This window comes from Condylostylus longicornis, unplaced genomic scaffold, assembly GCF_029603195.1.
Source record: "Condylostylus longicornis isolate FDR11 unplaced genomic scaffold, ASM2960319v2 ptg000010l, whole genome shotgun sequence".
In the NCBI taxonomy this organism is placed as follows: domain Eukaryota; kingdom Metazoa; phylum Arthropoda; class Insecta; order Diptera; family Dolichopodidae; genus Condylostylus; species Condylostylus longicornis.
The window spans coordinates 14,122,394-14,389,507 of record NW_026577979.1 but is presented as its reverse complement, the minus strand read 5'-3'; the positions used below and the strand labels follow the sequence as shown (position 1 = coordinate 14,389,507).

Genomic DNA, 267,114 nt, shown 5'->3' with positions numbered 1-267,114 from the left:
CACTTTGTTTATTCTTAATATAAGTGCTATAATGAAAATTAATTCTGAATGAGTTTAAAGAAGAACTAAATTTATTGATTAACACTTTTGAAAAAGTTTAATTTAACTTATTAATCGCAAATTTGGTCCGAAATTGTAAAATGTTCAAGAAATTTCCTTGTTTATTTCTTAATATAGAATTGATCAAAGTAAAGTTTTTTTAGGCATTAAAGTCTTTTATTTTCTATATGCTTAGATATTTTAATGTTAAAAAAGTAATAACATGTTATGCTATAAATTAGGCAATTGAAATAAAGTCCACTGCTTTGTATTTTTCATATAATATCAAATTTATATCACAAAAAAAGCTAAATGTGCACAGCTTCATTATTAACTAATAATATTCAAATACAGTGCAATATTTTTTAATACTTAACAAAGCTTCAGAATGTTAAATTAAAGAACACTTTGAAAATATACAAACGAGTTGGGAAACTATCGACTACACAAATAATAAATTTATGAATATTGCTAAATATATATTTAAGGTAAAATGTAAAACCGATTTTTAGTTAAAAAACTAAATTAAAAAAAATAAATTACATATATACTACTTTCATTCTATTTATAAATTTCAAATTTTTATTTACATTTCTTCCGTCGGGAAAATTTTATTCACTTCAATTATTTATATTTTCTTATCAGTTCATATTACCAACCCTATAGGGTTTACCATACTCCAAAATTTAAATAAAACATAATTATTAATGTAAAATTCATAGCTTTCATTTAAAATATAATAATATTATTGGAATAGTTATATGCAAATCACACTCTAATGCCAAAGAAATCATATAATGTAGGTCGGTAATGAATTACGAATGAGTCATTTTAATTTTGGAATCTATATAATATTAAAAAAATACACAAATTATTCATCTAAGTTATTACATATTAAGCTGTTATAGTAACAGAGTAACAACTACGTAACTCCCAAAGAAACAAAACAAAAGGTGAATGCAACAAAATAACAAAACAAGACCTCAATTTCAAAAAGCATTAATTTTTAATTTGAATATTGTTATATAATCAGAAGAAGTGGATCTCCAAGCATAACACTTGACTTATATTTTGTTTTGTATAGAAAATTCTTTTGGCTAAACTATTAACCTGCTTTCTTTTATTTTGTCTTCTTTTTTTGATTTGACGCAAATTGTGGTTAAATTAAAAACTATTATAAATTAAAAAATATCTTACGCTTAAAAATATGGTAAATTCCCAGAATTGGTCAGTTATTATGTAAGTTGTATAACAACTTGAGACTATAAACAATTAAAATTATATAAAAATTAATTAATTAGCAGCTTATAAAATAATTTGCAAAAATTTGGTATGCTTGTTTATATTATAAGTTTGGCATTATAACATTTTTTAGTTCCTTTTTTTGCATATTGTTCATCTCATGACCAAATTATTGCATTAAAACTAATATACTTAAACTCGTTAATCAAGAGATAAGAGATTTTTGCAGAGTAAAATTTTGGTCAATAATTATAACACTTTTTATGCTTTCAGATAAACTTGTTTCGTATTATAATTTAACTCCAGTATTATCCAATATTCTCTTCAATTTTGCTACACATTTTATTCGAAAATCGAATCTGCATAATTGCATCGCATTTTCATAAATGAATATAAGATTAAAGAAATTTTATATTTTAATATTATACTTATATCATGCTTCTTGAAATTTCCATAACAGTATAATGACGATCAGGTGAAGAGAAAACGAAAATACTAAACGTTGCATATGCAACAATATGGAAATAATATGTAAAAAACAAATCTATTGCAACATAAATTGGAAATTTGGAAAGTTAAACCAGAGACTGCTTTCAATGTCAATGTCGATAAAAGAATATAATCATAAAAATATTGGTTTAAGATTAAAGATAAACAACACCAATGATGATTCAAGATTTCTTATTATGTTATGCAGACACGGAGCACAAAAGTAGAATAACCACCAGCTTATGTCTCTTGTAACCTCCAAATAGTTAATGAGCTTTAATTATAAAAGTAAAAGCACCCAAAAGGGTAAACTTTAAAAGTTTCTTATCTTTATTCAAACACATTTATGCATTGTTGACTCAAAAAATGCTTTTAAATTAGTTTTGACTTGAAAAAATTATTTTAATGTATTTAAAATTTAAATTTGCAGATACAAATTTATAGCAATATGAAATACTATATTCCAACTTATTACTTCTCATTCCATTTGTGACAATAACAAATAAAAAAATAAGGTATCTTTTGATCTACAGATTAATCATTATTTATTGAACATCATAAAATGTAAGTCGTTTCTTTCGCAATGTATACATAAGTTTCGCTACCGAGACAGTACTGAACCTATTGTACATAATATGATTATTTATTTACATTCAAAATTGAGGTAGATATTTATTGTTTATTCTTACCAACTTAAAAATTTTTAATCATACCAACGATTAAATTCAATTGAACTAAATCCATAAAATTTTTGATGTTATTATTCAAAGCCAGTCACACATTAAATCTTAATCCAATGACGTTGCGTTATTGCATTCTGCCATGAGATTTAATATGTTGGAAAAAATAGAAATATATCCGATAATCACTAAATTTTCTAATAAATTAAATCGTGTAGATTCAATCTAAGGCAAAATCTGATAAAGTCTAATGTAACTGGCATCCAAAATATTAAGTTTAAACTTACCGTACTATTTAACTTGTCAAACCAGTTATACATAACTAATGAAGTATTTTTGGAAATGCATACATATTATATGACTTTAAAAACACAATCAATTTTTAGAAAAATAAACACATATTAGGATAATCACAACAAACGAATTCAAAATTATCATATTATTATTTATTTATCATTTTAAGTACGTGATTGAACAAGTAGCTGAAACCTCATATACACATAAAATAATTATGTAAATAAAAAATTCATTGACCCGGTCTGTTTTTCGTCATTTAATGAATTTTATGTATAATAAGTGCTCTATACTGTAATACTAAATAGAATAAACCAGAAATTCTTTATGCAATAATTAATATTTAATGAAGGTGCCACATTGCCTATACTATTGTAATTCAAAGTAACTTTGTTCAATAAAAAATTTAAATTTTATTTTTATTACTATGATTGTTCGGAAGTTATCTACACATTAACAATTTGTTCACGTCTGTTAAAAATTCGGAACTTTTATACTACTATTAAATAATATGCTTACTTTTCATATGCATATGTAATTAAACAGTAAACGTTGTATATCAGTCAATTTATGTATACTTTTCATTGTTATGATGACTAATAACATCTTCGGATTTTTTCTTTAACTGGCCGTCACTTTTTCAATAAATTTATTAACACGTATTTAAATTACCTTTTTTTTTTATTTCTCATTTTTTAAAATTACTTTATATACTAACAACAATTTCAAAGTCTTTGGGAAAATCCAAAAATTTATTTGAATAACGTAAAAAAAAAAATATTATAAAAATATCTAAGTAAAGTTTATTTTAATCTCATACATTTTATATTAATAAAAATTTTCTATATACATAGAAATAGATTAGTGCTAATTATAATAAAAGCTTCTTAAAAAACAAGCTTTTCAATTAATACTATAATTATACATACACAAACATACATAATATATGTGTATACTTAATAATGATAAACGTTTATTAAATAAATAAAATAAATTAATAATAATAATAAAAAGTGATAAAAAAACCAACAAAAAAAAAACAAATATAAAATAAATAAAAGAAATTTTTAATAAACCGTCAAAATAGCTCCAAAACATTCTATATCACGAATGCATCTGCCAAGTGGTACAACAACGGCAGTGTATACTGGTTCAACAGCTACTGGTACAGCTGCATCAGCTGGTATATTAACTTTACATAATACTGATTGGAGTCCAACACATCAAACAACTACCGGTTCTACTGGTTTAATATCATATAAGGGGGTTGTTGGTTTGGTTGAACAACAATCACAACCACCCCCAATTACAAATAATCTTAATAATAATAATAGTAACAGTAATTCACCTATAAATAGTAATAATAATAATAATAATAATAATAGTAGTAATAATAATAGTTCTAATAGTAATTGTAATAACAGTAATAGTAATAATAATAGTAATAGTAATAGCAATAATAATACAAATAATAATAGTTCAAATGATCTATGGTGGACTGAAAGATTAGTACTTGAAGCACAACAGGAATTTCCTGGTGAATTAGGTGAGCATTATCTTATTAATATATGTATATAAGTTTTTAATAATTCGGTGGTCATAAGCGATACTATTTAAGTTAAAAAAAAAATTATTTAAAACTTAAAATTTAGATTTTATAACAAGATTAAAGCCGCTCTTTATATTTTTATGCAAAACTTGAATAATATGTGAGTAACATAGGTCATGTTTTTATAAGAGAAAAATATTAATTACATAATATGAAATTGATTTCTGGATCTAAAAATTGTCGACTTGAATCGTTTAAAATTGTTTTTGAAAAGAATCTCTACTTTTTATACTTTCGCCCGTAACTTCTGAATTAATTCGAGTATCTACTTATACGAAGCAAGTTTTGATAAAGAAAAGATTAAAGTACGATAATCGTGAATTTCTAATTAAATTAAGAATTATCAAATTAAACTTATATAGAAAGTTGTTGCTTTTAACCACCGAATTAACGTGCGTCTTATAAATACGACATTAATAACTAAATAGTGTAATCAAAAGACAATTTATTATACCACTGTAAACTTTTTATTTAGTTTGGTGAGTAGTATGACTTTTTGACTTTTAAAAGCTTTCTAGAAGCTTTTTCATCTTGTATTCAAAATTCCCCCTTTACAAGATTCACTTAACAATATACGATTATGATGATACGATTACTATATGTATTTAATAGATTTTTGATATTTTTTTCATTAGAACAGGATTCGATAATGATCTGAAAGGAAATTATCCACTTCTACCTCACATTAATAACTTATTAATCATAGTATAATCAATAAATTTGAAAAATTTTAAGAATAATTTTAGTATAACAATTTGATAACTTAGCGTACCTATGACGCGGATTTTTTATGTTTTCCAATATACTCGTACTTAGATGCTGAGATTTTATGGGCGAATAGATTTTAATTATGTATAAACTTGTTTCAAACGAACTGGATCAAAACTTTTAAGTTTCATTATATTCTTCAAGTTATATTATTTATAGAGTCTTTAAAATTCAATTTCTTTCCCAATTTGTTTGTTAAAACAATTGCAATTTGCGAATCAAATTGAAAATTCTGCAAACGCGAAGAGTTGTGAATTTATTTCCCACATTTTCGTAAATTATATTAAAGTATAAGAATGATAAATTTATTCTTCAATTTGACTATTATTTAAGTGAAATCTAATGGACTTTAACTAATAGTAAATAAAGTTGAGTCAAACCAATGGTTTGTATTGTAGCACTTTTCCCTTGAACAAGTGAAAATTCTGCTTTTAAATACAGTCTATGTATACCTATCACACTATTAAAATTATTTTCATTCATGTACAAAACTATTTCTAGTATTGCATATATTTAGGATGAACGATTTATGCAGTGTTTGAAATAAAGGAAAATTTATATAAAGAGAGTTTAACAGAATGCTCGATTTTAAGGGTTAATTGTGTGAGTTAAGAAAAATAATTATATTTTTTAATTTCACGGAATTTACCGTTAGCTTTTTGCGTTTATAAAAATTTGGAAAAGCTTGCGGTTTCGGAAATATAAGGTGTCAAAAATTCAAATTTCACGAATTTCAAGAGGTGATAACTTGAGAGGGGGTGGAGATGGAAAAAAATGTTCTTCTAACAAAATGAACTATTTGTTAATGTCTAAAAGCCCTCATAATTTCAAGTTTCTACAGGCTGGGGTCTAGAAGAAAAACGAAATCAAAAATTTGGAATAAAAGGACTTTAGATAACGGTAAATTTGAACGGCCATTTTGTTTTTCTAAAGTTTAACTATAGTATACCGCTAGGGGAAGCAAGCCGCTGACTTTCTGCGTTTGCAAAATTTCAAAAATGCTTATGGTTTCCTTGCAACAAATAGTTAAAAAAGGCCATTTTTAGGGTTTTGGGGGGTATAACTTCTAGAGGGAGGGAGATAGGTAAAAATTTTGTTCTACGGAAATAAGTTTCTAGTAAAGATTTATGTACGTACAAAATTTCAGCTTTCTATCTTCAAGGGTGTAGAAGTTTTGTAAACAGACACACGGACAGACGGACGGACGGACGGACGGACGGACGGACAGTGTGAAACTAATAAGCACTTTTTTTCAAAATTTTTTTGGAAGAGTGCTAAAAACTGCTTTTAAGCTTCCTCCTAAACATATGCAACTAGATATAATAATATAATATTAAAAGAACATCGTTTGTGATTTGCTATGGAATTGATCTACCACATTTTTATTGATAAATAATGAAATTTCTATAATAGTTTCAGTTTTTTACCGAAAATTAAATTCTTACACAAAATGTTAATGAATTATTGAACATTGTATATTACGATATAATGACTAATATTATTTACTTATCAATAAACGATAAATGAGTCAAAATTCACTTAGGTTTCATTAAGAAGTTTCTAAAAATACTCTTAATTTCAATTTCTACAACGCATCACTCAAAATTTTTTTTAACGATTACTTAATTCAATTATTTATAATTTTTGTCAATTATGATTAAAACTTAACAAGGGTGATGTTAAATTGTTCTTTTTAAAGCTCGATTTTATACATTTTGTTCTTGATTTTATGAAGTAGTAAAATCTATTATAAATTATAAAATAAAGCTATAAGTACAAGTACTTGTACAGCAATACGTAAGTTTTAACCAAATTTCACTGAAAACTTATACTTTAATTTCAGAAGACATGTTAAAAGCTAGGAAATACTAGCATGCTTTTATAAGTAAAATTTATTTAGTTCCAGTTAATTGGCAGTAAACAAATTTCTCATAAAGGCAAATACCAATATTTCAACATAATTATAATTATTACTGTAACCTTATTAGTTTAGAAATGTGCTATATCAAACTAATTTCATTAAAAAAAGCACATTTCACTTTTACTATTTGAGTTCAAAATCAGCACTTAAATAAAGTTGAAAATTAATAAAGATAATCCCAGTTGGTGCGCGATATGATGTATTAGAGGGCGACCTTAGCCTAGCATGAAGCTTCTGCAACGTTTATTATCCCGTGTAAATCGCCGTCAGACCTGCTACGCCACCCTGAAACGTTACCAGGATCTGCTGCGAATTTCTAATTACGGGAGTGTTCGTCATTTGAGATTTTCTTAAATTGAACAATTCCCGTAGAATCTCAATTCTTGCTTAGACATTTCTTCAACATTATAAACTTTATCGACTTCTATTAAAAAAACTTAAGGATAATCAGATATGGTATAAAAAATGCCCATTCTTAAAAAAATTATAAGTCTATTTCTACAAAAATATTTTTATTTCAGTACAATTTTCGATAAATTAGACCAGATGAAACTATAAATTTTTAAAGGAAAGTTCATTATTTTAAGTATCATTGGTATAATCGACTGCATGAAGTTCTATGAAAAAATTTTTGAAATCACTTAAGTTTACTTTAAATACATGGAATGACTAGCTTCTAAAATTTTGTTTAATAAATTATAAAAATTATTTCTTTTTTTTTTCAAAATATCAGTTAAATTAGCGCATTCTACTGTAAAACAATAATTACTTAAGCTAATATAAGTAGAAAAAAATAAAAGAAGAGAATAATAAACCGTCAATAAACTAATAAGGCTTCATATTATATCATCGTATCGATGTCCTTTTTTTTGTTTCTTTGCAATTTTTTTTGACTTGTTTTTGTTCTGTGCACGAAAACCCAGTTTAAGAGAAAAACTGAAAGCAAAAATTTGTATACCAGTTTCAAGTGTTCTGTTTGCTTTTTACTTTTTTCTTTTTTTTTTTTTGTGTTTCATAAAATTTAAGAATGAAATTTAATTACAAATAATAAAAACCAAAAAATTTTCATCTTCCCTTTATTTGTTTCTCTTAATTTTCTCCTTACTTATCATAAAACATTCAGCCTTCTCTTTTTGATTTAGCATATTTTTGAGCTGCAGGCCAAAAATTATTATACGTAAACTTATACTGTCATGTATATATACGAACCCCAACACAAAAGAATATTGATCCACCAATTAAAAATTTTCGTCATTTTAATGATTAACACAATGAGGAGTAAAATGAATTGCCCATGAATTTGTTTGTATAGTATATATTCGAAATTTGTGTATTGGAAAGTTATTAATTTAATAAGTAAATCTTATTTAAAATATAAAATTTGAAGAAGCAAGATTGTTGAGGATAAAAATAAGATTTGTTGGATAACAATACGATTTTAATTAATGAGTTTTTTTTAAATTGGACAAAAACAAACAGATTTCGTAACCACCCCTCTTACTTCAGTAATAGTATGAAGTTGCTCATACAGATAAGGAATAGTAGAACAGTAACAGTACTCAGCATTTATAAATAAATTAGTTGTTTTTCCATAAGAAATGACTGCCAAAAATTAGTTTCATCAATACTTAGAGGAGAATAATCTATATAACTAGGCGTAAGAAGATAAAACCTTATAGTAAATCATTCTTTTGCTTCCAGAAAATTGACATTCCTTGTGTAGCATTAGAAGAATAATTTTTTGCGTTTTTGTTTTGTCATTAAATCAATCAATATATCGACACTAGGTTAGAACTAAGAAATAAAAGTGTTCAAACTACACGAAAATTCATTAGCAATTCATTCTACTCCAAATTGTTTTTATCAGCTGGCGAAAAATTTCATAAGGTCGATCAATTCTTTGGCATTCAGGCTCGTATACCTATTACGTACAATTATACATATGTACCTATATGATATTATACGTGCTTTCTTGTTCTTATTTTTTTGTTTTTTTTATATTATTATTCTGTATTGTTTTACATTGATTCGTGTCAGAGGCAGTGATTCTGTTAATGATACTCTTCTTAAAACAATATAAAAAAAAATGTCATTTGACACCACAGGATCTGGAGAATGGTTACGATAATATGCGAATACTTTAAAATAAAGCAAAAAACTTTACGCGAGAGGACAATAATAATTATAAATTTCATTCTTTTGTTTTGTTTTTTATTTACAAAAAAAAAAAAGAAAAATTGAAAAACTTGTTGAAAATAATGCCAGCTCAACCTTGTACAGCTATTCCTTACATATACAACAAAAAGAAAAAGAAAAAATTCAAAAATTTGAAGGTTTCTTTATAGATTGAATTTACATGCGTCCGGTCACAGCACTCGGCCGACTATTTTAGCAAAATCAAACTTGAACCAACAATTTATTTATAGCAAATTATTTGTTTAACCCATCATATTGTCTTTGACATCAAATATTTTTAAAATTAAAATTAAATCAATCATTTCATCACAAATTGTATTAAAAACGTATCACAATTATCAATTGTTATAAAAATATTTGATTAGGGCTAGCTGTGTACTCAAATTTTAATTATGTTTTTTTCTTGTTTTTACAGTTAAAACTGGAAGCCCATATTTTTTATGTTCAAGTTTACCAAATCATTGGCGATCAAATAAAACATTACCAATTGCCTTTAAAGTTGTATCACTTGTTGATGTTGGTGATGGTACTGTTGTTACTGTTAGAGCCGGTAATGATGAAAATTATTGTGCTGAATTAAGAAATTTTACAGCGGTTATGAAAAATGGTGTAGCAAAATTTAATGATTTAAGATTTGTTGGAAGAAGTGGTAGAGGTAAGTAAAATATTTTTAATAAAAATTTTAATACAACCTCTAATGCTCATACTTGGCGATTATAACAGTCTATTTTAAAGTCGTTCACTTTTAAAAAAATTTAAATTAGGGTATCAAAACAATTGGCAAAGTTATTTATAAAAATTAACCTATGTATATATGTAATTTAAACGATTAGAGGAGGTGCTAATAGTAAACTTGACTAACTATTTGTAGGAAAATGACATTATCAATCATTTAAATGAACGTATATTGTTGCATACCTGTAGGCAAATACAATATGAAAAAAGGGGACAAAAAAATTATTTGATTATTGAACAGTATTGTCAAATAATATGTACATGAATTTACATCTACAGGACAAGAAAGCAAAAACAGACTAATACAACATTTAGTTATCGCCACATCATTACAAATATTTCCGCTTTACTACGAAATGCTTTAATTATTAAATTTACCTTATCGAAATTCAAATATTGTACACTTTCTTTATTGAAATAACCGGAATACAAATAAAAATATATTATTTAGCACCTTTTCCAGAACCTCATATATATTGGACCCATTGTTAAACATCTCATAGAATTGTAGATCACTTCGAAAACTTATTAAGAACAATATGCTTACGACCATATTTATACCATAATTATTTAAGAATATTATAGGGGTAGGGAATCCTAGCCAAATAAAACCAAATTGTTTCAGAAAGTCGTAATTCTTTTCAGTTAGCACAAATTTAAAAAAAAATTTTGTGTCTACTGAAATAATGTTTACCTAAAAAATAAGCGCCTGAAAGACATACGACCAATTAGACATGGCTATAGATCATAAAATATAGTCATAAAATTCGACTCTAGAAAAAAACATACAAAAACAATTCATACAATCTTAGAAGATATAGCTTCTTCCTGACCAAATTCTTTTGCAAATGTTCTTATATGCTTAGTAAGTTTTAATGAACGTGTCTTAATTGTAGAATTTCTTCATTGTTTATCCAATTAACTTTCATTATAAGTTTAAAAATTGCATGTGCAATCGCATTTCGTCAAGGTTTTGTTAATATTTAAACAATTTTTTTGCGTTCCCTGAGTTATTAAATTTCTTCATTTCGAAAACAAAACGCTAATATATCAAAAGAGGATTTTAATTATAAATTTATGGTAACATATGTTATTACGAACTATGTATTTATAATACAATGTAAGCTAAATTAAATTATTGTAATTTAATTTTTAAACGTAACATTTAAATAGCCTACAATTAAAATGAAATTAAATATAATTATACATACATATGTAAAAAATATTGTTTAATTAAAAAATATTCGATTTAAGCTTTTTAAAATTCTTACACGTCGCACTTGATGAAATCAAGTCACTTGTTTAATATACGAGTAATATGCCTTCATTTTTTGCAGTTTGAGCTTGACAAAATAAGCTTATCAATTAAAAATATTTAAGAATGAGATATCAATTTTTTGATAATCAGAAGTAAACAATTCTAAGAACAGAATCTTATATGTTTTAAAAGTTACAAATAATGATGTACCGAGATGTCGACTTTGTCAATTTAAAGGAATACGTCAACTACTTTAAACGAAAACGAGCAACCTAGAATGAAAACCAGTGAGAATTTCGGTATGTTATCGCAAAAATGCTGAAGTAATTCCAAATTTCTTGCTTAGTTATAAGTTTAATTGCGTTCTTCACTTTTTGACAGACTTAATTCGACAATGAAAGATTTTCGCCTCTCGCTGTTTTTAACTTTGGCTGTTTTTTAGTGTAATTATTTAATTTACTAAAATTTTTAAAAGTATTTATTAAAAAAAAGCTAAATTCAACATTATTAGAAAATATTAAAAATTTTTCGAATATTGGTGAAAACTTTGAGTGACAGTTTTATGTTATTTCGCTAAATCTGATCGGTTTCGCTAAGTCTCGTATACGAAATATATGACATTATGAGAATCTATACGACATTATAAACTTAATTTTTAATATCAGACAAACCATATCAAAACAATTTTTACAAATTTTTATACATACATATACCGATGATATAGTTTTGCAATTATCACGCACCAGATGGTAGACGTGTGCCGAAATGAAACGCAATTATATAATAAAATTAAAATTTGTGAATTTTGTATCTTTAGCATTTTTTTTAATATTTTCTTTGAAAATGTCAATTTTCTGTTATACAATTATACAAACATATTGGATATTGAAAAAAAAAAGAAATAAATATAAAGGACCATCATAATTTGTCTAAATTTTTAATTTATTTTTCATTCTTTAAAATGTAAAAAAATATGTATGCATATATGTATAATTTTTAATAGCACATTCACATAAAGTTATGTTTGTTTGTTTGTATGAATATAGACAGTTTTTTTTTTTAAATTTCGAATGATTATCGTTGCATGTCAATTGAATTTAACTGATCCACCGCAATGTGTTGCATTTTTATAAATTTTTACATAGTTAAGTGCTGCCACTGCCACCATATTGCGTGTGATTAGTGAATTGTAACAAATGCTTGCTATTCAATGGCTGTGTTTTTCTTCTCATTTCGTTTTTTTTTATTTTCTTGTATTTATATAAATAAAAAGATAAGAGAATGTATAGTAAAGGAGATAAAAAGGAAAGATTATTAGTAAAAATATCTAAAGTGCGTATGTACGTAAGAAGTGTATAAATATGTTAACAATGTTAATAATATATTGTTAAGCAAGTATACAACTCATAATCTTTGTGCGATACATAAGTATACACGTACATATATGGGATAGTATTGGAATATAAAATACACTCGTGCCTTTGTTGGCAATCAACGAAGACTGTAAAGAATGCATATTCAATATTTATAAGGAAAAGACGATTGTTATTTCATACATTATAATAACTATTACGTATATAAGTGTGTACGTGTATGTTTATATTGTTAGTTAAGTTTAATATTTCAGTTTTCAGCTTATTAAAAGGAAATTTTCAAGTTTTCTTTCATATACGATATTTTGTATTGTTTTTTTATTTTTCCTATATTTTTTAAATTTTTCTTTATATTTTCTCTTGATTATTTTTTTGCTTCAACGTTATGCAAGTAATATACTAAATGAAAATGACAAGACAGGAACACACACAAAGTCGATGATGTTCAAATGTCAAAAACGACATCTGAAGCTTCAATAAAGTGAAAATAATATGAAATTTATAAAAAAAAAGAGAATAAATAAGAAATAATTTTTTTTTTTATAATATTATTAAAAATATGTATTAGTGTCGTAATAAATTAATATTAATTTAAAATAGATTTTAAAGAAACCGCTCTCAAATACCGTAGAATTTAACATCTTTCAGTTCAAAGAAAATTTAACCGATTTATTATTATTCTGTGATATTTTAACTACTGAGAGAAAATTTTAATAATTGTACAATTTACATTAGATTTTTAAAAATACATAGAGTAAATTACAACAAATTACTGAGGACGTACAGAATTTAAATTTTTAAAGAATTATTGCACATGTGACTAAATCACAATATGTAAAACAATTAATTTTGCAAAAAAAAAAGAATTGAAATTTCCCAAAAATGATTAAGTTTTAGAGTTTCCACTTGTCTTGCTTTTTTGTAGCTACACTTTTCACTACACTAAAAAGGAATAAACTACACTAAAAAGGATCTTAATTGTCCTTTTATATTACAAGTTGACTGCGCTAACTTGAAGCAATATTTCCAATATTTCTATTATAAATTTTTTCTAATATAATTTTCGATAGCTTCATGCATTAGTATCGTATTAAATTTTTTACTAAATACCTCCAAAACTAAAATAAGACAAATATTTATCTATAGTGAGTAATTAATTTCTTTTTGTGACATTCAAAATAAAATTTCCAAAAGTTTTTTTCTGAAAATGAATTTGTAAATTTCAGTCTGTTCAATTATTTAAAAAACAACGAAAATTTGAACTAAGGATTTACGAGGATGTTTGGTCCAACTTAATTGAAATACTTAAATTTTTATTTAGGAAAACAAACTTAACAAAAAATTGAGTACATAACAAAATTTTCACAGAGGAAAGCAGAAGCCCAAAGTGATGCAATATTAATATTAAAAATACAATTTAAATAAAATTTACCCTTAAATGCGTTTACATTGTAAAAATGTCAGCCAAATAATATGAAATAAGGGAAAACATTAGGAAAAAAAAACACTTACTATCAAAAGATTTACATAATACGTGTGTATTTGTACTGAAATAGTTCAGAGTCTTTTTAACTCTTTGCGCTTCGTGCATTTTTTGCGCCTGTTGGTAGACAACTCCAAGCACTTTTAGGAAATATTTTGTAATCACAATGCTTTGAAAAAAATGCTGCAGTTTTTGGAAAAATGATTTTTTATCAACGAGATTTAACTCAAAACCTTAGATAACTTGAATGTATCTAAAAATAAATTCAAATTCAAAATATTTAATTTGGTTGACATTTTTTTTATAACATAAACGGAAAAAGACCATTTTGATGAAGTTTTTGTAGAAGTGTATTGAACGTCTCTAACTTATTTAAATATTGATTAATAATATAAAAATTTATTCGTATATTAGGGTAAATTCATTTAGCAAAATAATAATTTATTTCTTATAAACTTTTCTAGTGTGATAATTCATAAAACCGTCGCCTATTTGTAGACCGGGTTTTCTTGTACATGTATCACAACAGAAAGTTGTCCTTTTTCTTCCAGGACCAGCTCAATTTGAAAAAATATTAACCGTTAATAATCGCAAATGCATACAAAACAACAAAGAACAGAAAGAGAACATGTCTAATGTTAAAAAAGTAACGCTATCAGCTATAAATTCATATTTTAACCAGAAATAATTACAGAATAAAATGTTGCCAGAACTATTGTAGAACTGGTAGTTAGAGTAGATCGTCTTTACTTGTTATGCCTGCCAGACTGGTAGTAGGAGTGCAAAGAGTTAAAATTCAGTATGACATATCACATCAGTATCACATATATGACAATATATATATACTAAAATAATTTTTGATTTATTTTTTTGAGTTACTCTGTGAAAACTCTTATTTTCCTCCATCGCCTTCATCATTTTTTGATTTAAATATAAAATTGTTTAAATTCTACTTGTACCTTTAAACAAAAACAATTTAAAAATCGGCTTAAATTTCTCATATTTCAGATTTCAGTAAATATGTTTGTATGTACAGTATTTGTATATATACAACAAAAAAATCACTTAGTGAAACAGATGATGACTTAATAAACTTCCCTATAAATGGAATTCCAGAAGCTTATAAATTGTGGTCAGAACTAAACTGATCTAAAAAAAACCATAACCATTTTCATTTTGCCCTATTTTTCATTTGTTTTATTTTTTGAAATAAAAGCAACAAAATAAACAGAAAACAAAAAAATTAGAGACAAACCAAAAATGATATTGGTTTGTAAAACATATATATTTGCATATATATATACAAATGTATAAATTATGTACAAATGTTTGTGATGTAATCACATACCATTATATACATGTATATAATATGTTCTTATTTGCTAAGCTATTAAAGTTGTATGACAATGTATTTATTATAAGTAAATATAAATGGTATACCTTTCATTTACCTGTACTATGATTATAGGAATGGGTTACAATTTCCTCTATATGTTAATAAATTTTCCGATATTCGTTAAGAATCAAAAGGGCGCATATATCAGTTCAAATAAACGTAAAAAATCATGTTTGTGGAGGATAAATATGGTGTAAAGTAAAACGACTATATTATACACATATTCTTTTTCATACTCGTATTTCTGTATAAAATAAAAACATAAAGTTTAAAATTTTTAAAACCTTTAACGTGATTATTTGTTTGTAAAACCTTAAAATTGTAAAATATTTAAAAGGAGTAACTTGAAATATAAAAATAATGTTGTGAATTTCATGTTAAAGCCTATACAATTTTATGGATTGTGAACTTTACAATAAAACAAAATTACCGTCGGAAAACACACTCTTATTTGTCACATTATAACCGACCTAGTGATGTAAACCAAAATTTCTAAATAAATATATAGAAATTACTAAGAAGATGGCTGTTCTACCGTTTTAATGACATTTATTGTACTACTTATATAGATTAACAATATTGTATATGCAAATTGCATAATATGTTGAAAATATAGAACTGAACTGGATTCTAATTATTAGTAATTGCGTGGGAAATTCTTGCGTTCATAAATCAAATACTAGTTATTTGGAATGGTGTTGCATTCTGTATTTGAAAATTCAAATAGTTTTTTGTCAAATAGAAGCTTAAAAGTTTTGTATAAGAAATTGAACTTGTGTGTGCTCCAAAAAATTATTTGAAGTACATAAAAAATGCTGAGGTTGAATTAGGTACAAACGGCATATTAAGGATAAAGTATAATCTGTTCAAATGTTTATAATTGAAGAACGGTGTTGGAAAACATAGAAACTAAATATTTTATGAACCAAGTCGAAAAAAGCAAGAAAGTGTCATCTATATCAGGACATAATAGACCGTTTCTAATAACGACAATTTTCAAAATTAAGTTGTCTCAATTAGTGCAAACTTGCTTGCTCCTATACAAGACTTATTAATGTTTAAATTAATCAATTATTATTAACTTATAGTTGAAATGAAATATTTTTCACTTAAATTTGTAATTTTTTTAAAGGATTTGCATTTTTTTTCTTTATCAATTTAAGTTTTTCTCTTTCAATAGATTTTCTGAAGAATTCTTTTTTTAAAATACTTTTTATTTTACTTTATACTCATACATTCGTGCATTTTAAATACATATTAGTAATATAGCCTTGACTCAATGTCTAGTTAAATTTAGTCCGCCCAAACAATTTACATTGAAATCATCATTGTCCTTTCTGGTCGGTTAAAATTTTTATTTTGTTTTTGTATATATTTAAATTTTTGTTTTTTAACTGAGGTTTTGTGGTTTTTACTTTTGTGAATTGATAGTAGCGAATTTTCATTTATGTAAAGAGAAAAAAATTTTTCCAACAACAATATAACAATACCGCAAGGTGTATATTGTTCCTTTATAATAAAATAGAAAATAAAAAAAAAATCGTCATTCTCTATTTGACTATTTTCAAAGGACGTTTAAATAGCATTTAACAAGTTAACAAAACATGCATAAATACCTATTAGTATACCAAAAAAATAAAAAATCAAAAAAAAAAAACAAGAAAAACAAAATAAGAATTCAAAACTTAAAAATCCCCTTTTGTATTTGTGCGCACTTCAAAGAAAGAATTTTCCATTTTACAAAAAAATTTTTCAGGGCTATTTTTTTTTTTTTAAGAATTTTCTATTCACATAGAAGGGTAACTATTAATAATGTCATTTTTTCAAAATGAAATGATTAAGTAGAGTTATAATTATTATAATCTATACTTTATGACATACAATAGTTAAATAAGGACCCGCAATTACTTGAAAAGTTGTGCTTAAAAATACACTAGCACAAAATTTTGCTGTAAAACTACAAGTGAAATCTCTTAGCTTAGGTGAATTAATTCAATTACAAACGAGTGTCCTTCCTCGGTTGTAATTTAAAAATTATTATTTACCGCATATCCGGATTTGGAAAAATTAATTTCTAATCCAAGTTATTCCCTTTAATATTAAAGAAAAGTAAGGAAATTCGTTTTATAAAATTAATTTTCATTATTAGTTCTCTATATGCTCAACATTTCAAAATTTGCATCAAAAATATTAAATTTTATTGATTGATTTTCATAAAAGCGTGTAATCTTATACAGAATTTTCTAATACAGAAAGGCTCTTCTTCTTCTTCTAATTTACACCAATTTTTTGGCATAATTTACGAGATTGATAAGTGCGAAAAATGTATTTCAAATGTATTGAAATTCTAAAAAAAAAATATATTTTACTATATTACATTTAATTTTGAACATTTGCGCTAGGGGCTACAAATCCAATTACATATTTTTAAAATTTTTTTTCTGAGTGTGATAAGTGGTTTTTTATTTCAGTCAATTTGAAACTAGTATTATTATTGCCATAATATAAAGAGAACAATGTATGATTTCTTTACTATATACTTACAATGTTTGAATACAATAATATGTTAAGTGTTCATGTATTATGTTTATACATACATATTTATATAAATGTACTTAATTATAAAGTAAATAATAAACAATGCAGGAATGAGTAGTTTTTATTACCGTTACACGCTCATAATATATAGAAAAGTCATATAATACTAAAATAGGTAATCAAATTTAATGAGTCAATTTTTTGAGTTCAATTAATATCCGTGTCGTATAATTAAATTAATATGTATAAGAAAGAGAAGAATAACACATCAATTTTCTAAAATACAAATTAAGTATTTATTATCTATAAAAGGTGAATAAACTAATAACTTAATTTCTCAGGTGAAAAGAATTTTCGGCTTTCTAACAAAATTCATTTTTTAAATTTTTCTACATGTACGAGTATATAATATTTTTCTTTTAATGTTTCATAAGTATATTTTTCTCTTTCGAAAATATAATAATGAAAAATTGCCAACACTTAACCTTTTTTTTTTGGGAATTTAACTTAAATTTTGAAATTAACATGTTGTATGTGTGCTTCTATTCAATTTTTATAATATTGCAGCTCTATTACTCATATTTATGGCTTTGTATTATAATCTATAAATGAGGTTTATTAAAGCTATTTCACTAGTACCAATACATTGATTTTATATAGCGATTATAAAATGATATGTGTATGAGTAAATTAAAAAAAAATTTTAGTTTTCAGTTCCATTCCATAGGTTTATTACATATGTAATGTTACAAATACTTCAGCACTTATTGATTAATTTTATTTCCTTATTAAATCAAAAAATTTAATTATTTTTATTCTTGACAAGACTGAAGTCAACGAGACCTCTAAATTTAGAATAAAGTGCTATGACAACATTGGCGTGCGTTCTTTCACAGAAAGTAAACACAAAAACATAAGAGAACAAAACTAATGATTAGTAAGTTTGACTAGTTTTGGAAGTCTATGACCATCGTGGTTCGTTTTATGTTGTGCTAAAGTCTCCCACTATCAATAGGTCTGACAATAGTTTGGGTCCGCCTATCTTTGTCGTTCGATGATTTTTCACACATGTATTAAAAAATAAGAAAAAATTTAATTCTTAATACTGCAAATATATTAAAAATATTGTTAGAGCCAAATCAAATGCCCTGTGAATTAATATGAGAAAATATTTAAAATTTTATTTTAGATATTTAATTATATTTTCACAAGAAAGAACTGAGGTCAAGTAATTCAATTTTTTAAAATCCTTATTAGTAATTCGGTCATAATAAAAAACTGCTTTCATTTGTATGATAATTTCGATTTCATCGATTTTTTTAAAAATCTTCCAATAATTCTTTCGATTAAAATGGGTAATGTTGAACGCTATCAACCGATAGAGGCAATCAAAGGAATTCTAATATCACCGGAAAATTTTAAATGACTTCGCATTGACATATGCAATTGAAAATAAGACGGTATTAAAGGTCAAATTAAAATTGAATTTTCAATTTGTAAATACTGAATGCAATCTTCCAAATTATACAGAAACTGTTTAATGAAAATGTCTCTCTCAATAGTTTGGAGTGTACAATTTAAGCATCGTCATATTGTTATTAGTTTGAAAATTTTCATATTTTTCATGTGAAGTACAAATTATTAACCCTATTAAAATGTACACCAATTCCTTCTACATATCAAAATTATTAAAAGAGCAAAAGTAAAATCATTTTAAAATCCGATGAATACAAAAAAAGAGAAAAGACATCTTCATGTATGATAAATGATTTAAATCTCTTTTTTAGTTTTTCTTTGGGGTATTCTTCATCTTTATACACACTATAAAATCATTCGATTTGAACATATTCATTATAATATGTTGGACGTTATTGAACGATAAACGAAAGAAAAGTTTTTTTTAAATGGAATTTTTGACACGCGCCATAAATAAAGATTTTCATCATCTTTTGTTTAATACCTGTACAAATCTTCTTTTATCTTTGAAAAATAAAATTATCTTTTTGATGAGATTTAAACAAAAACATTAAGATAAAAAAAAAGGAAAACAGCAAAGAAGAAAGAAAAAGGATTGTTGTAATACCAAATCATCAAACCGAAAAACAAGAAAGAAAATAACAAAAAAAAATATTCGAATAAAGAAAAAACATCCAGAGAACAATAAAAGGAAAACAAAAATAATGAGAAAAAGAAAGGGTTATTAAATTTTATTTGAAAGAAAAAGAAAACAAAACAAAAAGAGAAGTCTCTAATTTTAAAGTAAAAATGTGACAAAACAGCAACAACAATAACAGTGGTACGACGGCGGCAACGCGGTAATCATCATAATAAACACACAAACATAATGGTAGCAGCAATTTATGTGCCTTTTTGATATTATTGGAGAAATTATTTTAAACTTTTGAAAACATTTAATAAAAATTGGTACTTAAATTGAAGATAATACATCATAAGAAACCGAATTCGAAAAAAAAAATAATATGAAAAATGTTATTACACTATGGTACTTCGAAACCTTTTTTTGAAGGTGAAATCCCATATGCGTACAGACACAGGTATATTAATTTTCTTTATTTCACTTAAAAATTAAATCATAATCAGTCAACCAGATGATAATGATGAAAAATATATTAAATAAATAGAAATAAGAAACGTTGATGTTGGATGAATTAAATTTGAGAAGAGGAGTTTTTGTTACGCACATTATGATCACTTAATTAAGAACGTATTTAATAAAGTGGAGTTGGATACCTTAATTAAGTATCCATTCTTGGTTTTTTTTGGAAGAGTAAATAAAATTATAGGTATAGTATTATTTTTTCCAAAATTTTTAATTGCTATTTACCTTTACGTAAACCGGGCTTAAATAAAATTAATAACAGTTTTGCTTAACGGTTAACTCGTCAATTACAGTTACACATGATTTTTGTTTCGCATATTGTGTTGAATAATTCTTGAGCTTTTGTAATATTAATATCAAGGAGCAAGTAAATGCTTAATATCACAAAATTCAAATTAAGGTTTAAGAATTTTCCGATATGAATCACATATTGATCACTTTAGAATGGATGGTTGAAATACATTTCTTCTTAATTTATGTTTGATTTTTCATAGGGGAAGCACACCTTCTTGCCCCTAGATTACTTCACTATTAGTTCGATCAAAATAACTGTGTAAAGTAAAACTCTTTCGTAAGGTGTCTGTACAACATAACGTTCAGTCTAATTTTATTGCAATAAATTTTGTAGTCAGAATATTGAACTTTCAATAAAAAAATTTCTAAATAATTTTACCGCAATATTCTTTTCTCTATGTATGGGCGTTTGTGTGGTAAACAATAACTGTGAAATATTTTTGATAAAAAATTCTAAAGAAGTGAAAGTTAGAACAATGTAACCAGTTGCAGACTAAACAAAAAATATAAATATGAATTTTTTGAAATTACTTTTTCCTAAATTTGATTGTTTGTCTTATTTTTTACATACAACTGTGAATATTAATTACTCATACATACATATGCAAAAAATTAAATAAATAGAACAAATTCATACGTATTTTAGAATTGTATTTTATATACTATGCAAAATCGAAACGGGACTCCTTAAGTGGCAATTATTTAAAATCTGGTTATTCTATTGATTTATTACTATCCATCCCCACAAAATTTAATACTTTAAATTTAGCTGGGTGAATCAAACCATATATAGGACACATTATCCTTTTTTCGGCCTCCTAGTTTAGTGATAAAATTTTAAAATTGATCTTTCTTAAGAAATTCTCTATATAACATTCTTTCAGGAAATATGTTAAACCCAAATCCTCTTTTCGAAACTGACTCATCGAATCAATTTCTGAGTACAGTCTCGGAATTTCAGTTACTAGGAATATTATGCATCACTTACTAAAAATATAATACGGTATATCTATATATCAACAAATAATATTAAATCTATAATTAGAATGTATAGGTTATTATCAGTTAATAAATTATTTTATTTCATTGTCTAAATCCAATTATTAACACTACCTATATTTGTGAATAAATACAATTGATACATAATAAATTTTTTTACGACAAATGTATAATTAAGACAACATAATTTATACCGACCGAATTACATACAATAAGAAATTTTGTTGCCATTGCATAGTACCAAATTTCTCAGATCACGTTTTCAGTGGAAACGCACTTTTCCGTTACCCCATGTTCGGCTGAACTGATTTTGATGAAAATTTATTACTTATATCAACAGTGCCATGAGAGCATAAACGATTAAAAAGCTTAGTTTTAGCCTCTTTATCGTTTGCTGTCATTAAAATTTTATCCGACAACTTTTTGCCAACAGCTGTATAATTTAACATAATTAATTATAGGGGGATATTAACAAGTACATATTAGTTTGTCACAGCTATAATCTTGAGAATCACTTAAAATTCTTAATTTTAAAATCTCACATTTATATCACATAATTTATTTTCCTTTTAAAAAATAGTACAAAAAATTTTATTCAAATTAAAGAAATTCAACACAGAAACTCTCTTATACATATATTTAAGTTTTAATATATTTGAAATACTTAAATCTGTAAAATCGTCATAATTTGTAATTCAAAACAATAAACTCCAAAGATAAATTCAACAAGTTAAATTCAACAGATTGCCTTCAAAATTTAAGGATAGTAAATACTCTTAATGTAATTGCACGTAGGAAGTACTCATAAAATATCCTTAAAATTTAATCTTCATTTTTAAAAACCTTATACAACTATACTATTTATTACATGACTTCTCAAAAAATTATTATTCTTTACCATATTGCATGCAAAACATATATATACATATACATTTATCAAATACTAGCATACAATATATCTACTTCTTGAGTAGCAAACTGAAGATTGTAAAATAATTTATGCAATATTTCTCTTGCTTCAAAGGAACTTTAATTTTACTGTGTTACCGTTTTTACTAGAATCAAAGCATGTTTTACTACGTATTACAAAATCTTCAAAATTTCTATATGATTATTGATTATAGTGATATTTTTGTATATTATTTTAAAATTTTAATATTAAAATTAAAATTAGTAATAATTCTGAATTAATTTATTTTGAAGTTTGCAATTTCAATTGAAAATCATTGCTTTATAAAGAGGGATTTATGCCACTAGCAGTATAAATAAATATTATTTAGATCCTTACAATATTATTTTGATTTTTGATTTTGTAGTTGATGTCTACATTTTAAAATACATCGGCAACACTGTATTTAAAATAAGGTGTGGTGATATATTACTATAGGATTTTAAGGATAATTTCAACTGACATTCTCCACAAATAAACTGTAAAATTTATGAAAATGTATGTTCTTTTGAAGTAATTTTGCTACCAGTTTTCGAACATAAAATTTAAATACAAAGTTGAATGTTTCAAAGAGTTAGGAATATTAAGTGGAGATTTTTTCTTTGAAATCAATATTCATATATAAACTTTAGTATTCTCGTTTAAACTTAAATATACACATACATTTATGTGTAAAAAAATTAATAGGCATGGGTGTTGGACGGGAACATCAATGAAATTTTAAATAATAACTAAAGTTTATTACAATGGTTATGGTGTATAGGTATGTACGTATTTCGTAGGTGTATAGTTGCATATATTGTAAAATGTAGGCATATACTTGATAATATACTTGATAAAATGTAGGTTTCTTAAGTGTACAAGAATTTGAAAATGAAAATTTAATAGGGTATGCAATATTATTCAATTAAGAGATTTGTGTTTACGAATTTGGAATTTTTATTTTGATTTTCGCGTAATTTTCAGTCAATATTTTTCAAAAATTGACGTAAATGATAGACGGTCATGTAGCATTTTCTATAAGATTGTCTTTGATTACACAAATTAAATTCACAGAAATGTATTTTTCGCTGTAAGACACACAGTATTAGAGTTTTCATTTCTGTTTAATGTTCATTTCATTGGCTTAAGGAAATATATTAAGGTACCTCTACACCTGTGAGGATAGAAGGTTTAAATTTCACACTTACATAGATCTTTACTAAGGACTTGTTTTCGTGGAAGAAAATTCTTATCTATCTCCCCCCCACTCCTCCTAAAAGTTATAACTCCGTAAAGTCTTAAAAATACCATTTTTCAACTACTTATTGCAGCAAAGCCACAAACATCTTTCAAATTTTGCAAACCCAGAAAGCTAGTGGCAGTCTTCTTCTAAAATATCAAATTTAAATTTTACAACAATAAAATGACCGTTAAAATTTACCGTTACCTAAAATCCGCCTTTTCTAAATTTTTGATATTGTTTTTCTTCTACTGAGGTCTAGGCTGTAGTAGTCTGAAATTTTAGCACCTTTTAGACACTAGTAAATAGTTCAGTTCGTTAGAAGAAAATCTTTTTCCACCTCCACCTCTCAAGTTATCGCCACCCGAAAAAATGTAAAATTTTAGTTTTTGGCATCTTATATTTCCAAAAATGCAAGCTTTTATAAATTTCTAAAAACGCAGAAAGCTGACGGCTAATGCCATACTTTTAAAAAATATCACTAGTTTTTCTAAACTACTAACACAAATAAACCTTAAATTCGAGCATTATTTTAACGTATCTTTCAATAATTTTTTCGTTTTATTTCATCCCTTGTACAGACAAGTGTAATTGGAAGTGTTATACACCTACAATTTCATACATTAAGCGTATTATATTGCCTTAAATTGATCGAAAAAGTTATTGTAATATTACTATAAACATCCTTGGAAAAAAATCGATTACTTGCATATTTTACCAATAAAAACAAAAATTTAAACTGACCAGTTTATAAAATTTCATAAATTTTATAGATTAAAAATTTAACTTTTTTGTTCTACATTATTTTACCAACAAAATAAAACAAAAAATAATATTCCTTTTTCTAAAAATCGTATACGACCAAATTATATGAAGAAAAATAATAAGGACAACGCATGCAATATTTAAACATAAATTTCTACATATACAGCGGTCAAGTTAAAAAAAAAGGATGCAAGTAAAACATACTGTTAACCTCATAAATTTAACGTCCTTTAATAATTAATTCTCTTAAAAAAAAAAAAAAATTTATTAAACTTATTTTCTATACTCATTCCGTTATATTTGTGCCTGCACCATTTACTATTTATTTTTTCTCCAATTTTTGTTTTTCTTTTTATTCAACATCAAACCACGGAAACTGGGCAGCCTCAACATACGTCCCTTCAAAGCCGCGACAAATAAACAAAAGTACATGTGTAATAAACAAATATAAAAAAAAAATTTTCAAAAAATCCAAAAAATAATAATAACAACAACAATATATGTAAAATGTATCCTGGGGCTATAATAACGAATGCTGTTGACGATATGTTGTTATACAATTTATTGAAATTGATATAATCATAACTTTTATTCAGTCAAAGGCATTTTTGCATCATATTGCGCATATCCTTGCATAAAAATAAAAATTCGCGAATACAGACTTATGTAATTTTATATTTTAAATGTAGATTGTACCCAAAAAATATTATCTGTTGTTTTATATTCAATGTCCTTGCGTCCTTTTGAATCAGAATGTAATCTCTTTTTAAATAAATATTTTTACAATTTCTTGGATAATTTTATATCGTGTATTTGTATGCATATAGTAAGTTTATGAAATTAGAATTTGCATATACGTAGTTTTATTTAAAATGTCAGTAGTACTACTCCCACAATAATATCCTATGTGTCCTTTAATGTTAATCTGTAACGGTATACAGTGTGAATATAGCTGAATACATTTAATTTTTGACTTTTTTATTTAGTTAATAATAAAATCAAAAATTTACTAAAATAGTAAAATAAAGAACTGTACTATTAAAAGGTAAATGCACATTATGTTTGTGGCATGTTCGTGTTTACTTGTTTGGTTATTTTATAAAATTTCGCGATAATTTCGTACTCCTACCATATTTTAAGACTATTTAATATCAGAATTTGCCAGGATATCAGGATAAATTCTTATATTTTAATTTTTCATACATATAGTTATTATTAATTATTATATTAGCAATTATTTTGTACAAATATAATGTCCAAAGACTTGGCTCCAAATTGTTTTAAAAACTTTATACAACTGTAATACTTGATTTTGTTTTTTACAATTAACAAATAAACTTGATGTTAATTAGTTTATTTGAATAACACTCAACATAGTTTAATATGAATATTTGTACAACATGAATGTGGGTAAAGTGGAAACAAAAGAACTGAATACAGTTAGCCCTAATTAATTATATACACTGCTTTCTTTTGAAAATGACTTGAAATCTAACCATAGTTATAAATTGTGGTAACTGCTTACTATTACTTGCTAAATACTATTTGTGATTATCAACTAGATAAATAATTACAGCTGTATTTGTGTTCACTTTCCTAATTCGAGTTTCTAAATTGCCTTTGAGCGAACAATAAAATTCCTGATATTTTGTATTATCCGATATAAAGGCTCAATCTAAGTACATAATTAAAGTTCCATTCATAATAAAAACCGGATTCTACTTCAACAAGCTTTAAATGTAAGCTCAACAAGCTTTAAATGTAAATTATTAATTTTATCAGTCAGTATTATTGTCTTAGGGTTACCAATTCACAAAATAACTTAATGTGTAAAGTCAAAGAATACAAAAAATTCATAAATTCAAATTCTTATGCATTATGAAACCAAATTTCCTTATGATAATAAATTATTAGGATTGTCTTTTATTTTTTGTAAAAGTGCGCTCATTACAAGTGTATGTATAAAAATATTCAATTTTTCCTAAATTTTCATAATCCTAAATTGTTAGGCCGTTTGAAATAAAGATGCATTTCCACTAATTTTACTGACTACGAGTATAAACGAACAACTTCAAAAAAAAAAACATTGAACTACACGATGATTTGTTTTTTATTTTGTTGAATTTTTTGTGTTCCATAAATTTATCAAATACCTTTCATTCTTTAAAAGCGTTGAAGGGTAAAAAAAAATTTTTATAATTATGTTACTGAAAGACACAGAATTCAAATTGGTAGAAAAACAATCTTTTGTCGGTAGGTTCAGATTGTTTACACGCTTTATGATTAATTTGATGAAAATGTAGAGTAATAATAATGGACATAAGATAAAAATTTGGAACAAAAACGCTTTAATAACTCATTTTTTCCTTTCTTCTTGTAATTTTTTCAAAATAATTTATTTTGTAAAATTTCTTACTTTAAACAACAGAAATGTTGCGATGGTGTTCATTTTATACGAATTAATTTTTATTAAAAAATTCATTTGAGCTTTAATTTTTCTTTTTAGGTAAAAGTTTTACATTAACAATAACAATATCAACAAGTCCGCCACAAGTAACAACATACAATAAGGCAATTAAGGTTACAGTAGATGGTCCGAGAGAACCTAGATCAAAAACAAGTGAGTATGATCACATTTCAATTTAAGAAATCATTAAAACAAAAAAAATTAGATACTAACTAAAATTTCTTTAATACATTTTATGTACATACAAAGTAATAAAAGTTTTGACCCAATTAATTTAATCTGATGTTAACAACGCTATATATGTACATTCTTAGTCACACTAATTTCTAATAAGCGTTTTTTTCCTTTTAGGTATTTTTTACCGTTTTTAGTCCTTTTTCAAAAGAAAAAAATAGAAAAAAGTGCTTAGTAGATTCGTTCTGTACTGTTTTTGTTTTTTATCTAAAACAGTTTTTACCTATCTCCTTTCTTAAAGTTAGAGCCCCTCAAAGTCCTAAAAATGCGATTCTTGGACTATTTATTGATTCAAAACAACTTAACTATTATCTAAACCAGCATAGTTAACTTTTATCTAAACCTGCTCTGTTTCAAATTTTTGATGTCATTTTTCTTCTAAAAGGTAAGTTATAGAAATCCAGCGGCTTTTATAGACACTAATAAATAGTATATTTCTTCCATTCTCTCACAACTTATATCTTCTCGAAATTCATAAACTTTGAATTTTGACCAACTTATATTGTGGATACCACAAGTTTTTCTAATTTTTATAAAACCAACAATTGCCATGCCCACAAAAAATATAATTATTTATCTTAACTCACACAATTTGGCCTTGAACTCAAACATTATATTAACATTTGTTTCAATTTTTTTTTTCTCACCCTAAATGTATGCAATAATTTAAATTATTTAATGAAATTAATTTAAATAGCTCTGTAAGCCATTGTTTTCTAAAAAAGTATATTCACTTGTTCAAGGAAGAAGTGTCATTCTACAAATCACTAGTTTGATCCGAATTTTTTATCCTACTAAAGCAATAACGTTTTGTGCCTTAATTCCATTGAACAAAATGAATAACTTTTATAAAAATGGCTTCGTCCATTTAAATTTTACCAATACATTCACAATTATTTATAAATTTACCCTATTTTTATTTTATGAAATTTATTAAAACATTTCATTTTTTTTTCTATAATTACACACATTTTACCTTGAATTTTTAATAAGGCATTGAAAAATTGATTGTATTAATATTCCGAAAACTGAAGAGTGTATTTCTTTCTTTAGTATAAATTAACTGGATTAACTAATTTACAGTTTTTTCAATAATATTTAATTAAAATATAAATTTTTTATAAATATATAAGGCTAAAAATAATACAAAAACCTAATTAAACTGTTTTTACTTTTTTTTTCCTTTTAATCAAACAAATGACGTTGCGGTTTATTTTATTCCTAACCTCAAATTATTTGACTGTTCTTTTATTTTATTTTTGGTTTTTTATCCATTGCATATCCTAACTATGTGTATTTCTTGTTACATGAATGTATGGGAATATTTTATAGAAAATTGAAAAGAGGAAGAGATCCTTTTTATTTTTTTCCTTTCAAAAGACCAAAAATATTTCTTTATTACCACTTTTAATCGGAACATTTTTCCTTTTGATATTTTAATAAATGCATGTACACGCATACAAGTGTAACGTGCAAGACTATGTACAAGTCAGAATAAAAGTACCGATATAATATTTAACTTGATAGATTAAATCCCATTATTTTTGAAATTGTAGCATATAGAAACATGCGAAATATTTCCATTTTATATTTTTTTGTTTTTTGTATTTTTCCATACGATCTTTAAAAAAAAAACGGAAATGCAAATTAGAGAAAACCACAACAAATGTATTTTCATTTTTTTTTACTTTATTGGAAAAAAACTATACATACAAAAATTTCTTATCCCATTCATAGTATTGACATGTATTTCACACACACATAAATTCTTATTTGAATATTCAAAATGAAAAAAAAAAATAACTTTAATTGTTGCTCTACAGAAACTCTAAATTTGTCTCATTTATAATCATCTTCAAAAGAGGGATTCATTTTTCTTTCATACTTCGTTAATTATTACCATTGCAGTGCTCACCTAAGCGTTGCTCCGATTCAAAATGAAAATGTTCATTTCAAGTACATTATGTAAATTAAATGTTCTTTTATCCTTAAATAATTTTCTTTATTTTGATCAACAAGGAAATGAAAAAAAAAGTTCAATATTGCAAAAATATTGCTGCTCATAAAATTTAAAATACAATTAATTTAACAAACTAGGCATTAAAACTAGTAATGGAATACTGGCATTTATTAAATAGAGAACATGTTCTTTGGGTTTGGTGATAGATAAAATCTTCTCCAACAATAACTTTTACTCCTATATAAATTTCTACTCTTAAGGAATTAAATTAGCTCCTTTTTTATGTCAAAGTGAGCAGAAAAAGAATGAACAACGCACAGACGGATAAATTTATTAACCATTTAGGAAATGTGCTTAATCTCTATATTTCTAACTATTTGTAAAGGCTCTTTTTCCACTAGAATAGTTAGAACGCTATTAAATTCTAATTCTCTAACATTAAGCTGACTCAACCTTTTACAACCAAAACCTATTACTTGAAAACATAATTCAAAAAGTGATTCGGAATGCGCAAGTGTGTTTTAAATGTATACATGTAAAAAAGTGGTTGGCATTAATATAAGATTCAGGAATTCAAAAATGAGAAATTTAAAAAATGTTTTCCAAAGGGAAATCAATTGAATACTTGAAATTAAAGCACCCTTAATAAAAAACACCTTGTATATTACAAAATATTAAAACTATTAAGTGCCTCTCTTTTGAAAATCAATTTCTTTTTGCTTTTACTTTAAAATCAGTATTGTACGCACCCTTATATTCCTATTAGTTTTACAACATACGAGTAATATATTAAAAACAAATGCAGTAGAGTTTTATCGTAAATTGACGGGACTTAGAGTAAAATGAATTCTGAAGCAAAATAATAAAATTTGTGTGCATGCCATCTTTTTAAATTTTTATTATATTTTTCTCTTTATTATTTTAATTCAAGAAAAAACGAATTCTCGGAATCATCTGTTGAATCTTAAATCGATTCGGAAATCTCCTTTTTACAAAATGATAAACGAACATCAAATAAAAAACAACTCAAATAATTATTGACCAAATATTCTAACCACATTTATTATAATATACGAGTATGTATGTATATACGAGAGTAGATATACTTAAGTAGGTTTTGTGTATAAGTTAATCACAATTTTTTTTTGTTCCTATGGGAAGTATTTATAAAATTTTTTTCTGCTTTTTATTGTTATTTTATACCCTTGACTTGATTTTTATATTATAAATCAAATTTAAACCATAAATGAAAACTTTTGCTCCATATATTCTCAAAGTTCATGCACTCTTAGTATGTTAAAGAGGGACATTTTATTTTATTAATAAATAATAAAAATGCTGAATATCATTAACAAGGGTGATGTGTGCGGTTAGAAACTTTATAATAGAAGTTTGAGGTTTGTTGTTTATAAAATAATTTTGTTCTACTTTTGCACATACAAATATTTTATCATATTAATATGTCAAGGTTTTTTGCCAAAGGAACTTAATTGGGACATTATATTCATGTTTATTTGTACATGTTTAAATTTTTTTCAATTGAAGTACACGTGACGAAATCTTCCTTAACACATGTATGTTTATGCTAAAAAAGAAGCTGGCTAAATCGAGTACCGTAATTTTATCTTTTTTTTATAAAAATTAAGTTACTGTTACTTATAATATTGAAACTTAAAACTTTGAGCGTAAACGTAATTTGGAAAAATTTTGAACGAAAATGCAGTTTGCCCCAATTTCCCATGTCGATTTTTCCAGGTTGAACAGTGTTCCCTAGAGGATATCAAGTTCTCCTAACTCAACCTTTGTTATCAACCAATCACAAAAGGCATACATATATTTTTCTAAAGTTTTATTTTTCGAACTAACGTCCATCAGATAAAATCAAATATTTTATTATTGAGTTTTATTTGTGAATCTTTAACCCTTACGATCTGGTTTTGGAATAGTGTGATTAGGACATATTTCACATGTGGGAACTATTGCCTTTATATAAAAGAAAGTTTCTGTAATGACTAAAGTTAAAATTCAATGTGCCAAATCATGTAAAAACGAAATGGTACCTCAGAGAACCAAATACAAAATCATATTTAACTTTAAGGGGTGTTTGGACTTTACTGGTACATGTGTGTACCAGCCGGGTCCAAAGAGTTAGTTGGAACCGGAATAACGTTTTTGGAGATTTACCAATTGAAAATGTTTACTAATTTCTTTATAATTTGAAAGCATTGAAAAAATTGATTTAAACTAGTTAAAATAAATGGAAACTGTTGTTTTTCAGTGACAGCATGAACTACATTAAAAAAACTAACGCTGTATTACTTTAAAGGTATTACTTTAAAGCTATAAGAGGGTCTCATACCAACTATTTTCTAATGCCTAATTTTTTAAACAAAATGGTTATTTAAAACAATGCCGTTATAGTTAACAAATAATGTTCACCATCCAAAAATTTATATGGAATAATTTTGGACACAGAAAGATAAGATACATTAGTATAAAATAAATTGCATTTTATATTAATTGTTCATCGAATCGAATTCGGAATTCGCTATAATAGCATCACGTTACTCCATAAAGTTTCGCAGTCAACTTTTTAGAGACAAAAAGAAAATATAAGTACTTGAAACTTTACAAAAATTCATTGTGATTGTCCGTTCTTATATCATGCATTCATTCAATTTTGTTTGATAGTGTACCTATATTGTCATGTTATTCATAATTTTATATTACTTATAGCCTAAAATTTACTTAGGTACAATTCTCACAGAAGGAACAATAATATGCCTACACACTGCTCCTGTATATGTTCTTACCAATAATTTACTTATAAATTAAAAGTCTGTGCACACAGACACACATAATATTTTATTTAATTTTTTGCAATACTAATCAAAAATGTCCTGCAATTTTCTTTTATAAAATCTGATCCTACACAATGCATAATATTATCCACATTATACTCAAATATTCATAGACACAAAAACATTTACATATTTTGTGATATTGAAATAAAATGCAAAAGACATCCTTTTTTTTTTGTGTTTCTTTTTTAAATTATACAATAAAAAATTGAAAAGTCAAAAATAGGAAATTACCATACATTCTTTTTAAATGAATTTTCTAAAACAGATGCAAGAAATGGTATTGGCATTTGAGATGTAAATTATTATCAGCATCATTGAAATTCGTACAGTTAATTTAAGGTCCGGTTTTGTTGCATTTTGTATATAATATCATACATGTGTTCCTTAACATAATTTTCTTTATATATGGATGTATATATACTTGTATATAAGTTAACTATTACCTATATAGGATTTTAAAAGATGAATCAAATGAAAAGAATAGAACAAATATGTGATAATATTACGAATCGAACGCTATTAATTTAGATTCTCTTTATATAGAGAACACGATATTATTGTTCTTCAAATTCTTAATGCATTAGTAAATTATTGATAGAGAACCATATTTTCCAAATGTATTTTTTCTTTTATAGTATAAAAAGACTAAAATATATCGGTAGAATTCAAAGAATAATAATATTCAAATCGTATTTCTATTAATCTTCTATGTACATATAAAATTTAAAGTTTTAAGTTCTATTTTGTTAAAAATTGTTTCCGCCGGAGATGAAGTATAATATTTTCTATTATAATATTTGTTGTCTTCTTAAAAAATTTTAATAAATTGGGATGGATTTCATTTTTTACCCAAAAAATAAATAGTACTGTTTTAGAATTCTTTATAAAATGCATTCTTATGCAGCTTTCTCAAGTTTAAATCGAAAAGATATTTTTTTTCAATTGTAAAATTATTAGAATACTCCTATAGATCAGTTAATTTAAGGTCCTTTTAATAAACAATTCGATAGAAAGAACTTATTCGATGGAATATTACGAAAATCATTGATTGAAAAACATGTTCAGGGAATGTGGTTCAACATTGCATTCAACTATGCAAAACGATATCTAGGTAATAAAGAAACAAGTGAAAGCGTTTAAGATATTTAAAATTAGCAACTTGAATCCATTGATCGAATTCATTCAAATTCAATAGCAACCGTTCTTGTCAAAAAGGAACATTTTCTGAATGAAAGCTTGTTAATGTTTGTTCATTTCTTTTTCGAGTTATCCTCCGAACGGATAAGTGAATTGACGGACATATCTAAATCTACACTGAGTATTACGCTGAGCAGTGAGCATAAAAATAAATACATGTTCATACTACAAGCGACTCCTTAAATTGGCTACAAACTCCATACCAAAGTTCATAAATCCTTCAAAAAATTGTAGGGTATATAAATATCAAATTTAAAGTGTAATTCTTTCAAAAACTTCCATTATAGTAAAATTATTTTATAATTTCATTCCATCCTAGATCCTATTAAATCATACATATGAAATTTCTAACAAAAACGCAAAAAGTCTAAACTATATGTAAGTTGTAATTTACATTTTCTTCTACATTTTTCAAAATTCAATGCATGAATGTGTAAATAGGTATATATATATATAATAAATTATATAAATACGTGAAATTATGCACATAGACAAGAAAAGGACTCTTTAGTTGCATACTTATAATATACAATAATGTAACATATGCGTATGATTTGGCCTAATTAATCGCGTTTTCAATGAATGTATGTTGTAATGCAAATTCGTTAATATCATTTTACATGCAACAAGAAACAGAAAAAACAAAACAGCAAACAACTTATTCAAGACTTTTAAATTTAAGCCATTACGCAAAAAATGTTACCAACATCTTCTGGTATGCAATTATTACAAAAAGGACAACAAACAGATATACCTAAAACTATACAAGAACATGTACATATTTGGCATAAGATACACAGTTGTACGTAACACATAAATTTTGTAATAAAAAATATCCTTTTATTTAAGGATAAAAAGGATTTTAACGCTTCTGTTTTTGATTTTAACTTTGCATTGTGATTAAAAAAAATTTTTGTTCTGAAACATACCAAAAAACCAGAAAAAAAATTCAATTTAAAACACACACATTTTACCTATACCTTTTATAAATACAATTGTACAAACTACTCATGCAAACATACATTCTAATGTACTGTTATATACTAATATAACAGTACAATCTAACATACAATCTAACATACTGTTATATACTAATCATATACTAATTTTTGTACAAGTATTTTTAATGTACGTGTACAATACTTTGTAAGACATACTATTTTCTATTGTATGAAGTTGTGCATATACATACAATAAGTATATTTAGAAAAATGTCCATTTATATAACAATATAATAATTTGTAAAATGCATTACGAATGCATTCTCATCAGGATGTTGGCCAGTAGTTAATTTAGTTCAAATTTCCTCTCTTAGATGATTTTTATAATAAATTGGAAAAAAAAATACAGGAATGCTTCAAAAAACTATAAGTATGCACACGTATATAAAACGTAATTATAAAATTTACGTTTCTGATTCATATACATACATATTTACTCATGTTAGTTATTAATATTTGATATCCTTATCATTAATTTTCCTATACCATTTTCAATATTTTTAATATTGATAATTGAGAAAAGTCTGACTGTGCTTTTATATTAGATAAAACCGGAAGGTAATTTAAAAGTTTGATAACTTTACGTATAGACATATGAAATTAATATATACGTAAGTATACGTACATACAGTCATCCCAAAAATTTCTTGCATAAAAGGAATTCTGAAACAAAAATTAAATAAAGAAAAATGTTTTAATTGAAATAAAAGTTATTTCTCTTTAGCGTCTTAAAACTGCTGAAGAAAACAATTCTATTGAATTTTACAGAATTGGAGGTTCAATTTATGCCAATCTGCTTAAATCTAGTTCCAAGTTTGTCGATCCGATTTACCTGTTTCTTAATGTAATTATGGTTAATTAAAGGATGGCGGTCTGAGTGGTCCAGCTTTCTTCTTTCTGACCTATATTACTTTAATATATTGTGATTCTATAATTCCTTGTAGGGTCATACTGTTCTGCACAAAAGCTTGCATAAATTATTTTTGAGTCACTTTGTTTTTTATTACAATTCTTATATTTTATGTAATCCTTTTTTTATTAATTTAATAATAAATTTGGAATCTGATTGTTTTTTTTTATTTTTACAAAATTAAAGCTGACTGTTAAAAGTAATAATAGTACACATAAAAATTTACCTATATGTACAAATTATTTTTGGGATGAATGTGCATTCACACATTTGCATTTACTTGCATTATAGACATAACAATATTATATCCTTAAAATTATAAACTATGCATGAAGGTTGCGAACTCACTAAACAATATGGAAATTAAAAAAAAAATTAAATGTTACAGATATTTTTTTATAATATTGAAGATTTTGCTAAAACATTGTTTATTACGTAAACCTTTATGCATCGAAGTAGGTAAGCTGTGGAAATCTGGGCAGAGATGACTCAGAATTTGAACCAAAATATATACATACATGTCAGTATCTCAGAAGGGTTTTTTGAGTGTCACATTCGGAGTGACTTAATTTTATAATAACTGTCGAACATTCGTTCTTACAGTTTAAAGAAATACGTTCGTATTTAATTATATTGAAGTGTAATGTGAATAGATTCTAACTGGGGAATTGGAAGAGTGAATTTAACATTTTCTCAACAATCTAAGTACATTTTTGTGTTTTTGGATTTTTGCAAAAGAAAGAATTTTGCATTGAAAAGGAAATTTCGTTTCGAGAAGCAATAGTCTTGCAGGTTGCATCGACATTTTCCACCACAAAGACGTTTTCAACCACTTGAGTAATAATAAATTAATTAATAAAAAAAATTACTAATAAAATTCAATATAACATAACTGAACTTAAACAATTAACTTTTACCAAAAAATTGTTTGCTTAAATTTCTTACAATTAAATCAAAATTAAAAGAGTGCATTTAATACAAAAATTTTTAACATAAAGAGTTTTACTATAATGTTTGCCTATACATTTATCTTTACTTTATAAATCTAATAAAATATTCTTAAACATTATTTTTAATAACCTTTTTACTAACATTTCTATAACATTTAACTTAAAATTATGTACTATTTTTTTTCTGTTTATTTTGTTTTTCTTTTGTAACTTTTTTCTTAATAGCTGATGGAATTTTTCCAGGTCCAAATAATAGCCATCCATATAGAGCGATGGGATTAGGACAAAGACCATTTTTTGAAACAACATTTCCAACACATCATATTAGAGAATTTGATACGCTAAGAAGAAAATCACAATCAAATAATTCAAGTTCATTAGTCGCAACATCATCGATTACCTCAAATAATAATCATCATCATCATCACCATCATCATCATCATCCAACGATATCAAATAGTAGTTATGCAAAATTAGAAACAAATTCTGATTGCCATGATTATAAACCAAATGCACCACAAATTCAAGGTAAGTGTTAAAATTTATTTGAAATTATTGTAATTTTAGTATTAAAGTAAAATTTTTTTTTAATATTTTTGGCTTTTAGAGCTTCCATTCTAACGTTGATGCCCTAATTTCAGTACCAGTTGGTAAAAAAGTTGTTGGGTTCCTGTGTTTCCCTCTTTTAATAAGAATTATTCTTAATTTGCATTGTCTTAATTCCTTCCTAAGTTCGCTTGTTCGTTCCATTATTAAAGTTCTGCACCAGCAAAGATAATAAGATGAAATTTTGAATGTAAATGACAATTACTACTATTCTGTAAGATACACATAACCGTATTGCATTACGTTAGTGTTTTCTCTTACTATAAAATATTAGACTTAGCCTCTTCGCATAAAATTTTAGTATAATCAAAATAGCATTTTTCAAAAACTATTGCATTGTAGCAGTAGATAATTTCGTAATCGGCTTGTTGTGGCAATTATTTTTTCTGTCTTCTTACAACAATATAATCATGTTTAAATATTTCCAATTCAATCCTTGCAAATTTACCGTTAATTGCCTAAATTGACTACAAACTTTACTGATCAAAAAATTTTTAAAATGCCATAATTTCTCCCAGAATCATATTTCCTCCATGAATTTCAAAATGCCTCAGTCTTGCAATTTTTATTACAATCGAACAAAATTAATGAAAGGCATACTCTGCAGCTATTATAATGGTTAATACAATTTTTAATTGAATTCTTCACCGTTATTATACATAATTTTTATAAAATCCAATGAAATTTAAATATTAACACACATTAAATGTATATAAATTAAAATTTTCAATTGACAATCTGATTTATGTCCGCACATACAAATAATATACAAAAAAAAATTTTGTGAGAAAACAGGGTAAAAATTAAAATTATGCTATGATAATGAAAAATTTCAATAATTCAAAAAATTTTCATCAAAATTATTTGACTGATTTACCGTCATTATTTTTATACACAACTCATTTAACATAATATATTGCGTGTAGGGTAATTTCCATTTACATCATTACTTTCTGTATATTGAGTGAAATTCCGTGAAAATTATTTCAATAATTTTAATAATAATAAGCATATAGCAATTTCTATACATACTAATGTAATTTTCATTAGTACATGTAGTAAAGGCTTCGTAATGATAATAAGTTTTAAAAGTATATGAAAATTGTAATGTAAAGAATCCCACAAAAATAATAAATTATTGGAAAATTAGTAGGAAAATCATTGAGAAATTTATGATGTCGTATACAAAATGAAAAAAATATTACCATTATAATAAAGCATAGGGAAAGGTAAGAAAAAGCGTAATATTTTATTGATTGTTATTGTTACACCGGATATTGTAATTTTATTTTTCAATTATTATATTTGTGTTTTTATTTTTTCAATTGCCATTCATTGATTTCGTTGCATATTGCAGAACATTTTCTTTATACTCCAACTTGAAATCTCTTAACACTCAACTATACGAGTAGTGCAGAAAAAAAAAAGGAAAAATAAAAATTTTCTCTTCCTGATATCAAAATAACGGTAGCAAAATAAAAACAAAAAACAAATGAGTGAAATAATTCTGAAAATGACTTTGATTCAAAAAATAAAATGAAAAAGTAGAAAACAGAAAATATCGCACGAATTCTTACAAAATATACACATAAATTCTTTAGAACAAATTTAACCGCAAACTAATATTTTACACAACATACTAAAATAAAAAAAAACATAGCAATAAAAACTAAAAATGATAAAAAAAAAATTAAAAAGCAATTTATAGTTAAGTTGACCGAGCTTTCATTGAATTGCATGCTATTTTAAAAAAAATATATGCAAAATTTACAACTTTCCATAATTTTTCCCATGTTTATTAATTATTGCTAACATAATTTTATTGAAGCGATTAACCTGATCAAGACAAAAAGAAAAAATTATGTGGTTTCGTCGTCTTTTCAATTATAAAATAAGAAGTTTCAAATCTTACAAAAAAATTATAAAACTTTTATTAAAATTGCATACATTATGGCGCTTATATGCATGACGTGTATTCATATATGTATGTACACATTTTTATTTTATGAATTGGTAATGTTTTCATTTTTGACAATTTACGCAACACTCGCAAGAAATGTTATAAAAATTATAATCATGAATGTGTACGACAATTAATTTCATGTTTAAGAGCTGCCGATTGATGGCCGAGATGATGCAGTTTGATTGCTCCAGATTATTTTTAGTTCGAGCTATATGAAATTTATATCGATCAACCGATACCGACTTTAACTTTGGAAAATACTGTTGAGTGCGTTATTGGTGACGTTATTGTCGTCATATTCGAATAAGTTATTCAAAATTGTACCATACGAATTGTACTTTATTTAAAAATGAATTCTAGATTATACAATTTCAAATAAATTATTATTGAATTTCTCAGCATTCAAGATTCACCTGAGATTAGCTTTATTATAATTCATTTGCGCAGTAATTCAGTTATAAATTAACCAAATAAATGAAGAAAGTTCAATGTATCTTTGCTGCAAATGTTGTACAATTGCAAATTCGTAACAATTCTTTGATATTGTCATTACTAAATAATTGATAAAACATTGTGAATTTACATTGTCATAAATGTTACGCGGAGAAATAACGATCTGAGATATAGACATGTTCATATACATATTTCATTTTACTTAACGTCGCATTCTAAGTTGATTTGATCATTCCTGCATGAGGTCTTGTGATAGCTGCCTTATAATTTCCAAAGCTATCCCATCAGAAGTATAGTAGAGACATTTCAGAACTTGTTAAAGTCACAACGCTACATTTCAAATGAACTATATGAATTACGGAACGTCTATACAAAAAACAACGAAGATATGAAACAGTTTTCCAATAATCGAGAACTATTAGAATCATTCATTCATACGATTAACACAGAGTGTTTCTATTCTGGTTTTAAACTAGTTTAGATTATATACAGTCATTTATTAAAAATATTGTTTTACGATTAAGTTTGTATTCAGCTTGTTTGCGAAACATCTCAAAAATCTGCAAGATTTCAAACGCGTTCCTTTTTATAATAGTTCTAATATAAAAAAATTCTATCACCTGTATTTTATACTTTTGTTTGAAGTTTACTCCTGTGTACAAAAGCTCTATTTTAAAAACTTGTTTTTATATTATTATTATGCCCCAAAAGTTCGCTTCAATCCGAAATATAACGTTATATGCAATTTCATGTGCAATATGTGAATTTTATTAACCCCTCTGTTGTTAATATTTTTTTTCCTTTTGTTATTTTTAAATTAAATAAAATTAGGCCATTGATTTTGGAATACCTACACCTATACAATATGAAATTCACACGATTTTCTTCCTCATTTTGTATTTTTTAATTTATTATTTTCAATAAAAACTTCTCACCAACTTTATTAAATTCTCTATTAAACAGAAACATAATAAAAAACAAAAATTCAATTTATTGGTTACACCTTATTGTTTTTTCACCTTTTAAGCGGAAAAAAATTAATTCAAACGTTAAAAAATTATTGTAATTACTTTGATAATAACTTTTCTCCTCGCATAAAAATAAAAATATTTAACAAAATATCATTAAAACGAAATTATTACATAATTTCCGGAATTTATTAGCCATTGACCAGCATCGATTGAACATTTAGTTAACCAATAATATTTTTAAATAATATAACAGTTAAACAAAATAACTAAAAGGTTTAAAAATCGATGGTGTTGAAAACCACACCATGTTATAATATTATTATTGTAAAATGGGAACATTATTAGACTTTACTATAAGGACAACTGCAATTTTATTAAAATTTTTGTTACTTTTATAGAATATCCAAAGGATTAGGTATATGTATATTTTAAGAAAGTGGCCTTTTTTTGCAAGTTACAAAATTTCAACTATTAGAGATTAGTTATACTAGGGTAAGTAATACATATTAATGTGCTAGATCCTGATAAACTTCCAAAATTTATATGCGGAGTTATAATCTGAATTGTTTTCAGAACTTTTCTGTTCTAGTCTGAATTGTATCATTTTATGGTTGAATTCGGAAATTTGGAAATTTGGAAATGAATATATTTCGTTCATCAATTCAGAGAAGAGAAGAGTAGGCGTTTAGTTGAAATCTATAATAACAATTTTGGCAAAAATTTAATTATTAAACACAACAATGAAGAAGAAACAAGTATGAAGACAATATATGTAAGTGTTTTTTCCATTATTTTGGTGTTACAAAATTAATATGAAATATTCAACACCATTAACACTTCAATTCCAAATGCTTAAATTATATAATGAGTTTAAAAAAAAAATTTAATGTCTCCGCTTTTTGATTTCGATTTCACAAAAAAAACAACAAAAACAAAAAAAAAAAATCTCATAAATCGATTTTTAAAATCGAAAACGAGAAATAAATGAAAAAAAACAGTAAAATTGAGTCCTTTTTGAACCTTTTTCACAAACAACTATAACTACTAACCACGATATTGGTGTCTGCGGTCATGGTCATTTTCTGTGCAGTGGTTATACTGGAGTTCACTAAATATTCGTAAAAAAATGATTTTATTTTTTAAACTTTATTGTTGTTATTATTTGTTTTTTTCTTTCTTTTTTATTGTTTTTTTTTTATTTCTATGGTTTGATGAATTTAATTTATGAACAGTAGCAGTTATGCGTTTTGTTAGTTATGCAATGCTTATCTTCAATACTGTTAGTTTTCATTCATAAAATCTCAAATTTTATAGTAATGTGTTAATAAATATTAAAATTCATAAATAAATAATTTAAAATATTTTAATAGGAAAATGAACTTGAAATGTAAACATTTCTGTTGCTTCGTATAAGATAATTAAGTATATGTTCAAACCGAATTAGAAATTATTGTAGAAAATGTAAAAAAAAATTAATTTTTAAATTTTGAATAGCCAAAATTATAAGGATCTACAATTTAATTGTAGGTTAGGCTTTCTTGGCTTATAACACGAGTAAAAAGCTGTAAAGTATTCAAAATCGCTTATAATATGTATGTGCCATAGAATAAGAAGAAAAGAAGAATAAGAAAAAATAGAAGAAAAATGTTTCATTTCTTAGCATTTTAGTGCTTACCATTGTAGAATGCAAGCATAGGCAAAGAATTAGTGCGGAAAACCAAAAATTTCTCGAAATTTTCTTAAACATTATGTGTTTCAGCAAAGTACAGTCAAAACAATAGTTTTACTTATTTTCGCTTCTCTAATCTATACATGTACTCTCACCCATCACCCTATTTAATAATTAAAAATTATATTTTAATACGGGATGCCTGTCGGTCGATTCGTCAATTTTTCTTGCTATTTTTTGTTCCCCAGCATTAGCATGCAGGTATTCCCATACAGCTACCAAAAATTAATTCTATTTCAAAATATATAGTAGAAAATACAACTTTTATCTTAATAAAATTAATTATAAACTTAAATTAAGAAAAATGTTATATCGAATCGTATAAGAGCGAATTGGAAAATTATAATACAAATCGGTTTTTTGACTTAAACATTACCGCAAAAACTAAATAATTTAAAGTTTTCCAATTTGACGTACATATGTCAAATGGTTCTACCTACAAAAGCCAGCTGTGATCAATTTTAATTGCTATGAATTATTGCTACAATATTGTTATTGCGAACTCCTTAAAAACTTTAAATATCGCAATTCCTATATAAACGAATCTGAAAATAATCAAAGTCACCCTTATAAACCTAGATTTTTCTCGCTAAAATATGCATCTATATTGTTGCATTACAAATTTAAAATCTCACCATAGTAGTAAAGTTTAAAGCTATTTACTCATAAAACTCTTTTTAACCTTTTGATGCACTAAAATTTTATATTTATTCCTTCCTCTTTGTTCTATGACTTTGTTATTTTCAATAAAATTTCCATAGTTCTCTAATATCTAGAAATAATATATATGCTTAAAGACACCTATGTACATGTATTAATAAAACTACATTGATGTAGCAAGTATGTACCTGCATAACATAAATCGAATATTTTGACTTCTGGTGCTACTATATGTGTACTTTATTGTTAAACATTAGCTCAGCTACTATATACTAATTTCAAATCTAAATTAAAAAAAAAAAATTAATTTCAATTCAATTTTGACGTGTAACAGAAGCTGCCGCGTTGCTTGCCTTTATTTTTCTTTTTTTACTGTCTTGTTTTTTACTTTATTATTTTAGATAATTTTCTTTGAGTAAAACGTACTATTACACAGTAAATTATCGCACTGCCAATATTTTGTTAAGCAAGCGTACGTACCTTTGTATATAATTTATATAAAATGCAACAATAATGCAATGAAATTCTATAAAAAATCATAATTTTTTGCTTAAAAAGAAAAAACAAAAGATTTTCTTCGGTAATAAAAATAATCATCATCATCTTAATCATCATCCTAATCATCATCAACACTATTATCATTACTATTATCAAAAGTATTATTATAAACACTTCAAAATAATCTTATCATACTTATTCACGATCATCATCAGCTCCATAAAGCCCTTCAATTTCTTTACTTCGTTATTGAACAACAGAAAGCCAAAAAAAAAAAAAAAAACGAAAAGTAAAAATGAATCGTTCGTTCGGCAGCTTCTTTTAGGAGCACAGCGCACGATAAATGAAATTGAACCCCATCTTGTTGTTGAATGTCATGAACATCACGTATAACATGAAATCAACTCCTGAATCAACTTTCATGGTAACTTCTTGTTTATGAGGTTTTCGCTGTTTTGCTGTTCTTTTTTTTTTTCTGTTGTAGTTATTCCTATTTTGTTTTTATTTTTTTTTTTTGCAAAAAGATTTTCTATCCTTTTTTCCATATTGTATTTTATGGTTTTGTGATTTGATCATCTTTCATTACATTTGCTTTTGCTCTCTAAATCACTCTTTCGGTTGATTGATGTGAACTCCAACAAACCGATTCAAGTTCATAGTCATGATGTTAATTTTTGCTCTTTAGTTCTTGTTTTTCTTTTATTTTTTTTAATATTTTTTATGCTATTACGCTCCCTTTTGAATTTTAAATGAAATAGTTATAAGGCAAATGTTTGTAGTATTTAATTGATAAATAGAGTAAATCTTGAAGAAGTAATTCAAAAATCATAAAAGCAAACTAATTTCTTTACTTTTAACTCAATATTGAAAATTTTAAAACAATATAAATTTTTCAAAGATAATTCGATGTTTACTTACTAAATCTGTAGGTAATTTGTGAACTTCCTTCTATAGGAATTTATTAAAATAGTAACTAGTCTTGCGACCTCCCCACGCTAATTAGGGAAACCTGATTTGAGATATGCTACAGGCAATGAAGTAATAACAGAAGAAAATAATTTGCCAATTTGAACACCATCCTAGAGTAGTTAAACAGGAGTTACGGAAAGTATTCACACGAACAAACATTTATTCTAGTAAATGGCTTGAATATTTTTATATAGACAAAATATATTAAATCTTCGAAGTTTGTTTCTACCCCTGTTCGACTGAACTTTTATACATAATTATTCCCATCTATACTTCTTGAGAACATTATCAGATCCATTACCCTTTTTCCTTGAAGTTTATTATTATGAAGTTCATTACTTGTATTTATTAATTTTTTATATACATAAATCTTAAATAATTCTATAATCTATTCCTGTAACTTTTATACATTGTTCCACAAAACTCCATTTGAATTCAGTAAATTGCATTCAAAATCCAATTCTGATTTTAAGGATAATTCACGGGAGTGTCGACCATTCTTATTGAAATCCATTAACCTTCACACAATTTAAACAATAGAAAAATTAGAGTCTCTCCAAAAAAATGAGTTCAATTTCATGACTTAAATAATTAAGCTACTTTAATGTTCCTCCTTTTAAAACAAGTTAATTTTCTCTTCTAAAATGATCGCGTAAATTTTATAATCAAAAATCAGTTCAAAATTTTTGTCACGATATTGTCGGTAATGTAGATCATTATGTAAACTTTTTGATTGATTTCTTTTTTATAGAAAATTTTATGTTTAGTAATGGAAAAGATTTCTTTGTATGCATCGTGGATTAAAAGTGATGATCAAATGTCGACATTTTTATTGACGATATTATGAAAATTACTTTTTCATATTTCTATTATGATTTTACGTTCTCTTAACTTAATGCAACTTTTTTTCTTTCTATATTGCGCAATAGTTTTAATATTTTTTCATATAATGAAAAATTTTTCTTCTTTATTCTTTATATTATGACGTGATATTAAAAATCCAGAAAAGAATATCGCATAAGCGCACAGACTTAATTGGTAAGATGTTGAAAAATTGACTATTCTTTCATCAGTTTGAAAATGATTGTAAGTTTCAAAGGTAACATTTCGTTATGTTGACATATCTTAGGATTATCAAAGCATTATAAAATAGAAGTTCAACTTTGGAAAGTTACAAAAAAAGGACACTCAACATTTTAAGGGTATCGAAAACGCAAAACCCTAATTTATAGAACGTATGGGAAAAAGGATGGGAAGGTATTGCAGACGAATAATGTATAAATGTAAGGATGTATAAGGCATTTTTTCAATTGATATCGCAATAGGAACTTACCACCCAAATTGGGTTGTTCATGTTAACATATTTGTGCTATTAAGATAGGAGTAGCAATATTATATTAATTATAGGAATTAATATAATTTAGTAAGTTCTATTAATTATGTTCGGAATAAATTAGAAGTTCTTACTTCTAATCACAGATTCATTAGCAAAATTAGCCCGAATTTGAATTATCTGAAAAGAACATGAATAAAAATTTTACTTACGTGTTGGCCGTACTAAGCACCCAATTATTTTGTAAAGTAAGAATTAGCATTTCTTTAAAATTGGTCAGAAACGCTTAATTTAAAAATTGGTATTATAAAACGAAACGTTTAGGAACGAATATAACCTTTCCTTTGAATTCCTGAAATTGAGCTGACCAACTTAATTTTTTTTTTCTGTTGTCTTTCTTATTTGCATATTCATCATCATCACAGTAATCATTATTATTATTATTATTAAAATCATTATGTAAGTCCTATGAACTGGTTAAGTTAATCTCAAATTTTCAATTTTCCGGCTATTATTAACATTTGACTTGTTGCATTCTAGTTTTATACACATATTATGTACAAACATTGATTAAGGGGGCAAAAAGAAATGAAAAATCATTATAAAAACATACATGAAAGGGGGGGGGGGGGGAAATATTATTAATCAGGAATATTGAATTTATACTTGGTTTATATTACGCATCTCTATACAATTATTTAATGTAGGTATAGGGACTACTTATACAAACAATTTCGCGTATAATATAAGAACACGTTCATTCTGTATACAAATAATAATAATATAAAGAGATATTCAATTATCATATAATATAATTTTGCAAATCAAAAAAAAAATAAACAAAATAAAATAGCTATAGATTAGGCTTCATTTTCATATACAAGGAAGGGATCCTTTCGAAAGTATTACAATGCACAAGTACAAAACAATAGTAGAGTGTAGACCACAAAAAGTATTAAATTGCATTTAAAAAAAGTATTTTTTTTTTTTGACAATAATTTTAAACAAAGGATTTTTAACAGGATTTAAAAAAGAAAAAAGAAATACTTTTATAAAACCAGTTAATTCCTTGATAACATTTATTTTTATAATTAACTCCATTATAAACTAAATTTCGAGAAATACACTTTAATTTTTATTATTATTGTGCCAACTTTACAAGAAAGGATAATTCATATTTAAATTCAGTTTAAAATTCGTCACAATTCGAAGATTAATATGTAAGCAAAAGTATAATTATTGGATCAATAAGTAAAGTCCACTTTACATTTCATATTAGCCTGTTGATATGCAATTTTATCAAAATTGAAATTATTACATATTCGTCTTTTTTTTTTTTTTTCCTTTGTTCACTCCTAGAAGGAGCATAGGGCTAGTGCATGATTTCTCATGCACTAGTTTCATAGCGTCATAGAGTTTAACTAGGTAGGTGACTAGCCTGCCGTAGTTTTTTTTATTTATATATTAATTATTTGAGGTTATTAATATTTACTATTTATTTTTCTTAGTTTTTTTTTAATATCGAATATTAGGAATATTTGAAAATTACTTGTATAATATTTTTTATTAGTATTGTATATTAAGTTATAATTATATTGAATATAATTTTTATAGTGACCTGACCGGGGTTTGAACCCGAGACCCTTCGGTTAAAGGACCGGTGCCATAACCACTGAACCAATGGTCAGATATTACATATTCGTCTAATTGTTTAATATTCAATTCAAGTATTTGCATTTTCGGAAAATTTCAGAGTGTACGTGCTTTTCCGAGTACCATGTGACTTAGCGTACAATATTCAAATCTGGATAAAATTTAAATTAGAGTTAATAGCGGGTCCTGACCGCTGATATTTGAATTTCAACCCGATTTTCCTGTTTCAAAAAGTTTGCTGCCTAAAGAACAAAATAACATATTTCTAGAACATGTTTAAAACATATTCCGGTTAAAATTTCAGACTGTTTCAAAAAAAAAAACAAATCTAAGAAGTTTTACTTTTAAATATTGCAGTACTGATAAATAAATTCAGCATTTTGATATCAACCGAAACAGAAGTATATGCTTGACCAAAATTTAACACATTTGACTAATTTATTTAAACGATGAAATACGGTAAGCTTGCAAAGAGAAGAATTACTAGTGGAATTACTAATGAAACTTTAAAATTTCGAACACTTCGAAAAAAAATTTTTAAAACTAGTTTTGCAGGTTAAATATAGTTTGTGGCAATATTGAAGTTCACGAACTCCTTAGAAGTAGAATTGTTCTATAACTTCAAATTTTTTGTGTCGCGTGGTATGATCACAGTTAACGCCTGTTGTCATTTTACAAATTTGTATCTCAATTTTGCAAATTTTACTGACTTATATTTTGAAATCAACATAATTATTATGTAAACTTTGACTAGTACAGAAAAATTTCTTTGGGTACTTAATATATTTCCGTACTATAGTGGAAAACTAAGTAAACATAAAAAAAAATAATCATACGCAATGAATAATAAAATAAGAAGACGGAAAATAATCGCCCCTACAAAACTCCAAAAGAAAAACCCAATTTTTTTTTTCGCTTTCTTAAATTATCTGAACCTTTTTGATTTATTTTTACGAAAAATTACTATACACTTAAATTATTATTGTTTCTTATATAATAATTACTTTATGAATATCAAATATAATACTTGCATAATATACCCGTACAGCGTAATAATATAGAAGTTAACTAACTTTAAAAATAAATTCTGACTACCAACTACTTATACTTACTTTACTTACTTTACTTACTATGCATAAAAGAAACACAACTCTTTTTGTGGTTTCACACTCTATTCGTGAAATTTATTCGTGAAACGAACCCCTTGTTGTGAGTTCTAAGTATGTACAAGTAAAACATAATAAAGTAAGAAAAGAACTAATAAAAAAATTGTAAGATACAAGGCAAAAAAAATCGATTTAAAATTCATAAATAAATAAAAATAAAAATAAAATGAATAAATAAATTAAAATTTAATATAAAATTTAAAGAATCATGTTATTTGATATTTTTGAAGGGAATTAACGAAGGGAAATAGTAAAAGTTTTTATTAATTTTTGTTTAAAAACTCAACCATTTTGAATTTTTAATTAAATAATTTCAGATTATTCAGTTATTTGAATTCCAAAATGGCGTTTAAATATTTTAACATTATGTTTGGTTTTGTATATTACACAATTAGACCCAATAAAATAAAAAATATTTTGTCACCTTGACCCCAAAAATTTCAACGCATACCATACTTTTCTATTTCTTTAACTATATATCTTACGTAATGCACGTGTAAGAGAAAAAAGTTTAAATTTTTCATTAGAATGAAGCAGAGAGAAAAGTGATAAATCTGGTATGAGTTTGCGGAAAAAGGCCGGGGGAGTTTAAAAAAAAAATTCATATCAAAATTCCACTATAACTAATATTATGTCAGGTCTTATCATTTATTCTTTTAATTTTATTTGTTGAAAAGCACGATAATAACTTTTACCTTTCCTTAAATTACCGAAGCATGTCTTTGACCAAAATTTTTTCTGCTCTCACAGAAACCAAATGCAATTTTTGGATTCTATAAAAACAGAAAGGTGAAAATTAATTTATTCCATCATAAAGAACAAAATAGACCCATCAAATTGATCTGAACTAGTTTTTCGCAAATTTTTTGAAATAGTTGTATAAAATTTAAAAAATGTCAATTTTCAGTTGCCTGGTGCAACTGAATACTTTACGAGTATAAGTACTATTATAAGCTATGTATATACTTAGTATATATTTTGTGATACCATCGCACTTTTATAAAAGCAAAAATATAAAACTAATCTTCTTTTTATTGAAAAATATAAAATTAATGCAATTATTCAGGAATGTAATTCTATTTAAATCTTCATGCTACTAAATTTTCTAGTATTAGCACTTTAAAATTTCTCCTAAATTTATGCAAATTTATATGATTATAATAAGTTAATTAGGAATAATAAAATAAGGAATAATGATTTCTTTTTTGTTTTAACACAGGTGTTAAAAATCATAGAAAGACAAAGATCTGCGGACTCAAACTGTCGTCAGACTTATCAATAGTAGGGAACTTTAACACGAACTAAAACACACCTGAATGGTCATTTACTCCTAAAACTATTCAAACTGACTAACCTCTAATTTTGTTCTATCGTGTTTTTTGTGTCTAAATTTCGTGACAGAAGTTACGGGATTGCTGTCATAACCCTTTAGGCTAAATAAAAAGTTCGCTTTAGTCTTTTTGTTCAAACCCTCTAGCTTATAAGTCGAGGAACACAGTTTCTTATTTCTTCGCTTACTTGAGGGACAACCAGATCCCTACGTTTGATATAATATTGCGCACATATTAGGGAGCACCCACCACATTACGAAGAACCTTGTTTTGAAAAGTTTGTCTTTTTTTGATGTATGTTTGCTTGACACAACCCCATAGCTGCAAGCCATACGTCCATATAGGCTTTATCATTTGATTATATATCAACACCTTATTGTATAGGAACAGTTTGTTCAACACTTTGTCCAACACATTGAGATTATACATTGTAAATTTTTAATGAATCGTTTAATTGACTCTTCTCTTTTCTAAATACACACATTCCCACATAATTTCTATATTATATACTTATTTACACATAAAGTAATGTATAAATTCAATAATTTTTTTATTACTCAAAACTCCTTCTCCTCTTTCATAAAGGATAATAAACCAAGAGGTTGAGAAATCAAGTTTTCATTTTTTATAATTTTTTTGATTAAAAATTCTGCTTTTTATTATTACTTTTTTTTTTAATTTATCATAATTAGCGTGAAGCGATTAACTGAAAATGCAATATATAAGTGACATGAGAAAAACGCCATACAAAAAGAAAAATATAGAAAGAGACTGGTAATAATAATTTTACCACAGCAAATTTTATTGCCGTCCCTCTTTTTTAATTATTTTTTGTTTCGTTTTAAAAAAAAAAAGAAGAATTAATGCAATTAAAGACGTTAATGGGCGATATCTATTTTTAGTGTAGTTATTCTCTATTATTATTACAGGAGTATAAAAACGACAGATTCATAATTGATTGCTGTTATAAAAGGTTTTAGAAAAACAGAAAAATTATAAAATTATTTGAACAAAAAAGAGTAGATTTTATCGCGATAATTTAGTTTTAGTTTGTAATAAAATTATTACAATGTTATTATAAGGATGAAGGATACAAAAAATTTTGTGTAAAATTATAACAATTTATAACCATAAAATAACAGGTCAAGTGATAGTGTAAATTGGTCTTTTAGCACATTTGTAAAGTTTTAGATTTTTTTATAGAAAATCGCAAATCAATCAAATTGACACTTACAAGTTAATAAGGCAGACAATAACAGACTGGAAAAAACTTTTTTCCCAATTATTTTTAATTTAGAGCATGGTTAGCTTTACTTACATACATGTAAGAGTATTCGTCAGTGGTCAACCTTAACGAAATTTTGAAATGGATCTTCTAAAAATTAGAAATTTTTGAAAATAAATCTGGCTGTTAAACGACATAAACCTTATAAAACTAGCAGACGACCGTTCTAAATCTGCAAAATTCGGTTTTTTTTTGTAATACCATGAGCATAGTAACAAGCTACAATCCCGATCAATATATGATATAAATTAAGGTTTAGATGCTGTAAAGTTCTTAGGTAAAATCAGTAAAATCCATTTAAAATTGTTTGTTTAATATTATTCCATGTTGACATTGGCAGTGGGAGTTATTTTTAATATTTCGGAAGTTTAACACACAAGATGTCCAAAAATTTATGGTACCGAATCAAGGTGTATATTTCCTCCTTTTCGAGTTATGAGAACATATATTTGATCTATCTGAAAACCATCCAATCCTTACATTTTTATTTATTTCAATGATTTTAGAAATACGACAGTGAAAGTTTACTTGGAGTAGTCATTTTAAAGCTTATAAAATTCACCTTCAAGCGGTTTCAGAAATGTTCAGGTATAAAATTACAATTATTAAAATTTAATAAGGAAAATTTTTTTTCGACTCAGTCTGGGACACCCTATATATTGTAATATTCATTTAAAGAATTTTATTTATATTTAGTGAAGAATAAAATATTATAAATTAATCAAATTTAAATGGAATTGTCTCGGTCACCTATAGGATATCCATAAAAAATTTCGAATGGATATTATATACGAATTATAAATTGAAATTTTCTCAAATTAAAATACGATTGCGTTTTCAGAAACTTTGACAAAAATTTACTTCAAAAACACAAGAGGGCAAACACAACTCAAATATTGAAATTCAACGCTACTTAAAAATTTTTACAAAATTGTATACAACTTGTTTTACTGGTATTACAAACACAATATCAAATTTTAAATACTCAAAAAATAATTTTTACGGATTAAAACAAACCTGTCAACCCACGAACCAAAAATATTTTCTGTTTTATATAATATTGTTTTTTTTTATTAAGTATACATACATATAAACTTTGAATAATTTAAAGATTAAAATGAGTCACCAAAATCTCGTTCACTTTTCTTTAGATAATAATGTAGATGGCGCTTTAATTATTGCGATTTCTTTTATAAAACATCAAAAACCGATGATTAAACTGGTATTTATTCCTCTTGATTAATTCAAAATCAAAGGTTATTTAAATGAACTAGCATAAAATATTTTTATACATACATACATAATTGAGTTTAGTGTTTGTCCACATAGAAAAATTTAACACTAAATTTGGTAAATCATTATGGTGTTTATACCGGAAATTCTTTTAAATTTATCATCAAATTATATTTTAATATGAAAAGAAACAAAATAAATACTTAAAATACATAGGCTCGACCTGATAAAATATTTTATTAAAACAACTCACGAACGAATTAATACATTAAGAGAAACACATTTAAAACGATTTGTTATATGCAATGAATTTTAAGAAGTCAAACATCTCTGGTGGTCAAATTGGTTTTTCTTTATAGGATTAATAAACTCGATTTGCAAATAATAACATTATAAATGAAATTGTGCGAAAACGCGTCGCAAAGTTAAAATAGATTTGAAATTGTATATAAGTTTTAAAACACACTCGTTACTATTCCATTTACTTGACGTGCCTAAAATAACATGATTGCATTTATAAAAAAACTGTTGTGGTCAACACATAACCGACCATAAGGTTTATTTTCTATTTTAGCAAAAATGTTTAAAGATTACGAAAATGTTTTTCAATCATTTCTTTCAAATCTTAAGGAGGCCAGAAGATTCTTATTTAGTATACCAGAAAAATGTTAATATGGCTCTAAGTAGAATTTCACTTTATGACATCCGAATTCTTTTCTCATACTAACTTTTAGTGACAAACCCATATTAAATTTCAATTGATTCCGCTAGTTAGTTCCTTAAATATGGTGAAATATATAAAATCGGCCGCTAATTTGATTTCCGACCCTTGATATTCCCAAAAATTTTAAACGCTAATTGTTTTAACACCCTGAATTCATATATCTATTATAGCTATTTTTCTATGCTTAAAAATATAAATTTGTCACGTAGCAAACGACCAAATGCTGGAACCTGATTTCTTCTAACATTTAAGTGGCCTGCTAAAAGTACGAGAATATCAAATGTGTTACACAAAAAATTTCAGGAAAATATTTTCTTAAATATAATCAAAAACGCGAAATCAGCCGAAAAACGTATTTCCGTCGAAATGTGAAATTTTTGTACCATTGCCATTACATATGCTGCTTATTGTATGCAATAAGGTCGGTATAAAATTTTTAGGGTCATTCATTTGTACTAGTACTAAGGAGCTCATAAAATCAACTCTGCCAATCCTCGTTTTTCCTCTGATTTAAGAAAAATTTCTTGTTTTAATAGACTTTTACTTAAAAATGTAAGTACATAAACAATTTTCAAATAAACTGGTTTAAATTCCGGCGCGTCATAAAATTTTGTTGCCGTATAACTTAGTGTTATAATAAATCATGTTAGAAATTAAGTTGTTTACGAACCCATATATTCTTCTTAACAAATTTCTCTTAAATATTGTAAGTTTATCATGCCATTCTCAACCCCCTACACAAAATATTTAGGTTCATATACAAATTCATTTTAAATTATTAATAACTAATTAATTAACATCATATTACAAATTAACTACTAAATGTTACAAAATTACATTTTACTTCAATTCAAAAAAATTAATTTGAAATTAATTACTCTACTAATTTAATCATATTTTTTCCCATTTTCAAACTTATACAATATCCAAAGAACACTGGAATATAACTATTTTTCCATGTATCACAACAATGTTTACAATAATACACGAAATATAATGAACATTTTTATAACAAATAAAAATTCTAAGAACTATAAAAATATAATTTTGTTCCGGCAATAAATTTCTCTTATTTTTTAACAATAATATAAAAATTCTACTATTAGTACTAGTAGCACGTCAATACTATCATTACTTGATCATCATTATAGTCTAATAAGCAGATAAATCATAAATTTGTCCAATATGTGAATGCTGTTTTTATCCTATATTGAATAGCATCCGCAAAATATTATAATAATAAAAATAATAAATTACAAAACGTACCATAAAGTACCAAAATATTGCAATTTCAATATTCACGGTCATGACATTTACCCTGACCTATGTATGCAAATTAGTTTTGTTTTATTATTCGATTTTATTTTTATAATTTTAATCATCTATATGGTATTTATGTGTGTGTATATAGGATTGTAAAACAGGAAGAAACAAATTTCAATTTTCTATCCTGTTAATTTGAAAATTTCTACGTTTCCAATTGAACATAATGCTCATACATGTGTATACTATATGTATGTATTTTGTGTTATAAATATTATGGTTAAGTTTATACATTTTAAAACAACGTCAAAAATTAGTTAATCATTAAAAAACTACATGTAGAAAAATATAGATTAAAAAATTTCAATAAATTATTTATTGTGCACACAATTTCCTGTTAATCTAATACATTTTAAATCAGTGACTCTTAATCGGTGGATTGCAAATATTTCTGCGATAATTAAGTGAATTCTAGACTATTTTATTCAAATAATAAAAATAAACTCGATGTATAACTGAAAATTATGAGAGAAAACATGTTAAAAATAAAGTTGGGTCAAACCAATGGTTTGTATTGTAGCACTTTTCCCTTCAACAAGTGAAAATTCTGCTTTTAAATACAGTCTATGTATAGCTATCACACTATTAAAATTATTTTCATTCATATACAAAACTATTTCTAGGACTGCATATATTAAGGATGAACAATTTATGCAGTCTTTGAAATAAAGCAAAAATTAATATAAAAAGGGGTTAACATAATGCTCGATTTTAAGGGTTAATTGTGTGAGTTAAGAAAAATGATTATATTTTTTAATGTCATGGAATTTACCGTTTGCTTTTTGCGTTTATAGAAATTTGAAAAAGCTTGCGGTTTCGGAAATATAAGGTGTCAAAAATTCAAATTTTACAAAATTCAAGAGGCGATAACTTGAGAGGGGGTGGAGATGGGAAAAAATTTTCTTCTAACGAAATAAACTATTTGTTAATGTCTAAAAGCTCCTAAAATTTCAGGCTCTTACAGGCTGGGGTCTAGAATAAAAACGACATAAAAACTTTTGGAAAAAAGGACTTTAGATAACGGTAAATTTGAACGGCCATTTTGTTTTTCTAAAGTTTAACTATAGTATACTGCGCTAGGGGAAGTAAGCCGCTGCCTTTCTGCGTTTGCAGAATTTCAAAAATGCTTATGGTTTCTTTGCAGCAAATAGTTAAAAAAAACCATTTTTAGGGTTTTGGGGCGGTATAGCTTCTAGAGGGGGGGAGATAGGTAAAAATTTTGTTCTACGGAAATAAGTTTCTAGTAAAGATCTATGCACATACAAAATTTCAGCTTTCTATCTTCAAGGGTGTAAAAGTTTTGTAAACAAAAAAAGTGTCCACGGACGGACGGACGGACGGACGGACGGACGGACTGACGGACGGACGGATGGACGGACAGAGTGAAACTAATAAGCACTTTTTTGAAAAAATTTTTGGAAAAGTGCTAAAAATGAGAGAAGTTTCCTTATTTATTTGTTTTTCTTAATTTTATAGTTGTTTTTATATTAGAGGTACTCAGCGCATTAGCAGTTATAAGAGCTGAAATGGAATAAAAAAGCGTTCTGTATAATAAAAAATTGAACTGAATCCCATTTGTCGATCTACATATTTTCTACATAAGTACTCTTTCGTCTTTTAAAGATTTTCTTAAAAATATTATATAAAAGGGGCTTGTTTAAAAAAATCCAAGTATTTCAATCGCTATTTACTAGAAATTTAATTTATGCGAGTAGACTACAAATACTCTGAACGTCTCAAGTAACGTATTTCATACATTGAAAAAATGTGGGAATAGCACAAGGGCAAAAAAATAATGAAATATTTCTAGGCCGTGTTTATAAAAAGATTTAAGAACCACTGTATTAAATCATATTAAATAACAAGACTAAACCTTCTCACTCATACTTCCACACTTATGCTTTTTCACCCATCTACAATTATAATTTTATTATAATTATGAAATTATTCAGGTAATGACAGGCAGTTCTTATGTTGTTTTTTTTTCATTTGTTGCAATTACATTAAAATTGTGTAGTATTTTAAATAAATTTTTAACTTAATAATTTATTTAATTGAAAAAAGAATAATCGAAAATCAATGAATGAATTATTAACATTTGTTTAAAATAAAAGTTATATTTATAAAAATGACAAGTATAAACCAGTTATTTTAAATCTCGTGATGATATGTAATGTGACTTACTCTGTTTCATATAATCTACCCCTTAATTTTGGATTAATTATAGAAACAAACGCATTTCCCATGAGTATTTGACAATTCCGAATTTTTGCATTAATTATTTATTTTTTTAATAAGTCAAAATTTTATCAGACTAGTCTTCAGAAATTTAAGCCGTTTATTAACATGAATAAATAATTCTTTTATATTACTAAGAGAAATTTTTGTGAAACTAATAAATTGTCCCTAAAAAACATTCTCCTAAATTTATGCAAAATTCCTAATAATCACAAAATGTAAAATATTTGTAATAAGGGAATAATTAATTTAATAAATCCTTTTCGTTGCTTGAACCCAAATTATAAATCCGTACTTACAAATTTAGACTGGAATTGTTAAAACATGGATGCGACTGACTAAATTTTTTAATTACAAAACTCAGTAGTCTCTGGCCCTAAAACCTCCAATTCTTAAAATTTTTTGTTTCGTCGAAAATAAACGTATTTCTAAAAGTTAAAAAATAAAAGAACTCGTTAAACAAAATACTAAAAAAGATTGAAGTTATTCAAAACAATTTCTCGGCATTTTAGTTACATTTCGTACAGAACATTAATAGAAGATGAAATTGTATAATTGAAATTGAACTGATGTTATTGCTATTAATTTTGTGCATCTTATTTTAGAAATATGTATTTGAATATAAAATCTATACTTCATAGTACATAAGTCAATGTTAAAAAAAAGTACTAGGATATGACAGTTTATAAATTTATTCAAATTATTCTAATTAGGGAATCCATTTCTAGGGCAGACTACAAAGCGAGTCATTAACATTGTGATTTAGAATAGGTAAAAATAATTTACTCCGAGAGAGAGTGAAGGGAAAAACAACGGAAAAAAGGGGTGATTCTTTAATAGTAATCTAATTATTTGCATTGAACATTCTCTTTGTGGTGATTATGGTGAGTTGCGTATATGTACATATTTGAACACATCTGCTAACAAGATTCGTAACAATACAACTAACCTGTTGTACCATCGAATATTGCTGGCATGGTGCTATTTATTCATTATTGTACTTTAGGATTTGGAGTACAGTTTTTCTCTATTGTGACGATGAACAGTGATGACACAATTACAAAAATGTTTATCAATAAGTTACAATAGTAAAAATAGTGAATAAATAAAATGTCAGTATGTAAATAGTATTTTCAAAAGCATTGTAATAAAATAATACATTAAAAAGAATTTTTCCGTCAAAACGTAACAGAATTATTTTCATTCGTTTAAATTCGGTGTTCATGTCCATAAATTTACAACTTCATACCGTAATTGAGAAATATTTACTTTCTTGAGAATAACCATAAATAAATACAAAACTACAAACATGCCATTTTATATGCATTACAATTTTCACTTAAATTTAAAAATATTTCTATGTAACTATGTGAAATGCTATTTTGATTACATACATACATACACACATCCAGATATATCAACACATAAATATACAACATAAAATTCAAACACTATCAGGGTGGTTAAAGTGGTTAACAGGGGTTTGAATAAATTTATTTGAAATTTTTGTGTGATGATTTTTATAAAATGCATATAGGAAGTTCACATACACGCAAACATGCATACCTACATATTATTACGTATAATACTTATGTATGAACAAAAACAGTATATTTTTGGATTTTTATTTTTGTAAATAGGTTTTTATGTTTATAAACTTTTTTGATTGGCATATTTATGTACCTAAGCGTTATCTGTGATTGTTTCCCAAATAAAGAGTTTATATAGAAAGAGAGAGAGAGAGAGAGAGAGTAAATATACAGAAAATTGATTTAGTTAGGTTAATAAAAAAGGAAGTTATTAAATATTTATACTTTACCATTATTTATTTATTGTATATTGGAATACATTGACCTGACGAGATTTTGTGGTTTTATAGAATTTTTTATATTTCATATAAAATGCAGTTTAATAATATAGAGACACAAGGAAATTAATAAGTGCAACAATAATTATATGAAAATATAGCTTAAAGTTTAATAAAGGAGTATAATTGGTTTTATATTGTAATACATACACAAAGAGTGCAAGATGCCATGGTACTTCGGAAGCAGAATGATAAAATGTGTCCAGACGAACAAAAAATAGTGATACATATTTCGCTTTTCGCCTTCCTTCCCGTGAAATCTCAATTATACGATTTCTGGAGAGAGGCCATTTCCAACATTTTTCAGTCCAGCTTCAGAAAGATGACATGCGTGTAGAATGAGCTCGGTTATTTTATTTTAAAGTCTTGAAAAATACTTTTTCAAGGCTTCATAGTTCCCTTGAAAAATACTTTTTTTTTAACAGCTTAACTCAGATTTCCGCTTCATATACAGGTTATCATGAGTAGTTAAGGATTAAAGGGAAACTTATTGAAAAAAATTGTTAAAAATTTCAATATTGCATTCAAATATTTCGCAAACCAAAAATACCTTCGACATACACGGACGAAAAGAAGAGGGTTTCATCAAAATGTGTTCATTTTATGTTCATTCTATATGACTCATAATTTCTGAAATATATAAGGCAAAGAATGAGCCACTCGAGAATACAATCCAGTCTCAGACATCCTGTATACATCAAAAGTTAAATGAAGATTAAAATGTGGAAAAAATTATTGAACATCTTTATATTTATAATATGCTTAATGTGATTTATTATTTTTCAGTGACGTTCCCAGAAAGAGAAAAGAAATCATTCCTTTAAGATATTTTAAAATGTAGGGTCCTTTTTCCTTCGTTTTCTCTTACTAAAACAGTTCAGTTTTCCGTATAATACCCCACAGAATCTAATCTGGGTGAAAGCTAATGAAATTGCCGATTAGCCTTCTTGTTGGCCTTATTGCATTGGTAGGTGACCAAGTGAGATCCTGACTCTCTTTACTACTACTACTACTACAGCAGCTTTTCAAATTTTATAATGAATTTAATTTTAGTTAATATATTTCCAATTCGTTTTATAATGTTTCAACAAATAATTTTAATATTTAAGTAATTAATATTTAAGTAAATTCAATATATGGCATTTAAATCTGTATACCACACATGTAAAAGAATAACGATAAACAACTTCATTTTAAATAAAATAAGAGTTATTCAAATTATGCTACTATACTCGTACAATATTGAGCTTAAAAGACATTCCGAAATTATTATTTTAATTATAACTCAAATTATATAATATAATAACAATTTTTCCATTTAAATAATCACAATTATTGTCGGATGCTCAATCAATTATTCATTCCTAATTATATTTAAAAAAAATACATTTTACAATTTACTCACTATAAACAATTGAACGAAACCTTCTTTATTCTATAAATTACAAGAATCGGAAAGAATTGAAAAGAAAAGTCAAAATATTTACCAAAAAACAAAAAACCTAAAAACAAAAACAGAAACCAATTTCATATTATGGTAGTCTTATGCCTTAAAGGTATTTGTCGGTTAACTTATTACCAATAAGGTATACAAAAATAAAGATGCTATAAAGGTAAAGCGAATATCAAATTCCATTTTATAATTTTTTTTACTGAAATTTCAACAAATTTTACAACATTGTAACAGAAAATTTATTTTTAATTATAGAAGAGGTGTTTGACAAGGATAACACCTGACTAAATCTAATTGTAACACGCAACTCAAATCATATACCGTTTTTATTCTTATTCAAAACTCATCAAATAAAATGTTATACATACCTTCCTTATATTTATCCTCCTTAAATCGTTATTATTTCTTATTGTTTCTTTAACTTATAAATTTTAAGGATCCTTTCTCCAAAAACAATTCATTGATAAAGAAAGTATCAATCATTTAGAATGCATATTGTATAAGTATGAATTTTTAAAAATATTTTAAGGAGGCTCTTTTGTTCAATTCCGTTGATTTGTCAGAATTCTTATTGTATGGCAACATACTGTAAGAAGTTCAAAAAAATATTCAAAATTTGTCACGCAAATATTTATGTATGCACAATGAATTTGTTTTTTTTCCAACAAAACTTCTTTTATTAAAAAATTTTGTTAAAATTACCTTTAGCATTAAATGGTTTTCAAAAGACTGCAAAAGAATCCGAAAGGATCAATCAGTCAAAATTAACAAAAACAGATTTTTTTTTTTACTTTAAAATTCTTCTACAAAACTTTAAACAAATTTTTCTTGATTATTAATATTTAAATATAAAATGAATGTTGTGTGTATGGCCAACAGCTCTTTCCGAATTATTGTTAATAAATAAAAAGTGCTTACATGGAGACGTTAATTATTATTCTAGCTAACAAGATAAGGAAACATTTTTTAAATTATTTGATTTTAGGAATTCCTGATTTTTTCTCTCCATTCTTAATCAAGTTAAAAGAAGACCGGTATAAATGCATTATAGGCATGATATATGTAAGAATTCTGGTTTACTGTATTCAAAGCTGCTTAAATCCATAACCATATGAAAAAAATGAAGAAAAGAAAACTGGAAGAAAATGTTATTAAAATATAATTAGAATGGGAACAGTTAAAATGCACATCATAATGACCTAATAATGATGTGAATATTGAGAACAAGATTAACTAACAACTTGCAAAGCATCTAGATTTTAAAATTTGATGTTGTATTCCCAATCACCAAAAATCATAAATTGTCAAATAACAGGATGAGCACGATATCTACTTGGTATTTTAACATATCTCTAGTAATATTTTTTTTGGAATTACTTTTTAAGTAAGTACATATCTAGAAAGAATACCCATTATATCAAGCTTACACGCGTCAAGTGTGAACATTGTCGTCCGCTCAGAGAATCAAGAGCATTTTTTTTTAATTTTCCGATTACCAAACCTTTTTGCCAAAGGTTTGGTAATCGGAACACCAAATTTAAATACTTTAAGCTTTGCATTGTTCGAGATATTACAAAGTTATTTTCAAAATTCTTACAGCTGTTGTGAGAACTTTGTACAACCAGGATGAACTTGTATTAGGAATCTGGCCCTGTTACTGTACTCTTTTACGTTAATTTTCAACCTTTAGGCTCTATAGTCTTTGAGATATGACTCTTTAATTTTTTTAAGTCATGCATTTTTTACCAACAAATCTGCATTTTGTCAATTTATAGATCCTATTACCAAACTCAGTTAATGAAAATTTAGTATGGCAATAATTTTCTATGCTTGATTTTAATTTTTTGTATAGGTATACGCTAGATTTTGAACTTTAAATTTAAATTTTGTCTTAACAAAATAATATGAGTTTTTCTGTAACAGTAAGTATTGGCACACCAATCAAATTTGCAGTTCAAGAAATATTATATTTCATAACTTTCTTGCCGGAATTTTTCCAAAACTGTTATCTAAATTTTAGCTCGGGTGGATGTTGAAGACATTTTAAGTGTTATATGGCTCTTGATAGCAAACTAATTTGTAAACTATATATGTACGTGCAATTCGGAATAATACGTGATTTTGAATTACTGCTAATAATAAAAAAAACTTTTTCAATTTATTCTCTAAACTGCAATTTTTAAAATTACTTTAATTTAAAAAGAATATAAAATAAATTGTAAATTGATAGCTGCTGCGTATTGTCAAGTAATTTTATCGAAGTGAATTGAATAAATTGATTTTGACGTCAAGTTTATTAGACAACAATTAAATTTTTCATCATAATTGCAACATTTACGTGATAGCTGATTTCCCAATGTCTCATTTTATTGTTTTCGTTTAACAAATTATTAAAAACTTAAGTTTCGGAAAAAGTAATAACTCGAAAACCTTGAAAAACAAATCGGGGTTTAGGTTTTTCTTTATGAATAGAATTCAATACTTCCTTATGCTACGTAAATTACCAGCAACCTATTGCAACCAAATTAAAAATTATATTTAGCAGCTGCAACGATTTACCAGCAAAATTCATATTCATTCTCCTTCGCTCGAAATATTTTAAAATACGGTCATTATAATTCGGTCATACTCGTATTAAAAAAATTTAATTTCCATATTTTTTAATAATCTTAATTACAATAAACTTCAATAGGTTCTGAATTTTTTATGAATTAATAAATAATAAGAATTTTTTATATTCTAGATTTTGATAAAAGTTATTCATTCCAAGTTTTTTTAAAATTCCAGAAAAAAATTATTATGAAATAAAATTAGAAAAACGTGCACGCTTCAAAATGGTTTGTGCTCTTGTTTAAAAACACCAATAAATTTTAATATTACGGCCCAATTTTAAATGTGAATTGAATTAACAATTAATTTTCAAATTTGTTTTTCTATTTCGAATGTATAAATATGAAAAAAAACGGAAAGCAATTTTTGTTCTTTGTTCTGGAGAAATACATAGTTTCTTGCCTAAGTTATTCCATATTGTAATTTGGATTTCCAATAAAATCGTGTAACTGTTTAATAACACAAAATAATGAGCTGCAACTGATATATATACATTTCAAAAATGAATTTAAAATAAAAAAATTTTAATTTAGAAAACGATGATAATGTTAATCTAATTTTGAAATCTCTGTAACTTTTACCGATATTTTAGTTAACCTGTTTTATGTTGGAGTTTAGTCTGAGAAGCGAATCTCTTAGTGATAGAATTAAAAGATACTATATTCTTGTATAAACACAAACCCAAACCCATTGGTGTAGATGATTGCATTCCATATGGTAGAATTTTTAAAATTTTTACAATACTATCACTTTTGGTTATTAAAATTTTTTGTTTTAGAATCTGACACATTTTGCTTTTGTGAGTTGACGTAATTCTTTCACAAAAGTTATATTGAAATCCTCAATTATGAACTGGTTAAATGTGAAACATTGTTAAGCAGATATCGTGAGCAATTAGTGATTACTGTCCATTGCTTCTTAGAAAACTTTCTCAAAATTTTTGGAATGACATAGGAAACTGATAGTTAAACATGTTTTCAAACAATTTCTGTATAAAGTGTTTCGAAATCAATGATCATTGTGCTGAATTACTATACTCGGCAACTTTATTTAGCAGGTCTCTCAAAACTTCCTTGCTTCTTTGGTCTAAAGGTCTAAATCTCTTCAATACCTTTACGATGGTATTATGTCGCACGATTACAATTTTACTTCTCTATTTCAGGCCCGTCTTAAAAAATTCTTCTAACCTGAGTGTCGAATTAAGTTTGCAGATTTTCAAAGCACTTTGTGCCTCGTACTACATATAAATGTATTTGACAAACATCTACTGTGATAAACAAGAGTTTAGAAATTTTTGAGGTATTAATTTGGAATGCACAATGTGTTGTTAATACCAGTTCTCAATAAATACCACCCAACTTCAAAATTATATAAAACGAATCATTTTGTATTAATTGCAGCTCATCACTTAAGTTTCATGACAAGTTCAACAAAAAGTCAATTCTATTTACAAAACGTACTACTGCAAAAGAAATTGCTGGAAATTTCTCAATCTTTTGATATTTAACAAAATCGTACATTCATCTTTGAAATACACACAAATTTTAATTAAATTCCTGTCAATTAAAATCTATTTTCATAAACAGCGTTTTATAATATTATATAAAAAATTTTTTTACATAATTCACTTATTATCAAAAGCTCATTCAGAATGACATGAAAGTAACACATGTGTTAATTAATTTTTCTTTTTCATTTTTCCTTTCTTACACATTATATAACATATATACAAGATTAATACATATGTACACATATTTAATAGGACATGTAATACTTGCAAATATAGAACAATTTTTCATAAAAATTTCTTTAAAAAAAATATCACACTAATAAATTATGCGATATATAGAAACTCTTTTCAAAAATTCTCATTCCATAAACTTTGGATTTTAATGGGGCCGACAAGTTATTTCTTAAAATTCCTACATTAATAATAAAAGATCCATGTATCCTTGAATATTAAAATTGATTTTTTTTTTTTTGAAAACATTAAAATTTAGAATTACATGCTGTTGCGCGCTGCACACTATGTATACATAATATAATTTGCTGTCTTGTCAACAGCATTCCTTGATTAAGGATTAAAATTTATACCATCTGTATAAAATTTGTATCATATTATATTTAAAGGAAAAATCAACAAATATGGAGAGAAGCAAGTAAAATCTTGTAAAAATAGCTCCATGGGATTCCATCATCTAAATTTTAATAATTTTTCTTTTTCGTTTTCATTCTCTCTAAATTTTTAGATTAATTATTTTTCATATTTTTATAATAAAAAGTATGTATGTATGTACAAAATCATGCATATAATATCCTTGCTTCTCAAATATTTAATTCATATTACGAACTTTGTCGTTTTTTTTCTTTTGTTTGATTAATTAACATCATCATCAGAAATTGAAAGGAAGTGAAAAGGAATTCATCAATTTTATATAAGAATTTTATTTTTATTGTGTTTTTTTTTTTACAAAAAATATTTTGTTCAATTTTGTGTTTCTTAAATGTAATAAAAATATTCTCCTTGAGTGTATCCTTAATTTTTTCTATTCTCAAGGAATATTCTAAGTATTTTATACTTTTATAAACTTCTCTTTTTAATAATTACCGCGCGATTCAATACCATGAACTTCTTTGACGTAATCAAAATTTTATAATAATTTTGAAAATTAAGTAAAAGATATGCTAAAATTGCAAACAGGATATTCCACTATTCATGAATTTGTTCGGATGAAAATGTTTAAATAATTGGTTTCGAGCGGAGTTCGAAGCAGTTTATGTAGATAATCTAAACAGTAGTACGATAGTGCTAAGAAAAAATTAGAATGTCTACAAAAAATTTTAAAAATCAAGCATAAAATGTTTTACATATATGTGTGGTTATATATTTGTTTATATTTGTTCTCGAAATCCATTAGTGAACGATGCAATGTTCAGGAACAAACGCTTGCTAAAATTAATTAATTTGAAACTACATAAAGTAACATGAGTTAAATCTCAAGCCGATATGAGTTATTAATTAAATCCATAAGGCAACTTGAGTTAAAAATATTCCTTAAGATGTTTAGTTTATTTTACTACACAAGGCAGTGAATCTTCTTAAAAAATGTCGATATAATCTTAATTATATTAATCAGTGTTGATCATTAGATAATTGATGTGTTTAAAAAGTTATACAGCAACGACAACACTAAAATAAGATGCGCGGGTGATAAGTGGCATCATCGTAAAACGTAATTTTCTTTTTCAGAAAATAAAGAGCGTATGCCATAATTGTTTAATATATTATTTCTGCTTTTATGCTAACAATGAATTCAAATAATTTTCAACTTTCACCGTGAAGGTAATCTGTTTAATTAATAATATTTCCATTATTAATATTGCCTTAAGATCTTAATTCACAATTCAATGACCAAATATACTTTACTCGCTAACTCGTTTATTGTAGTTTACGAGATTTAATTTCTACAACCATTTTTTAATTTAAATTTTCAACTATTTTTCATAATACCTATAGTGATTCTTCATACAAACACTTTGTAACATCTAAAAATTTATAAAAATATTGGACATTCGCCCATGAACTGATATTTATATTAACCTATATTAACGCATGAGCCAAAATTTCTACTGAAGGGTAATTAAAAGTTAAGCTTGATGAACACTCTGTACCAACTACAAGTATTTGTACATTTACCTATACACGTATAATTGAAATATATACAAGAACTTCAAATTTAGGAATTCTTTTCTATCAACTATTTAAGAAAATCAACAAAACATTAATTATCTAAATATTTTTCAAAGGATAATAATTATTTATCTATGTACTAATAATTAGAGAAATATTAAATTATAAAAATAGTAGAAAAGAACAGTAGCGGTATATAATAAATTATATAGTTCAGGAATAATAAAATGTTATTATCCTTGAAAAATATTCCGACTTCTTAGAATAAAATATTAGGCAGCATATTGTGAATTACACAAATAACCTTGTTGAGAGGGTTAAACAATTAAAAATCAATTAGTATAGGTTTACTTACGAAAGTTTTAATATGAAGAAACTATAAACCTTGTATAGGATATTTTTATGTAAGTTAGTAAATTAACATTCTCTGAATAGAATTTACTCAATCAGTGTTTTTGGATTGAAAACTTGGTAAAATTAAATTGTCCTTGTAGACATACATTGACACTATAAGATTACTGGAAAAACTATTTTTAGATATAACAAATTTTCCCTTGAAACCACAGAACTATATTAAATTTGAATATTAAATCATATATTTAATTTAAAAATAACCAAATCAATAACCTTCCTCTTCTATAATTACAGAGAGTAATTTAATGGGTGCATCTGAATGGACATCAGGTTATGGTCCAGTTGGTCCAACTGTATCCTCTACAAGTGCATATGGATCATATTCAACATTACCGCCAGGAAATACAACAGCATATGCAACATATGAAACACCACCAAATTCATTAGATCATCATCCAAATTATCATATACCAACTGTATTAACAGATATGCAACCATTTTGTGGTGCATCAACAACAGCTGATTATCATCATACAGCAGCGATAGCACCAACAGCTGGTGCAGCTAGTGCAATAATACCAACTCAACCACCAACAGTATGTAGTCCACCATATGGTTCAACAAAGTCTGAAATCGATCAATTTAATACGACTGGAGGTTATCCAGCAGCTGCAGCTTATAATAATTGGTCAAATGGTTATAATAATTATCAATATGGTAGTTGTGCTGCACAACCACAATATCCGGGACCAACACCACCAACAATGGTCCTATATCCACAATTATATTCAACAGTTAATCAAAATCAAATACATTTACATTTACATGGAACTGAAAAATTAGAACAATATTTAGGTCCTGAAAATGCTGTTACAATTAGTTCAATTGCTGCTGGTACACGTTTAACTGGTGGTATCGGTGTTGGTGGTGTTGGTAATGGTGCTGTTGAAATTGGTATTGGTACATCTGATCATGATATTGTTGGTGGTGGTGGCGGTGGTTTACAAGAACCGGATCACACAAATCATGATCAAGATCAACATCAGACACATCGAATAGAACATCATAGACAACAAGATGATGAAGTTACCGGTGATCCAGGTAGTGTTTGGAGACCATATTGACATACAGCCACATTATATTGGAACTGAATTAAATTGAAATTTTTTTTTTTTTTTGAATAAATTTTTTAATTGTTATTAATTTTATTATTAAACATAAAAAACATAAAACAAAACAAAAAAATTATTAAAATTTTTTAAAAAATATTTTTAAATTTATTTTTAATAAGTCAAGAGGCTTATAAAAAAAAACATTTTCAATAACAAAAAAAGAAAAAAAAATATTTTTAATTTGAGTCAAAAGACTAACTTTTTTAGAATTTATTTAATTTTTATTGTAAATTTAAATAAATCTATTATAGTTTAATAAAACCTTATATTTAATTTGAAAAAATTTAAAAAAACAAAATGTAAATTAATTGTTAAAATTTTATTAGAACATTCCAAAATTATTGGTAATAATTATTACAAAGCATATTATGTCTGACACAAAAAAATATCATGCTATATTTCCAATTTTAAGTTAATCAAAATAATTTTTGTACCACAAACCAAATTCGCAGAACTTTAAAGAAAAGCGTTGACATTAAGAGCGATCTAATCAAAAACTTAATTTTAGAAATTTGTTCTCAATTTATGTAGTTGAATTTTAAGCACTTTTCTAATAAAAAAGTGTTTATTAGTTTCACTCTGTCCGCCCGTCCGTTCGTCTGTGGAAGAACCATATTATCTGTCTCCCCTATAAAAGTTATAGCCCCTCAGTGTTTTCACATGTTTAATTGAAATATGCTACTATACTAACCATTGATATTACCCAACTTTATATAAGAAATTTTTGAGCCAAGTATAGGTAATTATAAGCACATTACGGAGCGTAGAGAAGAATTTATAATTTTAATTCATGTATGGTGAAATTAACAGAATTCTAAAATTTTTACACTTAGATTATACGCTGTGATTATTGTAGCCATATTTTATTGCTTTACCGACTATTTCATTGAAATCAAGGAGTGTTTTAAGTTAATGTCAATGGCTCATTGTAGATAATGCAAATATTGTGGAAATAAGACCAGGATTTAAAAATTAAAAATTGTAAAATTATGTTTCCGTTTAGTTTTAATACATATGTATTTTAATTTTAACACTTCAAAATCATCTACATTTTAGATCCCTCTTAATCCTTACAGCTTCCCTCTTAAATTATTTTTAAAATATCAATCATATTTAATTAAAATTTAAAAAAAAGAAAGGCATTTTCAAAACTAAAGACTATGTTAGCTTATTTTAAATTTTATATTAAGATTTAGAAAAATAATAAATCCATATAATATTAATTATACATTCATACAAACATAATGTAAATATATAAATTATATAATAGGAAAACAAAAATATAGTTCAAGTATAAATAATTTTTATTTTATAAAACAGAATAAATTTTTTTATTGATATTTTTCTGAATAATTACAATTTATAATAATATAATTATGTGTAAATAAATAAATAATTAAAATAAATCTAAATTAGTTTATATACAAAACAATAATAAATTCAAGAAAAAAAAAATAATAATAATAAAAATTAAATATTATTGCCATTTTTAAAATTAAAAATAAAATCAAGTGTTTTCAATTTTATTTTAATTTAAAAATTAAGACAAGCACCTGACTTTTGCAAACCTATTACGTGGATACCTATAAATGCTCGTATATTTTTAGAAAGCCCCTATATTTGAATCGAATATCGTTCTTAATATTCTACTTTAACTGCGATATTAGAATGAATTTTATATATTCATGTGTACATAGTTAGCTAGCCAGCCCAAGATTAATTTTTAAATACGCAGTAGGAAAAAACAATATATTTCGTTCTAAAAAAAAAAATTATTGGTAAATTTCCAAAAATGCCAAATTTTTCGTTCTAAAAAAAAAAATTCATTTCCTAATTGAAAAAATAGTAAGTAAAAAGTGGAGTATTTTGCATTTAATTAACATGAAAGTAATTTAGAAGGATGTCCTAAATTAGATTATAATGTCGCTTGCTAAACCTTTTTATCTCGAAACTAAAAATATGTTTAAAATTTCTCAAACATAGAAAATCAGGTCTTTCTTTTCTATGATTTCAAAATATCAATAAATCCAAATATAACCTTCAAGACAATAACTATGTTGTTTAAAATTAGATCTTGTTATTTTTAATCAATTTGAAAATTTCAACAACTCGTAAATTTTTGATTTAACTTTTGTGAAATTTTGTGGCCACTTGTGTATGTCTCTATATAAACAATATAAGCTAATAAAAATTATTTGAAATCCAAAAGTTATGAAGGACACTTCGTCCTTGCAAACAGTTTTGTCAATAAAGTTAGAGAATATCCATCTTGAATAACTTAATTGTAAGCCGAGCTTGAAAAAAAAAATGAAATTTAATATTGTTTCTCATCTTTATTATGAACACATATTGAACTGCTCCGAAATGTATGCAACAAAGTGTGATACAGTAAGTGAATAATAGAAATGAAAATGCGTCTCCCTAAAAGTGAATCTTAACGTGTATTCTACACCAATTAGTCAAATTTAAGTAAAATTGATTTAAGATCTATCTTTAGTTTTTGTCCGAAAATTTCATTAAAATGAGTTAAAATTTAAGTTTTGACTCAAATTGTTATACTACAGTGTACTGCTTTGCAAAACATTGATAATTGGCCGACTTCCTCTTTATAAGTGCAATTTATTAATTAAAATTATTGGACGAAATGTTGAAAGTTTGTTAGTGAAATTTAATAAAATTATATATAAGATCACACATCCACATTCAAGTATAAGTATAAATTAATTTTTACTCATATTCGGCTGATTCTAAATAAATTGCAACATATTCACATACAATTATAACAACTATAGACATACTCTCCTATAGATACGTACGTATGTATGTAGCCCGAATGTTTATAAATCTATAATTTTATTTTTAATTTATAATTAATTTAATCTTAGTTAAAATATTAAATTACCATTTATTATTATTAACTTTTTTTATTTTTACCTTTGTGTTTTTTTGTTTCTTGTTTATTTTTTTTTGCTATAATATATTGAAAGCTACTTACCGCAAAACTGAACGCAGAAACGTTATTTTATGTAGATAAATTTTTTTTTTTATTATTTTGTAAAATATTCAATTTCATCCAATAAATAAATTATTTACATTATATTACAGACTCTTAAAACTTAACTAGCCTTATAAGAGTAGATCTAAATAGTATACACATAATATGATGTAAGAAAAAAATAAAAATGGAGGCAATTTTAATTTATATGTAGAAAAGAAAACAGTTGTAACTGTTAACTAAAAGGTGCACACTTAATCTGTATAATATTATACTCTATTATACATACTCTAGATTAAGAATAATACATTTAAATTTAAACCTTTATTACGTTTTCTGCCAATCCTATAAGGTTCTATGTTAATTTCTTGTCATTTATTTAAATGACATAATATACTTGTCGACATACTTTGTCTACTTTAGGAGAAAATGAAATATTACATAGTTGCAAATATTGTTTTGTACCTGTAGGATGTCGTAAAGTATACTGCTTAAAATAGTAGCTCTGTAGATCGCCAAACACATAGTTTAATAACTTTGATAGCAAAAATAGAGTGTTGCGGCAAAAATTCTATATTCGTGTTTAGTGTTTCTGTATAGCAAATGAACTTTTGATAATTAGAAAACTGTTGTTTATATTTCGGGAAAATTTTACATTACAGCTACAATACAAATCAGAAAGTATTTCTATATTTCCATAGATTAACAAGGATTTTAAATTCTATACATATAATTGTCTCGAAGCATACCTATGCAAAATTTAAAGTTCATATAATCATATCCACCATATATATGATATGAAAGGTATATGAATCTAAAATAACTCAAGATTTTAGAACAAAAATATTTCTAATATTATTTAAAATTCGATTCTAACATGACAATTGCCATAAATTATAATATATACTTCTAGAAACTTATACAGAATTATGTAGTCGAAATTTTAGTCATGCTATAAATGAAATACTAGTATGAAAGTTGCTTAGAAACAAAATTTATGCTTATAAACCGATTTCCGGATAAGAAAATTTCCAGCAAACGAAAATCGGTGAGTTTTCGAATGGCTTATAAACTAATCCAACTGTATTTTCAGACAAATTTTCAAGCCATTTGAGTTTTTAACACGAATGAACTATTGGGTATTGAAGTAATTAAACTGTGCACGACTGTTTTTCAAGAAACCGATTTCAAACTAAATTTATATCTAAACTTATTTTTTGTGTCAAAAAAATTATGAACAGTTTTATGTCTTTTATTAGTAAATTTTAAATTTCTCTCTTGTTCCTTATTAATTAAGCATAATGATTACATTTTTCCAATATATTATGCCCTTTAGTAATTATAGTGTTCTCCCACAATCCTTATATATGATTAAAAGTTTCTTCAAGAACAAATTCTATATTAATGAGTTCTAACAAATATTTCGTATATATTCAAAACGAAAAATCAAAATTTAAATTAATTTTTTCAATAACCTTATTTTTATATAATTAAAAAGGCATACTCCATTCTCTACATCAAAATTACATTATTATTAATTTTTTTTCATTATTCTATATATTAATATGAAAATAATAAAATTAAATAGTCTGATTTTAAAAAATCTATATATACCAATGGATACTATAAACACATACATATACATTTATATGTAAGTACAAAATTGTGAAACAATGTGATTGCAAAATATTATAGTTTAAAAAATAATAAAATAAAATCTGTTATATTTTTATGCAAACTCACATACATATTATATAAAATTTATTTATATGCAAAATATAATAATAAAAATATGTAAAAGAGTAAATTTGATACGATTTTGGTTGTAGATGTCAAATTAATTTTTCACTTCATTAATGATAGAGCCCAAACTATTGGGCTCTATATAAAAAAACATACACATATTGTGTGTATATTTTATACTTGTATAACATTTTAATAAATTTATAAAAATATAATAATATAAAAGTACGTATATATAAGGTCGGATTATAATTTTAATAAAAAATATTTTCCTATTTTGTTAACCTATTAAAAATATTATTATTGCATTTATATTTTAAAAATAACAAATAAAATTACAATAGATTTTATTAAAAATAATAAAGAATAAAAGAAATTCAAATGAGAATGTCTCGCTTCCATTACGTATATCGCTTGTATATCACTTCCATCTACATATATAGAATAAATCTACAAAAAAATAGTAAATGAAACCCAATAATAATAAATGCCATAATTAGGGCTTCACTTGATCATTTACACGCACATAAATACAAAATAATAATTATAAAATTTTCTTATACTTATGGTGGCGGCTCTTTATTCGGTAACACAAATAAATTGTTTAGATTGTGCCAATAAAGAATATTATTTTAGTATTTCGTGCTAAAATATACACTCTGTACATAAAGTATATGTATAAGTATAGGCACATACAAATAGTATAACCTTGTTGAAAGAAAATTTTATAAATATTAATTAATGTAATTGTATTAAATTTCTGAATGAAAATTACAAATTTTTATAATTTCTATATAGAAAAAGAATTAAAAAAATTTATTTTATATTTTGATATCACATTTTTCATTTTTTAATGTCGCTATCAATGTCAGTATATAAAGAATGAACAGTTTAATGTTGCATTTTATGTGCATTTACAAAATAATTAAAGATTTTAGTTCAAATTAAAGAAGTGTTATAAGTATTATTAATTTTAAGGTTAAGAAGCTGTAGGGAAGCTATATAGAGTAGAAATGGCTCGTGAGCCAAATGCGCCTTTTGGAAGAATTCTTTGTGACTCTCGATAATTCTACTTGAGCTTCTTTTCTTTTTTGTAGTATTATATTAAAAAAAATATAGCAAATTTTATGTCCGTCCAAGATAAGACTTATAGGGGTCATTGAGATTTACGCAAATGAAAATAAACATTGGAAAAATTGCAGGTAGTGGAACGATTCCAGATTAATTTTGAATTTGTAAGGTTTTATTATACCAGATCGGTTCATATTGTACTTTAGATAAACATTTTTCTAATACCTTTTTTATATACATACATATATTTTAATTGCAATTTGCCGAACATTTAAATTTTTGAATAACGGTTCGGATTGTATCAGCAAGCTTGGCTGTTATTACTATGGAGAATTAATATTTTTTTTTTTTAAGAAGAATATCGACAAAAATGAAATAATGTATAAAATGAAATAAAAGCTTTAAATAATTCTGCTGATTCGGATCAGAATAAAATTTAGGAAAAATAAATTATTATCGAAATTAATACAATTTTTAACGCCCCATTGCGCAGTACATTTCATTAACGAAACAAGTAATTTAAATTTTAAGAACAGACCCTAAACAGGAACTATTTAATTAAAATTTAAAATAAAGTTTTAATAGTGAAATCATTACTCTTGCAAAAATTTTATGATAATTGCTTCATTAATTTGGGAATTGACAGAGTGCATACATTTAGGAGCAAATTTAGAATATTGAAAAAAAATAAAGATTAGTATTTAAAAATCTAGTTTCAACAAAGTGAAAGAGGAAGATTTTGGTGCAGCTTCTTCCTATAATGGCACTTTTCAGTGTTTTAACTTGCATATTTTCGGGAGGAATATTTTTATTACTTCGATTTTCCAACCAATTTCCAAACAAAAATGAAAAAATTATAACAAATTTTTGTAATCAATATTAGTTGGTCAAATTTTTTTTTTACTCCTTTCCAACCTAGTTGGAAATTCTAAAGTACATGTTTGTATCGGACATATTCAAAAAAAATTTTCCATACTTCTAATAGAAACAACATCTTGGACTCGTTTTAAATCTTTTGAAATTTCAAAATATTTCTTAAAGTTTGCCAAGAAACTATCAGAACTTTTTAATTAAATGCCCTCAAAGAAAAATAGTACCAAAATCGGTCTGGCCGTTTATCATAATCTCATATCAATTAAATTTCATTTTATGATTTCCCTCATTTCTACGAACGTATGTTCGAAGATTATACTAAATTTGCCTTACTATTTGTAACGCTATGAAATAATGCTCTGAGATATAGACACAAATGTCTATATCTAACGATTTAGCTTTGTCTGTCCGTCCCGACGATAACTCAAAAACTAATTGAGCTAAGTTCACCAAATTTTCACAAATGATTTATTGTAATAAGTTCCAGAACCCTTTTAAAATTGGTCATGATCGGGGAACTGGTTCGGGTAGCTGCCATACAACTTCAAAATTTATTTGTCTATATCTTGGAAACTATGAAAGTTGTGGTATTGAAATTTTGTACAATTAAATATATTAGTAGGGCCAATGTGTTTGATAAAAGTCGTTGAAATTGCTTGGCTCCTTCTGGTTGCTGTCATGTGGTTTGGCCATATCTAAGAAAATATTTTAAAATTTTCTTACCGTAGTAAAATTTTGCTTATATATTAATATGGTAGTACGGCAACTTAAAGTGCCAGTCTGTTCCATAGTTAGGTATGACATATATATTCGCACATAGGATAATAAATTCGTACGGGTATCACAGAGTTGACACGGTCAACTCTATTTTTTCTCGTTTTATTCTAAAAAGAGAAGAAGTGATAAACTTACGCACTTTTGTCATTATAAAGTAATTCAATAACTATTTTGCATTCTTAATATTTTATTATAAAAAAGAAAAATATCTAGTTTCAAGGTTTTATTAAAATAGTTTCTCCAACCATAAATAATAAAAAAAAAGAAAATTTCTTTTAAATTAAAAACCTCTTTTATAATTCTATATAATTTTCTTTTCAATTTTTATTCTTATAAAATATGATAGAAATAATTTAAATTACAATAATTTTCAAAAATAGAAGAACACGAGCTTCTTATGACCACCACACCGCAAATCAAAGAGGCAAAACAAACCCCCCAAATGGTTTTTTTCTCTTATTTTTTTTTATAGTTCACGAATAGTACGCACTTCATTCGTGCCTAATTGTGGTTGATATATATATATATAATATATTGCGGGGGCTATTAATTATACAATTACAATATAATATTTACAATGCCTTATTGTAAAAATATTTTGTTCTAAAAAATATTTCAATAATATTTATTTTAGTTAATCTTAGAATTATTAACTGTATAGCATTTCTAGTGTTCTCCGAGTCTATATACTCGTATAACATTAATTCTGGTAAATTTAAAATTGTTGAAATTACCATATTTAGAATCAATATGAAATTGGAAAATGTCAATATCTATTAATTTATTCAGTGCATGAACAAATTATATTGAATTGGTCTTGCAAACAAAGAATGCAATTTTAAGCTCATTAATTGCTTAGGTGTTGTATTTTCTAAAATTGCTATATATATATTAAATTAATAGAATTTTCAATTAAACTTATTTAAAATTATAAAAATTTTCATCTAATCTTATTGCATACATTTTGATAATAAAATCCTTCTTACAACTGCAGAACAAATGGATGATCATCAAAGGAACAAGTGAAGGCAAAAAAAATTAAAAAATTTTTCACCCCGAACTGGACTTGTAACAGTAACATACCGCTTTCGAGGCCGATGCTCTACTAATTGAGCTACAAAGAAATGAAGAAAATTAATTTAATTTTTTTGTCTTGACCCGTTTTTTTGATTACGTCTTTCATATGTTCTGCATTTGTGTGAAGGAATTTGCATTATAGTTATTCCCTTAAGTAATCAATAATAAAGACAAAGAACTACATGTTGTATTAGTGATTAGTAGCATAACTGCGATACTTTTGATAATTGAGATATTAAGTGTTTTAAGTTATATTATTGTACGGACTCTGAACTGTAAGGACTCTAAAATTCAAATTAATTTTTTAAAATCATTTAATTTAGACCAGAAATTTGAAATTTTTTAATAAAATTATTTCCAAGATTTTTGGCACAGACTTACTTCAGTGGTTATGAATCCAAATAACAGGGTCTTTACAGATATATGTGACACACTTTTCTAATTTCCACGTACACCCAAGTTAGCTCAAATACGAGATTTCGAGTAAATATTTTTTGCACTATTGAAAATCTTTTGAAAAATAACCATTATTATAACTAGAACCGAATGGACAATATGACTACTATTCAATAGAATTTCGATTCTACAGTTTGAGTTCCGAGTTTGTTACATACAGTGCACAACATAATAGTAAAATAGAAAATATGCTCAATTCACTCTAATTGTCAAACAAAAATAATTTTTAATTTTCTTTACGCGTATTTGAGTAGGGACGTGCATGGGTCTGTATGGGTGTATGTAACTTTTAACTTTTATGATATTTTAATAATTTTTTGACAAAATAACTTATTGAATAACAAAAAAAAACAAAAATTTAAATGCGTAAAGAAATTTATTGAAAATTTAAAAGAAATTTTCTAAATGAAAACTTTGAAAGGCATCACAAAAAACTTGGCTAAAAGAAAAAACTATAACTTGTGGTTTTTTAAGAAAAAAATAACAAAAAGGAAAAAAGTGTGTAATGATCTTTTAAGATCAACTAATAAAACACGAAAAAATATCGTTTTTGTGGTTACAATTTTTAATAGTTTTTTAGAATACTTTTTTTTTAGTCTTTTGCTCTCTCTCTGTCTTTGAATTTTCTTTATAAACTACTTTTTATTTTTGTCTTACAATTTGTTTTTGTATAAAGTTATACATTTTAACACGAAATGCAAACGGAGAAATTTAGAGTTAGGCAAGCAGCTTTAGGGTGTAGTGAAAAACTTTATGCCTTCAATAAGACTTTATGCCTTCTTAAGATTAAAAAAAGGCATAAAGTTCTTGTTGCGATAATTCTAATAATTTTTGCGCGATGTGAGTAAAAAATTTGTGCGATGTGAGCGTTATGTGAGTCATAAAATAAATGTTTAGTAACAGAATTGAAGTGAACCTTTAATGCAATTTTATAATATTCTCAAAAATTTTGTATTCTTACTATACTACAGCATTTTTATAACAAATTTCAAATAATTTCACTTTAATATCATCAACACACATGGCAACATTGTTATATTCAATTATAATTTCTTAATATTCTTGTTAATATCACCAACGACAACCGAAATTTCTTATACCCTAAAATTATTATAAATCTCTAAAGGTATTTATAATGAAACCAGATTGAGAGTAAACAATACAAACTAAATCTAATATATACAAATTTAATGGAGGCCCTTATATAATTGCATATTCAAAAAGTAAGCGACACACTCCCGATAGAGTTGCCGCCAGCAATCATAAAATGCATAACAAAATAATAAAAAATATATATTATATATGAATATACAACAATTTATACATTTATAACTGTTATACAGTTATATATTTATTATATTACGTATATTCAATGTAATATTCACAAATACACATATAATTATATGAACCCACAAAAGAAAAAATAGTTCTTTTATACTTTAAACGTATTGATTAAGTGTTTTTTAAACTTATATTTTAATATAGAAAAATGAAAGAGTAGCAAATCAGTATTGCCGTTTAATTTTTATTTTATTCATACAGAAATTAATATGATAGAAAGAATTTCGACTGTACTCTACAATAATTTTTTAAGATATTCACGCCTATGAAGAATATAGGGCTTAGAGCATAACATCACAGAGCACCATGCCTCAGTTTCATAAATTATTAAGTTTTAACTAGATCTTCCATATATTAATAATCATAATAGCAAACTATTAGTGTTTCAGACTTTTAGAGATTTTCATCTAATAGGAAACTTATTTTATAAACTTAAAAATGCATTAATTCAAGTGACTCAAGATAATTCACTTGATGTTGATTTCTCTTTTACACTGATAGCTGTTACACATTTTTCTCTAATATCATTTAATAAAAAAACAAGGGTTTTTTTTTTAGTGGTAAGGAAATTTTGTTTGCTTTTACTATGAACAGGCGCATATGAACGCAGTTATAATTTTTTGGGAATTGAAAATTTTTGCAGTTTTTTAAAGCTTCGATTTTTCATAGTATTGTTGCCGTGAATCTGATTTTCCATAAATTTTGTTTAAATTCCAGCTCTATAAATAAATTGCATATTTTAATACTCTTGTAGTAAAAATACAATACCAATCAATTCCAAAAACGGTAACACTTTATTACAAAATTATTTTTATTAAATTTTTATGACTCTTTTACTACACACAAATTTAGAGCAACCCGTCATTATTCCGATTTTATTTTCATAAAATATACAAGCGATCTATAACTTTTAAATATTCTCATTTAAGGGCTTGTTTAAAAAAAAAATATTTGACAAAAGGAACAGATAGAAGAAAAATATCTTGTACACCTCTATTAAAAGGTATATAAAAATTTTTCAAGATAATTGAAAGTCACCACAAATTCTGTTTTTATTTTTCAACTTTTTTACACCTTTTAAGAATTTTTGCAAAAGTAAATCATTAAAATGTTACAGAAATTTTATGTTTATTTCATATTTTGTCCCGTTTATTATTAATTATATTTACACACATTCACATTACAATACAAAAACACAGACTAAAATTAACTAACGTTAAACAACACTATAATATAATTTTAGGGAAGAGAAGGAAAAAAATAAAGAAATAAATATATTTTGTAGTATATTAAGAATTATATTGACATACAGACACCTTCCAATAATCATATTCTTTTTCAATTTACTTAAAAATTAAAAAATTAAAATATTCTTATGATTTATGATTTTGGGGTAAAAAAAACACCAGTCAGTCGTAAAGAGTAAAAAATTGATTTCATTTTAAAGAACCATTTAAAATGAATTATGAATTAGCAAAATTGATATTTATTATATTATACATATATACCTATAGGTGTCAGTAAATATATTATAATGAGTTTAAAATTAATTTTTAGCCTTTTATTTTAAAAAATTAATTATAAAAAATTGTTGATAATTGCATACTTATACGCATCACATATGTATATATTTTGTGCAAATCTTTACTAATTTACTATAGGAGGTACGCATAAGAGAATGCTGCAATTGCAAAATATTTTATACAATACGAAAATATTTTTGTGCAATAAACGTATATTGTAAAAATGTCAATGAATTTGTTGATTCTCTTTCAATAACTCTTGCTAGGGAGAAAATCGTGAGTACGCCTTGTAGTACAGTTCAAGGTACTGTAATAGCAATATTTCAACCACACCTTTGAAATAATTTAACACATTCTACTTTAATTTATGTAAAATACTGTTTTTGCAGTTTTTACAACCTATTGCAATCTGAAATCGTAGAATTAACTAAAATAAAAATTTGTCTATAATTTTTTTATATTATTTTTAAATTTACTTTTAGCAAGAATATTTTAATTCATTAGTTCATAAGATGAAGATAGGAAAACCCCGCCTGGTCATTCACGGTACACTCACGCAAGAAGGCATATCAGCAAACCTGAAATCAAACAGTGAATAACCCCCATACTAATCAACTGTTATAAAGAAATTGCTAATCATCTAATGAAGCCAATCAACCTCCTTAAAGAATTTCGGCACCAAATATTCCCCAAACTGTCGTAAAAGGAACAACTCCAAAATGCTTCTCCTCTTCCATATTTTATATTCAACTTATATGTCTATTTCTCCTCCTCAAGAACCTATTTAACATTATATATTTAATTTTTATTCATAAAATAGAATTGCGATATAGTAAATATTATAAATTTTTTTTAATATTTGACTTTAACAATGGATGACTTCAAAAACGTAGTAAAAAATATGTAGCTTGATTTTATGTTGGAAAACTCATGATACAATGAGAATTATGAAATTTTACATATGAAATGTTACCCTATAACAATTTGAGGTTATACATTGCAAATTTTATGTTTTTATTGGAATATCCAAGCTAGAGAATTTCAATATTTCAAAAATGACATTCGTATGACAGTAAACATACATGACATCTATTAATTGTTTCAATAACATTAAAGAAATTCACCACTTAACTTATCTATATTAAAGATGTAATGTATATAAATGAATTTCGATACTATGCGTAAAATAATAAAATTTTCCAATTTTTTAATTTTATTTCCTTTTACTGCATTTGTTACATACATGCATACATACATACTCACAATTATATCATATTTTATATAATTATAATTATTATTTAAAATTTTAACAAAATATTGAAAATTTTTTTTTTCTGTATATTTAAAAATGAAATTAGAAGAAGAAAAAATCAAATTAAAACTAAAAAGGAAAATAAAGTAGAAAAAACAAAAAAAAAAAAAACACAAAATCTTTAAAGTTTTTGTGGTTTCAACTACCATCTGATTTATACTGTATAAAAGTTTATTATATACCGTTAATTAAGTCTCCTTTAAAGAATAACCGACTGACATAACTTTGCTTTTTTTGTTTATAAATAATTGCTTATAATAACATTATTATTTATATATTTAGTTTATTAAAATGTAGATATACAAACACAAACAAAATTACATTTGCATTTGTTTGTAAGTTTACCGTATATAAGCAGAAATATTTACAAACATATGTACATATATTTTATAAATTATCAGTTATATGCTACAATAATGTGTAACGAGGAGTTGTATGTATGTATAAATAATATAATTATACATACATATTTTGAATTGCATAAACTATTCATTTGTTTTTTTGATTATTTGTTTTTTTTGTGTCCCTTATATACCATAAAATTTATAATCTCTTTATACACAAAGTTCACTCTTAAAAATTTTATTTTTTATTGTAAATTTTGCCAAAGTGCATTTCTAAACTTTCGTTTCAAAAGGTTATTAAAACCTTTTTTTTTTGGTTTCCATTTTTTATTTATAAAATTAAAACTAAAAAAATTAATACAAGAAATTTCATAAAATAAAATTATGCATAATAATCAAAAAAAAAAAACAAATAATTATAAAAACCCAAAATTAAATCAGTCATCCCCACCTCCCCTCTACTTTCAAAAATTTTTTAAAAATTATTCTTTTTACTCTTCACTTCTTTCAATACTTACAAAAGGCAAAAACAAAATTCGTATTTAATTCAAAAATGAAACGAAAAATGTAACAAATCACACCCTCTTTTTTTTTTCCTAAGTTTTTTTGTTTTTTAACTATTTTCTTCTCTTTTACTTCCTTTCAATACAATTTGTATTCAAAACTGTAAAGTAAGAGTTGCGCAAATTTAAAATATTTTTTTTTTACCATAAAAGTTATAAAAATATCAACAAAATTTCAAAGAAAATATAACAGAAAAAAAAAATAATATAAAAAAATTGGGTAAATCCCCTTTAATGGGTGGAGCATTTGAAACTAATACATAGGCAATAAAAAGGTTAAATATAAATAACACATTCACACATCCTTAACAATTTTTGTTTTTTTTTTGTTTGTTAATGTTAACAGTTTAACTGTCTATAAAACTTTAACAAGCATTATTACGAGTATAACAGTATATATACCGTTTTTATGAATGCCATTTAAACCTGCAAATTTTCCTATAAATAATTTTCTCTCAAAATTTTTGTCTAATATGGAAATTGTACAAAATTGTTGCTATTGAATATTCAATAGAAACAATCTTTGAAACTTTCTCAAATTTTTTATGAAAATTTTAACAATCTGTTATGTTATGATGTTTTCTTAATAATTGAATCATTTAAAAAATTATAAATTAACATTTTGTATGTAGTCAAGGGATAATGAATTGTTAAGGATATAACATGAAATATCTCGCTATGATATAAGCATATGTAAGTAAGCATGCATGTAAATTGTAAATGTTACAAATAGAACAGGATAACAAACACTTGGTTTGATTGTTATTAAGTATGATTGTAAAATTTATGTAAAACAAAATTGTCTCATACTCTACAACAATTTCAAAATTACAAGTTATACATTAAAAATTAAGTGAATTTCAGCTTTGCGTATAAGGGTAAAGTTTTTTCAATTAAATGTTCTAAAAAGTAGAGGGCTACGAGTAAAATAGAAATGGCAGAGCTTTATTTTAAAAGGATTAAAGACCTAGATTTTTCTATTTAATAATTTTATTTTACAATAATATCAACTTAAAATATTTGATTTTATTATTTACAATTGACTTAAATTTTAAGGACCCGATTCAATTTTACAAAATATACGGTAATTTTTTAGTATTTAATTTTTTGTGTTTATGTTATTTTTGACATTTAACAAGTAATTTATAACCGTTGCCAACGTCATACTGATTCTAGTTACTTTACTATTCCATTGCTTAAAACTGACATCTATCTAACAAACTTATTAAATTAACTTATTAAATAAACATCCGGTAAGCAATTAATGGTTCGTTCGGCCTGGTTTTCGGTAAGTTGAAAATATTTCTAATAATCTTCTATAAATAATAATAAATAACGTATACGAATACCATCCAATTCAATGGAATTATTTTACAATTAATAATTACAACACACTATTATTCATTTTAGTAACACGTGCGACATCTACAGATCAGTAGAAAACTTGAGTTGATTACATTTTAAAATTTCACTGTCAATTACAAAACTACTCAGTAACGAAAAGCTATATCTTTAATTTTGATGTTTACTTGACAATTTATTCAATTAAATTTAATATCTATCATAAAATTGTCAAAAACAAAAAAGTTTATAAAAGAAACGTTTTGATTATTTTCAAGCGCAATTATCTTTTTTCAAAATATTATAATTGTAATAAATTTTAAATTAAAAAATCGTATATTGTGTTGTTTAAACTATGACTACTGCTGCTAGACCAACTTTTGATCCAGCTCGTGGAGGAACTGGACGTGGTGAAAAGGATTTAAGTGCTCTTAGTAAACAATATTCAAGTAGAGATTTACCAGGTAAATAAAACATTAGAATACATTCTTAAAAAAAAATTTCTTCAATTATATTGAGAAAATATTCTTTATATTTTTAAGGACACACCAAGCTTAAATACAGACAAGAAGGACAAGGAACAAATGATGAACTTCGCAGCCGTGATTTCCGTAAAGAATTAGATGATCGTGAACGAGAAGCAAGATCAAAAAATATTCCTGCAACAGTTCGTAAAGCTATTGAAGCAAATTCATCTTCTACAGCTTCAGCACCTAAAAGGCCAAAATTAGATTCTGTAAGTAAAAGGACTTAAGTGATTTTGCTGTTAATTCAAATATAAGATATGTATTTATACACATATTACGCGTTGCCAATACTACTTTCCAGTTCATTATAAATATTTTTAAAATTTTGTAGGTACCACCAGCTAATTTGGATGCTGATGATCCAGTTGATAACGATAGCTCAGAGGAAGAAGATTCTGATGATGATACTGCTGCTTTATTAGCTGAGTTGAATAAAATTAAACAAGAGAGGGCTCAAGAAGAATCAAAAAAAGAAAAGGAAAGAAAGGAACAAGAAGAAAAAATTAGAATGGAAAATATATTACAGGGAAATCCACTATTGAATTATTCATCTGGTGCTAAATCTGGAGATTTGAAAGTGAAAAGACGTTGGGACGATGACGTCGTATTCAAGAACTGCGCTCGAAATGAACCGGACAAAAAATCACACTTCATAAATGACTCACTTAGATCAGAATTTCACAAAAAGTTTATGGAAAAGTATATTAAATGAATTGTGAATGTAATTTTATCTAGAATTCAAAAATTTTCCCAACTCTATTAAGATAATGTGCGTGAATGTAGGATATGAAAATGTAATAAATGAAGTTCTCAATAAAAACTCTTTCTAAACATAAATTATTACTTGAAAAATTTATAACGAAAGATTTGAAAAGCTTGATTAAATATGATGATCTGTAAAAAATTTTCTAACTTTTCGGCTTGGCAGAATAACAATTAAATTCTTATACGTTATAGAAACCCGGAAGCACTTTTTATGATAGTAACTCACTGTATAAGCCTTTAAAGTTTATAAAGTTTTATTTCTGTTATTAAAAAAAATGGGTTCGTTAATTAGAATTATCAATTTCGGTCGGATGCCTATTTAGAATAAGTGAATTTCAAATAAATGGATCGTTATTTTGATGATATACAAGGTGGTTTCTTTTGGAAATTAAAGGTACCGTCAATTAAAATGAACTGTATTTCAAAAATTTTCAACATGTGCAAACATTTATCATCTTCAATTCATACTCATTCTATAAAAACTAATTGCTCCTTCCGTCCTAAACTTATATCTTTTAAATTTAATCTCATTTCGTCCTAATGTAGTCATTTCCCTTTACGAAATCCACTTACAAGTAAAATAAAATTGTACTAAAGGTTTATGTAATAAACTTCTTTGTAGTATGCATCCACGATCTATTAATCATACCAAAATCATGATAATTTATGTTTGATATCATAATTCCAACTTCCAACAATTACGAAGAGAAAAAGAGTATCTAATTTGTTAGACCAAATGAAATGAAATGGTACTGAACTGATTGACTGAACAAACTTTTAAGAGAAATCCCAAAGAAGAGTATTCATACCAAAAATTTGGAAGATTACACGATTTTCTCTTAAATTCAAATCGAACTTTATTTCTACTTTGTTTTTAATTCGATTATGTTTTCAGAGGTGTTATGAAAGGAATAACAAGTCAATTAAAAAAAAATTTAGTTCAAACAAAATTATACCCCTCTATTATGTATATCGGTATCGGCCGATAAACGATAATTTATCGGCAAAATTTTGCGTTTGTATTACCAACATTGTTTATCGGTAAATTTTATCGGAGTCGGGAAAGCTTTTTTTCCCTGTATAGGAAACGTATTAGCTGGTATTATGAAAACGATAAATTGTCGGGTTTTCACCGATTTAAAAGCGGGTACAAATTTTCAGACGACAGATTTTTTTTTTTTTGTAAAATCTTCATTTTATCAAGGAAACTGGTGTAATTAATTGCTTTTTTAAAATGTAAGCATTTTTTCTAAATTATTTTCTTTCAAAATGTTATTCATATATTTTATTTAGGAGTAAAATCGTAAGCAACAAAAAACAAATTGCGCGGTTAGTAGAAAAAATGGAAGAAGACTTAAACCTGGCAAGGAATGATAATCTGAAATTCTGGATAAACCTAAAAAATGTGTACATATTATATAAATAATAAAATAAAATAGGTACATAAACATACATTTTGTTGTCTAAATCCAATGGATTAGTTGAATCTCTTATATGTCGTCTTTGAATAGCTTGCGTTTCTTCACTTTCAAAATATAATGCACGCGACATTTTCCCGATACATATACATATGTATATTTTTATTTTACAAATTTAACAGAAAATAATTTGTTTACAACAACTTTTTAGCACATCAAAACCAAATTCAAAATAGTTTTAAAAATTTTTTGAAAATAACTTTTGAAAGAAAACAAATGTCATTAGAAAAAAAAAACTTTTTCTCCAATTTACAAAAACAAAAATTTGTATGAAAAAGCTTCTTTTAATCGGTTGAAATATTTTTATCGGTATCGGTTCATAATACAGAAGAAACCTAAAACCGATTAGAGCTGCCGATAATATATCGGCCGATACCAATGTTCATAATAGAGGGGATATTTTATTTTTTTTAAAAATAAAATTGAAGTAATTAAATATTAAGAAAAGCGAAATATAAAACATTTTGCTATATTCTGTTAGTCGCCTCACTTGAGGTACGGGGATGCTATTGAAATGTATTTTGTCATTCAGTATAGATTTTCAAATTTCAAAATTAATATTATTCAGAAAATCAAGCAAAATTTTTAAATAACATCGCCAGGTCACTTATTGAATATTAAAAATATTTAACCCCCTAAAAATTTGTGTATGTTATTTAAAATTTTACGTAAATAAAATTAAAGTCTAAAAATTTAATTCAATATTTAAGACTCACTAGTGTATGGAAATAGAAATTAATAGAATACATAAGTCTTCTCTTCTGTAAAAACATGAATATTACATAAATTTAAGTAAAACGATCTAGTAAATCACAATTTCTTCTTAAACTGGTAGAAAATGTTCAATAACTTCATTAGAAACTAAGCAGTACCTATCATCAAAAAATGTCGCAGCCCTAAAATTTCACAAAAAGAAAAATTTATCATATTAATTTCAAACTTGCCAATTGCATTTACATAATTTTTCTACTACAAGACCCGCCGATACCACGACGTAATTTTCTCAAAAATATCTTATAAATAACATGAACAACTTTAATTTTTTATTACCTTTTCCCAATCCAATTATAAAGAGACTGAACATTTAATTTTAAAGATCAGTTGTAAATTGTCCGGCGTGTTGAATACATCGAAAAAAAAAATAAAAGGAAATAATTTTAAAAAGGAACAGGACGATCTCTGCTTCTTTAGTTACAGTTCGGTGAATTTTGAAAAAAAAAAAGAAAAATTGTAATTTTTTTGTTTAATATTTTTTTTTTTATAACTTTACCTTACTAAAAAGGTATACCATAATTTAAACATTTATAGATATGTAAAAGTAAATGTATCTCCGAATGTGTGTATGTATGTACACATATGCACAAACTTATATAAATTTCGTTCCGTTTTTGTTTTATTTTTCGTTATTTGGTTTTTTGTTTTTTTTTTTTTTGTATAATTTTGCGCCGATTTAAGTAAAGGCAGACAAGAAGTCGTTAGCGTTTGTAATTTATAGCCATAAAGCAGTTAAGAAAAAACACCATTGGAATTGGAATCCGCACAGGTGCACACACTATTATACCGTGATATCTGAGTGCTCTTTATGTTTTTTCTTTTTTTTTGTTTTTGTTAAATTTGTGTATTTTTTTAGTTTTGGTTTTATTATTTTTAATGTGTTATATGTGTATATGACGTATATTCATAATATATCATGTACATATATATACATATATTGGAATATTGAATATAAGAAAAAAAAATGTAAAATATAAAGTGGCATAGTATGAAATATAGTAGTGGTTTGGTTAGTTTCCTTTACCGGCCGGACGATGAAAAATCTATATACATACATATGTATGTACGTAATAATATAATAATATTATGTGAATAGTATGTATAGCATGTATGTAGCAAATATAATATGAAATTATAAATACCTGTATATAAACATGTATATACATATAAATCGTGTATATAATATAAATATTTGGATTTTAAGTTAATACGAGTGTAACAAGAATGAGTTTTTTTTTTTTTTTTGTTAAATTAATAGTTATATTTATATTTATATATTATAATTGTATTACATATATACATATGTGTAGATTGCACATTTTTAATAATTTATATTTATGTATTATACGCTTATATGCAGTGCATAATAATATTAATCCAATAGCACATAGGTATGTTATGCTTACATATGTACATATGCACATTTTTAATAATTTATAATTAAAAGATTCTAATCTGTGTGCGAACAAGTAAAGTGTAAAGTGACCAATAATATAAAACACAATACACTTATCAAATGTTATTCTTATTACTTATTAATTTTTTTTTTGATAATATTAAATTATACATCAATTACAATCTGTACTACAAACGTATCCACGAACATACAAAACTCATATATTTTTAATTTCTTTGCAAATAAGTGCATATACTCGTATAATTTTTATTTTATGCGTGCGCAATTAAGTAATGGAGATTGCATATAACAATTTTTAAATAAATTAAAAAATTTTATTATATAATATATATAGCTGTACATATATACCTGTATATTATATAAAAAATTATCAAAATCGACGCTAAATTATACCTATTTAAAAACACTGTTATATAGGCAAATATGTGCTTAATGTGTGATTCAAGTATTCGCATAAATATAAGCATATATAGGTTGTATATAACAATATTTCAAATATCTTTATATAATATAAGAGTTATTTTACAATTCTTATAAATATTATATGCATCTACATTATGCTTGTAATAATGTTAGGTAATATAATATAATATAATGTTTATTACAGAAATGGTGTACCTACCTATATTAAAAGGTGCATAGGTTGATAGATAGTATTACAGAAATAAAATAAAAGAAAAAAATTATAACTATTACTTGTATTATTATTATACCACAAATAATTGATAATTAAAAAAAAAATTATTACCAAATATTTTCAATGTTTTAATATTTTTTTATAAAATTATTGAAAACTTATTATTGGTTATTGAATTTGCATATACATAAGTAATAATTATCTAGTTTGACATACATACATATAAAATTTCACAGGGACATATGAAACGGATTAAGTTAATTAATTATGAAAGGTGAAAAATTAAGAAAACCTATATAATGTGAATGAATGATCCTCTTGGGAATATTTGTATATATGTATGTACTCCGTTTTAAATATGGTTCTAAGAACAAATGAAACAAGAAGATGACAACTTCCAACAAATTTTTTTTACAATTAATGTTAAGAAGAAGGTGCCTAGTTACTTGTAATATAGATATAATAATGATCTTTTCTAAAATTTACTATGACAAGATTTTAAAAATTAATATAAATTATTAGTTCTGATCGCAAAATCACATTGAACCCTATATACAAATTATTCATTACAAATTTGCATAAAATTTTAAAAAGGGAACTTTATTTCCAAAAAGTCTATATGTTTGTATGTACAACTCTTCTTTTAATTGCAAAAAAAATTAAAAATTTTTGTCCAATGTTTAATAACAGGCATTTCCCCACAAGCCTTTGGTACGTAAATAATTTTAAAAATTTTCTAAAATAAAAAATTATGCTCGCATATATGTACGACATAGTTTTGATTTAGATTTGAACCTTGATCTATAGAATCGCAAAAATAATGTACCCCAAATCTTCGAATTTTTTTTGTTTTTAAAAATATCCATAAAATTTGCAAATAAGCTTTATTAAAACAAAATCGTATTTTAATTGTAAAATATATATATATACATTAATATAGCTATATACAAACATATTAAAGAGTCATACTTATATACATTTACGTATATATATGTATATATATATATAAATATAATATTGTACTTACTGAAATCGATCATACACCAAATAAATATAAAAAGGAAATTGTGTTTATTCTAAAAAGAAAAAAAAAATCAAAAATTACAACAGGAAACCATTGTTGTTCACCAAAAAAAAAACAAAAGAATAAAAACAAAAAAAAAACAAAGACCAATACAAAATATTTAAAAATTAACGTAATGTGAATTACCTATAATAATTAAGAGCTACAATATTATTTATTAATATTTAATTTTAGTATTTAGAAATTTAAAAATTATTTAATTCTTGAATCTTAAAGATCGATAATATTCTATATTCCTTTATTTCATATTGTTTGGCTTTCCGCATATTTTCAATTTTTGACTGGCGCCTGAACATAATTTTTTCAATTGTTATTATACATAATATTATTAATATTTTACAAATTTTAATTAGTGTTTCTAAATTATTTTCTTTGGGATATGCAAAATCTTCTGTTTGTAATGGCCATCCGGCCCTGTATCAAACTTTGATTTTTTTTTTACTCCTACTTCGCTCCTGGAAGGAGCATAGTGCTGGTGCAAAATATTTTAGATAACTATGAACCAGTTTCTTACGTCATTGAGTTTACTAGGTAGGAGACGAGCCTACAGTAACCTAAGCTTTGATAACAAAGATTAACTATAGCTTTCACTTAATTTAAAATGTTGACTATGAATATCTCCAGAATTTGTTAGATTGCTAAATAAATATTTTGAAAAATATTTAACTATTTAACAAATCTTGGCTGTTAAATTTAAATCTCTGCTTTTTTTAATATTTAATATTATTTTACTTCTAGAGCGAATGTAAAGTTAATTTTATAGAGTGTTGTATTTACACCCGTGCGAACGTATGTTCGCAGGTTATACTAAATTTTCCTTCCCGTTTGTAACGCTAAGAAATAATGGTCTGCGATGAAGACTCAAGCGTATGTTTTTGGTGAACGTCGAATTCTGAGTCGATTTACGTTTGTTTGTCCGTCCGTTCGGTCAGTAGGGCCAATATGTTTGATAAAAGTAGTTGAAATTGCTTGGCTCCTTCTAGTAGCTGCCATACAACTTCAAAAGTTATTTGGCTATATTTTAGAAACTATAAAAGCTGTTAAATTGAAATTTCACACAATCGAATATATTAGTAGGGCCAATGTGCTTGATAAATGTTCTTGAAATTGCTTGGCTCTTTCTGGTTGCAGTCATAAAACTTCACAAGTTATTTGGAATTATCTCAGAAATTATTTGAATTATAATATAGAAATCTCGTGAAAAACAAGTGTGTTATAAGTGATGTGTGATAAAAATTTTTGGAATTTCTTGACTCGTTGTGGTAGCAGCCACACAACTTCAATAGTAGTTTGGCCATATCTTAGAAAATATTCAAAACATAATTCTGAAATTTTGCATAAGTTAATATGGTAATACAGCAACTTGTAGTCATAGTCTGTCCCAAATTTATTGAAAATTTATTAAAATTGTGGTTCAAGGCCTTAACTTGGTATAACTTAAAGAAAACAGTCGTACCAAGCAACTGTTTTCGATTTTTTCCAAAATTATGAGACCAATAATATGGAAATTATGAAGAAAAATTAAAGAAATGTTTGTAAGCAACTTAAAGAGTTGAAAAAAAAACTGTTATAATAACAAGGTCTTAAAACCAATTTCCTTTTTAAATCGAAAAATTCAAGTAGATAACATAGAATGGTTGGTTAGTGGACTAACCAGCAGACACATTTCATGGTATAAATTAAAAAAATTGAAAATTACGAGAAAACAGAAGTATGCGTCAAACACATAAAAACTATAAAAAATATAATATATCACTATACATTTATAATATTTTTATAGCTCTTTTTTTTGCAAAAAAAAAAAATAAGAATTTTTCAAAACTAAAATAAGAATTTAATATTATTTTATTCTCGTATAAGGCATTTTATTTTAGAAACAAAAGAAAAACAATAAGGAATCAAACCGTAAAACCAATATTCCTTTCCAAAAGATGATTTAAAATAAAATGATATTGATGATGATGACGATGATGATGATGATTATTATTCGTTTACTATTTAACTTCTTATACACACGCGCACACAAATCATCTACACTTAAGTATTATTGTTGATGATTGTATCTTTGTAAAATTTTCCTACTGTGAATAGTGCGGGTGTATAAATAAAATGTTATTTATTATTTAAAAACAAAAAAAAAGCAGAATTCGCAATAAAGTAGTTTTTATTTATTTACTTTTCGTTACATTCACTTCTGTAAAATTTTTAAAGTTAAGAAAAAGTATGTGCATAGTTTCTGAGAGAAGAAAAATGTGGGGATCAATTTTGTATGATAAGGAAAACATGAACGTGCTAAATATTTTATTTTGTTTTTATTTTGTATATTTTATAGTTGCAAATTTTTAATTTGAATTATTCGCAAATAATTTCATACGATTTTAAGGTTTTAAATCTAGGAGTATCAGACATAAATGATCGATGAATGAGGGAATAAGTCAGAATATAAAAGCAAAATTTTGCAATACTTTTCGATTATTTGCACTTTACGGACCTTATTCTACCAATAACTTACTTGATTTCATCACCCTCTAATGCATAATTGAGTCTTGTTTTCAAATTTGTCTACTAAAAATATGACTGTAGCTATCATGTATTTACTATGTTGAAACTTACATATGTAACATTATTTTCAATAGTCTTATATTTTTTTATTCAGTGAAATTTTATAAAAATATTGTAATTGAATAGCTTGGAATTAGCAGAATTTTTTTATTTATCGATAAAGCTATAAATTCCATAGGAGCTTGTAAATGAAAAAAAAACAACTTTTTCATATTGGATATTGTACTCCGGAATTTTGCATATTCTTGAAATTTCGCTTTTCTTATACAATGATTATAGACCTTTTCTCAAACCCAGTATATCGTGATAAATAGCGATAACTGTGATATATATTTTTTTTTACTAAAGCAATCTTGCAACTCAAAGTCTGTTGATAAACGTTACCCAAAGAATATTTGAATTATTATGGCTAGAGCATATTAAAATGTTTGATCCGATTAAAAGTAAATTAAGAGAAAGAAAATTTAATTATAATAAAATTTCTTACTGCATTCTTATAGAAATGTTTTAAAAAAATATTTATTTAAACTGGTATGCGAAAATAATTAAATGCAAGAAACAAAAAATATATTGATCAGAAAATTTTTGCTAATAAAAACAATACTATGAAATAGCCCCTGTTTTTGTATACGAATATCAAAAATATATTGCATCTGTATCACAATTATATTGTTTTGCAATATTGAATTTATGAAAATGTATTATGTATTAAAGTTATAATAAAAAATAAATTCACTGCAAGGAGTATAATAACCATTTACTTTTGAACAAAAAGTTTTATACAGTATAAAAGGAGATATCAAATAAGAGAATATTAAAAGAAATAAATTACCTTAAAAAAAAGGCGACATATCCGGTAAGATGAAGACACATATGGTCATTATAATTTGGACATGTGGTCAATGTAATCTAAATTATTTTTGTCGTAAAAATATTATACTTTCCTTATGCTGAATTAATATTAAAGAGATTAGGTGAAGAAAGAACAATCTTCGCTGTAATTTACTTATAATTATATATAATATTAATAATTCGGACTAAATCAGTTAGTAAATTAATTTATGTTTAATTTATAGATGTATGAATAATTAATATTCAATAAAAGTATATTTTGATTATCAGTGCAATAGTTGAGCACTAACATTATGATAATCAAAAATTACTGTTATCAAAATAATCAAAAATAATATTGATTGTACATTAGTTGGTTGAGGGCTGGTTAATATTGCTTTAACATAATATCAGCGCCTGTTTAACCCATTTTACATGTGTGTCCTCTTTAATATTAAAATAATGTTCAACTGTAATGAAAGCATAGTGATTTTCTTAATTTAATTAATGATCTAAAATTTAATTTTATACTTATTATACCTTTTCATCAATCAACTTGAATTTTAGAGAAAACACTGTCGATCGTATCAATTATAAATTTATTTAAAATACTAATATGCATAATAAATTATTATTAAATAATGCTAAAATAATATATAATTAAATTAATTAATAAGGTATAAGAAACATTTCGAAATTATTAACAAGATACATTCAACCATCTGATTATAACACTAAATTGTATATGATTATATTTTTAATAATAGATGTGCAAAAGAATTTAAATTAAAGAAAATAAAGTAAAATAGTATTCAAATTAAATATCGGTCCCATAGAACTTGCCATAGTTTGTATATAACTACTCTGTTTAACATTTAAAAGTAGTTGAAGTCATGTAACTGTTATATGCATACATATTTTTGTTCAAATCCATTATTTTACTATATTGACCAAGTATTAAATATCAGGCAAACTTAAAATTGCACATCAAAAGGGGAAAATTTCATTATTTGCTTTGAAAAATGTTATATACACATATACAATATTATGTTTCTTCCTGAGTCAATAATTAACAACAATAATTTATTAAAAAATTATAAGGTATAGAAAAATTCAATATATTTTTTTACCAATAAGAATTTATTAAAACATAAGTTAAAAATATGGTCTTGCAAGTCAGTTTATGATTTATAACTAATTAATAAAATAACTAAAGAAATTTTTTTATGTTTTTCTAAACTCTTGTCGTATATAACATTATACGATTGTTTTATTAAAATATATATTAAATAGTAACCCTGGCCCAATAACATTATTTATTAATATGTCTTATACGTGTCACTTACACAGCTGCAAAAAAATGTTAATACAATACAGACAGTGGTGGTATTTCAGTGGTTCGAAACGATATACTCGTGCTTTTCCCCCAAATGATGGAAAACAGAGTTTGAACAAAGAAAATCAAGAACTCAAATTATCGAAATTAGATAATCGAGAAAAAACTGCAACTTATAATCAAGTAAAATAATAAAACTGAAAGTGTGACACTTCTTAAATTTAAAAGCAATAGGAAAAAAAGGATTTGAGAGTGACACTTGATGTGACACTTAATGCTTTGTAAAAATACTCGTAAATAAAAAATAAAAGTTGTAATTATTTTGTTAATTATTTCAATTTCTCTTAAACATGAAAAGATTATCGCATCACAATGATTACATGATACATGCGGTATTAATAAAAATTTAAGATAGGCTAAAGTTATCACACGAAATAACGGCGAATACATTAATTGCCGCAACAAATTTTCGAGATCTTGTTGATTTTTGAAATAAACATCGTAAAAAACACTAATACATATTATAGTACATTTTTAAGAGCTAGAAGAGAATTAAGCAAAATAAATAATAAAATTTAAATGATAGCTTTGCTTTTTCTTGTAATGAAAAAAAGCAAGTCTTTTACCTGATAACAATGAAGAAAATCATAAACGCAATACTGCAAAACAATAACTGCAAATCACAATACTGCAAAAACCTATAACGAGATGAATATTCAATATATTTTTAATTTATTCTATATAAAACCAAAACAGTTCATATTATTTAATTGCGGTACTCATAATAACTTAGCAATTATTATGAACAAATTTGATTAACAACATTTGTTTATGAATATAAATATGGCGCAGCTTTTACTGTACATTGCAATATATGTACATACTGTGCGTTTATGACGAAGCTTAGTAAATATTAATGACGAAATCTATTGAAAACTTCTTAAAATTGTAGCTACAATTACCTCATGATCTATATTAACTAGTCAATTTTTACTGTTCTGTTCTCACAGATATTTTTATTGTTGTGAACCGGTTCTTATAAATTCAATATAACACCCCTGTACATATGCAACACATTTAAAAAATAAAGTTAATTTTTTGTTTCTTTTTCTGTGCAAAAAACTTCTACACTCCAGGTGTTAATTTTTCAATTTCACTTTAAAAAATGAAAAATAAGAGAAGTTGTAGAAAGAGAAAATTATAAATTACCCTAAGGATAAAATATGTAATTAGTAATTGATCAATTCTTGAATTTTATAATAAATGGTTCTGTAAGATGTTATAAATATACTAAACTAATAAAATAGAAGAGAAACGAAAATTTTAATTTAAAATTAAATTCTATAATGGTATACACACATAGACAGACCGTAGTTACAATGTATAATAATTATGTATTGATTATAAATCATATTTAATAATATTTGCTATACTACTTGAAAGCGAACTATAAATTTTGTTTAAATTCTTAATATTCTGCTTTGATTCATCTTCTTGGTTTAGAACTACCATTTAAATGCTGTAGAGAATTCGATGTCTTTTACAAGTAGTCTCTGTATAGATAAAGATAACTTCAACATAATCGGTATGGTGTAAGAATTTTCGTAACCAACGTCATGTAAGGAGCTCAATTTTATTTGTATTAATTATAATAATTTGCGTGTAAGTAATATTTCTTATGCTGTTGTACATAGAAGTACCAGATAGAAATGGAAGTGGAGTGTACATAAAAATATCAATTTTACTTAGCACATTTGTTACAGTGTAGTGTAAGAGTACTTATACTACACTGTAAAAAATTTTATATTTCCATAAAAGTAATCGGAATTTTAAATTAATATTTGAGTTAAATATACTCAAAAATCATAATCGGTTCATTGTTCTTACACTTCTATACACTTACCCAAAAAAATATGTTTATGTTCGGTGCAAAATAACCATAAATACAGTTTTATCCAAAGTATAATACCTCATAGGTATTAGATTTCATTTTGTCTACACAAGTAAAAAAGTTCAACTTTATTAAACATTTTATTTTTATAACACAATGTTCACTGTTGCAGAAAAATAATTAAACCAACATTTGAAACAAAGCTATTATTTGACTTTAAAATTTGAATAAATAAAGTTGGGTCAAACCAATGGTTTGTATTGAAGCACTTTTCCCTTCAACAAGTGAAAATTCTGCTTTTAAATACAGTATATGTATTTAAAAGCAGAATACCTATCACACTATTAAAATTACTTTCATTATAATACTAAAATATTTCAAATATTGCATACATTTAGGATGAGACAAAAAAAAAATTGAAAGAGCTGTGAGACAAAAACAAAAAGTTTTGATGAGTTTATAGAGATTTGGAAAAGCTTGCAGTTTCACGAATATAAGGTGCCAAAAAATCAAATTTTAAAAATTTGATAAGGGGATAAGATGAGATGGGTTGAAGGTGGAAAACAAATTTCTTCTAACGAAATCAATTATTTATTAATATCTAAGAGCTGCTAAGATTTATTGTCTAGAAAAAAACCAATATCAAAAATTTTCAAAAAACAACGAGTTCTAGACAACTGTTAATTTAATCAGCCAAACGGTCTTTTTAATATTTAATTATACTATATGATGCGGTAGAAGAAACCAGCCAACAATTTTTAGTGTTCGCATAATTTGGAAAACGTTTATGGTTTCTTTAAAATAAATTATAAAACAATGGCAGTTTTAGAATATTGAGAGGCTATAACTATATTTAGATGAGACGGATAGGTGAAAATTTTCTTTTCTTGTAAAAATCTATTTGTGTATAAAATTTGAGGTGTCAATCTTTAAGGGTATAACATAGAAGCAATAAGCACTTTTTTTTTAAATTTTGTATTTACTTAAGATTTTAAGCCTGAATAGTTTGTTGCATATGTTTGGGAGAAATATTTAAGTGCATAATTGTTGCTTTGGCTTTGAAAAATGTACTAGTATTTATAACGATGAAAAAAATCATTTACAGTGCAGTTCTGAATAAACTGTATAAAATTGCTAAATTCTGTTATCAATAGATAATAAATCGGAAGAAGAAAATGTTGCGGAAAATAAAAAGAATTTGCAAAATTAATTAAACTTACTTGACATTTGTTTACAACATTGCAAAATAAACAAAATACGTCAACACTTTTTTGCATTTACTAAATATAAAATAAACGGAGTCAAAACCTTAAAGCATTATTTTCGAAAAAATTAATAAATTTAATAAAATTCGCGTAATCTTATTTATTTTGAAAATTTAACGATCAATTATTATAGAAAAAACTTTATTGAAAATTTCCTTCTATACATTTTTAAACTAATCTTACTTCCATATTATGAGGTTTTTCGTTTATTCAGTTCTAGAATAGTTCTAGCTTCTAGTACGTTCGAAAATTCACACTACATACACTGAAAATATAGATCGTTCGGAAATTACTGGCTGTAATAAAGTGCGTTCGAATATTCAATCTTCAATAAAGAAATGTTAGAAATTTCCTTTTTTTTTAAATTTAAAATCCAAAAAAAAAATTTTAATTTCAAAATTTATAGATTCAGATATTAAAAAGTTATTAAAGTAAGTTTTCTTTAGTCTTTATATCTTGTTAAAATATCCTTATTTTGCAGTGAATTAGAAGGCGAAAAGTATTGGGAAACATTTTCATAAACAATGTCAGTTCTGTTATTTTCGAACGATTGATTATTTAGAAGTTTCGGAATTTGTAGACTGCGCAAGCAAGAAAAAACTTAGCTAAAATTTTTGCATACTGTTTAACGCAGCGACTTAGAAATTTTAGTTCTAAGGTAGAACTTTCAGTGCACCGTGCATAAACGAAAACCCCCTAAATACATTATGTAATATGAAATTTATTATAATCAAATGCATTCATTAAATGCATGCAAAATTTTATCTTGTCACATTCTTTCAACATGTAGTGTATTTTTGATCATATTCCTATGTATGCGTGCTCATTATATATTTATATTATACAAAAAAAATAAAAAGTACATAAATATCATAATAACAACAATAACATAAATGTCTCTGTTAACATCTTGTTTATTTTTATGGTCATTTTAGATTATATTGCGCTAAAACCCAGAAATTTGAACCTCGACAACATAATTTACACTTCTTTCAACTGATTTTCTGGCTTGGCACTTTATTGCTTCTGCATCAGCATGGTATATATATTGTGTCGTTCAGTCCATATATACACTTACTTACATATGCTTATATTTTGTTATTATTGTTGCCTCTTTTATTATTTATTTATTTTTCTTTTGTTTGTTTTATGCTTTATTATTCTTTTATTAAATTTTCGAAAAAAAGAAAGAAAAACGATTTTATTACCATATTTTGTATAACAAGATTTACCATAAAAATAAATATGAAATTATAAAATTGTATTACAGTTTGTAACACATTCTGTGTTTACGAGTATTTAAGGTTGTTTGACAAAGAAATTAAATTCAATTGTTATTTAAAATCTCAATTATTCACTTGAAGTAACACCAATCAGGAAGTCTTTTTCTTAAATTTTCGACCGTCTTCTATTGGTTTGGCAAATTCTACTTGTAGTACTGAATTCTAATTGATACGGGGACAGAAAAATCCGTTTTGGACAATATTTTTTACAAAAAATGAACCGGTTGTTTTATTTGAAGAGTTTATTATTTTAGTAATTAGGTTAAGTACTCATTTATCTTTAGGCTATAATTATAAAAATTCAAGCATACAAAATGCTTTTTGTTATAACGGTATGAGAAACAATACAATCATATAATTTTATTTTATTAAGTATAAGGAAAACGAACAAAAACAAGTGTTATACCTTTTATTAATCGTAATAGAAATAAACTTTCTTGACTTTCTTGAAACTATAAAATATATTAAAATAGAATGGTTATTCTTTGCCGATCATGAATGGATCATGTTGGAGTTAATATATTATTGCGTGAGTAAATCCTCTATATGAATAAAATTCATTTTTCTTGCAAAAAATTATAATAAATGCCATTGTTTTTTTGTTTTGCAACACTTTCAGCAAGGTACACGAAATATAAATTCTGTTATATGTTATTCTTAATATATGTATGTATGTTCTGTTCTATTTTGTGTTAAAATTTTTTGGGTTTTACAAAACCAATTTGAAGTTTCTAGGAAAACTGTAATTTTTCTAGAATATTTGTTTAAGTGTTAATAAATTAATATATAGCAAATATACTAAATTCTCAAATATCGTAAAAAATTTTTTTTACATGGCAATATTTTTGCATAAGTGCGGTAAGATTCTGCTTCTATGCGTTTTAAAAGGGTGAATATTACAAATTATTATAATAGTGAACTTTGATTAAAAAGTAGCTCATTTAACCACATATTAAATGTGATATATGCTTGTACATACATTTTATTTTAAGATCACTTACATACAAACATATAGTATGCATTATTTGTCTACCATATACAAATTGTCCTTGATATTTTTTTTTTGTTTTCTTAATTATAAACCACTTAACCAAAATTTAACCGCATTTTATTAATTTCATTTTATACATACATATGTATGTATATATACACGTATATTGTTAAATATAATCAATATTTTGTATAACATTATTACAAAATTTCTTGTAAAAGAACAAGTGAATGTTACCTTATTCATTGTAGTTGCAATTCTTATTAGAGTTAAAACTTATATATGAGTACGTACTCTTATATGTATATATACGTATATTAATAAATATGTAATATATTATTGTAGGTAAGTTTTATTACGTTGCCGTTATTCTCTGTTTTATTTTTTTTTTTTAATATTACCTTTAATCTTCAAATCAAAATAGAGAGATTGTATAATAATAGCACCCATTAATAACTTGATTTGAAAATAAAGTTGTATATAAAAAATAATAACAATAATAACATATAAGGAAACAAAGAATAACATAAAGATCAATCAACCATTTATGTGTTCTCATCAAAATAAACAGTCACCAATTCAGTCAGAACTCCAGAATTCAAAAAGGAAAAGAAAATTAAATGAAAAATAAATTTTCTTCCTCTATATGTTTTTGTTTTTTAATTTTTGGTTTTCTTATTTCTCTTTTGATTTTCAAATTAGGCTTGTATTATAAAAAAAATATTAATTCAAAGTACGCTATACATACATATATGAGCATATAGAAACATATATTTGGTATGAAGACACTAAAAAGATGTATAAGGTGCTTAAACATAAATAATGAGTTACTTATGTATGTAGATATATTTGGGTAAATGTGCGAACATTTATGTAAGGTATAAATTTAACTATATACAAACTATTCTTGATTTCAATGGGATCTTAATAGATTTTTATAAATAAATCAATCTTATGTTGGGAAAATTTGTCAATTCAAACTGTAAACGCGATTTAGTATACATACATATATATCTGTACACATTTATCGAAACATTTTTTTATTGATAGAAAATAATTTATTTTTTAATTTATGTGAGCTATTAATCATGTCAACATCGTTTTCCAATAACTAGGAAATATGTATGTAATAAAAAAATGTGTAGTCGATCAAACCCATGGTTTGTTAACAATTTAAGTAAAGAGCTTCAACAATTTCAAGTAAATGTATTATAGCTTTAAGTCTAGTCTGAAAAACAAATGAAAATGATCTAAAAAATGATAATTTTAAAAAGTTTTTCACACAAATTTGCATAATTTTAGGAAAAAACCTTCGAGTAGAATTAAAACTAAAAAGGAAGAGAAGTTACAAAAAAAAATTTTATCTAGTAAGATAAAGTATTTCATCATTATTGATAAACTTTCAAAATTTGAATCAAATCCGAAATGCAGTCATTTGAACTTAGGGTTTGAATGCATTAATTTCTTAAAAACTTCCATTTTCGGAACTATAACTAAAACATTGATTCTTTCTACTTAGAATGGTTTATGAAATGAACGAAAAATTCAGGGACTCTAATATTAATGTGTCAGTTTTACATGAATATAATGAAATTACACATACATATTTTAAAGAGGTTATAATAGAAATGACCGCCTATATATATGCAATTAACAGCACAATTTATATTGCAATGCAACAGATCAATTACGTTTATTTTGCACTTCGAATTCGTCAAAGAGGTTTTGTAACAGCTCACTAAGCATTAAGTAAATAATAAGTTCATTAAGCAGTAATATTTTATATAACAAAATATTTCTCTGACCACAGAATTTCTTACCCAAAAATGAAAAGAATAATTCATATTGCCTATTAATTGAAAATTATTTCAGGAAGTGTTCTACAAAAGATTTTTTAGCTTACTAAATAACGGGATGTCCATATTAGTTTTGTGTATAGTTATACAATATTTTTGTATACACATATGTATTTTCTTATACATTATTGATTTATAAGTCAATTGAAACTTTATTAAACAATAATCTATATAATTAAGTGTGTTGTGAATAAATAAAAGAATTTGAAATGACTAAACACACAAACTGGGGTGCCCTGCATTAAATTTCTTCACATATAAAAAATTATTATGTTTATTTACAATTCTTATATCAATGTATTTAATTTCTTTTAATAAAGTTTTAATGTTTTTTCTTTTAATTTTAATATAAACAAAAGCAGAACCAATCTGAATTTCATTCTAACATATTATGGGTTAATAAAACTATTTCTAAATTATAATAATTTATTTTAGCAAAACAAAGAAAAAATTTGCATAAATTAAGTATAATTAGAAAATGCTCGAGCGAATTAAATATTTATGAACTTAAAATTTTGCGTTCTAAATTAAATTTGTAATTTTTGCACAAATTTTAAGGCATATTTTTTAATTCGTTAAAGAAAAAGCTCCTTTGGTTTGAAATAAGGATTCTTTATTCGTACTATTATTCATTCATACGTGTACTATGTACCTTTTTAAATTTCGTGCTCCTCTGGATTCAAAATTGCAAAATTACAGCAAATTGCAAATTTTATGAAAAATTACGTAATATTTTAATATATGATTTTTTCAATTATTTCATAAACTGTGGTGATAAATTTTAAAAAATTATGATAAAATAATATCAAAATATTGAACAATGTCCACACCCGTATTCACAAAATAACTCTATATACAAGTGTGTAAACCAGTATCCAACTGAGAAAATTTATGAATCTTTGTTAATCATTCAATTTTCCATTGCAATTTTTTCGTATCATCTCTTCCTGTAGTACTTTATAACACTATAAATTAATCTAATGCTAATATTCATAAAACAACTCTCTTCGGTATTGTTCGAATTAATATTTGTTTTATACAATTTAATTGAAATTTGGCAGGAATATCATACTACAAACAAGCATCATACAAACAACAATTTTTTTACTTACAATTATTATATATTATACCAAATATTATTCCATTTCCATTATACCTAATCATACATGAAATTTCTGAGAAATTGTATGAAACAGACAGACAGGTATCATTCAGGGCTGCCATATTGATAATTTTCTACGAAAAATTGTAAGTTTATTTACTTTTGGTAACTTTGTACTCTTTTTTGATTTCGTAAATTTTTTAAAGAATTTCTAATTTTTTGAAACCAAAAAATTTCTTGTTTAAAAGTCCGGTTTTAGGAACTAGAACTTTACTACCAGCCGATTTTATATTTTTGATTATTATTAAAAAAATAAACAGATTTCCTTAAAATTTTATTTATAAACTCATCAGGAGTCAGTAAGGAAACTTCTACAACGGCTGAATTTAAATTATTGCTCATATAAAGAGAAATAAACTACAAATTTCTTAGAATTTTTAATCACTAAATCAGAAAAAATGAATCAGTAAATTTTCTAAGAACATTCGGGCTTGGAAATCGATTTTTTCTAGGATTTTATATTTTTACCATAGCTGTCTAAGAAAATAATTAAAAAATTTTTTGAAATTTAATATCTGAGTCGAACCTATTCACGAAATTAACTGGGAAATCTTGCATGGAAAACAGATCACATAGACGAAATTTTAATTTATACCCATCAAATTAGCAGTTTTTCACTCATTACCTAAGAGGCTGCTTACAACTTTTCATAGAATTAGGAATACGCAACACATGTTAATATTCAGCTTTATGCAACGTTTTAATAATACGATTGTTTACGTGCTTTTCAGACCTTTCTTATATGTAATTGCGTTCAGAAACCTTTTTTTTTTGGTTTGGGCACATTTTCAGAGGAAATTAATAGTTTTTTTTTTCTTTTGGTGGCAAGGCAACCCTCCGGATTATTATTCTTTAAGCCATCCATTATTCATTATTCTTCTACCTCTAGTAATTTTAAGAAGAGTTTCATACAAATTTTTCTAATCATACAATTTCCGATTCAAAGAGAAAAGAGAATACAAATTTTTATAAAATCTCTTTAACTGCAATATAAAATTTATGCTCTTGTTTTTTTTATCCCTCTCACAAAATAAAAATTAATTCGGAATAATGAAAATGAAAAATTTAATCATACCGTTATTCCCCAGCTGTTTTATTATACCAAACTCTATTTGATTTAACATCCAATAACAGTTATCAGAATAGCTAGAATGATCACCATTTAAAATTAAGATACCTTAAATAAGTTTTCTATTTATGTACTAATAATTTTATAAGCCATTAAGTAAATAATAAATAAGGTAATTTATAAGGTAAAGTTAAGTAAATAAGGTAATTTATACCAATAACAATAATGTCATTCGTGTATTTCATTTTTATTCAGAGAACCAATATTAAGAGACTACTAACAAATTTTATCTCTAGATATATTATGTAAAATTAAAGATCCCTTATTAAAATGTTCATTGGAAATTCAATTTTAAAACAATTCACTTTTTATTTTATTTTACAGAGAAAGAAAAACAAATTGAAAATGAAGAGATTTTTTGAAGAAATTTTAAGTTCTATAGTTATTTTTATAATATTTTTTATTTTAACAAAACCAATTCATAGTAAAAGGAATAATCATAACAAAGATCTAGATAATGGGGAACAAGGTCTCTCATTATGGATCAATGAACAGCAATTAAAAGTACTTAGTGGTAAATTTGAAAAACATAAAATGATTTTATTTGCTTTTTTCTTATAAAATTACAAATTCCATTGAATGGAGAATCTTTAAATTGAATAAAAATCAATAAATAAAATTTTCTTTTATTTTTTTTTAGGTTATGCTTTTAGAGTATATGCAATACATAACAGTTGTGTTAATATAGATTTACGAGACCCAAATTTTAGTCAAAAATTACCAACTATACCTTCCGAAGTGAATTCAGTGAATTTTACATGGACATCAGGTGGAAAAAAATATAATTACAATTTTGATCGTCTTGAAAGTTCAGACAAAAATATTCTTAAACCACCAACAGTATCAATTAAAACTAAAGGACGGATTCCGAAACGTCAGAAAGGTTTAATTTAAAATTTAATATTTTATGCTATTCTTAGTAATTTAAATTAAGATAGAATAAACATTCTTTAATTAAAAGTTAAAAGAATAACTACGAGTACAATATTTAAAATATCAAGTCAATTGAAAAATGCATCAATAATTAATTTTCGAAATAAGAATACAATATTAGAAAACTAATCTTTAACAATAATTATTCTTTTTCTTTCCAGATTTTAGTATATTTTTACCTTGCACCGGTAATTTATCAGGTGTAGCTGCCTTTGGTATAGGATTATTAATACAAGATAGACATGGGAAACAGTTGCCTGGAACACCGTTACGTTTGACTTTCAATAAGGAATGCGCACATAGAGGTGTGTATGTGTATGATAGAAACAACACTTCACTAACTACTTCGCAAGGTAGTGTATTTTATGCTTTTTATTAAAAACAATTTTTTATTTTTATTTTATTATTTGCAAAAACAAAAAATCACAAAAAAACTAAAATTTTAAAAGATTGCTTTTTTAATTTTTCCAACTTTAATAACTTTTTTAGTAGAATCGCTTAAAAAATTTATTTAATTTTCTCCACACACCAAAAAATAAATTATGGGTTTACTTATTGTAATTAATTTTTTTACATAATATACATATACATATGTATAATTGTTGCCGCTTTAATTTTTAGATTTAGTTTAGAACAAAGCAAAAATTGGTTGCAAAACTTTCTATATTATAATTTATGCTTGATTATTATAACTAGCTGCTTTTCAAATATAAATATAGAATTTTAAGTTTGTAATTTTTATTTTTTTTTTCTAAATAACAAAAACAGAGCTTTATAATGCATTAAAAAAGCAATTATTAATTTTTTTATACTTTTAACAAATTTATTTGAGTTAATGCTTAAAAGATTAAATATAACAATAATGTGCGCATAAATTAGAAAGCCCAACATTTTTAATTCTAAATTAAATATTTAATGTCCTTTGCCTAAAAATATTTTATGTAACAGAAAAAAGGCTATTATGAAAGTAATCGGGCAAAGTAAATTCTGGTTATAAATATTTCTGTTCGCATGATTTCTATATAGTATGCTTGCCTTATCTTGTTTTAGATTTAAAATAAATATGCTTAAAATATTTGAGCTTTATTGTGTTATTAACATACATATTTAACCCAAATAAATTGTTGAAATATATTCCGAAATAATGAACAGGGAAGATCCAAGTAAAATTTTACTCATTTTTGGATCTTATCAGTTCATATCGTCAATTTTATAAAAATAAAGTGTATAGTAAAATGACAAAGCATGAAACCATTTAAGAAATTAGTTTCATTAAACGTGGAATATTAAAAACGATTTGAAGGATAAAAAAGAAAATGATTAAATTGAACGAATTGTTTTCTTTAAAGGAAAAAAGGCATGCTTGTCATTTGAGACATACATTTTTTTCTAATTAAACAAAATAAACAAACTTGGTAAAATAGGTCCTGATCCGGAATGTGATAAAAAATGTAACTCAAATGGACATTGCAATCCAGAAAAGGTTTGTCAATGTAAAAATGGTTATATGGGACAATACTGTCAAACGGCTTTATGCTATCCACAATGCATGAATGGAGGATCTTGTGTTGCTCCAAATGTTTGTTCATGTCCACCTGGTTATCAAGGAAAGCACTGTGAAGGAGGTAACTTACAAATTTTACATGACGTAGGTACTTATGTACATATACATACATATTTATTTCAATAAGGATAAGTCATAATAATTAATATTAAAACGAATTCGTAAATTAAAAGAAAAATTAAACTTTCTTAGAAATTTCTATTGCTGCTTTACAACCGAATTTTATCACTTCTGTTAAATATTTATAAAATGGTGCTTGTTCTGCTCCATGATCAATTCCTGTATCATGATGTTCTTGTTCTTCATCACGAAATTTAGTTATCACTTCTAAAAGTTTCTAAAATTAAAGATTATGTGTTAACAATGTAGTATGCAAAAATTTTCTTATTTCAAAGGTTGGTTTTACCTTATCTGGATCTGGACTCTCCATTATTTGCCTTAACTGGTCGTTATAGTGTTCAACAATAACTGTTTCTACAGCTACGGTACAAGCCATGGCAGCTTTTTCACCCATTAAAGCAGTTCCTTTAATTTAAAAAAAAAAACAATATAAATACATATAGATTCATGTACGTAGCAACATAACGTAGTATCTTTATGCACTTGTAACATTTTAATATATACATACATATGTATACGTATGTATCGTACCTAAATATTTTTAATTACCTGCTCCCAAAACAAATCCTGCAACATTCCATATCGGGGTCATTACTGTCGGTCTGACACGATATTCGTTAATAAGTTCTTCAAATCGTTTTCTATGACCTTGCTCTTGTTCCCACATATGTTGTATCGTTTTTCCTGCTGGAGTATTCCCTAAAATCGCCATCTGACCAGCATAAATTCTATCAGCACCTAGCTCTCCAGCATGGTCAACTCGAATAATTTCGTCAATTGCTGCAGATGGTCTACAAGTACTAGCATTGCCTTTTACTGTTCCTTGATTATTTTGGGCATCAGATGAAAGTCTTCTTAGTATACTAATAATATTAACCCTTGATCGTAACATCGATGTACATCTGTTAAAAACTGCAATGAACTAATATTATTTCATACTTTACTTGAAGGAATTTGCGCCAATAAATGTTTGAATGGTGGCAAATGTATTCAAAAAGATAAATGTAAATGCTCAAAAGGATACTTTGGACCAAGATGTGAAATGTGTAAGGAAAACTTTTTTAACAATTAAAATAAAATTATTTCATGTTCTATCTATAATATAGCCAGATGTTTTATACCATGTAAAAATGGAGGAAAATGTATAGGTCAGTTGGAAAATCTAATAGAATAAAATTATTATATTTTTAATTTCTTTATGCATGTAAATTTAGGAACGAATAAATGTGATTGTCCGTTAGGGTTAAGAGGCGATCATTGTGAAATAGGGCAACGTGATAAATCTTATCGTTGCAGAAAGCCTTGTGTTCATGGAGAGTGTTTAACAAACCGAACATGTAAATGCCAAGAAGGTTTCACGGGAAGATTCTGTAATCAACGAAAATGGAAGTAAATCATAAATTAATTTCAAAGTTTAACCATTTCTATCGTTTATTTTTTTGTTTTTAAATATAGACCACGTATTGATGAATCCGGATCTTAATATTTGATTATAGATATATAAGTTTTATGCTATGGTAAAATAAATTGAATTATTGATATCTTTGTATAGTTTTATATTATTATTTATGTGTTTGTCAAAATAAATATTAATTAAAATAAAATATTTTTGTTTATGATAATTATTGACTGATGTTTATTTGCATGTAGGTTAGAAAAATAAATAATCAGAAAAAAAAATTGAGAAAGCTAATTATATTTAATCAAAATAAATGTTAACTTTGCCTTTTTTTGTATTATTTGTATTACATTTATATTAAGAAAAAAACGATGATGAGTAAAAAAATATAAACAAACTTACAATTTAATAACTTTGACAATCCCACTTAAATCAGATGATTGGAGAAAAACAAATTAGGACATTTCAAACAAATTAAGACATTTCTTTTCAACCGTCCCATAATTATGCATATTAACAATCTATTAAGCGCCATCTGTGAAGAAGTAGAGATAAAAAAGGTAGACAATAAGTAGATTGTAATTGTAAAGACAGGACAAAAACGGTGAACGGCAACGGCGGACAATGTCCGTGTTAACCTAGTTTTGTTCAGTATTGTTCATATACCACACATATATTATAATTTAGCGTCGGTAATTCGTTCGATTCTGGGCAGTCTTTTGGCCATTAAAATATATGAAATCTATATATATTTTGACATTTCACCGCGAAAAACCGTGTTGCGTTTTCAAATTAAGGTAGAAAAGATACACATTTGAAAGAGATCTTAACTTTTTATGGATCACTGAACAGACACAAACAATATATTATACTCTTTCACTGAACAGATACAAACAATATATTCTCGTCATGATTCTTTGAGTGAAGCAAATTTTGACGAGTTCAATACGGTAAATTTCTGGGTCATGAAGAAATTTACCGTATTGAACTGACCGGTATAATGTTTTATTATTGTCAGTGGGTTAATATGGATTAATTTAGAATACATCACACTGCTTTTAACTTAACATATTCTATACTTTAATACAATCCACATTCCACATGTTTTTTTTACTTTTTCTACTGTCAGGCTATGTCAAATTGCTTTCAAAGTTTCAGTTTGCGCGATTTAAACTTGAATTAAGGTTTAATAAAATATATTACGTTTCTGAGTATATAGAATTAAATGTGGATTTAGAAAACTTTTCAAAAAGTTAAGTAATTGCTGCTAAAAATGGTTTCTTTAAAAGATCTTTCTTCATACGACATTGGGGGATCTGAAAGAATAAGTCGTCTTTGTGCTGTTCCCGTAAAAGAAGTAACCGGCAATGCTTACATTGTAATGATAAAATGTACAAATAAGAAAAGAAATTGAGTAATTATTTTATTTTATTTTAGTCTGAATATTATCCTGAAATTAATGTAAACAGGGAAATGTTCAATACCTCTTCCTCTAGAATGGCATCATACAAAAGTGTTTTGATTCCTGTTAATGAACATATTATTAAACGTATTACGAGGACATTCTTTGAGAGTGGATTTCAAGAAGCATTATTTGAAGCCAGAAGCGCTCAAAGTGCAGCGCAAAGTCCAATAATATGTTCTTTGGCTGAATATGCACATAGAATTATAGATTTCTTAAACAAATGTAAATTTATGATTTTACCACACTTAAAAGATCAAGACACTAGATGCATTACTAAATACACACAAACGAGGGATTGGACCAAAAGTTGTATTCGATGGATTGTATGGCATCCCAATTGTTTCAAAATAGCTGTTGCGGGATCGGATGATATTATTAGAATATACAAGGATGAGCCAGCTATTGTTCCAGTTTTAAAGGTGAGTATCAAATTTAATGCAAACAAAATTTTTGACAAACAGAATTTGTTTTAGCATCCTAATCAAAGATCTATAACGTGTATGGCCTGGAGGCCTTACAGTTCTTCTGAACTAACTGTAGGCTGCGAAGATGGTATATGTCATTGGACAATAGAAAACTCTAAGCCTGCTTCACAAATTTTGTTTTTAAAGCACCCCAAACATTATCCTGTTATTGCTGTAGAGTGGAACCCAGATGGAACACTTTTAGCATCTTCTAGTATTGGAAGTGCAGATGTTTTGATTTGGAATGTTGATATGATTGAAAATTCTCCTCTAAGAAGAGTTGGACCCTCATGTTCACTTTTAAAATGGTCTCCTGATGGATCAAGCTTATTCTCATCCACAATTAGTAACGTTTTTCGAGTTTGGAGTACAGATTGTTGGACTCCCGAAAGGTGGACTATTAATTTCGGACAAATTCAATCGGCTGCATGGTCACCATGCGGAAAATTTTTGCTTTTTGTAACATCGGAAGAATCGTTCTTATATCGGTTACAATTTGTAGAAGAACAATTATTTGCAAGTAAGTCTGTTAAAAATGAAATTGTTTTTCATATGTTCCCTCATATTCTATTAGTCGCATCATTTTAAATGCTCTGATATTATTGAAAACTCAAAATTTTTTAATAACACCCCATTCCCTGGTGCGACTAGCAGAATATTGGTGATTATATATTGCCAAACCACTTTAAAGAAAATAAAAAAAAACTGTGTTTTTCTTTTTAAAATTTGGCATAGAAAAAAAGAGGTTTGTTTGCAGGTGAGGAGAATTTTTAAGTTAAATTTTTTCCTCGTATATTACAAACTATAATAGATCTTGAGGCTTTTTTCTATAATACATCAGCTAAATATATTTTTTTATTTTAGCGTCTAACCTGCCAAAACAAGCTTTACCAATAGCCGATTTAACAAAGGTTACAGTTGGATACCGGGAACTAGGAGGATTGCCACAATCTATTGCGTGGGACCCACATGGTCGATATCTTGCCGTTATATTTAAAGATACATCTTGTATTGCAATTTTTATGACATCGTTAACAAAATTTAATTTAAATATTTCACCTTCATGTTTCCTAACTGGTATAGGAAGCGAGTATCCTTCATTTATTTGCTTTCAAAGTATTAATCGTAGAAATTCAGATTCTGTTTTAACAATTGGCTGGTCCAGTGGTCGTATCCAATATTTTCCATTTGTCAATATTTAATATGCTGTACTTAATAAACTTTAAAATGAATAAATGCTAAATTTTTTATATGATAACGTATATTTGCGTAAAAATTTTAAGTTTTATGTTATAGATGTATGTATCAATATATTGTAACTCTATCACAATGTAAATATAATATAATGACTTTTAAAAGGATATCATAAACATGCAATATTTATAAAAAGTATTGCAACTATAACATTTGGATTAAATTTTAATTGTAAATTAAACTCCGACTTTTTTCTGGATTATTAAATTTGACTAAAAATAAATAAACAAGTTGTTTCTAACATTTTTTCAATTTTAATTAACAAATACATACTTTACGTGATTTTAAATTCTTTTAAAAAAAAAATGAATAAAAATATAAAATTGTGAATTTATGCTTTTTTTAAAGAAAATAGTAAGTCTTTTGGTGATAACTGATAACAATACAAACAGTGACGGTATTTTTATATTCTTAATTATGTAGATAGTTAAAATTTAAATATTACAAATATAACAACAAAATTAAGTTTCCTAAAATATGTTTATATTTAAGTCATTTATAAATTCCCAAAAAAATACCCCAAAGCAGCAGCAGCTTTATGACGTACTGTCACGTTTTCGTCTTTAAGAAGAACAGCTATCTTATGACCAACTAACTCATTATGTTGATTGTGTGTGGGTAGGTAGTTATGCAAAACCCCTTAAAATAAATATAATAATACTATAGTATCGAAATTTTCTTTTAAAGTGTTTAAAAAAAGATTGCATATACAAATTAAAACCTAATTCTTACCAATTACTATTGTCGCATTTCCTCGGATTTCACTCCAATGGCTTCTTAAAAATGGGATACAAGATTCTATAAAATCTTGAATGTGTTCTTTAAGTTCAGTTCCCTTAAACATATTAAAGAAAATTATTGTTTTTAGTTAAAAAAATCTTTCCTATTTAGTTAAATAATTATTTACAATAAGCTTAACAAAATCCACAATAAAAATGTTATAGTTTAATTGTCCATGATCGAGAAGATGTTTCTGAGCCATGTCATTAACTTTTGGAGCATTGATTAAGCAACAAACTTTCCTTAGGGTAACTTTACAGGCCTAAATATTACACAAAAAATGTTTATTTTTATAAATATTTTTTTCTCTCATAAATAAAATACTTACTCTTATTATTGTCGGATCAGTCTCACTTAGATGTAATAATAAGGAAAATAAATTTGCAAATAATTGTTCTTTAAGAGCTTCAGATGAATCAGATGATGTTAAATCATTTGCACTTTGTGTAAGCATTTTGGATTCACATAAGTCACCAAACAATAGAATTGCTGCTTCTCTTATTTCAGTTGAAGAATTTTCAAAAAATGGTCGAATACGAATTGCCAAAGAAATATGAAAAGATTCAACTCTCTCACTTGATAACGTTTGGAAGATTCTTGATAATCCACGTTTACTTTCTAGTGGTATATTGATAAGGCAATCACTAAAATATAAGTGAATATTCTTAAGCATTTTTTTCAAATCAACTATTTAATACTAAGGTTACGTATTATAGTCATCGATTCCTTTTAATAAAGCGGTAATGGCAGTTTCTGTATATTTTTCTATATCATGATCAGTGAGATTGCCAACGAAAGCTAATCCACGAATAGATAACCCACGTACGGTCGGGTTCGGATCAGATAAAGCTGATGACAAATGCAACATAATTACTGACGAAATTTCACCACATGGTTTTAATGGTACCAGTTGTGAAAAAAGACCAACTGCAGCAACACGCTGGCCATCATAAGGACTCGAAACATATTTACTTAAAGTTACAACAATTTGTCGCATTGTACTAGATCCCATGGTAAACTGATTTACTACACCAACTGCCATTGGCGTTAAAAGTTCAATGAAGTTTCCTAGATCCGTACTTGTACCTAAATTCGGACACACTGTAAGAACTGTTCCGATTTGTTCCATTTCCAAATTCGATAAAAATGACTTGAAAGCATCTAGTACTATTTGACATGGGACCATTTTAACAGCTTCTTTATTTGGCACGAATCCAAATCTTGATTTGTTATTGATCGTTTGTGTCTTTCCAGTGACTGGTGAAGATTTTGGTGACATTAAAGGCGGAGCAAGATTAATATATGTTGCCAAAGAAGTTAGAAGCATAGCAAATAAATCAGGAAACATTTTTTTCAATCCCTAAAAACAAAAAGAAAAAAAAGTCACCCGAAATTAATATACATATATCTTTCGATTCAATTTTATTTTATAAGTAATTACTGATTGAATTTCCTTCGAAGGGAAAATTTCTTTTAATGCACAAAATATAGCGAAAGGTTGAATTGTTGCTATTCTTTGCCGATCAGATTCACCGTTTTCATTTTGCTCATATAAACATGATGACGATAAGATTTGTAAAAAATTTTCTAAAATTATTTCAGTCAACTCCAACTCACTGCATATCGTATTCCAATATTCTACAATGCAACTACAAAATACATATTATGTACAATAATTATAAAATTTCGATTTGAATAAGGATGTACTCATCGAAAGGAAGTGGTTGGTTTAGAATTTCATTGCAAACCAATTTTGGGTGGTGTTTTGTTAATGCAACTAGACCTTTTTGTACACCTGAACGAGCCCTCTCTATATTACAATTTCTGATTGCCTAAAAAATTAAAATTAGGAATTAATATATTTTTAAATACTTTGTATTCCCATGTTATTTACATTTAAACAATCCTTAACCATATCTGGTATACAGTGAAAAAGTTCTGCACCCTTTTGTTGAATAAAAAATTTTAAAACAACTGAGGCTCCTATAGCTGAACTTGTTTCGGGGTCATTAAGGCAATTTAATAGAGTTTTACTAGAAAAACAAATTCAATTGAAAACTTTTAATAAAATAAATACGTAAATAAAATAATTTACCAAAATTGTAAATATTGAAAATTTGACATTTTATAAGCCACAATTTTAGCGATATCACCTGCAAGGCAATATATTTCCTTCGGGTCATCTGTAATAATTGTATCACGAATTTTTTCAATATCTCTGACCCAATCAGTCGAACTATCTGGTATAGTTAAAGTTTCGTAAATACATGATATTTCCAAAGTTTTTTGCAAAATATCCACCGAAGTTTGCCTTACAGTTGCATTGGAGTCTATGCATCTAGAATTACGTGATGACATCAATTTTCGTAAAATACAATTTAGCAATTTCTTTTTTACCTTGGTATTATTTTCCCTAACATTTGCCCGGTTTGATTGAATTTTGATGGTTGCTCACATCCAATTTTCATAAATTTTATGTAAACATCCAAACAATTATTCAAAACGTGACCCGCGCAAATACGAACCTCACTATTTTTATGTTTGACCCAACCTTCTAAAATAGATATCACTAAATCCAAACATGCTGGGGACGGGTCACTTTCTATCATTATTTTGACCAAGCTGTTAAGTTCTGGTAAAGATTGGTTTAAATATTGAGCTAAATAGCTGTTATTCTCATCCTCTTCAATAGAATCAAATTTTGTTTTTAAATTTTGGGCACATGAAAAGAAATTTTTACATGAAATCTCAAACATTACACCCCCTTCATGTGGATCATCATTTTCAATACGCAAAATATTTGCACCTAATTTTAATACTAAAGGAAATAAAAGTAGATTGTCCATATTTCCTTCAATTGGAATATTCAAGATTGTTTGTTCGATTTCATTTCTAGTTTTAAGTTCGTACCCATATTCAGAATTTTTTAAAAATTGTGTTGTAATATTAAGTAGCGTGTTTAATATAACTTTTTTCATTGTTTGGTCCTTTGTCTCAGTCAAATGCGTTAGCAAAAACGGAATCATTGTTGTATCAATATCCTTTAATGATTCAGATGGATTTGCGATTTCAATTATTTTTCCATATGATTCAAAAACTAACAAATTCATTTTATACATTTCAATTTCCTTATGTGAATCCTTCATAAAATGCAAATTGCTAAAAAATCCCACAGAATGCTTTTTATTACCAAAGTGTGCCATTTCATTTAATTTTTTCAAACATATTTGCAAATGGGCTTTTGACATAAAACCGATAGCTTGCGCGGCATCCACAAGCTTATGTTCATAATCTGAGTGAGAAATATGTTTATCCAATTTTTCTTGTTTTGCTGCTACAACAATCAAATCAAATTTGCTGTCTATTGTTTGGGTTTCCCTGAAAAAGAAAAGCTGTTTTATTTTCAATTGAATTATTGCTAAGTAATTCTTACTTGATGTGACACAGACATAAGCCTATTGCTTTAATCAACATGCCGCGCTCCATATGCAAGGGTGGAATTTCGAAATCTGAATGTGGGGTGTTAATTGGATATAAAATAAATTGATCTGCAAGCTTATTAGTCAATCTTTCTGCAAAATTGTGATCTTTCTCATTTAAAAATTCAACACTTTTTGTTATAAAATCGTATAAAGTATCTAACACTAATTTTTCTCTTCCAATACTTAATTGTAGCTCTTGTATTTCATGATCCCACAAATCTTTTAGATCAGGGTTTAAATGCCAATAATAAAATTTTAAGAAATTGAGTATGTTCGAAATTCGAGATGATTCACGAAAATTTCCCATTAATGTTATGCAGCGAGCAAAAATTGCCTCTGGACTTGGAACTACGGTTTTAGCTTTACTTTCATTGTTTTCATCTCCTGGGCTACTACTACCCGATTCATTATTGACATCTAATTCGATTTCAACACTCTTTGACAACAAATTTGCCAAACATTTTACTATAATGTTAGCTATATCTGTATAATCCAGCATACAAAAGTAACTTAATAATTCACGTTTTAGAATATTATCTACGGTACAAACTGTTGATGATAACATATTTAAAGAATTTTGGCATGTTTGCATAAAGTCCTTGTGTTCATCTGCACTTCCATGCTCACTATTAATTTTAGTATATTTACACGAATGACGTACAATAAACCAAATAAATTCTTTATCTTTAAGCAAAGATTTTTGCGCTAAAGCGACAATAACTTTCAATAAAGTCATTTTCATTTTAATTGATTTTTCTACAAGAATCATTTGCTTTAAACACTCTACAAATGAATAAATTTTACTTTCTATAAATTCACCACTAGAGTTTATTAAATGTGTCACAACTAGTAATGATTTTATTCTTTCGCGTTCGCTATTGCTACGTAGATGAATTAAAAGCATCTCAATAATTTTTGATGAATATATTGGTGCAAGTAAATGAAAGCAACGTAAAACTTCATAGTGACCTTTTATAGTTTGTGGCTTCTCATAATCAGGATAAACGCAAACCAAATCAAATAATTGCGTAACTATTAAATCTGCAAGTGTATCCAAAGAAGTTGAATCCATTGAAATATTTGTCTTCAAAACTGAGGCTAAAAATTGTGTTATCGCATTTCTATCAATTGATCTTCTATATAAATGTAATATGTTCGGAATCAATCTACTCGCTTGATCCTGAATTTTTTCGGAAGGTAGTAAAGGATACATACTAGATAATGCATGCAATATTTCGCTACAAACTTTCGGCTCACGACTATTTAGCCATTGATTTAGAAGAACGTCGTAAGCTACAGAAAATTCCACCGAATATGATTGTGTATCATTAGATGGATTATCCATAGCATTTGTTAATCCATCTAGAAGAGCTTCACTAAATCGACCAATCACTAAAATTTTTTAAAGTTAAATTTAAATATAATATATTAATTTAGATTATATATAATTTAGATTATATATAAATATAATCTAAAATGTAGTTTTTTTTTTACCAAATGCATGTGCTTGCTTTACATGATCCAATTTTACTGAACCGAGATTCGGTATGATACTCGCTAATATTATTTTAAAAAATGGTGTAGAACCTTGAATATTAGCTGTTGCTAAAGTTCCCATACAATATAATATCATAAAATGAGGTACACTACCATCAGGAGTATGCGAAATCAATGCTCCCATTACCATGTCACAATATTGTCTACCAATTGATACTAAAATTTCTAAAGCTGGCCTTTGAATTGCTGGTGAATTGTCAGCAGCTTTAGTTATTTCATTAATAGCCAATTCAATAATTTTTTCGAGTGTTTTATTTTTTATCCCAACTTTTGTAAGTTTAACACTTTCAATTACTCTATAAAATTTTAATTTAAAAGGAAAAGTATAGTTTGTTTATTTAATCATATGTAAATTAATATAAGTACCTTAATAGAACAGCTACAGTTTGATCAGATAATTTAGGATGTTTACAACGATATTCTGCTAAAATAGTAAAGGTGTCATCTGGCCGTTTTTCAGCAATTTTAACCAATGAGGATTCAACTGTATTGCGAACTTTTTCATCTTTGTCAGATATTGTTTCAAATAAATTACTTAAAACTCCTAGGAGTATAAATTTTCTTTTTTTATTTATTTTTTTCATTCTACTATTACCGATATGGGATTTCACGTAAATTTTTTTTTGTTATTGAATAAAATTTGTTGTTTTCTAGCGAATGTAAACACATCGACTAGCATTCAAATAATAAAATATCGATGTAAAATGAAATAGAAAATTTTTGACCTAAAAAATCCCGATAATATTTTTTTACGTTTTATTAGAAATGAACAAGGAAGGATTAAATTACACTCTGTTGTAAGTAAGCTTTTGTTGTTTTTTAATGATTCACCTGCATTTTTACAGTTTAGTTGGTTTAATCATGGCATTAGTTTGATTCATTTTTCTAATTATTGAAATTATTTTACTCTAATTTAATTATTAATTTTTTGCAGAAAATAAGACGAAGATTAATAATTTTTAATTATTTAAAATACCACAATAAAATTTTTAAGAAGTTGCGATATCAGTTATGATGTAAGTACTTAGGTAGGTATACTTATCTGAAATGACTAATTATATGATATTTAATATTGAAAAAATTTTAAGATTTTAGAGGAGTACGAGTGTTTTGTTTTACAATGGTACAAAGGCTTTGAAAAATGAAGCATACCAAATAATGCAGAATAAAAAACTTTCCAACTTCTTTAGTTCTTTTTGGGCTTTTTTAGTAGATTCAACAATTCAATTTGGCACGTCTGTATATAAACCGTCGAAAAATTTTAAAACAGAATAAATAATATTACAATTGTAAAATCCATTTAGGTACGATATTAAAACAAATAATAAAAATATTAAAGTTTATAAAATCCTTTTGATTTTTTCTGAAATCTATGTTAAAAAATGAATTTTAAGTTTCAAAATTTTAAAATTAAAAAAGTAAAGGTAAACAATGAAAACTTTGGTTAATTTATTGAAATTTTTTGTGTTTTTATTTGGAATTCAAAAAAATACATACAATAGCACATTGAATTTTATTTTCACTGCGAATTACTAAAAGATTTGCCAAATCGATTTTTGTTGACTCGTAAATGAATTTTTAATATATAGGTACATATGTAAATATTTTAAAAGAGATAAGTTGTATGTAATTTTACAATCCTTATAGCCCAAGTAATTTTTTTCTTTGTAAATTATATAAACGCACTACCAAAAAATTGTTTTTTAAACGAAAACAAAATTTATGATAAATTACGTATATACGCAATTTATTATGCATTTAAGATGAACAAAATTTTCATTAAAATATCTTTTAAATGAGTGCTAAGTTGCGTCAACTTAAATTTATTCCCAAATCAGTAACGTTAAAATTTAATCTATTATTATTATCATATCAATGTTTTTTATCTCATTTGCATTAATTGTGATTAAATTCTACAAATAAAATAATATTTTACCCTCAAGCACTGATGTATTATCGTTATCCATGTTTGTATTGAGTATTTATGTTCTATTTACTTTACATTCAAAATTTTTTCTATATTCGAAACATTTCACTTTGTTTTTCTCGAAAATTTTGAGTTTTAAATGTTTATTGGAAAAAATTCTTAATACATTTAGTAATTTAACTCTATTTGTTTCAAATGTACTAATATAATATTAAAAGAAAATATTAATTATTGTTTTTCAGAAAAAAATTTTACTAATCACTTCGTAATTAAATAAAATTACAAAAAAACATCACAAAAATAAACTTTACATTCCTATGACATATGTCAAATTATGACATTGCAGCAGTAGATAATTCGCTTAAAATCACTGAACATGGTGCCGGTATGCGGCATTCTAGAAAATTTTAAATTTATACAAAATACATCAGCTCGTCGAGAAGTCGACTTAAGTTGGATTCACTGGTTCGCCGCTTTCGCGAGGAGCTAATGTATTTTGTATGAAAATTTGAATTTTTGTAATTCTCTTTATTTGTACAGCTTTTTTTCTCTCTCTCGAAAATTTGAATCAACTGCAACTTTACTGCGGAGGTTCTTTAAAACGTCAAATTTACGTATACTGAACTATTACAATTACATATAATTCTTGTCACAAAAGTAATAAAATCATAATAAAATAAACGACTAGCTTTTTTCAGAACAATTAAGAGAAAAAATAGTTCGATTACAAATAGCTCAGCTCAAAAACGACGAACCAATGAATGCAGCTTAACTAATGAAAACAGAACAAGGCCGGTGAAATGTCAAAATTCATGTTGAATACATATTAAATGCCAGAATAAAGCCAAGTTACTACCGCCGGAAATATAATCGACGGCTCTACAATAGCCTAGAATTATTTTTTATCGCCGGCGATTTTTTGTGAATCATTTGTTTCAATGCAGTTATCGTATTGCATGCTAAATGCTAAGCAACTGATTTTGGCGTTCAGCTGTTGTTCTATTTTGCCAGCGGAATTCTTCATTTTGGTTCTGTTTTTACACTTAGCTCCCAAATGTGACAAATTTCCACATCGTTTCTAAAATAGAATGAAAAAAATCTACTTTGAAACCTGACCACTAAAAATTGATTTCAAAAGCATTTTGTGTTTTTTTATTTTTTAAGTTTTACCATATACTTTTTCTTACTGCCCAGTAAAACTCACACAAAAATTTTTTAATTCTGCCATTTACTATTTAACTTGGCCTTCTAAAATGTTGAAAGCAAATTTAGACTTTATGAAACTTTTTCAGAACTACAATACATAATTATGTTGTTTTGTACAATATATCCGACGTGTTATTTCTTTATAAAAACCACTTTCCTTATTTACTACCACCATTCGCAAAAAAGTGGAGCTCGTAGGAGTTTTAAACAGTAAACTTGAATTAAAATGAAATTTACTGAATTCATTTTCAATCAAGTTATTTTAATTATTAAAAATTTATTTCTTATTTATTAAAATTGATTTAGCTATTTTTTAATTTTTTAACGGAAAAAATTCCTTTTGGCGGTAAAGTAGTATCTAAAGAGGTATCTAAAAATGAGAACTGAGTTGATTTTCAATTTTGGGTGGAAAGTGTTCTTTTTTTCTGCCAGTCTATTTTAAATCTGCCTATTAAATCAACGAATCAGTTCAAAGTATTTATTTACATTGTACACAAATATACATAAGTATGTATACAACAAACAGGTGGCAACTGGCAACTAAAATGTCATTTTTGATAGTTTCTTTGAAGTGGTGCAGTAAAATTCCAAATATTAAAGAAACGCAACAATTAAATCTTAAGAATTCTTGTTTTAATTAAAAATATAATTTTATAATAAAGTATTAATTATGGTGCAGAAAGTGGAGTTTTTGGTAAAATTGATTTTAAGTAACATTGGCTACGGTTATGATTTTAATGGTTACTGTATTCCTTTTAGAACGCTGCAAAACTGCCTTTAAATAAATTATTTTTTTCCGTGAAATATGATGGTGTAAAAACTAAAATTCCAGCATTGGTAAAAACTTTACAAACTTCGATATTTCATGAATTTAACTCTTTTTTTTTTTGCAGAGTGAACATTGGATTGAAAAACGTTGTTATACAAAATATAAACCGCTACCCATTGTTGAAGGTAAAATAGAAGAAGGAACTGCAATAACAGAATGGTTATGTGAGGCTGATTATTTCAACAAGGATTTAGAATTTTTGCTTAAACTTCCTCATTTTAAGTAATAAATGTTCTATGACAGTGCATCAGATTTAAAGAAAATAATTTTGTTTTCAGATTTTGGTCTCATATTATTTATGATAAAAAATGCATGGAGGCGATATTGTCATTCTTTCAGGAGGCGACACCTTGTTATATTAACATATGTTCAGCAACCAAAAACAGAAAGGTTTTACCAGCTTATCTCAACATTTATAATAATGCGTTCAGAATCGTATGTCGAATAATCACGAATAAGGAATCTGAAGAAGAATGGATCACCAAAGAACATTTACAAGAACTTTTATATTCTAAATTTATAATATCTATTCCTTTAATATTTGATTTAATTATTACCTACGGACGTGTAAATCGCGAAATGTTATCAAGAGTGATTCAAACTATTTTCAGAATTGAACCAAAGTATTTAAATGATTTAAGATTAAGTCTTCAATATTTTCAAACAGCACTAAAAACTATTCAAAGAAAAACGGAAACGGAAGAAATTGTCGATGAAAATAGTCCGGATATTAATACACTAGATGATTTAGCTTTATACACTTTGGATTGCGCTTTGACGATTAGCATCTTAACAGAGATCTTACCACAAGCGAAATCTATATGCAATGAATTAAAAATGGAACAAAGGTAGATAGTTTTCTTCAACTTTTAAAATTATTTAAGTTTATAAATACACCTATCACGAGCAATATCGGTAGGTGATATGTACTCGTATTTGTGCATTTAAAAATTTTTTATTTCAGCATATCAAAATTTTACGAAAATGCTATACCGTTGCTTTATAAAAATATTTATACGATTGATTCAAACTCAAGTAGTTTGCTTTATTTGAATAAAGCGAGAATGGAGTTCTTGAAAACATTTAAAGTGATTATTAATCTTCATATTGAGAATATTTTAAAAAACCCGTAAGTGCAATCTAAGGACGCAATTGAGATTCTTATATTAAACAATATGTATTGCACATTATGCAAATATATGTATATTTTTATTTTTTTAGAGAGGAAAGTATCCAACAAGCTGAAAATTATATATCAACTTTAACAGAATGTTTAGCTGACAGAACATTTGTTATTGATTTTCAAACTTATTTCCCAATAGAACAAGATATCGATATTCTAAAACAGGCCTGCCCTAACTTGTATCCTTTTACAAATATTGTTAGACACGAGGATTTTCTGATTCACAATATTTTCCAATTTAAATGTGTTTTAATTTATATTTGTGCTAATTATTATTTGTTATATTCTTCTAAAATTTTTAATTTTCTTTAAAACGTAAAATTTAGAGATCATTTTAAAGTTGACTTTATTTTCAAAGCTTATACAAGTGAAGGAGAAGCGTTTTTACTAGATATGATTAAAAACGATAATCAAAACAGTAAAATTCTTGGTACGTTTTTGAGTAATTTTATTTAATAATTTTTTTATGGAATATATTTAAAAAGTATAGTTAAATTAAAATATAACATTTACTTTATTAAAGATAAAAAATCTGTATCTCCTGAACCATCTAAGATTTCTACTAATGAAAGTACAAAGCAAAATCACAATAGAATCTTTGAAGAAGAAATATTAGCAGTTAAGGAAGTATTTCCGGACTTGGGCGATGGTTTTATTAACCGACTTTTATCTCGCTATGATAATTCAGAACAAGTAATTGCTGCTATTTTAGAAGGAAACCTACCTCCTGATTTAGAAACCGCAGACAGAAAAGAAGTATTGATACCTCCAGATCCGCAAGACACTTTGTTTATGGAAACTGGAATTAAAAGATACAATGTATTTGATGGAGATCAATATGATATAATGACAAATGATAATCCTAATTGTATAATAAAAGCAAATAAAGGTTTTCCTAATCAACCAAAAAATATGAAACAATTGTTAGATGATAAAAGTCACGTTAAGGCTTTGAAAGAACGCTATCAACAGTATGATCTTATATGTGAAGATAATGAATACGACGATGAGTATGATGACAGTTACGATGCCTTAGCTGACAGCGAATCAAAATTGAATAGGACGAGAATTGGTATTGGCAAAGATTTATTAGTTGATGAGCTCGAACCTGATGATGGAGATGAGGAAGAAGATGAATCCTCTGAAGAAAATAATGAAGGGGATAATAAAAATGACGAAAAGAGAGATACAAGTAAAGATTTCTGTGAAAATCCTGAAGTAATTAGAGCACGTTATGAAGCTAAAAGGGCAGCTAAATATAATCGTGGCGGTTTTAGTGGTAACAAATTTAATCAATCAAGAAATGTTGTTGGAAATCCTAAAGGTCAAGGCCAAGATGAAAAAACATTAAATAATAGACATAAAAAAGAAGTAAATAAGTCTAGTAGGGCTAATCATAATAGGAAATCTGGAGCATCATGGAAAAGAAATCGTGGAATGATACCTTCATAAACTTTTAATTATTTTGTTTTTTGAATTGAGTTTACTTGTTATTGTAACAGCAATAAAAATGAAAAGAAATATTAATGAATATAATATTAACATAGTACTTGTGTTTTTAAAATATAAGTGAATAATGCAATAAAAACTTAAACAAATATTTGGTGGTAATAACTTAAATTTGAGAAATATTCCATTGATTAGGTATAGGGTAATACTTGCACATGTTCCATTTGTTTTTATGAAAGCTTTAAAATTGAGATTTTTTTATATTTAACGTCTCAACTTTAATGCAGTTTTATTGGCAATTGTTTTAATTTATAAATTTTTAAATGAGCTATGGTCAAGTTTTTCTCCTTAATCTTTTATTTTTTCATTACCAAGTTTTACTTTTTATTGTAACATAGTTCATTTTTAAATTTCCTTATATAATAATATATGCATATATATTTATTCTTCGATATTTGAAATTAATTATTGCTTAAATTTTTTAGAAAGAAGTTCACGAAATAAATAGCTTATAGTCTAACTAAAGAATATTTTTACTGTGAATATTTCTTCTTAAACACGACTGTGTTTTTTAATGATGTCTTGCATTTTACATTTCTTTCTACTTTACATTTCAGACGTTAATATATGCAATTGCTTTTAGCCCAATATTTTTGATAGCTTTATTAACGATTTTTAAGAAAACATAACGAATAAAAATAAATGTGGTTTTATACCCTTAAATCACATTAAATATAAATTAATTAAAAAAAAGCTAGTATTTAAAACTTTTAATTCAATCACATTTTCTTAAAGTTATTTCTTAAAGAAACAGTGAATAAAATATAAGTTAATTAATTTTTAAAGACACTGTTGTACAATGATAATAATTTAATACATATATGTAAATAATATGATGCATCTACATATTTATATGCATATTGAGTTAATATAAAATATAAATACAAACATTTTGTTTTCTTTTATTTATTCGTAACTCTCTTTTGATCTGTAATATTTAAAGTTTTTTATAATATCCTACATCATACGTAACATTTACCATGCATAGTATGATATTTGTGTACAAAAAGATAACCCATGTATGTAAAGAAAATTATTAAAAAAAAATTTTTCTCTCAATAAACTAGTTAATATTTAAAAAAAAAACTTTGCAGATTTTATATAAGTATGTGCTTAATAATGTATAAATATAATAATAGCAACAGTAGCAGCAATATAGTAACCGTTTATCAATTTATACGACCAGTTGAATTATAAAATATGCATTCATCGTTATTATTTATATTATTGTATATACATACATATGTATAAATAATATTATTTTCATTTCTGTAACTGGTCAGTTGGTGGTAAGCCGGTGAATAAAAATTTTCACTATATAGGTATGTACGAGTATGTGTGGTATATACGATAAAAAATTGACATGGTTATATTAGAGTAATATGAGTACAATGGTTAATAATGTAGTATATCAAGAAAGAAAAAAGAATAATAATAAAAAAAAAGTAAAATATAAATATTAAGAAAAGGAAAAGAAGAAGAAAAAAAAAAACAATTTTGTTTTTCTTTTACCTTTGAATGAAAAATTTTCAGTTCTTTTTCGAACGTTAAACATTAAAGACGTTATTATTAAGAGTAATTGGAAAATTTATGTTTTTAAATGAGAAAACTTAACAGAAAAAAAGAAAAGAAAAAATAAATTTAATAATATCGAAACCTACTTTATCTTTTATTTTTTTTCATATTTTTTGTTTTTAATTTTTTTTCTGTTGTAATATCAGTGTGTATTTTGATAATTTACAGAAAGCTATACATATTTTATGTGAAAAGAAGTTACACTTTTAATATGAGAATTAATATGCTACTTAAATATAAAAAAATTATTAGAGAAAAAATATAAGAGAAGGAAACCATAAATAATAAGAACATAGAAAGTTTTACTTTTAAAAATTTTTTATACGATTTTATTACATTTATGATAGTAACGTGAACATTCTGCAAATTCTTTTATATATATTAAAATTATATGTATACGTAAATATGTAAGTAAGATCCAAATCTTAATAAAAATATTTGTGAAGGAAATTGATTGAGAAACCCGGAAGTTTTTAATACATTTTTATGTTTTAATCAATTTAAAATCAATATTATATGGTTGTTAACATTTATTGTAATATATTATATAAAATATGTATCTATATGTAATTATATAATTGAGTTTTTAATTATTTACATTTAAATTAAAAATTAAATCAGTTTTATTAAAAAATTTTTGATAATTTTTAATTTGTATTTGTAATGCAAACATTTCCAAATTTCAATTTAATCTTTAATAGTAAAATTATTGTTTGGTTTGTATTTATTTCATGATTGATAATTAACATTGTTATTCTTTTTGGGGAAGAAAAACCATTTAGTTTCAAAATTTTCAGTTATGTTATATTTATTTAATAAATAAATTTAATTTTAAATTATTATGAAATGAAATGATTTACCAATTGCACGTGAATATTAAGAAACCAAAAATTATATATAACATTTTTTAAATAATGTTTATTTAGAAAGAAAAAGAACAAATCAAAAATAAAATAAAAAAAAATTAAACAGCACATAATTATTGGACCATAAAATTAAATATTAAGAAAGTTTAACAAAAAAAAATAATAAAAATAAAAATAAAATCAAATAAATACAAAATAGTTTTTTGTCTTTTCCCTATATCTACAAGTTTTTGTTTATAATTGTAACAAATTCAAATATTTAAAAAAAAGATTAATTACATATATTTTATTTTTACTTCAAAAAAAAAAGAAAATCAAATAATATTTTTTTAGTTTTACATTAAAATTTCGTTTTTCTCTACTTTCTTGTGTGTTAAATTACAAAATAATTATAAATTAAATTATTTAATCAAAAATAATAATTTTGAGACAAATTTTAACAAAAAATAAATATTGTTGTTTTAAAAAAAAATGTAACCAACTGTAATGTACAATTTATATAACAAAATTTTCAAATAAATATCAGAAGAAAAAGTAAAAAGAAAATCTTTTGGATAAAACTTGAAACACATGTTCTAATTAAAAAAGGTAAGCCTATATTATTTACTAACAAACACATAATATTCATTGTATATAACATACATATGTATGTACATATAAGAAAAAATGCGTTGATATATAAAATTACTACATCCGTGAGCGTATAATAGTTTTCTTTTCGAATGTTATTCTTTTGTTAGATTGAAAAAAGAATAATAAGAAAATATTTCAATGCACATGCACATTTGCTTTTTTAAACGTGATATTTTGTTATCACAATTTTATAAAGCAAAGTGTAAATAGTTGGGTAATATGATAATCCTTTATTTTAAAATAACTGGAATAAATCATATCGTGTTTTTTGAAAATATGTATCTATATATTATATAATTTGATATAAATGATGTATGTACCATTTAAACAAAATATTGTTAATATTGCGTATACTCATTACATTTATTGTCAGTTTTTATAAAAAGTCCAATATATTTGATGGGATTAATAGAGTGAATTAAATTTATCACGTACTAAAAATAATAATAAACTATTGAAATTGAGTATTTGTCTCTCCTATTTAGGTCTATAAATTGATTAATTAAAGAATATCATGTTCGTTCGGAGTCAAAATCTAAAAGTATCTTTCCAACAATTTCATTGAGCTAATTTGAAAAAACCCATAAAATAATGTTAGTTTTCAAAAACAACGTCACAAATGGTAATTTTATTTTACAGTGGACACATATCTCTTTATTCTTTATTTAATTTAATAATTCATTTTACACTTTATCTTTATATATTCAATAAAATTCTTATAATTTAATATTATTAATAAATTTTCTATGTTCAGAAATCTAGTGTTGCTCTAAATTAAAAATATATTTAATTTTATTTTATCAAAACCGATTGCAAATTTAGAAGTAATTATATTTAAACGAATTGAGGATTAAATAATTGAAGATGTATTAAATTTAATTAAATGAATTAAAAGCAATTTTTTTTATAGAGAGTTTCACTTATTAAAAAGCTGTGTTTAAGTTTGCTTAAAAAAGTCATAATTAATGTTGTCCTTTTTCATTTCACATATAATTAATGTTGCCCACTTTCAAAATTTTTAAGTACTTAGTAGTCAAACATTAACCAAAATTTTTGAAAGTTAATTTAACACCGTTCAATTCAAAATATTCAAAAAACCTCATAATTCATTAAATACAAACGATAAGCTATAAAATTATTATTCGCTTATATTTTATTTATTTGTTCATATTAAAGTTTATTAGAGGTTGGCTGATTCGAAAATTAGCAAATCTATTATATTCAATATTTAAACTATTCTACAGACATACGTGTACACACATATACCTAAATCTTTTTTGAATTTCTTTAATGTCTAATCCACAGTATTGGATTTTGCTTATTATATTCAAGCTTTCTTTAATTGAAACTTGTTCGGAAACACTTGAATTATTAAAGTCCTTAATATTTGCTAATTACATTCTTTATCGAATAGTATAACACTTTATATAATCTATAACATTTTGTTTCACTTTAGATAATCTATATAATAACATACTCAAAATTAACTTATTACTATTGTTATATTATTGTTAATTTTTATTATTGTTATAATGTGCGAATTCTAACCCAAGTAAGACACCAAAATAAAGCAGATGAATGTGAGAGTCATACCTTATAAATTAATGAAAACTTACATTATTTTTATTCCGCCTCTTCATCTAAATATTTGTATGATCAGCTCTCTTTTTTCGAATCGTCTTTTTCGAATTCAAGATAATGTTCTATTACTGTTCCATTAATAATATTTTGAAGTTTGTTCTACTAAAATTCCAATATAACGAATATGTGCAAAAATGCACTTTTCAATACAGGAGTTATGAACCATTTGAATTCCTGTTAATCAACAACAATGTTTACTAAATTGAGAAATGAATTTTTAATTTTTGTTGTTGTTAATTTCTTAAATCCTAACATAATTTTTATTTGAGTGTATGTACAATGTTTCAATTTTAGTAAAACTGATTTTGATCTAAAATTGCATAAAATGCAATTTTTATGTTTGTCTATTTTTAAGGTAAATACAATTTTTTTTTTGTAATTTTTAAATCACTTATGTAACATTTTAGAGTTGATTTCATTTTTAAAAAATCAGTTTGTATATGTACATTCATTTCATTATTGTTTAATTTACAATAGTAATGCATAGCACTATATTTGTTGAGTTGTACAAGTTTTTTTTTTCTTAAAACGTAAATTTTAAGCCATTCCGAAAATAACCTAAAGTTTTTCCTTTTAAATAGAGAAAAAAAAAATTTTCAAATTTAAAATGCATTAAAAACAAGCATTTTTGTGAGTGTATATGCGAATGATTGTGTGTGTATGTATATATAAGTGTACTTAAATTCGCTTATCTTAGCTTGTATGTTTAAATATTTAGATATTGAATTGAAATTTCATCTAACGCTAAGTGCATTAGTAAAATACTTTAATGTTTTAAGAAAACAAAAAAAAAAAATTGAATTTCTAAAAAAGTTATTTTTCTTTTTCTATAATAATTGATCTTTTGATCACGTTATGTCGAAATAAATCAACTGAGAAAAACTAAAAAGAAAACAAGAAAATGAAAAATGAAAAACTTATCTTGTATTTTTCTCTCAAGTTTTTCTTGTCATCGATCATTAAACAAAACTTTTCAAGCTTTAGAGGTCCTAAATTCAATTTTTTTCTTTGTTTTTTTTTTTTAATGTTATGTTTTCAAATCCTTTAATGTATAAGATAAATGAAGAATAAAAATTTTACGAGAATACGAATAAAAAATTAAATACTTTTTGCTTTGTTATTCCTAACTATAGGATACAATTAATTAGTTTTTACTGGTGGTGTTCAAAAATACTCAAAGTTATTATTTGAGTATTGTATGGCAATCTTAAATCTATGGCAATCTTAAGTCTAGTTTAATAGACTTAAGATTGCCATAGATTTCAGATTAATTTACGAACCTAAGACTTAAATATTTTTGTAACAACAATATTTATGGATCACTTGAAACAGTTTCAGGTATAATATAATTTAGATCCTTTAAAATTATTTTTAGAAATTTCAAGCATTTATGTGATTAATAAACATTTAATCATCTTTGAAGTTTTGTTGTGTAAACAATAAGGTGGTGTTGTGATCACAATAAATTTCCTATGTTAAGTTTTCAGTCAAAATGGCCTTCTGTAGCTTTGAAAAAAGTAAATAAATTATTTTTAAGGAAACGTTGGTCTATCAGTTTGCCTGTTTGTACGCTTCTGCATTTTAATTTCGTCTTCGACTGACTTTCATGAAAGTTCACTTTTTAGTTAAAAGTATGAATGTACTGAAATAAACTTTTGTCCTTCGATTTCATCTAATACAATAACCAACGAGTATTTTGGATCTTTACAAAATAAGCCTGTTAAGTATATATAATTTTTGGCTATACATATATATGTATGAGATTTGAAATTTTTAGCGGTATTTTGGAAAATATCTTGCTATCGTTGAAATTCAAAATAAGTTTATTAACAAAATTTCCATTCATTCGTGCATTAAATTTTTAATAACTATATTTAACATATAATAAGATATGAGTATAATATAATAATATTTTTTTCTGTTATACTATCGTAATTATAGTTTTAATATGTTATGATTAAAGGTACTTTAATTGTAAATTTTATGTGAAACAGTTTAGTTAGGCTTTTATTATTTCAGGCAATATAAATTTATTGCCATGCAATACTACTTACTTAGCATTACTTTCAGTTATACTTATTAGAATATAAAGTAGAAATAGCATTAATAAAATTATACACTTAAGATCTTTTCAGTTAATCACGTAATCTGATTAAAATTTTGTGTAATTTCACTTGGTAAAAGTTTTTTTAATAAATGAAAATAATAAAATGTTCATATAGGTAAATGAATTTTCTATGTTAATTTGTACATATATGATTGAATCACTTATAATTTAATTTAATGAAATACAAACGTTATAAGAATGCCTGAAGAAAACGTTTAGGCAATAATATAATTAATTGCTATTTAATTAATTTTTGTTAGAAAAGCATAGATATTAGAATAACAATCATAGATTTTGTAATACTCTTCTCAGTTTCTAATATTCGTGTATACAACTATTTACGTAATATTTTCCTAAAAAAAGTATTAAAAAGGGAACGTTTGTACCGCGTACACCTCCATTAATTTCGCATTTTACACTTTTATTTAGCAACATTATTTATTTATCTTACCTCAACTTGATACTTGCTACATTGTAAGATTACATACACATATATATTTTTGCTTATTGAGATTTGATTTTATAAAAAAAAAAATAAAAATAAAATCATTAGAAATTTTAAGATTTTTAATTCTGTTTTTGTCTTAAAAAAAGCGCTATATTTTTTGTGTCGCATTGTTTCGCAATATTTTCAAAATTTGTAGTATAAAATAAGTATGCCCATAATATAGTTGTATGATTTCATATAAATAAAATAATAAATGCATATACCCGATGGTGATTTTGCAAACGTACGTATTTCATTTTTTCAATTCTTATAAAACAAATAAAAAGCCAAAAAAGGCCAATTTTCCAAAAATTTTGCTATTATTCGGTTCAAGTTTTTTTTCTCAATAAATCGAGCCAATGAAAAACTCAAATAAGATTTAGTTTTTAACTGCAAATGCTAACAATTTTAACAATGCTTTAAAGTATAAGGCACCTGAAATTTCTTATTCTTATTGAATTAAAGAGAATTTTTTAGGCTTGTGCTACGTTTTTTCAATTTTATTACTCTGTATGTAATCTTGTGATTTTTATTTACCCTGTAATTTTTTTAGTCTTCAAATATTATTACAAAAAGGGCTTATTATATTAAGCTGAATTAATGATATATAAAAGATTGACTGTATGCATATACTTACGTAACCTTACAATTGAAATAAAATACAAATCTGAATGCCAATTCGGACCATAATCCAAATGCAAATCAGGATTTAAACAGAAATCTAAATATTAACCAGAACCCGAACCTCTTAAATTTTAGTAAGTTAAATACGTTCTTAAGTTTAAATTAAATTTCCAAGGTTTTAAACTCTCGTTTAAAATCAATCTCGAATTAGAAAAATTAGAAGAAAACGTTAGCACAAAAATGCTATTTTGATGAAAGACTAATGTACTATTATTTGCAAAATTGCCATCGATAAATTACAGACATACAAACATTTGTATACATAAACTTATTCATTTCAAGTCAAATATATTTCAAATATATTTTTATTGTGTTAGATTTCAATTTGATATGCATACTTATTATAAGTGTAAGTCTATTTGTAGCTAAGCAGAATTGCAATAATCCAGCTACATTCTGCCATGTTATAAAATCTTTATTGTATGGCTGTTGATCGTTTTGAGAATTTTTTATTTTTGTTTGTCAAATTATTTTTAAATTTTTTTTTTGGTTTTCTTGCAGCAATAATGAAAAAATGAATAAAAACAAAAATACAAAAATGTGCAATCAACTTACGTCACTTTTAACGTTTATAGTCAAAAAGTAACTGACAATTTTCGCGGATTTTTGTTTTTAAATTGTTTTTTTTTTATATTTTTTTGTTTTAACGTTGCACAGGTGAAGTGAAAGCTGTTTTTATTGCATTTATAGGAATTTTTTTGATTATTCATGTTAATTTTTCAAAAATTTATATATATGTACATGAATATATATTTTATATACATATATTATACACATACATATATATTTTCTTCTATAAGTCGGTTATATTATATACAGCAGGTGTAAGACATTTTATATAATATTATGTATATACGAGTACTTATAAGATTAAAATACAAGTATAAGTATGTTTGTATACATATATCCCATGTTATACATTAAAAAAAACTTATGTTGCAGGTTATAAAGGGGCACTCTCCTACGCTTTACTTTATTCTTTTTACATCGAATATATTATAGAATTTTAACTTTTCGTGTAGATTTTGAATTCAAAGCCAAGCATGAATACAACCTGGTGAATAACAACGTTTTTTTTTTGTTAATTTTCAATTTTTCAATATTTTGTTTAACATAAATAAAATTCAATGTTCATTTTATTGTGATTACTTTGGTCACGTGATTATTGTTAAGAAATAAATTTTAAAATTTAATTTTGAACCAAAACAAATCACAAAATCATAAGAAAATTAAATAATTATAAGTATAAAGAAAAAGATTATTTTTAAAATTTAATAATATACCAGTTTTACGAATGGTGAGTTTATTATACTTAAATTATACTTATATATAGAAAAAAATGAAAATTATTAACAATAATAACCGTTGTACATTATAGATATTCGCGTGCTCTTTGAAATTAACTTGTACATACATATATAAAATTGTAATTGTCGCTTATATATTTATAAAAATATTTAATAATAAGAATATAAGTTAATACGAATATATATGCATATATACAATGTAGAATGTAATTCAAGAGCCAACTGTTGATTTTGTAACAAAATACAGTTTTAAATAATAAGAAATATGGTTTTTTATTAGTAAAGTGTAACAGATGATTTTTGCCACAATTTAAATTTCAATTATTAATTAATTTAATTATACAGTCAAATTATCGCTATTTCAGGGGTGATACATATGTATATTATGTCATAAATTAGAATAGAAACTGATTGGAAACTTTTAAACTTCCTTTTCTATTAATTGAATAATTATAAAACTCTATGTGTTGCTCAATTAAGCAGTGAGTAACACAGAGAGTGTATTTCATTTTTAGTAAATGTTACGTTTGGATATGACTCTTAGATTCGTACAGCTTGATACAGTAAGGCAAATTTTAATTTGAATCAAGTCAGCTTGTAGCTTATATATATCAAGTGGTTTATAACTGTATAGACCTCTGTAATCTTTTATACATCATAAATAGAGCTACATGAAATGCAGATATATAAAACCAAGAAGAAAACATTTTCGACTCTATTTATATTTTCTTCATTCAAAGTAGTGTTCAGAATCAAATTTAAGCTTATCTTACCGTTTACACTTGCGCAATTATCTACCAATTGTAAAAATGTTTACTTGAGAATGGAATAAGGTATGAATTTGATTTGGTATTTTGAATCCCCCAATACTATTGAAACGGATTTTTTATGCAAATATTTAAAAAGTTTCAGTAAGGGCCTTTAAAAAAAATGCGAAAGGTTTTGAATTTTCTTTTTTCACTAACATTTTTGAAATTTGGTTCCATTGTACCTAAGAATCCGAAATTCGAAAATCCAAAAAGGATCTTGAATCAAAATATTTTCGAGGAATGTTCATTTAGAATAAGTGGGTGTATAAATTTTGGGCATAACAGAGTTTAACATTTAAATTTTTCGCATCCAAAGTTTCGTGCAGAAAATAACTTTATCTTAAAGGAACTTTTACCAAAACTTTTAAGAAATAGCAAAACTTCTAATTTTTTTAAAAACTAACTTTTAACACTATAATATTACCTTAATTATTTAAGGTAATAAGACAATATGCTGCTACATTTTTATGTTCAGTAAAATGACGTGATAATAACCATCTTTAATATAACAGAATTCCAATTTTAAATGAATACTTTGAAAATGTATTAATTTTCGTCTAAATTTTAATTATAGTAAATACGTTGTTTGAATGTGAGTCGGTTTTTCTTTTTAATATTTTCAAAATTTTTAATCAATTTTAAAGAAATATTTTAATTTTTTTATTTGTTTCTTTTTTTCGTAAGATAATGAGAAATTAATAATCAACTAAATTAATTAATTAGTATGTAAATGATTTTAAGGTACGGGACAAAGTGAAATAAAAGCTAGCATCCGCTTTTTCTATATAATTCCGTTACAACAATTTAAAACAAAATAAAAAAATTCATGAAAATTTACAATCGTAACCCTTTCATTATGCTTTAATTTTATTTTCTTATACAATATATCAATTCAAAATAAAGATGGCGTAAGGTGGCTTACCGTTATACATTTGACATTTATACCTAATTTTTTATATTATTATAAATTTAAAAAAATCAAAAATCTTTTCGCATTATTTTTATCATGTAAAGGCGATAATATTACATTTGATACCCGCTGACAGATTATAAGAAAGAAATTAAAAATAATAATAATATGAAAAGGTAAAATGAATATAAAAAAAATATAATATTATTTCTTTTATTAATCAAATCATAAAAAAAAAAAATTAAAGTTCGAAATGTTTGGAAGTTTGTATAATAGAAATAAGGTCAAAATTAACAAATTTTGTTTATATTTTTTAAGTTCTTAAATATCTCAAAATGTACAAATAGTACAAAAAATGAAGAGTCAGCTACAAAAAAAAAAACAAAAGATATATTGGACAGTTGATCTGGTGATTTGTAGGATATCTAATGAAATCAAATATGCGCTACAGTAATCTTCTGCTGGTAATAGTTTTGTGGCTGAAAATTGTAGACCGGATTGAGACATTAAATATTCCTTATAAGTTTTGTTGGATCTAATTCGAATTCGATATGTAAACTTTCTCAAATTTTGTTTGATATTTCTCTCAAAGTTTAATTAATAGCTCTTATTAGTTTAATTTTCGTCAAATAAATTAAAAAAGAATGTTTGATGTTGAGACCCCGCTTTGCAAAATATTACCGTTCGTAATATTTTATTAGAACTACACCTTGTTTATTGTAGTAATCTGTAAAATTTATAGATTTAAATATTGTAATTTGAATTAATGACGGTTTTTTTTAAATCCCACTATTCTAAATTTAAATTAAACGAAACTTACTTGTTTATATGTAGTTATAGAAGTAAGTTTTGGTTTCATTTAAATGCAATCTTTGATATTATCTTGCTTTCTTTAGAATTGCTTTAGTTAAGTATATTGTTATTAAATTTTAGTTGGCACTGAAATTTGGTCGGATTTGCTTTTTTTTCCGATTTTATATTAATATTTTTTTAAACTCCCAAATAAGGTTTTAGGGAAACTGACCGTGTCAAGACAATTTATTTTTGGCTCTAGCTTTGTGCTTTATCAATTTGTACAAAAATTGTTTTAAAGAATAAAATGTAAACTAAATGACAATAATCTTAAAAATAATTTTTAAGAAATTTTTCTTAAAATAAAATATTTTCCGAAAAAAAACTCGCCCGATTTTCAATTAGATTTCAGTTTGATATTTCAAACCGAACATCAATTATTTTCGACCAACATTTTTTTATTGTAATTATGTAAAAGTAAATATGTAAATATGCATAATAATAATTATATCTACATAATACATACTTAGAAGTATATACGATTATGAAAAGCAAAAAAAAAATATAAATAAAATTACTGAGTTCAGCGAAAAAAACTTCAGTTTTTTTGTTTTCCAAGCTAATGAAAGTAGGACACAAAGCTTGAAGATGGCATAAAAAAAAATTTGTTTTTGTTTTTAGTGTTGTTTAAGCTTCGAATATGGAAATTAAAATTATAGTGCTTTTTTATATATTTTTTAAAAATTTTTATGTGAACGTGATATGAGCATACATGGGCATTTCACTTTTCACATGATCTTATCATTTTTTTTATACACACTTCATATATCTTATTTACAGGGCCCATTATCTTGAACCCTTCACTCAATCATGCTATACGTAAATATACACAATAAGTAATTATAATATGTGTGTATAATTAAATTCAGTTTGTATAGAATTTTTGAATGAAATTTTACTTTCGCATTTAATTTTTTTCTTTAAATTTTTATTGCTCCAAATTTTTTAAGAATAAGGTAAAGTAAGGTAATTTCGTCAGTGCATTTAATTTCGTCATATGTCGCACTTCCTTCACATATTTGTCAAATATTAGGAAACCCCATCTATTTTCATTAAACTTTAAACATTTTTGTTTTTAAATATACTTGAAGTGAGAAGATCCGTTTTTAAATTTTAAAAAATTAAAATAAATTAATTTTAAAAGACATTCTTAATTACTGAAAAAAATACCGGGGCAAATTTTTGCTTTTTCTTAGTGTTTTCGTTAAGAAAAGTAGAAAGTTTCTTAAGGGTATATCTGTTGAAATATGTGTAATTTCTTACATATTTGCTTATATTTTGACAAATTAAACTTAAAAAAACATTATTAATAAGAAAAAAATTGAAAAAGTGAAATATTAAAAAATAAAAGTTAAGTGACGAAATTACCAACCAAATTGTTTGGAGTTGGAGATTATTTCGTCAGAATGACGAAATTGAGTGGTTTATTAAAACATTTTAAAATATGAATATTTACTTTTGAAACTTAAAATATTAAAAAAAATTGAATGCAGAACTTTTATTTACAGTGTTTCTAGCCAAAATATAAAATTTCGTCAGTTATATTTTATTAGGTATTACCGGTACAATCTATTTTAATAGTAACGAAAAATGTAGATTGCCAAAGTTTTTCTACAAATAATGATAAAAACACGAGAAAAACAGAAATTGAAATGTTAAATTTGACAAATATAACAATTCTGTACAATATCTAAAAAAACTATTAAATTTAAAACTAATTTTTACTAAAATTTTATTTACAATCATATTTTGTGAGGCGGCGGAATGTAATACTTAAATAGGGTGCTGACGAAATTAAAATTTTACATAGTTTTTGAATTGTTCAAATTTTGTCATGCTTTTTTTCAAAATTGTTGCCGGATAGTTATTAATTATGATATACACAGTTTAAATTTGCATTATTTTTTATTTTAGTCCAATGAACTGTATGAAAACCTAGTTTTTTTTTGCCATGACGATATTAGCAACTCCACATGACGAAATTAAAAACTCAAAGTTTTTGCTGACGAAATTACATGACTTTTGGAGATATTTTAAAATTTAAAAAAATATAATAATTCACAAAGTAACTGTCTGAAAAAGTTAAAAATAATTTTGTCAACATTCCAAACTAACAAAAAATTATAGTTTTGTTGCACACACATTAACTCTTCGAAATACATCGTTAAAAAACCGAAAAAGTCCCTTAACATGACGAAATTACCTTACTTTACCTTATTTGAATTCTTTTTGTTTTTATTTTTTTATTTTAATTATTATGAAATTTAATCTGTCATTAAAATGAGTTTCTTGAGATTTTTATATATGGAAATAATTGGATTATTTTGTCAAAATATTATCTCTTATTTGACTGAATATTATGTGATCTGAAAATTTATATGAATTTTTGCAAAAGTGTTTATTATGAGTATTACAATTAAATTTCTCCGCTTTCCTTTGGGATTTTATTAATGAAATTATGATCATATCCTGTGTTCATGTTAATATAAGCCGAAAATTTTATGAAATTGTTTGAAGTTTAGTCGCGTTTCTTATAAAATTAAAAATTGTATAATTAACTAAGGAAAATAAATTCAAATGCACATACTTACATATGTCCACATGTGATATTTCTGATAATAATCCCGATGTTGTAATTTTGATTTCAATAGTTAAAAAATTGTAAGAGAAATTTCAAGGAACTAAGATTTTCGTTTGCTTTGTAGATGTTTATCTATAATCATTTTAGTTTTACCGCTTGGTTTGATCTTGGTTTTGTGAATACCTTTTCTGATATATTTTTGTTTAAAAAATTGGGAACTAACGCTATAAGAAATTTAGTAATTGTACAAAAAAGAAATAAAATAAAAAATAACTTTTCTAATAGTGTAACTTTGTAAAGATGACCCAGCAAACATTAGTATTTACCGTTAATTGTTTGAAAGATGACGGTAATAAGTAAGTTGACATTTAGATTTCAGAATCCCTTGAAATGCCATCAAAAACCAATTGCAAGTATTTATACAAAATTTCAACTGAATAACTGAGTACTATAATAAAAATGGGTTAAAATACAGATTTCAGAATTTTTGATTTTAAAATACAGGCAAAGAAAAAGAAAGAAATCGCTCACTAAATATAAAAATTGTAAAATGTGAAAAGATTTTTTTTTAGTTTGCACGCACTGATTTTTTTAAAAATTTAGTCAAAAAATTTATTTTCTACGACCCATCCCGTATAGTTTTGCATATAAATTGCTAAATTTTCGCTTAGTTTATGCTTTGTTAATTGTGCCAAATTGTAACCATATCATAAACTGTACAACAAAAGAAAATATTATAAACTTATACTTACAATAGAACATTGTTATTTAATCTTAATTTAAAAATTATTCAAAATTTTTGCAAATAAATTATCTAATAAATTTTCTAAATTCTTTTCTTTAAACAAGGCTATCAAATTCAAAAAAAGAAATTTATAAAATATTTGGACTGAAGGTGTATAAACTTTTAGTATGAAATTAGATATCTGTATACGAAATTGATTCGTTCACCTTTTTAAAATATTGATAAATTTTTTTTCTAATTTTATTTATTATAATTTTACATTTTGTAAATTTCTTTGACATTATTGAACATAAACTTTAAATGAACTTTTACCGGAAAATGACATTTTTTTTAAGAAGAACTCATTTTGAAATTTATCATAGATAGCTAAATTATCTATTACAATAATTTAAAATATTTAAAAAATAAATAATTTCATTCAGAATTAATAACACCTTATGAGAGTTCATAAACATTCATATTTAATAATCTAACTTAATATCATACAACGGGTTTTGATTTATTTTAAATTCTCTGCGCTCTTTAACGCCTCGTACGCCTTTGTATTTTTGTATTCTGAGTTCTTCTGTACTTTTTCTATTTTCATATAATGTGAAATTTCGATTAAATTTTCATATATCTGATCCCTAATTAGGAAGTTCTAAAAATTCAACAAATATTTTGTATCTTCAGAATTGAAAGCTTCAATTTAAAAAAACAATCATTTTAAATATTACAATAATATGTATTAGGAAATGATATTAGGAACACTCGATGATAGTAAAATATAACACGATTGAATAGTTCAAGAATTTCACTATTTTGTAGAATAATTGTTACACTGAATTTTGGAGGAAATTTGCTTTATAAAACAATTACTCCAATACCCTTTATGATTATAAATGATCTTTGGTAATCTGAACCATAATTTTAATTTAGACCCAATGTTTTTAAATTTGCATACTTCTATATCTTTCTTCTATACTTTCTGTTGAAATTGATTTTAAACTCCTGAAAAGTAAGAAGCTCAATTCTTATACATCTTTTGCAAATTATCATTTTTCCGAACACATAAGCAAAAATGATCGAATAATTTAATCATACAAGTTAGTCTCTTTTCTACTGTTAAGAAAAAAAAAGCAATATTTTTTTAATAATAGTTGTAAACACTTTTTCATCATTTTCAAAAAATTATTTTATAAAATATAACCATTAATTTAAATTAATTTCTGGCGTATCATCTTACGTATACATGAAATCGATTTGTTCATCTTAGTTTTTCTTTAACTTAATTATTTAAAAATTATAAGTACAACTCAAAACATACACATTAATATAAAATTAGGGAAGTAAATCATGTCGTACAGTAATTTCTTAAAATTAGTAGATCGAAAATTAAGTAAAAAGCAAAGAAAACAATTTTTAACCGGAAAAAAAATTTTATTTGACTTAAAATATATCAGATTTGCTTTTTTTTGCTAAGTGGTTTCTTTTAACTTTCATCAACTCATTCAACTAAAAATTAACCTTTTTTAAACACCTTTCTGTATTTTTTTTTGCCTCTTACTTATTCTTATACATAGGTTTTTGGAAATTATTATTAAGCATGCAAAAAAAAAAAAAATTTACTTTCATTTTATTTATGGAATAATTTGCTAAAGAAGCTAAGAAAAAAGTGATTGTCTTCTTATTTTTTCTTCTTCATTTATTAGCTGTTAATTTAGTACTCAAAAAGCGTAGTAGAAAACAATAATAATAAGTAAAATCATAAAAAAAGCAAAGAAACTCAATTCTCAGCCAAAATTTACTGCTTTTATTTTCGCGTTTTTTTTTTAATTCTATATCATAGTTAAGCAATCACCCTCATTAAAATGATTCACACTGAAATGATATGAGAATTAACGATGAAATTAAAAAACAAAAACAAAAGTAGAAACAGAAACATAAATGGCTTCATGGTGATTAATATGTCCAACGATACTACCACAACAACCAACCTATTTTAGTCTGTCAACGAAAGTCTCTTCAAATTGAAAATGAAATTGTAAAATGAAATTCATGAAGTGAATGGAATAATTTTCTGTATATATGTAAGTACATATAAGAAAATTATCGTTCTTTTCTTACTAGCGTTTTATGTAGGTATATTGCATACTTAAAATAAAGCTGCCTTTAATGGCTATATTTACACGTTAATTATTATTTTACAATAATGGTTAAACAAATTAATTAAGATGGAAGCGTAAATTTTTTTTTTTGCAATTTTAATACTTTTAAATTAACAAGTACTTCTACTTATTTAACAAGACTTTTAAGTAAGAATTCATTGTGGAAAGTAAATTAAAAGAAAGTGATTCCGTTTTGAATGTAAATTGTGTGCTAAATGCTTATTCATATTTACTTACTTATTGAATTATAATGACATATAAATTCTTATCTTTTAAATATCTTTTCAATATTTAATTTTTAAATTGTTGAGTTTTAGGAATGTTTGAAAGTATGTTGGTGAAAGATGTTGAATGTTGATGTACTGTTTAGTATAGTGAGGATTTTTTATTAACTGTTTCCGAAATAATGTGTAAATATACTTGTTTTATGTCCAAGCATTTCAAAGTATGTATGTATATATGTTGGACTCAGGAGAATAACTATAGGATTTGAGCAAAAATAGTACAAATGAGCAGATACATAAATATGTATATATTCCAACACAAACCGTTTTTGTTTTTTAAGAAATTTAAAAAGGAAGAGTCTGAAATGGAATTGGATCTACTCTTTTTCTAGATGCTTTTGAAATATTTTCTGCTTACAATTCTGATAATACTACCAAGGAATTTTACAACATCACATTATAAACTCTGAAAATTTTTATTTAAAATAATAAATTATTAAAATTTGTAAGTTTTCATATTCAATTTATTTAGTATACTTTACGTGAACTTAACAGTTTTGCGTATTATATTTGTGAGAATTGACACAGGTGGAAATAATAACACTTATGTATATAATGTTATGTTTTATTGATGTTAAAACGTTGTGATTTCATCCAAATTCATATATAATTAGAGTAGAATTAAAATTTTGAAATTTTTCCTTTACGCCTACTTTAGTTGAAAGCACCATAAAATATTTGCAAACTTATATAATCCAGGCTCTTTAAAAGATAATATCTTGCCAAATTGTAATATTCCCGATATTTTCATTCCTTCAATCACATATGCAAGATATTTAGGTACATACATAAGTATATTTTTAATTTCTTTGTGTTTTTGATAAAAACTTCTTACAAACATTGTGGTCGTACAGCTTTACAACATCATAATTAACTTCTGCAGAAATTCTGAAAACTATTAGGTACAAAATTAGCAAACATTTATTTTTAAAATCTTAAATACGTATATTGTTTTTGTAAGAGTTCAAAATGGTGAATTAATTTTATTAGATATGTTTCTTAAGATTACTTTTTAATACTTGGAGAACCATAAAAATTGGATTTATAAAAATATAAGAAACTTAATAAGTCTTTAGCGGCGTATGTTTAATGAAGTCTGTTTAATGCAGAGCAAATATGTACGTAAATACTTTCTTTAAGTAAGTATGTATACTTACAACATAATATGAGTATGATAATATAAGTAGTGTTTAAAATGACATGAAATACACATTTTTGATTATTATGAAATTCATAGGACAAATTTTATATCAAACTTAATTTATGTTAATTTGGTTTTTATGGTCATTATCAAACTAAAGAAGTTTCACGATAAGATTCATTCATAATTTATTTCTATATGGTATAACAATATGTTGTTCCCCTATTTTTATGCAAATAATATTGTATTGCAAAATACATTTACACTAACTCATTTTCAGAATCCCGCGTCATAATGGTAATTTAAACCTCAAATTAAACTTTGTGTTAAAGAAATCATTCCTACATATTGTCCAAATTCATTGTACTTATACTTTGTTTTTGATATTGTTTTAACTTTAATCTAAATTGTAAAAAGTTTTAATATTCTGTTAAAAAAAATATCATAAAATATACAAATTTATTTCTTGAATTGCTGAAAAAATAAGACTAAACATAATATTGTATTCAAATTCGAGTATTTTTTTTAATGATTATCGTGGGAATAATTATAGGAACCGTTTGTTTTTACTTTTTTTTTAATTCATAAAAATTATACTGTAAATAATTTGAATTAAATGCGGAAGATTTTTCTTGATTCTAATTTTAACTAAATATGGTGTTTATCTGACAGTGTTCTTAACATTATGGTAATGTCTGGTGGGGGGGGGGGGGGGGGGTTGACTTTTTAAAATTTTAAGCACCAATTGTTATTTGTTGTTTTGCGTTTTGTTTTCGTTACTAATGATGATTCAATATTTTGGTCTATTCTGATAAATTCTATTCTTAAAATTGTAAAATAAAATTAATTTGATTGTTGCAATTTCAAATAAGAGGTTTTTATTTTTTTTAATGTTTTTTTTTTTACATTTTAAGATGAAAAACAAATGTTTTAAATACAAATTTGGAATATATTATTTTATGTTAAATATATAAAAAGGTGAAACCTTCAAAATAAACTATTAAAATGTCGGCCTTTGTCTTCTTGTGTTCTATTAGTCATTTATATCATTAAAATGGATATATATATGAGCTACTCATCAGAAATTATTAATTTAATACAAGTACAGTTCTTCTTTATAAGTACCGATATATGTAAGCATACAAAGAATAATATTTTTGCTAGTAGGTGCAAACATTTACCATATTTAAACAGTTAGTCTTTACTTACCCATTTGTTTTGCATCATAATTATTACTTAAGAATAATGAATGAAAATATTTGTAGGTATGAATACTTACATCTTTCATTAAATTAAATAATTAGCATATATGCGATTTGTTAAATTTTAAATTTATTATTATTGGCACAAATATATTATTGTTTTTCATAATTCCCACATAGATTAGGAAAAAGACAACCTACTCTTACTTAAAAAAAAAGGTAAACTACTATTTTGTAATTAAAAAAATTTTGATGATGATGCTGAGATGTTTGTTGTCTTGCTTTTTTGTTTTATTGTTATAAAAGTATGAAATTAAAAAAAAAGATTTCTAAAATACTTAAATACTCTACCTTTTATTTTATTTTATTTGAAATCTTAACGACGCACCACATTTTGTTTACCATATATGTATGTATGTAAGTAATGCGTTAATGAATCATTAATTTCATTTGGCGTAAGAGAGACTACACAATGATTACAAAACTATTTTCTTAATCGTGGGTAAAATTTTAATACGTGAGTATAACAAATATTTAAATGTGAGAAAATGATTTTCTTTTCAATAAAATATAAAATTTTTGTATAAATAATATAAAATTGTACCGGATATTTAGAAAATAACTGAAATTTTACTATCAATAAAGTCGAAAGTATGCACCGTGGATTGAATTATAAATTGAAAATAAAATATAAAATCAAATTCTCTTAATGTTTATTTTTGGACTAAATTCATACATACATACATACATATTGTATGTGTACATATGTATGTGTATTGCATTTGAAAGTATAACTCATGTGTATAATGAGCTCAGCAAAATTTTTTCTTAAAAAAATTAAAGGACCGAAATTGTTGTACACATTGCACAAATTTTATTTAAGTCAATAGAACTACACAATCTGAAGAGCTCAAATTACGCAATAAAACTTATGTGAGTAGTTAAATTAGTTAATCTTTTTAAGGATTATTCTTATTTATTTCTTGCTTCAAAGTATTGATTCCATTTAACTATCTCGAATTTAATAATTTTAAAGTACCATAACAACAATGCATAATGTTGCAAGTAAAATTTTCAAGTGTAGTAAAATGAGTTTTTTAAGATATTTTAGTTTACAAAAGTAAATTCAGTTTATAAAGTATTAGAAAAATATTCCGTAAAGTTTTAAGAAATTTTAGAAGAACAAATTTGTTTCATAACTACTGAAATTAAATTTAGAACAAATAAAATTCCAAGAGTTTAAATTAGTTACTCGGCGCTCGTTATATGGTTTTCAAATTGTGTTTTTGATCTGAACTCAAATATACTTGTTTAATCATTGAGATTTTCCTCTGATTACGGGACTTCTTATCCAAGTTTAACAATACATATTGGCTATAGTAATTTTATATTGTGACAACTACAAATATTTTTGAAGAATTTAATTATTAATCACATTTAAATTTTTTAATTGAATTTTAAATAATATATCATAAGTTTTCTATTTAATTTTTTAACATTAAATATTTTGTAAATGACACAATACTGGATTACCTTAAACACCGCTGTGTTTGTTAATATCTTTTTTAAGAGCAAAACCAATATATTATAGACTATCATTATTAATTTAAATAAAATGAATTTTAAAATAATTGTATATTATTAATTTAATAACATTAATTATTCTAATTTATTATGTATAAAATTTAATTTCCGTAAAAAAAATTAATATATTTTGAAGAATGCACAGTTATGTTTAATATTTATATATACACGAATGAATGTGTATATGGATAATTTTTAAAATTTAATTTGACTTTTTTTTGGATCTTGAGGTAAGGTTTTACTTTGTTCGAAGAATTTTATCATTGGCAGAGATATAATAGATCTAGTATAGTAAAAAATTGTTTTATAAATCATCTGAAGTTGAAAAATTTATGAGATTTTATTAATTGGAATCAAAAATAATTTAAAAATTTAAAAAGAATTGTATATGCTTAAAAAATATATGGAACATGATTAAGTACAGAAAATTCATATGATAAAACATAAAATTTGACATAAAATTTGAAAAATTGTTCTTGATAAAAAATTTTGCGTCTAAGATTTGTGATAATTAGAGTATGTACGAAAAATTTCATTAGATTTTGCGTTCTTTTAAGAGGGGGAAACTTATTTTTAGTCATTTCAAATCAGAATTCGTCATTCTTTTCAATAACTTTCAAATCGCAAAACTCTCTTCTTTTTCTCTCATCATTAAAATGATTCCTCGTTCTTTCAATTGAATTTTCTCACTTTTTTTCAATAAAACATGCAAAAATTTGAAAACATAAAGCTATCAACTTATCATCGTTAAAAAACATAAATGAGTGGATGATAACACGAAAAATTCTGCCTCATAGTCTAAGGAAGTATAGGATTTCCACTCTAGGATAGGATTGTTCTCAAGGTGTATGAGTAAGAAAATGGGATAGTGACCTTAATTCGATTGATGCCTTAAAATTAAGAAACGTCTTGTATTTCTATGTTTTTAAAAGTCATATAATTTTATAGTGATGAGTTTTCTTGTTCAAATTCTTCACACAAAGTTTGATGAAGTGATGAAATTATTGTTATAAAATTTTTTAAGAGGTTTTGCTGTATTTTCAATTTTAAAACTTACGATATTTTAAAATTTAAATTATTTTTGTGTTATACTTAAAAATTTTTCAATGAAGAGGTTATTCTAGAATTTAATTGATAAAAATGGCGTTGCATTTGCAACACATTTCTCTTTGTCAGACTTAGGTTTTATTTTCTATAAATTTTCAATCATTAAACCCATCAAGCTAAAATTGTATCGCACATATAGTTTTTTCTATTGCGTTTTGGATATCATATAGTGTTAACGAATTTAAATTCCTAAACTGTATGTAATTGTGTATAACTTTTCATAATATTAAATATTGACTAAGGATCGAATACTGAAAATAAAAAATTTTTTATATGATCTACTTTCAAAGTATAACTTGAAATAAAATGCTTCTTGGCGTCAAGAGATATTCTTATTTATGTGTCATATACATATCTATACATGTAAACGTGTGATTTATGTACGCATGTACATTATTATGCACGGTTTTATATGTAAGAGTTTAAAATATTAAAACAGAAGTTTTACGTTGTCAAATACCACATTAAAGAAATAATATCAAATTATAAATATAATATAAAAAACTTAACCCTGTGCTACACTACTATTTTATGCTTTTATATAATGGGTGCATATTGTATGTTTACATGTACATATACACAAGTATATGTACATGTATTTATTACACTTTAAATACATAGTATTTGGATTGATTTCCTGTTGTTGATAATTAATTAACCAGTTCAGAGTGGTAATAATAGTATAGAAAATGTAAAATCAATCAGTCATTTACACTGCAACCTTTTCAATTTTAGAGTTAAAGTTATACAACAATTAGGGTAGAAGAAATTCGGGTCAAACTAGTTGTATTCAAGTAGCATTTTTTCATTGAATAAATCAAATAACATTTTCTGAAAAGTGATCAACAAATTTTTTAAATTACAAAATGTATCAAATAATTGCATACATTTAGGGAGAACAAACAAAAGAAAATAAACAACAGTTAACATTATCGTGTAATTCGACAGTTAAGTAAATTAGGTAACATAAATAATTATATTTTTTGATGGAATGGTACTTATGGTTAGCTTTTTGCATTTAAAGAATTTTCGAAAAGCTTGTAGTTTTGGAAATATAAGCCACTGAAAATTCATGTTTTACAAATTTCGAGAATCGAAGGTGATAAAAAATTTGCTTCTAACGAAATGAATTATTTATTACTGTCTAAAGGTTGCTAACATTTGAGATTTCCGCAATTTACTTTTTAGAAAAAAATTATATGAAAAACCAGGTTTTAGATAACGGGTAAATGTTTATAACTACGATTTTTCGTGATAGAAGATAAATATCTTTGTTTGTTTGTGAGATTTAAAAAAGGTTTGTGGTTTCAACTTAATAAAACTGCTAAAAATATAGAAATTAGCAATTCGTATATACAATGTAATCCTCTATTGCATAATGTAAACGCTCCCATGTACAATGGGATCTCGAAAGCTCAAATTCTCACAAATTTTGTTCGTAATATAGAATTTTCGTAATACGAGTATACTGGGTAATTCAAAATCAATGACATATTTTATTGTAAAATAAATTGTCCACTTAGTACAGATTTTTGCTATATTAAGTATTCATTAAACCGAGATTCAACTGTGTATATCTAACATATTTTTCATAAATTATATTATTATATTTTATTAGAAAATATTTAATAATTATAACTAATATTTTTTATTCTTCTTTTTGTTTTTATTTCATTATTCTTTAACAAAAATCTATTCAACCGTTGATTTTTTAATGAATTCGATATATAAGAGCATTTTTACCTATTATCTATGGTTGGCGGTAAATTGGCGGTAATGAATATGGAATAAAAATAAAAATGAAAAAAAAGTCTCCTATACCTACTATGTATACAATATGTTATGATCACATATGATTTGTGAGACAATATAATAAACGTTAATGAAGAAGAAAATAACTTTCGCTATACACATATTATTCACTATACAAATAACTGTCAATTTATATATACATATATATATATTATGTACATATACATGTATATCTATATTAAATTTATCAAGCTTGAAAAACATAGAAAATATTTATAGTTAAACATAGTTATTTACGAGTGAAAGTTAGTAAGTAACTTCCAATTTAAACTATAGCTAAGCTACAGAAATATTTTTATATTTTTTTTTATATGTACATACTATGTAGCTAGTTTGTGTTTTGGAAAATAAACATTTGAGGATAAGAAGAGCTTAACAACAAGAAAAAAAACTTGCGATAAACTATAAGAAAAAAATCTTGAAAGAAGACAAGAAGGAAAAAAAAAAACAAGAGTTGCATTAACGGTGAAAATTTTGCGCCAAAAAAAAAATTGTTGAAAAATAACTTGAAACAAAAGTTCAATAAAATATTTTTTCTTTTTTTTTGCGTCAAGGTAAATTTATTTTGTACATAAGGCTCTTAAGAGTCAAGTTATACATTATGCAAAATTAAAATTTTTTTTTTGCTTTCGAACTGAGCGTTTCGAATAGATAAAAGTTGATGTTTCTATAAAAATTTTTGTTTGTTTTTTAATTTAAATTTTTTTAATATTTTATTTATTAAAATATTTGAATTCTTTCTTTATTTGCGCCATCTATTTTCACCTTAAGAAAATGAATTGCAAATTTTCGTCAATCTTGTCTTTTCAATATCGTGATACATGATTTTTTACTTAGTTTTAACGGATTTGTATAAATAATGTGAGCATCCAAACATGTACGAATATTCTTTGGTTATCATCACTGAGCTATTTGAAATATGTACATATGTATATGTAGTACAACAAAATAATTTGAATATAAGCAGGTATTATGAATATCTCAATATATTTTGTTCACTTTTTCATTCATAGATCTTTCCAATTCTTATATTATTGCAAAGACAAATAGTTGCTGAACAAATTGATTACCTATGTAGTTAAAGACAAATACATCATAAAGAATTATCTTAATTCAGATTTAATATTGATTCTAGTCGGGTTTAGAGTCTTTATTAATTTAAACATTGTCATAATAACAAAAAGTTTACTCTTTAACTGTTTACTTATTATAGTAATAATTAAAACATTTTGCTTCGTCTTCACTTGGGGTTTTTTGGCAGTTTGACAAGCTATATCTTTAATTTTTTAAAGAATGTAATAGAAAAATTATATTAAATTGAAGCGGAATTTTAGGAACGACTTAAGGAGCTTAAGGAATTTTAAGAAAATTAAGTTCAAATAGAAATGAAAAACTTAAATATCTTCCGTACAAATTAAATGTATAAAAGTTCTTACTCCAAGCTAGTAAGCGTAGTTTGACTGAAATTTGACTGAGATTTCGCTTTCATAAAAAATATATGTAAGTGTTTTATATTTCTAAATTAAGCAGAAGTCAAAAAAAACTGAAGACAAGCTGAAAAATGCAGTTAAATTAATCCAGAGATATTTATTCCAGGAATGTACATCTTCCGTACTGCTTTATGTACTAATTTAAGGTATAAAAATCCATATTTCACATTTTATATTCTGAAACTTGATCTGAATTATTCTGAAATAATTTAATTTGCCTCAAGTTTCCTACTTCTTAATTTAAGATTTTAACGTGATATTTTGAATGATTTTAAGTAGTACGAGTGAATGCACAAGAATTATGTGTAAGAAAGCTTATTGAAGAAATTGGAAGCATATTATATGATTAAATTATATGATTATTCGAGTGTATGTATATAATTTGTAATCAAAGCAAAACAAACCTTTGAACTTTAAATTTTTACAATTAAAAGAAGTGTTTTTATGCACTCTGAATAATAAAACACACAATTAATAAGCATTATAAAGCAAAAATGTCATAGAAGACAACGAACTACTTAAAATATAGCATATATACTCATACGTTACAAGAAAAATAACAAGTCAAGGTGAAAATTACATCAACTTATAAAACTATTATATACTAGCGAACAAACTAGATATACTTTATTTATAAAAATATTTAAATAATAAAAAAAATAAGATATAAGAAGAATAAATACCGTAAACAAAATGTACAGACATACACACATTTAGACACATACATACGTAAGGCGCTTCGCTGATTTAATGCTTGTAATTTATAAGCAAAGGAAAATTTTTCACAGTTTTAATGTAGTGAGAACAATTTTCATGCTCCTATTTGTAAATAAGTACAAATATGCATTACAATATACACATATAGATATAAAAGTATGTATCGTGTACGTACAAACTATTATGTGCATGAATATTATGTTGATGTCTCTTGAAACGAAACACGGTAACTAAAAATACTATAGTCTTATACCTTGTTTAGTAAGTTGGTGTAAAAGAAAAATCTAAAATCTTCATTCAAATTTCCAGTTTTATGAATCGTTGCTTTTTTTTTTTTTGTTGTTGATAAAAGTCATTACAAAATTATAGAAAACTGCATTATCGATTATCGGCACTTAAAATATTAAAATTGGAGAACGTTATTTGAATGGAACGCATAAGATGAAAACGAAAGTTTTTCTTTGATAATGTTGACCGCAATCATACTATAGTGTGATTTAATATCATGCTAAAGTGATCTAAAAAAGAATAGAAATATAGGATGCTCTATTAAGAAAAATAAAGAGTTAAAGTTGGAATAAAATGAATATTGAATTAAATGTGCCAAAATCTATAATTATATAAAATCAATTAACAAATTTTTTTATGCTTCATTTTATGAAATAAAAATTTATTAATATTTTTTACTCGTATAACTTGTTCTCTTTTGTCAAATCGAAGAGATAAAGAATAACCATTGTTATTCTTTTATCTCTTCGATTTGATTCGAATTAATTCGAATGAAAGATCTGAAATCAAAGATTCAAATATTAAATTAATTTTTACTAGAATTTTTTTTTATTCGATCCAAACTTATTATACTTTTGTTTAAAGTTTTCAATTACATATAATTGAAAACTTTAAACAAAAGTAATTTTTAGACTTTTACTTTAACAAAACCATAAACGGGTTTCCAAAATTTCATTTTCTGTTATTTCAACTATGTCGAATACTCTCTCTTGGTATTAAAAGTTACCACTTGTACAATAATTTCGAATATAGAATTATTGTCCTTATATTATTTGGCTGAGTAAGAAGGCAAATGCTAAACAAATAAATGGAATATTGCGGCAAACTTAAAGATAAAATTGAAGAAGATCAAGGGAAATACTTAGACCGATTAAAAGAAATACAAAACACACTGCTTAGGGCAAAATTAAACAGTTCATTTTCCATTTTATTACCTCTTTAGAATTGAAAATATTAATTTCAATAATAATAAAATTATTTTAAGATGCGATGAAGAAAAATAATTCATAACTTAAATTATTCAGAGATTATTCGAAATTAATTTGAGATTTATTCGATTTCAGAGTACGAGTACAATAATTCATAAATCAAAAATTAGTTCGGAATCTGATTATGAAAAATTAAATAGCTAAATATTTATTTTTTTTTTTGGTGTTTTACTAAATAAAATTTTCTAATTCCTAATTTTTTGCATTATATAGAAAATTTCATATAGATCCTATTGAAAAACCTTGTAAAATATTGTTGTGCTTTCATTGTATATTTAAACTTGAATACGAGTATACACCAACATTAGTTAAAAATATATCTAAAAGAGGTCGACTTAGAAAACATATAAAATAAATTTTAAAGACTAATTGATGTTAAAAACTTTCGCTCTATGGATGGATATTTTTTTTCATCATAATTTTGTTATATACAACTATGTATGTATGTATGTGTTCATATTTTGAATAATATTTCATATAGATGGCAGGTATTAACGACATTAACGTAGATTGCACTCCGTACAATGAGAATATATTGAACCTTTGAAAACAGGGGTTAAATGTAGACATTTTTCTTTATCATTTTTTTATTTCTATGTATTTTTTTTAGTAAAAAATGTTTGGCGGTTTTTTTTTTGTTTCTTTAAATTGTATTTAGTAAGGAAACTTGCATTTTCATCGCATTTAAATACTTTGTAATCATATTTATTGTATAGTCAGGGACTTTCATATAAAAAAAAATTTCAAAAACGACTGAAAACTAAAAATTTGTTCACGTGACTAAGAGTTTTCTTTTTTTTTTGAATGTATTTTTTGTATGACCTAATCACGAAAATAAAAAGGATTTACAGAATTTTTTTTTTTGTAAACGCGAACAATTTTTTAGCAAAAAGCATTTACAATCAAAATTTACAAATGCTTTTTGAAAAATTTTCTCGGGATGGGTTGATAACAAAAATTTCAAATTTGTATGTACGTGGAAATTTTTTTTCATATTTTCTCGATTTTGAATGACAAAAAAGAAAAAAAAACAAATTAAAATTTACGCAAATTTTTTTTTTTTTTTGACATTTAAATGTAAAGTTGAATAATGAAATGTCATAAGGGTCATTTGTGATTGACAGCACCTTACAAGATTTTTGACATTTTTAATAAAAATAACGTAAAATTGTAATGTTGATGTCAGGGCCTTTATATTAAGGATTTCATTTATACTTTTATACTCAGGTATTTTACACAATTAAATTTCATTTTCGATGATTAACGTAAATTTCTGATTTAAAAAAAATTGTTGGAAAAAACTTCCATTTAATTTCTTTTTCGTATTGCATTCATTTTAATTAAAAAAAGAAAAAGTTAGATGAAAAAAAATGATAATTGTATTAAAGTTAAACTTTTTGTGAAAATTAAAAAAAAAATTGAGAAAAATTTCGAGAAAAAAATTAACGTCGATAACCCTACTTACATGTTTTAGTATACTTCCTTTAATTCATGACTATACATAAATTATTGTTTATTGTGAGAGTGTGAACTAATTAAAAAATATAAAAAACTATAAAAAATTTAGGTACCTTTACATTAAGTTTTGGTTTTTAGGTATTTGTAAGTACTTCAGTAATAACCGAAGAGAAGTCTCTGTCCTCTACATGTCGCAAAATCATAAATTAAGAGAATAATCCATGATTAAAAGGAAGTAAAATTTTGATAATTCTTTTAACTAAATATTTTATATTCAGGAAAAAATTTAATTAAATAAAAATAGAAATATATATATATATATAATATTTGATAGTTCATTGTTTAAAAGGTAACGAGACGGTGGAAATTTTTGTAAATTATAAAATTATAAGTATATAAGATTAAAAAACAATGCTAGTGTATACAAGAAAATTCTCAAATTTTTTAGCAAAAATTTTATTCATATATCTATATTTTATATTTTTTTTATGAACAATTTCCTTAAACATTTTCATAATATTCCTTAGAGACAATAAAATGAAATGAAACTACATTTAACATATTTTCAATCATTACTAAATTGTTAGTCAATTTTAATGGTAATAAGGCAATTTCAACTTAATAAATCTTATATTTTAAAGTTTTAAAATATTGTTCATTTCTTCTAAAACTAATATGTTAAAATTAATGTGTTAAAAATTTAAAATGAGCCCCATAGTTCGAAACATTTTATTTATTAATTTTATAGAGATAAAATTATTTTAGAAAACTAAAAATCCAAAAATAAAATGGTATAGAGTAAAAGCAGTTGCAAACACTAATGAGTGCTTTGTCATATGCCATCGTTTAGGAAATCAAAAATGTTTCAAAATTTTATCTGGAAACAGTTGACAAATCTCAGAAATGGATTTAAAAAAAAAATTTGGAAGAGTTCTTACGTGCTCTTGTTATCAATTTTAAGAAAGATATGAGTTTAGGATAAAGTTTTTTTGAAAGAGGTTATTGATTGATTTTGACTTTGTAATTCTTGTGTAAGTACTTGATAAAGATTAAATATTTTGAAAATTTGTTGAATGATGATTGGGACAAAAAACAAAATGAAAATTCAAATTTGTTCATTATTCTTCTTTTACAATATATGTTGTAAAACCATAACACTAAATAGTAATCATCCATTGTACAGGCATTCATATAAACATTAATCTAAAATATCAATTATTAACAATCAACATTACGAGTATCCAATAAAAATCATTAAATCTTAACTAGAGTTGATTTGAAAAAAATGCAAAATATTTTTTTTACATTCTTTAACAATGAAAAAACAAAGATTACTACATCATCTGAAAGACCGTAGGTATATCTTTATACTAATTCTTCTGGTTATATAATTATAATAATGAAAATATTATAGAATCATAATTTAACCTTAAAAATTATTAACTATTTTACACAAGAAAAATATAAAGTACCTACAGTCACATAGCCCATTAGAAATGGAATAATGAAACGAATTCAAAAAAATTGTAATCACCATCTTAAAATAAATGTTGTCAAATTAACGACCTGTGTAACATACACCCAAAATACATCAAATACACTATACTTAGTTACGTTTAATTTTCTTATTTTTTTTTACGAAATTTGTAATCCTTACTTAATAGTTAATTAAATACTGTTGAAATAACAACAGTTTCATAAGACGTACAACTAGTTTATTAGAAACGCGGCGGGTGTTAATTTGCTTTTATGTTGTCCTCGTCATTTTTTTCATTTCTTCTTCTTAAATTTTAATATTTATGATTTGGTTTTTAAAAATATTTAGTTTTTTTACAAGTGAAATTTTAAATGGTTTTTAATTTTTGATTATAAGACGCGGTACATGTTTATAATTTTTAATCTTAATTTATAAATGCTTTTAAATGTTGCAAAATAAGATAAAAAATTGTTTTTTTAATTTAGTTTTTAGAGGGGAGCAAAGCCGTTCTATACGAAATTTTAAAAACTTAGTCATAATGACGAAATTTCATAGAAAATGAATATTTTAAAAATTATTTACCACTAGTCTTTATTTCATTATTGTATAGGAATAGGTAGATATTATGATTTCAATGTCGAAGCAAGCAATTATTTTAATGAAAGATGGCTTTTAATAATTGACTTTTAACATTTTAAAATCTTAAAATAAAAGAGATATTCATTTTCATTTTAATATTAATAAATTTAAAGGTATAATTAGTAGGCATATACCTTTATTTAAGAGAATTTTGTAATTATGAAAATTTTAAATTAAGTAATAATTACCCACAATTTTTTAAGTATTTATTAACTTTTAAGGAAAATTTTTAGTGAACTTATTAAGTTTTTATTTGAATCTTAATCACTTAGGTTTTATGGGAAAAACTGTATTAAATAAACTGTATCCGTGTTTCTAAAAAAAAATATTGTGTTAAATGGCAAGTACATCTTTTAATTCATTGTGAAAATAAGGCAACGCAATCTATATTTAAGACTCAAGCTTATGAATCCAATGCACTTATTGTAGTGGATAATATTTAAGCGTTTAATTTTTTTTATATTGCATTAGTACATATATATTGAATTTTTATTTGAATCGATAAAGCAATGATTAGAAGCGTTTGTAAGCATAATTTCATGCGTTTATATTTTAAGCGTCTACGTTTTGACCGATTCGAGGTTCTAATTTTGATCAGCTATTTCATACATTTCAATTAGAATAGTCTTGATTCCACGCGTCCACTATCGTTTTTAAAGTTTCTAATATGAGATGTTCGAAATAAACAATTAATTTCACTCCTTATGTAAAATATTGCCTGATATTGAGTTTTAAAAGGAATCTGACCTTTCAGCATCTCTGGTTTTGATTTATAATTGTAAGTTTTAATTAACAAGAGAATATGTACAAGAATATACATATTGTTATATTTATGCCTAATTTGATTATAATTTATATTAAAAATGTGTAAAAAAAAAGTAAATCTTAGATAATTTCAAAAAATTTAATCCGATGTAAAATAACCTAATTAAGAATCTAAATGATCGCTATAATAATCATATTCAACTATCAAAAATTGTAAAAAAACTTAAAATAATTTTATTTAGATTTAAGATAATTATAAAATTGTATAATTTATTAAGTATTGTAGTTAGTAATTTTGAATTTTATATAGAAATCACAAATACAGGAAATTTGTAAATATTTTTATGTGTTGCTGTACATTATGAATGTTAAACACTTTAAAATGCATATATACGATTTGAAATATCAGATTTTGTACGGCAAATTGAATTAAAAATGGAGGTTGATCAAAATAACGTCTAAATATTTATAAAATTAAGTGGTATAGTGAAATATGGATTCCATATTCTGAAACATCATCCTCGGAAACCCGAAATGTTCTTAAGTCGAAAAATACGAAAGTAGCGTATGGGTCAAAATTGCAGTCAGGCTATATAATTTATCAAATTTTGACGTAATATAGTTTTAATACAAAAGTAGTAATAGTAGTTAAATAGTTTTTGAAGTAGCTTAACTTAAAATATTGAATATGAACTTAAAGTGTAATTGATTGAGAATCTTGTTACCAAAATTTTATTATTTTCTAAATGAATTGATAAATGCTTTGAAGACCATTATTAAACTAAATTTCAGTAGACGCATGCACTACTTAAGTCGAAGTAAAATATTTCAAATAATTCAAAATGTTATAAAATTCATAAAAGATTGTCGTATTGCTTCAACCTAGAATATTGCATACATTAACACCGATTACCGTTTAAGCTCAATAAAATTAAATATGACTTCATTAAAACTGTTATACAATATACTTTTTTCGAACAGGTTTTACAAAAGCATACCTTGTTGCCTTTAAAGATATCTTTTATTTAAGATAATTTTAATTTGAAAGGTGTGTTTAATATGATTGCATTATTAACTGGCCACAAGGTAAAATTTTTTGATATGCAGCATTTTTAAAACACTTTTTTTTTATTTATTTTCGTGGATATTATGTAACAAAGTTGGGAAAGGAAAGAGGTTGCAACTTAATCAAAAATGTTTTCTTGTTTGTCCGTTGATGAAAAGATTAAAATTTTATTTATCTTAATATTGTGGGTGTAATCGTAACTCATAAAATATTGTTTTACATTAAAATTTGCAAAAATATTTTTAAAATTTGATTTATAAATTGTTGGTTAAAGATTTGTAATTTTTTTTATTCATAATCTATTTTGTTAAAATGTTTTATCTATTATTTTTGTAATTACCTGAATAAGTTTAATAATAAACGTTTTGACAAACAAACCATAAATAGTGCTGGCGTTAAGAAGTAGAGAAAATTGTAGAGTGTGCTTTAACTTATTAAAGATTTTGAACTGCGGACATCAATTTAAGCCGAAAATTAATTCAATATATTATGACCGACATGAAAATTTTAATAATGGTATTCTTTGTGTGTCAATTATGCAATACTAATAAAAATATCCTCAAACAAATTCATTTTGAAAATCTCGGTTTAAGATAATAATTTTTAACTAGACCATTTCTTGGGAAATGCATTTCAGATATATTGGATACATCATCTAATTTTCTGAAATATGAAATTTTTTTCATCGTAAATTTGGACAAAGTGTAATTACCGGACCTTATGGCATTCGCGACTTCCCAAAAAATCTATTAAGCTATGTATTAATAATTGTTTTTGTACGCCTTGTAATCTGGCAATATTTAGAAATAAAATTGATAAATCTGACTGAGTTAAAAAAACATTGTTGTTTATTAATATGCTGAGTTTGCAATTTTTATAAGTTCGTGAATTTTAAATACATTTTTATTATATGACTTTTGACGAAAACAAATTATTTTCTGTTTTCTTGCAATTCGGAAAGCAGCCAGTTTCTCGATTTTGTTCTTAATCAAGTTCTTTTGTTTCATCGCCCATTATTTTGCATCATTGTTCTCCCATAAATTTAAACTTATCTAATAATGACAGATCATAAATCACGAGAAGGTTCCTTCTGTCAAAACCGAAGCTGAAAAAGTTATAAAGGTTTAAATAAAACCGGAAAACGAATGAAAACCAACGAAAAATCGTTAAGACACTCTACTGTATAAATACCGTTTTCGTCTTAAAACAATGCTCAAAAATGGGTGATTAACTCAAATTGAGTGAAATTTTTTCCTAGAACTCATTATGCAGACCATATATTTTTGTATTCAAAAAGATTTTGATATTATATCACTCACAATCATAATATTATGTGCGGTATTTATGAATCTTCTTTTAGAAATTTTCCACTAATTATATTAAAGATAACCCATGAAATTAATAACTGAAATTGTTTTTGTTTTTAGCCTAAATCACTGAGTTCCTCTGAAACCTTAACTTTAATTTCTTTTTTTTTTGGAAGAAAAATAAATAAATACACTAAATTTTTAAAAATTAAATATGCAGTTTATCTTATTTTCCTATGATTATCATAAAATTATATTTAAACTTTTACTTTTGAAATCACATATAAGATTATTCATGTTTAGTACACAAAATTTTGATGAGCTTATTAAAATTATTCATACAAACCTAGTATGTTTGTACATAATGTAGAGATAATCTATATTTTACATAGAAATTATAAACATATGTGCATATATTCATAGATGAATATTAATGATTTGATCTCATTAAATTTTTTTACTAAATTATTTTCGGTTTTTAAATGAAGACGGTTTTTTGTTCAAAAAGGGAAATTTACTTGAAATTTTTTAACCGTGTAGTGTAAGAGTACCTAATGTTAATGATTACAATAAGAAAAAAACTTTTATTTTCAATGAGTAAATTAGGCAAGCTTTTTTGCATTTTTCTTTTTTTTTGGTTTAAATATACAAATATCATAATTTCAAATAATTGCTGAACTAATAATTTTAAGGAAAATAAAATTAAAATTAGAAAATAATTTTTTTTCTACAAATTTTTTTAACTTTCTTTATTAAAATAATAAAATATTGTTACGAAGATTAATTTAAGAGTAAAAGTTGAATTACAAGATGTCATCAAAAAGTATAAAAAATCCACAGTTTATTGGCTTGATTGTGTTTAATGCTCAATTACTATATAAAATTTATGTAGTATACAAGAAGATTATCGAAAGTTTTGGTTCCCAAATCGATATAAAAACTAATTTTAGATTTTTATTTATTTTTTTTTATTGAATTAATTAGTGAAATTTCAATTTATTCGTCATAAATTTTTTAAAAATGCTCAAAATTTGGTAAAATTTAATTCACACCTACATACTTTTAGTTTTGTAGCTATTATAAATAAAATTACAAGTTTTGTATTCTATAATATAAAATTTTAATAAATCACAATTTTGGAGGAATTAAATTGTTTCCGTTAGAAATGAAAATTTTCCACATACAAACAATAAATTATCTTAATGAGATGAAAATCGAGCACTATATTAAAGAGAGAGCTCGAGACAGAAATTTATTTAAACTTTATATCCAGTTTATTCTGGTGGGAAACGTAAGACGTCAAAAAGAGCCTGCTAGATTTGACAAATAATCAAATTTAATATTTTTTTATTACATAATTGGAAATAGCTACTTCATCTAATCGTATTTTATCTTATCCAAAATTAGTTTCACATTTCATACCTTCCAAGAATAAAGGCAAATATGCATCTTAACATTTATAAAATTATAAGACGAAAAGAAATTAGGGGACTACCAGATTTCAATATCGTTAATGTGTTTTTTCTTAGTTCAAGTACAATTCGTTTTGGTACCTAAAACCACTTTTTACTTAATATAATTTGTCATTTAAACATTTAGATTTTTTGTTTACTAAAATGCATAACAAAAGTAGATTTTGACTTTGTAGGAAATTGCTTTGCTTACCAAAACGCTTGTAGTAAAACGTAGAATGCAAACTTAAGATCTAAACGAGTCATATTTCACAGAGGCTCATTGACAATCGCCTATTGATCACCGTATTTTTGATCATTTTTAATTTTGAAAAAATAAGAAATTTTAAATGAATAGAACTTAGTCACCACAATATAATTTTTACCGGCATATTTTACTCACTTTCCAGTTTCTGTTAAATGACCTAACATGAAATTTAAATTTTCTATAGTCATTATAACATAACATTATTGTCTTGCATGTCTTCCGTGTGTATACATTTATGTAGAAGACAATAGCTTTAAATTTGCATTATCTGGATGAAAATTAATAGTCGTAAATGAGAGAAATAAAAAGAAAAATAATTCTATATATAAACAAATTCATTTATAATTCAAATTTAAAATATTATAAAATTTTACAGTGCAGGTACCCATGGTAGTTACACAATAAGTGTTGTTCAGGTTATTTAAAATATTAAAAATAATTTTGAAAAAAACATGAATAAAATTAAATAAAACTTTTTGCACAATTAACATGCTATTTGCATTAAAGATTAAAAGTTAAGCTTCATTACATTTTTAAATTTACAAAATTATTGTAACCCACGTATTTTAGCAATATCTGTCTACATAGTTCTTATAAACAAAATTTCATGCATTTTTACTTTTTAACAGTTTATTTATCATAAACTTTCACTTTTTATTTTAATTTAAAGTAAATATCTTAATTTGGTAGGAAAGAAGTTTTTAAAACTACTCGTACAAAACAACCGAATTTTCACAAGTACAAAAAACCAAAATATTGAATCTGAGTGTACTATGAAAATTAGAATGTTTTCAAAGTATCGAAAATTTCCATACAGACACGCACAACCTTTGAAACAACATGCAAAATATTTGAATATAATAATGTTTCCAAGCTGTTAAAGATTAGCTTTTAAGTTAGAACAGCGACCCAGTATTATAACTGTTGAAATGTATTTACAAATTATAGCGGTTAAAAAAATGTATATCGTACGGCCATATTTGATTATTTGATAAGCTCCATCGGAAGAAAACTTGTAAATATACGGAAACATTCGTATTCGAAACAATATGCTGTATGATGCTTTTTTTCATGTTTCTCCCAGGATTTGTTTTCAAAAAAACTCCTATTTTCAAACAACAGTTCAAAAACTTTTAAATACTACTTACCCAAAACCTTTTAATCTGTACCTATCTCATGTAAGAATTTTTTTTATATATGTTATGATGTATATGCATAAACAGCATATGGAATTAGTTACCAATTGGAAAATAGAAGTGACTCTTAAACACCATGTCTTTTGTGATTGAAGGAAGCAGGTGGACGTTCTCTATTATACTAAAATTTTTTGTTGAATAGGTATCATAGGTATAATAGGTTAGCTATTGCTATATTTGTGATTATGAAACAATAATCAACCAGTTTGTGTGTGTAAATGGAAAAGCCGGTTATTGTATATCTTTGAAGTAGTATGAGCCTTATATTCATCAACTTAATTGAATAAAATTTCGAATTGAACTTTACAAAAATAATTCAAAAAAAGGAAATTATTTTTGGAAAATGAACTTAATGTACAAAACTTTCCTTTAGTTGCATTCACAATAATTATTTCATCTTAATAATTACTAATAATGAAAATTAAGTGCAAAAAAACACGAAATCAAATTTTATACACTAAATAGTAAAAATTTGAATCTAATACTTTTCTGATTATTTTGGTGTACACCTGTTAAAATTATTTTTTTTTTTAAATCTTGCAACATAATTCGTTTAAAAGAAAACAATTTGAATAGATTTTACAATTTAAAAATTATTTGTAAAGTTCAGTTACAATTTACAATGTGACATTTTAATCGCTGTTATTGTTTAATAAAAATATAAAAATTTTATTTTTTTTCAATCTCGTTTAATACATTATAATTTGTAGGCTAAAAATAATCTATTTGCAAGTATAAAACTTAAAACATTATTAGACTATGGTAAATATGCTTTTATTACTGTATAAACAGGCTCAGAGCTAAATACTTTTTTTGTTGTGCCTGAAACTGATTAAAATTATAACTAAAATTTAAGTAAAGAAATAAAATATAATCAACGAGCTCTGACGTTAAAGATATTCCGTGATCTAACAACTTACTACAAATTCAATGCCTGTATAAGTACTAATTATTATTAATTTGTAAACAGGAACTTGTATGTCAGTATTGCTGCAGTTTTTAAATCGGGGTAATTAATTTGTATGTCAAGGGTTGTCCGGCGCATACATTTATTTCAATGAAGTGAAAATGAAATTTGGAACATACTCTTGTGTAGTCTCGGTTTTGATAATTAATAATAAAATAATTGTGTGGTCTTGATTTTACTGCATGAAACAAGCTTTCAAAGTTCAAATTTTTTCCAATTATTGTCAATTTGTGTGGTTCGATTTGAATGTCAGTATTGCTGCAATTTGTATTTCAGGAATATAATACACAAGTTCTTTATTATCTCTTATTTAATTGTTAGGTTTTTATATATACACAATATGCATATGTACATACATTTATTTTATTGTAATTAAGTAAAAAAAGAAATTAAGATCATAATCTGGCTAGATAAACTTGATAGCCTTGAATATTTTCGTATGTAGTAAGCTTTAAGACATTCAATTTTTTTCCAATTATTTGACATTAAAATATTATTTCGGAAAACCATTCGAATGCATCAGGCTTCGTCTTTCCGGAAATAAACTACACTTTTATCTGAAAAGTTACCATGTCCATCATTTCCTTCATAATAATGCGGTTTAAAATAAATCTGAATAAAAATAGCAAATATTTTGAGTTGTGACTCGTACTTAAGCTAAGTAAATATTTTATCTAATTATTATTTAAGTCTAATATTTTGTTTTTATTTTAAATACTATTGAAAACAAAAAACAACAGTTTGTTTTTTTTTTGTTACAATACACAAAATCTTTTTATTTCTATTAAAACTTTTGAATAAAAAGAAACAAAAAACCAAAAAAAAAAAGTTCTTTGATAATCAGTTGAATAAGCGATTTTCGTTTTTTATTTTACCTCGAAGATATCAATCAGTGTTACAAACACAGACATTTAAAAGACACCAAGATAAAATATAGTGGAAAAAAAAGGAAAACAATCCCGTCAAAATACAGTAAAGCAATTTAAAACTATAAAAATGTCGGTTTCGATTTATGTAAAAGCAAAAGTGAACGGATCGTTTTTTATTTATTTGATTTTGTTGTTGAGAATTAATAGAATTATTTTTTTGTTGAATAAAAATTTCAATTTTTTAAAAAAACCAAGCACATTTTTCTAAACGCTTTTAATTACAAAAGTAAACAGAAAATGTTTAATTTTTAAAGTGTTTTTTTTTTTTGAAAGTTTTGGAATTCTTCACTATTTAAATTATTTATTGCAGTTTCTCTTGTTTAAGAGACATGTACCTATATTTAATTTTGAAAAAAAATTGTGTTGGGTTAATTTAACTGCAACAATACAGAGGGACTTGTAGTATCTAAGATGACCACTTTGTGTCACGCTTTTTAATTTTGTTTAATGTCCTTTTTCTAAATTATCATAATTTGGAAAAGGACAATATTAATTCCTTATTTTGTCTCAAGTTATGTACAAATTTTTGCATGCCTATTAAATTCTTCATCATCTAAAAGAGAGCAACAAGATATATGATTCGGTAAATATTTTTTTCATTTGAAATTTATCAAGAAGGATAATCAATAAGTACGATTCAAGATACATAGTTTTATAATAACAAAATTAGATATTCAGGTAAATAAATGAAAATTTAGTTATTAACGTAGTTAAAGCAACGACGTCAAAAATTTTACGTCACCGAATTTTCCTAAACGTACATAATTTCGCTAAAAAATATAAAGCCAATAAATATTAAATAACTTTTGTAAAGATTTTGCAATTCAGCTTTCCTTATATATTTTTGCATTGCAAATGATGGAAAAATTTTTTTGATCTATGCTTTATATGCTATAATGTTGTAGTTTGGAATAAATATTACAATTCGCTAATCGCTACAAGAAAGAAAATTTTGACCAATGCATTAGTCTTGTTATTTTTTCGATATGTTGGAAATATGTTCATTCAAATAGACCTGTGTTGTTTAATTTTTAATATATTAAAATTTTTTATTAAATATTTAACAAATTTGACAAGAATATTATAAAAGCTCTCAATATTTTGGACAACTCCTTGATTGCTTTAAATTTTTTACAATTAAATTTCTGCAATTATTTATTTATTAATCAAAATTTTATATTTTTTGTGTTCTATTTTACAGGTAAGACTTTAAAATGAGTTATCCAAAATTTCAAGTGAGCGTAACAGTTAAAGTACATGAAAGTATGTCTTTTGTAAATATTTTTTGTAAGTATAATATTTATATAATATGTATGTATGTGAATAATAGAATTTGAAAACTAAAAAAAACATTTCGAATTTTTGGAATTTATTCCATCTTAACTGTACAATTCAGAATATAATTGCAAGATTTTTAAAGTAAACTTTTTTTGTCGTAATTAATACAATCTCTCATATGCAACTCACCCTATTTCTTAGAACTCAAATATGAGGCGTTTAAAAAATTATGAAATTTAATGGCTCTTCAATTTAAGGGATTCATTTTAAAAGATAGTTGAGAGATTGTTGGTGTTACATTATTGAAAAATGAAAATCAATTTAGCAAAAAATTCAATTGTAAATGAATGCCAAAAATAATCTTAATTATTACACAAATTTGGGGATATTATAGTGTTGATCATTTTTCACTCAAAAAGTGAGAAAAGAATTAAGCGAATACTATAAATTTGAAATAGCTAAAATTACTCCCTCTCTTTGTCTTAGGAGTTGTCAAGTTAACTCTAATGTTTTAAAGTTTTTAAGTCATATTGTGTTGGAAACAAAATAATATTTAACTTCTCACATTGTTTAAGATATTTAATAAAAAGATATTCAATAGAAAGAATTATATAATAAAGCTTGAGTTTTAAATTTCGATAAACTTATATAATATTTATTTTGCATGAATGTTTGTATACATATTTAATCGTATGTTCTTGATAAAAGTAAGACTATAATCTTAAGAGAAACATTCGTTTTATAAGATTCTTAATGCAACTTGCATTAACAATTTTGAACTTTACCTTTGCAAACAAGTGCATTTGTTAGCACATCATAAACATATGTACATGTGTACAAGTTCAGGGTGTGCACAAAATTTATTGCGCTTTATTATATGGAAAGAGTTGAGAGTGTGATAAGTGAAAAATTAATTTTTATTAGAATTTTTTTCGCTTAGTTTAATAACTCGTACGGTTTAATGAGCTTCTTACTGCAAATATTGTTATGTATGTACGTGTGTATTTATGTATTTATCATTCTATGTCTTTGCATGTAAATCCATACATAAATAATAAATATAATAATAATTATACTGAATAACATATACTTAACTAAAATTAGTTTATAATTTAATTCATAATTATAATGCAGCAAATTATATAAAAACGTTTTAAAATTCTGAAAGTTTAAGAGTAGTGCAAAATTGTGAAACACATTAACGTTTTGAAAATATGCGAGAAATTCCTGTGGCAACTAGAAAAATCTGTCTTGTATAGTGTAGAGATTAATATAGCAAATCGTGTTTAAAGATTTAAGACGTCTTTAGTGTAAAGAGACGTATAATTGACTTTTGTAGAATATGGAAATTTTATTTTTAATCAATAAATTCAATAAAGAGCTAAGAAGTTCAAAAAATTGCAACCATTTTTCTAAATTTAATCAAATCTTCGAAATTATAATTATGTTGTGCCAAATGTGAGGAATTCGTTTATCTCAGACCGTCATAATCCTGTTCGAGTTAAACCAGATTTCGTTTGATTACAAATTTTGAGTATTCAAATATGTATATTGTATGATTTTGTGTTAGAATATTCACTAAGCTCACTTAGGAAGGTTTGGAATTATTGAGAAATTGTTACATTTATTTATTTTATTGTTTTCTTTTGCAACAATTAAATCTTAACACATCTTAATGGATGGGGAAATTTACTGGTAAGAAAATATTTGGTTTAATTTGAAGTGGCGTGGGGTAAAATAGAATATTCACTAAGCTCACTTAGGAAGGTTTGGAATATTGCCACAGATCTACTTATAGTTGCATTTAAACGAATATAACATTATAAAAATTCTTTTAAGATTTAAAATGATAATTTTCTATTTTTAGTTAACGTTTCACCCAACGCCACGTCACGTATACATGCAGTCTCGAATACCAAAATGCATTTTCTTTAAATTTTGTTTTTAATTTTTTATTTTAATATTATTATTGCGACTATATGTGTACAAGCTAATCAAGTTAACTGTTTTCGAGTTCTTTTTTTCTCTTTTATTTTGTCTGAAGAATTTAGACTCTTACAATTTTTGAATTGTGCAAGTCTATTTTTAATAAAAATTCTTTCACATATTTTAATGGTTGAAACAATTGAATAAAAGTTAAGTTGCTCTTTTTTTTATTTGTTCATGTCGTGTGAATATTTTTGTATTATTTATGTACAGCGTTAGTATTGAAAACTTTTTCTCATAACAAATGAATAATTGTGTACTTTGGGTTAATCTTTATTAAAGCATTGTTAACTTGAATTCATCTTAGAATCATTACGTTATGAATTTTATTTGTACATGCTGTTTGTATGAAATAATAATATAAAATCGTTTAACTAATATTATATTTAAGTATATTGTGTAGTTACTACATTTAGACGCTATATAATTTTGTGTGATCTTTAATTATTGAGAAATTGTTACATTCATTTATTTTATTGTTTTCTTTTGCAACAATTAAATCTTAACACATCTTAATGGATGATGATGAATAAAATTTGCTGGTAAGAAAATATTGGGTTTAATTTGAAGGTGGCGTTGGGTAGCAGTTTTGCTCTGGAAATTGAAGTTATATCTATCTTATATCTATTGAGCTTTATTACTGAACAGAATTTAGGGGTTTAGTTTTTAAAATTTAAAAAGATTTATAAGAGACTAAATTAATTTAACTAGTTAAAATTAGTATACAATGGAATTCGGATAACAGGAAAATCTTTACATTACTGAAAAAATTTTATTATTCAGTAAAATTTTGTTCAGTAATAATTTTGTTATTTACAAAATTCAAGCAACCTTATCTAACAAATTTATAACGTCAATTCAGTTGTGTAGTCCATTTGTGCTTCAATACTACATTTTTATAAATATAAGCGGATTTTTATTGGTGATTTTCAACATAAAATTTTAAACCCCATACTTTGTAAATTCAGATATGTGTTACTTTTGCAAAATGAAAAAACAATTAAAATTACTATCTAAAAATCTACAAGAAATTTTTGATACACAACTCAAGTGTCTTCTATAATTTTTGGTATATCATTCATTTTCAAATTCATGATATATAATTTTGATTACATGAAATGTAGTATGATACTTAATAAAATAAATGAACAGAGAGTACAATCAAACCAAAATTTTAATCACGAATCAATAAAACTTTATAATTAAAAATCATTGTTTGTATTACAAATGCAAAACTTCACAGACATACATATGTTTTTTTATAGAATAAGCAAATGTTATGTAACTTTCAAACTGAAAAGAGAGAAAGGGTTTTACATTCAATTTTTGGAATGTTAAATATAATTGTGGGAATTTTTTTTTTATAAAAATCGAATTTCGCACTTTTTATCTACTATGTACCTTAAATAGAATCTTGTCATATCACTCAGTCATATTCGAATTGATTAACGTGCTTACATCCGTACTAATATTACATAGTTTAATAAAATTAAGTAGTATATTAGTAATATATTTATGTAAATTACAACTTGTGCATATACGTATGTATATTGTTATAATCGATGTTGTGTGGGAGTCGACCTTGTGGGATCACGTTGGATCTTCTAACAAACATTTTAATCTACATATTATATGCAATTTAAAATCCAGACTTTTAATGCCACTAAAATATAAAAAAATTTTTTAAAATAATAATTATATGATTCAAATTGTTTATGCACAAAAATTGAATATGCAAAGCAATTTTGATTTTTCTAAGCTAGCTAAAAAAAATGTTTTAGCTTGTCCAATATAATCTGAATGTAGCTCTTTTATTAAAACAAAATTAAAATTTATGTGTTAAATTTTTTGAATATAATTAAAAAAAATGTCACACTGGTCAAATATTATAGTATATAATAATGTAATAAAATTTTATCCAAATTCTTCTGTTATAAATTACAAATTTTCTTAATTATTTTAATAAAGTGCTATTTTGTTCAAGATAATCACATAGATAACTTCTTTAACACAATTAATGGTGAGGTTTTTATAATTTTATTAAGCTAATAAAATTCATTAACATTTAGTATAACTTAAATTACTAAAATCATTGAGGAAAATTTATTGGATGAGAACTGTTTCAACTCTTAATTTATTGTTCATAATATACATACAAATGATATAAAAGAACGAAGTAGGTATAATTGGATTATTTGAAATTAATAAACTTGTCATGACATCGTCATGTTTAAAATTAATTTTAACTTCTCTTTCTATGCGTGCAAACTTAAAAACAGTACCTTAAGAATGGAATTCAAAATTTCTTAACTGTGAAAATTATTTTTCTCCGGTATTTAAATTCAAATCACAAATTTCTCTGGTAAATTCTAAACAAAATTTATTAAAAAGTGACATAGAAACTATAAACTATAAATTGATTTCAATTAACACGTTGTGTCTCTCAATTTATTAAAGTATTCACTATTGAGTTTTTAAATGACAAAGAGCTGATATCAAAATTTCCTTGCAATGGTTATATTAATATTTTTTTAATTAATTGAATATTTGTTTTCAAAAAATTTATTGAAACAAACAAAATATGTAATAGTTTCAGCATATTTTTAAATATATGCATGGATTTCAAAAAACGTAAAATTTTAGCAATTTTTTTATGGTAATATCAGATTTATAAAGAAATCAATTGCAAATATATGCGAGATGTAATTGATGGGTTACCATGGCTTACTAAATATTTGCATATATTAGATACCGATATAAATTGAGATTTCTCAATATTGACCACACAAATTTTTATTTTGGTATCGTGCATAATCATATGCATAATTTATATGTATTTAAGTGGATGTACTGTGAATGTCCAAGGAAGCGTATAACCTGTACATAGTAATTTTTTACGTATATTTTAACTAAACAATTACTTAATTCAAAACGAAAAAAGCTATTCTGATGCAAAATTTGAACTATAAAAAAAACATCGCCAAATTAAACAAATTATCATGTATTTTACTTTTTACGCAGTCTTTTTTTGGACTTTATGAGAGCACATAGAACTAGAACACTATTTTATTAAATTTATTTGTTAATTTTCCATCAGATTTTTTTTAATAATGAGGCTTAACAGACCAGTATTAGTAGCTTTTGATTGTGATTTATAAATTATTTCATAAAAATTAAATATGAATTTTGTTTCGAAAGATATCCCAAATGTATAGAGGCCTAAACCAGAGATGTTAATGTTAGACACAAACTGATTTATAATAGAAACCATTGTCTTTCTGTAAGAGACGTACTTGATTCCAACATTTCTTTTTCTTATTAGGCCTTACAGACCATGAATGTCCTGAGCCTGAACATTTTCTTCCATTCGCCGCGGTCGTCGGCGGCACTCCTCCAAATGGATACACGAAAATTTTCCAAATCCGCCGAAGTTTTACCTCTCCAACGAAGATTCCAATGTGGTCCAACTAATGTAGCCTTTTGATTTTGATCTTGCTGACTAAGTCTATGTACCGATACAGCTCGTAGAATTAGATGTTTTATCTTGTCTTCCAGACAAAATATGCAACGAAGAGTTCTAACACAATCAAGTTAAAATTGGCACAAAATTCTGAAAGTAGTTATGAAAGTAGTTCTCGTTTTTGAACAAAATTGCTTCTTTGAACTTCTATGAACTTTAAAGGAAAAATATACAAAAATAAGTTTCCGATTTTATGCCAACTTCTATTCATAAGCAATGTGCATATTGTAGGTATTATATACAAACGAAATGTTTACATAACAACTACATTTTCTCAAACTTTTTTTTGAAATATCCACTTACATACATATGAGTATTTTACTATACCATATATTTTTATCCAATCTATATTCCCTTACTTTTGGCTCACGTCGATGTAAATTGGGTAGTTAAACTGTACTAAATATATAGGTATGTAATGCAACATTGTAGAAACACCCTGATTTCTTCTATTAAAAATGATTTTTTCCGCGTTTTATTTGATTTTTTTTTTTAAATCTTGAAAAAAAAAAAAGAAAAAAAAATTGTCTGCATTTTTTATTCTGTAGCTATAATATTAAAGAGTTAACAGGTAAATAACAATACTAAAATAAACAAAACATACCACTTATCAGTTCTCCACAAACTCTAACTCTCCATTACAATGCTGTCTATACTTAATTAAGCACTTATATGGGTGTAGCACTATTTATACATTATCGATAAAATCATATCACGAATCTTTTTTTTTGTGGTTTTTATAATGACCACAATATTCTGTTGAAATTATTTTTTGTTTTTAATTTTTTATATTTGTAGGTTTGAAAGATACGTGCGCTCTCGTTTTATAAATTGACATACATAACACATGTGTGTGTACATAGGTACATACATTTACTTATTATGTGTATTATTTATGAATTCAAAGTATTTTATGCAGTTTTCTTTCTTAACTTATTGGTTGTCATCAAAGGTAAATTTTTTGTAAAAATATTAATAAGAGTGTATTTTATTTTTAAATTTAACACACCTGGAAGTAGATTTTCACATTTACAAATTTGTGATTTTTAGGGTAAGATTATGTTAAAAAACGTGGAACTAAGTAAACACTTCCATACCATTATTATTAATACAATCTTGGAGATTTTGATTAGATTTTATTTTATTCTGCATTATTACAAATTCCCGTAGTGACAGACTTTTTCTAATAATAATTGTGCATACTTCATTCCCCCAGCTCTTCTAATTTCCATATATTGTTCAAAGAAGCAAAACTACTTCAACGGATGTTATTCTCTTTTTGTTTGCGGTTAAATTTTAACAACTACGCCGGTCATATCTTAGTGACCTCGTTATCTTCGCCCATATAGAGAACACAATTTTATTTATTAAAATAATGCAAACAATAACTGCATTTTGGTGCTCATAAACCCAGTATAATTATTAAAAGTTCGTGACAATATTATTGTTGTGGTGGTGCAACATATTTTGTAAAATTTTTTATAAAATTTCCTTCTTTTTATTTTCTACAAGAAAATTTTTATAAATAAAACTTTCATATGTGTATATACGAGTATGAAGTAAGTACGAGTATAGGCACAATATTTATGCACTCAAAAGAGCAAAAAGTGTTTCATACGAAGCACGACATGTAACATATTAAACGGTAATTTTGGGCATACTTTTACTGTATATAAAATGCCATTGGATATAATATTAATAAAATAATTTTTGTTGTTCAAAGTACAGACGTTGTGTTGCAGATTGTGTGGTTTGTATGATTATACAATCAATGTCTTTTATTAAGAATTTTATATTTTCAAAATTAATACATTGTAACATTAAAGTTTTTGAGAAATATATAGCAACATTTTTTTAAAAACCCGATTATACGAGTAATTGAAGTTTTCTATATCTTAAAATTTGTTTTCTAAAAATACAAAATATATGTATCCATGTATATTTAAAGTGCACAAATTAATGAGCCCACGCTATTGCAAATGATGCATGTTCTCATATGTATTTAGTTCAAAAGAGAGTTAAATTAACTTAGGATGCTTCCGTTCTTAATGATATTGATATTAACCCATAATATCTGTCGCTTATCGACAGTTCCCATGAAATCTCTTATATAAAGATTTAAGAATTTCTGTTTCGTCTTGTCGGAATTTTTGCCTTTACATTAAGACATTTTAAATTTTGACCAAATTTACTTAAGTTTTTTCTTTTGAGGAAGTAGCGTTCCTTAAAAAAATACGCAATTTTAAGTAAAATAATTGATTCAGATTCAGCTCATAATTGATATTTTTCAGCATATTTAGTTTTTTCATATTGCATTAATTCAAAATAGTAATAATATTTTGATTAATCACTAACTACTTAACTTAAATTTAAATTCATTAAAAAAAAAAAAAATTTAAATGCTAACTGCTAACCTTCCAATGAAGGTAAAGCTCATTTATCTGCGCTGTACGCGCACAAATATAAATGTGAAAATTTCCTTCTACATTAAAGTAGATTTTCTTATACACAAATTTAATTGTTTTTTTTTTTTTAACTTAATAAATCAGAAATTTAGTGAAACTAATAATCATCATAATTTAAATTTTTTTTTGAAAATCAAATCTGTACCATTATTCTGATTAAATCACTTATGAAAAAAATTAAATTCCTATAGTTAACGAGCAACATTTAGGGTTTTTATTTTTCTAATAATATTTTTGGTATTTGCGTTTTTTGGTTTTTTTCTTCTTATAGTTATTGTAGTTTGTCCCAAAACATAAGCATAAAATAATAACATAAATAGATGGTATCTTAAACATCCATATAGATGATACTTTTAGATAACCGCGAAAGTCAACCACAAGTACCGTTATTAATAAAATTTTAAGCTTTTTTGTTTGGTTTTGTATGTTGTTTGTACTTTTTTTTTGTGTCAAATTGTTTTCATTTTTAGTTTTTTTAGGTTGTTGTGTTATTGCTTAAAAATTTTCAACTAAGAAGAAGTTAGTACTGATATTAAGAATTTGAAATAAGCAAATATTTTTAAAAATTGGTTAATCTAAATAATACATGTATGTGCACAATAGACTTAGAATTGGAATCACAAAAGAATAGTGGTGATCAGGTCATATTATACAGTAATTCAGAGAGTTTGTTATGACTTTCCACTAGTTGTTAAGGTGAAAATTCGTTTAAAGTATGCTTTTATCAGTTGATATACATATATATGGAGCTGCATATAAAAAATTTATTACATTAAATTATATCAAAAAAAGTTCAGATATTAAAAATTTCGAGCCCTGGAAACTTAATTAACTATAGAAATCATTAAGCAATGCAATTTATGTGTTAGAACAAGTCAAAACTTAAACGTTTTTACCCATAATAAAGGTCTTTATTTTTTAGGCAAAATGCTTCAGACTTATACTATGACAACATTTACATGTCATATCGCTGGCAACATGGACCTTTTTTAATTTATCTTTTTCTTTCAATCTTCGTCATACTATTTACATAGTTTTCTTCTGAATAATGATATTTTTTGGTTACTTAAAGACTGTGATTAATTTCATAAAACTTAAAGTATGAAGTTTTTTTAATACTCGTAAATTTTTTAAACATTTTAGTTTATTTTTTTAATGCTCTCTTTTAATTTTAATATTTTGTTAAAACTCTTTTTTGTTATAAAATTCATATGCCCGTTTAAATGTTTATTTAAATTATAGTGAATTTTGGGTTAGGTAATGTTTAAGAAAAATACAAAAAAAAATTATTATAAAAAATATTTTTTAATGTCAGGTTAATATTAAATAACAAAACAAAACCATTTGAATTTTTTCGTTTACAACTTTGTACTACATAAAATTTAAAAAAATTTTATGATTTTATTCTTGTATACAATCCACTAAATATGGACTTACTATTAATGTTTTAGTTCAAGTCCCACCATAAATGCTTTTAATGCATTTCAAAAAAAAAAAATATTTAATACTAGATGAGTAATTCGAAAATTCAAGTGCATTTTTAAAAGACGATTTAAAGCTAAAACAGAATTTTTTTCTTTATCTAACTCGAGTTGAGCCTTTTTGAATTAGATTTTCAAAAAAATTTGTTTACTTTTCGCAATTTATTAAATTGGTTAGCGTCATATATTTACGTGGACATTTCAAAAACTTCCCATTGAAGTTAGAATAAATGCCTATTTGGGAAGAGAAACAAAACTACAGATAATTTTAGAAATTCAAATTCCGGTATGAAATATATGTGCGCTCATTAGCTGGTCATATAAGTGCATAAATAAGTGAAACAAGCTTAAGCAAAAAATAATTGGTTTAGGAACAACAATTATATAAGTTGTAAATACTCTATTTTTATATATACATATATGTACTTATTGCATATATGTACTAATTCGCATATGTGTAAATTATTTTTTATTTTAATTTTGACTAAATCAGAGATTGTTCAATATAAGTTCAATAAAAATTAAAGAACCGATAGAAAATTTGTAGGTTATATATTAGACAATTTATATTATTGATAATAGAAGGACTTAATTGACTCTTGAAAATGTTAAGTTTCATTATTTAATTATTATTATTAAGAGTAACAAAGTTTATTCGTAAAAACATTGAATCTCAAAATTTGTAAATACTCTTAAGGTTAACATTTTACAATATGTTACATATAGATATTAATTATTTGAAATAAATAATAGCTTTTGTGCACCACATTCTTAATTGTATTTGTACAACAGGTTATTGCATATATACATTAAATTATACTTCGTTCTATATAAAAAATATACAATTATCTTTATGTACTTTATATGTGTATAGTATCTTATATGTTAATATCAATTATATCTTATATAAAGTACATAATGAATTCATTGCTATTCATGTTATAGTAGAGTTCACTGTTATACATAGTAATTACGAATTATTAAAATAATTTTTATCTCAATTTTTAATATTTTCGAGATTTTAATATTTCTATTCGAAATATAAGCTTTTTGTTCACAAATCAATTAATCTATATTTTTATAACAAATTTTTAATTCATACAATAATTTATTGGATGAAGTCAAAGAAAACAATGATTTTTTTTCTCTTTTTTTTCTGTATTGAAATTGACATACAGGTGCAAAAGAGGTGCAAATAGTATTTTTCATTTTATTCTACACCTCATATTATACTTGTATTATTATTATTTTTTCTACATTACCTAAAAACACAATTACAATATAGAAATTCATATTTCATTAATATTTTTACTAATAAATCTCAATCACAGTATGTGTTCTTATTCTTTTTATGAAATGGTAAATTGATTAGAGTATATACCTGGTGTAGTTTGGTATAACTTTCAACTATTAAATTATATGATACATATAGAAGGTATAAAGAATTAAAGTAAATATAATTAAAGAAACACAAAATCCAGAAAACACAAAAGAAAAATGTCTTGAAAGCATATTTTGCAACTGAAAACCTAATTCACGTATTTTAATAAACTCAATAAACTCAAAATCATATGTGGCATACTTATAGCATATTTATATATATGTACATAATATTAAAATCAATTTTATAATAACAAGTGTTCTTACATAAATACAATGTTTAATGGTATATTTAAAAATCTAGCTTTTGTACTTTATAATATCTTGCTGAATTTGATTACAATAAAATTTCTGCATAATAATCAATAAAATTGTAAAAGCAATGAAAACAAATTTTATAATACAAAAATTGATAGCGTAATTTTCTCGAATGGTATAAGTTTTTTTTTGAAATTGAGAAGGGAAATTTTGAATGTGTGGCAAATCTTACATATAATAGTAGTTTCCAAATAATTTGTTAATGCAAAGGTCATTTTGAAATATTTTATTAAAATGTTTATATTTCTAAAACAGATAAAACCCTCCCAGATGTGGAAAATACTGTACGAAAATTTACTATAATATATATTGGAATTTGATATTATTCAAAGAAAAGCTTTTATTTTTTTTCTTATTTGACACCTAAAAAATTACGTAAGGGAATGCTTTTTCTCCATATCTGTTAAAATATTTTTTTTTTTATTCTGGATTTAGTTTGAAGATTCAGCTATGTTAAATGTAACGCTCGAACAACACTTTTTCTATTTCTGCAAACAATTCTGATGATCTAAGTTGGAATTCTTGAATAAATATGTATTTCAATAATTTTTCCTCTTAATTTCAATAAGGCTTTCTGATCTCTTCCTCCAAGTTGAAAAAATTTCAGAAATTGAGAAAGTTTGCAGAATTTTAAAGTTCATTGTCTTATTTTTCCTTTAAATTTTGTAATTATTATGATGATGTCGAAAAATTATAAAACTTCAATTAATTTGAACTCTTATTCAGCGCATTATTTAATAATTTTCAAAATCTACTTAATGTTTTTGCGATTTGAAATATATTATATATTTTGCCATATCTTGAACATAACACTCCCATAACTCCCATCCCGAGAAAAGAATAAATTAAAAAAAAAATTAATTTGAATAAACGTTAATTCTTTATGTGAGCTTTTTGTTAACTCTACTATTATTTATTTTGCATTTGATATATGAAAAACAGTTATAAGTAGACCAAGCAGTAACTGTTTTTCATTTTAGCACCTATGTAATATAGAATGTGCTTTGACTTTGATAATAAAATCAAATGGGTACAATTAAAAAAAAAATTTTTTTTTTTGTTATTAAGTTTAATTTCAAGTCAGGTACACGAACGAATCTAAATGAACGAACCCAAAAAAAAAATTTCTTAGAATTGTTGTACCTTTAGTTGTCTACATATTTTATGTGTAAGTTATGCCTAACTTTATAGTATATACGAGTACACATGTTTTATTAGGAGAATGTGTTAAAATAATAAAAGACAATTATGTATTTTTAAAAAATAAGTCAACATTTCCTGGTTTTAACATTTATATTGCATGATAAAATAATATTGGATTTTAATACACATTAAATTAAAAAAAAAAGTTGGTAAAAATTAATATCGTAATCAAAATTGCTGCGTGCAGAATTATGGATAACTATTAACAATGACAGCCATTCAAATTTTATAAAGGAAGTTTTTCAATTGAAGGGTTTCAATAAATCAAATTTCGTAGACTCGTAAACATTTGCATATATATGTACTCGTAATTATAATTAATTTTATTGCTGAATAAGTGAATTTTTTGTTTAATTTTTTCATTCAATTCAAAAAAATTTAATTCAAAATATTTTTTACGATTCATGTTAAAAATTCATTTGACAGAATTACTGAATTAAATCGCTAATTTCGAAATAGAATTTGTATACGTTATTACTGCTTTATGGAATTCAAGGGTTTATTATCAACTATTGAAAAAAATTCTTACAACAATAATTTTTCTACAAATGGACATCAATCATTGCTATTTTTATTGGGGTACTGTTATTTTCATAATTTGCACTAATGTATGTTTGTTTCTTCACATGTTTTAATTTGAAGTTTCTCTAACTTAAAAATGCGCTTATAAAGGATAAATACATAATAATTGAGCTTTTAAAATTTATATATTGTTTCCGAAGTAATGTGGTTAGGCTCATAATATAATCTTATTATAAAGTTTCTTAAATTGTATTTAAATTATTTAACCATTTGAATTTTCAAATAATCCTTATTCTTATAATTACCATATATGACGTGTAATTTTAATGAAAGTATAATTTGCTAATAGGAATAACGAAATTTAGCATATAATTATGTATTTATTAAGTTATTGTCTTAATTGAAAAATTTATGAAAAAATTAATTAAATAAGAGAATTATAACATATCCGATAAAAAATTACCAATTTTTACCCGCAAAGGAAATGATCTAATTGAAGCACATAATAAACTTTTTACATAATAAATTATTATTTTGTTTGTTAAATTATTATTTAATTAAAATTGCAGTTTGTAGTGAAATTTCAGGAAACCATTTATATGTTTTACCTGCAGCTTATTGAAAATTTTTAATTAAAATTGTTATTATTGGAAAATATGCTTCACATCATGGAAATTTTTGATTACGGCATAAATTACGGCAAATGAAATGACAATATTAATTTTAAAATCACTTATGGAGTTGTGATATACTGCAATTGCTGTAATTCTACTATAATGTATACATAAGTTGCATTCGCCTTTGCAGTTCTGACCGCGAGAGGTCTTATTAGTTTAAACTGCACTGAAATAGAATTACCGAAAGAGTCCACTGCACTGCAATAGAACTGTCAAACTGAAAAGTTTGATTTATATTTTCTACAAATTGATTTTATGAATCTACATACAAACAGCAAAAAAATTTTGTACTGTTGATTTGAGAGCAATGTTTTAAACTTCTACCATCAAAAACAGAACGCTTTTTGAAGCAAACTACGAAAATATTGCAGATCTTTCCATTGCATACTTATGCGCACTTTATATTAAATATTACTTTCACAAAGCATAAAAAATCTTTAATATTAAAACTATTAAAATAATTTTTGAAATTTGAAATAATTTCGTCAGAATAAGAAAATTTTAATAAATTCTTGCTTTTATTACAAAAAAAAATTCTTAATAATAAAACAATAAAAAATTTACTCACGAATTTAACAAAATATGAAATAAGTGCAAATTTCGACAGACAATAAAAATAGGTTAGAGTATATATGAAAATGAAAAAGTAATTTTTAAAATTAAAATTAAAAAAGAATTAATGTAAAAATTGAAAAAAAGCTGAAACTGGTTTAGATTTTTTTTTATAAGAAAAAATACCTGTCTTAAGATAATTAAAAATAGTTGTTTTTTTAATTTGTAACTTATTACTGAATATTTCATTTACTAATTATAGTGAAACAATATTTCAACACGAATACGAAAGTAATTGCAAAAATTGTTAAGAATTTTTTTTAATAATTCTACCTTGATTTGATTTAGAATCACGATAATTTTAGGTTTTTCGTCAAGTAACCGGCTTGTTTTTAAGAAATAACAAATCTGAAATGAAATTCTTTCAACTTTAGTTTACTAATATGATTTGCTGCATCATTCACTGTTAACAGGAAGTTATTACTTATCGAACAATATTTTTACTGTCGGTACATAGTTCTGCACATAATACCTTACCTTACTGCACATAAATTTTAATATAACAATTAAGTCAGACTACCTTTTATGTAGGGATTTTAAATTTATTCTTTAAACATTAACTTTATATAATATTTTATGGAAAATAAATGACTATATTAACTAACACTTTGTTATAAAATCGCTTTTATAAATGTTATCAAAATATTATGTAAAATTAGTAGGTGCAGTTTATTTGAGTAAAATTTTTCACGAAATTTGTGTTCTATATAAACAATTGTATTTTTTTTTTTAATTTTAAAGGAAAAGTGTAAAAAACTATGAGTTTATCTAAAGTTAATCTTTATCAAATAATGTCAGCTAAGTAGAAAATTTTATTTATTACAATATCAACTTGGTATGTTTACACGGAATGTGAAATTTTTTAATGTAATTTACTGATTACCGTGCATGTAAAAATATATATAAACTTCTACGGAAAATATAATGTGGTTTAGTATGTAATCTACATATATATTATAAAATGAGTATAAGACCCTATTCAAATGTTAACAATTTCAATTAATAATAACAATGAATTGAAATTAAATTGGTTATGATATTTTGTAAAGTAAACTTACCTTTTGAGGTATACAACTCTTTCACTTCCATGTAGTGACTTCATATTGCATTTTGTACGGCGCAGAAGAATACTTAATCCAAAATAAGCTGAATTAAGTACCAAAGGAAGTGACATAAAATTGACCAAAATTTTGACATAAAATTGGTCAATACGATTGAGTAAAAGTTGTATTTTAATATTATATCTATTAATTTTCAAGTGTTTGTGATGTAAAGACAGGTATATATTAAGAAAATTATTAGTATTTCAAGAATATTACTTTCTGAAATTTTATATGCAACGAATAATTAATTGCAAAATATTTCCAAAAGTGCGAAACCAAAATTATAATTATCTACTTTTGCGAATTTTTGAAATTTTCTAGTTATTGTCAAACGTTTAATTTGAGAAATTTGTTTTTAAGCTGAATGCAGTAATGCCTGTCCGAAAGCTGGATACTATTTAAATTTTAGAATTCATATTATTTAAAATTTAGTTTAGAATTTATGCACAAACTTCTCGTTATTCTTAATCATTTTAAAAGAAATCAATTTTTTAATTGCAAAAATATTATATTACCATACGCATGATTTAGAAATTACATGTGATAAACTGTATGCATTGTGTGCATAGTGTTACTTAATGCAATTTTGAAGTTTGGAGAAATTTAAAATAAAAAAAAGGGTCGATTACTCTTCAAATTTTTTGTAATATAGATATTCAATACGGTTAATTAAAGAAATATTTCCTTTAGAATAACCTTTCATGCTTTGAAATTAAAAATAAAAATATTTGAAAAAAAAATGTAATAACTGTACAAAATAGAACAGATTTAGAAAGATAAAATTTTTCATTACAATTTCACTAAAAACTTATTCGATTTCACATCTTTTTCACCATTCCATACAAAACCTCTTCTTATGAACTAAGCATTTTCATTTCCCTATTTTTGTGAGAAAATTTGTTAAAACGTTTAAATCATCTTTAAATTTAAATTTTTCCGTCCAATTTTCAACCTTTATTTAAAAATATTAAATCTGATTAAAATCTACTGTTTTAATTATTTCAGATAAATTTTTTACAAAGTCAAGATCTCTTTAAAAATGATTTTCCTCTTCTAAATCATATCATAAGAAAAGTATGGTGTTAAAAATTCAATTTTCTTTGTTTATTAAAAGCTCACTTTTTAATATTATCTTTTAAATCTAATCTTAAACTCAATTCTTAAGTTAACCTTTCATCTAGATTGTTATAGGTAGGTAGGTTTAACTGTGGAGTAATTAATGAATCAACAATTTATAGAATATTATAATGCTTACGTTTACACTGCAGTTGTATGTTTGTATAACAGTTAGGCTATAATTATTTTAACTTTAAGAAATTTTTTGCTATAGAAAAAGTAAAAATATAAAAGACTTAAAAAAATTTGTTTTTTAATAGTTTTTTCTTTCTAATTTCTTTCATAGTACTTTTAATAGCATGCATATTTGTATATGCTTATGAAAATTTTAGGTGACTAACCTTCATAGTTGTTATATAGTCACCAAGCTTTGTAATGTTTTATATTTTATACCAAAAAAAGAATTGCAATTGTCATTTTTCTCTTTATATTTTGGTATTAATATAGTCAAGTTTTTATCAACACTATTTAATGGTATCTAAAGTATAATTTAATTTAAATGAATAAAATTGTAGTTTTTAATTACAAATTCATTTTAATAATTGCTTTTATAGATTAGCAACTTTTTATTGTTAATTTATTAAAATTTCTAATCCGGTTTTCCCATTACAATAATGGGAATTTCAATTACAATTATCAATTTTTTTTTTTTACTTCTAATTAGCACTTTTCCAAAAAATTTTTGAAAAAAGTGCTTATTAGTTTCACTCTGTCCGTCCGTCCGTCCGTCCGTCCGTCCGTCCGTCCGTGTGTCTGTTTTCAAAACTTCTACATTCTTAAAGATAGAAAGCTGAAATTTAATACGTACATAGATCTTTACTAGAAACTTATTTTCGTAGAACAAAATTTTTACCTATCTCCCCCCCTCTAGAAGTTATACCACCCCAAAGCACTAAAAATAGCCTATTTTAACTATTTGTTGCAATGAAACCATAAGCATTTTTGAAATTTTGCAAACGCAGAAAGGCAGTAGCTTCCTTCCCCTAGCGCAGTATACTATAGCTAAACTTTAGAAAAACAAAATGGCCGTTCAAATTTACCGTTATCTAAAGTCCTTTTTTTCCAAATTTTTGATCTCGTTTTTCTTCTAAACCCCATAATGTAGAACTTTGAAATTTTAGCAGCTTTTAGACATTAATAAATAATTCATTTCGTTAGAAGAAAATTTTTTTCCATCTCCACCCCCTCTCAAGTTATGGCCTCTTGAAATTTGTAAAATTTGCATTTTCGCCGCCTTATATTTCTGAAACCGCAAGCTTTTTCAAATTTCTATAAACGCAAAAAGTTAACGGTAAATTCCGTGATATTAAAAAATATAATTATTTTTCTTAACTCATACAATTAAACCTTAAAATCGAGCATTACGTTAACCCCTGCTTATATTAATTTTTGCTTTATTTCAAAGACTGCATAAATCGTTCATCCTAAACATATGCAATCCTAGAAATAGTTTTGTATATGAATGAAAATAATTTTAATAGTGTGATAGGTATACATACTCGTAGACTGTATTTAAAAGCAGAATTTTCACTTGTTGAAGGGAAAAGTGCTACAATACAAACCATTGGTTTGACCCAACTTTATTTTTAAATTTCTTTTATTACTCGTATATTATTTAATAATATTGGTAAGGTAAATTATGTATTACGAGTATATTACATTATGGTGTTAAGTAAGTAAGAAAATTGTTTTTGGAAGTATTACAAATGTAAGTAGTCGTATATCGTAATTAAAGTAATTATTTTTTTTCTTAATAAGGAATTTTGTTTTTTTTTTCGTTAATTTTAGTAATGCTATACTTTCACCTTATCAATAAACTAATAAATCATGCATAACTTGTAATTAAAGAAATTAAATTTTGATTTGTATAATTTTATTATTATTTTTATTATTAACAATTGTATGATATTTTTTTCTGAGAAATTTTGACTTATTTTTAATTGAATTTTTCTTAAATTTTAAAAAATAAGTGTTATTATTAAAGTTTTTTAAATTTGGTTTTGTAAATTTTAAGTAATTTTCGACAAGAAAATTATTTTCACTTATGTAATGTATAGTGTAAATGAAGAGATAATCGTCGTAGGTGCTCTTGAAATATGAAATAAACAATTAAAGCGAGAATATCGTTATGAAATCATACATATGTAATTTTTCACTGACCGGGAGAGAAGAGTTAGTATAAAAAGTGACTGATAATATTATGAATTCTCAAGTGAAAAATGGGGAATATACAGAGTGATTCAATAACTTAACATAGAATGGTTATTTTGCTACATCTTCTGTATCATAAATTTTTTTTAACGTTTGATCAATTACATTAAAACTTAAGCAGCTGGTCCAGATTCTGTAATAAGAAATTTCAAATTTAAAAAGATTTCCTACAAAATTGTCGGGTTAAGGAAAACTAAAAAAATAAAAAAACGGGATAATTTGATTTTTTTAAAATTCGAATACTTGGTATTCCGAAATACATAAAATATAAAATCAAGTAACATTTAGTTTTATACCTGTTACTAGGCCTTTCAAAAAGTGTTTGATTGAAGTCCTTATCTATTTTGGAACGGAAATTATAAGCAAAAAATTTGAACAAATAGAAATTTCGCTAAAATTTGTTAAAATCCCTGTAACTCGGAAGCCCTTGCGATATAGCAACTACTACCCTGTACAGCTTTTCAAAAAAGTGAGTTAAAATATGTTAAACGAGTAACAAATTTACTTAATATTTTAAAATTTCTACATGATAGAAGACAACACTTTAATCCGAGTATTTTTCTATTAAGACAAAATTAAAAATATAGAAAGAGTACTCGTATAATATTAAATCATCGCCTAGTTTGATTGATATTTTTCTGAATGTGAGAAAAAAACGAGTTCTATAATGAAATTGTTGCCTTTAAACGCTTTCCCAATAATTTTTTTCTAATTGTTGGCAATCAAATGTTAAAGAACGATTTATCTTTTATACAAATAAACTTATTCCATTAAAAGTGGTTTTGTAGTTGTTTTTTACGTGCTAAGATTTTGCATTTTGAAAACTCGCATAATTTTGAAGTTAATATTTTGCGGTTAGTATTCTTTTTTAATTAAAATATTAGTTTTTGATTCAAATATTTTTTTTATAAACATTTGTATATGTACATTTACATTTATCATTTAAATTCCATAATTTCATTTCATCATAAGCTCAAATTTACTTAAGTGTATTAGAAATTGATGTTGTCAACACTGTTTAAACTTCAACAAATTAAAATTTTTTTTTGGATTAAAAGCAGAGAAAATCGTCTAATTTATTCATTTTCGTAAATTTTTATAATTTTTTTTGTAATAATTATCATATTTTTTAGGTTAAATATAATATTTAATTAGCATATTGAGCATATTTTTAATAATTCGTACGCATTTTTGGTCAATCGACCCTATTTTGCATTTTCTCAAAATTTTTGAAAAATTTTTGTGTGTTGTAATAGTAGGTTGTTAAATAATTATACAAGATTTTGTGTAAATATAGTTTTATTATTTTATCTACATACATAATTACAATATTAATATTGTTATAGTACAAAATAAAACTTAATTCATTACTGCATCTATATATGAATAGTTCACTAGCTCGCATTGATGTATCAATGAGCAAATCCTAACTCATTCTGGATTAAAATATTTTGATAAATCATTATTCGTCAGTTAGTGTCAAATTTGCTGTAGACAACGAGAATCACTCTAAAATCTCTTACCTATAGGCAGTAAATGTAACATTTTTTATACCAATCCAAGTAATTCAATACGACAAAAATAAATCTTTTAGATTGCAGAGATAGCACAATATAGCAGCAGTACTTTTAGTTGGCTATTAAAAATTATAACCAACGACAATTTTTTCTTTCTTGCCCATAACACGTGCATCCGCGTATATTCGCTTTCGTATTATTGTGTTCCAAATTATTTTTTATTAAAAATTTAATAAATAACTTTTTATAAAAAAATAAGTAAAATAATAATATAAAATGAAATAAAATAACCAACAACAATATAAAAAAAATTATAATGACCTAAAAAGTAAACCAATAAAAAAATGAAGAGAAGAAAAAAATGAAAACCAAATTTAAATAAAAGAATAGAAAAGTTCAAAACTTTTATCGAAACTTTAAAAGAAAAATAAAGAAAAATAAAAAAAAAATGTAAACTGAAAATCTTATGAACCGTCATCACTTCACAAAACAATTAAGTGTGCTACCTGACTATAAGACAGGTGTAAATTTGTTATAAACGGCAAAAACTATTCAACTGTGATGTGCTAGATAAATGAAATTATAAATAAGTCAAATAAATTTAAAAATTTGAATTTAAAATAATTGTTTTATACAAATTTTTGGTTTATCCTATAATTGTCAAAGTGCCCTTTTTTAACAAAATTATCTAAATTTCTCAAATTCGAAGTTGTTGAATGAAGAGTCGAATAAATAGTTTGTAATTTCTATAATTAATGGAATATGATTTGATTTTAAAATAATCAAAGAGGTTTGACAAATTTGTTCTCGTATCTTGAGTTTTATTTGAAATATGATGAAATAATTGATTAATTGTAATGTAATACCGTTTTTTTCAATTTATAATTTCGGAATGACACGCAATTGCTAGGAATTTCTTAAGTGCACCACTTCCCTATCAACACTAATATAAAAATGAGGCTTAAAATTAACCCTGTAACGAATATTTTTTTTAAAGATTTCAGAGTTGAATTGTAATCTTGTGTATGAATGATATAAATTTTCGCTTATATGTACATATATGTCGTACAAAGGGAGCTTGTCAGTCCAAAATTTCATTAATTTTTTCGATTTATTTGATATAGGCCAAATTTTCAGAGATAATAAAACCAAACTGATTATATTTTGGAGAGAATACACATATCTATATTTATGTATAAATAAGTGTGTGTAGGTGTTATTAAAAAATATTGCTTTCACTAATAAATCAAATAAATAAAGATTTCAGATTTCTTGAATTTCAGTTTTGTATCGATAAATAATATTTATTGGATTTTTCGATTTATTGAAAAATTTTAAATTGCCCTTGAAATAATCTGAAATCCTACGTGATGATTATTTATTGTTACCATCCTCCTCTTTCTTTATACTGTTTCTACCATCTTGGCACGCATTAACATTTTTATTTCTCACATAGATTACGGTGGTGTTTCACTTGAATGATTTATTTCGATTCATTTCATCATTAAAAAATATTTATATATCTTTTTTTTTATTTTCACATTTTTTTTAAATAACCTTTATTTTATTAACTGATATTAGTAAGCTAATTCAGGAAAAAAAAAACAAAATGCAAAAATTTAAATAAAAATAAAATATTTATACAAGTTTGGTTTGTTACTGCATTTGGCAGTGCCGGATTTCATTTCATTTTTGCTTAATTTTTGTTTGTAATACCAAATGTAAATTGGAGATAACATCGAGACGATTCTTTAACGATTTGTAAAAAGCAAATAAATTGATTCATATAAAGGTAGAGCTTTGGGGATCCACGAATGTCAAAACAGGTCAATGTGTTCTCATTTTACTATATTGTAATCGTTTTAACCTAAACTTATACTAACGCAATCGTTCATATTAAATGAATGTTGTTGAATATAAACAAACTGTATGAAGAAATCAGTTAAGAGAATAACGATGATGTTAGAAATAAAGAATTACAATACGTTTTAACGATTCACATGATCCAATTTTTAGAAATCCTTGAACTTATTGTTCTAAAGTAAAAAATCAAAAATATTATAGCAATAATAAAGTTCGACACTGTATAGCCGATAATGGTACTTTCATTAATTGAATATACGCTTGCATATTTTTATTAATTCAGTTTGGGCAGATGAAAGTCTGATACGACCATGGCTATTTTATAAAAATAGGTTTAGTTGCATTAAAAAAATATTTTTCTTAAATTTACGATTTTAAATTTAGTGAGATTTTATTCATGTTCAATGATTATTTTATTTATTTTTGTTTTTGTTTTCATTTATATTGTGATGAGCTATGATCATAAAATGTTGTCTCCAAAATTACTTCTTATTAAAAACCTGCCTACACAATTTGCATTTTCCTTGAATATTTTTTTTAACAGAAATTTTAACTTTTATTTTTTATTAAAGTCTTACAATTAAAATCCAAGTTTGTGTATTGGTTTTCGTATATAGAAGAAAAAAATTGAATGGGATTTGTTTACGTTTTAAGTAGTTGTTTACAATATTTTATAAAATCAGAAAAGCTATATGCATACGTAATATGTATACAGTACGTTCGTAACTAATACATAGCCACTTAAGTAATAGAGTTCAAAAAAATTTTTATACAATTCGTTAATTTCAATTAAAGGTTCTTCAAAGCATAATTCTTTAAAGTTTGTAGTTATAAGATTTTCTTCCTGATATTTAACTATTTGAAGAGTTTGGAGTTGTTGATGGATTAGACAATCTTATTGTAATTTTTAAAATTATATCAAACCTAATGACTAAAGAAATTGCTTTAAAATTTACTTGCTTATTAACCTAGATATACCCGTGCGCATTCTTTATTAAAATTGATTGATAACAGCATCACACAATCGCATTAAATTTAAACGTTATTGCATAAGAAGAAAGCAATTTTGTCTAATTAATTTTTAAAATTCATAAATATTTCCGCGAAATCGCCCTAATTAATTTAAAAGTTACTATTTTTTATAAATTTAAATTTAAATACAAACTACTACAATAGTGTTAATAATTGAATAAGTTTTAAATTTACAATTTGTTCACGACGTTTGCTGGGTAATTTTACTAATGACCCTTTTGATTTCTGCCGAATTACTTTTCAAGTTTTTTCAAAAATGTCTTTAATTTTAATACATACATACATATTAACATACTAATTTTGATAAGATAAATCAATATACATATGTACATATATGTGTATAAAAGTAGCCACTAATATTATTTCAAGGCAAACTAATCAAACATGAACTGCTTTTGCTTTATTAATATGGTAATTTCTTAAAATCTACTTTTCCAATATTATTAAAAATGAAAATGGAAAATTCTTTGGAAAATTTTTTTTTTGAGATGAATATTTGTAAATAACCGGTTTACAACTAATTTAATATTTAATATAAGTAAAACAAAAAAAAAACTAAAAAAAAAAATATTCCTCCCATATTTTTTTTTTGTTTTCAATTGAAAATTGTACAAATCAATTCGGCACGAAACTGTTTTTCTATGTATTCTATAATATTGTGCATTTTTTAGTTGAATCTATTATAAATCTTTATGACATGGTGTTTTGGGAACAACAAAAATGAGAATTTTTTATAAATTTTTTATTGAGGTTTTTTAATATTGCCACCTTATTTTTGATAGACTTTTTCCGGAATTTCTTGAAAGTTCTACATTTATTTCTAATAGAGTTTTTAAAGCAAAATGCCATATTTAAAAGGGACTGCCCAGAATCAAACGAAATTACCGCCGTAAATTTCACCGCCGGCGATGAAATAGTTTAAATTCCTATTTTACCGCTGGCGGTTTTTTTAACATTATTTGTTTCCATGCGCGTGTGACATTATAGGGAAAATACTGTTCAATTGATTTTGCCTTATTCCGCTGTTATTCTAGGTTAACCATCCACCGTTATGCTCATCACTTCAGTTATGTTTTCACGCAGTAAGACTTTGAAATTTTACCTTTAAAAAAACAACTTTCGAAAACCAGACACAACGAAATTGATTTCGGCAATTCATTTAATGTTAATGCCATTGTAGTTGTATAATTTCATGTTCTGTGTACGTAAAAATTTTACGAAGTTACTGGTTATTGGAAATATTCGAATTAGTGTAATTTTTAATTTAACTTTAAATAATAGACTGATAAGTTACAAGAATCGAAAATTAAGAAGTTTTACCTTTCGAACATTTTTAAATAAATTGACCTAAACTTATAATTAATAAAAACTTTTCGTTGTGTACACTAGTTCAATAACACTTAATATTAAAAATTTCTTGAAACACCTTACGTACCTTGTCGTGGTTAACATGATGAACATGTGCAATACCTTATATGCATATAGATGAAATATATGTAAGTATATATCATTGTATATTCAACTAATAATGTATTCAAACGCCATCATCTATTGACTTTTCAAAGTAAACTTGTCTCAGATTTGTTTTTTCTTCAGATTGAATTTGAAATATAAAAAAACAGAAACCAAATAAAGAAAAAAATTGAGTGGAAATATGAAAATCTACAGATTTTTTTTTTTAACTTTTACTTTTTAAAAACGTGAGAAGTTGTGTTTTTGCAGTTTTTTCTTTATTAAAGCCTCTTATTTCCCTCTGGAATATTTTTGATTTGAATATAAAGAAATAAAATTCTTATATAAAGATAAAAATTGGTAATAAACCATATTAAGCACAGTATGGAACCTCTAATTTATTATGGTATTAAAGGTGTGTAGATATTACCATCGTGCTGGTTTTGCCCTAGATTTTATCAAATTTTTTCTTTTTATATTTATGGTTAATTTTACTTTCTTCTCAGTTCTCGATTTCATAAAATAATATTTGATTTTGTACAAATTTAATTTTATCTTAATCTTTAACAAATTTGAAAGTTTTATTAATTAAGAAACTAATGAATTTCTTTCATATTATTCTGATATGCATGACCACTGATTTTTTTTTTCTATTTGTATGACGGGCAAATTATTGGTCAAAAAAATTTATGTAAAACTCTAAAAATTAAAGAATATTAAGAAGAAGAAATGAAAATAAAAGGAGAAAGAAACAAAGGTAAAAATCAAAAATCATTTTTTCATTTGTGCGAGTACTTTTTACTGATTTGCATATGCAAAAGTGTTTTGCATTACAAAATAAGTGTCTTTTCTGGGCTATCAAATAAACAATCCGAGACTTCAGAATTGAAGTTAAACTGTGTTAGTACTGCATTCAAGAATTTCAAGATATAAACTAAGTTATGTATTAATTGCGTATTTCAGTTATTGAAAAATGTGCACAAAACAATTTGAGGAACCTAATGTAATTTAAAAATTTGGTATTGGACGGTCGGTATATGAATTTTACCGGTACATGACATTGATATATAAGTATGTGCGAGTTATCAAATCCCATTGATATTTTAATAGAATTTTTTTTGAAATTAATAGGATTCGCTCCTAAACATATGCAATATTTTACTAGATTAACAAAAGACTTAATTTAATTCATTTTCGTTATAAAAATCTTAAAACTTTTATTAAAATATTATGAGTTCTAGACTTTTATATGAAAATGTCCTATTCTGCAAAATCTCAGGTTTAAGAGACAGCATTTTTTATTAATTTTTGAGTAGAATACATAATATAAAAAAATTATTCTCCTTTTGCTGTATAACAGTTTTAACACTGGAAACTCTAGTAAATCACTTACAACAAACAGCATTATTAATTCAATATTACATATACATAAACCGACTCATCACTTATTTATAAAAGTTTTATAAATAAAAATTTTTTGTATAAATATTTAAACTGTACGAATTTCAATAAGATTTTTGAACTTTAGGAGCGTCAAAAACGTGATCATCTAAATACTATGGGTATTATAAGAAGTTATAGAGTATGAAAAATGGTATGCGCTAAGTACAATTTATAAAAAACAATTTAAAATTTGTTTCTTCTTTTTTAATTTTTCTCGCGAAAATGTCAACGACATAAATATTTTTCTGTTTATTTTAGAAAATTATATTTTTAAGTGAGATAGAATGCGCGCAGGTATTTTGATAAAAACTACAATTTTCATATATACAATTTCGAATGTATTAAATGATAAAAATATTTGTAGTTATATCACGTTAAAAATTTTTAATTCCGAATCATAAAATATGTTGATCAGAATGATCTGAATTTTAATATAAGTTAAAAGCAAGGTGATATTCATTGTATTCATTGTACGTGCATTTTTTGATGCTAAATAAAAGTAGTGTGTTTTCCTCATTGAAAAATATGCACGACCATTGAAATATATAGGTGAAGTATGCAAAAACGATTATTCATTAAAATTCATAGGTCAAACTAGAAAAATTTGTTCCAGACATACACTTACAAATATACGACATAAAATTAAAAATGTCTAGTCTGTTTAATTTTTTTATGCTAGCTGTTAGGGTATAACCATTTATTATTTTATATAGTTAATTATTAAAATTAATTCCAAAGCCATTCGTAAAATATTTATGTTTTTAAATAAACTGCATAAGTCATAATCCTTTCTTATAGTATTTTAAATAAATTCTATATTTAAACGCGTCTTAAGCATAATTAAATAAATAAATTACGAAAAGAGCCTTTAGCAATCTTAATAATTTTTCTTATTGTGCGGTTTAATGGGGTTTTAAAATTAAAATGTTACATCTTCAAAAAAGACATTTATACAACCATTTCTTTAATGTTTCATATTTTAAGATTAAATAAGCATTAAATAAAAAAAAGTTTTAATATGGCAAAATTCTTTCAATAATAATTAAATTGCAATTTTCATGCATGGTTACTTAAAAGAACAATATATTAAGTACCTATATATGAAAGAACGTTGAAGATGTTTTTGATTAGAGATACTCTTATAAACAGCCAACATTCTTAAATATTATAAGTATATCCATTGCCCAGTTCATCATTTAGATTTAAAGCCAATAATAACTTAATTATCAAGGTAATACAAAACATCGTTAAATATTTATTCAAGGTAAGGAAAAAGTCATAAAATTTCATGAGAAAATAAACAATTAAAGAAGAAAATAAACAAACTCAGCTGAATATGTACAGAAGTACATGATACATATGCATGACATTTGTATATTTAATTTCTTTTATTCCAGTGTTAAAGTTTACATTAATATTTATTGTTAATAATAATCTCAATAATTGGAAAATTCAAAATGATTTTATCAATTTGTTAAAATTAATTCATTATCAAAAATAGCCTACTCATGTTTACAGGCGCAAATTCAATATTGTTAATTTTAAACAAACAGGGTGCCATAAGGCTTTTTCGTAACTTTAAATGAATAGAGTAGTATCACTTCTAGTTTAAACTCAATAAAGTTAATATTTTACTTGAATTATTCGAAACCATCATATTTTAGAATAATCTTTTTTCCATATCAATATGAATGATATAATCATATTATAGTTTAGAGATGAGGGATATGTCCTTTATGACATTAAGGAACATTACGGTCTATCGTTGAGTTTTAGTCTCCCTAAGTATTTTTATTTCATGGTTTTATTTAAATGGTTACATGGTAATAGTATAAAATCATAATATAATAAAGAGTCCGGATTTTAACATTTATATTTTTCAATCAAAAATATATTAAAGCTATCAGTTCTTAAATTACTTGCATTAAAAAGTTTTCATGTATACTGTTACAATTACAGTTTTATATGTGTGCTCAAACATGCAAATATATACATGTTGTAAAATAATTTCTAACGTATAATATGGAATTGTTTGAACGTCAATGTTTTTGAGAGTGTAGTGTATTAAAATATGGAAAGATAAAAATTACAAAATGAGACGTATACAATGAGTTGTTTAAGCAAATCTAGATGTTTTAAAACTTTAGCCTTCTTATCTCTTAATTACAAAAATAAAAAATTATTTTGAATATAGACTAGAACTAGTTAACTGAAAACCAAAGACAAATAAGTGTTATAACGTTATAAGTTACAGCTTGTCTTATTTGTAGTTTTATACATGTTTAATCTTACACTTGCTAACACGGTTCGTTGCTAATAATATATAATTAACAGAGTTCATTATGATTGACTTTCACTGTTATTTTGTGTATTTATCGAGAAATTTAGTATAATAAATAATTACAATTAATTAATTTAATTTTAAACTTATTGAAAAAAATAAGAAATTTGGTGAACTCAAGCATAAAATTAAGACAAGAAGAAAAGTAAAGGTTCCATTAATTAAAATAATTTGGTTATTTTTGTATATTATATTTGACTATACACACGTGAACTATATTGAATATAAATAAATAATGTTGAAAGTTTTAAATATGAAAGCAAGAAAGAAATTATTTTAATTTTTTAATAAACAAAATTGTAAAATTTGTAAAATCAATTTGATATCGTATTAAAATGCAAATTTGTAAAAAAAACGTGTACATAATTTATTATAATTATTAAAAATTAATTTTTTTTGATTAATTTTGTTAATTATCATAAAAATTACATAGTTTTATTGGAAAATAGAATGTAAAATTTTCCTTATTTGAAGTAGAGTATGTGTATGCGATTCTATTAGAAAATTATTTAAAATTTATTGTATACATTTATGTAAATGTAAAGCTATAAGCCATGTTCGAAAGTATAATAAGAAATTTAAAATTATGTACATCAAAGATCAATTAGATCAGGTTGTCTGCCACCGATTTTCACAAGAATGTATCTGCATCGAGATACCTAAATATTATTATGTGTCAGTTGCAATAGGCTTTTATATGCAAAATGCGTTAAAATCATTACGGAAGTGTTATTACTGTAAACGGTTTATAGAATATTAAAGATTAATATTATATATATAGGACAGGGCTATTTCTCTTACTATTTCTTGTATATAAATCATTAAACCTCTTTTGAATATATATTAGATTTATATATATTAGATTTAAAACATACATTTATTTTTATTATTCACATTAATTGAGCACCATATAAACAATAAAACTTTTTCATTTTTTCCCTCTTCTTTATGTACTTTTAGATTGATGAAACGAAATTCAATATTTAAGACACAAAGAAAATCTTAAAATAGAGAAAAAAAACCAAAAAATGACATCGGCGGACAAAAGTAAAAATAGCAGTAGTACTGCTAATGGACACCATCATGTTTGTAGTAAACATGGTAAACAACAACAAAATCATAATGTAAAGGTAAGTCAATAATTTTATACACATATTGAATTGAAATATTTTATTTAGTTTTGTGATTGCTCATAAATTTGAAAATATACAAATGAAATTGTGTATTTTTATATTTATACCTTTTTTTAATGTAAGCATATAAAATACAATTTAAAGGTTTATAACCGTGATCAAATGACCGACATTTAATGACAGTTATGCTATTATATTTTCAACATGAATTAGTTTGAATGGCATATATACATATATATGTATATAAATTTTTTAATACTACAAAGAACTTAAATCCAAAGTAAATTACAATAGTTTTTTTAATAATTTTGCCTAAGTCCGACAAAAGTTCAAGGTACATTTATATATAAAATAAATTAATAATTAAGAAAATTCTTTATGTTTTCTTCTAATTAACCCTTTAGTGCAATGTGTGGAGTACAATTTTAGTTTGAGTAAAGTTTTTATAAAAATGGTCTTTTAAACAGCATGAATATGGGTCAGCTTTATTATTTCAACGATATTCATTCATTTTAATGCTAAATTGCGTTCCACATGATTTGATGTAATTTTAAACCTTTAACTAAAGTTCTTTTTTAATCATAGGAATGCATATTCACAATACATATATGTATGTTAAATTTCAAATACAAAAATCTTTTCCTTCTATGAACTTTAAGATGCTCAACATAGAATATTTCTAATTATTTTATTATTTTATAAATCTTATATTTTAAATTTAGGTTATAATTCATCAAATGATTGATTATAATTAATTATTATTTTTAATGTTTAAATTTCAATTAATCTTGTTATTCTTATAAATAGTCCAACAATTTCGATAAAATCAAAATCTTAAAAATATTGTTTCTTGTAGAATTAATATAGCACATTGTACAGTACTAAATTCAATTTATATACAATGTATTATACAAACGGTAGCTGTATTACAAATTTCCTCCGGTTAAATATCATGTTTACTTATTTTTGAAAAACTATTCCGCGTATATAATTATTATTTGTAATAGCATAGCTACAGATATGATTGTGCGTTTTGTTAAAAATATTTCTTATAAAGGCAAAATCGTTTTGATTATACAAATTAAAAAAAAAATACTGAAATTAAATCATTTCAATATGATTGAATAAATATAATAAAGAAATTAAAATACTCATACTTTCTAAGAAATTAATTTCTCCACAATTAAATATTAGAGGAAAATTTACAGAAAAGGCAAATGTAAAACAAGAAAATTAAAAACCAAAAATTCTCACAATTTAATTTAATATTTTTTTCTTTCCTTTCTGTTACCATAAGTATTGTAATGTAAACAATGCTTAAAATCAAAACTGACAATTATGTATTCATCCACAATAGGGTTAAAAAAGTCTTTTTATTCAATTTTTATGTACACAATAGAACAAAAACAAGGAAATTTTAAAGAGTTGATCAATAATATTGTAAGATATCTTGGCAAAGAAATTGAATTTATGTAAATAATAAACTATTTTGGACGTTATGAATGTTGAACTTTAAAATACTTATTTTAGTGTAAGTGTGAGAGCGAATTCAAGTAATCAAACATCTTACTTCATGCTTAAATTGCACTGCGTTCCTTTGTGAGGCAGAAGTTATTATTGTTTTTCTTAAATTAGGTTTTGCATCAAGAAAAGGGTTATTAGTTAAAAATTAAAAATTTCAAATTATATGGCGTAGCCGTTCTATTTAAATTTTAAGTATTTTAAAAAAAATTTCATATTTTTGTTGTCAACTGATTGTCTTCACTACTGTTATACTCTGAAAATTCTATAATAATCCCGAATTCCTTTGGTTGCAAATTTCATTTGTGGGTTAAATTTTTTAAATTTGTTATGAACAATTCAAAAAATAAACATTAACAGCTTGATCGTGCATGTCACTTTTTTACTCACTTTTTATTCACTTTCAAATTAGAATTCTCAGTATTTTCTAATGGATGTTTCATTCACTTTCCAAAACCAGAGTGAAAAAATTTTGTATGTTTTAGAAAAAAACGAGATACGCAATACCAAATAATTCTTCTCACTCGAAAATTACATTATACATGTAGATGTACTTATATGATAGTTACTAACTTTCTTCGTATTTTCCGAGTAAAATAGCGAAATAAACGATCAGGCTCTCTTAAATTTCTTCTTTCTATATTATAAATTAAAATTTCAATTCAAAATACTCTTCTAATAACATTCTTGCATTCGAGCAGCTTTATTGTGTTATGTACGATTAAAATTAATAACGAATATAGAAATTAAATTGTCTTTCCCATGAAAAGTTTAATATGTATAAAGTTGAAAAACAGCTAGAAAACTGAAAACCAATTTTCTTAAAAAACAACTCATTGCATTTTTTATTATACCCTGCACTTCGTGAAGGGTATATTAACTTTGGTATGGAGTTTGTAACTACTTGAAGGAGTCATCTGCGGTATGGACATATATATATATTCTTGCTCAGCGTAAAATTCTGCGTCGATTTAGACATGTCCGTCTGTCCGTCCGTCCGTCCGTCCGTCTGTCCGTCCGTCCGTCCGTCCGTCCGTCCGTCCGTCCGTCCGTCCGTCCGTCCGTCCGTCCGTCCGTTCGCACGATAACTCAAAAACGAATAATGCAATCGACACCAAACTTTCACAAGTTTTTTCTTTTGTGCCAAGGACGAGCCCTATTGTTATTGGACTAATTCGGAGAACGGGTTCGGGTAGCTGCCATACAACTCAAAGAGTTTATTTTAAATATTTCAAAAACTAATAAAGCTATAAATATAAAACTTTGTATACATGTGTCCAATTATATTCTACACATGCTCTAAAAATTATAATGGGATAGCTGCACCGGTTCGGGTGGCTGCCATACAACTCCAACAGCAAATTTTTTATATTCGGCAAAATAATAAAGTCAGATTCATGAAACTTGGCAGTCATGTGTCCAATTATAGGTCAAATATACTTCTGAAGTTTTAGAGGAATTGCTTTACAGGTTCGGGTACCTGCCATACAACTCCAGAAGCTAATTTTAAATATTTGGAAAAATAATAAAGTCAGATCCATGAAACTTGGCAGTTGTGTGTCCGATTATAGATCATATATATTTGTGAAGTTTTAGTGGAATTGCTTGACAGATTCGGGGACTTGCCAAACAACTCCAAAAGCATATTTTAAATATTTGGAAAAATAATAAAGTCAGATTCATGAAACTTGGCAGTTGGATGTCCGATTATAGATCAGATATATTTGTGAAGTTTTAGAAGAATTGCTTGACAGGTTCGGGTACTTGCCATACAACTCCAGAAGCTAATTTTAAATATTTGGAAAAATAATAAAGTCAGATTGATGAAACTTGGCAGTTGTGTGTCCAATTATAGGTCAGACATATTTCTAAAGTTTTAATGGGATTGCTTGACAGGTTCGAGTAGCTCCCATACAAGTCTTAAAGCTTATTCTTAATATTTGGAAAAATAATAAAGTCAGATCCATGAAACTTGGCAGTTGTGTGTCCGATTATAGATCATATATATTTGTGAAGTTTTAGTGGAATTGCTTGACAGATTCGGGGACTTGCCAAACAACTCCAAAAGCATATTTTAAATATTTGGAAAAATAATAAAGTCAGATTCATGATACTTGGCAATTGTGTGTCCGATTGTAGATCAGATATATTTGTGAAGTTTTGATGGAATTGTTTGACAGGTTCAGGTACTTGCCATACAACTCCAAAAGCTAATTTTAAATATTTGGAAAAATTATAAAGTCAGATTCATGAAACTTGGCAGTCGGATGTCCAATTATAGGTCAGACATATCCGTGAAGTTTCTACAGAATGACTTCACAGGTTCGAGTAATTGCTACACAATAACGAAAGGTGCAGGGTATTATTCAATCGGTTTATACCGACTGAAACGTTTTTACTTGTTTAATCATTATTTTTTTCTCCATTTTTTTTTTTGGTTTTATTGTTTCACAGTAATCGATCACAAGTCATTATTTGCATACAATATGTACTGTTTACTTCTATCAGTAGTTAATTTTTCTTTATATATTTTTCTAGAGAGCTTTATATAGAATAATTTTATTGCTTTTGTGGTAAAAGAAAAATCACACCGACAATAAATTTCTAATTTTCATGCCCTTTCATTCAAGCGAACTCTTTTTTTCTTTTTAGTTCTTGATTTTCAAATTTTCTTTGAAGATTTTTTTAATGGTACTGAATTGAAAAACATTCAAATATAGCGAATAACATAATAATTATATGGTTTACATTTCTGTATGTATGTTGTTTGTATTTAGAGACTGAGCTGACAACAAAAACTAGGTAAAATGCAATTTTGAACATAAATTTTACATGATGTTTTTGGATTCATTCGAATTAGAGTTACCCACTTTTTTTTTATAAACATTTTTTCGTGTTCAACATTGAATTATGATTCCATTGTGTTTTTTGAAGTTTTTTAGTTTTCATTTCATGTTTTTGTTTGTTTTTCTATATACCAATTGAAAAATTATTCTTTTCATGTCTCTTGAGGATTATTTTATGTTCATATATGTGATAGAATTTTCGATTTTGGCGTTTTTTTACTTTACTACTGTTTACATAGCCTATTATTTGTTACATATGCACATGGTGACAAAACACAAAAAATAAAGGTAGAATTTTAATTATATTTTGAATAAACAATTTGAAATTTCACTCACGAGTCTTATATACCATATCATTATTATATCAATGACCATGATCCGACATAAGGGAATAGAAAATATTTTCAATTAACTGTATGTGTTGCAGAATTATGTGAAATATTGATTCTTAAATCAAATGGAATAACATGCATATAATAGAGTAACATGGTAGTGACAATAAGGATAAGTTATAGTACGTCTATATGTAGTTGTTGTGAAGTGGTTATTATTAACGATATCTAGGAGTTATTTATTATACTAAATGTATAAAAAAAATGAAAAATTTTGTAGTCTTGCAACAAGAAAGCTAAATTTTTTTATTTTACAAATTATCGTAAAATAAAATGTTTTTTTATATAATATGTATACATATTAAAAACTCAAATGATTTTCTTTTCGTAACAAAATTTCCCTTAGATCGAACTTGTAAAATTGTTTATTCGAATGTTGAAAAGAAAGTCTAGCCTATAGCAAGAAGTGCTTTTAGCAATTTAAATAACGAAATTGTAATGAAGAAGTCAAAAGACATCGAAATTTCTCTCATACATAAAAAGGAAGAGTAATGAAATTCTAATGATGATACACAATAAACTACATATTGACGTTTTCAGATTTAGTTTGTCTTTCTTACTCGAATACAGATGCAAGACTATTTGTGCGTTACTATTTGTGCGAAAACTAGCCTTCCCATTTTTGCCCAGATATACGGGTAAAGTACTAATTTTATTTTCTGCATTTTTCTTAATTTCCAAATTTGACATTTTTTTATTAAGAATATATAAAATTTTTATTAAATTTATTCTAAAATCTGAATTGATTTATTTAAAAATAAAATGCAATTAAATACATTTTTCCAATTTATTATTTTTATTAAATTCACACTAGGTATATCAACATTTTCTTGCCGCTTACTAACATACTTATATTGTATTTTGAGAATATTATTCACTTTGATTGCCCATTTATTACTTAATTTACTATATATGTATGTATGTCACATACATATTATATTATTATGCACCTGTATAACAAGAAATTTATTTATTTGTTCACGTAAAGTAAAGTACATATTGCTACATACATCCGTACGTATTACGTATGTACATATTATATTCATAGATATGTGTGCATATTACTTAAATGAAATACCGAAATAAGAATGCCATAGGATGTACAACATACGTATGATGTCATATGAATTTGAATGGCCTTGTAAAATTTAATTTATTATTAGTTAAAATCTATAACAACCTTCAATCAGTAAGCATATTCAAGAAGTCAGAACAAAATAAATAACTAACATGTACGCAAACATTCCACGGCAGAACTATGTTCCTTACTTAGAATAAATCATAAATTTATATGTGTAGTAATATACATATGTACCTATTTTTTTTAACTTTATTAAAGTGTTTATGCCTTAATATCATCTTTAATAAGCATATTAGTTCCTTAATAGAAAGAGCGTTTACATATTTTTTTAAAATGGATTAAGAACTGGTTCCAGGAGTATAGAATTTCCAAAAATATTCACAATTGTACATGATACGCGAACAATGTTGTATGTACAAAACAATAATGGTATGTAATATTATAATTTCATATTTGTATCTACATACTTACATAATTTTTATAAACTTTAATTTTCAAACTCTTTTAATTTTTTTCAAGCTTAACTAAAAATTGAAAACTGATATTGAACCGAGAGTTATTTGTGTGCTCCAGTGGCGCAATTGGATAGCGCGCGGTACTTATAGACAGTAAGTGTTGAGCTATGCCGAGGCTGCGAGTTCGATCCTCGCCTGGAGCAAGAATTTTTTTACAACACGTTATATTTATTTTTTTTTTTTTTTAATTTAAAAAAAATTAATTATTTTGTTCAATATGTTTTTTTGTAAAATTCTTTAAAAAATACAATTTTAAAATATTAAAAAAATTATTTTCTATACAAATTCTATAGAAAACTTTTTCATACTACTATTTTCATATGAAACGTTTTTAATCAGTTTAGCAATAACAACTATTTTTTATTTTGTTTTTTTTTTTTATTTTTTTTTCAAATAAAATTTTTAATATTATGTTTGTTTAAATGTATGTTATATGAGTAATTATTATACATATGTACATCAATTTGTTGAATAGATAGTACAAAAGTACGTAACATGTGCATACATAGTTATATTTCTGTATACATAATATTATATAGTAAAGAACGAGAGGGAGAAGAAAAATAAGAGAATAAAAAAAAAGAGAGAGCGTAAAAGGGTAGAAAATAATTTATTATGGTGGAAGCACATTAGGACAGCAAAAAAATCTCAGCAATGAAAAAAATTTAGTGATATTTTAGAATTTTTTGTGCACATTTCTGAAATTTTAGACGTATTTATGTATTAAAGAATTGATATTAAAAATGGTGCTCTTTCTCAATTTACTTAAGTTACTTTCCAATTCAAGGAACTGAGAAAGTAATTTTGAATACATATTATATATTATATAATATAAGTATTTTAGGTTTTTTCGTAATACGGCTAGCAGTTATATATTCACCGTTGTAAAAAAAAATTAGAATGCTAGACCCGGTGAAAAAAATTAGATAGCTTTTATTAATCTATTAAAGCTATCTATTGAAATAACTTGGCGACAATATTCTTTAACTACTCAAATCATTCTAAATTAGAAGTCCGAGAGGAACATTGTATTTATTCTAAACAAAATATGCAAATTATAGCTTATACATCGTAACTTGGTTATGGGTTCGGGAAATTTCTTATAAGTATTAAATTATAGTTAAGTATGCATTTAACTAGTCCACTTTCTAAGCATTTCTATACAAAAAGTTAATAAAATATGACTTCGTTTTGGTTAACTTATTTCTTTTAGGCATATTCAGTTGTGCTGGTCATTATGTTCATGTCATACATATAAGTTTTATTTATTAAATTAAAGAATACCTGACGGACTAGACAATAAAGTAAAAAAATTTAAAAAGGTAAAAGTTTTGTTTGTTTACGTCATTTAAAAAGTTTTTTTTATTTCTTGCTTTTATTTTTCGTTATTCATTTCAGGGTTAATGTTCTATATAGAATCTAGGGGAAATATTGTGACTGGATGACTACATATTTGTATATTAAATATACCTAGGTATGAATATAATATATGAATATATGTATATATATGTATATATGTACAAATGTGTAATAATATTCTATTTAAATTACACTGGGCGTTATGTTATTTTTGTAAACTTGAACTTTTTTGATAAGAAAACTTTTCGTTAGTTTCACAATATTTTGTTTATTTAGTCATGAGGTGTATTTATTTACTTTTTATATATCAGTACATATATTATATGTACATACATACATATATAATTGTTTGTGGCTATTTTTGTAAGATGAATGAGCTTTATGACGACGAAAGATTTTTTTTTGTGATGAATGAAATAATTTTTGTTCACTTAATTTTATATTTGGACACTATTATACCAAAGATAAAAAAAAGAGATATTGAAAATTCAGTTCTTAAATTCACAAGCAAAAGTTATAAAGTTTTTCGGAAATTTTTCATTGATATTTCGTGAAACAATTTTCGTATTCGGAAAAATGGTAAGATAGGTAACACCAATTAATTTGTACCTATAGTACTACCTTTCCATATCTGCAAATACGAAAATCGTTTTATGAAAATTGAATTACGTAGTAAAGCCCCAAGTATAATTTTTTTCTGTTAATGCCTAAAAAATTTGAATAAATAAAAAAGCTAAACGTGCGATCTCCAGAAATCTGATTATTTTTAATCTTATTTATTAATTTTATAGTCATTGTATATTATTTCACTTATTTAATTGACAAAAGAATTAGAAGGACAATAACGTAGGGCCTGGTATTCCGCATATGACGTTAACACGTTTTCGAAACTTCTTAAAAAAATTGGTAATTATTTCCTCACTTATATTTCGTTTCAGTTGAAATAAATTTCACTATTTTTTGTGAATGTAAGCCAACGGCATAAAGTAGACAAAGCTTTCAAAGCAAGCAAAGCCGTAATATGCTCAGTTTTGTAAGCTTTGACAGCACAAATTACAGATTTTTTTTTGGAATTCTGTATAAGCGCAAAGTTAAATATTTACAAACATAGAAAAATTTAATTTTACTTTAAATTTAATTGACAACTAAATATAATTACTTTGCTTTCTTCGCTTTATTCAGTTTGCCTGAAAAAGCTGTTAAAGTAAAGCCAACGATGTTATTATTTGGCCAATACCTTTATTTCAATGTCAACAGATTTAGTACATTTTGCGATTACATCTTAGCTATGTTGGTTTATATCTTTATCTTAAGCTCCTACAAATTGTTTTTGCAAAGCATTTTTAATTCTTGTTTATTGTTGTGCAACTTTTTAATTTTGTTTAAAATAAAAGCTATTAATGTTATTTAAAAATTCTTGAACCAAAATTATAATTTAACGTTGTAATGCCAACAATACTTTTTTCTTTTCAATTTTAATTGCTTTTCCGGAATAACTTCAAATTTTTAATTGATTTTGTTTTTATATTTACAAAATTAAATAAACAAAAAATGTCGATCGTAACAAACAAGAAATACAAAAAACAAAAAACAATAATACCAGGTGTAAAGAAAAAGTGCAGGAAAAGAAAAAAAGGTGCCATTAGCGGCGAAATTTCTAATTAATTTTCGTTCTTTTTTTGTGTTTTTGTAAGATGATGATCAAAATGTTTGTTTTCATCAGTATTTTTTAATAACACTTCGTTATTCATATATTTTATGTATAATTTACTAACATAGTTTTGTAAAATGTTTACATTCTTATATTTGACATCAGTTAAAAAAAGAATTTAAAAGAAAGTTTAGCATGAGCTCAGAAATGCTTTTAAATATTGAAAAAAAATCCATTAATGTGTCTCTCAAAGTCATTATATAAACTATATGAATTTTCTTATTCCACTTAAAATGTATGTACAATTTTTTTTTAATACTTTACTTTAAAATGGTAATTTAAATATTAATTTGTGAGCGTTGGCTCATAGTAAGGTAGTATAAAAATTATTTGCTTCTCTGTTTTAAAGAAAGCCAAGAGTGTGTAAACTAAATTATTCACTATTAAAACAAGATGCACTGATTTAGCATACTCTACAGAATTATGCTAGAAATTGTTGAAATAATAATTGAAACAGAATTTAAACTCAGTTTGCAGTGGCATAAAGTAGAAGAAGTCATTGTTTTGTTACCAATTTATCAATTTATGTTTTTTTATTCCACACAATATGTATCCATTTCGAGTAGAAGAAGCTATGCGGCCTCTAATATAGTAAATTAACAAATATGAAATTGTATCACAATTTAAGAATAATTGTTATAGGATCAATTGATGGGAGCTCTAGAAGCCAAAAAATTAGTCCTGATATAACTCTAGGCACGATATAGAACTCCTTTCATTATACTCGTACAAAGAGGTTTACATGTAAATTTTTAGGAAATTTAAAAGCCGATGGAAAACTAATTAGTATCTACGAGTTCGAGAAGCAAAGCAAGCACAAGATTTTAGAAAAATTATCATTTATAATGTATTGTTATATGAGTTAACTATCGAATGAAAACTGCGATACAATAAAATTTGAATTTGCCAATAGTTATATGCCAAAGTATTGTTAATGTTACCTTATACAATATTTTTTTTAAAAACACATTCAATTTATGTATAACTCATTTCTTTTTTGTATACATTTACTTTAAATATTTCAAGTGCTATGTATTTAACTGTACACTATAAGAGGCGTTATTCTCTACCGTTTATTTCTAAGGTGAAGAAGTTAAGTGCTGTTTTGTTATAATTTTGGAATGAACATTACCATTTTTTTTTTAAATATTATGATTGTGCATATGCCCCATATAGGTATATTTATTTATGTATCTGGCTATGTATATGAATTAGATTTATTTACAATTTAAAATGAAAGGTATTTCTGTTATACCAGGTTTAATTTTATTGCCTTGCGCGCACCATTATTTTAAGAAACACAATTTAATGCATTATCTTTTGTCAATATTGAGAAAAAATTTAAAAACTCTTAAAACTTTTTTACTTCTTTTAAATTGCGTGTAAAATCATAGTTTCACGTAAATTCATCATTATGATTATATCAAAAAGTATAAAACATTTAAGCGGTTGATTGTATTTTTAAGCTTCTTATGACTTTTTTTTTAATTCAATTTATTTAGTTCATATACTATTCAAATCTCTTGAAGCTTTTTCATATTAATACTTCCATGTTCCATGTAATGATAATTGATCAAAAAGAGATTGAAGAGCATTGTTGTGTCGATTATATTTTTATTACTTGAAGGGATTCAAAAGCAATTCAAAATGAAAATTAAGAGTAAAATGAAATATATAAAAAGCATTAATAGGCGTTTGACCACAACAGCAAAAAAAGTAGTGTTATTACATACCAATATTCATACCTATACACAAATATATAGGTGGTGATCATTTGAGTTGAAATAATTTAATCAATGAATACGCTCGAAAGGTGTAGAAAAAAAATTGTTTTGGTAAAAAAATTAATAATGTGGTATTTTTTTTTTGTCTATAGTTCCATCATTGTTGGACATTGAATATGAAGTGTTTTTTTTAAATACTGTAAAAATATTTTATGAAATAAATGCAGTATTTTATTTAAATGAATATTTTTTTTCTAATATTTGGAGTTGAATTTATAAGAGTGATATAATTATAACATATTCAATACTATATAACATTTGCAATTGGGGTTGCCATTTAGAGGAAAATTATTGGTGTCGCTAATTGCACAACGTTTAATCTATTGTAAAATAAGAGTATTTGTCATTTTTCTATTGGAATTTGTAAATAAATTTGATGTGCTTGAAAAGTTCAATCTTTATTTGTGTAACAAAATACTTATCTAATATCATTTTGAGCTTGGAAGATTTAAGTCAGATTTGCATTTAAGAATTGGTTCTTTTCCTAATTAATACCTTTAATATATTATTATGGCACTAATTTATTATATCCAATGCCAAAATTTAGGAATACTCTTACATTAAAATTCGAGCCTATTACACAATTTTATTATTAAAATTTAAGATGCATGCATTCGAAATTGTATATTTTGAGAAACTCTTTTAAATGTTCACTTAGAAAAATATTGAGTAAATTCAAAAATGTGTAATCAAAAGTTCAAAAAGAATAATTCAAAAAAAGGAAACTGTCCCAGTATCAAAAACTTTCAGTAGCATTATCTATTTATTATTTTTATTTTACGGCAACACCATAACTTAAACCTGCCAGTTATAACAGCGAATAAATTGAAAAAAAAATTGACGATTTCAAAACAAAAATTATTTTCTCAAAGTATTTTTCCATTATGGTTATATTCTAACAAACTTGTTACTGACTATATTTCAAAAAATATTAGCATATTATACTGCTTTACCCCTTTAAATATCATTTCCATAAATATAAAGTATCTTCATTTTATAATTCAATTAACTAACATATAATTAAGGAACTTTCCAATAACTACTAAGGCGGTAAACTCTAAATTGCTCTCTAAATTAAGAAGAAAATCAGCTTTAATAAAGTGCGTATATAGCGCACGAAATATATTAGCAAAAATAAAGTATTTTATTCCGAATAGAAGGGAAGTTTTTTTTTGATACACCAAAGAAAAAAGTACTAAGTCGTTATATTAATTCTAAATATATCAAGTTGAATTTATTAATAGCATTTATATCTGAATGAGTAATAGAGATTTGGTAACCCTATTATAAATTATATACGCTAGTATCAAAAATGTGCATGGTTACGAGAAGTGTGTTTATTTAATCACGCAAGTTAAACGTAATAAAGAAGAAAAAAAAATAGAAATGTTTTAAGACGATTTTTTGTAACAATTTATGATTTTGGTGCCTTATTTTTTCCTATTATTACATAATTCATTTCTATTTATTTGATCTTTTTATGAGAAATGTAATTTAATAAATACATAATGTATGGTTTTTGCTGTTAAATCTGTTACATATGTGCTTTTTAATAGTTATAAATGGTTAATTGCTAGATACAATGATGATTGCAATTATTCTTTTTGTATAATTGTGCTTTTGTAATTATTTTTATTAAATAATTATTTTATGTGGTAATGAATTTAAAATGAAATTTAATATTTTGATGTTTGGCGGTCTTTTGATTTTTGATTTTTTTCGTTTTTATTTGATTGGGTTTTTATATCTCTGTTTAATTTTAAAATAAATTTGTGTTTATACTGTTATATAATAATTTGTACAAGTGACTTGGTTCCATTAATTTTCTTTTTGGTAAATATTATTAAGATATTAATAATGAAAATTGAAAGTTTTTTAATGAAATTATTTAAGACAGACATGCAATAGATTGTAATTAATAATACCCAGAGAAAAAGGGTTAAAAAAATTTTCAAAGCAAATTCGAATTTTGAAAATTAATAATTCGAAAATAAAAGTTTTTATTTATATTGAGGTTTAGGTCAGTTATTTTATTTTCTTTTTTTCTGATCCTTGTAATTACAGTGGACGTAGTGTAAGTATACATATACAAAATATATGGCAATTACATAAATTTTTGCATTTAACTTACAATTTTTTATTGCAAATTTCATGTTGAAATGAAAGTATGTACATATACCTCTATTTTTTTTCAATATTAAAGCAATATTAGTTTCAACTTTAACAGAGAAGAAATAAATGTGAACATTGCTTGATTATGGGGCTCAAAACATTCCTATATGCGAAGGAAAGCTATATCCCATAAAACCCCAAAACTAAACTATAAAACTAAAATTATTTCCAAAATTTTACAGTAGTGACCGCTATATTTAATTAAATAAATTTCTATACTATTTTCTCAATTAAATTATTTTCTATAAACTTTAAATCCAGTATTATAAGTTTTAAATTTGCTACATCCTTTTGCTTCCGTTATCAGGAATTTAATCCTTTCAAGTGACGTACGTTCAAACACATCCTACTCCGAATCCTATAAATAATCTTAAATCCCAAATTTCAAATTGTTACTATTTGTAACATCCAAATTGTCTCAAAACAAAGTTTTATTACAGTTTCTATACCGCACTAATATAAATTGTTACCTAAGCTAAAAAACACATTTTAAAAAAAGTGCAAAGTTTATTTTTATGTTTCAGATCACTATTCCATCATTCTGAATTTAAATTCTCAATACATGCATACTAACCTCTTGAGAGTTTAAGTAAATTATACCAAAATTTTTGGATGTGCGGTTCAATTTACAATTTGGATCATTTAACTTTGTAAGGTTTGCATTTTACCGGCAATTTGAATGGCACAGCATATAAATATTTGCATAATATTAATTAATAACATACAAAATGCATACGTTTCCGAAAAGTTTACACACACACATTTAACAGTAAGCATACATACATAATTTATGGATACTTATTTACCCAAAGAAGAATTTCATTTTATGCAATATATGCAATTTTAATTTAGTAACCGTGCGTAGTAAATTAAAATTAAACCGCCGTACCATATAAATCCATACCGGTTCTTTACTATAACAACCGCTATTTGAAGTGTTTTATGGTACAAAAAACTTGTTTCATAACATTTTAGAATTTATAGTCTTTTGATTTTCTAGTACAAAACTAATTATATTCATTGACAGTAAGACATTCAAATTTTTGATTTGATGTGAAGTGCAAAGATCAATATTTGGGCATTTTTTTTTTTTTTTGAAAGAAACTGAAAAATAACAGCTTTTATTCTTTCTTTCTAGTTTTAATTTATATCGAGTAATTCGTTTGCCACTATTTTACTACGATATTATAATTTAACCTTGTTTAATTTATTGAACCAGTTTGGTTGAAAAAAATAAAAAGTAAGACTAATTTAATTTTACGTTTTTTTTTACTTTCTTTGTTAACCATATTTTTTTCTGCATAAAATTAAATATTTTGACCATTAAATTCAACTTAAACTGCAATCGAAATAAATTTTATTGTAATTAAAGTAAATTTTCCCAATTTTGCGATTCGTCAAATTTAGTACATTTTTATTTTAGATCAAAATTTGTTTATAAAAAATTTATTTATATAATTTTTACGAACTGACTCACTTGACAGATAAAGAAGGTGTATATTATAATGTTTATGTAATTTAAAAAGAGATTTTAGCCAAAATCATGATTATGAGCTAAAAATTTCAGTGGTATCACATGTGTTGATGTATTTCACGAGTTTCATCATGTGCAGTAAGATGAAAAGCAAACATAATTCTGGTTAACATTCGAATTATGCTGCAGAAGTGATTCACACAATTGATACAATTTGTTTAATTTTTTCTTAAATCATTACTACTAATTTTTCACGTTAACGCATATTTTTCATTTATCAAATTCAGGTTTCTTTATAAAATTTTATAACGAGAATCTTGGAGTAACGGGAACGTATGTTTATGAATCAAATAATTAAGTGCTGTAACATTTTAAATTATTTGACAAAAAAGCTGAAAATTAATAAAAATATATATCGAATAAAACTTTACAATTTTTGACTAAAAATAAACTTAAAATATATTTCAAATATACAAAAGATTGGGATTCGCAGTTATTACATATAATCCGTGGATGACAAAACATACACATATAATATTTTATGAGCTATATAATATATACCATTCATAATGTTTTTAAATTAACCAATTCATTTTACTTTACACGACATCTGTAATGTGTGACTAGAATAAAGCTTACCAAAACTATGCCATCACATATAATCCGTACAAGTAAGACGTTGTAAGACTTAAGTATTTTGCAAAATGTTCATTACTTAGTGGATTAAATCGTTGGATATCACCTGTTTTTGATTGAATTTCCAATTAAATTGTAAAACGTACCAGTGGTGTTGCAATCCAAAAGATTGTTAAAAATTCTCGAAGTTTTGTTTTTTTTATAAAAGCTATTACTTTCTGAAAATCTATCCAAGTAGAATTTTGCTGTTGAAAAACTCTCGGATTATAAATTAACGTATGTACCAGAAATAGTGACGTTTGTTTGTCAATGAGAATTGTTGGGTAATGTCCTTCCACTGATAAATTGTTAAATACAAGAAGTGGTAACAAAATTTAGTGTCACAGCCGAATTCAACTCAGATATGTTGAATTTAATAATATGCAACCAATCTTGTTGAAAAAACTAAATAATATCGAACATTAAAAAGTGCTCTTTACAAATCATTTAAGTGAATTAAATAAATTATTTAATTTTTTTTAGTAATCATAATTTTCGTAATATGCACTTATAAAGTTCATTATTAATTCAATTGATTGATTTCAGCTTGTTAACTTATCATGAACAAAATCATTTAACAGAATTAATTTTTAGATCAAAGTTTTCAACTTTTTATATTTTTTTATTATAAAAAATAACTTGTTTATATTTATACAAGTATAATTAGTTAAACTATGAGTTGGTACCTATATTTTAAGAGAACAATAAGAAAATTGGAAAAGGTAAAGTGAAAAATCAAACAACAACAATGATTTTCATTTAATCTAAGCGTTACTACAGAATTTGAAAATATAGTTAAAAGGTGCTTGAATTTTATTTTGCTTTTATTATTTTATTTCTCAATATATTCCTTACTATATAGTCTTAATTTCGTTAAGTCATGCAGGTTTAAATACATATATATAAAAATTTTGATATTATTTTGAAAATATTTTGTTTACACGCGATCAAATCAATTTTATAATCTAATGAATTACTCATAAACTTCATCACACATACGAGAGTACCCTTTTTGTTATAAATTTACCACCTGTAATAAAAAAAATCAAAAAATCACAGCCAACTATCGCATCTTACCAAGTTACAAAAAAAAAATTTATTGTAGCAAAATTATTTTAAAATTTTAATTTTTCTATTTTTTTTATTTTGTGCTGCGTAACTAAAGAAATTAATGATGCAGTTCAACTTAAATCAATTGATTGAATTTTTTTTTTTGTTAAACTCTTATATGAAAAACGTAAAAAAATAAGTGCTTTAAGCTATTTTGTCTATACAAGGTATTTTAATTCAATAATAATGTTAAAAAGACAGTTGGAGCAAAAGATGCAAGGTCACTTGCTCTACATTCATACATATATTTGCATATAAGTATGTGTGAATGTGTATATAAGAATATTGGGTAAGTATAGAGCTTAAAAGTATGTTTATAAATTATGTAGTTGATATAATATGAGTTTTGTATAAATTATAACTGTATTAATGCTATATAAAGTAACAAAACATTGATATCTTTAATTAATTTTAATCTAAATTGATGGTTTAAGCATTTCCTCGTTTAATTTTGTAACAAACAAGTATATAGGTAGGTACTACATTCATTTTTTCTTTTGTTCTCTCGTATTATTTTAAAAATGACCTGATATTTTTAAATAATATGCTTACCTATTTCCAAAAAACAAAAAAAAAAAATTTTTTCAAAATATTATGATGAAAATGTTAAAGTTTTGTAATTATTCTTGCACATATGTAGTAATAAAACAGTGCTTTTTGAGTAAATTTGAGAAAATTTGAAACGTTGTATTCATACGATCAGAAAATATCATGGATCAGTGAGATATCAAAACTCATTCCACAATTTTTGTAATTACAATCTCACTGTTACTTTGTTCGCAAAAATTAATGAATTTCTTATGGCATCGTTTCATGTTTTCAATTCTAGGTCTAGTCTCAACACTATCTTTATACGTTACGATTTTATAAATGTTTACTCTTATGTTTATTTTGCCTTTAAGTAATTGTCTTGACATAGATTACATATAGTAAAAAATTGCATATATTTAGGCTAAAGAAATATTACTTAATTGTATAATAGAATGTATTTGGTTTTAATATTATGTATTTAATTTTCGTGACATGGAAGCTGGATGCCATTTAAGGTACAATGTAGTACTCACACCTCAAACTTGTTTACAAACCTGTAAATGTTGGAGTTTAATACATATATAGCTTACATGTTAATATTTAATTAATTATTTAATCAATATAAAATATAGTATGTAAATCGGTATTTGTAAATTTAATTCGATAGGACGTGTCGATCTTATTTTATTATTATAGGTTAAAAGAGCGAAAAAATCTTAGTAGAAATTAGAGCGTTTTCCATAAAAAAATTTGTTTATTATCAGCATGCTCTATATTATGTCAACTTACTTAATTAATTACTTCTGTGTCAACTTAATAAAAATTATGAATAAAAAGTTTAAGAAACGCTGTATTTTAACGTCATGTATTAAATAAAAAAGATCTTCAATATTCTTAAACGAAGAAGATGTTGCTAAATCATTTCAGTATATAACAATGACGATAATAAAAATTATGACTTGTAATTATTTTACAAAGAATAAAAAAAAATGAAAATCATAAATGTTGCAAAAATAATTATAAATATGACCCTTTTCCAAAAATCATTCATTCTTTTCTTCTAGATGGTTTTTGCGGGAAAAATAAATAACACAGCAGCAAAGTGGTTTAATAATCAGATTTCATGCATAAAATCCAGAAAGTAAAAGTTTAAAGAACAAGGAAAAGGTTAAATAAAGTAAAATATACAATTTATATGCCATGCGGTGTTGAAATCAGGTCATTCTTTTCAAAGATGTGATTTTATTTCGTCTTAAAATTATGAAGATTTCGAAATACAATGCTTAAACAATTAAAAAATTATATTTTTGTATACTCAGTTTTATGATAATTTTCTTGTTTATAGTAGAACATTATAAATAAGAATAAGAAGAATTTTATATCATATTGACGTGTCAGCGGAAAATTTTTATTATATTCAATTTATTTGGAAATATGGGTTGATAATTTACAAGACAACATAGTATTCAACCAAATAATCATAAATTAGAGCAAATATTACGATAAGTTATGAAAGATATTGCAAAAGTTACGAAAAGTTATCAACAAAAATGACATCACATATTTGTAATTTTATACCCAAGTCGTTAGATTAGCCGTTCTATGCTAAGAATTACGTTAGCAGTGTTAATATAACAGTGTAAATCCCATATAAGATTGATTTCGATTGATATGAGATGATATTCGGTATGATTTAGGTTATTTTTTAGTAGTAGCGAAACACTATAGTTTATATTGACAAAACTTATGTCAGTTTTCAGTAACTTTCCTTGATTTTACCATTTTAAAATTGACTCGAATTTCCTTCCAATCGACTGTGATTCCTACAAAATAGAATAAAATTTATTCAAAATAGAATCAAATTTATTTATTACAGAAACTTTAGCTTCTTTTTTGCAGCACAATCATAATGTAAACTAAGAAATTTGATTGTACCGAGGAATTGATTACAATTAACAATTATTTATTATGCTAAAATTAAATTTATACTACAAAATATTCCAAATAAAACCAAATGAATTAATTCTATTTACAATATAAGTATCAAGTATTCATGGCTACATCAGTTGTAATACTCAAACTTTAATTTAATATTAATATACTGCTAAAACGCTTGTTATATTCTTTTTAATCTAATTTTATACATTTGTGTTTTTAATATAAATTATAATTCTTAATGTTATAATATTGGAAAAAGATTTGTGGCAATTAACAATTGCTTTATAAATTTTATATATAAAAAAAAAATATTGCATAAATTTAGGCGCATATTGAAAATTACATTTAATTTAAAATTTTATATTTAATTTGACTTTCTACCTAATTAAAGATTTAAATAATCTCTTTCTGTTTTGTATTTACTTACAGGTCTCAAAACATAATCATAGAAATTTGGAAATATCTAGATGTAGACATCATAACAATAATAATAATAATAATAGTAATAATAGTAATAGTAATAATAATCATAATGATATCAATAAAATAACAAATTTAAGACCTTCACATCATAGAAAATCAGAATCAGTTTTATCAACAGATTCACATATTAGATTTACAAGAAGAAAATTAAAAGATAGCCAAAAATTTGGATGTATTGTGATAGCAGGTTTCCTAGTCGCATTACTATTAGCTTCAATATTTGTATATCTTGGTTGTAAGTATATACGTTATGTATTATATGAATAATTAAGATTTTTATTTAAATTATTATGATATATGTGCGTATGTGATTTTACTATGTGAGAATTTTTCGTACTGATACTTTTAGAATAATTATTTCCGTTGACATTTATTAAGATTGAACATGAAGGTTTCGCTCAATTAACTTACAATCCAAATATATTAGATAAAAATTCTTCTTATTTTTGTAAATTTTGGCGCTTAGATAAATTTTGCAGGAAAATATTACGATTTTAAAGTTCTAGCATGATGTAAAACAGCTTACATTGTGTAGAAGATATTTTCGTTTGCAATAATAAAGATTACAGTAGTTTTAAGAATATAAAATTGTTTTTATGAGCTTGTCTGTCAATTTTAGCATAATTATAATAATATCCGTTTTAATTCAACTGATATTTTGCCACAGCCGAATACTTTCACATCCATTCTCTACTATTAATACAATTCGTATACTCCATATAATTAACAACGTTTCCAATATTCTCTTCTTTACAATTTCATCATCTCAAGAAATATATTTTTTTTTGTTATATTAACAATAAAATTAATAATTACTTTAAAATTCAAGTAATTTTTACAGCACATACAAATTTTTTTTGATTATTTATTAATTAAGTTTGATTTTCGTTCTCACGATTTAAAGAACATTTAATAATTACCATTGTGTGTGTATATAGAAGATATTATGTACTATATTACATTCTAAATTAATTGCTTTTCAGATTATACCGTCGTAATTAATATTCATCTTGTCATATTATAAATTTCGAGAATAAACTATAACGAAATATTTATTTATAAATAATTTTCAAAATTCTGAGAAAATATGAAATTTTACATGAGCACAAACAACATATTATAATAAATATTGTGTTAAAAGAAAAGCTATTAAAGTTGAAAGGAAATTGTATTCCTTTTTAATGTCCATAAATTTTTTCCCCATCTAGTTTTTCCAATATTCATTAATTTTCAATAAATCACATGGAAAATTAAATTTTTTGATTTTCACTTCTCGCCTCATTTAATCAACTCCGCTGTCTATCATTGATGTAAATATTTTTTATGTTATTTATTATTTAAAGATTATTTGCGAATAATCTGAATCAGTACACTGAAATTACAGGCAAAAATTTCTTAACTTCGACGCTAGAAATTATTAGCTTGACTACAAATTTAATTTCTCTTATTATATTAATTATTCTCTTATTATATTAGATAATATTCAGTGAGTGAACCTACCTTAATTTTATTTCGACGGCATGAACATGAATGAAAATATAAAAAGTCAAATTAATATCATCTGCAATTTTCAGTTTTTACGATAAATTTGGGGAGTTTTTCAAAAACTAATTTCTTTTGGCATTCTTATGAGAAGCGTAAAATTTTTTTCAAATTAATGCTTAATTTTGCAGTTTGAAACACTTTCCTGATTTACTATGCATTTTCTCTTATTATGTCACAGTTTCTATTTAAATAGATATTAAACTATTTTCGCTTTCCTTTACCAAATCAAAGGTGCCTAAGCTCAATAGTGAAAAGAATTAGAAAAACAATTCAAATATTGTTCTATGCCTAATGAATTGATTCAAGTTTTGGGCAAATTAGAAAAAAAAAATTATTTTTTGTTTTATCAAAATGAGGAAATTTCTCGTATACGAGTATCTCACGTACAGCTGTGCATGTATAACGCTATATTAATAATATATTTATTGTTGTTTTAGACACGTACCTTAGGCCAGAGCCACTACCAGAACGAATATTTCGTGGAAAATTTCGAGTGACGCAAGGTGATAAATGGTCAATGGATTTAGCAAATCAAAATTCAATTAGATTTCAGCATAAAGCAAGAGATTATAGAGAAAGAATTAATTTAGTTATAAAACGATCAGATTTAAGAAATTCTTATGATGGTAGTGAAATTTTAGCTTTAGATGGGTAAGTTAAAATCATATTAATCCTTGTTTTCGCATTTAAATTACATATTTTTTAATATTTACATTTTATATTTATAGAAAAGATGAACTTCCAGATCTTTTAGTATTATTTATTTTAAAATTTGATCCATATCGAGGTTTAGTATCAACAGCGGATCTTTTAGCCATATTTAATGAGGAAATTGCATCAAACGATAGAAAATATTTTGCAAATATAACAGTTGAACCATCAAGTTTAGAAATTAAAGAAATAACTGGTGCACTCGATGAAACTGAATTAACACCAGCATCACCATTAGAACGTGAAGATATTTATGAAACAACACTACCACCACCAATACCAAGATATTGCGAACCAGTTAAATTGGATTATTGCAAAACAATAGGCTATAATGTTACCACATATCCGAATTTATTAGGACATATGTCAATAGAAGAAGTTAAAATCGATTTAATTGCATTTAGAGAATTGGTTGATGCCGAATGTTTTCGTGAAGCTTATGATTTTATATGTAGAATGTTACAGCCTCCATGTTTAATAAAAGATCCATATGAACCGCAGCCCGGTTTAATTTGTCGAGAATATTGTCAATCATTTATGAAAAGTTGCGAAAATCGAATAGTAGAACGTTTTCGACAATTATTTGATTGTGAAAATTTCCCGGAGTCTACAGGAGTTCAGTCATGTTGGCAAAAACCAAGATGTATGGATGATCTAAGGAGTAATTCGTTCCAGCCAAGAATATGTGACGGCATCGCAGATTGTCCAGATTTATCAGATGAAAAATCATGCTCTTTCTGTCCTTCGAAATCTATATATTGCGGAAGAGGCCGTGCCTGTGTTCCAAAAACAGCTCGATGTGATGGAAACAATGATTGTCCAGATGGAGCGGATGAAAAAGATTGCTGTAAGAGTTTGATTATAACTTTGAATTCCTTAAAAATTCTCATATTTAAACTTTTTTAGTATCAGTGGCACCATTGACAACAGATTTAGATCAACCTAATCCAATAATTCCTTATCTTCCAAAATTTTATTCAGAAGGGTTCGCGATATTTTCAGAGAAGGGAAAAATAGGAAAACTTTGTGCTGAAGGATTGGAGAGTAAAATCAATGTTGGTCTCAGGCAAACTGTTGCTGAGTCGTTATGCAAATCATTAGGATACGAGTATGTTTGGGTTTTTTATATTTTAATAGAAATTTCTTAAAAACAAATTTTTCCCAGCACTCTGAGCTCGGTTGAAATTCGAAATGATAGCGAAAAAATTTCGGACTATGTTCGAGTATTGGACCCCCATGCGGCAGAGATATCTTTTGTACGAACTTCTTGTCATAATAAAGAGGTTTTATATGTGACGTGTAGCGATTTGCAATGTGGTGTTCAGTCAGTACTTTCACCAAAACATATTTTACTTCCTAAAATGGCAAGTCCTGGTGATTGGCCATGGTTTGTTTCTCTTTATCGTGAGGAAACTCATGTTTGCGACGGAACTTTGGTAAGTTCAATTTTTTTCATTTCAGATTTATATATCAATTTATCTATTGATATATAAATTTTATTTTAGATATCTGCTGATTGGGTGCTAACAACAGAATCATGCTTTCAAGGTCAACCACGGGCAACATGGTTGGCTATCTTCGGTTCTGTAAGGTTAAAATCGAATCCACCCTGGAAACAGCGTAGACGTATTATTGGTATGGTAAAAAGTCCTGTTGAAGGATCAACAGCAGCTTTAGTTCGATTAGAAACTCCTGTTCATTTTTCTGATTTTGTACGTCCTATATGTTTACCTGATGAAATTGGCAGAAAACTAAACCAAAATGCCAAAAAACCAGACCGTAAATCTAATAAACCTAAAGCTGAAAAATTAAATTCGCAAAATAGAGAGTCAACATCGAGTAATGTCGTTCGAAGTACTAGAATATCACCAAAAGAAAGGCGAGAGTTCTTTTTATCACCTTATTCTTATGATCAAAGTACAATTAAAATTAGGTCAACATCTGAACCAGAAGATGATACTGAAGCGACAGTAATAAAAGAGATACCGGTTGCAGAGCCATTAAAAAATCCCGATGCATTAAGTGATCAAAATTTGTCAAACAAAACAGAAATATTGACTCAGCCTACTTCAGAGCCATTGTCTTATACAAAACCACCATATCGTCATACAGAACAGGTATGGACTAATTGTAATACTCTAGGATGGTCAAGACAAAAAGAGCATTTACAAAGAGTTCAATTAAAAATTGGTGACATGGCATTATGTGAAAACGTTTCTATTGCAACTGTGAATAGTATGTGTACAGAAGCAACTTTTCATGTTGAAGATTGTGCGGTAAGTAAAAATTTTTAATATTACTATAAAATTTAAGTATGAATTCAAAATCATGTTACTAGTATAGAAAACGCCATCCATTGAATCGAAAATGTAGTTCAAAAGTTTAGTTTAGGACGCATTGTCCTTATGATATAGGGCTTACAATTATGATTGAAGGAAGAAGCAAGTCGAATTATTGATTGAATACTTTTTAAAATCGAAAAGAAAAGTTTAAATTAAACGAAAAATTTTAATTGAAATTCTTTGCTCGAATGCTTTGGGTTGGAATACAAAGGTTTAAAGTAATAAGGAATAATTTACATTGAATCTTAACTATAGCTGATTGGAATGAAAGAATCAATTAATCAATTAATTTGTCAAGAAATAAAGAATGAATATTAAAGGATATTTATATGTATCTGTTAATTTTTTAACATCTTTGGATTGTAAGTTGCCGTTTTTAATACCAATCGTCGCATTAATATAACATTTTTGTTTTAACATAGATTAAATCGCTTATAATGACGAAAAATGCGGGAAAGAACATTTAAAATAAAATTGAAACATGAATTAGTCATAACAGTTATAATAGCCACATTTCTGTTAACAGTCAAATTTCTGTCTATTAACAGTAATTTTCAAGCTGATTGAAATTGGTTTTGTTTTCCATGTATGAGTTTCTCCGAGACCGGTATTGTAATAATATGGTATTTACGCAGAATTTAGCTTATATCGATACGACATTATCACAATTCCGATGTCAGGGGTTTTCAGTTTCATAAAATGATAGTCCATGCTTAATTAAGTGAAACAAAAAATCTTAATATAAAATTGTTTGGTTTTATTTTTAAATATGTATATTTAAATAAAAGTATTCAATTTATAAACGGTTTTCCTTCTTAATTTTATACAATAGTAAAAAATATATAAAATAAAATAAAAATAAATATAAAATTTTAATAAAATAAAAACTTCGTAAAACTAAAAATTCATCTCATATATAATTATTACATTAAAATTTTCGTTTTTGCTAAAAGTAGCGTAAACCGAATTGTATTATATTATTCAGGCCTGATTACTGAACATTACGAATATGTTATTGAGTCAATTAAATCCTCATCCTTTTTGGTAAATTAAAAGCTGTTGAACTTTTTCTTTTATTTGATTGATATTCAGGAGATTGTGTTGTACAATAATTAGAATCTTTTATACCTTTAAAATCGAAAACTTCTCCAATAAAACAATTTTGACGAATTACTGGTGCACCATAATTATTATTTCTAAATGTTAATCTTTTATTCCTTGGTATTGTTATTTCAGATTTTTTTGATTGTAATTTTTCATTATTTGTTTCTGGTGCTTTTGAAAATATATTCGAAAGATTTTTTGATGGTTCTTGTATCTTTTGATAATTCAATTTAGTATAAAATATCCTCTCCGGTGCTGGAAATATCTGAATGAAATAATTAAAAGAATCTTCACAAAATGAGTATCCATCTTCATCACATAATTCTAATAAATTAATATCATCTTCAGGAATTTGAAAACGTTCGATAACTGAAATTATAATAATTAAAAGGAAATTCATTAACATTTATGATTTGTGGCTTAAAGATTATTATATTATATTTTGCACCAATACTCAAGTTGCAAAAAGGATTGCAAAACACAGAATTTTGCAAATAAAAACCACCTGAAATGGTGGATTATGAAGTGGAATGTTAATTACTGGACAACGTGACATGCATAAAAATAAGTAATTGAATATTCTTGATTGTTTAGGGGGGGAAGGGGGCATTGCCATAATCAGACCCGCGTCCCTTAAAAATGTTGCATTTACTCTGCTTATATGTTCGCGCTAGGAAGGGGCCATTTTGAATCGAGAATATTCGCACATATTCTGTTTGTCGCATTACTTGACGTGATGGGAAATTATTGAAGAGAATTTTTATTTTCAGTATAGAATTTTGAATTTCAAAATTTATTTTATTCAGAAAACTACAAGAGTTTTGAATAAAAACTTATCACATGAAGTAAGGCGACTAACAGGATGTTTATGATTATTTTTTAAAATTATAAAATTTACTTTTATTTTATAATATCACAGACTAAAGCAAGCTCTTACTCTATGCAAACAAAATCGTTAGCAAATACTTTCACATTTATTTTTTTCATTTGCCACTTTCCTACAAAAACTTATGCGTACAAAGCCAAGTACATATACATTTACAGTTTAAATAATTTTGCTTTCATTTAATTGAGGATGCAAGAATATTGTTGTATACAATAATAATATTCCAGTTCTCCCCTTATATTTTTTTACAGGAAGATTTATTAGATTTACTAAATGTGCGTACAATTAATATTTGAAACTGAAATCGGAACAAATGCGTTTTGTTTTGTATTATCAAAGAGCATAAATGAAAAGGATTTTGTTAAAGAAATCAACAAAACAGCTGTTATAAGTAAAAGAATATTCAAAAATACTTTCAAAATTGCTTTTACTTTTAGAATATACTTTAAATTTTAGATCAAACATAGTACAGAAAGGATCATAAAGCAATTTCTTATTAAAATCATCCACAAATTGTTTTTATTTTTATACATACTTATGTATAGGTATAAATAATTTTTGCATACGCAGTGACTATAGCTTAAACTGTCTGTTCCCATGTCTTTTTCATGTAAAATTTACATGTCTTTGCCATGTAAAATTTCTTTGATGATGAAGAGAAAAGTATTTTATTTTACATCAGTTATGTTTATATTCGCGTCTTTTGCATTAACTCCCGCTTAAAGAATAATTACATTGCAATCTCTGCAAATCTACAGCTTATACTGCAATGAAATATTTACTTAATTGATTTCACAATCTAATCAATTATGCTCAATTTTTGAATGCCGGAAGATGTATTCTTTAACGAATACTGTGCGTAAGGGTCATGAAATATGCATGAATGCAAACATATTTTATCAGTCTGAAAAGATTATTAATTGAGAAAGTTCGTCCGCCAGAAAATCAAAAACATTTAAATATGAAATAATTTTTTTAAATTAATTTTGTATTAATTCGACACTGGAGGCCTTCCTATGAGTTTGCATAGTACTACTATTTAATGAAATTGTACTACATTTCCATTCTGCAGATGGTGCATAGTAAGGGCTCAGTTTTATTATTAGTTTCACGAAAATATTTTAAATATTTCAAATTTTTATTGTAGATTGCACGGAATGGGTAACCGTGCACCGCGACTAGATATAGATTGTGCCCCCGAATTTTTACAGATTCAATTTGAAATAAAAATTTATTTCAGTTTTGTAAATTTATAAAATAAATAATTGCAGTTTAAACTTACTTTTTTCCATTAAATTGTAGAGTGTTAAATTATCCTTTAATGTTATGTAATTTAGAACGCCTTCAAATGATATTTTTAACATTATTTGTTTAATCATTTTTTTTCTATTATTTGTTGATTCACTTTTTATTTACGTTATTAATTAAAATTATCAACTTATTTTTTTAAATTATTTTTTAATCAAATTAAAACCGGCACAAATTTTATTAAAAATTTTCAATGTTAATCGCACGAATGTTTCTCTTGTACTGAACTATGTAACTGAACGGAATTGAAATTTTTACGTGTCCTTTTGCAAATTTTTTACGAAAAAAAAAATATTTTCCATTCAAAATTTTATCTTCCTTTTATTTAATTTCAACGTTGAGCAGCACATCCTTTATTTCTTATTTTTTTTCTTGCGAGTTTTAATTTTAATGTTTTCACTTCAACAAATATTTTATGTTTGAACTAAAATTGTTGTGTTCAGTTGAAAATTCAACTTATTAGTTTAGGTAAAGAGATTAGAGAGGAAGAAGGTATAATAATAACAAAAATTTGTTTATGGTGACCATATACCTTCTTCTAAACACAATAACAATAAAAATGTTGGGTGAAATTATTATCGTATTTTTATTAGTTTGTTTGGCAGGTACCTAAAATTTTCAATGTTGTGGAAGAATATAAAAATATTATTTACTCGTATATACATATGTATATTATTTTATATACCTTATCAATTTATATATGTAGGTATAAAACTCAATACAACATGTTTATTTGAATGTTAAACATTATCGTTTTGTTGGACTATAAAATAGATTATTCATTGACTTATGTAGTTTAAGATTATCTTGAAGTATGAAGACTATCTAACACTCTTGCCACAGATCTGTACACTATAAAGCCTTCTGGCAAGAGTGTTAAAATATAACAAGATTCTATATAGTTTAGAGCACATAATATTATCAACCATTATTCAAAAAACATACTGTTTAATTGATTCAATAACAAAATCTCATTTGGAGCTGTATCTCTTCTATAACTTAATTCCAAATTCTTATTATACATACATATATGTACGTATAAGTATGTTATATTATAAGAACAGGTATCTCGATTAGGTGACTTTAATATTTTTCTCCAAAATTTGTTCTCGTAAATTACCTGGATATTGTATTATTAGAAATTTTGTGAGCAATTGAGACCATATTGAGTTGTTTTTCTAAACGTTCTAGAGTTTATTACAAATTAGTGTTTTCCAAAAATGTTCACTTACCGGTTTTAATTGCCTTACACTTGAAGGTATGGTAGGTATGTAGACCCTTCTTTTTTACTATATATGAACAAAGTACAAATGGTCGCCACTTTATGAAGAATTTAATGGCACACACATGTATGTATGTTCTAGATTATTATTTTTGTATATGAACTTCATACTCTTGTACATAATGTATATAAGAATGTATCTTCTTTAATGACACGAGTATCTTTCCGTCTGTTTTTATATTGTATCCTTAATGCATAAACGCTGTACAAATGTACACATATTGAAGTAAATGGAATAAAAAAGAATGAATTTAATCTGGGTGCAAAGTATATAGATTGTTAACAGATACCGATGACGTCACAAAAAAAAAAGAAAAAAAATAATAATAAACATGTTGAATTTGAGCTGTTGAGCAGCATAAAATAAATGTTATACATAATTTATACTCAATAACATTATATACATATGTACATTTATAAAGTGTAATAGTAGCCGTATTGAAACCACAGCACCCCTCGATATTTGTGTTGTCTTTTTTTTTTTGCAACTCAACATGTTTAAACAAGTCAGTTTTTAAATTGTTTTGTTAGATATGAAAATATGACAAACGGATATGCTTGAGAGAAAAATAACAACAAAATTGATAATGAAAACAAAATAACTGAAACATTTTGAATGACACCCATACAAACATGTGTATGACGTATCAGCTGACATTAGTAATTCTTATTTACAATGCTATTTTAAATTAAAATTATTGCATGTTCGGACGCGATTGAAACAAAAATTCTTATAGGGATATTTCATAACATGTTGAGGATACTAACCAATAAAACTTTTCATACGAATGTAAGCACATACATACATACATATGTATGTACTTACCTGATTATTAAGAGTTAATGGTAAATTCTTAAACGTCAAATTTTACAAAATTTGAGTTGTCTGAGTTTACGAATACTCTACTGCGTTTTTACTTTAAGTCAAAGTTTAAATTCTTATACGTTTAAAAAAAGTCAATTAAGCGTCAAAATTGCAGATTTTTTTTTTTTACATGCAGACAGTCTGACGTAGTAATTCAGTAAATAAATTAGATGTATTGAGTGACTATCATTACGTTAAAAATAATATAAAAAATATTTTTTTTCTTAATTTTTAATATGTAAGTATAAAATTATTTTAAATCTAAAAAAATTTTTTTTTTTGTTTTGACGTTTACGGATGATCAAAATTCAAAGTCAATTACGGGTAAAAAGTTTACTACATTTCTGTCCGTAAAAGTTTTATACGTCAGACAGTTTGCAGACTGAAAACAAAATTTTGACGTTAAAGAATTTGCGATAAGCCTAACTTGGGTACATACATACAATGTACAATGTATGTAGGAACAGTGTTTTCTCAAAGTTTGAACATTGTTGCATGCAAAATAATAATTATAGAAGCATATTATATGTACATCATGTATCTACATATGCAGGTATATATAATGGTCTACATATTGTACAAAACTGTTATCACATTGTTAGAATATTTTGTACCTCCCTACCTGGTTTGACTGCGTTGACAAACCTTTTTCGATAAACCAAAAACCTATACCTACTTACTATATTTAAATTGATTAAACATTTAAAGTCTTACATACAAACATGTATTTCAATTAGTAAACTAAGCAATATATTTTTAACAATTATAAAAGAAAATAAATTACATTAAGTTGATTACACATAATTAACATGAATTAACATTTTTGTTTACGTACATTTATAAAAAATTTGTAATTTTTTAGGAAGAAGAATTTGCTGGCAGTCCTGTACATTGTTTAATACCTGATACAAATCAATGGGCTATTGTTGGTATTTCATCATGGAGAATTGGTTGCGGTCCGACTGGTGTCGAACGTCCAAGAATGTATGATAAAATAACATCAAATTCAGCTTGGATACGTGATACAATAAATGCATTATGATAAATTTTTAATTATTTATTTATTTTATAATTTTAAATTAATTGAAATTATTATTTAATAATTTAACATGAAACAAAACCAATGAATTTGTTGCAAATCATAAATCATTTTTATATTTATATGAATGTACATACATACAATGTAAATTCAAAGAAAAATTAACTATACTTATTGAAAATTTGAAATTAAGATTACGTAAAATGCATTTTGAAAATGAAATTTCTATAAAAATATTTCCTAAAACAAATTTTGTTTTTGTACAGAGAGCTGCCATTAGATTATTTTGTTTCATTTTCTGTTAATTTTGTTTAAATATATTATGTATATGTAATGTTAAATTTTAATTTCTTATTTAGATTTTTTAATATTACAATTTTTGTATATTTATGCTGTTTATACAATTAGTAATATTTATTTAATATTTTCTCTTCTAATAAAAATATGTTAAATTATAATAACTATTTAATTATTTTATTTATACATATAACAAATACATCTTTTTATTTGTCATTTTAGGAATACATATAAGAAATTAGTTTTTTTAAAAAATATTATTATGTAATCAAAAATAATGCTAGATGTTATGTTATTTGTTAGAGTTAGGAACAAAATATAGAAGGGAAGATGTTAACTTTTAGCTGGTAATAAATAAATTCTTATTATAGAAATTAATGTAAATTGTATATTTATTAATTTTTATTATTAAATATTAATTATTATTATTTTATTAAAAAGCAAAAACAAGTAATCATTTTTATGTTTTTCTTTTTGTTAGTTAAAGTAAAATAATATTAATTTTATATTAAATAGTTTTTTTCTTGTTTTAATGTTAAATTTAACAAAATGAAAAATAAATAAAATAAAAACAATATTGTATATAATTTTCATTTTTCAATAATTAATTCTTTTATTTCGTCAAATGTAATATCAAGCAGAGATTCTTAGTAGTTAGGAACAACTAATAGATAGATTTATGCGAAAACGTGCTCATGAGTCCAAATATCATTTTCATGTCTACGATATATAACTCTATCTCCAATAGCTTCATGTTCAGCATAATAAAAATCTATTGAATCAGCAATTATTTCAAAAGATGTGCTAAAATACAGAAAACAAATTCAGATTTTTATATAAAATAAATACAAAAGATAATAATTTTGTACATATTTAAGTCAGATGCTTAAATCTATGACTGAAAGTTAAAGTAGATTGCTATGGTATAGTATGGTGGATTACAATTAGTGATAACAGTGGTATTGTATTAAATTTTCAGTACCAGTTTTGTAGTGTTTGAACTCAAAAATTCAATTTATAATTTAAAGCTTACTATGTTTCGCTTTGATTTAAAGGTTCTTCTCCATTTTTATAAGCTTCTAATAATTGGTCATGTTTTTCTTTTAAAACATCCCATTTCACTGGTGCACCACAGCTAGCCATTTTACTACGAATTCTTGCAAATACTGGTTCCTCTTTCCAACGTTCAGCAATTTCATCTTCTGAAAGCTCAATAGCACTTCCATGAACACGAATCTAAAAACAAATTTATTTTATCAAATTAAATGCATTATTTGTTTAATTCAAAAGAGGCAAATATTTTTCAAATTATTACACTTAATACATTTACCTGACGATATTGTAATTTTCCATTGATTTCTTTTAAAAATAATAGTACAACCGAAACTTTAGGATTTTCTTGTAAATCTTTATATTTTTGACTATTTCTTTCAGTAACAAAAGTTATATTTCCACTTCTTTTAGACAATCCTCTAAAAAGAACTGTTCTATTTAAAACACCAAACTCTCTACAAATGTAAATAATTATGTGTGAATGCCTAATAATTTTTTGTTAAATTTTTGTAAATTACTTGTTTATTGTAGCCAAAGACATTGTTATCGTGCTTGAATCATTCTCTTCTCTCATAATGTTGATAAATTTTTGAAATAATTCCATAGGATTATCCGGTGCTTCCTTAATATGGGAAAGATTTGAAGAATTACTTGTATAAGCACGTTCCTTGTTAATGAAGAGTTATAATGAAATTATATATATACATATAATAAAATTACAACTAAAAATATTTTTATTTATATACACATATACATATATGTATGTTTATATGAAGTTATTTATATATGAGTGTATTGCAAATTGTTATATTTCGAAAGGACTAAATTTAACTGTATAATAAACTTGGTATTCATTTACTAGCATAAAATCTCGTTCTTCTTATGTGAGACTTTATTTTAGTAAATTAGAAAGTATTAACTAAGTGATGTTATAACTAATATTAGATATCTTCAAATGGGTTAAATGCCAATAATGGCCATTACATATTTCGATATTTATTTTATGATGTTTCATTGTTTAAAATGGTAAAAACATGTTGATGCAACATATAAGAATTTTAAATTTTCTATAAAAATCTAGGTTGTCAAAAATAAAAGTAATCGTAATAAAAAATAAAAGTAACAGTAGTCGACAAAGCAACTGAGAATTAAAATTGATTTTAAATGTCATTTCCTCCCATTCGATATAATAGCTACACTAAATCTGTAGTTAATTTGTAAATTCTAGGATTTTATCACAAGAATGATCCGGATTTAAGCTTTTCAATAATTAATTTTCTAATATTTTTACAAATGGTTCAATCACACACCATGATGGAATATTCATATGACTAAATGACTAAATTTAAAAATAAATATAACTTAAATTCCTCTTTATTTTTAATAAAATTATATCTTAAAGCATTTAAGTGGAGTGCCAGTCATTAACAGTTACTATTTTTAATCGATTCTTCTTATGAAATTGTTACACAGTAGGGGTATATCTTTTTGGTTTTGCTTTTTGCTAATAAATTTCTAATTTAATTATTTTCAAAAAAGGACTATGGTTTGCAATTAATTGTTCTAAAATTTATCGTAGAATTATGTCAATGTAAGGGTATGTCAATATCGTTTTAATCGGCCATACAAAAATACGCATTAGAGTTGCAATTACAATAAGTCCTCGAGATACAACATCTTCTAATACGACATTTCGAGTTACGACATGATACAAATTTGGACCATTTTTTGTTCGGTTTGCGACATTATTCCTAATACGACATTAAAAATTAAATTTTTTTTTTTTAACAAATTTTATGACTGTATACTGAATAAAAAACTATACCGAATTTATTTATAAGACAAGACTAAAGCACATTATTTCAATAATGAACTTTTTCTAACTAAAAATGCTAGACAGTAGTTAAAAATATGAATGGAAGTGACATATATCAACTTAATCAGATTTTGTTTTATTTATTTTTGTCACAAAATTGAGTTTTTTTGGTTTCGTTATTATATTTTGTTGTTCTTTTTAAACTCTGTTGCCTTTTTTTAAAAAAACAGATCAATTATATTATAAAATAATTTGTCTAATTCACTTGTTGTTTCCATAAATTTTTTTCCTGCTAAAACGAAAATTCCTAAAATAAATTCATAAAACGAAAACTCAATTCTGAATTCATATTCAAAAATTAAAATTTCGTCCTTGAATAATTGAATAGCAATTAATAATGTAATTGTGAATTGAGTAAAGCTTATATACAAACAAATATTTTCTTTTTCTAATATACGACTATTATTGATATACCGCCGCTATGAGTAAGAGCTTTCTGCTCAATAATATTATGTTTTAGAATTACAATCATATAATATATAACATATGTACTACATTATAGATATAGTACAAAATTATGTATAGTAGATAAAATCTAATTTGTTGATAGATTTATAGAACTATAGTAAAAATATTGAATAAATCTGATGAAAAACTAAATTTCAATTAAAACAACATTTCAAAAAAAAACTTGAAATTTTAAAGAGCAAAATGTTTATATGTATAATAAATAATATTGCGCTAATTTCAATATATATGTATTTATTTTTATCTATCACTTTTAATGAGTGAAAAATATGATTTTGAATTATTTCCAATCATTTCTAATCATATTAAAGCTTAAATTTTATTATTAAGAACAAAAACATAATATGAAATTAAAAGTATCTCACCATTTTCACTTTTGCTTTATGTACATTTGTTTCTCAATTGCTTTTAATTGATAGACTTGAGATCTTCGCCGCTAATAAAATTAAACTGAAAACATAAAAATTAATTATTTACCATTTATATATAAAATTGTGTTTATGAAGAATAAAGCAAATAAGCGAATAAGCAAAAATTACGCATTGAACCTACATATATATAGTAGATCTACTTATATGCATATACTATAGAAACTTAAGCTATCATGTTACTAGAATTTAATAATTTTTTTTCTCATTTTCTTTTCTACATATACTCGTAGCCTATTATCTGTTTGAGGTTTAAAAATCAGCGTTGATAAAATATTTGAAATTGCTCGGTGAACTTGTTATCATACTCGTAATATGATATTTACTTCCGTTTTTATAAGTGGATACATATTGATCGCTCAATATTTTGTCAATATTAATAAGTTTCAATTTCAACAAAGTTGCTTTAATAAAAGAAATAGAATACTTTTATCAAAGAAATTTAAATGTTAATGATTTTGAATAGTTCAAGAACGGTATACCAAGTTGCAAAACTATATCTATGTTGTTGTTAATGAAAATATGCATGCTTACACATTACATTGTATTGCATTGGCTTGCGTGTATTGCTTTTAATATTACTTTCGCTTAAAAATCACTTTTATTTTCATTCTTTATTACACACTATATAAAATCTATGTTATTTGAATACAGTTCTGAGGCACATTTTGAAAAAGCGAGAAAGAAATTTAACTTTTGATAAAAATGTTGTCCAAATAATTCTTACGCGGTTTAAGCTATAGGTATATTATCATTGCAAACACTGAAAATTTGTTTAAAAACCAATGTGGTATATCAAAGCTTTTTAATTTCTAATTTTTACTCAATGTTTTCTTATCTCAATTAATATTTTATTTAAAAAATGTTAATTATCTGAGAGTGTTGGGTCTTTATTCTTATTAGCAGTAAGTTATAATTAATTTGTTATAAAAGCTATTAATATAAGATTTGATTTTTATAAATTTTGTCATTTGTTATTTGCTTTCCGGAAATTTTTATTTTATAATTTACAACTTATTTCTATTACATTTTGAACACAAATCCCGAATTATACCCGTACCATTTTGCAAATTTTAATAAAATGATTCTTATTTTTGTTTAGTTCTTTATATTCGACCTAATTTTCTCTCTTCACTAATTTATAATTAAATTTTAAATTTCTTATACAAATGTTGTATTTTAAATTAAAAATATCGAAATCGATTCTCGAATTTCTAATGCAAATATATATCGATACTTTTCATTTACATCCAATCTTTCCTGACAAAATCATACATAATTCAAACGTCAACAAAATATTTCTGACATTTCAATCATTTTCAACATTTTAAAGTGTTTTACATTTTTGAGAAAATATTTTTAGTTTAAAAATAGTAATCAAATCAAAATAAATCAATAATAATATAAAATACGAAATGTTAATTATTAAACGTTAAGAGTATTGTTGTCAAAGAAGCAAGTCCAAAATAAAATTCAACAATGTCGTCCATAATAGATTTTAAAGTTGGATTTACTGAAATTACAAATTTATATTTATACATACATTGGGCTATGCGGGAAAAATTATATCTTATTGTTGATGGTGTGAATATCAATGAAATAACAAATCAATTATTCTGGATTTTTATACTATTTTGTTTTGGATTTTATATATTTTACGAATTATTTTATGTAAGTATTTTCTTTATGGTCAAGTTTTGGTAAAATATTTAAAAAACTACAATAAGAAAAATTAAAATAGAAGAATTTTACCAGCTGTTTGTTGACATTGCTTGTTGACATGTGTGTTTTTAATATTTCTACACTGCAATAGATGTCGGCCGTATAAGATAAAATTTAATTAGAGTTGCCATGGTATTAACGTTTTGTTTTAAAATTTTAGGTTTTTTTAAAATCATCCAAAATAAAATATTATAAACGAAAACAGTTTGCAAGATCTATCTGGAATATTGCGTTTTGTTCATCTTCAGCAGTTTTCTTATATTACTATCATGAATATATGATCTCACCTCAATTAGTCAGAAATACATCAAGATTATTTCCAACAATGAGTGACAACACCATATTTTATGTTTCTCAATCTTGTGAACGCTTTAAAATGTATTCTTTATTTATAATCACGTTTTATTTACACGCGGCTATGTTAGACTTAAGGGAAAATGACTACTGTGAAGCTGGCTCTAAGCTCCTGTATACGTTGACTATATTTTTACTAATCTGTTACAAGTAAGTTCTTAAATTATATTTGAAATTTATCATTTCATATTATATGTATTTATATTTTAGATTTGAAAACTATTTTGTAATATTAAACTTGAACCAAGGGATATTTAATATCATGACTGAGTGCCTTTTTTTGTTAGCATTGCAAACTTTTAATCGAAATCGTTTGGTTCATCAAGTTTTATTAGGATTCCGTATTGCTTCCTGGTCACATGTTTTTATTAGTCTCTTGCCGTTCAAGTACCTGGTACCAACATTATTTGCAAAAAATTTCAAATTTACTTTAAACCTTTTTATATGGCTATGGTATGGATTATCAATATGGAATTCACCGGTTTTACAATATTTTTATCATCAAATTTATCACAATTCTCCAACTGATTGTGCAGGAGAGGGTTCAGCAGCAAAATGTATTTTATTAAAGGATTCGTTAGAATTTCGTCATTTTAAAACATTAAGAAAATCATATTTGGAGATAAGATTAGCTAGGGAAAAAATGAATGCTGTAGCAGAGCCACCACAACAAAAAGAAAATTATTCGGCGAAAACATTTCAAGCTATTAAATGTAAGAAAAAAATATTACTACAAAATAATTATTTATTACAATCTTATAATTTTTTGCAGGCATAATGACATTGAAAAGAAAGTTGAGAAGAATCCGTGAAGGCAGGGACTCACCGCAGGATGTCTCATCTAATAATTCAATGGATGAATAAATTTATTTGAAAACAAAAAACAATACGATTTTAATTTATGCTTAAATTCAATTAAATTAAGAACTGAAATATAAAACTGATTATTGTTATTGTGATAAGTTCCATGATGCTTAAAATAGCTTAAGAGTCTCCTAATAAAATAATTTATTTTATATAGTTTAATTTTTGCACCTTTGATGTATACTTCGATTGCCATAAAAGACATTTTATTCACCTATTCCAAATATTTTTGTAATTTTTTTTTTCTTTAAAAATGTGTGATTCTAGTTTGTTGTTGTTAAAGAAAAAATAAAAATATTCGTTTGAAAATCGATAAGTTTCGTTTTTTTTGGAGTTTTATATTTTATATCTCAAAAAATAATGCTGTAAATACATTTACATCTTCAAGAAGATAAACCTTTAAAATTTTCACTATCACTACAGCGAGGTTTAAAACGATTTAAATTATATCAAATTTCGGTTTCATTTAGTTTACATGGAATAAATACAAATTTTTATTAAAGAGAGGTAATTATGGATAATCAATAATAAGTATGTATTGTGTTGTAATAGAGATACATATTTATAATTGATTAGCATTATTGTTGATGTACTCATTTAAATGACCTGGTAACACTTTTTTTTATTTGTTTCGAATTTACATATATTTTTCTATTTACTTATTTAAACTCAAATTTCTTTTCTGAAATTAATTACACTAAAAAGTGGAATATACAATATTGCAATTTAAGCTTTATTGTTAAAATAAAATTAATTAAAATTCATATAAATTTTGCTTATTAATTGCATGGAAGACACTGTTTTATTATTATATGAAAGAATTTCAGTATTAAACATGAATGAACCTTCTTTTGGAAACTAATTATATAATAATAAAATTAAAAACAAATTAAATTAAATAGGTATGTAATTTTAATAAATTAAATTTTAAAAATATAGAAAGAAATACTACATAATTACATTTACCTGTATGTAACGTACCTATATTGTTTTTTATGAAATTTAGCTTTTGCCAAAGTTTGCGGAAATGGAAGTTACCCAAAAATTCCATTGTACTAATTTTAGATTTAAAGTATTACACATTCTGTCGAGTATGACACCATATTTTAATGTTTCTTTTTTAAGTGATGACTTTGGACAAAATTTAAGAGGATAGTTATTAACAATTTAAATTGGCTGAGCATTTTAATTAATTGGCTTTCCAATTCGTTACTACTAAATTTAATGTTAAATTACTATTAAATTTACATAGTATTTATCGCAATATTGGAACAAAATACTTATTTACTATTTTATCGTTTTCTATATTTTCAAGTGTGCAGCGTTGGACTAAAAATAATGTTAAAATTATTAAATTAGGGAAAAAAAACAAAATAATTTTCTTGTTCATAATTATTTTAATTTTTTATAAATCTCTTAAATTTTTATTAAAAAAATATACAAAAAAAGCGCTAATATTAATAATTTATGTGAATACCTACAAGGTTTTAATTTTCTAAAAATTAATTTTCCAAATATTTTCGTGTAACTTATAACAAAAGTAAACCATTTATACCAGATAAGATCAAGTGTCTACCTATACTAAGTTAGTAAAGTCTAGTTATTTGTACAAATGTACCCACTTACGTATTCATCGAAATACAAAGAATCCTCTAGTTTATAAGCAATTGCTTAATGGATACAAAATATAGAGAAAAAATTTAAACTTAAAATTGTTCCAAAAGAATATAAAATTATTGTTTACTTGCCGTGTTGTTTTCATATCCACCTGGAATTACTTTAGATAGGTGTATGGAAAAAAAGAGTTGGTATCTTTTCAGTTTATCATAAAATTGTTATAATGCGAATTGGTTTATTTTTTGAATTTGAAATTTGTGTTTAATTTCAATTTCTGCCAAATGAAATTTTCCTTAGTCTTTGTTTTTTTGTATTCCTTTGAATTTGAAATAATGCCAATGCAAATTGAGGGTATGATTTTTATTTCATATAATTCTGCAAATTGTTTTTGTTAGATTTATTTGTTTGTACATTCATTGCAACATTGTATTTAAACAAAAAAAAATTAAAAAAGTGAAATTTAATATGAAAAATAGCACAGTAGCACAGTATCAAAATTTAATATTCTATGAATACATATATGCATTATTCTAAGGAATTTTAAATTAGAGGTTTTGCTGCGAAAGTTATAGAAAGTTTGTATATATTAAAGTTGCACTTACATTATTATTTGATAATTTGAAAAGTACTCGGGGAAATCAATTAATATTGAATTGATTTTTTCGGATGGCTTCTTGGATGAACTTTTCGGATGGGCATTTTAGGAATGAGTGTATCTCACACGTACTGTTTACATATTGATAGAGCAAGAAATAAAAACAATTTGGAAGAACAAAAAGATCTTTTGGAGATAACATTTTAAACAATTTATAAAAGTTTATGTCTTATAAAACATTAATGATGTCGCGATAAACTAAAGATCAAATGAAACCTGGACAACTTTCTAATAAGTTGCATACGTTTAAACATCAACTGGAACGTATTTCTGAGTTTTAACATTTTAATTATCTATATGTTGTTATTAAATTCAGAATTCTATATGCTATGTGTGATTTTTTGTATGATAACGTATGGGACTCTTAACAACACCGGCTGAAATGATTTGTTATGTACATTTTTTTACGTATATTCCGTATATATTTTTATCTATAGATAGTATTTGAATTGATACCAAAATTATAGTTTTACTTATGTGTGACAGCATGCTCATACATAGAAAAAATGATTCTTTCACAAACTCGTCTTAATGCCCTTTTCATAAGAAAATTATATAAAATGTCAAAAAATTAAGAACTAAAAAGCTGAAAACAGTTCTAATGTAAATTTTAGTTATTCAGCATCTGAAATTGTAGACAAGTTGTGATGATAAATTTGGATATATTCAAATGTCCTTTATTTTATATTTCGCTATATTTTGTTGAAAAGGAAATAGAAATTTTATATACATTTAGATCCTTATTAAAAACTTAATTTTACTTACTTCCTCTTAAAACCAGATTTAATTTAACGGTAACTTATTCAGCTATAATTGTTATTGTTTAATTAAGTAGATTGCAAATGATTTTATCTTTAGGAAAGTGTCCAAACATATATTAAAAAAATGTATATCTAAATGTAAAAAAGGTAAATTAAAAAAATGTATTAATACATTTTGATAGCCGATTCAACTTACGCTATTTTAACTTGAGCGCTATAGGCGTATTTATTAATTTTCAAATTTACTCATAAGATAGTTTATAATAATCTATGTTTGGACTCAGATTGAAGTTAGTAATGGTATATAGCTTCAATAGAGTTATAGCTGATAATAATTTAACTGTAAAGAAATAAGTATTTCAATATAAACCATAAGTACAAGTACAAGATGTACAGTTATTTAAAAAAAATAAAGCTATTAGAAGCTATATTAGAATTTTTAAAATATCATTTTCATTGTGCTGTCCATTACAAGAGGTATGCTATTAAAAACTGAATTAGAATATCTTCATTAAATTTTGTAAATTTTAATAAATATACGAAATTTTCAATTACTTTATGCGGCTAATTGAAATTTCTCAAATAATAATTAAAAAAAATTCTTGTAAAATTGAGAAAATGGCATGAAAATAGCAATAATAATGTACTCATTATAATTGTAAGTTGGGTAACAGTAAAGTACAAGTGCAGTTTCTGCAAGATCAGCGACAATTATTTTAATATTACCATGATAATTTTAAAATTTCCTTTTTCATCTGTAATTATATTGTGAACTAATTTTTAATTTTGATCAAATATTGAAAAATTTGTAATGCTTCTATTAAATATGGTAATCAACATAACCCTCTTTTTTCTCCTAGCACGCCAGTTTTAAATTTTATCAACATTTATAATGTCTGCCATAATAATAAACTGATAGTTTGTCTAATCAAGACATATAAAATATTTTTTAAAATTATACAGTTATTTATATGTATGTACATATATTTGTAGTAGACATATGAATTTTCAAAAAAAATCAAAACAATAAAAAAAATATATATAAATTATAAGCGATTAAAAGAAAACGTGTGTAAAGCTGAATCAAAAAAAAATAAAACGGTAAAGTGTGAAAAAGAGAAAAGGAACTTAGTAGGTACTCAAAAATTAATAATAAAAAAAAATGCAAGAGCGAAAAAAAAATTTTATTCCCATTTATTAAAGCTCTCAGGAAAGGCAACCAAAGAAAACAAAATCAGAAAAAATTATTCGCTCACAAAGTCTTGCGCCTTAAGCAAGCGTTGGCGTCAAGCAAACTCACAAATATATCAAAAGTTTTTTTTGAGTTTCTTTTTGTGTTTGGTTTTGTTTTTCTTTTCTTCGGAAACCTGAAAATAAATAGATGAAATTTTTGTTTTTTGAATGTCAGATGCTCAAAACCCCCCCTTTTTTTTATAGAGATGCAATCCAATACACAACGTTAATAAATTAAAATTAAGAGAAAGAAAATATAAAAGAACGTTAGTGGGAGAAAAAATAATTATGTATAGTAAAAAATCTAAAAGCAAAAAAAAAATTTGCCTTCTGTCGTTTTTCTTTTTAAATGTCCTTTTCTTATTTAAATGTCCCATATAACAATATATAATATAGGCAACTACACCAATATATTTAATCGTTTGAATATTTTTATACACATTTGCTTACATGTGTGTATGTATGGATATGAATGTAGGATCTACATCCTGTAAATTTTTTGGCTGAAAAGAATGTATTAAATATCATACTACAAATTTATTTATATAAATCCGCTACACACATATAGTACGTCTAATTTTTATTAGATAGACGTATATAATGTGTTATACAATGTAGTGGCAGTATGATATACACAATATACGTGCATAGTAAATATTGTATATGCATATGATATTAAGTATATTCAGTAATAAGTATATATTTATAGTGCCGTATATACTCTTCTCTTTTTGTAAAAAAAAAATGAAAGTAATATAACATAATATTTGACATTTAGTGTGTAGGCTTTTACCTTATATATTTTATGTACATATGTATATGATATGGTTTTTACGCACCTATACTTTATTAGCAAAAATATAATATGACTATATATTTTGTTTTTCTTTTTGAGAAATTGACAAATACACACATAAATAAATTCAATATTACTTTAGGTACAAAATTTAAGAATTTGTATAACAAAATGTGTACTATTAGAATTAGATGTACATATAATAATATAATATACAAAAGCGTATTTGTTCATAAAAAGGCATACTAATAAAGTTCTGGTCGCACACATATTATTTAGCACACATAATATTTGTGTATTGCCATCATGTGTATAACAATAAATAAATTATATAAATATAAGTAGCTAGTCAATTATGTGTGTATAAAATGTTGTGAGCTTAAAGTAACATAAGGTAATGCAGGTTACGGCTGATGATTTTTTTTTTCTCTCTTCAAGGATACCCTTTTTTTTTCTTCTTGTTTTTTCTTTTTTTCTCATTTTGTTTGTTATAATTTTCATTCTATTATACATTTATCTTTGTACTCACAAAAATTTTAATTTAGCTTGTGGTTTTGGCCTTTTCTTTGTTTTTTTTTTGTTATACATTTTATATCAGTATGTGTGTAAATGAATGATATGACAATGTGTATTTGTGCAGGTATCTGTCTTTTGCATTTATTTTCTCTATTTTTTTTTTTTATTTTTGTTATTGTTGTCAAAATATGTAGGTTAGTAATATTAGTTATTTTAACGAATTGAATTTTTATTGTTGTATTTCAACCTATCGAAATTATTTTTATTTTTTTTTTTTGCACTTCAATAATAGCAAAGTAGAAATAAATTGAAAAGAGAAAATAACCAGCTACTGAAATATTAAATATTATGAATTTATTGCCTACTTTTAGGATTACACATTTGACAAATACATACTTTTTTTTTATTTTTTTTTTTAATATTTTGAACTTTATTATTGTTAAAATTATATTTTAATATTTATTTTACCAGTAACAAAATTTCATGGTCCTCTCGGAATAATACATAACTAATGTATATACCGTTACGATAAATTTATTTGTCATAGATAAAATCCAAAGCTGAATATGTATCGCATAATAATATGCTGAATTGTAATATTGAGTTCCATAAATTAAAGAGAAAATAAAAACAAGAGTAAAATTAAGAAAGAAAAAAAAAGGAAATTGAAAAAAAATAAAAAAAAATTATGATTGTCCTAATTTTTTATCCTTGTTAAAACTAGGACAAAGCTTTATATTATTATATTCGGTTTATTTTATTATATTATTTTCTAATACATAGAATAGGACTAAGAGTGAGTATATTATGTATGTATGACTGTCAAAAAGTTATTACATAAAAAGAAATTCTTTAATCTATTTGAAATGTCCACATTTTATCTGTATGTGTAGTGTGTGTAATATATTATTATTATAATTACTATGATTGCATATCTAAAGAGAATATGAAAATATGGAATTTTTTTTGCAAAATTATGATGAACACAATTAAATTGTTTGACAATATGATCATTTTTAAATATTATAAAATAAGAACCTCAATAAAAAATTGCTTATTATAAACCTGGATAGAATTTGTAATAAAAGTCATTTATATAGCGGAACTTGACAATCACAGTTCAGTAGTCACAGAACAAGATTTACCCTTGACCGCAGTGGCACAATTATTCAGGCCACTTTTACTTTTGTTTTTTTTACAAAAAAAAAAAAATTTTACCGGAACTATTGAAAATTGTTTAAAAATTCATTAAGAAAATTAAAAACAGGTTTGGCAATGACCCTGGTTTCATAGGTCTTGTTTTACTGTTTCGTAATATGCCTATTTTGCCTTACAGAAAATATTTATTTTCTTTTGTGAGCGTATAATTCTCAAGTATTAATTATAAATTTCCAATCTTTACAATTTTAATTAGTATGTTAAATTTGGTTCTGTTATTAAAAAAAAAGAAAAAGGTTAAAATATCAAAACTAATGTTCACTACAACTTTTCAATTTTCCTATGGAATTTTAGATTTTTTAACCCTTTAATAATATATTCGAGATTAATGGCATATTGTTTTCAAAATTTTTTCAATGTGGCAATACTGCGAAAAATAGTAAACTTTAATAAAATAAAACAACTCTCTACCAAAATTATTTTTTTTTAATATTTGAGAGAAGAAATTTCTGTTTCTTTTGTTTTTTTTTTCAAAGAGATTCAATTTTAATCAGCAGAAGTTTTTATCTTATTTTGATAATATCAGAGCAATTCTCCTTTTTACTTTTTTGTTTTTCTGTTTCTCTATCTAATTTTCTCTTTTTTCTCTTTATTTTTCTATATTTTTCAATAATATGCTTTAATTTTTATCTACATGTACTTATACCCGGAGTATATATGCATTCGAAAATATGTGCTATTCAATATCAAATTACAACTCAGCATGTCAGCAGAAAAGCATCATTATTCATTCTCATTGATAAAAAAAAAAGAAATAAAAAAAAAATAGCAATCACAATTCAGAAGAGGAGAAACAATTGAGAAGAGAGCAAGCACGAAAGAAATAAAAGAATGACAAATTAAAAAAGATGGTTTCTCATTTTAATATTTTTCTTTTCTCATTTGCCGTTTTTGTTTTTAGTTTTTTATTATATGCTGAATTAATGCAGTAACCTTCTCCTCTGTATACACCAAACGGATACAAAGGAAGCTGAATTGAAACTAGGACCAAAAAACAAAAAACAAACACTTGCTGGTTTCTTTTGAGATAATTTTTCTCATTTCATATTGTATATTGTAATCATCTTGTATTTTGGTATGAAATAAAAGGGAAAATTTTATACATGTAATACGCCTTATGCTATATGTGGTGCATACATACAGACATATGTTAATATAAAAGTTTTAATAACAGCTTATATAGATGTAGACTGCTTGGAGGTTGATTTGATTTTTATTAAAAATTTTCAGTGTGAATTGAACTTTTGTCGGGTCGTGTTATTTTTTTCTTATAATCTACACTCATCTATTGTAAAAATTAATTCGTATCAAAGGAAAAGAAATTACCAAATAAAACAAAAAAACAGAAAATACTAAAAAAACTAAAATATAGAAAGTTAAACGGATTTAAAGAATTAAAATTAAAAAATAAAGAATAATAAATCAGAATTTTTCTTGTTTCTTTAAAAAAACTCCTTCGAAATTCAAAATTTAAATTTTTAATTTAAATGTAATTACCATAAATTTAATCTCAATACTTTTTCCTATTGATTCGGAATAACATTATTTTTTTTCCAAAAATACATTATGTTAAAAAAATAGAAAGACATCAAAAGTGAAAAACAAGAAAAGGATATTCGTCGTTAACAATTATCCTTAATTTTTTTTTCCCAAAATATTATTTTACTTATTATTTTTTTTATTCTGCTCTCTGACAAAAGGATCAATGTTGCTCTTTTTATTTGATCTCCTATATAATTAAAGTGAATATTTATTGTATTGTTATCCTTGACAAACAAATAAACAAGCAAATAAAATAATAATAAAAATACCGAATGAATAACTAGGATAAAATACATATTATGTACGTACATACATTACATACATACATAAATATTAATATGTATGTAAATATAAATTTTGTTTTAATAACCTTATTAACGCAATTCCATAAATTGTAAATAAGACAAATAAATAACAACAGCAAAAAAAAGAAAAACAAGAAAAATTACAATTGAAATTTACAATTTTCATTAATAAAATTATTATTATTTTTTAAATAAAATTAAAAAAAAAGGCGTGAAATATATAGAAATTGTGTACATAAGAAAATAATTTGTACTATGTAAAAATTTTTAATAAATAAATGGATAAAAAGAAACAAACTTAATTTAAGTTTAATTAAAAATAACAATTGAATTACAAAATAAAATAAGAAAACAAGAAGAAATTGAGAGATAGAGAAAGAGAGGGCAGAAGAGTAAGTGAATGAGAAAGAGTGATTAAAAAAATAAAAAGAGTTCAAATAAGAAAAAAAAAATATTTTTTTTTGTCCTCTTTTATTCCAAATAAAAAACCAAAATTTTTAATTAATCATACGAATTATACGCACATATTAATATTACATAAATATTTATGCTATATATGTACATTACATATGTACATACTTAACAATTATATATACATATAGTGACATATGTTATTCATAATTATTAATATTAAATATGTAGGTATGTATACCTCTACCTAATATAATATTTAAAATATTAAATAAAAAAATTAAAGAGAAGTCAAGTGTATATATGTTTGTGTTGCGTAAAAAAAAAGAAAATAGAAAAAAATGAGACAAATAAATAAATAAATAAATTTTTCTATATGGAAAAATAAGAAAAAATATAATTTTTTTGTAATTTTTACACAAAGTTAAAATTTCGAATTCCATTATAATGTCATAACATAATATATATATATATATATATACATATTTATTTATATAAATGCTTATATCCCACGTAACACAAAATCTTGTTTACAATATTTATATAATATATTGTTAAAATAATTAAAATCGAATATTAAAATCACATTATAATAATTATAGTAATAATTACAAATTAGTTATTATAATAATGAGAAATTGAAATAATAATTGAGTATATATACTGCCATTTAGTTAATTTATATGAAAATACTAATAATTAATTTATAATATTTGTTGCTAAAATAAATGTAAAATGAAATTTGTTATGATTTGTTAATATTTAATTTGAATAGTACTATAATGTTAGTATAATAATTATTAAAATATAAATAATAATAATATATAATTTATTAGTGTAATTATAATTATATATATATATATATATATATATATATATGTCATATATTAAATATTATATAAAATCTTAATCAAAAATTAATATAAAAATTTAAGAAATATACAAAAAATTATTAGTAAAAACAAATAATAATAATAATTATTATCAACAATAATAATAATAATGAAGTAATAATTGTAACAATTAACTAGTGTGTATAATATAGTGCTGGTATATTACATATATAATTATAATACATACAAAATTTTGGATAAATTAACTAATTTATTAAAACAATTTAAATATAATAAAGGTTTATATAATATTCAATTAATTTGAATTTGTGTTTAATACATTCGAAATAATTATTATTATAATATATGTAAATAAATATAATATACAATACGAATTTATATACATAATATATTTATGAGGTAAAAAGTTTTAGTAAATAAAATATTAAATTCAAAATAATTTTTATTTATTATTACAAAGAAAAAACAAAAAATAAAATACTTAATAATTATTTTATTTACATTAATTATTTAGTTAAATAATAAATAAATAAAGGTAAATGTTTAATTTTATTTTTTCAATCTTATGTTTTATTTATTGAAATTATTATTGGTTTGAAGATTTACAAAAATAATCCAACCAAATACATGCATTATAATACGTATATAATTTACATTCTGTAATTTTTAACATTCAAGTTAAATAAGAAAATTCTTTTTTAAATAAGTTTTTTTAATTCAGAATTAAATCTACATATATACATTATAATATTGTGTTCATAGGGTATATACATATATAAATACATACATATAATATTAAATACAAAAAATAAATATTAAAATATCAAAATAATAAAGTAAACAAATATTTTTATTTTTACTTATAAAACACAGAGAAAAACAAAAATAAATAAATTATATATGAGATTAAAAAAATATTATTTTTCCCCTTTTGATTCTTATTTTTTTTTAAATTTTAATATTTAATATTTATTTACATAGTTCCATATATTATTATTATTATTATTATAATTAAGTACATATTTAAATACCTATATATTTATGTGTACATACACACATTAATACAAATAATAATATTTAATATATAATTATATTTCAAATAGTGTTTTCTGTTTTCTGTTTTTTCTCTTTTTAATATTTTTATTTTATTGCCTTGTTTTACTTATTATTGTTATCATTTTTTATTTATTTGTTATTTGCTAAACTCTCTTGCTGCTACTACACTACTCTTGCTTTGCTACTCTTCTTAATACTTGTATTCATTTCTCTTCTGATTGTTATTGTTATTATGGTTTTTTTTTATTTTCATTTTCCTTGTTTTTTTTGTTTTTGTTTTTGTGTACATATTTTGATTTATGTGTGTATTTGCTTATACATATTATATGTATATATAAAATAAAAATAACTAAAAAGAAATAATAATAATAAGAAAAAATTTGAAAAAAAAAAAATTACAATAAGAATAAAAATATAAAAAATAAAGGAAGTTTGTTTAACAAAAAAAAAAAATTATAAAAATAATAATAATAAGGATAAAATGAATGAATAATAATAATAAAATATAATATGAGCAAATGTATATTATGTAAAAATATATATTTAATAAAATTTTATTACATAAAGATTTAAAATAGTAAAAAAGACAGCAACAAAAAAAAATAATAATAAAATAAAATAAATAAAGTGTTTTCTAAAATTTTTTTCACATTTTTTCTATTTTGTAATTTTTATTATTTTTTTTTTTATATTTTATTATTTGGGAATAAATAATTTTATAACCATTTTTTTTTACTCTAATGTACTTCACATATACAAGTACATGTACATATGTATACCTACATTTGAAATCATAATATATATATATACAAACATATTTACAAACAAATTTAAATATGAAAAAATAAAAGGATATCGCCTATTTATTTGATATACATACATACATACATACATACAAATCTTCTTCATATATGCATAAAAATATTTGCACATAATATAAAAATAATATGAAGGAAAGAAAAAAAAAAGCATACTAAAGAGGAGTTAAAAAAAGTTTAAAAGATAACAAAAATTTATATATAAAAAAAAAAAAGTTTTGGAAAAAATTATAATTTATATACATAAAATTTTATAACAATATCTATAAACACATTCATTTATACATACATGTAATAATATGAGTACATAAATAATAATAAAAATTTTATATATTAACAATTTATATTTTTAGTTAATTTTAATGTTATATTATATTCTTTGCTTTCAATATATATGTATATATATATATTTATATATATATATAAATAGGTGTGTACCTAAGGGTATGGGATTATAAAATTTTTTGTACGCTCAATATGTTTAATATACAAATGTACATTTAGATATGAGGATTCATACATTATAATTTATATTATACACATATTTGATAAATTATTAAAAGTATATAAGATTATATTATTATAAACAACGTATATGATTTATTAATTAATAATGATTATTATTTAAATTATCTAAACTCATCATTTGATACAAATAAGTTAATATAAGAATATATTATATATGGCATAATATATTTTGAATAAAATGTTATACTTACATAATATACTAATACAGATACGAATATACTAATAACTTTTAATATTATAATTTATGAATTTTAACCTTAAGAGTTTTTTATATTTTCAAAAAGATATAGTAGTGAGTGGTGGGGTGGCGAAAGGGTTGGAAAATTAATGAAATATTATCCTATTTCAATTTTATAGCATAAAAACAAATATATAAAAAAAATAAATTTAAATTATTAATTTGATAACGATCTAACTATTTTTTTCAAAAAGGAAAAAAAGAGGGACAGAAGAGGTGATCAAGGCTTATTTTTTTATAAGTTAAAATATTTCAATTTAGTTTTTGTTATATGAAATTTAAAGTATTTTGAAAAAATTTGGCAAAATGCGCTCGTAAACGCTTTTCTTTAACTAGAAAATTGAAGAATAATGCTAACGATTTTGGTTATTAAACATTTTCTAGTAAATAAATTTTACCAATCATTCTTCATTGCAATTCTTAATTTTAATTTTATTGTAGTTGGAGTACAATCAATCAGAATTTCTTTTAGTCAGATTAGAATTCTAGTTAGTTTGGTATAATAAAATACAAATGCTTTGCAATCTATTCAAATTGTTATAAAATTGTCATTGTAGAAATATTTAAGAATCTTTCGTAATTTAATTTATAATTTAGTGAAATTTGGTTCAATTCCAATAATTATAATTTAAGTAGTCAAATTGAATTAAAAAAACTTCACTTAAAAATCTTAACCAAATATAATATGTGATTTTTTTTAAATAAAATACGGAAAATTGTGCTCAATTTCGAAAATATTTTTTATTTTAAAATAATGTTAGTAAAAGTTGATAACAAAATTGCTGCACCAACTAAAAATATCACATTTAATTCTCAAAATTCTTGAGACGTTAATTTTTATAAAAATTAACTTTATATCTTTAAACCTGTTTAACTTCGAATAAATACTAATTCACATTTAAGTAATTTTGTCCATGAAAATTTTTCAAATACGTTTCGAGATTTTTTTTAGAAGCTCCATTAGTATAACATTAATTTCTTTGTACTTTATATGACTTTCGGACCCTATAATAATCTTAAAATTTCAACAAATTCAATTTTAACAATCTTGTTTTTTCTTCCCATAATTTCATACAAGAGTTGTGTGTGAAATTTTCTTCATTTAATCTTATAATTTTTACCTTTCTACCTTTTCATTAAATCTGCTCATAAGTTGACTTATGTTCTTAACCATCAATTAATTTTCCATAAATTTAGAAAATAAATTATTTATAGTCCCCTTTCTCTCTTTTTTTAAATATTAAATTATAATTGATTATATTTTATTATTAATTAAAATCTAATAAATTATTAAATTTTCAATAAATTTTAGACAATACTAGAAAAAAAAACAAACAAAAATAGTGTACGAAATTCTTTAAAATTTTCGAAAAAAAAGCAAAAATTATAAACGAAATTTTTTTTATTGCAAATCGTAAAATTCAATTGATTTGTAATCGAATTTGTTACCAAATAATATAGGCGGCAGATTCATGGTCATATAAAAATTTATTACATACACATGGTTCGTTCTATTGTAAGTTTTTATATTGAATTATAGACAATGTCACATTTATAATAAAATGTAGATGGTTAACTTCTAAAAATAATTTTTATTTCCGGATTCATATCCAAGTTAGAAAATTTGGCTATTTGGGGATTTTTACGAAATATTTATTCTTTAATAATGTATGAAATTAGATCTACATGGTGAATGACAAAATAAGAATTGATAAAAATGAATAAAAATGAAGTTCTATTTTTATTTCAAAAAATTTTTAAATTCAACTTAAGATTTGAAATTCGAAGGGAAATTTTGAAATTATTATTAATCTGTTAATTTGAGACACAAACCATTTTAGGAAGAGAAAACATCGGGTAAAATCTTTAAAAAAAATTTAATTTGATTTGCAAGACGTGTAGAATGCGTGAAAACTAGAAAAAATAAATGTTCCTTACAGAAAATGTCATAAATTGGTTATTTTCGAAAAAAAATGTTGTGTCCACAAAATTAGTGTAACAAAATTATTTCGAATTCTATGTTTAGTGCAGAGTTGTTACATACACAAATATTTGCAATGCTTGTTCTAAGTTTGAAATTCATGATTTTAAAAGGTGGACTAAACGAACGAGATTTTCCCAAACAGATCAACTCCAGACATTCCTTCATATTTTATAACTAAAAATAATTTAGATTTTTTTTCAACCAAATATAATATTCTGATATTTTTGAATAGGTCTTATATATAAAATTCACAATAGCTATTTCAGTTAAAATTAATTTCGTATCCAAAATCTCATAAAATTTCAATTTAATTCAAATTCATTTTATAAATTTAAAATCAATTATAATACCTTATAAATTTTATGAATTTTCAATAAATTAATTATAAAAATAGAAAAAGCCAATTAAAATTAAATTATAGTTCTATGATTTCCCAATATATTTCTAAAAATAATAAAAATCGAAAATAAAAATTTTATTTTTATAAAATTTTAAAATAACATTTTCTTAATGAATTTCCTGAAATTCCCATAAAATATATGGGGATTATTGTGATAAAATGAAATTTATGAATTTTATTAAATGCCAAACTCATAACAATGATAATAAAATTTTATTTATTTGGGTCTAAATTTTTAATTCTTTTAAATTTTTTTTCTGTATTTTTCGTCTTTGTTTTTTATTTTAAATAATTTTGGAAAATTACCCTTTTTTTTCCCATTTTCAAATTTATATAAATAATTTTTAATTAATGATCAATAATTTTTATGAGATTTTCTTATTCTTTTCTAAATTACAATTTTTTATGATTTACATACCTGTTAAAGAAAAACCAATAATATTATTTTTAAATTCAACAATTAAATTGTAATAAAAAAAATATAGAAGAAAAAATAAATTTTTATATTTTTTTTATTGAAAATTTTTATGGGTAATTTTTAAAAATGTTTTCAATATAAAAAGTAAAAATTTTTTTTTATTTTTACCATATTTGATTTTATCGTATTTTAATTTATAGCTGTTTGAGTCTCCTGTTCCTTATAATATGGAGAAGAAGTATTTTCCTTTTTACAGGTATAAATTTTATTGGTTTTGTTTTTTTTTTTTAGAAATTTAATTATAATTATTTGAATTTTGTTAAATAAATTCAAAGAATAATTCCACAAAATTTATTAGGCATAAAATTAATAAAAGTATAAAGTTTGGGTCATATTGGTGCTGATGATTGATAGAATTGTTCTTGAATATAGAATATCAAAAATTACCTGATTTCAACATTGCGTTAAAGGACTTTAGCTAAAGAGTATACACCACACTTTTACTAAAAAAATATAATTTATAAGACATTTTATAAGGTCCAAAAATATTAATTTCTTTAAGTTACTCTTTGATACTGGTAATACTTAATAACTCTGTTGTTAAGATATTGGTAAACAATTATTAATTACCTATAGCATTTCCTATCAGCATTTAATTTAAATTAAATTCAAAGCTGATATTCAAGTTTAAAGTCCTAGCTTTGTATTAAGTTATTTGTCGTGTTCATATATCCCAGAATATAAATTCAACTATTGAGAAATCAAATTAAGATTTATTTGAGAAAAACTCTTAAATTCGATTTCAGTAAAGTTTCGAAGCAGGATTAAAATTTATTTTTTTTAAGTAGAATAAAGCAATGCCAATCCTAATTTAAATTTCTTGTAACCGTAAGATAGTTTTACCTTGTAACCGTAAAACATTTAAATTTCGATGGTAAATTTTATTCATACTTAATTCATTCACAGTGATCTTTGATCGTCAAAATGCAATATTTTTTATAATAACTATATAGCTAGCTAGTTAACTTACATATTTAAAAAAAATGCATAAATGGAGGCGTGGAACAAGACAATTTAAATGAAAATTTATTTTATTAATTTTAAAATAGAAAGCGAATATAAATGTTGATTAATTTATAGTTATTTTCGTTGAATTTTATTAATAAAATTAATATGATAATTTTGAGATAGGTCTATATAATTCTATTTAATAAATTATGCAAATAATATGATTCATTTTATTGTTAAACGATTCTTTTACAAAATGAGAGTTAAACAAATAAAACCAATAAATTCTTAAATTTTTGAAATTCTCACGAGATGATCTTTGATTTCCTATGTGACATTTATACAAAAATCAAAAAAATTGTTAAATAATCCAAAAGTTGTTAAAGAATGGAAAAAAACTTTTAAAATTTAAATTGGAAGGAATTTCTTAATACGAATTTGAATTTTTCTAATAAATATCTAAATAATATTGGAGAACGATAAATTCATATTATAGAACTTATTCCGTAAGAAATGGTTGTATGAGTATGACAGGTGTAAAAAAATGTAATTTATATTATATAATCCTATTTTAAATCAGAAAAACCAAAACGTGATAGAGGAGTAGAACAATTTCTTTATGGTGAAAATTCTATAAATAATTTTTTTGTAAAGTTCTTAGAAATTTGTTTAAGAATGTGGGAATCGTCAGAATCACCTTAAATTCAATTAATTGTAATGTTAAAGAAATAATAATACAAAATAATTTATTACGGTATTAGAATTGGATCTAGAAAATTTTTAAAAGTAAATTTGCCATATTAAACGATATGTGCTTAAATTAGATTAATTTTGAATGTTAAGTTGAAAAATATAAGAAAAAGAAAAATTAAAGTGAATGTTCTCATATCAACAAATTAAATACCATAGGTCTAACAAATAGCCGAATGTAATTTTATGGAGTTCTAGTTTTAAAATTAAAAATTTTAAAATTTATATAGGTATGTTATAACTTAATTAAACTAAAATCAAAATTTTTTTAAATAGACGGAAATCAAATAATTTTATGCATTTAAAGAAAATTTTACTTTTAAATTTAATTTACAATTCAATATTTTAATTTTTAATATCCTGCATCTGGATTTTGTTTATTAATATTGCATTCTTGTGAAGTGAAACTTCCTAAACTCGAAATATTTTCATGTACTTGGAAGCAATGTTTCGAACAAACTCTTTAGAAAATTTTAATATTAAATAAAAACGGCAACTCCTATTGAAACGTACTGATGATATTTTCAAATAAATTATTCTTTTAAATATTGTAATAATAATAATAAGAATTAAAATATATGAGAACGTGCCAAGTCTAGTCCTATAATTCCCCTTTACATACACACATACTTTAAAATTATCAAAAATAACAAACAAAAAATGTAAAAATGTTTATTTGTACGTGAGTTTGTGTATAAAGATATTTAGACAGAATTAATTTAAGCAAAATATGTAAATATTCCCCATAACCCGCCCCTATACACATATGTATGTAGCTTGCTACAATTAAATATACATACATATATATTTATAAATCTTTATATAAATTCATTTTAAATGTGAAATATTTTTCTTTTTATTTTAATTTTGTTGTTTTTATACAGGACGATAAACAAGGACATTACTTGCCTGGGTTAAAACACACAGGACTATTAAAAAAGATTTTTGTTTTTAAATCGTTTTTTAACATTGTGTGATACTAAAAACTGTTATATATTATGATTTTCTTTCGTTTTTTTTATATTATTGTTTTTATTTTTTTCTGCTTTTTGTTTTCCGTTCTTTTAAATAATTGCTCCGAAAGGATTAGACAAGTTTATACTCAATTTTTTTTTTTTTGTTTTTATTTTTGTAATAGGACCTATTTGCATTAATAATAACAATTATAATAATAACAATGAAAATTAGAGAAAAAAATATAGAGTATATAAAGAAACAAAATAGAAAGTATGAGAAAAAGAGAAAGATAACAATGGAAAAAAGTCAAGATTTTTAGAAGAAGAATTTCCTAAAAAAAAAAAATCATCAAATTTTGTGGCTCTTTTTGCTCTTTGATTACTTATAATTAGTTTTGTCTATATTTACATGTGTCATGTAGCAAGTCATATATTGTTGGTTATGCATGGGGATTTGTGATTTTTCTATTTTAATCTTTAAGAGATTTGATTTTCATTATTGTAGTAAAAATTAAATGTAAATTACTATGTAAGGTGATATTGTTTTTATAAGAAACTTAAAGAAAACTGTTAACTTTTAATTATTAAATTGTTAGTAATGATTCGAACTTTTCAGCAATAAAATAAAATATATTTGTTATATACGTTAAAATATTTGGTATACAAAATAGGTGGTTGTTTATTAATCGTTCATAATTAAGAATAAATTTAATGAGTGTTTTTCAAATAATTTTCTACAGTCCAGTTATCAATGTAGCAGAAATTCGTCTAAGTCCTTATTCATCGTAACTGAATTTTCTTTTATTAGTATTCCTAGATTAAGTATAATTGTATTACTTTTATTAGAAATATGAGATGATTATAGAGTTGGTATGAAATTTTAGCTATATAGTAGGGAATATTAAAATTTGAATACTATAAATGTACTGTAAAATATGAACTGCAACTCTTATTAAATTATATATCTATAGATATAATAATGCTCCCGCTCTCTGTTTAAAAAATCCCAACTAAATGTTTTTACATATTACATATGTATTATTCATGAATATTATGCAGTTAGAATAGTTAAAAAATTTTCTCCTCTTTATGCTCTTAATTATTGAGTGAGAGTCGCTTTAGATGTTTTTCGTGACGCTCTTCACATTTTTCATGACGCTCTTTTAAGTGCGTGTTGGATTGAATTTCGTTTTTGTATTGCCCTCAAACAATTTAATTTTATATTATTTTTTATAATAACTTTTGCCAAGATATCGTATAATTTAAGGTTTGCTGTATCTATTGTCCTTTTAACTTTATTGTGATATTCCCAGTATAAAACAAATAAAAATAATAACAAAACAAATAAAAATACCCAAAAATAAACAAAAATATTAGAAATTTTTTTTTTGGCTAAAATATTTTTAGGTCAACATTGTTTGTTACAATTATAATATTTATTTTATTAAATGTAATAAATACAAGTACTTCATTAAACATACACACATAGTGTCTATTTAGAAGCTGGTATAATTTTCATTGTATTAGAAAATGTGATTTTGTTTAGTCATAATAAAAGTATAATTAATATACTTGTATTATACTGTTTACGTATTCAAAATATTAGTCGCAGTTCACCATATTAAGTCCTTGCATATGTTTAGTAAATTGTTATTATTGATAACAATTTAAATTGAACACAAAAATTTCAATTCGATTCTAATCTATGATGCTTACATTAAAAATAGTCATTTGAACTGTTATATTAATAATGGTTATTAAAAAAAGTTTTTTGTTTTTGTTTCTTGTTTTCCCTAAAACAGCAATGATTTTTCTAGGTTGAGCAAATTTTATTATAAATTTACAAAAATATTGATTTTGTTGTGTGGTAAAAGCAATGTTTAATTTTGGTGCGGTTGGTCATGTTTTACTAGATTGTTTTCATTAAATTAATGGATTTGTAGTGTAAAACAACAAGAAATATAATCAGTCTGGAATAAAATAAAATTTTTGAGAGTCTAGCGAGTAATTTAATTCAAATTTTTTTCAAATTTTCAAAAATAAATAGCTATAGCTATTTCTCAATAAAAATTATAATCTTAAATTCTATACGTATCAATTTTTTCAGTGTAAATTTTGTTGCCGCAATCATATTTAATTGTTTATTTATTGCATATTTTTTGGTGATTTGAATTGGGACACGCGGACAAAAATCATAGAATTCTATGATTTTCATGTTTTGGTTTTGATTTCAAAATACTTTGATTATGCATAAGTGACTGCAATGAAAAATATTCAAAGTTAAATTTGGTAGTTCTTAATTTTTTTTCAAATTTGATTAAAATATGTCAAATAGTTCCGAAAAAACATCAAATTTTTTTTTTGAAAAATAAGTCTTAGTTTCAAATAAAGGAAATTCGTAATATTCTATTTTAATTTAGGTTTGTTTTGCTAAAATAGCGAAAAATATCTAGTGCAAAAAAGTGTTGAGAAATTAAAATATTATTTTAAAATTAAATTTGAAGTTTCAACTAGAATTTCTCAAAATTTTCATCTTTTGCCTTAAGATCACAGAAATAATTTTTAATTATTAAAATTTACTGCAGTCAATAATATTAACAAGATCAGAATATAAGCTGAGAGTTTTGAAAATCCTTCAAATATTATTAGTTTTAAAACTTGACTTTTCCAATTCGAAAGTAAAAACATTAATAATTAAATTGATATTTTAATGAAGATGCTGAGGATTTTTTCTCTAAATTTTTTTAGCTATCCTAAAAGTATGCAATTTTAAAATTTATAATCATATTTCTGAGACTTTTTTATTTTATTTTATTTTAGTTAACTAAATAGCTAGGTAATAATTATTTTTAATACAAATTTGAGATTCTTATGAGATTATAAGATTTCCCGAAAATTTTAATGGTATAATTAGTATACACATTTTTATGTTTACTTCTCTAACAGTAAGAAAATTGTATAATTAGACTCATTAAATGAAAAATATAGTTTGCTATAAAAAAGAGTAACATACACAAACTCTAATTTAGCTTAAATTGTTTTCTATGGTACTTGATTTTCCATGTACAGATAATTGTTTACAGATACTTTTACTAATACTTTTGCTAATCAAATTCGTTAACGTTGGAAAAAACTTTACTGATAAATGCATGCCGCACCCAGTTCTGAACAGAATCATTTTAGGCTAATAAATTGAGAAAGTGCTAATTTTGCCCAATTTTCTTGATTTTCTTGAATATATTGCTAAAATAAATCGGCCTTATTTCATTTGATGCTAGAATGTACAGAGTCAAAATTAAAATGCTGGATGTGGATTGTTTAAAAATATCAAATAAATACTTTTCTCATGTTCAATTACTGCGCTTCTTCGAATTAAATTAAATATTAAAATTTTTCATATAAATATAATTTCAAATTGGAAAATTAAAATCAAACAAAATGTATGCATGTAATTATATTAAGCCAAAATAAATTCAATTCACAGAATAAGGAATTTTTTAAAATAAATTTTATATCTTACTGTAAATGTATGTATGGGATTGAATTAATACGAAATATGATTTCCTTTTGAATAATTTTCAAATAAAGAATTTTTTTTTATAATACAAACACACATATTGCGATTATATCACTTCTTAGTCTCACACATTTAAACGAATTCTTACTGTGATTTCTACAAAAGAAAGAAAAAAATTTAATCATGTTTTCATATTTTTCATAAAAAAAAATGAGATGAATAGGTAAAAAAGCAGGTGATAAGTAGGAATTTGCTATGTTATTCGTATAGATTGAAAAATTTAAAATTTGAAGAATTGGAAAATTTATTCATTTTTAAATTGAATTTTCTCTTTTTTTATTATTATTTTAATCTTAAGAATGTTTTAGAAAACATGCTGATCCAAGATGAATTCGTAAAAAAAAATTATACAGTAAATGTTAAACAAAAAAAGAAAACCTTGAGAAAAGCAATTTTTGATAAAGCTACCACTTTAGTTATAAAATAAAAATTTTCAAATATTAAGTATGTTATTGGAAAAGTATGAAAAATATTTTAAGTACATTATCAAATTAAGGAAACAATGAATATTTCAGCTCTCTGAGTAATCAAACTTTAAGTTAAAATTACAAGACTTAGAATGGGACAATTGATTTAAGAGTTTTGATTGAAAAATTGTAACTTCTATTTGCAATATTTTTGCCATTTGAATTTCAGTCATTATTACTTTGAAAATGTGATTTTCTCTTAAGCAATGACTTGCAAATGCACGACTCAATTTAACATGACTTTCAATTTAACATGGTATTATTCTTTATTGCATTGACTCAAATACGGGAGAACGGTAATTGACACTAGATGCGAGAGTATTTTGTAAACTGAACCAATTTCTGTGTGAATATTCTTTTATACAGAAGTGGAGAAATTTAATCTGTCATATAATAATAATGTGTATCATTAATTTACTCAACTACTTGTTTTTTTTAGATTGGACTAGCTCGGTTGCAAATGTGATATGTCATTAAAAATCTACAGAATCTGTATTCTCTACAGGTTCCTTTTGTTGTGATTGATTTCAAATTTTCTGGCAAAGGCATTTATCCGGAATATTCTCAATGAAATCAGGTATTATACCTGCAATTCGAATTTTAGTAGAATATAACAATTTCTTAAAAAATATTTTCGAATAATTTTTCTTAAAGTAAAGTGAATTATTTAAAAAAAAAAATATATTGCTTTTCTAAATTTTTACAGTATGAAATCAAATACAGAAAAGCCTTGCAATATTTTTAACTACATTTGAAATCAAAATTAATTTTCCTCTTAAGAAAAAACATATTTTATCTTCCTACTTTGAAATTCAAATAAATTTTTTCTTTTTCTTTTAGTGCATTTTCATATGCATTTTTAACAGAATCGCAGAATCGCAATACATTTTAAAAGTGTAGACTGATTTTCATATTATGGGAAAAGGAGCAAAGTGAAAAGATTACATACATGAAAATTTTTACTATTGAATTGATTAAGTATTAAAATATTTTATGTGCCTGCGTTTGTTATCATCATTATAAGTATGTATATAATATATAATAAAAATTCATTATTCTTCTTTAAGATCTAAAAAGAATATGGAGTAGAGACAGTACTTGGAAAAAATAATCAAACCTGATATGGTCAGACTATAAATGACGTTGCAGTTAATTTATAGATAGTTCGAAAGATCTTTTATAAGTAGAAGAAGTCAAATTTCTGAGACCCGATTTTGCTGAAAAAAAAATTTTTGCTGTTAGGTAGTTTTGTAGCTAAGTTGAACTTTAATGTTTGCATAAGTATTAAAATATATTTTGAAAATATAAAATTGTGTATAAAGGATAATAATTATACTGAGCACTGATATAGCTAAAAAATTTATTAGTCTGTTGCATTAACCACCGGAACTAGTTTTTCGTTAATATACAAGAAGATGAAATGAGAAATTTAATGATATCGTAATACCTCTGTAAAATGCAATTTTCTGGGCACCGTTCTAAGCAACGATATTTTTGCTTCTCTAAAGTAATTGCAATGAAGTTGTACAGTTATACTAATTTGTAAAAAGTTTAATAATTTAAAGTACATAACACTTTAAGAGTAATTTTCTAGAAAATTCAATTAAAAATTCTAAAATTGAACAAAAACTAAAGAATCTGTTCAATGTATTTGATTTGCGTGTGGAGTGGCTGCCTGTGAGCTTGTAGATCTTTTTCAATAAAGGAAAAATTCGCTCTACAAGCGGTCTCAATCGCAATCGGTTTCCAGGATTTCAAGGGGTTCTTCCAGGCAAAAATTTTTGTCAAGTCAGGCCTTTATTGGATGCCTTCATTGAAAATAAACTATAACTTTGTAGTGGACTGATTAAGCATTACTATATACGAGGGTCACTATTTATATTTCGGGTCTAGCAATAAAAAACAAACATTTATCATTGGAAATGGTTTTATTGTTTTTCAAAATATTCCCCATGAAGATCAATACACTTTTGCATGCGCTGAAACCAATTTTCGTAGCACTTTTTCCACTCCGATTGAGACACCTCCAAAACATGGTTTTTGAACGAATCGACTGCTTCTTCAGGTGTTGAAAATCGTTGTCCACGCATTTTTTTTTTGATGTGAGGGAATAAGAAGAAGTCATTGGGTGCTAAATCAGGACTGTACGGCGGATGACCCATCAATTCGACATTTTGAGTGCTCAAATAGTCCATTGTTTCAGCTGATTTGTGAGAGCTTGCATTGTCATGATGAAGAATGATTCGCCGGCGTTTGTTTGTTTTCCTTATTTCTTCGAAAAGTTTCGGCAAACAGATGGTGGTGTACCATTCAGAATTGACCGTTCCACTAAAGGTACTGTGGCCACATGACCGGTTATACCACAAAAAACGCGATCATTTGCTTCGATGTGCTTCTTCCACTAACAACTTTTGTTGGATATGGCTCGTCTTGGAACACCCATACGGTCGATTGCTGTTTCGTTTCGGGCTCATATGCATAGATCCATGATTCATCACCTGTGACTATCTTATAAACGTCTTTTGACGCACCGCGATTGAATTTTTTCAACATTTCTTTGCTCCAATCGACACGAGCCTTCTTTTGTGCAATCGTCAAATTTTTTGGGATCCATCGACAACACACCTTTTTCACGGCAAGATGTTCATGCAATATCTTATGTACGCTGGTGGAACTAATGCCCAAGGATGACTCAATCTCACAGTATGTCACATACCGGTCCATCATTATCATTTCGCGCACAGCATCGATGGTTTCCGGCAAAACGACCGAAATTCATCCTGGAGCGAACGGTCAATTTTGCTTAATAGTGTGAAATGAATACAAAATCTCAAATTCTTATTACAATTATGATAAAATCGTGTGAGATTAGCTAGAAAATTTACAATTGATTACCAAAAATTTCAAAACACCGTACTGGAAAGTTCCAATTTTAAGTCTGTCGTATTGTGATTAAGATTCATAGAATTCCTACGTTAACATTATTGAATTTTGTGTGATTTTTTAGGTATTTTTACTCTATCCGTTAAATTTACATTGCATTAGTGTAAAATTAACATTGTGGTTGTGTAAATTTCTCTTCGTGTTTTTCTAGTTTTATTTTTCTCAATATTTTTATAATTTGCTTCCTGTTTTTATTCAAAAAAAACATAAATGTAATAAAGATGACCTCAAACTATTGAGTTTTTGGGGAAATCTTTTTTTATGTTTAAATCGATTACGCATTCTTCTTTAGTAAAGGACCTTCGATTTTTCTTTTTTTATTTGAGAAAAATTTCATTTTATTGTAAAAGTTTATTTCATTTTACATATTTTTTTTCTTTATAATTCTTAACATGGATTACATTAACATATTCATTTCGATTTCGATTTTATATTCAATTTCCAAAAAGTCTTAAAAAGGTAAGGAAAAGGAACAAAAAAAAAATTATAATTATAGAATTTTAGTGTGATTGTGTTGAAGGTTATTTTGAAATTTTGTATCGTGTATTCATTCACACAGCCCCGGATTTATCATACATGCAAAGTATGCATTTGCAACGGGCGATAAAAAATAGGGGCGCCATTGAAAACTTAAAAAACCCCTAAATTTAAAAAAAAAAAATTTTTACCCAAAAAAAAGGATTCCAAGTTTTTTTTTATACATCAATTTATAGCGAAATTAACTTAATAAAATCTACCTACATGCAAACATAATATTTTGTTCCTACACATGTTTTCTATTTGCACCATATAACAAAAAATGTTCATAGAATTAAAATTACTCATACATTTCTTTACTCTACACTACTCTTTCATTCTTATTTTTTATGTACTGTATATGCCTATAAACACAGAATATTATTTCACACAGCTGTATACATTCAATCGTTCATATATATAAGTGAAATCGTCTCATATAATATACATACATATATAGAAGCAATGTACGCAACAAATAAAAATATTCAAAAATACACATGTACACATAATTTATATTGTCTAATATGAATAAGATCAACACTCATGCGTACACATATAATTATCTCATAAACCAAAATTTTTATTTTGCTGAGATTGCTCCCTATCAACACTCGCTCGTACACATATAATTATATCACAAAGCAATGTTTTTATTATGCTTAGTGGCTACACTCGTTCGTACACATTATATTTAAATTGTTTCATACATGCAAAATTTTATTTTTGCTTAGTTGGCGCCCACTCACCAAACAAACAAACACATTATTATAATGTATTACTTTTCTGTATACTATTGCATTAGTAAACAACAAGAACAAAACAAAAAAAACACAAATTAAGAATGAGAATAGAAAGAAATTAGAAAAAGAGAATGAGAGCAATATTCTTAAATGATGGAAAGCATAGCTTGATATTGAGATTGTGTATACCAATATTTTGTTTTTGTTTAACAACAAAAAATTTTGGATGAATTTTAAAATTACATGATCGTTATGAATTTCTACTACTATGTTCTGCTTTCGTTTTTGAAAAAACTGTTATCAATCACAGAATTAAATTTTAATTGATAAAATCTACTACTTATATTGAATTGAAAAAATGTTGTTTAATAATCAAGTGAATGTTAAGAATTTTTATGCTGAATTGATGTAGTGTAAGTCATCCAAAAAATAAGAGTAAAATGAAATGGCGCATAATTTGCTTCACACATTTATCTCCAAAATTAAAACAGTTAAGCAAAACGACATTCTGAAATTTCAAAACCACGAGCCTATAAATACCAGTAAATGCATTTATTTTAATAAAATCTAAAAAATATAATGAACAGTATAAAAGCTTGTACCAATGTTCATAAAAAGCTTAGTTTTCAAGTCATAAATTTTAGAACGAAACTTTGATTTTCCTTAAATTTTTGAATGCAAGTCGAAACTTTTTTTATACGCTGCTTCATTTCTCAGGCGATTTGTGAAATAAAAAGCCAAATTTTACGAATAAAAATAAAAATAATTATAAAAATAAAAATAAAATTACGAATAAAAATAAAAATAATTTTTTACTTTTTTTCATATTCAAATAAGCTTTGAAAAAGTTCATTTGATATAATTTTCATAGAACCTTTTACAATAAGTTTCACTTACGTCAAAAAGTAAATTTTTTGGTTGTTAAAATCAAAAAATCAAGTTTAAGTGATTGATATAAATCTGATCATAACTTCATAAAAAAACGTACAGTTAAATAAATTACCTTGTTTTTGAATTTATAAAACAAAAAATTGAAAGTTTAGTTCCAGACTTTAATTCTATAATTCAGCACAATAAGGTTACAAGAAACTGCTTTATGATGCACAATGTGCAATGCCTATTAAATTTTGTTCACAGTAATAAAACAGGTGAAAAGGTTGAAGGGGGGGGGGGCGCACTTTTTAGGAACCGCTTAGGGCGACGAATACATCAGAACCGCGCCTGCATTCACATATCGATATGTTTATAGTATGTGTGTGTATAGTGTAAGTAATATTGCATATTTTACGGGTTTTATATAAGATCAAATTCTTGTTTTGAATATTAATTATGCATAATAGAATAAATACAACCGCAACATAGTATGTATGTGTATTTGTTTAGAAAATCAAATTTTATGAAAATGTTTTGTTATTAAAGAATAATAATAATAAAAAAGAGGAAATATTTTTTTAATATTTAGATAATAAATTGTTATTTCCACGTGTTTGAGTATTATTCTTTAAAGATTTTTGAAAATTTTCTATAAATTGCCTATATCCTTATAAAATTTTAAGAATTACTACAAATTAGCATGATTTTTTTTATATAATTTTTTATGATGTAATTTTATAGTTTTTGATTTTTACTTTTGTTTTCTTTTTTATAACAGTAACAAAATTAATACCAGCATTTTTATATAATATTGCTGATTAGTGTTTAATTTTTTTCTCTTAATATTATTTTTATATTAATGGAATTATTTGTGTTAATATTGGAAATAGTTTTAGTAATGTATAGAGGGTTTAAGTTAACACTGTTATTTTGTTTGTTACTGGGATATTTAATGATTCAAATGAAGATGAACACGTGTTTGATATAAGTTGTGGCATTTAATGTATTATTAATAATCAAATTAATTTTATATCACAATTCACAATTTATTTATGCATCTATATTGTAAACTTATCTAAAAGTAAATTATTTTAGCATATTATATAGGGAAACAAATATACATAGGCCATAAATTTTGGAAGTTCAATTGACTTATCACGTAAATATGATTAAATTTAGGTACTTAGATCAATATGAACCGGAAACTTGTTATGAGTTCTCCTCCATGAGTTTTTATTTTGCGATTATATTATAATTTGAAATATTTCAATATATGTATTTTAAATTAAATATAAATTGTGGTTATTTTTTAAAAGTAATAATGTTAAAATATACTTCAAGAATTTCATAAATTTAAGCTCAAAATTGACTCAAATGTTAAAAAATTTAGAAAAATATTGAAATCAATTTTCTATTAAATGTAATATCAAAAATTAATTAATTGTCTAATGTATTCATACAATGTAATAATACAACACAAATTTAGAATAATTTTTAAAATAGTGCGATTTATAGATTAAACGGTGTGATTTATAGAATATTATAAATTTATGATGTCGCTAACATTATAAACTTTAATGATAACAAAAATAAAAGTCTCAGGTTCATGAAAAATACGCTTAATATCCTTGAATTGAGTCAAACTTTTGAGTTGATTGAGTTGATTGAGTTGTTTGTCTATAGATTGAGTTGTTTGTCTATTCTGGTTTTATTATAATAAAACCAGAATTCTGTTCAATTTGTAGTTGATTAAAATTGCAAATTGAGTAATAATCCCACAAGTTTCGAAATAATTTATTTACATTTCAGAATTAATTTGAAGAATAATTAAATTTTAATATTTCAATTCAATTCATATGTGTCTATTCACATATGTATCTATTGAGTCACACTTTATCTATTGCCGGTTTTAATATTTTTCGAATACGAATTTACTAACCTGAAAAAAAATTTGCAAGTAACTATAAATAAAATTATTGCATAGAACTATTAAAAATTATTTATTTCCTCTTAAATTTCATAATATTAATTTTACTACCATCTAACTTTGGTGCATATTTTAGAGTTGCTTTTGCTCTCTTTCCCTTTCCTTAAATTTAAATTTAAAATTATACCTATATACGCATATACAGACAAATCTACTTAAATTAATTTTTTCTTCTAAAATGAAACAAAAAAAAAAATTTAAGATTTAAAATGTTAATTTTTTATTTAATATTTTTGTGTCCGTGTACACTTTAACCTTGAAATTGCATGCATAATATTTGAATGAATATTTAAACAAAATAAAAATATATTTTTATATATAAAAATACTCTATTTATTCTTGTACACGAACGTATACATACATAACATACATACTTATTTCCTTTACTATAAATAATGTTCCTTGATATTTTTTTATGCTCCTTGGTTTTGGTTTTGTTGCGAATTTAAGAATTTCCTTAAAAAAAAAATAAAATAAACTTTAAATTAAAATTCATTGCCTTAAGATTGTTTTTTATTAAATTTTTGTAAAAATATGCAATTTATTATATAAAATTTTATGTAAATTATAATAACATTTAAGTTTTCTTATTTAATTTATAATAGTATTTTAGTGAAATAAATACAAAATGTATTTTTTTTTTCTGGTTAAATTTAAAAGTCAAATTTATTTCTTACTTTTTACATGTGTTTCATTTCGCACAAAATATACACTAAATCTCTTTTTAAAAAAGTATAAATGGAATTTAGAGGAAATCATTAGAAAAAACAAAAGAGAAAACGATTATTTTTTTCATATTTTCGAAAAAATTATAAAAAATGTGATTATTACTTTTATTTTGTGCGTTCGTTCGTTCGCGTCTGTTCACGAAAGTTCTATCCTATTTAAAATACAAAGCTGAAATTTTGCACTCAATATAGAATTTTATTAACTGATTTTTATTAACACTCCCGCTTCCCTTCCCAATTTAAGTGTTATAGCCATCAAAATTCCAAAACAATAAATGTTTTTGGAAATTTACAGTCTCAATATCACAAATATTTCTTTTGATCCCGCAAACGCAGAGTAAAATACGACTAGATTCTTCTCCTATGAAACACAATATAGACAAAAAACACAATAACAAAGAATTAACGGTAATGCCTCGAAATTAGCCACCGAATTCGACAGTTACGTTACACGTCAACTTTTTATTCTCATCTCAAAAGTATGCAATAATAATTTACTAAAAGCTGTAATGCTTGAATATTAATAAAAATAATTCGTGTAGAAAACTGCTTTTAAAAAAAAAATATTTAAAAAAAAAATATTTTCACTTGTTCAAAAGGAAAGGTGCTACTTTATAAACCATTTATATGGTTCGAAAATTTTTAAATTAAAGAAGTACAGGAAGAAAAACAAATTGTCGTATTTCTGAAAAACATGTAACAAATAAAAAAATTTTAATAACTAATTTCTAATTTCATTTCCATTCTATTCGTGAACGAAGAACTTTTTTTTTTACATAATAAAAATAATAACGAAAGACATTCAGACACCTTTTACAATATTTTTTTTTGCATAACTTCTTTCATTTTTATTTTCATTTCATAAAAAGAATGGCTGAATTTGCCGCCTATTTTGTGAAATAAAAACTTTGAGAATACTGCTTCAACTTAGTTAAATGTTTGGAATGCTTTCCTGTCTTAAATAGATTGTCTCCCTTTTGGGTAAAAATTTAATGAACTACTATTGTTATTATACAAAAAAAAAAGAAATGAAATAAATTCCCCATTCGCCCTCCTCGTATCTGCAACAGAAGACAATGAAAATTTTTAAATTTTGACAACAATAATTTAAGTATCCTTGTTGAAATTTAGTCTAAATTAAATTTTTAAATGAATTAGGTAAGATAATTGTAATTAAAATAAAGTTTTCTATTTCCAATAATTAAGGGAAAAAAACTTTTTTAATTTTTTTATTTGAATTATTAGATTTTTTGAATTATTTGAATTTGATTGGATTTTGTTCGTCGGACCCTTTTTGAAGAATTTCATATTTTAGAAATATAAATAGGACTATTTTAGTTATAGGACATAATAATTTAGAATTAGTAAACTGACACAGGACAAATTTAAATTGTTCTGTACATTGAAATTTTATGATGAAGTTTGGATAAGATGGATATGTTTCTGGACATTGAGAGATTTAAAAAAAAATTTGAAATAGTATTACAAAATTAAAGTACAAAATCATTGTGACCATTCTGAAAAACTTGTTATTTACATTTATAATTTCTCACTATGTATTTACCTTAAAAAGGTTCAACACTCTGGCTAAAATACACCAAAATTGCAATTTTTCATGATTGTTGTTTAAAAATGTGAAAATGAAATTTCGAATACTTGTACAAGTAATAATTTTTTTATATTATTTTTTTAATATAAGTTTTTAAGTTTACTGTATCGGGTTTTGGCGCAATAGGTCTTCATTAATTCATGGTAAATTTCCAATACTAATTAGCCAAAAATGTATTTATCTGGTTGTGGAAGAGAGTAATTCCTATTACCATTAATCGGGTACTGTTGCATGTAACAATCATTTACGAATTAATGTACTAAACTCACAGAATTTTAGTAAGATAAAAATAAATATGTGTTTTCGGTGCAAAAACACATATATATTTTTATCTTACTAACAAAAAATTGCAGCTGACTTTAAAATCTTCAAAATTTAAGAAATATGAAATTATGTCTTTTTATATACAATATCAATATATTTGCATATTAAACACTAATCGATAATAAGCTAATCTAAAGTGGTTAAATAGAAAATCCTTGTAATTAACTCCAAATAAAAAATTTAATTTAATTAAATTTTAATGAATTACAAAGTAAGATAAACTATAATATGTACAGATACTTATAATAATGATATTAATAAAATAATATTGAAATTATGATAATTAAATTTAATTATAAGGAAAATCTAATTTATTTATTAAGTTTATACAAAATTTATACTTCAAGGCTGTTTATTTAAATTATCTTTAATTGAGTATAATAATATAAAAGTTGATTACCTTGGATTGCTTTTCACATAAATTATATTAAAAGGAAAATAGTTTAAATACTTAAAGAACTCGATAAAACATAAGTTTTAAATCATATATTGTATATTGTGTATAACTATATGTTATACAAGTGTTAAATCAAGTGAACAAATTATTTTTATTTATTTTATACTACATATAAAATATTTGTCTATATGCACTTATATATATGTGTGTATTTGAAAATGTATATATACAATATATTATTATAATGTTCATATTATGTAAATTTGTTGTGATACAATTTGTTATAATCAAAATAAATTGTCTTATATGTTTTAGTTTATTCGTATTACATTTGAATATAAATAAGTTATAGAAGATAAAATCAATATCGGCTCGTTACATTAATAACGATCCCAAAACAGAGAAAAATGGGAAAATAAGGGAAAATAAATAAAAAAGAAAAATATATACGTAAAGAAAATACTAAATTTTAAGATTTTATATTGAATTTCACAAAAACTTAAAAGTTCATGTGTATGTGTACATAGTAAAATTTTAGAGAATAAATTATAATACATATATGCTTGCATAAACTTATATGACAATAGAAATATTACTGGTCATGACATTTATCTTATGCTCTCACTTGTTAGCTGATTTTAGTCAATGTTTTCAATGTTCCTGTCATATATTTGAAAAGTAATTGCATTGTGGTATGTCAATATATTATTTTACATGCTATAAAATTATACAAACTAATTTTAATTAAGTATACACTATTCAAGGAATTTAATTGTAAATTTTAAGGAATTAGTTACGAAGTCGTTGGAGAATTTTTAACTATTCTGAATTTGGAATTAGATGATTGTGAGTTTGCTATGGCAGTAATATTTACTGCTCTCTTATAATCTTAGATTAGAATACATTAAGAGTTTCCAATTTATACTTTTTATTCTTTTAATGTCATGATGGTTCAAATTATTGTAACGTTGGCAATTCACAATATGTAAATTGTGTAAACTTACTTTTATCTTCTATTATGTGCTCATCATATATGATATTGTTTTTTTTTTATTTTTTTTAACAAATATAATCAATCACTTTATGTAACTATCGATATAAAAGGGTTGTTCTTTTGAAAATTTCACAAAGGTTCTGTAAATGTTTTTGTTTATTTTGTTACACGTGCTTTAACTTTTTTATGTTCTTGAAATCGATGAAAAGAGAAAAAAGTTAACAAAAAAAAAATTTAAAGAAAATTTACAATATGAAGAAATCAATAATAAAATTTATTTTGAATTCTTAAGAATTTTACTGGAGTCGTCAATGAAAAATGTTGATTTAGGTATGTGTGTATGTGTACATATCCTCTTTGGATAAAAAATTTTTCCCTAAGTGACAATTTGTGTATTGAGAGTAAATTGCGTTTTATTGCAATATATTTTTAAATTTTCATTCTTTTAGTAATGGGTTTTTTTAAAATATGAAAATTTTGAGAACTCAAAAAAGTGATAAACGAACAAAACGGAGGCAAAGAAGATAAAGGAACAGTTAATGGAAACAGCAAAAATAATTGTTGTATTTAATGTTCTCTAAGCCTTCATATCGAGACCAACATATCAAAATTTTTTTCAGTTTGTCATACTTTGAATCGTTAAGCCTAAAGTTGAGTTTAAAGTTGTGCACCTATGAAACTAATACCAATTGTAATGCGAGTTACCTTACAGAATGTAGTCGAAGGAAATTATTGTTAAAATATCTCAAGAAGTATTTTGAAAAGCTATTATAACATATCTGAACCTCATGCTTTACTAATATGTAGTTTCATTTAAGTTGTGTAGTTTTTAAAACTAGGTCGAATCTCAATTCATCTTAACTGTAACAAAACTAATTGAAAATACAAATCAAAATAGACGTTTTTAGATTAAATTGTCGGCACATCTTGGATTCTTCCCGATATAGAAAATACAAATTGCTTAAATTTCTTTATTATAATGATTGTCGTAAATAATTCATAAGTTTAGAGAAAAAAAAACAGAATTATAAGCATTTAGGCACTCATAAAAAGGTGTTCATTCAGTAAACGAAAAAGTGGACGGAAAATTATGTGAATTGCTTCTAATTTAACAATACATTTTTAAAATTAAAATATAAAAAAAACATTCAGTAAAAGTTGAAATGGTTATAATTAGACAATATGACAGTTGATAATGACTTAAATAAAGTTAATTATTTGTACATTAAAATATAGAAGAACGTATAGACCTTTTTTGTAAGAAAATTGAATAATTTTAAAAACGAAGAGCTATTGTCCACGAACCTTATTTCTAGAGGATTTTAATTAATTAATTTTCTATGGAAGTGTAATTTAAAATTCATTTTGGTTTTTTAAGGTTTTTGGTTTTTAAAGAGGAGACGAATAATTTTTGTGGTTAATAATTTGTTCACAAAATTATAATTAGGGATCATGTGGTATCATTAACAAAAAATTTTTAACAAAAATTTTTAAAGGAGACTCTGTACTAGGAATTACTTTAAGTTCTGTTTTATGTTATTTTTAAAAAGATTTAATAACAATTTTTTATGGAAAATTGTCAATAATATAGAACTAAAAATTCTATCGGACACATCTAATATGGTGAAATATTTTTTTTGAATACAAAAATCGAGAAGAGTAAACGAAGATTTACGATATATGTATGTATAGTTCTTCAAAAAAAGTAAGAGCTAACTCTTCTTTTAAAAGGGGGATAAATAAGCAAGGATAAAATAAGTAACGTAATGGGACGAAGAAAATACAAAAGGATATTATGATTCTTGCATAAAAATTACAATAACTGTTATACATAGTAACGCAATTTTATTTTGGATCTTCGTTTGTTAAAGAATCTGACAAAAACTCTATACGAAAACAGCAGATTTTTTTTTGAAAATAATAACAATAAAGTCTCTTCCGACACTGTTTTTGATAAAACTAAGTTATTTGATCTTTTATAACTTTTATAGAAAAGTTATCTGATCTTTTATAATTGCATTAGAAAATTAATAAATATTTTGGTCTAAGTTTGAGAAAAAAATTCAGCTCAAATTGTCATATATTTAATGAGCAACAAAATATTTTGAATTGATACGGTCTTACTAGCTTAATTGCGATGGTTAATTTTACTATCTTATACTTTGTTTAATTATGTTCTACTGCTCAGCTTTCTGATCTTAAAATTTAAAC

General features: G+C 24.7%; 10 protein-coding genes and 1 non-coding gene across 19 annotated transcripts; 8 read left to right on the top strand and 3 right to left on the bottom strand.

The window, feature by feature from the left end:
* Positions 1-3,625: 3,625 nt before the first annotated feature.
* Positions 3,626-67,708, top strand: LOC129618905 (protein lozenge). Of its 2 annotated transcripts, none has more exons than XM_055533934.1 (5): positions 3,626-4,290; positions 9,654-9,893; positions 27,377-27,490; positions 36,697-36,981; positions 66,858-67,708. In XM_055533934.1, the coding sequence occupies exons 1-5, from the start codon at positions 3,855-3,857 to the stop codon at positions 67,685-67,687; spliced, it is 1,905 nt and encodes a 634-aa protein (XP_055389909.1). In that variant the 5' UTR covers positions 3,626-3,854; the 3' UTR covers positions 67,688-67,708. The 2 variants fall into 2 exon arrangements, with proteins under 2 accessions (XP_055389909.1, XP_055389908.1); XM_055533933.1 differs by having other exon boundaries at positions 36,679-36,981.
* A 15,666-nt stretch (positions 67,709-83,374) lies between these two features.
* LOC129619074 (protein CWC15 homolog) lies at positions 83,375-84,748 on the top strand. The gene is made up of 3 exons (XM_055534157.1): positions 83,375-83,615; positions 83,694-83,887; positions 84,010-84,748. Exons 1-3 carry the CDS (start codon positions 83,507-83,509, stop codon positions 84,388-84,390), a joined length of 684 nt encoding a protein of 227 aa, XP_055390132.1. The 5' UTR covers positions 83,375-83,506; the 3' UTR covers positions 84,391-84,748.
* Positions 84,749-87,033: 2,285 nt separating this feature from the next.
* Positions 87,034-108,377, top strand: LOC129618656 (protein shifted). 6 transcript variants are annotated; one of them, XM_055533539.1, is made up of 10 exons: positions 87,040-87,203; positions 87,377-87,464; positions 104,464-104,653; positions 104,780-105,022; positions 105,234-105,425; positions 106,497-106,697; positions 107,707-107,802; positions 107,863-107,904; positions 107,971-108,145; positions 108,212-108,377. In XM_055533539.1, the coding sequence occupies exons 3-10, from the start codon at positions 104,485-104,487 to the stop codon at positions 108,237-108,239; spliced, it is 1,146 nt and encodes a 381-aa protein (XP_055389514.1). In that variant the 5' UTR covers positions 87,040-87,203; positions 87,377-87,464; positions 104,464-104,484; the 3' UTR covers positions 108,240-108,377. The 6 variants fall into 6 exon arrangements, with proteins under 6 accessions (XP_055389515.1, XP_055389514.1, XP_055389519.1 ...); XM_055533540.1 differs by lacking the exon at positions 87,377-87,464 and having other exon boundaries at positions 87,034-87,151; XM_055533544.1 differs by having other exon boundaries at positions 87,040-87,464; positions 105,234-105,377.
* LOC129618657 (5-demethoxyubiquinone hydroxylase, mitochondrial) lies at positions 106,729-108,630 on the bottom strand. 2 transcript variants are annotated; one of them, XM_055533545.1, is made up of 4 exons: positions 108,558-108,630; positions 107,306-107,678; positions 107,043-107,161; positions 106,729-106,973 (listed from the first exon to the last, which is right to left on the bottom strand). In XM_055533545.1, the coding sequence occupies exons 2-4, from the start codon at positions 107,646-107,648 to the stop codon at positions 106,815-106,817; spliced, it is 621 nt and encodes a 206-aa protein (XP_055389520.1). In that variant the 5' UTR covers positions 107,649-107,678; positions 108,558-108,630; the 3' UTR covers positions 106,729-106,814. The 2 variants fall into 2 exon arrangements, with proteins under 2 accessions (XP_055389520.1, XP_055389521.1); XM_055533546.1 differs by having other exon boundaries at positions 107,306-107,668; positions 108,558-108,592.
* A 684-nt stretch (positions 108,631-109,314) lies between these two features.
* Positions 109,315-111,346, top strand: LOC129618685 (aladin). The gene is made up of 4 exons (XM_055533587.1): positions 109,315-109,533; positions 109,593-110,039; positions 110,094-110,604; positions 110,949-111,346. The coding sequence occupies exons 1-4, from the start codon at positions 109,429-109,431 to the stop codon at positions 111,284-111,286; spliced, it is 1,401 nt and encodes a 466-aa protein (XP_055389562.1). The 5' UTR covers positions 109,315-109,428; the 3' UTR covers positions 111,287-111,346.
* Positions 111,347-111,650: 304 nt separating this feature from the next.
* Positions 111,651-119,340, bottom strand: LOC129618684 (maestro heat-like repeat-containing protein family member 1). The gene is made up of 14 exons (XM_055533586.1): positions 119,094-119,340; positions 117,524-117,701; positions 117,095-117,453; positions 115,552-116,992; positions 114,516-115,496; positions 114,214-114,456; positions 114,013-114,151; positions 113,826-113,950; positions 113,560-113,767; positions 112,826-113,478; positions 112,447-112,762; positions 112,246-112,380; positions 112,071-112,173; positions 111,651-111,977 (listed from the first exon to the last, which is right to left on the bottom strand). The coding sequence occupies exons 1-14, from the start codon at positions 119,122-119,124 to the stop codon at positions 111,835-111,837; spliced, it is 5,055 nt and encodes a 1,684-aa protein (XP_055389561.1). The 5' UTR covers positions 119,125-119,340; the 3' UTR covers positions 111,651-111,834.
* A 1,486-nt stretch (positions 119,341-120,826) lies between these two features.
* LOC129618932 (activating signal cointegrator 1 complex subunit 2) lies at positions 120,827-124,050 on the top strand. Its single transcript, XM_055533961.1, has 8 exons — positions 120,827-120,984; positions 121,050-121,127; positions 121,184-121,341; positions 121,398-121,967; positions 122,084-122,248; positions 122,341-122,481; positions 122,629-122,732; positions 122,826-124,050. The coding sequence occupies exons 1-8, from the start codon at positions 120,961-120,963 to the stop codon at positions 123,752-123,754; spliced, it is 2,169 nt and encodes a 722-aa protein (XP_055389936.1). The 5' UTR covers positions 120,827-120,960; the 3' UTR covers positions 123,755-124,050.
* Positions 124,051-126,733: 2,683 nt separating this feature from the next.
* On the top strand, positions 126,734-224,796 carry LOC129619000 (uncharacterized). The gene is made up of 9 exons (XM_055534045.1): positions 126,734-126,840; positions 193,773-193,942; positions 213,484-213,772; positions 215,520-215,733; positions 215,811-216,640; positions 216,700-216,901; positions 216,959-217,229; positions 217,299-218,069; positions 224,443-224,796. Exons 2-9 carry the CDS (start codon positions 193,841-193,843, stop codon positions 224,620-224,622), a joined length of 2,859 nt encoding a protein of 952 aa, XP_055390020.1. The 5' UTR covers positions 126,734-126,840; positions 193,773-193,840; the 3' UTR covers positions 224,623-224,796.
* Trnai-uau (transfer RNA isoleucine (anticodon UAU)) lies at positions 200,352-200,443 on the top strand. The gene is given in 2 exon segments: positions 200,352-200,389; positions 200,408-200,443. It is a non-coding gene; the product is annotated as a tRNA-Ile (tRNA).
* A 667-nt stretch (positions 224,797-225,463) lies between the features above and the next one.
* On the bottom strand, positions 225,464-230,417 carry LOC129619002 (pyridoxine/pyridoxamine 5'-phosphate oxidase). 2 transcript variants are annotated; one of them, XM_055534047.1, is made up of 6 exons: positions 230,285-230,417; positions 228,679-228,763; positions 226,488-226,636; positions 226,247-226,424; positions 225,950-226,152; positions 225,464-225,720 (listed from the first exon to the last, which is right to left on the bottom strand). In XM_055534047.1, exons 2-6 carry the CDS (start codon positions 228,679-228,681, stop codon positions 225,594-225,596), a joined length of 660 nt encoding a protein of 219 aa, XP_055390022.1. In that variant the 5' UTR covers positions 228,682-228,763; positions 230,285-230,417; the 3' UTR covers positions 225,464-225,593. The 2 variants fall into 2 exon arrangements, with proteins under 2 accessions (XP_055390022.1, XP_055390023.1); XM_055534048.1 differs by having other exon boundaries at positions 226,488-226,591.
* Positions 230,061-231,958, top strand: LOC129619001 (uncharacterized). Its single transcript, XM_055534046.1, has 4 exons — positions 230,061-230,412; positions 230,624-230,967; positions 231,028-231,530; positions 231,590-231,958. Exons 1-4 carry the CDS (start codon positions 230,221-230,223, stop codon positions 231,679-231,681), a joined length of 1,131 nt encoding a protein of 376 aa, XP_055390021.1. The 5' UTR covers positions 230,061-230,220; the 3' UTR covers positions 231,682-231,958.
* The last annotated feature ends 35,156 nt before the right edge of the window (positions 231,959-267,114 follow it).

Coding starts and splice junctions, on each gene's coding strand:
- LOC129618905 (XM_055533933.1), top strand. CDS start 3,855: ATGCATCTGCCAAGTGGTACAACAACGGCAGTGTATACTGGTTCAACA. Junction 4,291..9,653: donor GGAATTTCCTGGTGAATTAG/GTGAGCATTATC, acceptor TTGTTTTTACAG/TTAAAACTGGAAGCCCATAT. Junction 27,491..36,678: donor AGAACCTAGATCAAAAACAA/GTGAGTATGATC, acceptor TTTTCTTAATAG/CTGATGGAATTTTTCCAGGT.
- LOC129619074 (XM_055534157.1), top strand. CDS start 83,507: ATGACTACTGCTGCTAGACCAACTTTTGATCCAGCTCGTGGAGGAACT. Junction 83,616..83,693: donor TTCAAGTAGAGATTTACCAG/GTAAATAAAACA, acceptor TATATTTTTAAG/GACACACCAAGCTTAAATAC. Junction 83,888..84,009: donor AAAGGCCAAAATTAGATTCT/GTAAGTAAAAGG, acceptor AAAATTTTGTAG/GTACCACCAGCTAATTTGGA.
- LOC129618656 (XM_055533540.1), top strand. CDS start 104,485: ATGAAGAGATTTTTTGAAGAAATTTTAAGTTCTATAGTTATTTTTATA. Junction 105,023..105,233: donor GATTCCGAAACGTCAGAAAG/GTTTAATTTAAA, acceptor TTTTCTTTCCAG/ATTTTAGTATATTTTTACCT. Junction 107,803..107,862: donor TGGACCAAGATGTGAAATGT/GTAAGGAAAACT, acceptor TCTATAATATAG/CCAGATGTTTTATACCATGT.
- LOC129618657 (XM_055533545.1), bottom strand. CDS start 107,648: ATGTTACGATCAAGGGTTAATATTATTAGTATACTAAGAAGACTTTCA. Junction 107,162..107,305: donor AGGATTTGTTTTGGGAGCAG/GTAATTAAAAAT, acceptor TTTAAATTAAAG/GAACTGCTTTAATGGGTGAA. Junction 106,974..107,042: donor AGAGTCCAGATCCAGATAAG/GTAAAACCAACC, acceptor CTTTAATTTTAG/AAACTTTTAGAAGTGATAAC.
- LOC129618685 (XM_055533587.1), top strand. CDS start 109,429: ATGGTTTCTTTAAAAGATCTTTCTTCATACGACATTGGGGGATCTGAA. Junction 110,040..110,093: donor CTATTGTTCCAGTTTTAAAG/GTGAGTATCAAA, acceptor AATTTGTTTTAG/CATCCTAATCAAAGATCTAT. Junction 110,605..110,948: donor AGAAGAACAATTATTTGCAA/GTAAGTCTGTTA, acceptor TTTTTATTTTAG/CGTCTAACCTGCCAAAACAA.
- LOC129618684 (XM_055533586.1), bottom strand. CDS start 119,124: ATGGATAACGATAATACATCAGTGCTTGAGG. Junction 116,993..117,094: donor AAAGCAAGCACATGCATTTG/GTAAAAAAAAAA, acceptor AAAAAATTTTAG/TGATTGGTCGATTTAGTGAA. Junction 114,457..114,515: donor TTAGGGAAAATAATACCAAG/GTAAAAAAGAAA, acceptor ACGTAATTCTAG/ATGCATAGACTCCAATGCAA.
- LOC129618932 (XM_055533961.1), top strand. CDS start 120,961: ATGGTGCAGAAAGTGGAGTTTTTG. Junction 122,249..122,340: donor GAGAATATTTTAAAAAACCC/GTAAGTGCAATC, acceptor TTATTTTTTTAG/AGAGGAAAGTATCCAACAAG. Junction 122,733..122,825: donor TCAAAACAGTAAAATTCTTG/GTACGTTTTTGA, acceptor ACTTTATTAAAG/ATAAAAAATCTGTATCTCCT.
- LOC129619000 (XM_055534045.1), top strand. CDS start 193,841: ATGACATCGGCGGACAAAAGTAAAAATAGCAGTAGTACTGCTAATGGA. Junction 193,943..213,483: donor AACAAAATCATAATGTAAAG/GTAAGTCAATAA, acceptor ATTTACTTACAG/GTCTCAAAACATAATCATAG. Junction 217,230..217,298: donor ATGTTTGCGACGGAACTTTG/GTAAGTTCAATT, acceptor ATTTTATTTTAG/ATATCTGCTGATTGGGTGCT.
- LOC129619002 (XM_055534047.1), bottom strand. Junction 226,425..226,487: donor TCTTTGGCTACAATAAACAA/GTAATTTACAAA, acceptor TTACATTTGTAG/AGAGTTTGGTGTTTTAAATA. Junction 225,721..225,949: donor TTAAATCAAAGCGAAACATA/GTAAGCTTTAAA, acceptor TCTGTATTTTAG/CACATCTTTTGAAATAATTG.
- LOC129619001 (XM_055534046.1), top strand. CDS start 230,221: ATGTCGTCCATAATAGATTTTAAAGTTGGATTTACTGAAATTACAAAT. Junction 230,413..230,623: donor TATTTTACGAATTATTTTAT/GTAAGTATTTTC, acceptor TTAAAATTTTAG/GTTTTTTTAAAATCATCCAA. Junction 231,531..231,589: donor AACATTTCAAGCTATTAAAT/GTAAGAAAAAAA, acceptor AATTTTTTGCAG/GCATAATGACATTGAAAAGA.